Raw genomic sequence first — 246,817 nt, forward strand, 5'->3', positions numbered from 1 at the left:
AAAGCAGGGTATAATCTCGACTGGGACGTCGTCCTGTTCGAGAAACGTCACGATGTGGGCGGCATATGGTGGGTGCTACATTTGCTATCAGGAGTTCTTGCTGATCTGTAAGAACTTGACCCCCAAAGGCTTAAACAAGAGGAAAAACCTGGACCTGAGAAGGCTTCCTCAGGCTGTCTACCGGAGACTCCGCTTTACCCTGGGGTTTATACGAGTACGCCACATCCTTATAGTAAGTCAGCGTACTGGTACCTCCACGATATGGAAACCAACGGGATCGTCTCATCCTTTCTTAGATACCCTTCCTGGCATCCCCTTCCCGGCCAAGCTCGACTTGTATCCGCCGGCGGAGGAGATGTACAAGTACCACAAAAACCTCTTCGAGAACGAGCTCAAAGATGACTTTGAACAAAAAGTCAAGTGGCAGCATGAGGTCACCAAGGCTCGCTGGGTCGGTACCGCTGAGAGTGGTCAATGGGAACTGACTATCCAAAAGCCGAAAAGCGGCGAATCGGCGCAACGGTTTAATCGTTCTTCGTTCTCTGCTGCGTGTACCCCGGAGTCCGAAAAGGAGACGATACAAGAGAAATTTGATCATCTCATTGTCGCCGTCGGTCAAGCTGCGTACCCTCGAAAAGCTAAATTCAGGGGAGAGGACGAGTGGCTTTCCAAAAACGATGAAAAGTTGAAGCTTCCGAGGGAGATACGACATTCGATCTACTACATGGGCCCAGAACCTTACGCTGGTCGCACCGTTCTTATCGCCGGGTCTGGTGGTGGTGGTGAGGATATTGCACGGGACGTTAACAAAAGCGCTAAAAAGGTACGAGCCCTCCCCCGGTTTCCATTTGTTTGTCATTGTCTCCTATTGTAACTGAGTTTTTGTCGGTGATAGGTATACATTGCACGATCGTCAACGAACCAGTGCCCGCTTAATGGTGATCCTATCTCAGTGGGTCGATTATCATACTTCAAGGAGGATGCCATCTGCTTCGTGGACAGTGAGGGGGCAACCAAATGTGAGGAAGACATCGATAGCGTCATTCTCGCAACTGGATACGAAACGAAAATCCCCTTCCTCACAAAAGGAGGTGCACTTGCCGAGCATTCAGATAGAAGGTCATGCAACACCGAATATATCGATGATCAGAAGCTCTCGACCAACGGTAACGGAATACACCCTCTTTACAAACATACTATGAGTTTAAGCTCCGACTTTCCTCCTGACTCCCTTTTCATCCTTGGGCTACCAAGAGATTTCCCACCTGCACTCTTAGCCGTTGCCCAATCAATCTTCGCCACTCGAGTGATCAAGGACGGATCTTTCGTGAACAGAGACGCGCTCTTCCGGGAATTGGCGTGTGAAGAGACACGTCAATGTAGTCAGTGCCCCCGTGATCCAAGGAAGCGGTGCAAGTATGATCCATTCCAGCGGGGACATCGACTCGTCGAGGTTGCGGAGCGAGACGAATCGAACATCCTCATGAACGGTCTGGTAGATTTCCTCAAGCAGAAATGTGCGACCGAGTTGCCATCATTGCCCGGGACCGGAGATCGGTTCGTCGATGATCGGAGGCTTAGAGTGAATCGTAGGAGTGTGATTCCAAGGATCAAATGCTACTGGGACAACCTTGAGGAAGAAGAGAGGAAGAAGCTTCTTGAGCGAAGGGCGAACGAGGCTGATTGGTTTGAACTAGTTAATGGTTTGATAACCCTTTCCGATCCGACGATTCAGTGCAAAAAAGCAACGGGGGGCATCCAGGATGTTTAGGGTAACACCCCCAGCACCTGCATTTGACACGGGGGTTAAACCCCCTCGCTCTTTCTTTGCAGTTTCTTTGCCATTATAATCTCGTCTCCATACATAAATGTACTTATACTTGACATACGCATGTGTCTGGCCTGGATTCGAAAACCCAACGCCATGGACACTTCGAAAATCTTATCCCTCCGATATTTAGAGTCACTTGTAGTATAGCTGCTCATCTGGTAAGATGGCAGGCGCATTGCAAGGCAAGAAAGATGCTGCAGAGAGCGGCAGCTAGAGGACCCGGGGGGTGGAATATTCCAGCTGTATATACTGGACCAAACGAGTTAAACTTCAAATTAGGTCTCCAACAGTTGAACGTGAAGTTCACGTAAAAATGACGTCGACGCATCGATTTGTTTTGGAAGCAAGAAGATTCATGGTAGTAAGGTTGTATAGTAGGCGCGGTTGTTTGTAGCAGGTGGGTGACCAGAAGAGACACCGATAAACAACCAGGATCGACCGTCCTCTGGCAGCTCGTAAGTACCTCGGTTAGGCAGTGTAGCTCGGTAATGAGGATTTTAGTTGCGAGCGAGGGCAGTAGGCGCGTTGAGACTTCGTCGTTTTGAACTCACACCATGAAATACTAGAAAAGAAAAAGAATCCGGAATTCGGGTGGCTAGTGAGACTGTGAAGACCTCCACTAGATGGATACCTCAAACATGCCAAGATCAGGTTTCTACGGCCAAAGTTACATACCACTACTGTTGAGACCCACAAAGGGTTAGACAGGCTGAAGACCTGAAGACCCACATAGTCCGATCCCGCAGCGCAAACACCGCCAAGCCAATACAGAAAGGAACTCAAAAAAAAACCACGGGAAACCAACAAGGGACAACACACAAAAGTGGAGGAGGGAAAGACGGTATCAAGACAGATGAAACAGCCGAGGGCCCCCTGGCCTCGTCAAGTGTTTCATAACCCAGGAAAGGATAATGAAGACGGTATGGGGCGGGCAACAAATATGTACTTCGCTACAGTTCATCCTATATAACGGCTTCGATAGATTCAAAGAATATAAAGTCCGCTCAGACGAGGTACTATCAAGTACTGGAGCCTGGGGACCTTTCTCCAGTAGCGTGTTATTTTCCTGATAGTGAGGGCACCTCAGGGTGGCGCAAGAGACGCACTAGTGGCGCGATCTTGGAGGGAAGCAGGGTCAGGCCTGATACTCGCACTACGGGGTGGCAGGGAACACATTTCTGTCCAGGGATGTCGCACAGGGAAGCAGTTTACAAGTGGCACGCTGGAAGGAAAAGGTCCAATCCTGCCAAGCACGGGGCCACTGTTAGAAACGGGCGAGAACAGATCGAGTCCCCCCATAGCCAGATTCGCACCCCCTCGTGGCGGCGACAATTTTCCTATATACATTCGCGCGCGCGCGCTTTAGAAATGATGCCAGCTTTGAGATGTCGCGAGCGGCAACGGAAGCGTCTCGTGGTGTGGAATGAGCGCAACCGATGCTCCGGCTGTGTATGGTCATCATTCAAAACGCCACATACCATACACCTGCACTGAGCATTTCAGGATGGTGTGATCAGGTCCCAACTTTGTCGGATCACATCACCACTTCCATCCAGGTGAATAAACCCAGCATGATGAGCCGATGAAAACCTGTGTGAGTTTATTTCTGGTTCGCTATGATTCCAAAGAGCCTATTGAGTATGTTATATGGAAGATCAAGATCAAAGTGATGGGAGCGATTCAGTTGTCCAGTGAGCCCGGAGAAATCACTTATATGGCGGGGCGAACATAACGTTGAGTATTACTAGCCTCCATAGAGATGCTCAAACAGAGCGATCGTCGTGGCTGACTGGTGCGTCAGAGAGATTACTAGACTGTGGAGTAGTAGTTGGCCCTTTAAGACGACTACACCATCAGTTCAGGCAGGTCGATATTTTGACCGCGAGGCTTGGTGAGCAGCTGGGTTGCGAGACAGTGAGAGAGAGTCCCCAAAATCAGTTGCTCTGGCAAGCAACTCGAAGTATCAGAGATTGACAGAGCAGAATGCGTTGTTGTTGTTTATTCTGGATATTTATCCTGCAATGTTCGTGAGAGCGCCGAGGGCAGGGGTTGGAATAAAGTGAGAAAATAATAATCTAAGTCCGATTAGAGTGCTCTCATGCATTCTGACGAGGTTAACTCCAAATGCTGCTCCGCTTTTGAGTTGTCGCGTTGTGCTGGCCGATTTTGGGTGACGGTGTCGAAAAATGGGATGGGTTTCGCCGTACAGCGGTGTCATAACTTGGTCATAACTCGGTTCGTGTCGGTTTCTCCTATTATGTCTCTCTTTGTTTCTCATATGCTCCACTCGCCGCCAGAAATCTCGCCATTCTTTCCATTCCTTTCTCCTCCCCCAGGAGGTCATCCAGGATCAGTTCTCCTTCATCGTCTGGTAGTAGGGTTCGGTAGTGGTCGTATTTCGGGCACTCGAGGACTCCGAGTAGGGGTGCCACGGTCCGGTTCGGTTCGGTCTTTGGGTGATTTTTCGAGGACCAGAACCGGGACTGTCCCAAATTTCGCTGTCCTGTCGAACCAGGACCGAACCGTAGGCGAACCGAACCGAACCGCGGTTACAGTCCTGGGACCGTTCAGTTCGGTCCTGAGACCGTCCCGGAAATCTTATTATGAAGAGAGTGTGTACGATAGTATGTATAGTGGGAACTGGTACTATCAACTGAGCATCAAAACTCAAGATCTATTCCTTCTCTCTCCGCACGATCCAAGATAAGATTTGCCTCAAATTCCCGCCACTCTTGAACCTTCGCTTCCTCTGAAGCCTTCCTCTCCTTGTCTTCCTTAAGGCGATTCCGTTGCATGTCGGCTTTGGCGATCTGGATGGCACCGAGATGCAGAGGGGTGAGACGACTCCGGGTGTCACTGTCAGTGTGTTTTGCGGCAGAGAATGCCCTTTCACATGGGACAGAAGATGCGGGGACCGAGAGTATGTCTTGGGCAATGGACCTGAGGACTGGATATGCGGAGCCTTCTTTCTGGGAATCAGTATAGGTTAGTTCAGCAAACAATACCATTGGAACTAACAATACTTGCCATCCAGAAGTTGAGGATGTCGGTGCCAGGTAATTCAAGCGGATCACTAAGATAGTGTGTGAGCTCTGCACCAGGATCGTCGCTAACTATTTCTTGAGCTCATCGAGCTTGACTGGCTGCAAGACGGCGAGAAAGACCATAGGTGTAAGCGATAAGCGTAGAGAACCGTATATAAGCTAGAACCTTAGTAGATAGGAAAAGCAGAGATTTTGTATTTACACCCCTAGTGTAATATCGAGTTCGACTTTGGTTCAGCGACTTTCGATCACCCTAAGATTTCGTGAGTCCCTTAACCACCTGAACTCAATTGCCGGCCTCTGCCGACGTTAAGGTCCCTCACAATAGGGTATTTCATCAGTCAAGGGAGTGGTTGCTATAGATACAACATCGCCTCCAATTGTCCTGGTTCCATTTGAGGCAGTGGACCGAGTCATGTAGGTAGAATGATATTCAATAAACTTGTAGTCATCAGTGACAGTGAAGCTCTGAATGTTCGGAGTAACATACAACATTCCGGACACTTTGCATCACAGTCCATTTGTATTGCAGTGAAAAATAATGGTTGATATAGGAATCTTTTGTCATCGGATCAACTAGATAGAGTGTAGGCAATATGTCAGGGCACACCCACCTGACCCTGCACCGCACCCTGCGCCATACTTGTCAGGGCACACCTGCCTGACCCCGCGCCGTACCACACTACCCCATTATCACTCCCTGTCTCCCCTCCCCCATTTTCCCCCTTCTCTCTATCTCTATTTCTATTTCTATTCTACAGTCGATTTCCCTTTCTCCATGTACTACTACATACCTGACCCTGCCCCCCTGATCGCCGCACGCGCTGTGCACACTCCCACCTACTGAGTGGCCACCTCCGGGATCTCCCACGGAGACACCCAGGGAGGTGTGGCTGTGTGTGGAGATGACATGGCTTCCTCCACGTGACCCTAGCCACATGTATATAATAGTGCCTGGGGTGGGAACAGAAGAAGCAGCCTTCTTCTCAACTTCCCACTTCAGCTTAAGTGGTCAGGGACGCTGTAAGGGGGCAAGGGATCTACCACCCTAACAAGAAAGAGAGGGGGCCACAGAGTTGGGAATGCTCAGGGGAGGTTCAGATGAAGAGGAAGGGGGGGGGGGAGAAATGGTCTGGTGCTATGTGATAAAAAGATAAATTTGTAAATCTCACTGATAATCAAACTAATGGGGAACTCTGCCCCTGCACTATGTCTTGAGCCTCTTTGGCTTCGTATTCGCCGCTCTGGGCGCTGGTAACGTCTGCTAGAACTTCATGTTTGTTGGGAGCACCTCTCTGTTTTTGGGGGAGTCCTTTTTGTAAAATACAGGAAAGAGGGTAACTATAAATATGAAAGAAATATGCATGGAAATCCGAATAATCCAACGGGTTTAGGACGGCAACAGATCCACAAGGAACACTTAAGAAAAAAGCAATATCAAAGAAATATTGATGTTGTTAAGGAAATAAAGAACCATGGCGATCGGAACAACCGCTGAACCAAATGCGTCACTCGTAACATCGTTCGACTCGTGTTAACAAGGGCTTTCCAACGATACCAAATTCGTCCGGATCGGTGGAGAATTGATGGAGATACAGAGGAAGCGGCGGAATTTGCGGGTGACAGTTACCCAATTTGGAAACTGATGGTTGTCCGTGGTCGGGAATGGCTTGAAAAAAATCGGAAGAAATATGAAAAACGTGGAAGGGATATATGGAACAATGGTAGATGTGTTTCGGGTGTTACAAAAATGGGGCCAGAGGCGCCCATTTTCGTCCGTTCTTGGCACAGGAAAGTGGAAAAGGGTAGAAGTTGAGCTCATATGATTTTACAATAGATATGGCAGGTGTTGTTATAGATGTTTTCACAGAGACATTACTCTCGGGTTTTTGGTTGATTATTCATTGGATAAACTTAATTACTATACAAATCATGTGATACAGAACCCATAAGAGTCTAAAATGGGAAATTCCCATTTCCATAACATCGGGAGTGGGGTACTTGACATGGGTGGTAGAATCGCGATAATCGGCTTGTTTGTGTGGTACCAGCTGTGCCCACCTACAACGCTCACCCCGCAACGGGATCGCCACTACGCACAGCCGCTATTCATCCCATCGAGTCCCACATGCAGGGACCTCGCCGCTTTTGGAGCTGTCCCTGACAGCAGAAGAAGGCTTCAACCTCATCTCCCCCACCTCCCCCGCTATGGTGACTGAAGAGCAGTACGATGAACTACTGTCCTGATTCCACGAGCTCCAGGCCATCGTAGAAAGCCAAGCTCAGAACCAACCCCCAGCCATGCCTGCACTGGTGCCGGTCCCCGCACCAACACCAGCACCCGCCCCTAGACCCAAACCACCTAAGGTCGCCCCCCCCACTGCCTTCTCTGGAGCAGCCGAAGACCTTGACCGCTGTAACGGGGATTTGCTGGTGTACCATAAACAAGCCAAATCCCGCGATTCTACCACCCTCAGCCAATGTTCCCTCCTACCCATTTCTTATTTTTCCTGATTTTTCTGACTCCATTTCCACCTGATGTTTCCCCTTCTCATTGTTCTTTCCTTATTTGTCATTACCGGACTCTTCCGTGATACCGTGACCAGCTGTATAGTTAGCTAGACAGTGAGGAGTAGCGGAATCCAGACACCAGTTAACAAACCTGTGCATGCGACCACTCCAACCCTCCCCCTCTCTTCTGTCTCGAGTCTAGTGGTGATAGACCCGTTACACCGCTTCAAGGCTGAATGCAGCATATATTTCCACATCCAAGCAGCGGAATTCCCCAACCCCCTCTCCCAGATCCTCTTTGTCCTGTCCTATATGAAGGGAGGGACTGCAGGGGCGTGGGCGATGCAGCGCACCATTGCGCTACTGACGACGGGCTCCCCCCGACTCACCATGGACAAGTTCAACATGGAACTCGATGCCATGTTCCAAGATCTGAACCGGGAGGCCACAGCCAGACAGAAGCTGGCCACTCTGTGGCAGGGCAGCGACTCCGTGGATAAGATCATCCAGGAGTTTGAGATCCTCGGACCCGCCTCGCGGCTAGGGGACGTGGGGCTAGTGGACCGCTTCGAACAGGCGATCAACTCCCAGCTCCGCAAAAGCATTCACCGCCTCTGCCCCATGCCAACGACCTGGGCCAAGTGGAAACGCGAGGCCAGCCTCCTTGACAACCAGTGGCGGCATTTCCAGGCAACGCAACCCCACTTAGCCCCCACCAGGCCCCCACTCTTGCCCCTGAGACCCCCACTCCCTGTCACTCTCCTGCAGCCACGCCCCTTACCCACCGCTGCCGCACCCCAGCCCCCCGCCCCCTGACAGGAGCAGGGCCACAACCCATGGACCTCAACCGCTTGAGGATTGACCAGAGGCGAAACGGGCTGTGTTACAATTGCAACACACCAGGGCACATCGCGCAGGATTGCCCGCAACCAAAAACCCGCTGACCCAGACGGATGCACCCCGAAGATCTCAGAGTGCTCATGGAGTGTCAGGGCTCGGTCCTCGATCAGGGACAGCCCGACCTCAGGCCTAGGTGTGTGTGGTGTTCCAGGTGGTTGGGCGCTAGACCCGGTCCTTAGCTCCTCAAACTCACTGAAGGGACTAAGCGGGGATTGAGTTGTCATGTATTACAGAGGGTAACTACAACTTGCCTAAGCGGGGATTGAGTTGAGAAGAAGGGTAAGTTTCCCTATTCCCCGCTTGGCTACTATAAAAAGGAAGTGTACTGTACAGTTCATAACGTGACTCCGGGTAGAAGCCGAGCATGTTCCCGCAACTCGGAAAAGGTGTCACATGGGTTAAGGCGAGTTGCTCGCCTTAACCCACGTGATTTTTCCTGCGGGCTCACATGCGGGCTGAAGTTGTGAGAGGTATGTAGGAATGGGGAGGTCTGGGAAGGTGGTTCTGGGGTGTGGTTGGGTGCCCTGACAGCGGGGTCAGGGGCCGATCCCTGACATCACCCCCCCTCTATGCCACTTCGCCTCGAAGTGGCTGTGGTCCGTGGTTGGGGGGTTTCCTTTATCCTCCTTGGTCTGGGGGCTTCCGGGTGGGCCTGGTGGAATTCTTTCAGGAGGTCTGGGGAGTTCTCCAGGTTCTCTCTGGGGAGCCATTCATTTTCTGAGTTTGGCCAGCCAGAGAATTTGACGAAGTACCAGAGCCGTCCATACCGGTACCTGGAATCCAGGATTTTCTCCACTTCATACTCCTCTTCTCCATTCACGATGTCTGGGCCAGGGAGCGGGTCTGCATGGCGTTCGGAGATTCTGTCTGGGGCGTAGGGGCGGGTGTTTGAGACCGAGACTACCGGGTGAATTCCTCTTTGACGGGCCGTAAGCTGTAGCTTTACTGCTGCTGGGGATACCACCTTGACGATCTGGAAGGGGCCGATCCATCTGTGGTCAAGCTTCTTGGTTGGTCGGTCTGTCGTGTAGTTTTGAGTGTTGAGCCAGACTTTGTCCCCAACTTGGTAGACTGGTGCTGCCTTCCGGTTCCTGTCATAGTACCATGCCATCTCTTCTGCTGCATGCTCTAGTGCTGCCTTTGCTTCCTCTTGCATCTTCATCATCCGAGAGGCAAAGTCATTAGCCCCTTCGACTTCAGACATGCGGGTCGGTTCGGTCCCCATGCGTGGGTGTTGCCCGGAGTCAAGCTCGAAGGGGGTGCGGTGGGTGGAAGAGTGGATGCGGTTGTTATAGGCGAACTCGGCAAGCGGCAGCCAGTCAGCCCAGTCATCTTGCCTGTGGTTGACGAACACCCGGAGGTAGGTTTCTATTTCCTGGTTGACACGCTCCGTCTGGCCGTCAGTCTGTGGGTGGTAGGCTGTTGAAGGGGCGAGCTTGATCCCTAAGAGGTCTGCTAGCTCCCTGGAGAAGCGGGAGACAAATGCGCTGCCTCGGTCGCTGAGCACTTCCTCTGGGAGGCCATGATGCCTCCAGACGTGTTCGAGGAAGAGCCGGGCCACGCCTGCTGAGTCTACCGTAGTGACTGTGGGGATTGCGTGAATGCGCTTTGAAAGTCGGTCTACCACTACCAGGATTGCGTTGTACCCCTTGGAGTCTGGGAGTTCTCCAATGGTGTCTACTGAAATCACCTGCCACCTGCGGGTGGGGACCTTGTTCGGGATGAGCTTCCCGACTTTCCGAGATGGGAATGTCTTCACTCTGTTGCAGGTGTCGCACCCCGAGACATACTGTGCAACATACTGTGCCATCCGGGGCCACCAGTAGTTTCGGGAGACGAGCTCCACAGTCTTCCACCGCCCAGGGTGGCCTGTTGCCACCGAGTCATGGTGGAGTTGTACCAGGTCATGGCGGAGCTGTGGGTCTTTCGGGACATACACCCGGCCCCGGTGGAGGATCAGTTCCCCTTCCTTCTCCCATTCATCCGAGTGTAGGGTTCCCCTTTCCAGCTCTCTCATTGCCTTTACCACTCCCTCGTCATGCTCCTTCCCCCTGCGTATCCTGTCCAGGATGTCTGCCTCTTCTCCCTCCACTGTGACCCCCTCCATAGCTCTGACTTCAAACCAGCCCGGGTGTAGGAGGGTCATGTCCGTGTTGTCGTCCTTCCCTTTCGGGTGGTCCGGCCGACGTGAGAGGGCATCGGGCTTCCCCATGAGTTTCCCTGGTTTATGGACTAGCAGGAAGTGGAAGCGGGAGAGGTAGAGGGACCACCGTGCCTGACGCCGGTTTAGCCTCTGGGCTGAGCGGAAGTAGGAGAGGTTTCTGTGGTCGGTGTATATGTCGAACCTCTCAGGGGTGCCTTCAAGGAAATGGCGCCACTCCTCCAGGGCTCGGACTATGGCAAGCATCTCCTTGTCATAGATTTCGTAGTTCCTCTCTGCATCTGAGAAGCCCTTTGACATGAACGCCACCGGGTGGAATTCCCCATCTGTCTGGAGCTGGGAGAGTACTGCCCCTGTTGCGAAGTTGGAGGCATCACACTCCAGTCGGAACTGACCTGAGTCCGATGGGAAGGTGAGGACCGGTGCTGAGGTGACAGCCTCCTTCAGCCCGTCAAATGCTTCCTGTTCCTTTCTCCCCCAGGTCCACTGCTTTGACTTCCGGGTGAGTGTGTGAAGGGGCCGGGCCTTCTCGGAGAAGTCCTGGATGAAGCGGCGGTAGAAGTTGACGAACCCCAGGAAAGACTGGACCTCTTTGACCTTCGTGGGTGCTGGCCAGTCAGTCACTCCCTGAACCTTCACTGGGTCCATGGCAACGTGGTTCTCCGAGATGACAAGGCCCAGGTAGTTGATCTTCCGCTGCTCAAACTTGCATTTCTCCGGTTTGAGGAACAGCTTCCGGCCCCTCAGTGTGGATAGGACCTCCCGGACGACCTTCCGGTGCTCCTCCAGGGTGGGTGTGAACACCAGGATGTCGTCCATGTAGCAGATGACGACCCCTCGGTCTATGAAATCCCTGAGGATGTCATTCATCATGGTCTGGAAGGTGGCCGGGGAGTTGCACAGTCCGAAGAACATCACCATTGGCTCAAACAACCCTCGGTTGGTTGCAAAGGCCGCCTTCCACTCATCTCCCTCCTTGATGCGGACGTTGTTGAACCCCCACCGGAGGTCGAGGGCTGAGAACCACTTGGCATCCCGGAGGCGGGTGAGGATGTCGGAAACTAGGGGGAGGGGGTAGGAGTTCTTGACAGTGATCTCATTCAGCTTTCGATAGTCCTGGACCAGCCTTAAGGAGCCGTCCTTCTTCTTCACGAAGAACACTGGGGCCCCCATGGGGGATTTGGATGGGCGGATCTGCCCATTTGCCAAGTTCTCCCTGAGGAAGTCATCGAGCTCCCCTTGTTCTGCAGGGGACAGTGGGAAGGTCTTTCCTCGTGGCAGCTTAGCCTCGGGGGTGAGGTCAATGGCGTGGTCCCAAGGTTTCCGGAGTGGTAGTTGATCAAAGGCCTCTTTCGAGAAGACGTCCCTGAAGTCTCGGTAGCACTCGGGCACCATCTCCTCGAGAGGCTTTTCCCCTGGGGTGGGGTCCTGCGCTCTTTGGGCCATCCGCTGCGATGGGGTGGTGGTCGCCCTCAGGTCGTGTCCCCATCCTGGGGGAATCACGGCTGCGTACAGTCCATCCCCAGGTTCTACTGTGAGGTCAGGCTCCTTCGGAGCTATTGGCGCCACCCTGAGCCTTTGGCAGGCAGGTGGGCAGCGGGACATGATGACCTTTTGTCGGGCCCAGTCCACCTCCGGGTTGTGGTGTGTCAACCACGAGTGACCAATAATGACTGACTGGCACCCCAAGTTGGTCACTGCAAAGCAAGCTCGCTCCGTGTGTTGACCAAACGTAAGGAGTGCGTCCACCTCCTCCGTGATGGATCCATTCTCATTTGGGGTGCCATCCACATTGTGGACCGGGATTGGTTGGGGTAGGGGGGTAGTCTCCAGGCCATGCTTCCAGACGAATTCACGACTGACAAACATCCCTGTGGCCCCTGAGTCTAGGAGGGCGGAGGTGGTCACTGAGGCGAGAGAGGTGGTTGCAGTCAGCTTCACCAGAAGGTTGAGGGAGCGAGGAGGGCGTTTGGATAGTACGTAGATCGTGGGTGGGGGAACAGCAACCTCAGCCGAGGCGCATTGTGGGTTCTCTCTGCGGGGTTTTGTGGGTGTGGCTCTTTTTTTCTTAGCGATCACTCGGTGTAACTTAGGTTGCGCTGTAGTCCTGGAATTGCCATGGTATCTACATGCAGGTACAGTGACGCTGGGGGACGACCGGGGCACATCCCTCACCGGTCGTCCTCCTGAAAATCCTCAGCAGGTCTCTCCTCCCCCGCTTCCTCCTCTGCACGGTCCAGCTCCTGGGTGAGGGGGCGGTCCTTTAGCAGGTCTGCGATCGCCCGGAGGTCTTCCGGGGCCAGGCGGGTCATCTCCCTAGGGGCCTCCCCTTGTAATGTGGCCCGGGCCTGATAGGGTCTCGGCCTCAGGCAGTCTCGGGCTATGTGCCCTAGCCGATTGCAGTTATAGCAGGGTCCAGTGCGCCTCTGCTCGGTCCTGGGGGGGTGGATGCGGTCCAGGTCCATGGGTTGGGGGCCGACTTTCGGGGCTGGGGCTGAGGGTGTGGATGCAGCGGGAGGGGGAACGGGCCCGGGAGGAGGTCGGGAGTGAAATGGGGATGGCTTGACAGCCAGGGGGCGGGCTTGAGCTTGGGTGGCTTGGAATCGTCGCCACTGATTGTCGAGGAGGGAGGCTTCACGCTTCCATTCTGCCCATGTCGTGGGCATGGGCCGGAGGCGATAGATGTTTTCGCGAAGGCGTGGGTGAAGGGCGTGCTCAAATCGGTCCACAAGAGCAACATCTCCCATTCGTGACACTGGGCCGTGCAGCTCAAACTGCTGGATCAGTTTGTCTACCGACTCATTCCCTTGTCGGAGTGAGGCAAGCCTTTGACGGGCTGTGGCTTGTCGGTTTGGGTCTGCAAACATAGAATCGAGTTCTGCCGCAAAGTCATCAAAGGAAATGGCTGGGGCTCCTGGGGCAAGGAGGGTGTTGATGCGTTGGGTGGCCCACGGTCTGGCAGTCCCTCCTTTCATGTATGACAGGACAAACAGAACTTGGCTGTGTTCGTCCGGGAACTCGGCATGGCGCATGCTCATGTAGAGTCCACACTCTGCCTTGAAGCGGTCTAGGTCATCTTGTGACCCAGAGAAGGGGGTAGGGGTGGCTACTTTGGGTGGCTTATGAGCCAGAGTGGGTGTAGGGGCCGGGGCTGGGGCCGTGGGTCTGGTCTGGGTGGCCAGTTGGGCCTGGAGATCTTGGAGCTGGCGGGTCAGCTCCGCTATCTGATCTTCCAGCGACATCGGGGGGATAGAAGTAGGTTGAACCCTTCTTCTGCTGTCAGGGCTCGGTCCTCGATCAGGGACAGCCCGACCTCAGGCCTAGGTGTGTGCGGTGTTCCAGGTGGTTGGGCGCTAGACCCGGTCCTTAGCTCCTCAAACTCACTGAAGGGACTAAGCGGGGATTGAGTTGTCATGTATTACAGAGGGTAACTACAACTTGCCTAAGCGGGGATTGAGTTGAGAAGAAGGGTAAGTTTCCCTATTCCCCGCTTGGCTACTATAAAAAGGAAGTGTACTGTACAGTTCATAACGTGACTCCGGGTAGAAGCCGAGCATGTTCCCGCAACTCGGAAAAGGTGTCACATGGGTTAAGGCGAGTTGCTCGCCTTAACCCACGTGATTTTTCCCGCGGGCTCACATGCGGGCTGAAGTTGTGAGAGGTATGTAGGAATGGGGAGGTCTGGGAAGGTGGTTCTGGGGTGTGGTTGGGTGCCCTGACAGCGGGGTCAGGGGCCGATCCCTGACATGGAGGGGCTGAGGAGACAGCTGGTAGATGGACCAGAGGCAGAGGGAGAAGGGCAGGGAGCAGAGGCCCAAGAGGAGTTTCAGGAAGGCGACCGGTGAGGGACGTGTCCCAGCCACCTGCAGGCGATAGTACCAACTCATGTAGATACCGTGAGGCACCTAAGTCGGTGCCGACGTCTAAATTCCACTGAGTCATCGCCAAGAAAAGGAGGAAAACCATGTCCTCGAACAGAGAGATACCAAGCGCGGCGCCGGAGGTAGCGGTCCCACCACCTGCCATCTACGTGCTGTCGAAGCAACCCCCCAGATCCCTCAGCCTAGCTGTAAAGCTAACCGCCCTGACCTCCCTCGCTACCGTCTCTGTATCAGCCCTCTTAGACTCAGGAGCCACTGGGAACTTTGTGAGCCCCGAGTTCGTCAGAAAGCACGGGCTCGAGACAACCCCGCTCCCCCAACCCATCCCTGTCCGCAACGTTGATGGGACCCCAAACGAGAACAGGGCCATAACTGAGGAGCTAGAGGCCCTTCTGACATTCGGACGGCACACGGAGCGGGCCCGCTGAAGGAGAGAACGAAGGAAGGTCAGTTGGGAGGTTCAAACGAGACCACCACCAAGCTGTTCCCTGGTTCTTTAGTTAGGATGGGGAAGTGTACTAGTGTTATTTATTGTAAATGAAGTACCAATCCGAGTGTTTTGGCTAATTCTATTTTTATGGGTTAGTTTTAAAGTTCCTGGGAATTGACTTACAGATAAACCGAGCCCTGCGGAGCTGTTTCTTTATTGAAATTTATTAATTTGTCTAGGTGTAATTCTGTGTAGCGTTGTTTAATTTGGATTTAAACTTGAATTTAATCTTCTACTTGGTGAAGTTTCAAAGATTCTATTCAGTTAATGAATTTGGATGGTGTCTGGAGTGTCCCTTGAGTTCGTTTTATTTTTGTCTTTATTTTATCGCTTGTTTTAACAGTAGCAAAATAACTGTTTTGTGTTTACACTTTGAAATCTGGAGTGTTAACCAGCTCTCCTGTTGAAATATCTACTTAATATTTCTCTCCTTAATTGCTGCCTTTTACTACAGTGGCAATCTTAACTGTATATCACTTTTTCGCACTGGAGTGACAACCAGAAATGCTTGAGAAAAATAATACTCTATTTTCTTACTTCTCTAAGGGGGGTGAAAAGTCGCAGAAAGGGTCTCCCTTTTATACTCCTTGGGTCGCCTTCCTTTTTCACGCTCTACCTTCTATTTACAGGATTTATTTACAGTGTATTTTTCTCAAACTGAATAAAAAGTGAAATTTTCACGCTATAGTTCCACTGCGCTTTGCTGCGCTGAACTGCGGCTCTACTGCGGTCAGACTGCGCCTGGAATCCTTATTGTCCTTCCTCGCCTAAGCTATTTTAATGGTTAATTAGAATTTGTCTGCACTGCATTTGCTGCAGTTCCCTATTTCAAATTCCCCATATTTCCCATTAAGTTCGCTATGACTTGGTCATACTGAATTCAAACCTCGCATTACTATGCGTGCGACTGTGCTGAGACCTTCAGCTGATTTATTCCAATTTTATTTAGTGACATTTAGTTAAAATGAGACTGAAATGATAAATGAGTGAATTATTCAGGTTTAAAACTGAAAGAAAAAGTTGCTAGTAATCAAGAATTACTCAAACGAATGTGTTATAGCTCTCTACTTCATTAGAACATCGTTCCCTAAAATTCCCGCCATGGTCCGTCGTAGTTTAGTAGTTTTTCGTGAATTTCGTTCATATTCCCTGATTCCCCTTTGTATTATCACATCCTAATCCTCCATATGTATTGTTCGTTGTTATAATAGGTCGTCCTCGAAGATATCATATTTTTATGTATTTTATTTAGGGCTCTAGACCTCTTGAAGCTGTCTTCCCGCGTGTTTTCAGGTTTCTAACTTCATGTCCTTGTATCTCATTCATTTCTGGATGTTTTCTCACGTTCTTGGTATCATAAATTTTCATTTATTCCCACCTTTCCAATGGTACTAAGGTTGTGTCCTATTTCCCTGTATTCGTTGAGTTAGCAAAGTTTCGCGCGCACATTCAGTAATCACGTGCGTCGTTCCCATAGTTGTTCGTATGCGGGAGCCGTTTTCGTTTAGTTGTTCGGGATTTATGATATGCGCGGGTGTTTATTTCTTTCATATGGGCTTCTGTGATTTATTTCAGATTTTTCCCTCATGATCTAAGGTTGTTTTGCACTTTTCGTGCTTTGTTTTGACCGGGCTCTTCCTTATTTGGACGGAAATTGGTCTTCGCGATCTGCCGAAGTGCGGATCTCGGTTCCGACGGCCGGTTCCCTGCGCATCGCCACCCTCACGTGTCATTACACATGATGCGGATTCCTATATTCCCGTCATGGGTATAACTTCACAACGGCTGGACCGTTTGGGCTGAGAATTTGCATAACTATAGTTTCCTATTTTTAATAATTTCCGTGTAAATTTCGTTGTATGTTTTAATTATGGATCCTATGCAATCATCGTCTTGTCCCTGAGCTCGGACTTTTGATGTCGCTATTCCCGTTATTGGATTTCTCATTAACGCATGATCCTTTTATTATGGAAATTTGGGAGGATTAAGAGTAGATCCCTTCCTTTCTAATGGGCTATCAAGCTTGTCTCGGTCGTTACTAGTTAATCTTCGCACTTGATTTTTAGACATTGTCCTCGTTTTGCAGGAGTTTTAGTCATATCTCCGTCGTTTATGGGTAGTTTCCCCTGTAATTACTCTCATTGGTTCCGTTTGGGTGACATCTACATTTCCTATTATAAACACGACTTTGACTTTTGCATTAGTTCCTGAGGAATCTTTGTTCCGTGGTACTTCCATCCTTGCTACGTGTGCGGACGTGGGAAAGTAGTTTCCGTGGAGGTTCTCTGATTATTTTTATAGTCAAATCTTGGTCGATTGTCCTAATTCTTGGTTTAATATTTGCTATAAATTCCCCCGAGAATTCCGTCTCGTTGATGGTAAGCTTGAAGTATTTTTGTTATTTTTCTTTCTTTCGATTTATCGTGTATAGTCATAATAATTCGTAAAAATTCGTAAAATTCGTTAAAATTCAGGTCCTTCTATGTTCTCATATCTACTTGTCGTATGAGGTTTTGTGATTTATCTGGCATATTTCCATAATGGGTTTCCATAGTGTGGCCGTTATTTCTCCTACACCGCTTCGCTGTTGCAAACCTAGGGCAGCAGTCCCTCATCATAGGCCATTCATGGTTGCTGCACCACAACCCAGAGGTAGACTGGATGCGGCAAAAGGTCAGTATGTCTCGCTGCCCATCCTCCTGTCGGTTGATGCGAGGACACGCCGACCAGGACCTCGTAGTGGAACCAGGGGATGGGATTTACGCCGCTATCATCCCTCTGGGGTGGGGACATGAACTGAGAGCGACCACAACTCCGTCCCAGCAGATGGCCCAGGAAGCCCACGAACCGGAAGCAGAGCCCGCACCGTTCAAGGTGCTGGTCCCAGAGCAGTACCAGGACTTCCGGGATGTATTCTCGAAAGAGGCCTTCGACCAGCTGCCCCCACGGAAGCCCTGGGACCACACGATAGACCTGGTGCCAGATGCCAAGCTCCTGAGAGGGAGGACCTTCCCCCTGTCACGACCAGAGCAGAAGGAACTAGACAAGTTCCTGTGCGAGAACCTGCAGAACGGGCGCATATGGGCGTCCAAATCCCCGATGGGAGCCCCATGTCAGGGACGCGTCCGGGGTCGAGAGGGCCCAGGGGTAATATCCGGCACTGAGGCCGTCGCGGGGTGTGGAGTGGGCGTGCATACTGGCGGGCCCGATCCGGGACAGTGGTCCCTGGCCACTCAGACTGGAGTGGAGAATGTGTTATTATTATTAAAGGGGAAAACTATACTACTTACCTGAAGTGGAGAATGTGAGAAGAAGGTTACTTCTTTGGTTCCCACTTCAGGTACATTTATGTACATGCAGCTTGAGTCACATGACAGGTGCCACGTCATCCTCGGAGGCAGCTGCAGGCATCCGGGTGTCCCCGTGGGGGATCCCGAGAGCGTCCGCTACATGCGCGCATGCTGGGCACAGCGGGAAGCCGTCCGGGGTGTGTGGGCCGGACGGGTCAATAGTACATCGATACAAAGGAAGGTGGTCCATGTAGATAGAAAGAAATAAACAGGAAGAGGAAGATGAGAAGAATGAAATAAAGAGAGGGGAAAGAAAAGGGAAAAGAAAGGGGAGGAGAGGGAGGAAGGAGGGGGGAGGGGGATAGACAGCAGGGAGCGGGTGTGGTGTGGCTGGGTGGGCCCGGGTGGGCCTGGGTCAGGCGGGTGTGCCCTGACATCACCCCCTCCTTAAGCCGCTTCGCCTCGAAGCGGCCAGGGGGTTCGTTCTCTCCCTTCCTGGGGCGTGGGGTGTGTTTGGTGGAACTCCTCGATCCGGTCAGGGGCATGGATTAGTTGGTCTCGGGGGAGCCATTCATTCTCTGAGTTCGGCCAACCCGTGAACTTTACTAAATACCAGAGCTTCCGGCGTAACCACTTAGAGTCCAATATTTTTTCCACTTCATATTCCTCCTCTCCATCTACGAGTTCTGGGCCCGGGCGGGGGTTGGGGGGTCGTTCTGTGATCTCGTCTGGGCGGTAGGGTCTTACGTTTGTCACAGATACGACTGGGTGAATTCCCTTTTGCCGTGCGGTGAGCTGGAGCTTGACGGCAGCCGGGGAGATGACCTTGACAACTTTGAAGGGGCCTAGCCACTTATGGTCTAGCTTCTTGGTCGGGCGGTCAGTCGTATAGTTTTGGGCGCTGAGCCAGACTCGGTCACCCTCCTGGTACTTGGGGGCTGTCTCTCGACCTCGGTCGTAGTAGCGGGCCATCTCGTCCGCTGCGTGCTCCAGGGCTGCCTTCGCCTCTTCCTGCATCTTCATCATCCTGGATGAGAAGGCATCGGCGGCTTCTACTTCGGACATACGTGTGGGCTCCGTCCCCATCCTGGGATGCTGCCCGGTGTCAAGCTCAAAGGGGGTTCAACGGGTGGACGAGTGGACGCGGTTGTTGTAGGCAAATTCTGCCAGTGGGAGCCAGTCCGCCCAGTCGTCCTGGCGGTGGTTGACGAACACCCGAAGATAGGCCTCGATTTCCTGGTTAACCTGCTCTGTCTGTCCGTCAGTCTGGGGGTGGTAGGGCGTTGAAGGGGTTAGCTTGACCCCCAGGAGATCTGCAAGTTCTTTCGAGAAGCGCGAGACGAAGGCGCTCCCTCTGTCGCTAAGGATCTCTTCTGGGAGCCCGTGGTGCTTCCAGACGTGCTCTAGGAAGAGCCAGGCGATACCAGCCGAGTCCACGGATGTCACGGTGGGGATCGCGTGGATGCGTTTAGACAGACAGTCCACTACAACTAGGATGGCGTTATAACCTTTCGACTCTGGGAGCTCTCCCACCATGTCTACCGAGATCACCTGCCAACGGTGGGTGGGAACTTTATTTGGGGTGAGCTTCCCAACCTTCCGTGCGGGGAAGGGTTTGACGTGGTTACAGGTGTCGCATCCACGTACGTATCGCCCGACATATTCTGCCATCCGAGGCCACCAGTAGTCATGGGAGACGAGCTCTAGGGTTTTCCATCGCCCTGGATGTCCCGTCGCCCATGCGTCGTGGTGTAGCCATACCAGATCGTGGTGGAGTTGTGGGTCTTTTGGAACGTACACCCTGCCTCGGTAGAGGACCAACTCTCCCTGTCTCTCCCACTCATCCGACCTCAACGTTCCTTCTCCCAGTTCCCTCATGGCCTTTACCACCTGTTCGTCATGATCTCTCGCTCCTCGTACCCTCTCTAGGATATCTGCCTCCTCACCTTCCACTGAGACTGCTTCCATCCCATGGGCCTCGAACCAGGCCGGTTGGAGGAGGGTCAGCCCCTCATTGTCGTCCCTTCCCTTCGGGTGGTCAGCGCGGCGAGAGAGTGCATCTGGTTTCCCCATGAGCTTCCCTGGGCGGTGGACGAGGGTGAAATGGAAGCGGGAGAGGAAAAGGGACCATCTGGCCTGACATCGATTTAACCTCTGGGCCGTCCGGAAGTAGCCCAGGTTACGGTGGTTGGTGTAGATCTCGACTTTCTCCTCAGCACCTTCCACGAAGTGTCGCCATTCCTCGAGGGCTCAGACGATTGCAAGCATCTCTTTATCGTACACTTCGTAGTTGCGCTCTACATCTGTGAAACTTTTGGACATGAATGCTACCGGGTGGAACTCTCCATCCGGTTGGAGCTGGGAGAGGACCGCGCCGGTTGCAAAGTTGGATGCATCGCACTCGAGCCTGAAGCGGCCGTGGTCGGTAGGGAAAGAGAGGACAGGGGCTGTGGTGACGGCTTCCTTGAGGGCACGGAAGGCATCGTCTTCATCCGGGCCCCAGTTCCAGGTTTGGGTCTTCCAGGTCAGCCTGTGAAGGGGGTGGGCCTTCTCAGAGAAGTCTCTGATGAACCGGCGATAGAAGTTTACGAATCCTAGGAAGGATTGTACTTCTTTCACCTTGGTTGGGGGGGGCCAGTCAAGGACTGTCAGGGGACGTGCGTGCTTGCGCAAGATGCTCCGATAACCTAGTTGTGATTAAAGCCGGGGGAAAGGGATGTCCCCATCTTAGGGTCAGCTATATACATGTAGAGTCCGGCAATAAGGAAACCAAACGGATTGCCGATAGAATCACGTGATCATAGAATGTTCCAGAACAATGCCGGAGATGATCCGGGTCACCGGGGCTTAGGTAAGCGGAGTAGACGGGAATTACCGGCATACTTCCCACGCGCATACGCGCAGCCGGCATAGGGTCCAGGGTCATTGCTGATCCCTGACAAGGACACCCTGGATCTTCACCGGGTCCATCGCGACGTTACCCTCTGAGATAACGAGGCCCAGGTACTCGATCCGGGTTCGCTCAAACTTACACTTCTCTGGCTTGAGGAAGAGCCTCCTTCTCCTCAGCGTCTCTAGGACTTCTCGGACGACCCTCCGATGTTCCTCCAGGGTGGCCGTGAAGATCAGGATGTCGTCCATGTAACAGATGACAACCTCCTGGTCGATGAAATCCCTCAGGATGTCGTTCATCATGGTCTGGAAGGTTGCCGGGGAGTTACACAGGCCGAAGAACATCACCATGGGCTTGAACAGCCCCCGGTTGGTCGCAAATGCCGCCTTCCACTCGTCTCCATCCTTGATCCGGACGTTGTTAAACCCCCAGCGTAGGTCCAAGGCTGAGAAGTATTTGGTGTTGCGGAGGCGGGCGAGGACGTCTGAGATGAGGGGGAGCGGGTATGAGTTCTTCACCGTGATCTCGTTCAGCTTCCTGTAGTCCTGGACCAGGCGTAGGGACCCGTCCTTCTTCTTGACGAAGAAGACTGGTGCTCCCATGGGGGATTTGGATGGCCGTATGCGCCCGTTCTGTAGGTTCTCACGTAGGAACTCGTCCAGTTCTTTCTGTTCCGGGCACAAGAGTGGGAAGGTCTTCCCCCTGGGCAGTTTGGCATCCGGTACCAGGTCTATAGCGTGGTCCCAGGGCTTCCGGGGGGGCAATTGGTCAAAGGCCTCTTTGGAGAACACATCCCGGAAGTCCTGGTAGTGCTCTGGTACTAGCGTCTCTGTTATGGAAATGGGAAATTTCCCAATTTAGACTCTTATGGGCCCTGCACACACCCAAATCACATGATATGTAAATAATTAGAGTTTATCCAATTATTAACCACCAAAATCGCCACTTGTGAATTATTTGTTAAACCACATGTTACACCAACTGTGAGACCATTGTAACCTCTAATGAACCCTCTCCCTTCCTCTCCCTTCTCTCCTGTGCTCAGAACGGACGAAAATGGGCGCCTCCGGCCCCATTTTTGTAACAGTCTCAAACGATGCAGGCTCAGCCTCCGGGTCGCGGGCCTCTTGGGCCATCTGCTGCAAGGGGGTCGTGGTGGCTCTCAGGTCATGGCCCCAGCTTGGGGGAATGATAGCAGCGTAGATCCCATCCCCAGGCTCCAGTACCGGGTCCTGATCATCTTGTGTTCGCGGTGGTCTGCAGGAGGACGGACAACGGGACATGACGACTCTCTGTTGTACCCAGTCCACTTCTGGGTTGTGGTGCAGCAACCACGAGTGTCCTATGATGAGGGACTGGCGCCCAAGGTTTGCAACTGCGAAGCGTGCCCGCTCTGTGTGTCGCCCGAAGGTCAGGAGGGCTTCTAGCTCTTCTGTTATGGCTCCATTTTCGTTCGGGGTTCCATCGACATTACGGACGGGAATGGGCTGGTGTCAGGGGACGGACCCCGGGTCCCCATGACCCCTCTCTACAGTCCACAGTCTAGCCTGTAAACACAGCCCATCTCAGGGCATAACTACTGTGGGTAAGAAAGTGTATAGATAAATGAAGAGTAGGCTACACTTGCCTACTGTGGGTAAGAAAGTGAGAAGAAGGTTAACTTCTCACTTTCCCACAGTGGCCCCAATATGGCGAAAACTTCCGGGGATACCCGGAAGTCACATGAGGTGGGATCCGGGGTCGGATCATGCGGCGCGCGGAGCGTGCGGCGCAGGAAGTGCGCGGGAAGTGGAGCGGGTCCGGACGCGGGTCCGGGTCCGGGCTAAGTCAGGGTATGTGCCCTGACAGCTGGGGAAGGGGGGTTGTCTCTAGGTTGTGCTTTCGGACGAACTCGGGGCTTACAAAGTTCCTGGTGGCTCCTGAGTCCAGGAGGGCTGATACAGATACCGACGCGAGGGAGGTTAGGGCGGTCAGTTTCACTGTGAGGTTAAGAGACCTGGGGGACTGCTTGGAAAGGACGTAAATGGCTGGGGGGGAGACTGCTACCTCGGGCGTTGCTGCCCTTGGAGTCTTCTCGTTCTCACGGGTGGAGGATGCGTTTCTCCTCTTTTTCTTCGCAATGACTCAGTGAAACTTTGGCATTGGCGTTGGCTTATGCGCGCTGCGGTATTTACACGAGCTATCTTCTACAGGCGGCCGGGATGCATCCCTTACTGGTCGCCTGCCTGAAAATCCCTCTGAGGTTCTTCCTCTGGTTCCCCCTCCACCGTCTCTGTCCCTTCGGTCAACTGCCTCTTCAGCCCTTCCATCAATGTTCTCAGGTCTTCCGGGTGGAGACGTTGTACTCGGCTGACCCTGGGGTGTGGGCATTCTCGCGCAAGATGACCTGGGGTGTTACAATTGTAGCACCGTCTCTGGTCAGTCCTCGACCTGTCGAGATCCATCGGCTGGGGGCCCGTCCCTGGTGTAGGACGGGCTGCTGGGGTGGGGGGCGGAGGTGCGGGAGCAGGTCGTGGGGGGGTCTGCGTGGGTCGGGTCTGGGATGGGGTCGCGGTCAGCGGAGGTCGAGCTGGCGGGAATGGGGGTCTAGGTGGGGGTGTGCGTGGTTGGGTGGCTTGGAAACGTCGCCACTGGTTGTCCAGAAGCGTGGCTTCGCGCTTCCACTCAGTCCAAGTGGTGGGCATGGGGCGGAGGCGGTATATACTCTCCCTGAGCCGCGAGTTAATTGCTTGCTCAAACCGGTCGACCAGCCTGACATCGCCTAGCCTCGAGGCGGGCCCCAATATCTCGAACTCCTGGATGACCTTATCCACGGTGAAGGAGGAGAACAGAAATCCTATAAAAGGCTGTTCTTTCTTCTGATACTTATATGTTAGTATTGGTACTTTAACTCAACCACTGTAGCGTTTTGGTTGCTTTGTGTATTGATATTTGTATGTGTTACTAATTGTTTGTGTGTGTATGAAATTCTCAGGGTTCAATTCACTTGTCTACCTGATTGTTCCACACGAAAATCGCGCTATAGACCTACTATTTTCAGTCGTTTCACCTCTGTCTTGTCACTTTTAACTCGGAGCGACTCCAACCGACTTGACTCAACGTCACTATTTCTTAACTTCTTCTTAACTTTTTACTGAGGGTTGATCACTTTTACTCAGATGTGATCTGAACTGCACACTTATACTAATAAAACTTAATTTTTATTAGGACACCTTATGACCTATGAGCCAGAGCACGTAGGGGAGAGGAGTAAAGAAGGGAGAGGGGTCAGACCAGAAAATGCGGTCTTTTATACCTTTCCTAAGGGCTCTGTTTTCACATGTCACTTTACTATTTACATTGCTGAGTAATCTTATATTGAGCTTAGCAATCCTCTTATGTAAGCGATCAGCATCCCATTCTGCTTCTAGAACTTTCTGGAAGTTTTGGTGTGGGAATTAGCCAATTGCATTGCCTAACACCCATCATGACCTTGTTTACCCTTGTTTACTCACTTTATTCTAGGTCACATGTCATGGGGTTATTTGTTAGCTTAAGAGTGTAGCTTTCCGTCGGTATAAACAACAGTAAACTACGAGGATTATTTATGAAGATATGAATTTTTCAAGATTTAATTTTGAGGTTCTCCAGATTGCTTTGGCATTAGCTCATCCATTTTCCTACGATTAATTCTGGATAAATTATGCCTTGTTCCTGGACTCAAACTCTTTAGTTTCGCATTTCTAGCTCATCCGTTTTTACCACAAACTCAGGATGTTTGAGCCAGTCTTCTCTGCAAGTGTGTTTTAATCTTGTTAAATCCATTTCTCCCTCAATTCTTCAGATTTTAACATGAATTCTTTTCGTACACAGACCTATACTTCAACTCTTTGAGACCGACAAAGATTCATAGTTTTCCCTATTTTCCTCATATAAATATTTCCAATTCTTTCATCTTTTCCTCATACCCGACCATTTTTCATTATGTGAATTCCTTGATTTTCTTCCGATTTCTCTTTGTCATTCGTTTCGTACGTTCGTAAAACTATTTTCCCACGTTACCACGAATTTCTAATATTTTATTTGATACAGGAAACCTTGTTTTTGTTTTCATGTGAGTTTATTTGCTGTTTTTCTTCATTTTCTGAACCACCTTTTAATCCCTAGACTTGAAAGTTCGCGTAGATACTCAATCCATCGACTCTGTTCTTCAGTATTTTTCCGATATTTTATTTCAATTCATTTTGTTGAGTTATGATTTTATTCCTATTTTTATTTCTGGTCCGTGGAGGTTGTATGATTTTTATCCAATTTTCTGTGATGGTTTCTGGTTGTTTTAGTGTTGTAACTTTTATATTCCTACAACGGAGTCAGTCCCTTGGCGGATGACTGCCAACTTCTGCCGAGCTGTGGCCTCCCGGTTCGGGTCTTGAAACATGGCGTCGAGTTCCGTGTTGAACTCGTCCATGGTTATGGTGGGGGAGGTGGCTGTCAGCAGGGTGATCGTCCGTTGTGTCGCCCACGCCCCTGCGGGTCCTCCCTTCATGTAGGAGAGGACGAAGAGGATCTGGGATAGTTCGGTAGGGAACTCGGCTGCGCGGACGTGGAAGTAGATCCCGCACTCGGCTTTGAAACGATCGAGGTCTTCACTGGCTCCCGAGAAGGGAGTGGGGGCAGCGACCTTCGGTGGTTTGGGTCTGGGCGCGAGTGTGGGTACGGGCGCGGGTGCAGGGGCGGGTGCGGGTGCAGGTGTGGGTGGGGGGTGGTTGCGGGTTTGGCTCTCCACAATGGCTTGGAGCTCCTGGAAGCGGGCCAGCAGGTCGTCATACTGTTCTTCTGACACCATGGCTGGGGAGGTGGGGGAGGCGGGGGAAATAAGGTTAAAACCTTCTTCTGCTGTCAGGGACGCGTCCGGGGTCAAGAGGGCCCGGGGGTAATATCCGGCACTGAGGCCGTCGCGGGGTGTGGAGCGGGCGTGCGTACTGGCGCGCCCGATCCGGGACAGTGGTCCCTGGCCACTCAGACTGAAGTGGAGAATGTGTTATTATTATTAAAGGGGAAAACTATACTACTTACCTGAAGTGGAGAATGTGAGAAGAAGGTTACTTCTTCGGTTCCCACTTCAGGTACATTTATGTACATGCGGCTTGAGTCACATGACAGGTGCCACATCATCCTCGGAGGCAGCTGCAGGCATCCGGGTGTCCCCGTGGGGGATCCCGAGAGCGTCTGCTACATGCGCGCGTGCTGGGCACAGCGGGAAGCCGTCCGGGGTGTGTGGGCCGGATGGGTCAATAGTACATCGATACAAAGGAAGGTGGTCCATGTAGATAGAAAGAAATAAACAGGAAGAGGAAGATGAGAAGAATGAAATAAAGAAAGGGGAAAGAAAAGGGAAAAGAAAGGGGAGGAGAGGGAGGAAGGAGGGGGGAGGGGGATAGACAGCGGGGAGCGGGTGTGGTGTGGCTGGGTGGGCCCGGGTGGGCCTGGGTCAGGCGGGTGGGCCCTGACACGCACCCGACTCCGGTCCAACTCCGAGTCCAGTGCTGATACCATTGCTATCGCTGCTATCGTTGTCAGGGTCATGCATGCTCGCAACAAAGGATTGTCAGGGCATACACCCTGACCTAGCCCATACCGCATCCACACCCGCACTCGCACCCGCACCCGTGACTGCACCCGGCTGTTGCACTCCCCGCGCGCGCCCTGTGCCGGATGCTCAGTGCGGCCGGATGGCCCGGACCTCGGGTCTCGGGTCTCATGTGACTTCCGGATATCTCCGGAAGTTTTCGATGTATTGTGGCCACTGTGGGAAGATGAGAAGTTAACTTCCTTCTCATCTCTGACCCACAGTAGGTTGTGCCCTGGACAGGGCTGGTTACACCTGGGACTGTGGACCATAGGGGAGGGTCATGGGGACCTGGGAGTCGTCCCCTGACAAGGATGCCCCCAAAACTAAGTTGATAGCAAAGCTGGGGGACATGCCCACATGTCAGGGGATGGACCCCGGGTCCCCATGACCCCTCTCTCTATAGCCCACAGCCCTGTGTGTAAACAGCCTATCCTAAGGCATAACCTACTGTGGGTAAGAAAGTGAGAAGAAGGTTAACTTCTCACTTTCCCACAGTGGCCCAATATGGCGAAAACTTCCGGGGATACCCGGAAGTCACATGAAGAGTGGGAACCGGTGTCAGGGCACACCCGCCTGACCCGGTTCCACCCGGGCCCACCTGGGCCCACCTCACCCGCTCACCCGCCTCCCGCTACCCATCCTTCCTCCCTCTTCCCCTTTCCTCCCTCTTCCCCTTTCCTCCCTCTTCCCCTTTCCTCCCTCTTCCCCTTTCCTCCCTCTTCCCCTTTCCTCCCTCTTCCCCTTTCCTCCCTCTTCCCCTTTCCTCCCTCTTCCCCTTTCCTCCCTCTTCCCCTTTCCTCCCTCTTCCCCTTTCCTCCCTCTTCCCCTTTCCTCCCTCTTCCCCTTTCCTCCCTCTTCCCCTTTCCTCCCTCTTCCCCTTTCCTCCCTCTTCCCCTTTCCTCCCTCTTCCCCTTTCCTCCCTCTTCCCCTTTCCTCCCTCTTCCCCTTTCCTCCCTCTTCCCCTTTCCTCCCTCTTCCCCTTTCCTCCCTCTTCCCCTTTCCTCCCTCTTCCCCTTTCCTCCCTCTTCCCCTTTCCTCCCTCTTCCCCTTTCCTCCCTCTTCCCTCTTTTCTCTTCCTCCTTTATTTCACTCTCCCTTTCTGTTTATTCTTTCTATTTACACAGACCACCTTCCCTTGTATCATTGTACTGTTGACCCGTCCGGCTTGGACACCCCGGGCGACCTCCCGCTACGCCCAGCATGCGTGGATGCCCTCGGGATCCCCCGCGGGGATACCCGGATGGCTGCGGCCTTCTCCGCAGATGACGTGGCACCCGTCACGTGACCCAAGCCGCATGTACATAAATGTACCTGAAGTGGGAACTGAAGAAGTAACCTTCTTCTCACGTTTTCCACTTCAGGTAAGTAGTGTAGTTCCTCCTTTTAATAACAATTCACGTTTTCCACTTCAGTCTAAGTGGCCAGGGACTACAGTCCCAGATCGGGCCCGTCAGTACGTGCGCCCGCTTCGTCCCCCGAGAGGGTCCCTCTGCCGGGCGCTACAGCCGGGCCCCCTCCACCCCGGACGCGTCCCTGACAACCGGGCCCGGAGCATGTGGCACATGGAGCATGCGGGGCAGAGTGCACAAGCAGGTGCAGGTCCGGGTCTGGGCTAGTCAGGGTGTGTGCCCTGACACCACACCAGCAAAGGATATATATGTACATGGTAGAGACAGTAACTAGCCAACTAACTAATAACTTTAGGGCATAATTGTTTGTATTTAGTCTCCCAAATACTGCAGGACAAAACTTCAACTTCCTTCACTCTCATGATATAGATTGTACACAAGACTTGGGGTCTTTACCAACCTGAGTATGGACATTGAGTGTCATATCCATACAATCCCGACCTCTGCTCCGGGCTCCCGGAACTCCGAACTCCGACTTCCGGAGCCCTACTTCCCTTCCGTCACCTTCTCCTTGCCGACTCCCAAGAGGTTATCCCACCTCTGGCTCGGACACCACCTTCGGTCCGACTCCGGAACATTCCGGGTCCGACCCCAACCTCGACACCTTCCAGACGAGTATGCAAAACCTATGCTCCCGACTCCGGACCTCCGCTCCGGTATCCCGTTCACGTCTCGTCTCCGGAACCTCCGGTCTTAGTTCCGACCTCGGACTTTGACCCCACCTCCGCTTATACCCATTGTATTGGTTAGCTCATTCCATTTAATTACCTTTGCCAATATTCCGGAGTTTAACCTCCGAGTTCGGACTTTCCGGACTTACTCCGGACCTTGCAACTATTGCATTGTCCATTTCAATTCCGCTATTCTCCCTCATTCCTATTTGGGCTGCTGCTTCCTTTCTATTCAGTCAGCTAGCCATTCCCGACTCCCATCCTCCTTCCTTCCTTCTTGGGTCTTGGCCCTTCATTCCTCCTTTGGGAAACACCATTGAGTCAAACACTTGACCCTCGGTGTTGTTCCTCTTTCCATCTCCCTTTGTCTCCTTTTGTCCTACCCTTGTTCCTTTTGATTCCGGACCCCTCCTTATATACAATGTACCTAGTAACTTGTAACCTCAGTCCGAAATCGACTGGAATTCCCCCCCAAGAGACTTTCCCTCTGCTAGATCCGAAATTAGGGACCCCTAGGACAACCAGCAATGGCACAGCGCTCCACCTGAGTCGCTGAGGCCGAGGTCCTTCCATGCTAAGTCTCCGATTCCATTCCGGAGTCATCCGAATCCGCCAATTCTAACATTGAGGGACAGAAATGAGTACTAAGACAAATAGCTAGAAATCTAAAACACCATAGCATGGCAATTACAGCCCCTCTGATGATGGAGAATGATGGTGCTTAGCTCAAACATGGTTCAATCATTAAAATGTCCATCTAATTATGTTACGGTTCAACGTAACACCAATGGATCTAGTTCAGACCCGAGCATCTTGCCAGATAATCCAGCCTAGTTTATAGGTGGACCACATTTGCCTAGTCAGAACTGTTACACGATGTGTATATAATGCGGTTGACCACTAAGGAGTAGTCCCTTAACTGGTCAACACAGGTTACCCACCTCAATTTGACTTCGGCTCCTAGTTTTGTTCTCATGATCTGAGCTCTCTTGCTTCCATCTCATTTGGTCCTAAGTCCTAGCTCCGTGAGGCCCATAACAGTTTGACCAGTTCTACACAAACTTCCAGAAGCTATGTCGTTCTCAGACTCTTCTATGGGGTCTACCCCTGTCCTGGGGGAAGGCCCAGCCACGTTTACCCTGGAGGCCATGATGAATCTCTTGCATCAACAAATGGTTTAACATCAGGACCTGATGGCTGTGATCCAGGCGCAACAGCAAGAGCAGCAGGCTATGATGGAAACCTTTCAGATTCACCTTCAGAACATGGCTTGTTATAAAAATGGGGCCTAATTGGCCCATTTCTATAGCGTCCGGGTGCAGGAGGGGGCCGTGACATTGAGAAGCTGTTACAATTAATGTAACAGATGTTGTAACAGTGGGGTTTACAATAACATGGACATCGGGTGTTTTGGGTGATAATAGTTGGTTAGGTTGTTATTGTATACATGTCACGTGATAATATACTGTACAGAGGCCATAAGAGGCTAAAAATGGGAATTTCCCATTTCCATAACATGGCTGCTGCAGTGGCACCGATCCCCCCTATGGCTAATGTACCTGTTGTCTCAGCCATGCACACGCCTACAGCTAAGTTCCCAGACCCATCTGCTTTCACTGGAAAACCGTCCGGTGTCCAATCCTATATCGCCGAGATTGAATCACGCTTCACCCTTTTTCCTAACCAGTTCAACAACGAGTTCACTAAAACCACGTTCTTTGGAGCATGGCTTAAAAATGAGACCGCATCCAAATGGTTTATGGGAGTCACTCACTCCGATCAGGCTCTTCTACAGTCTTACACAAATCTGAAGGGCACTTTTGAGAAACATTTTGGCAATGTAGACTATGTTGAAACTGCCCATAGGAAGCTGTGCGATCTCAGGCACATTGTTATTGGAAAAGCAGCAGGTTATGCTGCCGAGTTCAAACATATTCTTGTCGACTGTCAACATTCCGACTATGATACACGTTCCATCTATTTTGACGGGCTCCATGTTGCAATCCAACGATATATGGTGACTGATGTCCCCGACACTCTGGATGTCCTGGTAGCCAAGTCTATCGAGATTGACATGCATTTGTTCAAGATGAACATGTAAAAGAAGACCAGGACTGATATGCTCAATATCTTGGACTATGGCTCGAAGCCTTTGGTGGAGGCTAAGGCACCTGTGAACGGGCCAGCACCTATGGAAGTCGATGCCATTAGGATGAATACCAACTTCAGTCAAGATATGCCCCGTCCTGGCATGCCCTGTTCCTGTCTCACACAAGATGAAAAGGAACGCCAACGCCGAGAAAACCTCTGTCTCTACTGTGGCCAGCCAAACCATGTGGCAGCGAACTGTCTCAAGAAGACTTCCAATGTCCAGACCAGCCGTAGCCCCGAAAAAAGGACCACCATGACGGCAGCAGCAAGCCTTGACTCTTTGCATGATCCTGATGCAGGAAAAGTCCCACCTCAGATGTAAGGGGCTGTACATCTGGGGGTGTCGCTGGGGTTATATAACAGGATAGTCGATTGATGGACAATACATGGATGTCTGGAGGGTCTGTCCCAGAAGTTGTTGGGTTATTAGCAGCGGAACATTTGTTATGTGACGCTACAGTCCGTGTACCGAATAGAAAAGCTTTTCTTGCAGGTGCTATGATCGACAGTGGCTCACAGTCCTCTTTGGTATCAGAAACGTACATCATGAAACATCAGCTAAATCATGTTCCCATCAGGCCTGCCATTCCTATTTGGGGTTTAGATGGCAATCCACTCTCTAAAGGCTCAATTTCTCATGCTGTGATTCTCAATGTTACAATTGGGGATCATTCGGAATTCAAGACATTTGGCATTGTCAAGATGCCTTGGGACTTATTAATGGGCATTGATTGGCTTCAAAGGCATAACCCGGACATAAATTGGAAGTCTGGTTCCGTGCAGTTTTCTTGCTGTGACTCAGGTCGCATGGGTTCTGGGTTCACAATGGTAACATCTCAGGAAAAAAGTTCTCAATCTCGGGAAAAAACTAATTCGCTAGATATTGCAGTGCTCTCAGTGCACAAGTTCCTATGGATTAAGGATGTTTCCCACATGGGTCTTCTCAGTTTCTCCCCTGCTCCAAGTTTTGCCTGCACCTCAAGTGTAGGGTCTCCTGGGCCATTGGTTGCCGATACTTCGTGTGAGTCAGTTGCTGTTAAAGTGCCTCCTAAATACCATAGGTTCCTGGATGTCTTTGTGGATAAAGAGGCAACTGAGCTTCCACCACACCGACCTCATGATATCAAAATCGAGCTGGAACATGGGAAGAATCCCCCTTTTGGGCCAATATACGCTTTGACAAATAAGGAGAGGGATGTCTTGCAAACTTACCTCTCTGACAACCTGGCCAAAGGGTTTATTTGTCCTTCAATATTGTCTGCAGCATCACCAATATTGTTTGTTAAGAAGTCAAATGGTTCATTGCGACTTTGTGTGGACTACCAGGGTTTGAACTCAATTACAAGGAGAAACCGCTACCCACTGCCTCTAGTCAATGACCTGCTCAAAGCGATATGAGGATGCAGTGTTTTCTCGAAAATCGACTTAAAATCCGCATTCAACCTCCTCAGGGTGGCTAGTGGAGATGAGTGGAAAACAGCCTTCAGAACAAATGAAGGATTATTTGAATACTTGGTCATGCCCTTTGGTCTTACAAATGCCCCTGCTGCTTTTCAAGGTTTTATCCAATGGGTTCTATGTGAACACCTGGGAATTTTTTGTGTGGTTTACCTCAATGACATTTTAATCTTTTTGGACTCACAGGAGCAGCACAATCAACATGTCCTTAAAGTCCTCCGAGCTCTCAGTGAAAATGGGCTGCTTGCGTCGGTAGACAAGTGTGAGTTTGATAAGGAGGCACTGGAGTACCTTGGCTTCATCATGGGTAAAGATGGCATTGCAATGCACCCCAGGAAGCTCGACACAATCAAGTCATGGCCTGTGCCAAAAACAGTAAAGGAGGTTCAGTCATTTCTGGGATTTGCAAACTTTTACTGCAGATTTATATCGCACTACTCGGAAATTGCGATCCCACTGATTGAACTGACAAAGAAAAAAGGACCAGGAGTGTTTCCACTGGCAGGGGTGACCCTCGAGGCTTTTCACAGGTTACAGAGGGCATTCACCTCAAGCCCAGTACTTGCACACCACGATCCTTCTCGGCCAATTTTCCTCTTCACAGATGCCTCTGACTTCACTATCTCGGGTATTCCCCATCAGCGAGACAATGAGGGACATCTACACCCACTAGCTTACTTTTCAAGAAAGCTGTCCGAGTTGGAAATAAATTATGGTATCTGTCAGAGACCAGACTTGAGACGAAAGAATGTCTCCGTAATGGAGGGCTTCGGCCTCAGCGACTTCTGCCAGGAGCGCTGTGCCTAGTGACACGTCCGTGCCCTAACTTACTGACTGGCAATTAGAACCTAGGGGGGAACTCTAGTTGATTTTTCTACTGGGGCGTAACCTATGTACAAGTGGGATATATATATGGTTACAGCGGGGACGGTTCCGCAATTGGCGGAGCCGAACGGAGCGGAGCTAACGGGGTTTAACCATTAGCCGACTGAATATTACTGACGAGTCGGTTCACGGGGTTAGCGGAAAGGCAGGCGATAACCCAGAAACGGAAAGGAGGGATAAGCCCGAAGGTGGACTCTGCAGGGCAGGCGAGTGTATTGCTCAGCGGAGGCGGGGGTGCGCTAGCGGACGTCGGAGCTGTCCGGAAGTCTTTGGGGCTCCGTACTTAGGGAGGCGTAGGTAATAAATTGGAATGGGGGGGTGGTGACCATCGAGGGGTACCGAGAGGATTGCGGAATAACGGGGGCTCCGAGGTTAGTGAGGGAGGAGCGGAGTTGGAACGGAGGAATCGGAGGGACCGGAAGTCGATGGCCGGGGATGGATATGACAGTATCCCCTTCTTAGGCCTGAACCCTTGAAGGCCCAGAATTAGTAAGACGAGGGGAGCTGCACTTACAGGAAGAAAAGCGAAAATGAGGAAATAAAAGTGAAGACAGGAGTGAGGAGAGGAGGGGAAAGGAGGAATGGGAGAGGAGTCGGGGTTCCTAAGGAGCTTCGGGTCCAGGCTTCGCTGGATACCGAGAGTGGAACGCTTCGACGAGGTCGGAGGTGTGATCGAGTTCACCGGCAAGGAGCCATTGTGTCTCCTCGTCGGTCCCTTCATAGCCTAACCACTTGACCAAGTAGAGCAGCTTGTTGCGTCTACGTCGGTCGATCTTGGAGTCGAGTATTTCCTCGATCTCGAACTCCATCTCGCCTTCGATTTCTACGGGAGGCGGAGGTGGCTGGTGGCGGTTCGGAATGGTGTTCGGGACGGATGGTTCGATCTGCGAGACATGGAATGCTGGGTGAATGGCTCGCATGTTTTCCGGCAGGCAGAGAGTGAGGGAGTGGGTTCCAACGCGGGCGATGATCTCGAATGGGCCGAGGTTTTTCTTGGAGAGCTTTTTGGAAGGTCGAGTGGAACGGAAGTACTTGGCCTTTATGTAGACCGAGGTTCCTACTTCGAAAGCTGGGGCAGGGCTCCGACGAGAGTCTGCCGGGCCCTGATAACGGATCTGAGCGAGATGCATTTCCTCGCGAAGGAAGTGGTGGAGGGAGTCGAGATCGACAGAGTACTCTTGGGCGCGTACCGATGTCAGGTCTCGCTCCGGGTGAACGGTGATGTTCGGATGGTAGCCTTTGTTGGTGAAGAACGGGGAGACGCCCGTGGTGGCATTCGGAGCGTTGTTGTATGCGAACTCTGCGAGAGGCAAGAGTTCGGACCAATTGTCCTGCTGGTAGTTACTGTAAATACGCAGGTACTGCTCGAGCGTCTGGTTCATCCGTTCGGTCTGACCGTCTCCTTCCGGGTGATAACCGGAGGTGAAGTGGAGGCGGATGTCGAGGGCCTTACCAAGTGAACGGAAGAAATGAGAGATGAACTCCGGACCCCTGTCGGAGGTGACGTGGGATGGAACCCCGTGCTTGGAGAACACGTGGAGGAGGAAAAGCTTGGCCAGTTCCGGAGAGGTGATGGTATCGTGGGTAGGGATAAAAATGCACTGTTTGGACAGGCGGTCCACGACGACCAAGATGGAAGTGAATCCGGAAGAGGAGGGTAGCTGTTCGATAAAATCCATGGAGATGGAGTTCCAAGGATGTTCGGGGATGGGGAGTTGTTTGAGTAAGCCGTAAGGCTTATGACGGGGGACCTTGGCGCGGGCATAAGAAGTGCAGGAGGATACATAACTCTTGACGAAGTTACGGATGCCCGGCCAGGTATACTCACGACGCACTAGATCCAGAGTCCGGTTTTGCCCGAAGTGTCCGGAAAGTTGGTGGTCGTGTTTGTCTCGCAAAACGCGAAGATGGAGATCGTTAGAATCCGGCACGTAAATGCGATTGTCCAGCCTTAAGAGGCCTTCGGCATCAACGGACCAGCAGGAGTTGGGGAGGTTGGGGGAAGCGAGATGAGAAGAGATTGAGGTGTCGGAGGAGAGGGAGGTTAGGATGTCTCGATGAAGAGCCTCTGTGTCAACGAGTACGGCTGCTCGGATTACTGTGGCAGCTAGGAACGTGGCTCGTAAGGACGCAGTGAGCTGCTCCGAAGTGAAGACCGGTCGGAAGTTCTGCGGATTGACGCGAGCGTAGTCCATATCCCCTTCTTTGGGATAGACGTCCCAGCGTCTTGTCAGCGCATCTGGTTTAACTCCGAGTCTTCCAGGACGGAATCGGACTGTCATGTGGAATTGGGAGAGGAACTCTGACCAGCGGGCTTGCCGCCGGGTCAAGAGTTTGGTGGTGGAGAAATACTCGAGGTTCTTGTGGTCGGTGACGACGTCGATTGGGGTTCCTGAACCTTCGAGGTAATGACGCCATGATCGGAACGCATCATGAATGGCGAGCAGTTCCTTGTCATGGGTATCGTAATTGAGCTCCGGCGCTGAGAGTGTTCTTGAGCGGAAAGCGACGGGGCGAATCTCTCCGTCATCACAGCGAATGGAAAGGATTCCGGAGATCGCATAATCGGAGGCGTCGGTTTCTACGATGAGGGGGGCGTCGGGTAGCCAATGTGTGAGGATAGGAGCGGAGGTGAAGGCTTCTTTCAAGGTGTCGAAAGCAGCACGACAATCGTCAGAGAATAGCCAGGGGGCTCCTTTACGCATGAGGCACGTCAAGGGGACCACAATGTCGGAGTATTGGTGAATGAAACGCCGATAGAAGTTAGCGAAGCCAAGGAAGGATTGGACATCCTTGACTTTACGGGGCTCGGGCCAATCTTGGACGGCTTTGACTTTCTCAATGGACATGGTGAGTCCGGAAGGAGAGAGGCAGTAACCGAGATATTCTGTAGTGTCCGTATGGAACTCGCATTTCTTCGGATTGGCGTATAGGCCGTGTTTGCGGAGTCTCCTAAGAACTTCTCGGACATGCTCCTGATGCAAAGCCATGTCTTTCGAGTAGGTAAGGATGTCGTCTAGGTAGACTACCACAGAAACGTCCAGGAGGTCGGCAAAGATCGTGTTGACGAATCGCTGGAAAGCCGCAGGTGCATTCATGAGACCGAATGGCATGACAAGCCACTCATAGGAACCATAGCGCGTGCAGAAGGAAGTCTTCCATTCGTCGCCTGCTGCAATGCGAACCAGGTGGTAAGCATGCCGGAGGTCAAGTCTGGTATAGACCGTGGCACGGCTAGGTGCGTCAAGGAGGTCGGAGATGCGGGGAAGTGGGTAGCGATCCTTTTTGGTGATCTTGTTCAGCCCTCGGAAGTCGACGCAGAGACGGAGGGATCCGTCCTTCTTGCGGACGAAGAGGACCGGTGCCGCGTGAGCGGAAGTAGCGGGGCGAATGAAACCGGAGGCCAGGTGTTCATCTAAGAACGCCCGGAGGGCCTCGAGTTCCGAAGGAGAGAGAGAGTACATGGTACCCAAGGGTGGGGAGGTGCCTTCCTCAAGGTCGATCTTTAGGTCGTGCTCACGGTGCGGTGCCAGCATCAAGGCTTTGCTCTTACTGAACACATCCGCAAACTCGTGATACTCCTTCGGAACGGCCGAGAGGTCGACGGAATCGGTGTGGGATGAGGCAGCCCTCAAGCGGCTTTCCTCGGAAGGGATGGTTAGGCTGAAGGATACCGATCCTTCAAGTCGGCAAGCCTTCACGAATGCGGAACGGCTGACGAACTCGATAGATGGTAATGGAGGGGTAACAGCCTGCGACTGAGGTGCTGGCGAAACATCAGATGGTTGGATGTCGGATGACAGCAGTGTTGCCGGAGACGACGGGGGAGAGCTTGGAGTGACTGTCTTGGTAGGTTCGGAAGTTCGGAATGTAATACTGCTTGAGACCCAATCAATCAATGGATTGTAGCGGGTAAGCCAGTTGTGTCCTAGGACTAGGGAACATGATCCATCCAGCGATGTGACAAAGAAAGTCGTGGGGGTGATGTTTCCGGAAGCGAAGCGGAGGGGAATATCAACGGCACAGGTTATGATTGAGTTGGTGCTACCGTCGAATAGGCGTAGTTGTAGGGGTTTGATCTGGTATGTCTTCAAGGCCAGCTTTTTTACGAAGGTGTCGTCGATGAAGCAGTCCAAAGACCCAGAATCTACGAGTGCAGGTACGTTCTCATAGGAGCGGAAAAGTTTATTTTGTGTCCTACTATTGGACGGAGGAGAAACAGGAAGAGAGGAAGAAGAAGAGAAGCGGAGAGAGGTGGATCGATCTACGGAAGTAGTCGGAGGGGGCGGAGGAGAGAGTGGTACATCAGCAACACTATCTACAACGGGTAGAACATTGCCCGAAGGGTCAACATTAAAAGGAGAAAATAGACCATTTGAAAGAGAGAAGGAAACGGGAATGTGGAGGGAGGATAAGTCGGAAATGGAAGACGCGTTTAAACGCACTTCTTTGAGTGCACGGAAGGAAGGATCGCAACCCCCGGTCCGTGCAGAGTCCACGGGGGTGCGGACTAATTTTTTGCTTCTGCGGAAGCGGATCCTTGCTCCTTGGTCTGGGCCGAACGGGCCTTAGAGGTGCGAGAAGAAGACTTGGGACAATCCTTGACCATATGGCCAGACTGACCGCAGAACATACATAGTTTCTCGTCGAGACGACGCTTACGCTCTTGTGGTGTGAGCTTACCGTTGTCTCCGAGTTTAGACGAGAGGTCCGGTTTAGCGGAGCTGGCCTCGGACTTCTTATTGTCCTTCGGAGGCCTACTACCGGAAACCGAGTTGAAAGAGGAGGAGGAAGGGACGGGGTCGGAACGAGAAGCGGCGGTGGACTTGTCGAAAACATTAGAGGAAGAGGGTTTCGCGTGACGTGTAACTTCCGATTTACACTCCCAATAGCGTGCATCGAGAGTTTGGGAAAGGGTGCGAAGCTCAGAGAGAGTAGAGGGTTTACCTACTCTGGCAATATCATCCTTGATACGTTCCGGCAATCCGTTATAGAAGAAACGACGAAGCACGGCTTCTCCGTAACCGTGAAGTTGGGAGGCGTGTCGATTGAACTCGACGACGTATTTGTTGATGTGGTGCCCGTCCTTCATGTCCAGTGTCATCAGTTGAACCTCGGCATCGCCCACAGGATCGTGAGGGCCGAAGTTAGTTTGAAGTTCATTAACGAACTCTTGATAGTCGTTCATCCATCGCGGACGAAGCGTGGAATTCTGGTCGAATAACAGGTCCGGCTCGAACCAATCGAGGGCCATTCCCTTGAGGTAGGACTGCGCAAATATGACTTTAGCGTGGTCGCTAGCGAAAGCGAGGGGACGGTCCTGGAAGTTGAGCTCGCATTGGACCAAGAATACTCGGAGTTCTCGGGGATCCTTTCCGTTGAACTGTTCGGGTTTGCGGACCTTGGTCCGGAGAGCAGAAGATGGTCGTCGTCGTTGTCGTCCGGTGTGACGAGCCAGACTGGCAATGGCTTGGGCCAATTGTGTAATGGCCACGTTGGAGGTGGGTTCGGGATCGTCGGTGGTTGGGACAGTGGGAATGGGAGGATCAGCAGGAGGAGGGTCGACGAAGTCGGGGACCTCGGAACCGAGTCCAAAGAAGTGGGCGGGATCTATGGGTTGTTCCGTGGTGTCTCCGAAGTCGGAGTCTGCGACTGGTGATCGATTCCTAACGGGGCGCATGATCGGAGTCGATGGGAGAGGGGTTTCAAGGTTAGAAAAGCTTCGAAACTCAACTGGGTTTCTCACCAATCGACTAGGACCAGGCTGAGAGGGTTCTGGGGAAGGTGAAGCGGAGTTGGGGACTAATGTGCGTAGTTGCGAACGAGTGCAAAGGACTTTTGGTGCCATACAAGACGTGTACTAGTCAGGGAGTAGAAAAATACTGTCAGAGACCAGACTTGAGACGAAAGAATGTCTCCGTAACGGAGGGCTTCGGCCTCAGCGACTTCTGCCAGGAGCGCTGTGCCTAGTGACACGTCCGTGCCCTAACTTACTGACTGGCAATTAGAACCTAGGGGGAACTCTAGTTGATTTTTCTACTGGGGCGTAACCTATGTACAAGTGGGATATATATATGGTTACAGCGGGGACGGTTCCGCAATTGGCGGAGCCGAACGGAGCGGAGCTAACGGGGTTTAACCATTAGCCGACTGAATATTACCGACGAGTCGGTTCACGGGGTTAGCGGAAAGGCAGGCGATAACCCAGAAACGGAAAGGAGGGATAAGCCCGAAGGTGGACTCTGCAGGGCAGGCGAGTGTATTGCTCAGCGGAGGCGGGGGTGCGCTAGCGGACGTCGGAGCTGTCCGGAAGTCTTCGGGGCTCTGTACTTAGGGAGGCGTAGGTAATAAGTTGAAATGAGGGGGTGGTGACCATCGAGGGGTGCCGAGAGGATTGCGGAATATGGGAGCTCCGAGGTTAGTGAAGGAGGAGCGGAGTTAGACCGGAGGGAACGGAGGGACCGGAAGTCGATGGCTGGGAATGGATATGACAATAGGGAATAACGTGTACCATCTGCAATTGCCCCCCTCCTACATGAGGTTACATCCAGTGTTCAACGTTAACCTGCTCGAGCATTACATCCACCTGGAAGAGTGGGCAAAATGACTAAGGTTGGAGCACCCTTCCTGGGAAGCCTTGTCCTTGCTTGCCGAAGACAACCCATTAAACATCAAGAAAATCTTGGATGTACGAAAAGTGGGCAGACTTTTCGAGTACCTGTTGGAACAATCAGATAAACCCAGCTCAGAAACATCCTGGTTCATGCTCAACGACATTCCGGACACCTATAACGAACTGTTAGAAACTTTCCACTGTTGACATACGAAACTACCACAGCCACGGAGAATTTTCCCAGACATGAAACCGACATCTGAGCGATCACACAACATTTTGGCTCCTGCTCCTCCCCTGCAACCAATGGATAGACCCAGCAACGTGTACACACTGCCGCCTCAGACGACTTTATGCTCGGGTCACATATCTCACCCCATCAACAAAGATAGAACCACGAATTCGATCATGAGTTAGGCCACACATTCTGAGAAGGGGAAGATAATGTTATGGTTCGACGTAACACCGACAGATCTAGTTCAGACCCGAGCATCTCGCCCAATAATCCAGCCTAGTTTATAAGCGGACCACATTTGCCTAGTCAGAACTGTTACACGATGTGTATATAATGCAGTTGACTGTCAGGGTTCAGCACCCTGCCTTAGGGTGCCCCGGACTCCCCACCTACTTTACCCCCTTTTATTCTTTGACTGTTGCCTTGTTGTTGCCTTTGTGTGTTGTGTACACGCGCGCACGGGATAGCGCGGGAACTTTCTGAGCGAGCAGCTCGCCCAGAATGTTCCCACGGGTCACAGCCACAGTTCTGGGCGAGCAACTCGCCCAGAACGTTCCCACGCTTACTGGGCACTGCCACCTGGATGTTCCCTCCGGGTCACACTACACAACTCTAGGAGCTGTATAGTTGTGGGCATGTGACCCATTCCTTTATATAGCAACCATGCGGGGAGATGAGACCTTTACCCTTCTTCTCATCTCATGCCCCGCATAGGCAAGTGTATATATTCCCTTTCTTTTACTATACATCTCATGCCCCACATAGTGTGAGGACAGGTTAGATGGGGGCTGAGGTCAGGGAGCCTCCGAGTCCGAGGCCGGGCCCTGACATTGACCAGTAAGGAGTAGTCCCTTAACTGGTCAACGCAGGTTACCCACCTCAATTTGACTTCAGCTCCTAGTTTTGTTCTCGTGATCTGAGCTCTCTTGCTTCCATCTCGTTTGATCCTAAGTCCTAGCTCCATGAGGCCCGTAACAAATTACCCATCCTTCTATATACATAACCTTCAGTCTACATAATACCATTATTCAGTTAATTCTAATATAGTTTACAAGCGAAGGTTGATGTGTTTTGAGGGTGATGGTGTGGCCATGTGAGGTCTCAGTGGGGTAGCTCAGCACACAGAGCCATAAGTGATACAAAGATGTGTATTTTATGGTGTGTGTAAGCAGTTAACAGAAGTTACCGCTTACCCACATGACTATATGTATCTTGTCTACTATATATAAAGAGCGCAGACATGCTCCACAAATCGCGAATGCCGATTGGTTGGAGTGAGGTCTCACACACTCTCATTGGATGAAGGTGCTTACTTCAGCTCCCATTTGGGATGCACTTGCTTAGCTCATCGCCCCTTTAGGGCTCTTCCTCACCCATTTTGGTTCTGCTTGCTTAGATCATCACCGATTTGGGATCTGGTCGCTTAAGTCATCGCCCGTTTGGGGCCAGCCAGCTAGCTTATCTCATCTCCAGTTGTGTTTGAGTTTCCTGACCAGCCCAAATGTGTCAGCTATCTCATCAATGCACACTTCTTCACATGCTGCTCCAACCTCTTCACCTGATCTGTTGTCTAGAGTGCGACATCGCAATGATGCGACTATCAATCCTGATTGACAACAACAAGCCCAGCATGGCTAATGTTGTACACTCTGCACTGCTACCTTGAGTCTAACATGGCGAACACACTCCACATCCGTTTGTAAACCATGCCCATTCTTCATAACATTGTACGCTCCTGGAGTACTGCACAATTCAAAGGTTTCACGGAGTGTGAAACATGATGATAAAAGAAACCCCATGTACCCACCTTTTTATGACTGTCAGAGTCGTCGTTGAGGGGCAAGATTTTCATTTGATGTGAGGTCATGTCAAGCCCTGAAAGTGCACTCTAAAGCCATGGAATGATATAGGTATATACCATGGATGTGAGACAAGTGAACACAACCGGAATGATGCTGGGTGCCCGGCTAGCCAATGAGCATCACGAAAATCGGACTGGCGCTCTGTAGGGAATGGATGTGTGGTGATGCATGCTGTGCACACTTTCTTTATTCATTGTTTATTACTCTTTATTTCTCGATGTAAACAATGTATATAAATTGCGGGGAAGGGTGAAACAGGTTTTCACTCTTCTCCTCCCCTGTCGAAATTACAGCTCTATACTGCCTAATTCCTGACAGCTTGAGGATAGCAGGAGTCAACACCAAGGTCGGAACCTCAACCGACCTTACACGCTCCCACATGGTCCAGATGCTCCCAGGTGCTCTGGAGCCTCCGGAGTGCTCTGGACCAGGGGACCTTGCTCTAGTTGCCTGTCCGATTTTCGTGATGAGAGAGCAAGAACGTGCTTCAATGCACTGTTGAGACTCTGTACATTGAACGATTCCAGGGGGTTGTGTCATTGCAATCATTGGGTAAGTGTGTCGACCAAGGTATAACCTGGTCATTACATGACGTGTCAAATGAAAGAAAACACAGTCAAAGTGTCAATGAGCATGGGTGTCACTAATCCAATAGTAGTTAGATGGAAGGTAAACAACTTGGCCGCATTCATCGTGAACAAATTGATGTCAAAACATACCACTTAGCCGAAAGAAAGCTGATCTGTTCTGAACATGCACAGGAGACTCTCCAACACCAATGAAAGTCAATCGAATTCCATCTCAAATCTGTCACAACTCGAGGTCAAGGCTAAAACCTTAAATCCAATCAGAGAGCGAGAAAACGGTGGTCCAGCTGAAAAAAAGAACACAGCCGTAGGTTCGCCTGATCTTGTAATTACATATGGCTCGGGGTTCGGGGCTATTGCCCTGACAGGCCAGGATTGAAACAAATATTGCTTATGTAAGCGTCACCAGGCTCTAACCTGGTTTGCCGACCCCACCTGAGGTGGCAATCTCTGCACTAACACAGATGCATCGACCTCACCTCCACGGAAGGTCCAGCCTTCCCCCACAAACCCCCAGGCAATCTTGCCCGCGAAAGCTACGGGGGTTCCACCAAAAAAAAGAAAGAAAAGCCTAGTCACAAGCAAGGTCAAGGCTGCGCAGCAGCCATTTCTAGTGGCTAATGGGTTCATAATAGAGTCAACTCATCCTTGCCTGGCCTGCGTGACCGTGGGAAACAGGCCATCACGGCTCGTGTAACTGCGTCCGCATGCTCAAGAACCCGGACTCTGGTTCCACGCTCAACTTTTGTCGGAGGGATGCTTGGCGACTTCAAGTCAGTGGTCACCTCTCAGCCGTTCTTTTTGGGACCACTTACTTTGACTCGATACGCTCCAAATGAGCCTATTGCTCGGCAGAAACCTCATGGGCTTGGGCATGTTACATAAGAAAGTTAACGCTCCTGTCTCGACGGAACGGCACGCTGGACAGAGCTTCTTGAAATTAGTCTCCGAGTTTCAAGGAGACCAGCAGAGGACATTGAGGACACCTGGGGGCTTTGTCCGGCGTTCCTGATGAAGAGCAAACAGAAACAAGTCGGCTACTAGGAGGCTGTCCTTGCGCGGACAACATGTCATTATTGGGGTCACATAATAGGTTCTATATCTCCCTCGTAGGTAAATCCTACAGAAGAACAGACCTGGGCGTCCTGAGGCGGGCGTTTTGAGAAACAGGGCGTAGGCTCGAGGGCGTCGTACTACGCGCATGACATAATGCTACCTCGGGCTGCCAGATCGGTGGTGCTGCTGGAGTGTCAACAACTGAATGACCAATCATGAGCGCTTGAGGCAGTTAGCGGGTTGAAGTTGCGTCTTTCGAACGCTTTGGCTACAGCAGGAGGCACGAAGGAAGTGGAGGGTTGGAAACCTTTTCCCGAGAATTTCGTCCGTGGTTACTGAAGTGGCTGGTCGCTCAAGGGTCACTTGGCTTCCATCGTTAGATCTAGCTTCAGGCTTGATTTAGTAGTTTCGCACGGATTTTAGACGCCGCCCATCCGCTGCGGAGTTGAGTCCATACGGACCTGGGTGTCCCGTTCCGCCAAGATGTCATCCGCAATTTGATCGCACATATATCGGGAATAACTCGATGATCGACGTTTTTAGGGAGCGCTTATTGCTTACTTAACATGAGCGGAGTTACTATGTATAGCCGCATTTAGTCAGAGTAGTGGACGCTGGGGCCCCTCCCTACCTCTTTGGTGGAATCTGTGCTTTTGTCGCCATGTATGGCTGGTCCGGGTCGTACTCCTGTATACACTCGTGTCAACATGGGGTCCAGCCCCTGCATCACTGAGAAAATCTGGTTGAAAAATCCACTCCTATCCGCACAGCTGATCCATCCTCTGCAGTCGATGAGGGAATTTGGTTGGGAAAAGTCCACTCCTGCCGGCATGGCAGGTCTGGTCCCGCTCCTGTCAGCGCGGCTGCTCCCACCCTTTCCGTCATTGGTTAGAAAAGTCCTCTCCTGTCAGCATGGCTGATCCGTCATTGAGGGAATTTGGTTGGAAAAGCTCTCTCCTGTCAGCATGGCTCGTCTGGTCCCTGCGACAATTTGGCTAAAACAACTCCACTCCTGTCAGCACGGCCGTCATTGTGAGATTTGGGTAAACAAAAAGCATGGCTGGCCCGGTCCCTGTGACATTGAGAGAATTTATTCAAAAAAGTCTACTCCTATCAGCGTCCCTCGTCTGGCTATTGTACCATTGAGAGAGTTTAGTCCTTCCTGTCGGCATGGCTGGTCCGGCCTCGACCTCTATATCTTGGGGGCTGGTCACCCTGTACAAGTCCCCGCGTGCTCCTCACTCTCGTGCCTCTTGCAGGCTTGCCAAAGATGCTGCTTAAATCAATCTTGGCTCTCCCAACCTTACTCGGTGATCTTCTATCATGGGGGTATTCGCTTAGAGTGCCCGAGCAGCAAACCCTCCAAGTCCATCAGTCACCAAAGCGCGTAGCTGTCATAGGTGCTGGAACGTCAGGCCTCTCGTTCCTCAAAGTCGTCAAAGACTATAAAGAGGAGTATGATCTCGACTGGGACGTCGTCCTGTTCGAGAAACGTCACGATGTAGGCGGCATATGGTAAGTGCAACATCTCTTATCACGAGTTCCTATGTCTTGCTGATCTGTAAGAACTTGACCCCAAAGGCTTAAACAAGAGGAAAAACCTGGACCTGATAGGGCTTCCTCAGGCTGTCTACCGGAGACTCCGCTTTACCCTGGGGTTTCTACGAGCACGCCAAATCCTTATAGTAAGTCAGCGCACTGGCACCTCCGCAATATGAAACTAACGCGATCGTCTCATCAGATACCCTTCCTGGCCTTCCCTTCCCGCCCGGGTTCGACTTGTATCTGCCGGAGCAGGAGATGTACAACTACCACAGAAATCTCTTCGAGATCGTTCTTAAAAAAGACTTCGAACAAAAAATCAAGTGGCAGCATGAGGTCACTAAGGCTCGCTGGGTCGGTACTGCTGAGAGTGGTCAATGGGAACTAACCATCCAAACGCCGAAAAGCGGCGGATCGGCGCAACGTTTTCGTTCTTCGTTCTCTGCTGCGTGTACCCCGGAGTCGGGAAAGGAGACCATACAAGAGAAATTCGATCATCTCATTGTCGCCGTTGGTCAAACCGCGTACCCTCGAACAGATAAACCCCCTGGAATGGACAAGTGGCTTTCGAAAAATTATGAAAACTCAACGCTTCCGAGGCAAATACAACATTCGATGTACTACATGAGCCCAAAATCTTACGCTGGTCGCACCGTTCTTGTCGCGGGGGCTGGTGGCGCTGGCGAGGATGTTGCACGGGACGTTCGCCGACGCGCTAAAAAGGTACGGGCCCCGTTTCCATTTCCACTTTGTTCGTCATTGTCTCCCATTGTAACTCAGTTTTGTCGGTGGTAGGTCTATATTGCACGATCGTCAACGAACCCGTGCCCGCGTGCTAGTGACCCTACCCCAGTGGGTCGATTAACACACTTCGAGGAGGATGCCGTCTGCTTCGACGGGGGAACCGGATGTAAGGACGACATCGATAGCGTTATTCTCGCAATTGGATACGAAACGAAAATCCCTTTCCTCATGACAGGAGGTGCGCTTATGGAGCATCGAGAGAGTGTGTCATGCGATACCAGCGATATTGACGATCCGAAGCTCTCGACCAACGGCAATTACATACGCCCGCTTTACAAACACACGATGAGTTTAAGCTCCGACTTCCCTCCTGACTCCCTTTTCATCCTTGGGCTACCAAGAGATTTTCCGCCTGCACTGTTAGCCGTTGCCCAGTCAATTTTCGCCACTCGAGTGATCAAGGACAAATCTTTGGTGGACAGAGACGCGCTCTTCCGGGAATTGGTGTATGAAGAGAAACGCCAATGTAGTAAGTGCGAAGGTCAAGAGGAGCGGTGCAAGTTTGATCCATTCCAGCTGGGACATCGACTCGTTGAGGTTGCGGAGCGGGACGAATTCAACGTCCTCATGAACGGTCTGATAGATGTTCTCAAACAGAAATGTGCGACGGAGTTGCCACCATTGCCCGGAACCGGAGATCGGTTCGTCGATGATCGGAGGCTTAGAGTGAATCGTAGGAGTATGATTCCAAGGATCAAATGCTACTGGGACAACCTTGAGGACGATGAGAGGGAGAAGCTTCTTAAGGGGAGGGTGAATGAGGATGCTTGGTTTAAACTAGTTAATGATTTGATAGTCCTTTCCGATCCGATGAATCAGTGCAAAAAAGCAACGGGGGGCATCCAGGATGTTTAGCGTAACACCCCCGCACCTGCATTTGACACGGGGAGAACGCCCCCTTGCTCTTTCTTTTGCCATTATGATCTCGTCCCCATATGTACATAAATGTACTTATACTTGACATATGCATGCATGTGTCCTGAAAGCCCAATGCCATGGACCTTTGAAAATCTTATCCCTCCGGATATTTAGAGTCACTTATAGTATAGCTACTCATCTAGTAAGATGGTAGACGCATTGCAAGGAAAGAAAGATGCTGCAGACGAACATAAAGAGCGGCAGCTAGAGGACCCCGAGGGGTCGGAATATATAATTCCAGCTGTATATACTGGACCAAACGAGTTAAACTTCAAATTAAACCTCCAACAGCTGAACGTACCTCAGTTAGGCAGTGGCTGGGTAATGAGGATTTTAGTTGTGGGCGGCGCGTTGAGACTTCTATTTCCTTCGTCGTTTTGAACGGGTGGCTAGTGAGACCAGCCAATACAAAAAGAAACTCAAAAAAAACACACCGGAAACCAACAAGGGACAACACACAAGAGTGCAATGCCATGCCTGGGAGGAGGGAAAGACGGTATCAAGACAGATGAAACAGTCGAAGGCCCTCCATTTTCCTGAGTAGTGAGGGCGTCTCAGGGTGGCGCAAGAGACGCACTAGGGGCACGATCTTGGAGGGAAGCAAGGCCAGGCCTGATACTCGTACTCTGGTATGGCAGGGGACACATTTCTATCCAAGGATGTCGCACAGGGAAGCAGTTTGCAAGTGGCACGCTGGAAGGAAAAGGTCCAATCCTGCCAAGCACAGGGCCCCTGTTAGAACCGGTGAGAACAGATCGAGTGGCCGATATTTTGACCGCGAGGCTTATATTAATGAGCAGCTGGGTTGGGAAACACTGAGAGAGTGTCCCCACAAAATAAGTATCAGAGCAGAATGCGGTTGTGGCTCGAAAACGAGAAACACTATATGGCACATTCAATTTGGTCCGGGCAGTTTTCCCACGTAAGCTCCTATCTTCCAAGCACTATCATGGTTGTTTACAGAGCTTAGCTTGCCGCAAATTTAGTTCTTGTTTCTCGATGAAGTGGATGGTGGATATTTTAATGTCCCTGACAATCCCGGAATTGCTCCGGAACACTGCAGGGAATGTTCAGCTACCTGTTAAAGCTGGAAAGGAAGTCGTCATTTCACCTAAGAGGATAGTTGTCGTGGGCGGTGGTGCCGCTGGAATTAGCTTTTTGAAAGTGGTCCGAGAATTCCAGGAGCAACAGAAGGATTTAAACTGGGATGTTGTACTGTACGAGCACCGGGATGATATCGGTGGTATATGGTAGGTTCTGCATCTTCTCCCTCCATTTGTTCTCGTCCTTGTCTCAATCCTTCTCCGGTAGGTACGAGCAAAAGAACAAGCCCGATCCACCTATACTGCCTGAGTCGAGTATATATTCCCGTTTACGAACAAACACCCCGCACCCTCACAGTCAGTCTTCAGCTCTTCGCGATCTAGGATAATTACTGACACGATGGAAACGCGCAGACACCTACTATAAATTCCCATTTCCCCCTGGTACGGATCTATACCCTATTCACACCAAGCTGCATGAGTACATGAAGTCAGTCGCCTCACACTTCAAACTCGAGTCTGCTGTACGCTTGAGACATAACGTAACATCTGCCCAATGGATCGGTAATTCGACACAGGGATACTGGCGCCTTAGAATTGAACGACCAATCACATATCAAGAATCTAGCGATTGGCATTCTTTCAGTCCGTTGAATCAACAGATCATCCCCAAAGATGCAACGCATGAAACTATCTTCGAGAATTTCGACCATCTTATTGTTGCCACTGGTCGGTATCACTTCCCTCACGAAGGGAACTTCCCAGGGAGGGAGACATGGCTGGCACATAGAAATAACTTGTCGAACGGGTCTCGGGACATCCGCCACTCCATTTGGTATGAAGACGCTACTCCGTATGTGAACAAAACCGCTCTCGTGGTCGGAGGCGGCGCGAGTGCCCAAGATATTACCAGGTTTGTAGCTGAGGTAGCGTCAAAGGAAAGAATGCGTTCCTTGAAAATGTCATTTACATATTGCTGATATTTGTCTCGTAGGTGTATCAATCTATATCGAAGAAAAGTATTTACCCACCTGGTGGTGACATAATACGGAAAGCACGGCTTTCCCACTTCACTCGCGATGCGGTCCACTTCGAGGATGGATCGTTTGAAACGGATATCGATTCGGTTATTCTCGCTACCGGCTATGAGCTGAGGGTGCCTTTTCTCGAAGTGGGCGGCTCGCTCATTTACGATCCAACAGTCACGTCACGAAATACGACCCACATACACCCACCCCCGCACCTACCTCTCACCTCCAATGGTCCTTACGTGAGACCGCTTTATAGACATACTATGAGCCTTAGCTCGCAATTCCCACCTACCGCGTTGTTTGTCTTGTCCTTCGCCCGACATCCCCCACCACAAGCAACTGCTGTTGCACAGAGTATATTTGCAACGCGCCTTATCGCCAATCCCGCACTTGTTGATCCTCACAGGATCAAGCTTCTAAGGGAACTTGAAGAATACGAGGAACGGCTGCGTAATATTGGTCTTAATCCCGATGTAAGCGGCCATCGGTTGGTTGATTGGAATCATGACTATCAGGAAAGTAGCAACTTTCAAGAAAGTCTCATTAATTTCCTAATGGAAAGGAACGTTACTCGACTCCCTCTTCGAGGAAGTAATCATACATATGTAGAAGACTGGCGGAGAAGGATGGATACGAATCCTTCGTTGGTTGTCACCAATAAAAACTGGCTAGAACTAGAGGCTCGTGGAGAGACCGAGGCGCTTTTACGAGGGAGGGAAAAGGAGGAAGATTGGATCGAGCTTTTGGACTGTTTGAGGGCCCTGGATGGGACGAAACAACCTACTTGCCAGGCATCAACACCCTTGCAGCCTGCTTACATCTCATCTGGTCATAACAGCTGTGTCGTCGAAAGAAGATAATTTCCGGTTGGAATGGGATGGTCGTTTTATTCAAGGTATTTGTAACCGGAAATGACGTCAACGGGTTCAGGATATATACACCTCAATCTGAAAGTCACTAGGTTCACTTATGCAGTCTTGGGGACAAGTTTCTGTGACGGTGGGAGGTATCTTGTGTTGGGAATTCAACAGCTACTTAGGGCGCTTAGAGTGGCTATGGGCTTAAGGTGGTGTGGCCAGAACTTTATTCAATTGCCGCGCCCCACGCGTCTTGATAATCGCTTGGATCGACCTCAGCGCGCTAACATAAATGCCGTGCATTTTACTCGTTCTACGCCTCCCTCAGTGAAGCTGAGGTGTGAGCGACATTCTAATTTGTTATGATTTTTACTAACAAAGTCATGTACGATACTTCGATACTTCGCGATCCAGTCTTTATCACAGATTTTGAGCCTATGTCTACCGAACGACGTTGTTAGGTCTAATCTCAACAACGGACCTGGGTGACTCGCCGTTGAATGGTACCCAACTTTCTCGATCTTTGGGATGTAGTCGATCCCGATCGCCAGACCTCTACGCGCCTGACCCGTCTAGTCTCGGTCTTCCCAGTCTTAATCCTCTCAGTCCGTTACTTCCGCCAAGCCCGATCCAGCTGTAGAATGGGATAGGAAGAACCGAAAAGCCCTTTCCCAAATCAGTCTCGTTGTTGAAGACACCCCTCTTGCTATCGTTGAAGAGAAGGACACTAAGCCCATGGAGCCCCAGATCGATCAAATGCGTGAAATGCGCACGCAAATGGCCACAGAGATCAAGAGAGTCAACCACCATTCTACAGCGAGTCGCCCATGTACGGTAATTGCGACCAAGCGTTTTGATGTTGAGGTCGGACTTGACAACGTCATTGGTAGTGTCGTCAGACAGGTGGGCTCGAAACCTATAATAAGGACTAGATCGCGAACCCAGCTCCACGTCAGCGAACTGAGGGACGAGTAAAGTGCACGATATTTATGTTAGAACGCTGAGGTCCAAGCGCGTAGTGGGTAAGGCCAAAGCTGGCGAAAGTGAATCAAAACGAGCACCAAAGCGCGGCGTAAGGATTGAACGAAGAATAAAAGAAAGTAATATTCTGGCCACACCACAAACCCATAGTGGCCGAAAGTCATAGTTCGCGATCTGGGTACATTGGCAAATGCACAGTTCACTGACGTGAAGCTGAGTTCCCGACATCTTGATTGTGCTTGATAAGTATGCTCAATATCTGTGACCGATGCAGATTCGCTTTCCTTGTGGCTAAATTCGATCTCCTTACTAGCGGGTTATCGGAACTTCCTTGCACACTGACTGCCCACATTTCCAAGTCTCGCGAGGATAAACGACATCCATTGTTGCGGTGCACGTGAAGGCACCATTGTTCAGCTGACGGGTCTCCGCAAGGAGTTTCCCACTCCGCACAGCTGGGGAAATTGCATCCGATATCTAAGGTATAAAGACTTACAACTGATAACGTCTCCGAAACATCCTCAATCCTCATTGACCCTCTGAATACTCAACGATTAATGTCCTCCCTTCCTCCCAGACCTGTGGGTTATTTGATTGCCTATCTTCGCGCCGTGCGTTTGTCTTGGTTCCTGAACTATGGCATGTGTTCAGGATCGTGCCGGCAATGCCGCTTCAACGCTAAATCGCTTTGCGAAGCGCGACCCCCAGCTTTATCCGGCAAGTGACAGGATGTAGGTCTCTCATCATGGAATCTGACCTATTAATGGGGCCCTGTAGTTATTCGGTATCATGCTCGGAGTTCTGGGTGTAGCTGGATACTTCATGGCCAACAAGGGAGCCAAAGAGCACGCCAATCCGAATCGCAATCTTCGTCAAACTTCGAAATCTGAGAAACAAAAAGTATTTGGTGCAAAGACCCAGGACTGGAAGGAGCATTACCGAAGGACGCGCGGTGAAGAAGGCGCTGACCTGGAATAATTCATTCAGTTGCACTTGATTCAAAAGTCAGTCATTGTTTTCGACGTACTCAGGTGTTCACGCTGAGGGCACCAATTCGCGGACTCAGCTTTCCCAAATGTTGTGAAATTTTTAATGTCTGTCGACGCTTGTAAGACATCTGTAGCATATTCTGGTTGTCCAATCTTGTAGTAGTCAACTTTACCGGTAATGGAGTGTGTTATACACGCCAGTGGATGTCGGGCCATATGACGTCATTGATAATTTCTAACCCTCAAAACTCGGGTACACTAGCTCCAGACGCATCCACGAGCAATGACGACTGGGTACGAGTCTGGGCACGTTCTACTTATGAACCCAGCCGCTGCCTTGCTCAGTGAACTTCTATCCTGGGGATATTCGCTTAGAGTGCCCGAGCAGCAAACCCTCCGAGTCCATCGGTCACCAAAGCGCGTAGCTGTCATTGGTGCCGGAACATCAGGTCTCTCGTTCCTCAAAGTCGTCAAAGACTATAAAAGGGGGTATGATCTCGACTGGGACATCGTCCTGTTTGAGAAACGTCACGATGTAGGCGACCATAAAAAGAGAGCGAGCTCAAAGAAGACTTTGAACAAAAAATCAAATGGCAGCCTAAGGCTCGCTGCCCATTGAAAAAAAAAAGGTCGTTCAACAAGCTTCCACCTCATTCAATGTTCCTCAATTTTGGCGACTTCCGCCTTGACATACGCAACAATCTCCTGCATCTTGTTGAATCCAGCCGGAGACAGGATGTCTAAATCCCACCCCCCCTCCAAGAAGTCGGGTGGCAAAACACAGGGGCGGTCGACAAAGCGAGGTGTAATATTGCCCGTGTCCCTGTGGCCACAATAAATACGAAGGGAAGTACCGAGCAGGCTCAACCCATACAGGCGAGGAATAGGGCAATGGCGAAGCAACTCATCGTACCGTTGGCGTATCTGGGCATCCGCCTTCAGGCGCGTACTAAGCCCGTCGGATCTGTCGTCTTTGATCTCCGCAATGAGAACTGGCTTCTGTTGTGCAGTGGTAATCACATAAAAGACAACAAAATCTACCGGATCATGCGCAAGAATCTCATCGAGGGTGGACTGCGGGCAAAGGAGGAGGGTGAAGGACTCTTTAGTGAGAGAGTAATTAAGGAGCGTGTTATAAGGCCCAGGATAGCGAGATCGGTGGGACCCGTTTTGTTGACGAACGACTTCGAAGAAGTTGAGTAAAAATTCTGGCCAGCTTGTGTCAGTGGAAAAAGGCATGATCCTAACATGCTTGCATCAGTAGCGACACACCGAGCTGCAAGTTAAGAGTTATACCGAGTACGAGGAAGTGGCCTTTAAGCACGAGAAAGGTGACAGCCGCAGCAAGGAACACGTGAATCCGTTGTTTGCCTCACTGTAACTTGTAAGTTATGTCCTTAACAATCTGATTGTTATATGAGATCGATATTCATTCTGTTTTCCATCGATCACTGATGCCTGAGATTGCGGCTATCTGCCATGGTTTGTGAAATTGACGTCCGGCCGAAGGTAGTTCTCAAATTTTTAACGTTTGTCGACGCTTGTGAGACATCTGTAGCATATTCTGAAATCCAATCTTGTAGTTTACCAGTTATGAAGCGTCGCTGGCGCACGTATGCCTCATATGACGTCATTGACAATTTTTTTTAACCCTCAAAGCTCCAGACGCGTCTACGAGCAATGACCGAGTCTGGGCACACTCTACTGACCGAGGGTTGGCCGGTTGCGAGTTGCTTGGTGACATCAATACATTCATGCCTCTCACTGGGGAATCTTTTATTATTCATCCGAGGGGGAGGAAGTGGTTGCCGCTATTGAGTCAATTAAGAAGTATCAAACAGTCCCGTACGAAACCCTGAAACGTTGTTGGCCAGGCGAGTTTCGTGGGAGCATTCTGGGCAGATTTGAAGGTGGATTAGTAATTATAGCGGACCGTTCCCTCCCTCTTTCTTTATGTCCTCATGAAGCTTCCACACATGGAATTGGCACAGGTCCCAGAGCACTTAGTCAGGGCTTGTGCCGAAATTGCAGACACCCACAATCCATTTCCCGAGCCACTCATCCAACGCCTGCTGTCGATTGTCCAGGAGGGAGTGCTCGATCTTAGCAACGTCTCAATTATACTCATAGAAGTCATTCAAGCGGTCCGTGACATCCCTGTTTTGGTACAAAATACTCATTATCTCAACCTCTCGACCTGGATGAATCCAGAGGGAGGATTGGTAAAACCTGCTGATCTTGTGGCGTTGGGGCAATGCTTCCCGCAGCTCCTCTGCGTAAATGCCATAGGGAATCAGCATTTCGATTCTGCCTTAGTCTCAGGATGGTACGGAAGCGATCGTCCCTCATTTTCCATACTTCGATACGAGAAGATGTGCGACTGTAAGTCGGTCGCCGCGGACGTTGCCTTCCGCCGAGCCCACACAACGTGGGGCACAGCCAGTTGCTACGAGCTTTTGAGACTTTATAAGGTCCAGGCGTCTCATCCGCCCCCATTTCGCATTTTTATTCGGTCACATTCGTTTCGGAACGGAGAGTGGAGTTGCATCATTGGGTCAACCCTGGCCACCGTGGATAATTCCACGATTCCAGTTCTGATGCCTGCTAGGATTGTCAATCACACACTTTCACCGACTGGTTGGACACTTGTGATGAATGGCCCACCGTGGGGAGAAAATTCGCCGTCAAGCCGTCCATGTGTGCACCGTGCTTTTGCATATTATGCTTCCGAAGCTGGCGAGCCCGAAGTTATGGGATTTGATGACTTTCTGTCATCACTTGATGTCGGCAAAGTGACCGACTCAGACGCTGAAAGTCGTCTCGGATATTCAAAAAAAATTAAATCGATGAAATTACTTACAAGAAATCAAGTGAAGAGTCTCCTTGCTCTTCCAAATTCGCAATGGAAGGGAGCAATGCCTTCCATGGCCATTGTCTGTATTCCAACATCAAATGCCTGATTTTTTCCTATATCAGTCTCCCCCTTGTCCGTTGTATCATGTCCCTTGGGGTGTACGCACGTATGTGCCATATTTTTCTTTCAACTTTTGACAATGTAGTCATGAATGGGATACTTCAAGCGCGCTCAGTAACCTTTTGGGCCAGGAGGATAAGGTGGAATAGCTAAATGATGACAAAAGCCACCCAAGAACTTGATGGAGTGCCAATGGCACGCCGCTATATACATCTGAAATGAGGAGATATGGTGTGTCAGGAGGTTGGCCCGATATAGAGGGATGCTCTCTGCACGAAGGGTCGATGATGGATAAGCAAACCAAAAGCCTAGCCCACAATGTCCGAATGACCACATGGTGAGCTCATACGAACTACCGGAACGGCCCTCCATATATCAGGTTAGTCTTTGAACCTCGCGAAGAAGACTACCGAATGTGTACAACTCCATTCCCCTGGAGGGAGGTGCTCACTCCGAAAAGTTACGCGCGCCCTAGGAGCTAGCGTGCGGCGTGGTGATCTGCTCAGGAAACGCCCGCTCTCTAATGACCGTGCTCCGAATCAGCATGGCCGAAACCGCGCCGCGAGGTAACGAAGGACTTCCGGTCAACTGACCACAGAGAATCCGACCTCCAATCTTTTTAGGGCAACGCTGGCCTGTAGCCGTACTATGCTGACTATCTCTCCTGGTCCTGATGTCCAACAATCTCCTGCCCCTCAACCACATAGGTATCATGCAAAGGGGGATGCATGGCCTTGCCGATTCGAAAAAAAACTGACAAGGTCTATTCTTCACTCGATCCGAATAACCTTTTGATGCGCCAGCAGCTTTCATGGGCAACCCAAGCAAACATCGATGCAGGAATGAATGGACTTCACAGACTCGAAGCATTTTCCATCGAACAGGTGCTACAGACTGTTCTTCCCGGGTCAAGACCCGAGTCACCACTGTGGGGAACGCGCCTTAATTCCTGGTGTTATACTCATGCAGGGGTGACGTCATAAGGGTCCAGAATACAAATACTTTCGTCTCGTTGGAGCAAGTACACGTGCGGAGCATGGGGATCATGCAGTCAAGTACGTCTCACTCGGTAGGAATAACCAGATCCGATACAATCGCCGCATGCTGGGCAGAAAGTGGCTCGAGATGATATGGCGTTGGAAGGATTTCCCTATCAATCGTTTTGATAACAAATTAGTAAGGATTCATCATGCCAATTGGACAACTAGGATTACACCTACCGGACCATCCCTCCAGTATATTCTGCGGTCGGCAGGATATCCTTCCCATCCGAATCCTTTGCTGGAATGACACGAGTTGTAGCGAGAAGCGTAACAATGGTGAACCAGACCATCGAATCCGCAAAGTAGATTCCGGGGCATTTCCTAGGCAGAACGGACAGATCTTAGAGTTGTGATTGTCAACACTTAAGAATAAGAGTGCTCCACCTTCGTCCGTACCCAAAGGCATATGTTGTAGGATCAAGTGGTGGCTTTCCATCCCTAACGGTGAATTGGAAGGTGGGAGGATCCAAGAAGCGTTCAGGAATGAAGGATTCTGAGTCGGGGTACAGCTCCTCGTCTCGCGTTATGTGCCTGCAGGGATATAAGTGGAGCAAGTATTCCCAAAACTGTTTGCGCGTACCAGGAGTTGGCGATGACAGTTGTATCCTATCATGGGCACGAGGGGTCAATGCTCGTCGATCCACGCAATAGAACAGCTAGAAAGCTTACCTTAGGGATAAAGTACCCTTTTTTGCAGCACTACTAGGTCAATACCAACCCTGTTATCATCGTGGCCACTTACCCTCATATTCAACGCTCTCTGAAGATCGGTATGGGAGGGAAGGCGGCACCGCAGGCTGCCATCGCAATGTTTCTTTCAACACAGCTTCGACGTACGGAAGATACTCTCGGCTTGAATTAACGAATTAGAAACCTATACGTGGAGAAGTGGGATCGGTGCTGACTCCGAAAATGTAGGCAATCTATGGCGTCCGATTACAGCTTCGATCTCCTGTTGGGCCCGCTTCTGAGCCTCTGGATTAAGGATCATAGCGCGGATGAAAGTCCCAACAGTAGTCGCAGTAGTGTCCACAGAGGCAACCACTGGAAAGGCGTGAAAATGAACCCGGGCATTCCGAAGAAAGCGATTTACCAAGAGCTGCCGAGAGACTCTTGAGGTCTTCGTGATCCGCTTCCAACCCTATACTTCTCAAGATGTTGGCTGTGAAGGATGTATTGTTTGCGCCTTCCAGCTGGAGGGCAGGTATTGTCATGTAGGAATATCACTGTGGGAAGCGAGGCGACTCAAGTGAGGCGACGTACAACATCTTGCTTGGTTACTTTGAATGGTAATTCCTGAGAATCGTGGGCAATCTTGGCCCAAATCTTTGCTTGACGTTTGAAACCAGCGAACGGGAACCAAGATGGAACGTACTTCACTGAAACCCGATTAATATATATGGTAGAAGAGTGTTCCAGTTGAATCTCACATGTGGGGAATGCGTCAATGAGGAAGGCTCCAGGCTGGCTTGCTTCGCCGAAAGTAGAGGCCGCGCTGCCCATCATTTTGACGAACTTGATTCATGAGTAGCCGAGTGTTAAAATTGCAAGGTGGTAAATGGGAAATATACTGACGGGGTCTTCAGGGGATGTAGGGGCAATCCCATACAGTGATTCAAGCATAATCTTCGACACCGTGCTTAATACAGAACCATTGAGACAGAATCCATAGTACAAGGGAAAAGATGGCCTCACAATTTGAAAATGCTGTCGAAGCTGTGCGGCACTGCCCAGCATGGTCCCAAAAGCTTGTGCACCGATTTTTCAATCACCGGAAGGAAGCCTTGGACGGCAGACTTCCCGAGGTGATGATTGGCTGATTTCCGCATCCATGTAAATCGACTACCTTGGTTGGCCAGCCCAAAAGTTTTCTCCCAGCCAACCCTAGTGCGAAGTGTAAGCGCTCTTTAACAGCCAAGGAAATGCATATCCTCTTACAGTTCGCCGCACATCGTCAATTTAGGACGATTGGCAAATATCGCAGCTTTGTTGATGACGAGATCTTGAATCGCCTTGCGAGAATTCAAAATGAGTATGGGTTGTCCCATGGCGGACAAATACACAATGTCCCCTATACATTAGTCTCCTATTAGAAGGCTTCAACCAATAGTGTAGGGTACGTGCCATATTTTTCTTTCAATTTCTGATAATACAGCCATGAATGGGATACCTCAAGTTCGGCAGCATTTCCGATGATTGGATAGCCTTTAGGACCAGGAGGATAAGGTAACTTCCTTTTGTTTGTCTGTTGGAATAGCCAGAAGATAGCAAAGCCCAAACCGAGGAACAAGAGATGGTACATCTCGAACGAGGGGGTACTGGGAGCTGGAGAGCAGAGGCCCAATATATGGAGGGATCTGTCCTTCTATCTATGATGGCCACATGATCCCGGGGCGCATATACTCAAAACCCGGATAACCCACGAGGCTGGTCTTCGAATTCCCTGAATAAGAGATTGGATTAGTTCCGCCCCTGAAGGGCTTGCTTCGCATCAGGCGTCTCCCGAAAGCCAGCATATGGCCGCATGGCAACACGCTAGGAAGCGTATCGATGGTACTCCAAATCGACATAGAACCGGCGGCGAGGCAAAGGCGAATTCCCAATCAGCTAACCAGAGGGGATCTTTCCACTCCTGTCAATAGTTTCGGACAACACTAGGAACTAGGAGCATTATCTCCCGGCCCAAGTATCCGACAATCACTCTGACCCCATGACGCTCTTCTCCACTCGTGAGACGAACGCCCACTCAGCCCACTGAAGGTCTGTCCTTCCGTCCGAATATCCTTTTTTCATATCTCAGCGGTTTTCATGGGCAACTCGAATCACGGACCCCAAGCAGCTCAGACCGCACTACGAGCGCAGCCACGCCTTCACCCCACCAAGGACTTTGATTCACTGTCCGGAAAGGCATTCGGCCGCCTTGCGTGACCCCCGGACAGCACTAAACCGATTCCTCCTAGGTGGGCTGCCGCTTGTGGGCAACCTTAATGCCCAGTGTCCCTTGCGTCTGATCACGGAGGAATGACATCATAAGAGGGCCACAAATAGATACCAACAATGGGAAGATAATATCGCTTGCAGCGTGCTTGAGGCCTGGAGGGACCGATGGACAATCTCACCAAACCCGCGCAGCCCATGCTTCCACACAGCAAACCGCAAAACCTTTAGCAGAGTTATTCCAGTTCTGCACCGGCCGCGCCCACATCGGCGAGCACCCTCACGCAGGAGACAGAGTGTGCCTGCGCACTTGAGACCCAAACAAGAGAACATATCTTACAGGTGTGTCCGAAGTTCAAGAAATGCAGACATATACTGAACCGTGGCTCCCAAACCAGGTTCAGCGCCCTCATGGGGGCATTCTGAGACTGGATCAATTCCTCAAGAAATCCCGTGCGACCGACCCCGGAAGCCAACCCCACCACGCACCAAGGACGGACAGCAACCAGGAGAGAAGGGAGGAGCTGGGCGGAGCTGGGCGGGACACATCCCACCTGACATTATCCAACACGCGGATCCCCCACACCCGACTACACCGACCAGAAAACCCATCATGTATTGACGATGTGGTGAGAAGGGTCCATAGCCGCACTGCCACGTGACAACGAACAAGAGATTCGAAAACAAAACCAAAAAAAAAACAATGCACTTCGTCTCATGGGATTACATCTTACTCGGCGGGAGTGACTAAATCCGATACAATTGTCGCATGCTTGGCAGAAAGTGGTTCAAGATGATACGGCGTTGGAAGAATCTCCCTATCAAGGTATTAGGCATCTGTCATGTTGATTCGACAATGTTGCACATACCGGACCATCCCTCCTGTATATTCCATCGTCGGCAAGATATCCTTCCCACTCGAATCTTTTGCAGGCAAAATACGAGTTGTAGCGAGAAGCGTAACGATGGTGAACCAGAGCATCGAATCGGCAAAGTACATCCCAGGACATTTCCTAGTTGGATGGGCAAATCTTAGACTTGTGATCGTCAAAACTTAGGAATAAGCGTGTTGCACCTTCGCCCGTACCCAAAGGCATATGTCGTAGGATCAAGTGGTGTCTTTCCATCTTCAGCGGCGAATTGGAAGGTGGGAGAGTCCAAGAAACGTTCAGGAATGAAGGATTCTGGGTCACGATGCAGGGTCTCATCTCGCGTTATATGCCTGCAGGGTCGTAAGTAGAGCAATTATTCCTAACATAGCTTGCGCGTACCAGGAGTTCGCGATAACAATTGTGTTCTATCGAGTTGTGCGAGGGGTTAATACTCCAACGGCGCAGTGGAGAGGCTTACCTTTGGGATTAAGTATCCTTTTTTGCCGCGCTACTAGATTAGCCCCAACCTTACCGTATTTGTAGCCACACTTACCCTCATATTCAACGTCCTCCGAAGATCGGTACGGGATGGCAGTTGGCACGATGGGCTGCCATCGTAATGTTTCTTTCAAGATAGCTTCAACGTATGGAAGGCTCTCTCGGCTTGAAAAAAGTAGCATCGAGTTGGCCAATCAGAAACTTAGACATAGAGAAAAAGAATCGGTACTGACTCAGAAAATGTAGGTAATCTACTACATCCTATCACAAATTCAATCTCTTGTCGGGCCCGCTTCTGGGCCTCTGGATTAAGGATCATAGCGCGGATGAAAGTCCCAATTGTAGATGCCGTAGTGTCCACAGAACCACCCGCTGGAAGGGTTGGGAAGAGGAATACTGTGTGTATCTTGACGAAGATATCGGAGGGAGACTTACCGAGAGCTGCTGAGAGGAATTTGAGATCTTCGTGATCTACTCCTAACCCTATATCCCTCAGGATGTTGGCCGTAAAGGACGTGTTGCTTGCTCCTTCAAGCTGAAGAGCAGGCATTAATCATTACTACGGGAAGTGGGAGAAAGGTGTGAGACGACATACAACATCTCTCTCCGTTGTTTTGAATGGTAATTCCACGTAGTCGTGAACGGACTTGGCCCAAATCTTTGCTTGACGTTTGAATCCAGCGAATGGGAACCAAGATGGAACATGCTTTACTGAAACTTGATTAGTGTACACGGTAGCAGTCTTATTCCTGTTAAATCTCACATATGGGAAATGTGTCGACAAGGAACGCTCCGGGCTGGCTCGAATCACCGAAAATATGCGCCGCGCCGCTCAACAGTTTGACGAACTTGATTCATCGACAACCAAGTGTTAGAACCTTAACGAAATAAGTAGGAATTATACAGACCTGGTCTTCAGGTGACTTAGGAGTAATCCCATACAGAGACTCAAGTATAATCTTCGACACGGTGCTTAATGCGGAACTGTTGAGACGAAACACATGACAAAGGGAAAGAGGTACGCACAACTTGAAGATTTTCTCAAAGCTGCCTGGCGATGCCCAGCATGGCCCCAAAAACTCGTGCACTGATTTTTCAATTACCGGGAGAAAGTTTTGCATGGCGGACTTCCCTAGGTATTGGTTGGCTAACTTGCGCATCTGTGTGAACCGATGGCCCTGATTAGTCAGTCCAATAATTTTCTCCCAGCCAACCCTGCGAAACGTAGGCGCTCAACAGGACGGTCAAGAAAAGGACATATATTCTCTTACAGTTCGCCGGCCATCGTCAATTTGGGACGATTGGCAAATATCGCAGCTTTATTGATGACAAGATCTTGAATGGCTTTGCGAGAGTTCAAAATGAGCATGGGTTGTCCCATGGCGGACAAATAGACAACGTCCCCTATACGTTAATCCCTTTCGGCTCTATCACAAGAGTTTAAACCAATGGCGTAAGGTACGTGCCATATTTTTCTTTTAATTTCTGATAATACAGCCATGAATAAGATACTTCGAGTTCGGCAGCATTCCCGATGATTGGATAGCCACTAGGACCGGGGGGAAGGGGTAACTTGCTTTTGTTCTTCTGCTGGAATAGCCAGATGATAGCAAGAGTCGCACCAAGGAGGAAGAGATGATACATCCTAAGCGAGGGGTTAGGATGGAAAAGTACCCAACGGTCTAATATATAGAGGGATTCGTCCCGTGCGCTGGATATATGATTATCAAGCGAGTAAAGGACCAAAGTCGATCTAGTTAATGATCGGGCTCATACGGAGTGCCCGAATAAGCCCATCAACTGGACAGGGTCGGATACCCTGCCGACAAGCTGGTATTCCTGTTCCACTTGCTCCATGCCCATGGCAATAACCCAGTGGCTCAGCAGTATAGTAACTCAGCAACGTGCAGCCCCCTTATCTCTATGGAAGAGGATTTACGGAAGGTTCAAAAACACCCCCAGTGAGGCACGAACGTCCTCGTACTTATTATGTTGGAGAGTCGGTCATCCGACTGTCAATATTGACAGCGATGGACATTGTAATTATTCTAATATCACCACAATTATTGGGGTTGAGACCCTCATTCTCTTTATTATACGGCGTAGTCGCCCCTGGCGTATTCGGGTATAAAGAGAGCAGATTTTTCACTCCCTCTCCCTCAGATCTCTCGTACAAGTCTGAGGTGGGAATTTCCTTTATCGTTTTGAGAATCGTTCTAAATGTATTTATTGGTGCAGTTTAACGCGCCGTAGCCCTTTTACATTTTAAAAATATGCCAAGTCCCAAATGGCCCTGATTATCAGTTGTGCCGTTGAGCAAGAGAGACGTCGCCTGGCAAGATTTGCCAGAAACCGATGCCTAGTATCGGGTTGTGGTCATTGATCCGAGGTTGAAGCACTAGCTAGCACCGTTTATTCACGAGTGCACGCTTCAAGGGCATTTGCCCCATATGGGTGATGAGGCTAGCTAGAGTGGCATTGTCGTATCAAACCGGACATTAAAAACATGTGGCCCGAAAGCTCGGCCAAACATTCTTCAAGGCTATTCCGCCCGGAGAACTTCGCTGTGGACGCCACCTTTTTGGTATGGCAGTAGGCAGGTGACTAGCCTCTAATATTAGTAGTATGGGAGTCCTGAAGCCCCGCCAATCGAATGGTAAGTAGGACGAGTTACGCGATGCGAGTGGATGAGTCGACCATCCTGTCACGCGTCACGGCAGCCGTTGCTTTCAAGTAAAATAAGTAAAATTTAAGCGCCGATTACCCAGCTGGTTATTGCTCTCAGGCCGTTCAGTTCATTACCTGGTTTGTTCCTCCTGAAAGAATCTGATATGTCCGGCCTTGGTAATGATGAGTGCATTGCCATTCTCACCCTCCCCATTCTTGCTCACGTCTCTATTTCCTCTGAGCAGGTACAACGACCGACTCTGTCCATCACCACAGAGCCCCCCACTATTTTTTTTAGTATCAGTAGAAGTCCTCTCTATAATACTCCATTTCGTCACACCCCACCATCGTATGCACGGAGACATGACATGAATCAGGGTCGTAGAAACGCACTGTCCAAGTCCCACTCTCCTCCATCACCTAGTATGCACCCGTGCATATTTGGGTCCTCTTTCTGACACTTCAGAAGTATGGCCCATCTGTCCGAACAATTATTTATCCCTCCTCAGCTAGCTAAGAACTAACCAAGGAACATCGACTACTTTGTCGATGCCTCGATGCATGCACAGGATTGCGCGGCCTTGAAGTATATGGGTACTATCATGTCATTTTCGAAATATTAATATTCAAAGAAAGAGATATGGATCAACCCTTGCCTCAGCCTCTTTCCTGTCGTTCCGATACCATCCTTGCCCTGGGCTCCGGGATACTTCATATGACTTGGTCCTCCACTTCGTCAGGTTGCCTCCAGTCTTGAACACCTTCGAGTATGTTCGCGGTCAACTACCTGCTTGTGGTCCGAATCCAACCTTTCTGCACTCAAATTGCAGCAATCCGTAGAACTGATTGGATGAGACATGACAAACGAGGAGTTACGTCTTGCAACGTGAACATTTCTTTGCGCAGTTCGTATTGAAAGCCACAAGGGTGTTCACTTCTGTCAATACATTACGATATAGCTGTGCTTATCAAACTTTGGGATAGTTTTTGTCCAAACCTTCACTCTGCAATTCTTTCCCTTGTATCTCTTGACGCGTTTGCCTGCCCAGTGCCCTTCGAAACTGCGCAAACTTATGGCTGCTGTCTGGGCATTTTTGCATCATCTAGGGATATCCACGGCATCACAGCCAGGGTCAAGCTTCTTCGGCAGATTTACAACTTTCAAAAACCCTTCTTCCATGTGCACAGTACTGGACATTCTCCGTTGTTGCATATGACATTCGGTACAGCAAACCAGGCCCAGTTACACCGTAGACGTCCCATTGGTGCCGCACAGACGAGCCACAAAGGTCCGAAATCCGATTGTCTGATTAGTGTCTGCATCCAAAAGCAGTGGACTCGTGAAGTTAGTGGGCGTTCACCGTGACCTAACATCAGGAAAAGATTGTTAGATGTCATAATCTAGACCGGAATAAATGGATCCATGCTGCAAGCCACCAGTGATGTCTTGACAAACGTACGCGGAAGGGATTCTCTGCAGCTAGCCGGTTGGAAGGTTGTCTCTCTATGTATATGGGCACCAATTTGGAGCACTGTCGATAGCCAGTGCTTCCTGGGCTGATCAAAGTATTACCACGCCACCCAGCCACGCTGGCTTCCAGGGTATGCGTGATGCGAATTAAGTAAGCACCTGCCTTCCAGGGGCATGGAGTCTAAACTCATGAAAGCTAGGCCGGCATTTTACGTATGAGCCCGGTACGTGCCGCGGCCATTCACCTGGACTTTCGTTCCCCGTTTGCTTCATCATGGGATCATGGGCCCGGGATGCCAGATAAATCCCTTTTATGGCACTCCATATTAATTTTCCCGTTCAAATAATTATGCGGCGCGCGCGCTGGGATCGAATGCTACTGGACTTGAGGCACCTCATCCATGGCTGCATTATCAGAAGTTAAAAGAAAAAAAATTGATGACCCCACGCTATCAAGCCCTCGTGGAACCAAAAGTGGACAGTCTGTGAAATGACACGATAGTTGACAAAATTTTGTTCGCAACGATCCTACAACGATGCAAGATTTGGGGGCTGAAATCTCGGAAATTTCTCGAAGTTCGGGCTTTTTTCGGGTCAAAATCTGGGAAACTGCCTACTGGGATTCATACAAGCTTGCGCGCGGGGGTCCTTAGCCAGCCCGCTGGGATGCTTGACATACTATTTCAATCAATTAGACATACCGATTTTTTTTTTATTGGCAATCGAGCCGCATAGCTAGGGATCGAATTGAGATAAAAGACCTAGCGGATTCCCTGGCGAAAGAGTTTCACTCACTGTCCAGCAAACCATTCGGCCGGCTTGTGTAACCCCGGTCGGACAGTACTGAATTATATTCATTAATGCCTAGCGTGCTTTGTGCCCAATCACGCAGGGGTGATGCCATAAGGATGGGCGCTGGTGAATTTCTTCACAAACTCCGCCACCACTGCGCGCGGGTTCGACAAATTGAAATGACAGATTTGGTTTCTGTGTTCTTTTGTCATGACCATGGCGGACAAATAAACAATGTCCCCTATACGTTATAATAGTTCCTCCACAAGAGTTGAAATCAATGGCGTAAGGTACAAGTCATATTTTTCTTTCAACTTCTGATAAAATAGACACTTCGACTTCGACAGCATTTTCGATGATTGGATAGCCTTTGGGACCAGGAGGATAAGGTAACTTCCTTGTTCTTCTGCTGGATAGCCAGATGATCGCAAGAGCCACACCAACGGGGAAGAGATGATACACATTAAACGAGGGATAATGGATATGAGAAAGTATCCAATATATAGAAGGATTCGATCGTCCCATATATGATTAACAAACAAGGAAGGAATAAGTAAGCCGCAAGGTGATCGGGCTCATCCAGAGTACCCGGATAATCCTTCATCTATCTATAAAGCTGGACTGCCTGTATACAGCGGCGCCTAGTGCTAAATATGGCAGCAAATTGAAGACAAACAAGCTGGTACTCCTGTCCTCAGCCAGAAGGCAGTGCTCAGCGGTATAGCAAGCTGTTAGCAACGTGCAAGTCCCAAAATCATGCAGAGGGTCATCCTTCAAAGGATCAGCACGTCAATTAAGATTGGAACGCCGCATGACATTGCTCGCCTGTCGATCGTCCACGGAAACATTCCCTGGAAGAGGATTTGCGGGAGGATTCAGACACCTATCTAATATTACATATGAAGTCATAGAGGCAGGAGTCCTGGGATGTACCCGAGCTTATTGGCATGTCAAGTCCCACCGATATTCCCTTTATTAAGGCCGACTTCCGAGATGGTGGATGGATTGGTGCGGCTCCGCAAGAGAAATGCTGCTTGGCGAGGGTTTGCGAAGAACCTAAGGGCGATCCGAGGAAGCACGGGTACCAGCTAGCACAGTTTGTTTGCGAGTGCACGAACACTAATAGCAGCTAGCCATTTCGGGACAGTGCCTAGTATGGGTGATGCGACCAGGGTGATAGAGTCTGTCGTATCCAAAACATTCTCCAATGATTTTGACTGTCCGGCAAGTGGGTGAAGAACTTCGCCCAGGCAGAGGCCACCATGAGTGCTCATGAAGGCGGCTACGTGAGAATATATCCTGTGGTAGGATGAATATACAAGTGGTCATGCCCGGATTCGATTGAGATTTAAGCGCCGATTACCAGCATCGTGAAGCTGCGCTAATCTTCAGTTTCGTACTTCTGAACATATTGAGTAGATCGCTACTTTCAGGTTGTCCGGTTCATTCCCTCGGCCTGTTGGTGGTTTGTTCCTCGCCCGGTTCTCGGTTATGATGAGTGCGTTGCCATTTCCACCCTCCCACCCTTGCTCACGTCTCCATCTCCTGTAAGCAGGTACAACGAGTGACTCTGTCCATTCCCACAGAGTCCACTATCAGCAGAAGTTCTCTCTGGGGGAAAGGAACCCTCTATTTCACCGCACCCTACCATCGTCCAAGTACCCATCATCGTGGACGCGGATAGATGACATTAAGCGGCGTGCCGCTTTTGCTGTGCTCGATTTTCCTTGTCTCAAGGTCGTGGAAAAATGCTATCCAAGTCTCATAGTACCCCGCATATTTGGGTCCTTCTCTGACACCTCAGAAGTATGGCCCCTCTATCCGGACAATTGTCCTCGGACGGTCGTGTTATCTCAATGGGGGTCTTTTGCGAACCAACTGTGAAATGTCGACGACGTCATCACTATCATCTCATTTTCGAAATGTTCAAAGAAAGAGATGTGGATTCCTGTCATTCCGATACGCTCCTTGACATGGGCCCTTTAGAAAGCTTTGACGCCCATGTCCCACCCCCCCAACGACCACCAGGGACTATCGAGTTTTCATCCCTGGCACTATACTTGGATTTGCCATATGGCTAAGCTTGCGCGCCCAATTAGTACCTGGGCTTTTGCGGTATAGGGCCAAACTCAAGGCAATGCCAGCCCGTAGAGGTAAGCAGACGTGTCTGTGCAACTTGCATCCTGCAGCTCGCATATTTTGTGTAATTCGTTCAATCATGTAATCAAATATATGATGCTAATACTGTGAATCTTTTGATGCAGAGACCAAGGGGAAAAAATGAGGCACGGGGAGCATGCACAAAAAGAGCGGGATGGGTGATGAAAGGGAGGTCTAAACTCTAGGAGCCAAAACACCAGAGTTACGCGGGGGGGTCAGAGGTAGTCAAGTTCGGCAAGAATAGAATATTAATCACTGAAGATCAAGGTGAGCCACGTCAATCAAACTTTGGGACGCAAACACCAGCAACTTACATTTCCTCCATGGCGCTGGCACCAGCAGCTTCCGGTGCTGGTGGAGCCTCGGTCTCGCTGCCCTGAACAGCTGGAACCTCTTCCTCCTCATCGACATCCAAGCCGAGAGAAATCATGCGGTAAATACGTTTGGCGAAGCTGGTTGGCTCCTCCAAAACGAATCCAGACGTGAGAAGGGCAGTCTCGAACAAGAGGTAGGTCAAGTCGCGAACGGACTTGTCGGCCTTGTCCTCAACAACTTTTTTCTTCAACTCCTTGATGATAGCATTGTGCGGGTTGAGTTCAAGAGTCTTCTTCGAAGCCATGTACGACGACATCGAGCTATCACGAAGAGCCTGTGCCTTCATAATACGCTCCATGTTCGATGACCAACCGAATTGACCAGTAACGAGCACACACGGAGAGTCGACGATACGATTGGAAATGACAACCTTCTCAACCTTGTCGCCTAGGGCATCTTTAATCGCTTTGCAGAGATCATCGAAGCTTGCAGCTTCTGACTCGCGTTCCTTCTTTTCCTCTTCGGTCTCCTCGAGCTCCAGCCCTTCCTTACTGACACAGACGAGCTTCTTGCCGTCAAACTCTTTAAGTTGAGTGATGGCGTACTCGTCAATGGGGTCGACGAGGAGGAGGACTTCAAAACCCTTCTTCTTAAGAACTTCTAGGAATGGCGAGTCACGCACGCTCGTAAGGGACTCGCCAGTGAGGTAGTAAATTGATTTCTGAACCTCGGGCATACGGGTGATATAGTCTGGAGGGAGTCTTTAATGAACTGAATGGTGACGGACTGTCAAAGACGGACCTTTCAGGCTGGTCGACTCCTCACCAGACCTCGTCGAGTTGAAGCGCAAGAACTCAGCGAGTTTGCTGCGGTTCTGAGCATCCTCATGAATACCAAGCTTGATGTTCTTGCCGAACGCCTCATAGAATTTGGTGAAGTTGTCTTTGTCCTCGGAAATCTCGGTGAAAAGATCCATGCACTTCTTGACAATGTTCTTGCGGATAACCTTGAGAATCTTGTTTTGTTGGAGCGTCTCACGAGAAATGTTGAGAGGAAGATCCTCAGAGTCGACGATACCACGGACAAAGTTGAGGTACTCAGGAATGAGCTCCTCACAGTCGTCCATGATGAACACGCGGCGCACATAGAGTTTGATGTTGTTACGCTTCTTCTTGGTCTCGAAGAGATCAAACGGAGCACTTGACGATGGTCATCAATGAAATAGGGAGAATCCGGGAACGCAGCAACTCACCGCTTGGGAACATAAAGAATTGCCTTGAACTCCAGCTGACCTTCAACGGAGAAATGCTTCACGGCAAGATGATCTTCCCAGTCGTTGGTCAAGCTCTTGTAGAAAGAACCGTACTCATCAGGCGTGATATCCTGGGGGCTGCGAGTCCATAACGGCTTGGTCTTGTTCAACTCCTGGTTCTCAGTTTCGATCTCCTTGACCTTCTTCGTCTTCTTCTTCTTGCCTTCCTCCTCATCCTCAACCTCGACGATTTTGTCCTCGGTCTTAGACTCCTCTTCTTCATCCTCATCCTCGACTTCCTAAAAAGGAACGAATATGAGCGACACGCCAGTGTCAGAATGAAGTCAGGATGGTCAAACCTTCTCAACCTCCTTGGTGACGACAAGTTGAATGGGATATGAGATGAATTCGGAGTGCTTCTTGACGATGTCCTTAATCTTCTTCTCATCGAGATACTCGAGCTGGTCCTCCTTCAAATAGAGCCGCAATTCGGTACCACGTCCAAGTGGTTCGTTGACAGTGTCTGGAGTGATGGTGAAAGTCCCACCAGCAGATGACTCCCAAATGTACTGCTCGTCATCATTATGTTTGGATATTACCTGCACTCGTTCAGCAACAAGATAGGCGGAGTAAAAACCGACACCGAATTGCCCAATCATAGAAATATCGGCACCCGAGCTGAGGGCCTCCATGAAGGCCTTCGTACCCGACTTGGCAATCGTTCCGAGATTGTTAACAAGATCGACTTTGGTCATACCGATACCAGTATCCCGAATACGGAGGAGCTTGTTCTCCTTGTCTGGAGTAATGCGGATGTACAGCTCACGCTCAGTCTCGAGGACGGTAGGATCGGTAAGGGAGGAATAGCGAATCTTGTCAAGAGCATCTGAACAATTCGAAATCAACTCGCGAAGGAAAATCTCCTTGTTGGAGTAGAAGGTGTCTAATTGATAGCACCAATAAGCGCGCGGCAAGGGTCGAAACCGAAGAAAAGACAGCTGTTAGAGATACGCCACAGCTATGAGATGGAAAGCTGCTTACTGATGATAAGGTCCAAGAGCTGACTGATTTCAGCTTGGAATCCAAAACTTTCAGATGCCATTTTGTTCAAGAGCTGATGGGTGTGAGTGAAGTTAAAGGTCTCTGGGTAACAGTCTGAATGGATGCTCGTTAAGTAACTTCGACAGCGAATCGAGGTTGAGCGAAGGGAAAGACACGTACTGATTGAAGTTGACTCGAGTCAAGAGGGCAAGATCTGGAGGAAGTTAGTCCCAGCCATCTTCGATTTTTATGGGGAGCAAGTGGTTTGCATCCGGTGACGCGGGGGCGGTTCTAATTCAATCACAGAAAGTGCCAGAAGGTTCTCTTGCCTTTTTTGGAATATCCACGGGTAGCGCCGATGACATAGGGCGGTTGGAAACACATCGAATGATACAGGAGAAACTTATGGCTCGTACATGGAGCTAACGGTCTTGCAATATTGTGAACCAAGAAGAAATATGCGTCAACTCGTAAAGTAGGAATTGATATGCGTATCCATCGAAGTTCATGGAAAGAAAGACACAGCAACAATTGAAAAATTGAACACATAGAGCGTCGCAAAGCCAAAAATGATTTCCGCCAGCGCGCCAGTCTCAACTTGCACACCATCACGTTCCTGCACATCCTTTGATGTGACGAAGTTGTTAAACGTTCGCTCGCTTCACGGAAATGTCCATTCAATCTGGGGATGGAACTGACGTTTGTCAAATGAAGGGATGACTCGACTCGGCTCTCGACAATCTTCGGGCAGGTGCCTCAAGAATTCCCCCCAGGACGGCTGGCCGTCGTGATTGAAGTCCGCGGGCTGTGACAGAGGGTGCGAATGATTCTTCTGGAGGATTAACCTCTCCACCCAATTGTCCTCGAGCGCGCCGCGAACGCAGTCGAAGAGGTGCGATAGGCTTCAGTTGGGGCATCGGACTGCTTCGCAGTGACATTTCTGGCAAGTCGTGAGAGAGGGATCTCGTCCGCAAGACCCTTTGATCCACAACGTCATTACTTCTTCCATTCATCCCGGCGCGCGACTCCAACGGGATGGTCATTGCTGAATTCCGCCTCTCGTAATCGGCATCGGCTGTGCAATTCGGAATTCCCGGATGCAAGGAAGAGGATGTTGATATTCCCAGAACGCTATTGAGGTGAATGGCTTACCTTTAGGGAATGAGCTGCTGGAAGGAAGTCTCTCATCTGGGCTGAGGATCGCAAGTAACCGGGTATTTTGAGGGGCCTCGTAGTCTGACTCGAAAAAATCTCTAACTCCCTCACTGGGAGAATGCGGGAAAAGACTATTGCTCCTCGTAATCTTAAATGTGCCAAAGTCGAATGTTGTGAACCTAAAGCTCTTAGAGTTCGAAACAATCACGCCAAATGACATCTTCCAGATCACCCTGCTGGAATTGAGAAATGAAGAGGCACATAGCACCAAATCATTATCACTCACTACTGCTGTCGATTTTGACGTGTTCCAGAGCACAATGGAGGAGCAAAACTTGACCCCTGGTCGTAGCTCTACTTATGAGGCTGGGATGCACTATGTAATCCAGTCGAGGCTGAGATCCGGGGGAACAGAGGTGCGGCGTTGTGCGATTGATTTGACTCGGTGCACATGGTTTGAGCGGAAAGTTGATCCTCCATTGGAATCCAACTCAATCGTGCCGAACCAATCTTTTTTCGCAAGAATGGCTGCCTAACGCAGCTATGGAAAGAGACGAGCCATCCGGTCGCAAACGTGGAGGTCACACCTTAATGATAGGACTCGCCGTATGAATGCCACCAGCAAGGATGCACTGCTGGCGTATCGACATGGTGACAGTCTTACAACGGATCATGATGCACAGTGGATCAACTCGGGTGCTTGCATTCATTTGGTTAGGTAACCACTTTGGGTCCGCTGTTCGAATTGTTGTTTGGGCTGTGCACCAGCGAGCATATCGCAAAGGTGACATCGGACATCACCGGGCGCCTTGTGTCCCCCAAAAATCGAGGTACAAAGCTGAACGACATGCATCTTACTCCACTTCACTTCAAATCTCAGCCAGGATACCCCAGTGTTCAAACATGGACCGGGCGCTGAATCCTTCTGACGTTGCAGAACATGTCACGTGCCAGTCTACACACAGACTCTAAATCCGTCATCACGGAGTTGCGGAACACAAATGTCAAGATAAACCTGCACTTACCAGAGCCAGAACACAGATGAGACTGCTTCACGGAGGCTAACAATATTAACTCTCCGAACCACGATCTCGAATCTCGGGAGTGACAAGGTGAGGCGCACGTCCTGAGCTTCCTGCACTGAACCAATCAAAGGTCGAATCCTTACGCACTCTTCAGCTAATGAGATGACTGGGTTCGGAGAAGGACATGTTTTTTTTTACCGCCGAAACTCAACGCCGACGTGCATTTGAAGCACCGATGACATTAAGCCAGCCTAAGAACGGTCGGTTGTGAATGGCTCCTGTGACAGCCAGATGTTGCGAGCACCACTCAGGTCACCCAGAATGAGACAGGAAGCCAGAAGTATCCGCAGTCTAAAATGGTGCGACACCATTCCTTGGGAGCGCAACAAAGGCTGCGTTTTTCGCCCGCCTCTATAAAAGAGGTAAAACAAAGAGCGGGTTCGATCACCCGAGGCGCTGTCCAGATTCCCGGTCCAATCCGGTCGGTATGGCGCCGAAACACGGGGAGATCCAGGATCCAGGAGGGTTTCCAGCGTCGACAAAGGCCACGGGATCGTTTCCTAGAGCCAGGCAAGGAAAGCCAGAAACAGAGGATCTTGATATACGGATAAGTACCAGATCTCGGTAGATGCACAATGTTGGCATGCGACTTGGAGCAAGGGGTGTGTTGGGGCACATTACACTCAGGAATGGCAGTGGAAAGCCCCCATTGTACGAGACTCAAGGCTAAAATACCCCAAAGTGCCATATATGGAAGAATTGCTGTCTAAGCCAACCCACTGGATCGAGAAAATCATCAGCGTCAGCAAGTCCAAGGTTAATTGCCACTGGGCTGGGGTCCTGACCACGCAGTAGCACAACGTGGGGGTGACAAAACTCTAGGACAGTGTCGGCCACAATCTCCGCTAGAAGTGCGACTTATAGGGACGTGCAATTCCTTCCAAAAACGCACTGAATGGTTTGAGATGCGCGGAAGGAGTGAAGGGAAGAAGAAATGGGGTTTCGAATCGTCATCAGCTGGATCACCGCGGCTTTACGTTGGAACGAATAGATTTACTTGCGAATCAATGAGATGAAACACACCGCTGCAAATCCATTCGTGCCTGGTAGCTCTACTTCACCGGGACGGAAGGTGAGGAAAACAAAGGGCTTGCAAAAGAACCTGTGGCACTCGAATTCCTCAATGGGATCCAACGTTCAGCCTTGTGAGGATTTCTCTGATCTTCTACTTTTTGGCTATTTGGGTCCTGCAGAGTCATTTGAGTTGGGAGTGCGTTTGGGGCGAGAACGGGAAAATTTAATTGACTTTTGTCACGCAGTCACCAGCTCGTGACCTGGCACTTGTGAGATGATCTCGGTGAGGGAGCTGGTCTTCCCAAGGCCAGCCGTAGCTAACTCAGCCACGCATCCCAAAGGCGTTCTTCATATTTAACCAGAAGGGCGAGGTGAGTTTCTCAGTGACGATTGCCTGTAAATCGTTGAATTCGAGTTGACTGCAGGTTCTTATTTCTCGACTGTTTCGACCTGACCTGAGGTTTGTCTAGTGTTACCGTGTGCCCTTACGGGTCGCCTAAAGCGGAAGCCATATTAGGCGGTCCATTGCCGATGTGTTCCGTATACAAGTTGTGTCAAATAGCGATGTGCGATCACCAATAGTCACCCTCGGGTCAACCAGTTTCTTCCATGTTCGAGTTAACAACGTCTACGTACTTGCTGTTACAAAGTATGTTCAGCCTATCTGGCATTCTGGTCTTAGGTTTTTCTGTGATATTCACACCGTTGTGGAACTTAGGCGCAATGCGAACGCTGCCCTCGTCTTCGAATTCATATATCGGTTTAACACTATAGCGAGGTCATATTTCGGGAAATTGGATGAAGAGTCTGTCAAAAATAATTTTGTGTTAATTTACGAGCTTATTGATGGCAAGGTCAATCTCATCTTCCAATTGATCCTGCGTTGATGGCATCCATGGTTCACAGAAATTTTGGACTTCGGATACCCACAAAACAGCGAGGTCGATACGCTGAAGTCGTATATTACTACCGAGGGTGTCAAATCGGAAATGGCAGTTGTAAGTGCCTCCATTCTATCTTCCTCGCTGAACCTGAATCTCACCAACGAAACAACCAGAGAGAAGATTCGTCAAAAATAACTTCCCAAGCCACAGGGAGCGTGGGCTGGAGGCGAGCCGGTGTGAAATACCGGAAGAATGAGGCATTTGTAGACGTCATCGAGAACGTTAATCTGATGATGAGTTCGAAAGGTCTTCCAACCACGCGTACCTTCGCTAGATGGAAGAACTGATGGCTCCTATCATCTACAGGGACCGTGCTCCGTGCGGATGTCGATGGGCAGATATTGATGAGGGCATACCTATCAGGCGAGCCAGAGTGTAAATTTGGCCTCAATGACAAAATCGTTTTGGAGAAGAGGTACGTCCACCACCCTATGTGTCGACCCACATTCTCCCCTAACTCGATCCCCAAAGTGAGCGTGGAAGTGCTGGCGATAATGCCGTTGAACTGGATGACTGCCAATTTCATCAATGCGTACGATTGACCCAATTTGATGTGGACCGAACCATAAGCTTCATTCCCCCGGATGGAGAATTCGAGCTTATGAGGTGAGTTGTCTGACGGTTATTTGTACTTGATTGCATGCTTTGCTGACCGTTTGTTTCTCACGATGGGTTTCCAACAGGTATCGGTCGACAACCAACGTCAACCTCCCTTTACGTGTTCAACCTATTGTTGTGGAGCATGGCAGATCCAGGGTAGAGTATACAGTGAACGTCCGGGCAAATTTTGATTCGAAATTGAGCGCCACGGAGATTGTTCTGAGGATTCCAACACCCCTTAACACTACATCCGTCGACGTGAAGGCCGCAACTGGCAAGGGGAAGTACATGCCAGAAGAAAATGTCATAGTTTGGAAGTGCGTCCTTTCTTCTAACATTCCGCCCTTGTTCCCATGCTCGTCATCCCGCAGGACAAAGGAAACTCACGATTCCCATCCTTTTTAGGATACCCCGGCTCCAGGGCGGGGCGGAATGTACATTGCACGCAATGGCAGAACTAACGGCAACTACTAATCGGCAACCATGGGCGAGACCCCCTATCGATGTTGACTTCCAGGTGCTCATGTTTACTGCTTCGGGATTGCATGTGCGTTTCTTGAAGGTTTTCGAGAAAAACAATTACACGAGCGTCAAATGGGTGCGATACCTCACAAAGGCGGCTGGCTCATATCAGATTCGGGCAAGTAACTTCTTTCCCACTTTGCTGAACCACTGCCTCACCTTGCTAATCGTGCATTCTGGGCTTCTGTTCTCACATTTGTTTGGATACCCGAACAGTTCTAAAGATATTGTTCTCTAATGCATGATGTAGTTTCGCAGCGCACAGCCATAATTTATGGACAGTCATCAATGGTTCATTGAGGTGCACGTGTTCAATGTGATAATCTCGCAAGATCGAGCCGTTTGGTGCACTGTTTCCTCTTTGCGTTATTTGATACGATGGACCGGATACTTGACATTTATGGCTGCAGCAACGTGCACAATGTGTGGATCTGCGCCTTTCTTCCGTCTCCCAATCATTGACCCAGCCGAATGAATGTTTCCTTCCTCCGAGCTTTCAGAAACGCTCATGATCTGATCCACTTTGTTCCACTCTCCGCCTGGCTTTTCTTGCTTGAGATATTCGCCTTTTCCGGTGGCATTGGTCCTTTAAGCTGTGGCTCTGTTCTGTTGCTGGCGACAGGCCCCACCCGAGATTCATTGCTAACACGAGGTCCAAGCCGGTTGGAAAACACAACTGAAGTCTCACGATGTTCGCATGATGAAGCCACCTGAATAAATACGCCCTTCCCACTGTACAGTCATGGGTACTCCACCGAATAATCCCCTCTGTGGGCTTTTCATCTTCTTGTTGCTGCTGCTTTCTGACGACTGCGGACGTACGTGTTATGACCATATTCTGCTACTAGACACAGTAGTCGCCCAAAATTTTGCTGACACGAGGCTTCATGCAGCTGTGCCATGTTCATATCTCCGAATCTCACCATGTTTGCCCCTTCTGAAGCCTCCCGTACTTTCCCTGTGCTCGTCTTGCTGTCGATCGTCCTCTTTGGGTATTTCCTTGCCTTCGTTGTTTGGCCAAAGCTTGCTTTATCCAAGCCACGAGTACGCTTTCCACCCGGACCTCGCGGCGACCCCATCATCGGAAATGCACGAGACTTGCCCTCAGAATACCAATACGTCAAGTACCATGAGTGGTCAAAGCAATATCGAAGTAAGCGATCCTTTATACGTTGAAGCGTTGCGCCCGTTCTGAGAGTCCCCAAAGGCGACTTAATTCACCTCAAAATTTTCGGACAGTCACTCGTCGTGCTAAACTCCTACAATGTTGTTACGGACCTGCTGGAGAAACGGGCAACATTGTATTCTGATCGGCCTCAATTGACCATGACCGCCGACTTGTAAGTCCACGAGATAATGTAATCCATACATAGTTGATTACGCACGGCCACGTTTATACAGAATGGGATTCGGCTGGGCAACCATCCTCACTCCCTATAATTCAGAACTTAAAATTAATCGTCGCTTGCTGCATCATGCATTTAACCCCTCCGCCACTCGGGCCTATGCGCCGTTACAGGAGCGCTGTATGTCGGAGTTTCTTCAGAAGGCGTTGGAGTCTCCTCTACGGCTTGACGAGCATGTTAAACAGTATGTGACTTTCTCTATAATGCTGGCGCCAATTATTGAGTGTCCCACGCAAGACTCGCCGCGTCTATCTCATTGGAGATGGCTTATGGAAGGAAAATTTCCCGATCTTACGGGAGCGAACTCCTGAAGACCGTCAGCGAGGGCATGCACTATTGGAACATAGGTGTTTCTGCCGGATGGTTTGTTGATTTTCTTCCAATTTGTGAGTAGTTCTGTGGGACTAGCCAACCAGTTCGTTCATGTGGATGGTTATTCTTCGCAGTGAAGCACGTCCCGTGAGTATCACATCCCAAAAATAATGAACCCTGTCTTTAACATCTTACAGTGCCTGGCTACCAGGAGCTCACTTCCGCCGAGTAGCTCGTAGCGCCCGTCCAGTTTCCTCACGAATGCTTGAAGAACCCTTCCGGGCTGTCAAAGCTAGCATGGTAATTACAGTTTTCTCCAACCCCAAACTGACTCAACTTACAAGCATGAGCAGGATGCTGGGATATCGGATATATCATTTACACACAATCTTCTTGCCGGGGAAGGCCACATCACTGGGGCGAAGAATGAGGAAGACTTTATCAAGAGGAATGCGGCGACGCTATTCGGTGGTGGGTTCTCTGGCTGATTAGAATTCCCGCACGACACCTAACCCTACACGACCAATGTTTAGCCGCCTCTGACACCACAGTCTCCTCCCTCATGTCCTTCATTCTTGGAATGACGCTTCACCCAGAATTCCAATCTAAGGCGCAATCTGAAATTGACAGGGTGATTGGCAATAACCGACTTCCAACACTGGCGGATCGCCCCAACCTTCCATATGTGAATTGCATTGTCAAGGAGGTCTTACGGTCGGTTTTTTCAATCACAGCCAATGAATTTACGCCTCACAAGTATCTTGTAAACAGCTGGAATCCTTCCGGGCCTATAGGTGTGCAATTTGGCATGTCATAATATTGTGGAAAGGAGCCTCACATGGCCCATCAGGATCCCCAAGGCGTGTCATGGAAGATGATGTCTACAACGGCATGTTAATACCTAGTGAGTGCTCTACACCAGAACGCATGAAGTTGGTAGCTGACCATAACACAGAGGGTGCTACGATCATAGCGAACGTTTGGTACGGGATCGTGACTAATCTTACGAGATTTGTACTAACCCCCAACAAAAACAAGGGCACTGATGCATGATCAATCTGTTTACGATAAACCCTTCGAGTTTAATCCCGACCGCTTCGATTGCGAGCACCCTCCGAGAGATCCCCATCTTATGGCATTTGGATTTGGCCGAAGGTAACAAAATCACATGGGATTGACTACAATGTTGACTTAACGTCGTTCATCAGGATTTGCCCTGGCCTACCGTTGTCGTCTGCAACAATATTTCTTTTTGTTGCCCAAGTTTTGGCAACGTTCAATATTCGGAAAGCTGTGGACCAATCCGGCGCCGAGATTACACCAGCGGCCAAGTTCACCTCCGGTGTTATTAGGTATGGCTTCCCGTCTGGGTTCAACCACCATACTTAACATCTCCTAAGCCATCCTGCCCCATTCGAATACAAAATGTATCCAAAGTCCCAACGTGCTGCTCAGTTGATTCTGTCCCTGTCAGACTCGATAGCAGACGACTAGGCTTCGTCCTCGACTTCTCTCATAATACTGTTGATTCGTCGCCACTTAGTTGATCTCCAAATAGTCTTAAACACTTCACATGTCCATTCGCATCCATTCCCTCAACCCAATAGTCAGCGTCTGGCTATTTATCTATCGTAGCTGCTTGCAAGAGCACCAAAGATAGAGGTGTTTACGGTTCATCAAGGTCCCACTTATTCCTTCTCGATATACGTGCTCCACTTGTGTGTCCTATTCGTTGGCCATTTGTATGTCGTAACGATTGTTGTAACTAAGTAATAATGCGATCCCGATTGAGCACCGTATCAATGCTATCAACACTGTTTGTCCTGGCCCTCCCCTTCTAAGGCGATTCAAAACTAATTTCTGAGCTGGCAGCAGCTCGTCTAGCGGTCGTCTTTATCGTGGACCTGGTTTGAACATATTGACAACAGGAACGTCTCTATATACGTGGGCATTCACCGTGCGTAAGTGAGCTACGATTCGCACAAGCCCAGCTAAGAATTAAGTCTGTGTTCGGTTTCCACTCTAGAGAATGTTAGAACTTGCCCAGGCCATTACAACGACCCTAGAAATCCTCAGACGGAGAAACGGCTGTTCGGTTTGCAACCCTTGATCTCCCCCCGACCGGCCGATCCTTCATCGGCTGCACCCCAATATAATCCGGGAGGGCAGCTCGTAGCGAATAAGGTCATGGCAATGCAAGAGTTTACAAAGTTAGGATAGACAATAGCGATAGGGGGGGATGAAGAATCCAGATAAAGCGACTGGTATTAGGGGGATTTCAGGAATGGAGAGAAGCTCAAAGGCACGACTTAGCATAATAGATAGCTACCCTTCCGCTAGATGGCGAATATCATACTCACCACCTCATCGATTTCATGAGGTAGATCGAAGCCCGTCTACGTTAACGATGTTCATAGACCGCTCGACCCAATCGAATTGATAACGGCCCAACCGGGGTACATGTGGTTGCTCACCAGCTGAAAGATTCTCGGAGACACGAATGCTGCACTAGGACTTGCACAATATCCTGAGGCCGAAGAGCTTATTATATGCATTGGTTCTTGGATATGCGATGCCAAAGATACCGAAATCCCACCTCAGAGGGGTACCCAAACAGCCACAGTGACGTCACCTCTGCTTTGTTCAGCCCTGAGCACCGTGATAGGTATGCACCTGAACTTAAGTTCTTGCTGGTCTAACGCGAAGGCAAGTCATGTGTCTGGGATATGCATGTCAGTCTCGAAGTTTGGAGAAATGCGGGCTGTATGCAGTACACAGTCTAAGTCTGATACAGCCATCGTTATCGCGCGCACACATGGGTGAAAGCCTAGAAACACGCTTCTGCGACACCTTAATCGACACCCATGACCGGGTTTCGGAAACGGAAGTCGAGGATCAACTGCAACGCAGTGAGACCCATGGACACACGTTTGTGGGCTCCTCGAAGTTCCTGTTTCTAGTTAACATACAGGGTGATGTCGCACTACACAGGATAAGTAGACGGATTGGTTTGACACAACCGAATAACAGTGTTGTCAGCTTTCCAGAATTGGAATATTTATTAGGCAGGCTGTATAAAACCTCACTGCGTTTCATGACAGTGGCCTGTTTCGTCTCTGCTGCGGATCGAGTCATCCGATCGAGACCGGCATTGCAACACAAATGGAACGAGTGATCTGCGAGGAACGCATCCATGGCGAGGCAGAGGGCTGGATGATGATATCAAGACACGGAGCTGAGCCGTGGCTTTTTAGAGCTTGCAGTTGACTGATCAGGGGGAACTAGATGTCCTTTTGCAGATTCGGAGATGAAGCGCTTTCGAGGGAACGTCAGTGCGGACTCCACTTCACTGTCGCTGTCGTGAACAAATATCACGTCTGTTGAACCGCATGTGGTTACTAAGGGCGCTCCATTTTTGCCCACCAAAGCAGTCGCCGCGCACTTTGCAGGATCGTCACTGCCAGTTATTTTTGCGTTGGGTTTCGTCGTGTGTCCGGTGCTTGCTTTGGCTGTGCTTTTCGATGGTCGATAATCCATGCCTTCCTCTTCAACGTGGCAGACTTCTACAGAAGCCCCCGCTTGCATCAGAACGTCAATCCATACCTGTCATGATGCTCGTTTGAATCCATGACGTATAGGTAAAGCGTTGTTATACCTTTTGATTTTCCATGAGAGTATCACCAGGACCTTTGACCTCCACAAAGAGGGCTTTCTGCGAAGATATGTTCCACACAAGAAGATCTGGCACACCTGAAGAACGGTGGCTATAGTCTTCGCAGATAACACGACAGATGACAGAGAGGGCGGTTCCACCGATACACTGGACCCCATTAGCTGCAATGTGAAAGAATCTAAGACTAGCCATACCATGGCTGCATCAACAACATCTTCTTTTGTGAAGGCATCCCACTTCGCGCCCACTCCAAAGGCCCGCATTGGCCTTTCTCGATCGTCGACTTCGGCCACAATGCGTGGCCCCTCTCCATTCTCAATATCTTGAAGTCGTTGCTCAATCTCATCCCGACGAGCATGATAGAAAGAATCAAATCCAAGATCGAGCGGTCCACGTTGAAACAAAGTTTCAAATGCGCCAGGAATAGGCTGGAAGACGATTGACCAGAAGAGTAGCAGAAACATGTGGTATATGATTCTGCCCTCCGAGTGATACCTGAGACACAAGGCATTTTCAGCCAGAATCTGGTTTTCAATTCGAAGACTTATACCCTCTATACCCCAGTGTTTCATAATGCTCAAGAGCAAGTTGTTCCACCCGTACGGTTGAGCCGTTCTTTCCTACCCACAAACTGTGTGTTCCAATGATGTTTGTCTTTTCCGGCCTTCCGAGGGGAGTGCGAGAAGCACGCCGTTGTACCAGCACCGACAACAAAGTGTTTTGTCCCGGCGCGAGAGGATTCGAGTCATCGTTAACGTGAATTCTCTTTCCACAGACTCTCCTCGCATTAGCTTTGCGTTGTTTTCCCAGACATTCGTGACGCTCGGTATTGGGGATCTTGAGCATCTTTTCAAGGCGGGCGAGTCTCCGCTCTAGTTGCGGACGATATACTAGGGCAAGGCATAAATGATGGACATTAGCAGAAACAGCTACAACAGTCCTCACCGATATGAGTACAAGGATCTTGAAGGCCGTTAACCACAACCTGTAAAGCTTTCCGGGGTTCCGACTGATGCTTCATGTACACCAAAGCCAGTCGATCATACCAAAGTCTTATGCAAGCGATTAGACACATATTACAGCTGTCACCCCAAGAAACCCATACCCCCGTTTTCCTCTTCTCCATCGCTTTTGCGAGAGCAGCTCTGTAAGCAATGCTGCTTCCTCCGCGTACATGTGAAGTTTAGCAAGAGCATCAGCACCTTTGTACATTATTCTGGTTAATACATGACCTATAATATTGGGAAAGTACGGTTGAGTGTGGAACAACTTTGAAGCAAAAAGTAATGACCTTCTTCGAAACGTTCCAATGCGAAGGGCCCCTGAGCACTTTCATTTTGGTCCTTGCATAATTGTTGCCACTTTCCATGCAATGAATCATACAGCGCCTTAGCCTGCAATACGCGGGTAACAGGCTTCTCTCCTTCTAGTAGTGGGTGGCCAAGAATGTTGTCCATTTCTTCTTCAAGGCGGAGGGCCTCCTCATAATTTAGCAAAGCGTCTCTGTTGCGAAATATGTTTGGCGTCCGTTTAGCATCGCATGGTGGATAATGCCTTCTTCTAGACTTGGATAAGATCAACGGGAGAAGAAGAGAATTAGATGACATCTCCGTGCAGCGGAAATATACGAGATTAAACCGCTCAAATAGTTTGAAAATATGCTCCGAGATTCGAATAAATCGCTCTATATTTATATGTTTGTTCTTCAGGTGACGTAACGCCAGTGATCAGATTCATCTTACTTTCCACTTCTAGGATCATGTCCCTCAATCTGGACTTCTGGGAAATGATAAGTGATTTTTCTGATCCGCTACTGGGCGGTGGAGTGATGAGATCGATGATAATGCGTGGTCGTTCGGGAGTTGTGGGTGGCTCTGTTGAGGCAGGTGGCGAAGGGAGGGATTCCTTTGGGGCTCTAGTATAAAAGGAGGGTAGTGTTGTCTGCCGACTTGCGTGTTGTAATATGGAGGCTATTAAAGGCCTACGCTGCAGTCGTAGAGCGAATCAGAACTACTTCATATTGTTGGAGTCATAACCACACTGACCGACGTTGACAACTTGGTTATCTTCATTGTCGAGCCAATAAGTTTCAGTTCATCAAGTTTCAGACTGTTAAGCTGCTGGATAGTCAGGAGAGGCGAATCCTCCAGGTCCTTATGGAACTCACGAGTTCTTCTGTACTGAGCGCAGATTCATCTTCAGCGAACGCGAGAAAGTGAGACGGTCTGTCGATAGAAGGACATGGTCCAGCGCCCGGTGTGTCTAGCTGACCATCTATGCCATCTATGCCGCGTGAAGAATTCGGCGCAAGTACTTCTGGGTCGGTTGATAATGTTGAAGCTGACGATTGATTCAGCGCTAATGAAATTTCTCGGAAAATAAGCTCACAATCCTCGAGTACTGCAGCACCCGCTGGCGCAACATAACGGCAGAGTTCATCGATACAACTCGACACGGCGATCTTGATTTCCGACGAATACCTCTCTTCCAGATCACTGAGACGGTGGAGCTTACAACGCGACCTAAGCAAGAGTCGAACCAAGAGATATCGAGAGTGATCTTGGGAATTGGTTCGGAAATGAAAATAATCAGCTAAGACGGAGTGAGAGATCGCGTCCAACAGCCGCACATGTTAAATTGTTCAATCTTTCCAAAACGTCAAGCTCCTCAGATGAGAAGAGGTGAGACTCGTATTCAAGAACGGTTTCAATAAGCTCTGACGATGAGTTTAGCATCCCCCAGCTTATAAGTTGCAGGCGGCCCACGTTGAAGTAATTTGGTGTACATGCTCTCTGAACGATACGATTGTGGGCGCTTCAACGCGTCAGAAGGCTCTTTCTCAAGCCCCACGTCCTCTTCATCTTCCGACGAGTCAGCGGACGCAAAAGGAATGGTATCCACTGGCTGCATGACTGCAGTAATAACGATTGTCTGTCACCGTTGGGCCAAATGCAGTTCTCGGTACCGAGGAACGCTTAACTCCGCCACCTTGAGCCAATGTCTAACCTCACACCGATATCTATCGAATCGTCACCTATTTCGCACGAAGAGACATATGTACATGCAATATACGAGGAGATAGCTTCCCATTTCTCTCAGACTCGTTACAAACCTTGGCCACTGATTGCCAAATTTCTTGCCTCTATTGAGGCTGGCTCCATCGGACTCGATTCTGGGACAGGTAATGGAAAATATCTCCCACTGGATCAGGGAGGAAGGGTTTGTATCGTCGGGATGGATCGCAGCAAGAGCCTGCTGCAATTCGCCCAGAGGGCTGGTAACAAATACCGAGATGTGGTTTGGGGCGATGCCCTCGGTCTCGGTTGGAGAAGAGGATCATTCGTGAGTTTCGGTTTCGACGAGACGCCACAAGCTTAGTGCGTCAAAGGATTTCGCAATCTCTATCGCAACCATACATCACTTTTCCACTGAGGAAAGGCGATGTGAAGCGATTGTGGTAAATGCTCTGGAATTATTTATATTCCGATGCTAAAAAATAGATTTGACTATTAGGCTTTGATATTTGCTCTGAAGCCCAATGGAGGACGTCTTCTCACCTATGTATGGGCTGTTGAACAAGATCAGCTATCGAAGCGTGTGGTGCCTATTTCGGACCCTGATAATACCAGGGGACAAGACGTCCTAGTCCCTTGGGTCTTGGCCACCTCGGAGGGAAGTGTGCCTTCACCTTCTCCTACGAAAGAACAGCCTTTCCGAACAAGTGATCCAAAAGTATTTCAGAGATATTACATATGTTCGCATCCTCCGAACTGCGGCAACTTGTTTGTCGCGCCGCTTCTCGACTCAATTTGCAAGTTGGAACGCCTCCTGTTCCTTCTGAAAATTTCAAATCAGCCAAGGGATTGGAGATTGTACAAGAGGGTTGGGAACGCTCCAACTACTATCTCGAGGCGCGTCTTTGGCAGTCGTAACGCACCGACGCCGGAATTGGGGGACAGTAAACAATTGCCCTTCAAGGTGGAGGGGGACGGGAAAACCACATCGGTATTGTTCACTGCTTGTATTCGATATTCTGCTAATGCACATACAACACACTCTAATTTCCCATTGATTAGTATGATTAGAGCACGCTTCCAAGTCTGCATAAGGTTCAGAAACACCGATGTCAGCGATCTTGGTTCTTCCCAAAAAGGGTATTGCCAAAAAACCATGTCCCGACAGCAACGAGCACTGCAACAGTTCCATACAAACATTGTGGAGGAATGCTGCGACGCGAAACACCAACATCACGTTTTCGTCCTTTCGGAACGTGGGTTTTAAGTGGACGCGAAGGCTCGGGTAGTGTCGAATTCTGGGAGGAATGAATACTGAAAGGGACATACCCTATGCTCTTCAAAGAATTGATGCTGTTGCAAACTCCAAGTTTGAGAACATTGGCCGATAACCAAGTACGTAGAAGACTCAACTAGTATCCCAAGAGATTCCTCTCGATCTCATCTTCTTGGCCCTTCGGGACGCCTGAGAGTTCCATCACCAATTTCGTGGAATCAGATTGCTGGTCCAACGTCACTTTCAGTGTTCCCTCATGATCTGGTCAGCTACATAAGTGTGACAAGCTTCCGACCAGTTCAAAGCTGACCCACCTTCGGGCCATGACGGAGCTCTTAACCTCCAACTCTGAGTGAAGCTTCGTGGTGAATCAACTTTGAGGTATTTTCCTACAACACCGCCTCCGAAGAGGGAATACTCAGTGCCTTCCTTGGCTTTCGACTATAATCACGGGTTGAGTGGTCTTGATGCCCGCACATGGAATCTAACTTACAATGGCAGGCGATCTTGACCACTGTGGTATCCTCGATTCGTCTGTCAGAAAGGAGAACAGGTCTTGGCCGCTAACCATGTACTGAGCCTCAACACGGACAGTGGAGCTGTTCAAGACTTTGGTAGCTTTGGGGTGCGTTGATGAAGAAAACTTCGCAGCAGTCGTTGCAGCGGCAACAGTAGCAGGAGTAATGGACGAGCCAGATGGAGCGGCGGTCGAGGGCGTGGCAGTCCCCGATCCCGTAGGGTTACCAGAATGTCTTTTCCATGAGTGTCTACGAGAGCTTTCGGGAATTCTTCGAACTTGCGCGAAAGTAGAGGGGGCAACTGAGTTTTGACAATCGAGAGCAACTTTTCATCGGGAGTGTTCCCACTGGCCTCCTCCGACTTATCCAGCGACCAATCGTACTGTGAATTGATCCATGTGTGTGTGCAACCATTAAGAATTGATGGTGCTTACGGTATAGTCTGTTAAGCCATCGATGATAACCTCATGAGAGACTTCCGGTACAGTTAACGATCCGCTTATCTTCGATCCGTCGGTATGGGTGGCTAAAGACATATTGAGAAGAAATACCATACGTGTTGCCGCCAAAGACCCACCAGTCCAAGCTAACTCCAATCGGACATCGAATATCGTAATAAGCTTGCTCTTCCTGGGAATCTTTAGATTCCAGAACTATGTTGCGCTTGAAAAGGATTTGGTACTCACCTCATTCCTAATTCTGCATCACCTTCCACATCTTTCACGCTGGAGATTCCGGCGGTGACCGCACCGTCCGATGTCGTAAAAATGACGGTTGGTAGTTCTGTCTCAAACCAATTGCTGTATCGATTGAGGAACATCACCCTTCCGGTTGGCTCAATACATCGTGAATTTGCATACCGAGCCCATGGAGTGACAGCTTTGGACTTCCAATGCCAATTCGCAGTGGTTGCTGACATCGACATACTATATCTCTAAAGTCTCTGATCGAAGTTACTGAGGCTTGGGAATAAGGAATGTAAGGAATGAGGAACAGAGTGTTTGTTTAGGCACCCGCCCTATATGTGCGAATTTTAGACTTTCTGGAAAGTTCCGACATAGCCTTCCGACATAGCCTTCGAGACCGAAGCTGTATCAGTCATTCGCCACTTTCATTTACGATGATTTGTTCGAGACCGAAGCTGCTCCAGCCCTAATCTTCCATTCATTATAATATCATTATCTATCGGGTATAGATGGCATATTCATTCCATGAGCAATGACACGCGCGGAAGGATCACCAATCTCAGCTGCCAGGCTATGTGGTGTCGGGCCCGCGACTTCGCCCTTTCTGGAGCGTCTGCTGAGCTTTTGCACTGGACCCCTTGTCATTCGGCCGACTTCCCTTCCATGCTCTTGATACACCCGTTAAACGGGGTCTCGAATCCAGAGAACCACCAGCATCATGACGGCGCCCACTCCCCCCATCGGTAGAAACTTTGAGCCTTTTGCTTTTGTGTAAATCGGAAGTTGGTTCGTCGATGCCCCCAGGCCGCAAAAACATGTCCTTCGCACCAGGCGAAACCGGGGATTGGCTACTTGGTTCATCCTTCGATGGACTACCAGGGTCGTTGTCCTTCGTGTCTTCTTCATTATCGCTATTTGCCTCTGACCCCTCTCCGGTTCCGATGCTCTGGCGTCAAGCAGTCCATCTTTCGACACGTTTCCTTCCAATGGGATGCGCTTACCTTTCTGACTCCATATTTGTTAAAGCGTGACCGTCCTTGAGATGCACTGGAGCCAACAAAGGGGATGTACGATGATTCATACGATACTGACGAAGTGCCTTCGGATCTAAAAGTTAAAAAATGTAACAGATGTTGTGTTCATTACAGCACAGTGAAACCTCACTTATCGGTAGTCGACTTCTCAAGGCCCAATGCCCTTCTCATTTCTGGCCCGATGTCCCACGATCCTTCATCAACAACCTCTTTCTTTTGCAGGGCCGGAGTTTCAGCACCACCGGCTGCACGCTGCATGAATCTCAGATTCAACGTTCCTTCTCGGAAGAGATGAATCAACAGACCAACGAGCTAAAAGTCACATCTCACCTGTAGAAATAGTCTTTTTCTTCTCTTCCCGCGTAGTTGCCATGCTGGAATGAATGGCACAGTACGATCGAGGGAGGTGTTGATATTTCGCTAAGCTTTCAGAGCAAGATCAGGTGATCTTGCTCTGCAGTGCTACAGAGGGGGTTCGCGCGTCCCAATAACAAGCTATGCTCGTTGGGGATAGGGTATACTCCCAGACTTCGAATTCGGCAATTGAGCTCCTTACAATAAACTATGTCATCAGGTAGCCGACGGTAGTATGATCATCCCCGCTTGCTTCACCCATCTTCTGTCATCCTCTATCATCGGTGGGCTCGCGATGTCACGATTCTCTGACCGCCGCTTTAATGCGAAGGGTGATTGTGAAACAGAATTTTCCAAGGTTGGAACGGGTCTTCATAAATTCGATTGGTTTGAGAGTTGTTGCCAGCGGAGCGTTGCTGTGGAGTCTTCACCATAATCGGCAACAAACGAAGGATTTCTTGATGTCGACGGCGGAAGAATCGGAGTGAACGACCAAACGGCCGCATACTGGATGGCTGTTTATGTGACGAAGGGCCGGGACTGCACGGACCTACTCTGGCGTCGCCTGGAATTGGCAATGACAATGATGTAGTCTGGAAGCGGAAGCAGACGGTATATCTCACCGAGACTGCCAGCACCAGCCTCCGGCTGTGCTCTAAATGGTATATTGCTCCGTCGAATTTTTGACGCATATTCCAAGTAGGCATGTAGGCATCGGCCGGATGAACAGACGAGAACCCCATGTTTGGGGCAGGTTGTTCATTTAGTGGATCACCCTCCGTTTTAATTCGTAGGGGCGGCAATAGGCGACTCTTTTCAAGTTTAAAAAACTTCCATCGGAGATTGACAAGTCTCCGACGTGAAAACGGGCCTAGCAACCGTGCATCTTCAGATGATGGAATGGCCCGCTGGGGCAAATTGGGTGGGTGCTCAAATTCGGCTTTTCCAACCCGCTTCCCAGTTTCTCTGCCATACGTGGAGTTAGACAGCGCGACTGTTGCCGGAGAGAGTGTCGGTGGCCGTGATCTATTCGGATTGGAAGGAATGTGCGGTGTAGGCCGACTGAGGGAATAGCTTGATCCATTTGCTATGAAAAATAGTTATCACTATTCTCCAATTATTCAACTTGCGAACCTCGAATAGTTCATGCCTCAACTTCCCTCGCCGTCCATAAGCATACTCCAGAACTTTTCGAACCGAACCCAATTCTCCCCGATTTGCCTTTTGTAGCAATTTCAGCTCCTAAGGATTGGCGCGCCAGTATTATAGGTATATCTTATCATGGATGGGTGGCATACATTCTTCGCAAGCCTGACTCTGGCCCTGGAGAGAGCTTTTCCGGCTCGATAAACATCAGACACACGAACGCGCCAGAATAAGCTTGACGCAAAATGAGAGAGAGATAGCACTGAGGAAACCTGTTGTTACATACCTCAAATAAGGGTATGGAAATTGTGCACATTCCCCCAGCAGGGACCGATGGAGTGAGTTACCAATCTGTATGAGGTTGGTTCGCATTTGTATCAAGACTTTCCCACGGTCATATGAGGATTAGTCGCGCAGCTGCTTAGGATACGTTACAAAACGAATGTTTCATTTCATGTCGTGAAATGGTTACAGAGGTACTACAACTACACACCGAAAACCTCGTACTGCTAACAGGGAGCGCGTAGAAGTTCGAGAACCTCTACTCGGCCTTTGTACCATTCGAACAATTCACCCAGCAATTCCCGCGGAACCACGAGACGCGGCACCGCAAAACGCCCAGTCGGAGTAGTGGGGGCTTGTTCCCATAACATTTCAATATATTGCTGAACGAGGCGGGTTAGCGATGTGGAAGTCGGCATTTTGATGTTGTACTTGAGGTCAAAGAGATGTAGGACCTCAAGCCCTGGGGGTCTTATGGGAGCTGGCGATCCGTCAAGCAGTATCGCAGAAGTCACTCTTTCGAGGAGTCTGCATACTGCGCCCTCCTCGCCGTCAATGGATAATTTTTTGAAGTTGGGTAGAGTTGTCTAGATTTGGGACAACGTCAGTCTGCGCCTTAGCCGAGTAGGGGGAGCGAGGACTCACAGAATTAAATACGAGGTCCGCAGCATCAATTACCGCAGGATTCCAATGAATATCTGTGGTACTTCGACCTAGAGTCATTGAAAGGGACTCAAGGTTGGGTACCTTGACACATTTAGCAAAGTACTCCCATGTGTCTGCTGGACAACACTGAAGTTCTAGTGACCGAAGATTCTCCAAAGTGCAGCTTTCCCACGCCGATGCTTCCGGCCCGAAATGCTGAACGATAGGCCCGAACTCTAAACCGCCGATGGATAAATGTTCAAGGTTTGGACATCTATCCAGAATGATACGAATTGATTCCACGTCGTAGTTGAACCCCCTTAAGGCCAAACTTCTGAGCTGGCCCCCAAACTTATAGCCTGGGTCTCGCAACTTCAGGTAGGCTAGGTCCAATGAATGGAGTTTGGGCAGCGTCCAATTATCGAACGAAATCCCGCTCATGCTGATAATTGGCGCGCCTACCATGGTGAGAGACTCGAGGGAAGGGAATTTCATGGTTTCGAATCTGGATCCAGAGGTCGTCATGTCATAGCCCCCTTGAACTTCGAGGCTACGAAAACGGGGTACAAATTTTGGGATGAAGAGTGAAGACATGGCCCTCCAATCCAGCGCCTCATTTACCACCACGCTAAGAGGGGCCTCTCCACTTCGGTGCATCCATTCCTTCAAAAGACCGGAACGATTCTGAAAGGTGCCAACCATTATCCGGGTCCAGAGGGTTGCATGTTGAAACGCTACGCGTCGCCAGTACGATGAAACATGGGAGAGACTTAAGGGGGGGTGTACAGGGCCGAATGGTGGATCATACGAGGTGGCGTATTTGAAGATGATTCCAAGGACCTCAGGGGGAATTGCCTCGACCGGGGAATTGGCATTGGCTAGAGCAGCTCGCCGTTGATTGAGAAGAGCACGCTTCTGACGAATCTTGTCGGTGATACGGTTCAAACGAGCAAGTTGCGCCTCAACTTGCTTCCGGGCCTCTGCCAGCGCACTGCGCCGGTCTTGACGAGCATTCGCGTCCCGGGTTAGAAGGGTTGGAGTAACGTCCAAAGTCAGAGGCTCGATATTGAACTCGTCAACGAGCCCCTCCAGCTGCTCAAGCCTCTTCAAAGGAGTCAAAGGAGCGCTAATAGCGATTCCACGTCGAGATCGATGGCCAGCATAGAACGACATTGCAGTGAAGAGGAGAGGGGTCCTTGAGGTTTACACTGAGTTCAAAAGCCCATCACCCAGGTCTTATTGGAAGCACATCGGCCACAGAAGTACACTGGGCCGTTCACAACGTGGGCATTGTTCCATGGAGCACTTCGCAATGCGGTGAAATCGAGCTTCAGCTGAAATTGAATCGGCCACTGCCGAGACCAACCAACAAGGACACTGTGGCCCTGCAAACACGTCGGTATATGCAGTTTATGCACCGTCTTTGTATCTATCGGTCCTATGAACTCATCCATTAACAAGCCTCGAGAATGTCCTGTTTCGCCTCAAAGTTCGGTGTTTCTATTGTAGCCAGACACTGGCGCAGCGTCCAGCCAATCCACGGTCCTTCCGATGTCCAAACTGCGAATGCTGGAATCGGTATGACAAGAATGGCGGTGAGCCTGTTTGCGCGAGGCATGCTGCGAGGCTGTTTCTAACCTGCTCTATCAAGAAATCATGTCAGATGAACCTGCCATGCACCAAGAATCGCTAAACCGTAGTTCATTTGCGAAGAGAGGCTAGTAATCAACTACTAAATCTCAACGGAGATGTTTCCTAACTATTGGCTTTTAGCATCGCCGCACAAGGACCGAATCCCTACGTCCTACAATCAAGGCGTGTTTTGTCGAAATTGTCAAACCAACCAAACTCTGCAGATAAATCTGCTGTCCAATTACCTTCCAGCCGAAGATGACCCATCCTACGGCGAGCTTCTGGATCGCCTGCCTGTCTATAAGGAGTCCTTGGACGCTCGCTATCCAACTGTTTGCAGGGATTGCGCTGGGAGTGTTGAGGATGAGATACAGAAAGCCGAGCGTCGGGCACGGGCTGATGCAATTGGTGGTTGGCTCCACAAAGGGACACAAGCAAGCCCTCCGAAGAAGATGAAAATGGAAGTCCTTGATCCCAAGCCATGGTCGTTTCAGGTGTTGGTGTGGCGAATGCGTGGCTTCCTATGGATCATGACGGCTGTAGTTTCTGTACTCTTACCAGCGTCAGGTAGGCTTTTGGTGTGGTCTGAAATCGATTTGATGGACTTATGTTGTATCAGCATGCTGTTCCGTGCGAGCGAGGGACTACCTTTGTTCAAAACGGTTACCTCTGGCTCCTGTGTTGGCATTCTCATCATTTCTCTGGTCTTTCTGGGATCCAACATGGCTTCGAGTCCGAACCTCACGATTTGAAGGGAGTTTTATAAGGGCGAATGGGAGAACACAATGGATTGTACGTATGCCACGTTTCGTATCTGCCCTTCGGAGATCCAATCTCTACCTCTTATCTATTAGGCATGCCAGTTTTGCGCGTGGTTGGCGCGGCTTCTAGCATCTGCTGCTCACACTATCAAACCATTACCAACGTGGTGGCTTTTATCTCATGTTGTCTTGGAGTTATCCGTGAGTGATGAATGACGAAATGATGCAGGCCTTCTAACATATGCTCCAGCTTCTTTATTTTTCCCTGAAAGCACTTCATATCATTAAACCGCCTTCCGTAACCCTCGCTCGCTCGGCATCCCGATCACGTTCCCTTACCCCGTACCCAACAACCATCATACCTACTAATCCAACCGTGCAAACATTCCCTCTGCCACCGTCCCAGACAGACGATATCTTTTCATCTCTTTCACTTTCATCACAACCAGCCCTCACGCGTAGAATTTCGGCTCCGGTATTCGGTGAAACAACGACATTGAGAGCATCTCGCCAAATTGAAGCGGCAAACAAGGCACTGTCTCACTCCGAGCCTATGGACTGGACACCCGCCAAAAGTGGAATGCAGGATGAAAATTGGATGCGACCTCAACGATTTTTTGCACCTTCAGAACCAACTGGCTTGGAGGATCTTCTTTCCAAGGCCCAGATTGGCGATGAAGGCGAGAGACGCCGACAAGCCCTGGCTAGCGGAAATGGACGTGCCTCCAACAACTCAGGTGTTCTTGATGAAATTGCCCTGTATCTTGTCGCTTTGCTCGTTGTCGTTCTTCTCGGCTCTGCTCTCTTCTTGTGTGCTGGAAGCTGGGTGATCATGATGCCGTCGGGGTAAGAGGTCTATCAGGTTTTTGCTGGATTGGTGTAACATCACGAATACTACAGACTATTGCCTAATCCTCATGGTCATCACACATACCAAGGGAATAATTAGCCCCTTGTACCTCACATCCATAGCGACACAATCAATAAATTGCTTGCATTGCGAATCAGAATGTGTTCATTGATGTGATCTCACTTTTTTGATGGAGCACCGAGGTTTGGCCACTCTTCGTTCTTCACGTCAAACTCTTCCGGTGGGTCGTCCTTGGTCTCGTTCCTCCCCGCTTGCGCATCAGAAATTTGCATCACCTCCTCTTCGATGAGCCGGAATACCTCGATCGTATTCTTCCAAGCAGCCTCTGCGACGCGGTCTATTGTTTCCTGTTCCTCGGTCTCTGTCGAGGAGTGCAACTTTGAAATGACCCATGCTACACCACCTATGGAGCAGGGCTCGTTCCGTCCCTTGACTGTGTGCGTCCCTCCTTCAATAAGACGCTCGGGTTTACAAGAGGGAGGGAAGTAGAGCTGAGAAAGATGTCTAGGGAGAGATTTTAGGAGGGAGTGAGAAGCATGGGCGGATGTCATTGAGCACCAAGGTCCATCTATGTAGACAACTTCAGAACTCCTGTGACGCATGGACACGGTGAAGAATGCGAGGATGGATGCGACCCGATTAAAAGCACACAAACCTGTTTCTAGCATTAGCTTGTCTAATGGGACGGATGCTGTGGCAGCGAGATTGTCTTTTGTTTTGAGACCGCATCCGTTAATGCTTAAATATTTAATCAGATCAAGAACCGGCGAGCAATGAAGGCGGACAAACTGATACCTTATGTGGAACCCCATTGCAACAAGATCTTTAGCTTCCTGAATGGTGCCTGTGAAGCTATGCACAACACCACCCCTCCCTCCAACATCCCGCCCTCCATCTGTCCCGAACCCTTCTTCTGTTAAGATCTTGACAAAGTCTTGATGTGCTGAACGGGAATGAAGGAAGAGGGGCAGGTGATGCTTCTTCGCGAGTGCGAGTTGCGCGCGGAAGTGAGTTTTTTGGGTGTCGGGAGACGCAAAGTGAAGTCGGTCATAATCTATTCCCATTCCCCAGGTGTCCGAACATGAATATTCAAAGCTTCAGGCGGGGAAGGGCTATTGCAATATACCGAGACCGCATTCTCCGACCGCGACCACACGACCCTTTCCTTCCAGAGATTTTGAGATCAGATTGTCAAGGGCCGAGAGGTAGGCTTCTGGCCCGCCCATGTACTTGTCAAATTCCTTGCTACGAGTCGGGTGACATCCGATTGTGGCGTACATGCCTGTTGGCGGAAGGAGAGTGTAGTCTATTCGGGCTGAGAGAATTGGGGCTGACCTAGCTGGCGAGCAAGATTGATGGCTGATCGAGATTCACTGGGGAATGGCGTTCAACGGTATACAAAGATAGGATTGCTAATCTCACCTGAGGCTACCTCCAGTGATGACCGCATTCTTCACGCCTGCATTCAGAGCGCGCCTTATGACATGGTGAAAATCATCTACTAGCGGTAAATATCCTTTTGAGGCATGGCGCCTATGAAGACCACCCATACCTGCATGCTTTCTGGCCCCTCTATGAATTCCATGGAAGACGGGATCAGTCAGATTTAACCCAATATCTGATGGTGAATTCCAGTAAGCGCTTGAGTGCCGTATACTGCAGCACTCTCAAAGCATGCATCTACCTATAAACCTTGGGCCTTGTGCGGACATCGTAATTGGAACTGGTTTGCGATGAGATTCAGTGCTCTGTGTGTATGTAGTTCTGGATATTTAGGCTGCTCGGGAGAGCGCCAAGGGCAGGGTCTCGAAACAAATACACGGAAATAAAGCACTAGTCTCGCCCTTCGTCCGAATATCTCCCTAACTTTGTTCCCCTGGGGAGTCTCCACCATGCGTTCGGATGTTATGCCCCCGGTTTTCGAAGAAGGGGGATTCCGCCTTTCAGGGCGAGGGTCATCTCTTGGGGTCGGAGGTCTATTTGTCTAGTGATTTCTTCTCGTGCGCTCCGCTCGCGTTCAGGAAGCTCGCAACCCGTAGGCTTCCGTCCCCCTTCCCGAGGTCGGATAGATCTAGGTCTCCGTCTATGTCTCACAGTAGGCGGGCAGTGTTCGATTGAGTGCTGTTATTGGTTGTTGTCGGGAACAACAAGGATTGATTGTGCTCCGCGCCGCAGACATCGTCACCTTGGAGCCCCATTAGAGCTCCATTCAGTTCCTTCAGCATCATCAGGCTGGTGGTCATAAATATGGAGTAATGGCTCATTACTTCTTACCGACTGCGAACAGCTTGTTGAGGGTGTATGTCTGACCAGAATGTCAAGGTCATGATGGATTCCTAGCTTGAGTGTGGCGTTGTATGAGCTGTTGACCGAATGGAGTAAGCGCTGTAGACTTGATGAACGTGTGGATGATTTGCAGATATTTTAGATGACGGCCTGGTGAAGACATGTGAAGGGAAGGACAATAGTGGGTTCACCACTGACTCAAATAAGTTGTGAAGTGCTAATTAGCCCACCGTGGAACTATGGGCCGGGGTTCGCATGATGGGAGCGAGGAGATCAATATCGAAGGTAGGTAGACCACTTACCAAGCTTTGTGAACATCTTAAAATCTCAGACCCGCTGCTGAGGTGGCCCCCGTCACCCTGCACTTCAACCAGCGGCTCATGTTCGAGCAATTTTTCGAGGAACGGAGAACACGTTTATCTTCGGAGAGGACCTCAGCATGGCCAACCCTACTGTTCATCGTCCATCACCTGATATGTATGAGAGTTCATTGCTCGAAAACGATGGCTTGCTGAGTGAATCCTGGATAGCAACCCGTTGACACGCGGTTTCCCTGTGTCCCTTTTCCCAAGATATGAAGACATCATTATCCCAGAGCAGTCAGAATAGTAAGCCAGAAGCCATCCTTGTTCATCGCAGTCAGCTCTTAAGTGCGTTACAATGGGCTTCTACATGCACTGATACAATGTGCGCAGGAAATGCCTTCATCCATGCAAAAACCGTGTGCTAAATTCCATTGTTACTAGATTACCGGAGCTACCGAATAATAACGCAGGAGGCTCTCATCTGTTGCCCTCACGCGCGTTGTCGGTGGAAGCCTCAGTGGACCCTTCTTCATCCCAAGGGGCCCAAGTGAGCTCATATGGGCGTTCTGACGCGAGTCCTGCAATTCCGTCAACCCCGGACGACACGCCGAATAGTCCCTCACCAGATTTCTCAGACCTACCCTTCATTCCTCGAGTACTCTATGCCTACGGTCTCAAGAGAGATGCAAAATCCAAAAAGGGCTATTGGAATAAGCACAAATGATCACTGACCATGCCCGCTATGCTCTGACGATTTCCACAAATCAAGATCCACATCGTCGAATGAGAATGATTGGTGGAGGCATCTCCAGCAGATGCATCTCAAGAACGATGTGATCTCATACATTGCGAAAAGCCATCGCATCGACATCATAGCCCTTCTATTTTTGCAACTCTTTGAGTCCGTTTCGAGGAGCGTCACGATGAATGATGATTTGAGCCCACTCGTGAAGAGCACGATGAGATCTGGGTTTTTTACTCGGTGTACGGTGAAAATCGAACAGATGGACCAACCATCAGTACGATCGAGGAAGGAAAGGGGCACTATCCCAGGCTGATGGCTCGATAGGACGTGATCAGGCCAAGGATCGCCACCCTCCCGGCCACTGTAATGGGAGAGGCGAGGCTCTGCCTCCTCCAGAATTTTCGCCACGGCCGCTGCACCCTACCGCGCCTGATGGACAAACTGCCAAACGCCCCCGCGATGGTGATGATTCAAGTTGCGCCCCTCGACGGAAGAAGCCGTGCAAGTGAAAGCGTGGAAATTGAATGCCTTTTCCTAGCTCCAGCGTATGCTAATAGAAGCTGGTCAGCACCCAATATTAACCGCATAGATTTGTTCATGACATTTCGTGGAATTATGATTTTGCCAATGGACCAATCAATGTATAGCCTTGTAGCACTAACTGTTTCGTAAGATGATTTCATTATGTCTGCGCCATATTGTATATAAGTCGTAAGTCACCTTTTATGTAGTGCGTCATTACATCCTGACTTAAGCTTGGTTCCGCTTAAAATCTCGAAGTCGTTACCTGCCAGGTATACATAGGTCAACTCCCAAGACCGATTTGGTGGCACTACAGGCAACAGACTTACCCGGGCAAGCTGAACGTTGCGCTGGTCTAACTTCCATCACTGCTTAAGAACGCATAATGCGAGTCATCCCACATTGACCAAGTGTTGAACAACACAAATCAAATGGTTTAGTGGCACCGACCTTATGATATTCATCTTCTCACTCTGAGCAGCTTCTGAACCACTCCCTGCTCATATTTCGTGAAGGTCCCTCTGTGATACCCGAATGTAATGAACAGATAAATTATCGTAACATGAAAGGCGGCTCACAGTTGAGGCCCAAGCTCGTCAGTTCCGACAATCAGCAATGTAACGCCAAACGGCCAACTCTGTGCGTATCCAAGGCATTCAGGGACTCCCAAAGCGCCGATGACATACCATCAATGCCTCGTCATCATGCACTCCCTCAGCGCCAGATCGCAGTGCAAGGTCACAAACCGCCTGCGTCACACTCTCCACTTTGATGGACTCATCATATGCGAAACGGTGGTTCTGCGATGTAACTCTGGCGCGATCGACAATTGTGCGCGCGTCTGCAGTGAGGCCCGACATGGCACAGGCCAGATAATTATCTATCTCCTTGATTTTCTCGATAGATAATTGGATTAGTGATGACCGGACGCGCTTCTCGGCCCCAAGAGTCACCTCTTCTGGGGTAACAATCCCCGCAATAATTGTGGATCCAAGCTGTGAACAATCATTACGCGATTCATGCACCGTAAAACATGACGTACCTTGATCGCCTCGATAGCATATTCAATTAAGCGATTCAAAGCTGCGACTTGGGCGCTAACCTTGAACAAGCGGCCTCCCGGCGAGAATGTGTTAACGCCCCGATCTACGGGTAGGGTAAAATATTTACTTAGTGTACGTGAGGACGCGAGTCGTCGATCGTGGGAAGTTCGTCCTTATCGGGTATTGCTTCGTGTCCGTCGATCTACTACCAACCCCCGTTAGGATAGAGTTCTAGTGCTCCGTCCATCTGCAGTAACGAATCGGCGCGTGAGATGCCACTATCATGATGAATTTCCAGCCAAATCGCGTTCATGAACTTTGTACAGACTCGACTTTTCAGTGTACCATCGGCGTTCCTGCGGACATCGTTGTTTGCAACGAGCACATATTCCTCAGGGTTCCCAACTCTTCACATTCAATGCAGTTTGCGTTCGATTCCTAGAATCGATGAGCCTACTTAAGAGGAATTACGTCACAGCACTCCAGTGTGGTTCATTTCGAATTTGCAGTGGAAGGCCTCGTCCTTGCATTCTAGGCAACCCAGCGTGCAGATATCCGAGTCCTCGAGAAATTAGTTCAGCATTTCTTCTCGGCCATGTTGCATTTCGTGCTTGCCATCGGCATCGCAGTCTGTGTCGTCATCCTGCTCCTGCGCCTGCATCGAGGGCATAATCTGAAATATCCTTATCCACCCGGTCCTAGAGGGGATCCGCTGTTAGGGAATGTTAGGGAGATGGAGACTGAATATTCTTGGCTCTACTACAAGAGGCTGACGGAAAAATATGGTGCGCGAGGAAAGCTTGTCCTCATACCCTAGCTTCAAGCTCATCTGCCGCAGGCGACGTCATACACCTATGTGCTTTGGGACAACATATGATCATTCTAAACTCTCATAAAGCCATTCATGACGTTCTCACCAAGAATTCACTGCTGTTTGTGAACCGTCCACGCTTACCCATGGCTGGTGAACTGTCAGTACTCTTTTTTTTTCTTGAGTGGGGCGTCGCCAACTCTTGCATTAGATTAGGATGGGAAAATGGCCTCGTCTTCAGTTCTGGCCATCGATTTAATGCCATGCGCAAATTTGCCAACCACTACCTGGGAAAGGCAGCCGTGAGAAAGCAGTTCCTGCCGATCATCGAAAACGCCGTCCACGGCCTACTCAAAAAATCTTGGGAGTCTCCGGAGGAATTCACAAAAATCGTCAAGAGGTATGCAGCTGTGTGCATTCGTGCTTGCGGTACTTGATGCCTGCCAGCGCGATCCTTAAGATTGTCCTCAGCACCTTGTATGGCATCGATGCAGACTCTAGTGCAGATGATGTACGCACAGAAGTTGTTTTACCCCTGGATATCAACCTTGTCTCACGCGGTTGTTAGTATCTTACATTGATTAGCGACGCTGCCGTCATCTTTGGGCGGGCTACTCAACCGGGAGCATTTCTCGTGGATACATTCCCAATACGTAAATATCCATCTTTGTCTCCAGTCGCAATCAAACTCATTCGGACCTAGTGAAGTACGTCCCTTCCTGGTTTCCGTTCGCTGGTTTTAAACGTCAGGCGAAAACATGGGCCAAGGTGGTTCGAAACTCTGTTGAGCTTCCCTTCCAGAAAGTAGAGTGTGATCTTGTAAGTATACGATTGCTGCACATTCCTTACATAGGATCAAGTCCTAATGTGATCATCTTTTACCAAGGCTGCAGGCATAGACAATCATTCATTCAGTGCCACCATCCTGCAAAAATCTGAAGGTAATGTTGATCGTAACATCTTAAAGTGGCTTTCTGGCTCGCTTCGTAAGTTGCCCTTGTCGCATTGTGTCAGGGAGTTCTAGAGCAGATTATTGATTCTGAAAATCAGTGGCAGGATCTACCGATATTACTTCCGCTACGGTCTGCACGTTCCTGCTCGCGATGGTGCTGAGACCAGAAGTCCAACGAAAAGCTCAACGAGAAATTGACTCCATAATTGGAACTGATCGACTCCCCACCCTATCTGAGTAAGCCCAGTGGCGTCCCTTTGGCACGATGAAATTCCTTAACTTTTTGCTGTTGTAAAAAGTCGAGAGAGGTTACCGTATGTGGAAGCTGTCTTCAAGGAAACATTACGGTGGCAGCCAATCGTTCCGCTTGCTGTACCCTATCTGTCAGGAGCGGACTTCGTATGTAAAGGTAAGGGGCTCTGCAAAGAATACATCGCTCATGTGTTCAATCCCTCCTTTGTCAATAGGATATTTGATTCCAAAGGTTTCGTGATTCGCCCATTTCGTCGCACTCCTCATATATATTATATTCCTTTGCAGAACTCTCTCGTCATTGCAATTCATGGTGAGTTGGTCAGTGCGTACGCAGTTACTGGGGGATCTTCATCACTCAAGTTTCCAGGCTCACCAGCCGGGATGACACTATTTATCCTAACCCAGAGGAGTTCATACCAGAGCGATTCCTCGGGGACCTATGCCCTGACGCCTATACCGCCCATATGTCAGCTGCGTTGGATCCTATGACATTTGCATTCGGATATGGCAGGAGGTAAGCAAAATCCCTAACCAACGATTCGCACCATGAAACATTGCATACTCTATGTATCACTATCTAGACTGTGCCCAGGATTTCATTTTTCCGATGTGCTGGTCTGGCTCACGATCGTCAGCATTTTTGCGACCACAAACATTGAACGACTGAAAGATGTCAATGGGCACGATATCATCCCAGAAGCAAAGTATACAGGAGGAATGGCAAGGTAGAAGAAACATTTATCTGTTCTTTCCGAGGCTGGGATTATTCTAACTGAACCAAATAGGGAGCCTTTGCCGTTCCCGTATACTCTCAAGCCACGATCTACAACGGCACAAATTCTGGTGGCAGGAATCTCTGATTTGCTGCCGTGAGCCGGTATTTCTCTCAGTCCTAGTTTTTGTGTCGTGGCGTCCGTGCGGAGAATTATGACAGACTGGTTTCTTCTGTGGACATCGTGAATCCGACTACCTTTTCCCGAGTTTCAGATCTCGTGCAACCCATTTTTAGCTACTGAAAACATTCCAACTTGATGCCGTGACTCCCCAGGGCTGGGACCCGCCTCCATCATAATCTTGAATCCATCGATAAGCCTATCATGTAGTCTGACCGTCAGCGTCACCAGCTTAAGAATCCGCATTCCACCGAGGTCCCAACACATTCATTAATCGTGCGTCACTATCGATAGCACCATACACTGGATACTTAGTCCGCCTCACCACATGAAAAAGGGTCACACTCGCTCCATTCACATCGAATGTTTAAGGCGGGTGCTAATGAACACGCCAAGTTCGGAGATGGGTCATTCGATGGCAATATAAATTATCAGATTGTCCCTCTGTAGCATTTTCGGCGCCGATATGGAAACCAGAGCTTCCCAGTTGGCACCAAGTAGTCTTGGAAGAGGTGCCCGCACGAGAGTCCATCGTGACACATTGTTGCATGCATATCTAAAAACTCAATAAATAAATCCATGCCCTTACAAGATCAAATGAACAGCGACGCGGCCCTATCTGAGCAAATGTTTACTCGGTGTGCATTCCAGACTGGGAACGTGTTTGCCGCCCTCCAGTAGCCATATACATCTTGATTAGCAATCATCCCGGGTTGGTGACTCCGGTTGGATCACCAATGTCATTTGGGACTTGGGATGCAGGCAAGGAGTGCCGAAAGCAGTAATTCATGGAAGGGCGTAGCGGACAGTTGTTAGGCGCATAGTCAACGCGACTCGCGGCAGCTCCTATTTCATCGACGACGACGCTCCACTCGTCAACGATGACACAATCAGACCAGGCACTGAAAGTGATGTTTTCCACATGGCTGTAGCGCAGTCGGTTCCGGGGTGCCCTGGAGAGAGTGCAATGATGTGGTATTTCCTTTGTCGAGTGAATCCACTCATCCGCAGTGAAAGCCACGCATGTGAGGGATCCAAGACCCATTGGCCACCTTCACTTTCGTGTGGCGCAAAACATGTACCTCACGTGCATATACTCTCGAAGCAGTTGGATCTTTATCATGTCTGTGTCAGAACAATATTGCCCTTCACCATCATCATTCCGCGCACCTTCTTCAGGCCGAACTTGGTGAGGTTTGCCCAACCCGCGATGCATTAAGCAAGAACAGCTCCAGCCCGGGTCAAGTGTAACATAGTATGTCTGATACCGGTAAATCTGCCAATTTCTCTACAACATCCACCATGACCCCGCGTCCCCCGATATGTCCGCGAAAAGTGATGGTCCGATGCCTTAAGTTCCGAAGATACGTGAAGCTATACCCATATCGTCACTATCACTCCACAGTCAGGAGTTCAATGTGTTCCCAAGAGCGCACAACCCCACAGAGATAGGCAAAATTAACATTAATGGGGTTATTTCCTCATGGTGCAGCAACAACTTGGACAATTGTAACGTCAGTCACGAGCCCTTTAAGAGCCTTCTGTAGATAGCAGCAAGCAGAAGAACGGGACGTGTCAGGCGAATCCCAAATGAGCAGTTTGCTATTTTTCCAAGTGAAATAGTGGAGACCTCAAGTGTGCATTGTTACCCATTGCACACGTTTTGTGAGCAGAGGTGAAATGAGCTAGCCCCAATGATTCGCGAAGCTCGAGTGAGGCACGTCATAGAGGTCCAGACAGGGGGCAGCAGGAGTCGAGACAAAAGCCTCACTGCCAACAAGAAGCAATGTACAGGCCCTCTAGCCCGTGCCCCCATTTCACTGAAGCACCGGATTCTCCTGGTCAGGTCTCCCATGACAAGCATTGCAACTTGAAGGCCTGTGGCCTCAGAACGTGCCTTGCTAAGGTCTCCCTTGCGCAGAGACCTTCTGTCCGTTGCCAGGTTGTTCGAGTGCGTCAACGGATAGACATCAGAGTGGCAGTGTCCGCAAGTTTCGTGTCATGACGCAAGCCGTCACCGAGTCGGACCACAATGATGGTATGAGTTAGCCACTGTTGCAACATGGACCCACATATGAGAGTTGTGGAACTGAAATCGAAGGTTTCCTGCTTGCATAAGTAGTCCAAGTGTGGGGTGCAGATATGTTGAAAGGCATGGTCAAGGCCAGCCGCGCCTTCGAATCCTTCCGCACGCATGGCGAATCCGCATGCTCCCAATCCCACGCAAAAAAACCAAACCCGGTGCGGACGAACGATCTCAATTTTAAGCACGAGTTCACAATCCCTTCCCCACTCCACTAAGCTTCCATTGGTCGGCAAATTCTCTCCCAGTTTCTCTCAGCCGCTGCCAACTGCTTTCGCACTATTTCAGATGTTTCCTGAGTGGGGAATCGGAAATGAGAGCCAACAGCTTATTAAACATTCACGCCACCCCCCCCCCCCAAAGATGGGAAAATGGTGCACCAAGATTGCAGTGAGATACAGGGCATAGCATCAATGTTGAACAATGCTAAGATATGATATTAATGTGCGCACCTACACGGTTGCAGAGTGCAATGTGAAATAACGCATAATCAAGTCTCCCCCTTTTTTGACCGTTTAGCATCTGGGCTGCCGTCTGAACTTTTTTCAACAGCATTGGCTGCACGCTTCTCACCAGCCTTTGATGACTCATCAGGCGTGACGGAGGATTTTGCGTTCGCAGTCTTCTTTTTTATGATACCCTTCAGGAGGGCCTTCTGGTCCTTCTTTCCGAATGAAGACTTCAATTTCGGAGGCGGCTCTTTCTTGCTAACGGGATGGTTTGCCGGTACTGTTGTTTCGCTTGCAGCGATGGGACTTGGTATAGGAGGCTCCGTCAGTGCCTTTTCACGAGCTGCCACTGCCCTGAAGCAGAAAACACGTCATCACTTCCTGGTCATACGATCCGTAGGGATGCTCACGCTTTGAAATTCTGAACTTCTTCGCTGTCCTTGTCCTGACGAGCTCGTTCCTCTGCCCGTTGTTCTTCTCTCACAGCATCAAGAAAAAGCACTTCATCTTCCTCCAAAGCGCGAAATTGGTTACCTGAGTAATATGTAAGTGACGAGAGAGTTCAATTTGCAGAGGGGGTTCTGCCATATATTAACGCACTTAATTTATTCTTCGCTTCCCATTCATCTTGTTTAATTTGCTTTATGCCACAAGAAAGGCGCGCATCACGACATCGGATAATGAGAATATGCGTCAAATCCCAGTTTTTACTGAGGATGTAGTACCTTGTTGGTTTGGAGCCTCTAAATGCGTGGGCGCAAATGAGGGGAACGTTCATTGATCATAGGGGCAGATAATGGGAGATGGATAATTGTGCGATTTAGTACACACCTCGTACAGCGATCGGCCATCATACTCAGCGTCCTCTCGTGCAGGGGGTTCTTGGCCCAGTCTAAAGTTGTCAATGGCGTCCCGGCAGAAGATGCACCGTGTCATCATGAAGCCATCGTGTAATAATTTCATTGCATTTTCGTTCGTTTGTTGAGAGCAGGGGGAAAAACAATCCAGAAACTAACCGTGCATAAGCTGCTTTCCATTGGGCTTCACGATTTTCCCTAGCTTGATCGAGCTCCGTTTGGGAAACAAAGCGAGAGCCTACAGGTCCCGATGAGATGGATGGAATATCTGCGTCTGCCATGTTCTAGATAGTGAGGCTTTGATAATAAGCGCGATATCGTGGGAATTCCGATCACGTGTACTTCACTGGACCTTTGTGCAGGGTCGACAAGTAACAGTGAGACCACGTTTCTCTTCTTTGGGCATGCTCATCCAGTGGGAATGTCAGCACGCCACTGAATGCGCACTTGAACCCAATGTGCTTGCGCCATCGATAATTTGTTACGCCCGGCTGCCTCGTGGCATCCATCAACTACTTTATGAATACTTATTCCCGATCTCCACGTAAGCCTGACGGTTTTTTTTCGCATGGCTCTTGCATACATGGTGGCCTGGCCATATAATGCCATTTCTACGGGTCATCCCTATCAGGGGAATAGGAAGGCATTTGCGTGTGGGCCTGCTGGTGAGCACATTCGTCGCACCCGCTCACGGAAACAGTACACCCATGGAATAAGTACCTACGAAATTTCCTCAACTGGAGACATGCGCCACCATGTCCTGACAGTTTGAACTCTTGATCACTAATCGCCGATCGGCCCCCTGCACCGCGCAACGCCGGTTCGGTGACTCAATAAGGACGATCTCAACAAGAAGTGCGTGTACGGGGTGGAGACGGCAGCAGACTTCTAGGAGTGGCAACTTTGCGGCAATGAGATGGAAGCGCCAATTTGGCGCAAAACCCAGTCAGCGGGACAGGATTTTCTTTCTAAAATTGCGAAAACGACTCCAGTAACTCCAGTTTTTCCAGGGAATCAAGCGAAGTTACGCTCTGATCTTCGCGGGCGGATAGTTCCATGATGTCTGGGTTAGGTCACTTCTCAGCGCCGCTTCGGTCTTTCAACACAAGGAGTTGAATGTTCCCTCGATAGTTCTGTGTCGCGGAACGTAGCGCCTAATCTGTTGGAAATCAACCTCGAAACATGGCAAACATGTATATACACCAGGTCATTCTGCAACCTAACGTCATCACGTCGTCCGGCCGCCGACAAAACCATTTTACAGCCTTTTCTAAAATTTTTGTCCGATCAAAAGTGAATGGGTATTGACCCCGTTCGTAAAAAAATCACCTGAAAATGGTCAAATTTCTCAAATTTTTATGTTTCAATACAATAGAATTATATTTCCATATAGTAGAATTAGCGCCCACAGCTAGTCCCCATTCCTCATTGAATGATGACCATGGCACTGACGGTCACAGCGATCTAGGCAGGTCGCCAGCCTCTATTGGAAACAGTGATCCTGCTCTCGATCCTCCTCACATCAGCCCAGCCGAGCTTCCATACACCATTACCATCTCATGGGTACCAAACACGCGTCTCCAGACATGAAGTGACACATCGTCCTCATGTCCTCAACCCTCACTACCAAGGAGGCTGCACAAATTGCCCATCTCGGTGACTGCAGAGTTGCCGCATTCTCTCAGCTCACCAGCAAGGGACCTCTTTGATAAAGTTGGCAACCGTGGGTGTAGTCGCGAACTTGACAACTAGGATCTGGATGTGAGTATGGTGTTTCTGTCTCCCACCGGCTCAGCCTGAAGCAACGAGGCTTCACATACATCAGCAAGCACTGTTGGAATGCTTGCTGGGGTGTTTTCAGGAGCGGGTGCGGGGCTAATGGTCATCATTCCAGTGGGCGCGCTTGTCTTTGTTGAGAACATGATAGTTGACACACAGTCGCTGTTTCGGAGAGAATCAAAGCAGGTGAGGAAAACTTGATGATTTCCAGAACTTTTCGTGCACGGTAGCTTAGGACACGGTCTGATCATGGCCAGTGTGAAGGGTAGGATCAATCATTGTGGTCGGGAATAGGTATGGCTGTGCGGCGCTAACTCTACTGTATTGAAAAATAAAAATACGAGAAATTTGATCATTTTTGGGTGATTTTTTTTACGAACGGGGTCAATACCCATTCACTTTGATCGGACAGAAATTTTAGAAAAGGCTGTAAAACTGATATTTCACTTTGGCAAACCGAGGGTTACTACGTTACCCTCCACAGCATCATTTCAAATGAAACGCCGCTCGGTTCAAGGTAATGTTGAGTTTAGACGTTTTGGGGTAAGTGTACTTGTAGTCATTTGAACCTGTGATGAAGATCTAGATCTGATCCTACCCGCAAATTTCCTGAGGTGCAATAGGTCGTTGCCGAGATGAATCTGAAGGTGGTCGTGGGTTTTTTTGACTCCAGCTCTTTCACCCCTATGTAGATGTGTAAATGCAGGTGGGAAAGAAGCTAATGGAACTCGAACAGTATTCCTCAAAGCGACCTGGTATTCTATGCCAATTAGTAGCACCGTTTGAACAGAGAAACTATTTGAATACTCCATGGCAATGGAGGCCTCTGATCAACTCTGCACAATTGCTTGTGTCGGATACTGCCACCGGAGTTTGGATCCATTTTCTGGGATCACAAATACCGAGGGAATATGCCAAGAAAAAACGGTCGTGACACCATGAATGAGCCCTTAGCTCTACCAACCCCAAAATTTGAAGTATGGTCACCGTTGATGCAAGGTTGCCACCTCCGATGATCCGGGCTTCCCAGAGCTCATCGCGCATCACGCTAAATACGGTGGGTGAGATTTTGAGTTGGTTGATCCGCTTCAGGGAGGTTATGGCGCAGGGCATCAATAGGGAAGTGGTGAGCTGTGGGATCCAAATGAATTGGCAAACATAGACGAAAGAAATTGGAATTCCCAGAGGCAGCAAGGCCTCAATCGCATTAGGCAGCGATACGAAGCCGAGAATAGCCTAATACTATCCCAGGAATCTACGGAAAATTGTTTACTCTTCGTGATGTCTCTCGAACCCCAATCCTGTGGATATGGTGGTACATCAGTTGTTCCCGACGAGATCTATCACCCACAATTGGAGTCCCTCCTCCTGTGTTATGCGTTACGGAAACATGCAATCTGGATTGTCAATCAAAAAGGAAATTTTCATGTCCGACAGAAAGACTAGATCCTGTGTACTGACAAATCCTGTGAGGGGTTCGGGACGTTTCTGGGGCTTGGTCCGGGGAGAATGGCAGAAGTGTGACATCCATGGATACTAACATTGATGAATGGTGGATGAACATGAATATGGGTGCCCATACACTTTGGTAAACCGCCAACTGAGGTATCCATTAAAGAAATTTAATCACAGCAAGATGCCCGTTGCGCGTGCCTGCGAACTGGCGCTTGGGAAGGAGGTCAGGAGCAAGAAAACATAGTCTCTCCGAGCAGGAGACCGAACGTGCGAACACGAAGTTTCTCTTTGCCACAGCGACCACAGGTCCACACCTATCTAGCAGTGCAAAGTGTTGCGCATGCCACTAATGATGCAGCCGATTATGTGGCTTGTTGTTGTTGTTTATTCTGGATATTTATCCTGCAAACTTTAGCCGAGTATGTGGCAAAGGGGAAAATGTCAAGTCGTATTATACAATCACCAGACGTGCACAGCCTCATGCCCATTCATTGGCTGTGGCCATAAAAGCCTATTGGAAATGTCGCGCACAGGGTTATTGGTCAGGACGTAAATCACAAAGACACCATCGGAAGTTGTCAACTCCCGCCGCGCTGGTGGTATTTTAGCCTCGCTAGAAATATAAGGCGATAAGATTCTGGCGCAACTTCTGGGGCGCGTGATGTCCAGGGCGAATAATTGTTAAACCGATCTGAATGAATCTGCTGCGACTACCATAGCCTGCATGGGTGACAGGCATTGATCAAGTATGACCCACAGCAACGACTCTGAGGGGGATCAATGGTAATCACCGGTTGGGCTCTGAATGTAGCGTGGCCAATTTGTGGCAGTTGTCCAAATGTGATCGTTATAGTTATACTGTAATCGCCATCTTACGTACATGGCTTTGGTGTACGAGGGCCGCCCAGCAGCATTAATGCACCGGCAGCTGGAACGTCAGGGGGGGCTTACGCCGATGGTTTACGAGGTGCCCAAGTAATGGCGACTGTGTATGCAGCGTGTGCACCCGGAGTCGCAGCATACATTTGTATCCCCAACGCTGCGGGGCTGTTGAAAGGAGTTCGCTGCGCCGCAGAACATCGACGCTGACGGATCACACTAGATCTAGCAGGTCACTTTTTACATGAGATCGGCGAATCTCTGCTCATGAAGCCAAGGGTTTCTAACAGCGACTGCGATAGATACGAGATCTTAAAGCCCGCCGTATCCAAGGATGACGAAATTTGTGTTACGTAACCTGGGTCGATCCGGAACCAAATAAGTCTCCAATGCATTGAGAGTCTGTTTACCCTCTTTCCCCCACGCTCCTTTCCAGTTCACGTCCTTCTAGTCCGTCTCTCTGTTCGCCCCGCAGACACCTCAGGTGTGTCGGTGTATATGTCATTTAAGGGTCGTTCGAGATCGTCACTAGGCTTATCTGTGAGAGCATCAGAGAAGCGAGTTTCATCATCTCAACGTTCGAAGACTCCAACGGACCAACCCGTTGTCATTGTTACATCTCCTCGTAAGGGATATTTCCCCTGAATCCCCAGTAGTCTCATCCTTGCCTCCTCCTTGCACTTTGCACAGCATGGGCTCGTGACGAAACACCTTCCCCAGAGGAGCGAGACGATCCTTTGGATTCACTCTCAACGTCAGGAAATCATCGTCATGGTCCATCACGCGCGAGTTTATTAGAACCACCGGGAACTGCATCGACACCGGGTCATCCCCCGTGGGACACCCTTTCATCTTCCACCACGTCATCCCATAGAGACACCGAAGAATCACAAAGTCGATGGCATATCTTTACTCGGCCCCGACGTATAGGGCTCCCCTCTATTCCACTGACCACATCGTTACCACCCTCCGGGAAGGAAGAAGTAATCACTTCACCAGAGAATCCCGAAAATGAAACGACTGTAAATGAAGACAATATGCCGGGTTCGGACCACGGCCCACTCCTCGTTCGCGCAGCTCATGGTTCATTGAGTCGGCTGATCGACTTTTATCGAGGTATCCTCGTCGTCAGGCATCGCAGCCTAGTTCCGCTGCGTCTGGAACCGCACGATCCGATATTACCGTCACTGCTCAGCCTTTTGCCTTAGAACCCGTTCCTGCCACCGAAGGACTTCCGAACGAATCCTCTCCTGTACCTCAATCGCCGACCCTTTCTCGTCTAGCAAGTATTGCCTTTCCAATGCCTCGGAGACGGCAACGGAACAGCCTCCATCTGGACCTCCCTTCTCCACCTCGAATCCCAGAAAATGCCTTCACACGTACACAGGCTCAGACACCTGGGTGGGACATTCCCTGGGTACCGCATCAACGTTTACGGGGGGCAGGACTAGACAGCTGCCCGGTGTTGGGGAGGGTGCAGAGACTGATCAGGGCGAGGAAGAGGGAACTGGGAGCTCTGAAGCTGCAGGTGCAGCTGGAGTATGGAGCAGGCGCCGAAAGAAGTGGCGCCATTTTTGTCTGCATCATAATTTGGTGCCGCTCGTGAGTTTCATTCAACTAGGCATACATTTCAGCATTGGGACGCAACATCCTATTTACTCCTAGATTTTCCGAATGTTGAATTTAGCCTTGACGACGACTACATTAGGTGTTGCAATAAAGGAAAGACAGTTGGAGAGGGATAACCATGTGCTTGGTGTTATGGGCAGTTCAATGTGCGTGCGTCATTTGTGCCACCATGAATGGACTCTCCCTCTCCCCTCGATTTGGATCTGATAGTCATGCGTTATTCCAGAACGCTCATGATCATCTTTGCGCCTCTAACAATCGTACATGTCTTGATCGGAACCTATGTGCGTGTCTGCCTCGCAATTTTATCAGAAGAGAAGCCAACCTTCTCTTCTCTATAGCTTGAGTATTTCGGTCGTCCACTCGGTTTATGGCGCACCAGCTGGAAATTGTTTTATACCCTCTCGGAGACGGTCTTCATTTGTTTATGGTCGGCTCTACTGGCGCTCATATTCGATCACTACTACACGAGCCCTCTGCGATGCGTTTCACCTAGCTCTAATGACTGGTGGAACAGCCTACCACCGGTATCCAGCCCTGTTACGAGTGGCATCGAAGCCATGCTAGGGGATAATCTATGCGATCACGCCGTGAGTATTCTGGACCTCTCATTAACTGCCACGAATTGTTCTCCCGTTAAGCATTGAAACTGAGTTCCCACATCTCTTCTATACGCTTTACGTTTTTCCTGAGTTAGATTGCCCTCATCGTTCTCGTGTTCTTTGCCCTGATCGCGTATTGCGCAAGCTTGTTCGTATCGCTCTTTAGGATTTTCGAGAAGGTCAAGTTTAGAACCCGAATTGATCTATCCGCGAGTTTCAATCATGTGTGACGCGGCATTCCGCTATCGCTCGGCCAGTGAGTCCTTCCCTGTAGCATCGAACTGCTTGGGGATGTAAAGGTTTGCTGTATATTTAGAATCCCACAACCAGAATTTGTTGGCAGGCTTATCCGATGTACGCTTTCCCAATCGATCTTCAAGTGTTGGACTTTGCTGCGACGTCGCACTCGCCCATAAGTGCTATTCCCCATTAGATTACACATGGTTCGGTCTCCACCCTCTTTCTGATTGAGCGCGCCCCTTCTCTTGATTTTTCACCTCGTCGTCGTCAGCATCAGGATTCGCGGTTGCTTGTGCACTCTTGGGACATGCTGCGACTCACCGTGCTGTCTCACCCTGCATCCTTACCCTGTATTCCTCGTTCCACACAATCAACCGGAACTGGCACTTCCCATTCTGTCCTACACTTCTTTCGTTCGTTTTCGCTTCTATCTTCCTTGCGGATATTCTTACTAATTGGACCCCCAGATAATGTTCAGCGGTTTGGCATTTGGGTTCCGCACCTCAGCACCTCGCTCTTGGGAGTAAACGCAGCAACTTCACTACTCAACAACACCTCATCAACAAGTCGTTCAGCATAGTTATACCCGCTTCTTTATATCACAGTGATCTTCCGTCTCGCTTCAGTGACTTCTTTTCGTTTATGTTCGTTGTACAATTGTACAAGCACAGGCACCATGTACAAAGGGCTATTGCATACTTTGCGTTCCGATCAATATTGCTGCCAAAACGAGTGGATCATGTATATTAGCTTCATTATGTTAGATATAAAAGTTTATTGTGTTCCACATGGCGTTGTGCTACGACTTCCCATGCATTGCACGTTAGACTGCTAGCGGCAAGATACGTAGCTTCTATGGTTACGCGAAGGAAGCTACTGGTACTACGTGGCTCTCGTGAGTGCTGTGATGCAGAATGTTGCGGTAGAACCATCCGACGGGGTCTACCGGCACCCAGCCTGAAAGTTGCTGCGGCTATTATATGCAGGCTCCTCAGGCTCCTCCAGGATATTTCTTCCAGTCGATTATCCGTAGAGAGGGGGATTTTGGGCCTGCCGCTTTATTGCAATTAACGCATGTTGTTCACCCGTGGTTACGTCGGGATCAACCCGAGACCGGTCTTGTAGTCACCTCATGCAGTTTCGCTAAGTGCGTGTATAGATATATTATATTTCTTTTACCCATGAAGAAAACGTGTATCCGTGCGGGGATCGATGATCCTCCCCCCCATACTTGCAGGCGATGAAGTTCAGGGGAGGCGGAAACGGATTGTGTATCATGTCCAGCTTTGGGCGTGTAATTAAGAGCCATGCCGCGTAACCCCAGGGCCTGGTCCCCGCAATCGTGGTACACATGGTACGCAGATCCATCTCTGTATGTATAAAATGTACTATCACGGTTAAATTTGATCGTAAAATGCTTTTGCAAATGCTAGTCAATATTACCTTTTGATCGGAACCCTTGTGTTGTGAATTGCGCGTGGTTGTGGGGGTGCGGATACCATAGGGTGGGCCAGATAGATCTCTTGTTGGACTTGTTATGTATGTATGTGTATGTAAAGCCCACCATTGAAGCATTTACAAATCATGACGATTACTGTGAAGCAAGAAACGCGGATCGCGGCACACATATGCATGCCGGGGATATTTGAAAGATGGGATGGACAATGCCGGATGTACTTTCGCTGAGGATGCGTGCAAAGGAGAGGCAGGAACATTTATGTATGTGACCTTTCAACACAAATTCAATTTGAACCTTGTCAATGAACCAATATTATTATACTTTCAATGAAAAATAGGCAGGTATGTTGTGCAGAATGTGGATGCGGATATCTACATGGAAAACAGGAAAAAGAGTGTGTTGATGTGTGCATGTGGGTTGTGTGCATGGCAAGCACCGCAAGCTAGCAAGCTAGCAGTGGGATACCCATCACACCAGACATAGAGACAGCTGGGGGTATATGACAAAGAATGAAGAATGTACGATGGGCAGAGTGACCGCGCAGTTGGGAGAAAATATGTTGTATCGCTGAGTGAGTACCTAACAAGGCGAAAGCAATGAAGAAGTGGCAGTGCATGAGTGCGGGTGAACGATTGAGAAAGCGATGACAATGATGGTGGTAGTGGCGAAGGCGACAGCGCATAACAGAGGGAGGGATGCAAGGGAAGGTGGAAGAGGCGAAGGATCGGGAACGTATCATAAGCGTTTCCCGAGCTGTCGAACATTGGTGCTCGACCCTGGCTCCATGTCCTCATGCACAGGCGCTAATTCACGCGGTGTCCACTTCAGTTCAGGGATACCGTTGTGCCAGAATTCAGCTCTGTGTGTGATCATCGGCCGAGCTGGCGGGGCGTTTGTTAGATCTTCGGGGTTTTCCTCCGTGGCCTCCAGTAAATCAGGAAAGTTGATAGTCGCTAGAGTAATTTCACTTTTCCACTCGACACCACCGAGCGAGACGTTCCTCAGAGTCCCCTCCATTTGTTGCTCCTCTTCGTCAAGTAACTCCACCCCACTCTCGACACCGACGTCAACAGGGATTACGCCTTTCGGAGGCACAGCCTCTCGGCATTTATCTTCCCTGGTATTGGCAGAATTGCATGGGGTCATGCCTTTGCTTTCGATGTCCGGGTTGGTTGCTATGAGTGTCGGGCCAGTCATGTTGTTACGGGAGTCGTCGTATCTGATACTGTCCTCGCTACCTGGCTTCGCAAGGCCAGTGTATAGGACTATTAGTGACGTAACGATACCCTATCATTGGGTGGTATAACGCAGGAGTGAGCCCAAAATATACAATTCAAAAAGCTCGACTTACAGGGACTTGACAATCCACGCCCGCAAGTACGCGCTTTGAAGGGTTGTCGACGATAATGAGAATGAAGAGAATGATGATAAGAATGGTATAAATGACCCCGCTATTGACGACGAGAGAAACGAGGTTATAGTGAAATTGCTGAGTTCGCGACACTTTGAGACCGTACTCCCTCCGAATCCTCCATCGCTCCCACCATATCTTTATACCAAGCAAGCAAGTGCTCAAAGTGTTTGTTGCGATCCAGAATGCAAAGGTAAGGATGATCTGTCGAGATAGTATAACTTGAGTCTAGTCCGGTGGAGAATGTCCTAGTATTCTGCTCACCTGTCTTCCACTGCCGTAATCCCCATCAACCACGGCTTTAATGTGAAAGGCTGTGAGGTTACCACTCAAAGTCAGTTGGAAATCTCGATGGGACGACTAGGCCGGCTGTCACTCACCTATCCAGAGTAGCAGAGAGACACAAGGAATGGCACACGGCCACCAGCTGCAGTTCCATACATAATATATCCTCCAAATCAGAATCGAAGTAGCTGCTATATTCTGGATTGAAACGGCATTGAGTTAGGAATCAAGTAAGTTGAAGCTGGAAGCCGACTCACGGTAACCCCAATCGATATGGCAAGCTTTGTCATGACATGTCCGGAGTCCGAAAGTACGAAAGTCGCCAAAAAGGGATTGGAGTGAACGATAAAGCTCTCTTTGAGACGTTGTAAGACTGTTGCAAGGTAGAGAGTTGATGAGCCAAAAATGATTAAGCACACGACCGCGATCCAGCGATTGACGGTCTTTTTGGTGAGAATCACCCAAATTGAGGTGACACATAGAACGGAATACGCGCCTAGGAGGGGATCATAGACGGTGTTGAGCATAAACGCGAAACAGGAAGAAAAAATGATGCAAAAGGGTATTCTCAGCCCTTTCAACGTGTAGGGGGTTGACGTCGCGTCGCGAAGGGGCACACAAACTCACCGTATAATACGGTCTGCACAAAAGCGCTCACCAGAAAGACCTTAGCAGGAAGCATGATGGTGAGGAGGGGGAAGGAGAAGACGGAAAGCGAAGCATGCGCTTGTCATAGAATGTAACGAAGGTCATATGGAGGGTACGGTGGTTGCCCGGCTCATTCGTATCCCTGAGCAAGTAACCTAGAGCCATTTTGGTAACACATACATAAATTAGATTCGGTTATTTCAGTAGGAGATCCCCTTTAGAGAAAAATCCAATCATCAACGTTAGTCCCAGCAACCTGGTTCACACACACAGTCGGTCCTCAATTGCCTTTTATATTAAGTAACCTTCAATGAATCGGCTCTCTCCAGGTCCAGCGGGAAAACTGAAGCACGTTGATTTATTGTCTCAGTTTTGTCGATGGGAAAACTTAAAAGTATTTCCTCTAGACTGAGACCGCCAAATCCTGTCGGGAATGGGCAACATCTCTATCCATCTCCTTCTAGTCGGGAGCTACAACCTTGAAACTGAATTACTTGATTTCGTGAATCAACATTCAAGTTGTCGAATGGATCATGACAGCAAGCTACAACGTATCTCCCCTAATCCCACTTCACTAGCCACCATCTTGAAAATGACAGCGGGGATCAGGCCCAATCAAAACTAACTCCGTTTACCACCCTGGCCGCATCCAGCCGCTTTTGCAAATCTAAATCATGGCCAATGCAGTCCGCCTTCACTGATTCGAAATTCGAACTTGCCTACTTCGACTCGGTGCCGAGCCCGCGGCATTCGACCATCCCCGCTGTCAACCGATGTCCGAACGCAGGCCTCCACATTCACAGATGGTTCTGTACCGGGTCCTCCGATACCCGGAGAGTTGGTACGGGGGAAAAGGGTAATTTGATGAGTTGTGGAGGACGATAACTTGTCGTGAGCTTGACCATGCGGATGATCAAGCGCGGAAGTATAGTGTGATGGCAGGCTCTGTCCACGATCTTGTGTTGGAGGAAGCGCTGGAACTGTCAACCTGGTGACAAAGGTGACGACCCCAAGTGACTCTCGGAGGGCTTGGATGCAATCCGTGACCTGCTTTATTGGGACTTCGGCATGCAGCGAGGATCCATTCTGGGATCGCACATTGTGCTCGCTCGTCCCCAAATCGGGCCACCGGAACGCAGTCAATGAGTCTATCATGAGCATACATATCTCCTGGTCAGGAGTAGACGTGGCGTGGAAATTTGGTATGGATGCCAAGGTCGCGGCCAGCTGAAGCGGAGAACTTGGTCGAAATATATGCAATCGTCTGAGACTCTGATCGGAAATATCTTTTGCCAAGGACCCAATTATGCTTGAAAGTTCTCTCGAGATCTCAATCGACTCCTGAGCCAGAGTCCACTCGATCCTCTTCCTGACGTAATGACTGACAAGTTCGTTGATTCGGTCGGTGGACCACTGCCTGTCGCAGTCAACCGCAATCACGGCTTTCTCTTTTCCACCAAGTTCGAAAGATTCCGTCAGCCCATTATGCCTCAAAATTGCTGAGTAAGGCAACACGCATGTCATCACGATAAAGTACAGGAGGTGTGTTTTCCCTGAGCCATGAGACCCATGAATCTCGAACACGTCTCCCCGGTTCAAAGTTGAGGCGTCTGTTGTTAGTTCCGGCAGTGCTCTGCGTATATGGTCATCTAGGTCGTCAATGCAAGTAGGCCCTAAGGGTTGAGCTAGTGCAGTAAGCAGCAGCAGCAGCAGCAGCATGAGTCTGACATTCCAGCGAGGCTAAACCTCCATTGCGGTTAATGATGCGTACTTTCGCGTTTAAGGGAAACCAAAAGCTAGTTTATCCTTTATTTAGCTCTGAGACAACTTTGGTCGGCTGAGGAATGCGCACTTCCTGGGCAGTTTCAACTTGAAACATCACGGCGATCGGCGACAAGGCGGGTGATCACCTGATCCCGACAACCCGAAGGTGTTTGCCGATTCGGATCGTTGAATTCAAATATAATGCAGTTGATGGATTATATTGAAAGTAAACAACTCGCCAACAACGCGTTTAACGCTCGTTCACAGTGGTCCACTTGCCAGCCACCTAGATCTCTCCTGGAATCACACGTCTCGATTCTATATACCTAGAATAGAATAACCGCAGGCATTCTTAACTATTGACATGTCTTTTGGACCTCCTTTGCGTCCCCGCGCGCCTGCGCGGAACAGTCCTGCGCCCGGATCCGCACCTTCTACACCGTCTGTTAATGGGCCAAAGAGCAACCTCTCGCGAACCCCTTCTTCATCTTCTCCTCGCATTGGGGCACCATTGGGGCCTAAAAGAGGCTCGCCGCGTCCCACGACACCTAGGCCAACATCATCTGGTGGTTCGCCTGAACGGCCGCTGAGTAGAGGTTCAGTTTCGGCAAGCTTAGCACGTGAGATCGAGGAGAAGGAAGTGGTGAGTGTAGAAATTCAACATGCAATCACGCGTCTGGATCGGTTTGACAGCTACTTGGGAAAGTCCATGAACAAGATGCAATTATTTCCGCTCTCAATGCCGAATCTAAGAATTTCATCTCTGCATTGACTGCAGCAGAAGCTCGGATGCAAGAGATGGATGCGGATCAGGCCAGAATGGAGGACGAGTTGGCTACCAAGAATGAAGTCGCGGAGAAGCTGAGAAGTCAGATCCGTGAGCTGGAGAAGGAGAAGCGCGATTTACAGAAAAGATATAATGAGCAAGTGAGTAATTGGTGTTTTATATGAATTACGGCGTCCTCGAATGAGCAAATTGCCTGCTATCAGACCCAGACCTTCGAATCCGAACGACAATCATTTTACGATAATGAGCAGCATCTTAAATCTCGCATTCAAAACCTTTCTCAGTCCCAAAGATCGATAAGGACAAGAAAATCATCTATGACACAGTCAATAGTTACTGAGAGGACCTCGGATGAACTGGATCATGAAGTAGATAGAGATGATGCCGAGGATGAACCTACCGAGCCCTTATGGTTCAGTCTGATTCCCTCAGAGGCGACGAGGAGGAACATGAGCCTCCGGAGATAATTGCTATGAAGCTCGAGCTCTCGACTCTCGCCACATCACATGCCTCACTGCAGGGCACCTTACAATTAATGCAGGCGCAGTTGGCGGATCTCCAGCGGGTGAATAAGGAACTTCAGGTAAGTTCTCAGACCGTTCATGCGTCCTACTTAACTGTTTGTATCGATTGCTCCCAGGAAGAGAATGAGAGTTACAACATGTTGTTGATAGAAAGGACCATCTCCGGGCAGTACGATCTCCTTCGCAGGACCACCCAGAACACAGAGACAGACGATGTGTCAAGTTTGCACGGCACCACGAGTACCCGATCTAACCTTGAGGCCTTGCCAGAAGTCGATGAGGCCAAACATGCGCCAACTGAGCTTGAACTCGCGCTTGCGCAGCCTCGTTCGATCTCTCCCGCTACCTCGGTGCGCACTGGAGGAAGAAAATCTCGTCGTGTTGGGTCGATTTCCTCTGGAGGAGAGAGGGGCGAGACGCTAGGAGATCTGCCTATTACTGGACCTGGCCTGGATCTTGCTGCCGAGCTGGGTCGGGCAGAGAACAAGGAGTATGTGGATCAGATTCCCGATGGGCCGAAGGAACCAGAACCACCATTGCAAGTTGACGCTACCGTTGTTGAAGGTATGACTCTACAGGCGAAGTCAGGGTTCTCAAATGAATAATCTTTCCTCCATTAGCGCTTCGCTCCGAAGTCAAAGCCCTCAAGGATGCTAATAAGGCCCTGAACTTGTATGCATCGAAGATTCTCGACAGGATCATAGCTCAAGGGGGATTCGAACATGTCCTGGCAGTTGATTACGATTCCAAGCATGTGCCAACCGAGAAGAAGACGGCCGCTTCACCTAAAGTGGTTCAGAAAGAGACTAAGCCGAGGACGGGACCAAATCAAGAGCCAAGTATCGCACAATCAGATGTGACAGCTCAGGATTCACCGAAATCGCCTCCACCCCATGCGAGGCGGGCTTCAAAGCGAGGCATTTCAATTGACTGGGGCCGTTTCTGGCCCAGTGGCACAGCGTCGGCCGAAACACCTGTCTTACGCGAGCCAGTTCCACCAATTCCAGATCCGATTAAAGCTACACCCACCCAGACAGCGAGAAAGCTTGATCACGAGGACGAGGACGAAGAAGACCGCATGCTGCGAGAGCGTCTTAAGGAAGATATGCGGCTGCATGGAATTGAAAAAGAGTTTCCACCTCGTGAAGTGAAATCTCCCTCTCCTAATACCGCTGTGTCATCATCGTTCCCTAATGTGGGCTCGCCTGAAATAGCAATAAGCACTCCAACAACCCCTACTCCGTCATTCAAGACTGGTTTGCCGTTCTTCGGACCGGGGACATCCCCCTCGTCGTCAGAAGCAGCTTCACCCTCTGCTCCCCTCGCGCCGCTAACCAGTGAGGCGCTACAACAAGCTGAAGCCCGAACAACTCTTGCGGCATTTGATGCAAGGGAGAGGGAGCTAGCAGAAGAAATTGCCAAAGGTCGGTCTGGCGGATTTACTGAGATGACTTCGCCTCGACCAGGTTCCTCGCTGAGTCAGCGACATCGCAGTCGAAGGAGTGGTGGGAGTGGACACAGTGCAAAAAGCGGAGCTTCTACGTTGTTCAGTGCAGGGAGAGCAAGCATGGAAGAGAGTTTGGGAGGATCAGTAAAAGACGAAGCCTGAGCGAGACATACTCTCACTTCTTCACACACTAATAAAGCATTGTGGCATACATGCACTTATTCTGTACAGTACCTCTTGCATGCCTGAGTCATGTTTGTACTATACCGGCGATTAATAGATCATATTCTAAATCTTTCCAACCTTAGGGATAAAATACAAGAGTCGAGTTCGAATTATTGTGATTGTGATTTATCAGGGACTGTGTGAGGAACAAGAACATTTTCGGCGTAGCGTCGGGCAACTGTGAAAGGATTAGAGGAGAACGCAGGGTTGGCATGGACAAGTGCCGCCCTCTCCCGCTCCCTAAGTCTAGAGAACGTCGTTCAGCACCGGAAGAGTTGAAGTGAAAAAGCGGATTTACTACTTACAGGGTTTTCCTTCTTTCTTTTTGGGTGAGTGGTGTGCCATTCCCTTCACCGATTGGCTCAGGCTTTAATCGTTCCACCACTCCTCTGGAACTAGAAGGGTTCTTTGTATGAGAACTATCATCTTTTTGAGAGGCAATAACAATTTCGTTGAGCGCGCTTTCCAGGCCCGTCAAGTTGGCAGTCAGTTTTTGTTTTTGTTTGGACTTTTGTTTCGCCTTGTGTTTCTGTTTGCCCTTACGAAGTTTGGAGTATGGAGTTTGGGAAGAATTGATTTTCTTGATGAACATTTCGCGTTTAACTCTGAGTTTCTCTTTCTTGGTGAGACGGGGCTTGGCCTGCGATGGAGTGGCTTTGAGTGACCGCATGATCTCATTGGCCTACAGGGACATGAGCATTGACCAGGCACTCACCTAATAGAAGAGGGGAAAAAATAAATCAGACTCACCGATACATCTTCTTTCGATCCTAACTCGACTTTCTCCACTCCACTGTTGGGTATGTCGTTAAAGCGATTGAATAATCTAGCAGACTGTGCATGAAGGCGTGCTTTTTGTCTTATTGCTTTCGGCTACAACAGTAATTAGTATTGACTAAGGTGATCCTCGGTCATCGATGCCAGAAACTCACTGACCATCTTGGCAAGGAGACGCGAAAGACGTTTCGGCCTAACTCTCTTGAGTTGCGAATTTCCGCGTGGCTATGAGGGCAGGGAATGAATTCCACACAATTTATCCATTCCCATCGTCTTTTCATTGACTAAGGTATTTGTACCTTCAGGGTGTGCTAGTGTCTTATCCTCACGCGACTTTTGTGGGGGGGCTTCACTCTGAAGCGACTCGTTTGATGCTTTCCAGGAGCGTGGGATCAAAACATGCCCAACATGTGCCATCCTTTGCTCGTCGTGCATCGATTGCTTTGAACATTCGACACCCTTCCAGAGCGACGGAGGGCAGTGTACGTCTTTCCGGGGGCAACTCATTGAGCTCGTCTTCTGGCTCTCCACACTCGGACTCGCATTCAGATCTCAAGAACATCAGACAGGCTCTTTCCGCTCTCCTTAGGCGAGCGCCCTCTTCTGAGAGTATACAGGAATTCAATAAATTGCATGAAATCGCTCTTTCGACCAGCGCAGTTCAGGATAAGAAAGTACATGAGTTGCTTTTACAAGCAGCGGCTCACGAACGTCAGCCTCACATAATTACCCAGCTACTTGAGCTCGCCCACCAGCAATCGAGACAAGTTCGCATTAATGTATATGAGCACATATCGCACCACTTTGCTGAAAGCAAGCAGTGGAGATACGTGCGATCCTTTGCTGAGCTTGGCCGAGCTCATGTTGGGCGATGGTCTACTCGACTACTGGACTGGCGAATACGATCGCTTGCGGAGCTCGAGGAGTATACTTTGTTGCACGATTCGATTGGATGGTATGCTCAAGAAGGATTGACGCCATCCCGCCGCACGTTCGAAATCCTAGTTAAAGCTAGCCTTTCCAACAGGGACATTGTCTGGGCCACTCAGATCCTCCGTCAGATGGAACAATTCGGGATCCCTTTCGGAGATTCCACGTACACTGCCGTTTTGGCTGGTTGCAGGGCGTTTGGTCTCTGCCCTGATGTAGAGGCGAGATGCTTCGCAATTCTGAAGAACATGGGTGCATTGAACAACATTGATGTTATCAATACACTTATGCGCCTCCGTTTGGATGTCGGCGACACAGACGGTGCTCGCCGTATCATGAGTGCTGCCCAATCTCCCACTTCAGATCTGAATTTGGAGCTCAACCACCCAACTTCGAATTCAAACGACCCTTCACTTTTGCACGCGTTTCCGCCTAGCCCTCGCCTACCACCTGTTATCTCCACCCCCAGTCGTATTCGAATGCCAACCGTTGCCACATACGACATCCTTCTACGCCAAACTGCACACTCCGGCACCTTGGACCAAACGATATCAATATACAAGAGCATGTTACTCAGCGGCACGCGGCCAAATGATCAGATAATTTCGAGCTTGATTTACGTCATTTTTAGGGCGAGCCCATCTCATTGGCAAGACGCTGTTCGTATTGTATCTGCAGCCATCTATGGTCATCAGTCAAAAAAAGCTTCAGGATTCTGTCGCAAATTAGGCGCTGAGTCTACGGGATTATCAGCCACGTTTTCGGATGCAGCTATACCGCCCGTCACGCCAACAACTCGTATTTTCAACGCACTTCTCGCTGGACTTGTGTCTTTCGATACGGTATCGCTGGATGGTCTGTCTACAGCTTTCAAGCGTATGACCTTCATTGTCAGAAAGATGAAGTGTCTCGGATTGGAGCCAGATGAGGAAACAGCACGGATTTTCATGAGCTTCTTGGATACCGGGGCAGGCTCCTCGCCTTCACAGGTGTGCGATGTATTGAGTTGTCTTACGACCAGAGCTGCTGTCCAGCGTGAGACTCCCTCAGCATCAACATCGGGCGCTATACAACCATCTTCGCACTCTCCCACATCCGTTGATTACGAGCGCCCTGAACCCTCCCTTTCATTGTCCTCGCACCATGCAGTAGGGCTCACCAGACAAGCCCTCCCTGAGGGATCGAATCCATCATCATCGGCACCCATATACGCCACTTTACAACACGTCAATATCATACTTCAAAGTATAAATCGGAATAGTCGGTTCTGGCTAACAATGAAAGGGCGACAAACACTGCACCGGATACGGGACGGTATCTCGTCCAAAAACCGAAATCGTATCAATGTTGACAGGTCCCTTACTTCGCATGATGCCATTGACTCAACCATCTCTAAATCACAACATTTTTTAAGCATTTCCTCCCACTTCACTGCCAACCCGCTTCTCTCACACCTCGATTCCCTTCGTCGCCGTGGCGTGCGAAGCGATTCTCGGGGCTTCAACCTGCGAATGTCGCACGAGTTATTCGTCAATAAAGATGCGTCGCGCGCACAACGCACATTTGATGCAATGGTCGTAAATGGGATCAAACCTTTGTCTTCTCATTATGTAACTCTCATGAAACCGTTTGCAGCCCGGGGGGATTTGGGGTCAGTGAAGAGTGTCTTCGCTGCTGCAGTAGCCTCAGGGATTGTTGTTACAGTTGCAATGTTCACCATTCTCATTGTCGCCTATGGAAGTGCTGGTGATCCCCACGGCGCACGACGAGTTTTTGGCGATATGCGAAATTACGGGATCAAGCAGGATGTGACCTCGCTTGATGCCCTGGCATCGGCATTTGTCCGTAGCGGACAAAAACGCCAGGCGAGAGAAGTCCTGGTAAACCACTGGAACGCTGTCGTCCCTGCTAATGCCCTCAGATCTGATGTAAATCTTCGAGAATTATCGCTCAAAGTGCTTTTTCAAATGCTCAGGGGTCTCAGTGGTGCACAACGAAAGGGAAAAAGGCCTGCTAGTGCAATGAGGAGATTGCTGACGAAGCGATTGGTTCGTCGGGTGCTTAAAACCTGGTCAAGCGATAGCTCAATGGTACCGCGTCGACCAACCGTCCCACGAAGTGCGGAGATGCGACGGATGCGACCACGAGGCTGAATGATGGTTAGTGCGTGCAGCTCGATCGCGTGTTGTCATGTAAGTTAGTGAATTTTGATAATTGTGTGATAACCATATTGAATTGGATTGTGGTTTCGTGTAGACCAATTCGCGTGAATCGCAATGCATCTTGATGCTCTGCGGACGCACAGTTTGGTCTGGCTAGTGATCATGCAGCTTTTGTATGGTGACTTCAATTGCGAAGTTGGTGTCTGGAGTAGCCTACCTGACCCAAGTGTGTGATCGTAAATGATACGTATCCGAGCCCTCACCGGGTACTGCAGATCACGATTGGGGCAGTGATAACAGAGTTATGCTAGAGATCTGCGTTGGAATTGACGATTCTCTGGAGGCTTGGGCGATGGTGATAGTTGTATTGCTTCGAATGCTGCTTTTTACATACACCTTCCCATTGGTTGTGTTAATGTGAGGTGACACGGTGCGACCGCCTCTTGCACCATTATAAGTATTGATATTAGAGAAGCAACTAGGCTTCGACGGAAGACAGAGACGGAGCTCTCTGTCCAGCGGGTACCGCTTGGTATATTTGCAAAGTCAGATGGTCGCAGTCTCGCAGAAATTTCTTCCATTGAGTGTCATCTCGGATGTTTGGACATGAGACCTGTTTAATTAATTAGCGCACAATCTCTCGGGATCCTTGGAAGCGTACCAGACAGACGGATGACTGCGTCTCTGTTTCTAGATCAACGATGTCCTCCACCTCTGTTGGAATGGAAACCTGCGCTTCATGCCCAATACGACGTTTGAAGTCAGAGAGCTCGGGCCATTCATCGTGTCCAATGCTTTGCTGGCCACCAGTCAGAGCATATGCGAACGAATTTTTGATCGTTTGCAGTGCGAAGAGATGGTACCGTTGACCACCTATCAGAAGCGATTCTGGGGGCACTGGCAGCTCGGGGGGATCCGATGATGACAGGCTAGCGCTCTTGTCAGTGCCACAAATTAAGATATCGACACACTCACGACTTGGCGACTTCCTCTATATACTCTTTCAATGACTCAGGAGACCGATCTACCATCACCTCGCGAGTAGCGGTGGTGGCCATGATACGAAGATCAAGAGGTCTCCGAGGAAACGAATGAGATTCTGGTTGATGTTGGAGCGAATTGCACGCTTACCTGTGCGGAAGAAGTAAATCGAGTCTGAGCTCGGTACCGAAACTGAGTCGGGGCCGCGATTCCGACCCTGGAGTCGATGAAGATGCCATATCTTGGGGTTTTGATAAGACAGAGGGTAATATGGAAAGGGGGATCTGGCAGGTAAAAGCTCGAGCCTGATTTAATGCCGCGGATTTGTTTCCAGGCTCGACAACTAGGTAATACTTAAGCTCCAAGACAAAACTTTCCATCTCAGAGGTTCTCTGCAACAACGGTGCGCTGCGGATTGTGGTTACTATAGTCTAAGCCATGGATTTGAGATCTGCAAACCTTGGGACGAAGAAAACCCGCGGCTTCTTTTTCTTACGAAGCCACTGAAGAAGGCTTGGAAGTGGCCATGAACCCGGCAGTGGAGAAGAAAGTTCAACTTGACTAGAAACCTGGCCGTGTTTCAGAACCAGATGCCCCGTCCTACGCGAGACGTTAGCCAGTTGTATAGCTGCAGCACGAATGAAAGCTAACCGCGCAGTAAGCTGAATTAATGCATCAGAAGGGGCCGAGTCTGATATCACTTTTCGGATCTCGTGAATCTCCCCATCACTTTCAAGTAAGTTGTGAATCTTTCTAAATATTAGGGAAGAATCGGTGACGCACATTTGTGATGATAGAAAGGTACCTTCCCCATCCAGGCTCTTAATGGTACCCATTTTATGGCCCATTATCCATTCCCCAACCTGTCGACACCGGAAAGCACTCGATGTCCCCATGTTCCAGGGCAATGCACTGGGAGAAACAAATGGAAAAAGGCTGTATAGAGGGGGATATAAACCTGGGTTCTTCTCTCCGCTTGTGTGGGCAAATAATGGAGAACCATCCATTATTGCTTCCTTTGGATGGAAGATTGGCTAAGTAAGAATAAGAAATTACACATGGTAACACTGACCTCCATTAATGCACGGTATATGAGCCTTTTAGCCGATTGCAAGGATCGCTCATTCACGCTTGTGAGTTTAAACTGAGAAACATTATCTCTCAGTGCCCAATTTGGCAGCCCTAAACGATGCACACACCATTCCATGTTCCTTGGGTTCTATGAAGGTGGTGACGAGGCGGGACATTGACTGTATAATATCGGGACTCAATCGGTATTTCAGCCTGCAGGAAAAGACTTCCGTTGTGAGACTCTTCGAAGAGAAGTGAGCAGGGATACTACTCCGCCTAGCAATTATCTCGTGATGACTCACCTTTCGAAAAGCACTGAGATGCTTTGCCAAGTTGCAAAGGTCAACTTCCAGGCCCAACGCTCGAATCGCTATAGGCCTTGGCTCGATAAAAAGCTGTACCCGGAATCGAGACGCGAGGGCCTTGAGTTCCGAGCCGTCTGGGTCTATTAGCAAAAATGATAGGCAGCCCATCACCCATAGACAAACCTTGCCCCAGCAGCAAGAACAATTCCACCAACTTGAGGGGGGATACTGGCGGCTAGAACAATGAGTCAAAGCACGAGACGGCAATATCAACACATACTCCGTTCCCTTATCTCTACAAGTGCTCGGCGCCTCCTCTCCTCTTCCTCAGGTTGAGGCATTCCCCAGTGCCGCTCCAGTATGGCTTGGATCAAACCAGTTTTAGAGAGTTTGTATGCTTTGTGAACTTTCACTAATGACTTCACGAAGCGATAAAGCTGGTTGGCAGTAAAAGATCTCGTGAGAGCCGCAAGAGTTTCCTTATACACCTTCCGGTAGCCCTTGAAATCTCTCCGGAGCATGTCAGGCACATTCTTTGGTTTGAAGCGTTCAAGATCGTCTATAGAAGGGGGGATCCTTTCATTTCGCCTAATCATTTCCAAGTGAGCCTCTAGACGGTTGAACTGGGAATCAACCGGCAGAGCCTGATTAGCTTCCCGTAGTTCTGTTCTGGGCCACAAAGGGGGAGTCGCAGATTCATCCGAGTCGTGACGCTTGCCCTTGGGGCCAGCGCTTAGTTGGGACGTTTGGGCATCTGTTTGAGGTGTGTCAGGCATGAAATTTGCACACGATGAGGCGCGAATGTACTCGGTGTTTTTGTTCCCGTGGCTAGGGACCTTAGTGGAGTGTGTACCCATACACCATAAGTGTTTCTCGCCCGAAAAAAGCATGCTAATGTGTATCGCTTTGTACCCGGGGAGAGGGTACTGCACATGTGCGCCCGAAGGACCGTGGACAGGAAATTTTTTTTTTGTCCAATTGGTCACGTGATCTTTGACCGCTAGACATAATTTTCGCGTCCTGTCTTCACAGTCCCACCTGCTATTATCTTTTGACAAAATCCGTACAGCATGACGCAACCGAATGGTATCCATCCTCCGTACGAAAACATCGATGACCCAATTGATTATTCTGACATTGAGGCCAAGTAATTGAGTATTTCCCCAGCGGCGTTCAGTAACGTTTTCTAACGACTCCATAAGGTACCAGGTCTCATTTGAAGAAGGGTTTGATGCCGTTGTCGTTATTGACAATCTCCCGATTGTTGATCCGTCGCGTAAAGACAAATTGCTCCAAGTCATAAATAAGCACTTGAAGAAATGTGGTTCTCCTAAGCCAGATAATGTCTTTATGCCTTGGGATGATGCGAAGAACCAATCGAAAGGGTACAGTCTCTTAGAGATCGATTCTGATATGAGAATCTTCTGACTTAATGATATCACAGGTACGCCTTCTTCGAGTTCTCCTCAGGAGATGAAGCGAACATTTGCCTGTCGACTGTCCACGGATCCCATTTCGACAAATCACATCAATTTCTCGTAAATCGCTTCACCGACATTGAAAAATTTGCTGCTCTTGATGAAACCTACGTAAAACCAATTATTGATGAATACAAACCAAAGGTGAAGGAGCTTGTTTGTGAACATCGCTAAGGTCCTGATCGCGCCCTACAGGAGCATTTACGGTCATGGCTTGCTGATCCTCAGGGAAGGGACCAATATGTGACCTACCGTGACCTCGCTGTCACTGTATTTTGGTATGGTAAACCGAATGTGTCTGAAGTTGTGCTTGAGCGAGATGTAAGTCTGTTTGCGGGTAGTTTGTCGCGTTGACCTGAATGCCCCTTTGACCGCAGGTCTGGACGGAGTTGTACTGCCAATGGTCTCCTCAAGGCACTTATCTCACCACTATTCACCGCCAAGGTGTCCAATTGTGGGGTGGCAGCTCCTGGTCCCCGATAACGCGTGTCGTCCATCCATTCATTAAACTCGTTGCCTTCTCCCCGAATGAGAATTACTTGGTTACATGGTCCCCAGAACCGATCACAGTGGGCAGCGTCACAGGTGCTGGTGATAAAAGGCAGGCCACACAATTCACAGAAGATGACGAAGGGAACCAAATTGCTGTTTGGGATATCAAGACTGGGCAGTTGCTCCGAACGTTTCTTCCTACATCACCTAGACTTGCTGAGGAAGATCCCGCAGCGAATGCTGGTGCTGAAAAGCGCCGCCAAATCCTTTGGCCAGCCCTTAAATGGAGCGGCGATGATAAGTACGTGGCCCGTGTCACCCCAGGGTCTCAGATCAGCGTGTACGAGCTGCCTGGTATGGGCCTTGTCGACAAAAAGAGTTTGAAAATCGAAGGTGTCATCGATTTTGAGTGGGCTCCTATTGGTGAAAAGGATCGCGAGGTGGGAGAGAAACAGTCATCGAAAACGGCTTCAAAGAAGCCGCGAGAGAACATACTCGCTTATTGGACTCCAGAGATGGAAAGTCAACCGGCTCGTGTGTCGCTGATGGCGTTCCCAAGTCGGACAGTCCTTCGTGTCAAGAACCTAATAAATGTGTTTGATGTGTGTGTCTTATTTTGTGTGGCTTTTGGATCATACCTTCACCTATCACCTTTAGGCAAAATTCTACTGGCAAAGTGGGGGTGACTTCTTATGCGTTAGGATTGATCGACATTCCAAGACAAAAAAGACAGTCTTCAGCAGCCTCGAGATTTTCCGCGTACGAGAAAAGGACTTCCCGGTTGAGATCATAGAAACAAAATGTAGGTTTATGATTAATGTCTTGGGCAATGTCTGATTCAATAATGTTTAGCAACTGTTCTTGACATCAGTTGGGAGCCGACCAGCGACAGATTCGTCATGATATCCAGCACCGACCCTAACCTTGGAACGGCACCCGGAAGCGGCATCACAATCAGGACTGACGTCGGCTTTTATGGTCCTGACAAGTCAAAGGGCGACTTTAAATTATTCAGTGAGATTTAAGCTGATTGCACACCCTTTTGTTGATTTCGAATTCCACAGAAAATTTAACGGGAAAGAATACGAACATTGTTCGGTGGAGTCCAAGAGGCAGACATGTTGTACTAACCACAATGGGTAATTCGAACCACTTTGCGTTGGAGTTTTGGGATTTGGACTTCACTATCGACGACAAAAAGTTGCCCGCGGATCGAGATCCCGGAGCCAGTATACGGCTTCTCAGTCCGCCAGGCGCAGAGCACTATGGCATCACCGACCTCGAATGGGATCCAAGCGGACGTTACGTCGCGTCTAGTGCCAGTGTTTGGAGGCACAGTGTATGTGATCCTATTGCCACCTTCCGGATGTCTGCTTAGCATGGCCCCTCATTAGATTGAAAATGGCTTCGCCATCTGGGACTGGCGTGGTGTTGAGTTGGAAAAACATATCATCGATAAGTTCAAGCAATTCCTTTGGCGCCCTCGTCCACGCTCCCTCCTATCAAAGGGACGGCAGGAGGAGATCCTCAGAAACCTTGCATCGTATAGCCGTGTGTTCGACGAGGAGGATGCTGCGGAGGAAACTAGTGCTAGTAAGGAGCTTGTTTCCCAACGAAAAAGATTGGTGGACGAATGGAATGCTTGGCGTGCCCGTGTTGAAGCTCAACGCGAAGCAGAAGGTATTGTCGTTCCTGTCGCTCCTTCTGCCGGGACAAGTGAGGACAAAGAAGAAGTACAAGAATGGGTCGAGGAGCTCATCGAGACCATTGAAGAAGTGCTGGACTAGTGTCCTTATATTAATGCATGACCTCCAGTTGTTTTGCTCACTGCTTCATCTCCACCTTGTCCCTATTGCCTATCTATGGAGTTTGCTTGACAAATGTTGCCAATTTTGTCCTTGTCCCGTTGGCAGCATAAGTGACAAATTGGGGACTGAGAAACAGTTTACATAGTTGAATAGCTCCTTTGAATAGCTTCCATTTTGAGACTGAATTGACCAATAAATTATTGAGAAAATGTCAGGGTTCAGCACCCTGCCCTAGGGTGCCCTGGACTCCCCAACCACTCCCTTCCATTCCTTCATTGTTGCCCTGTTGTTGCTTCTGTGTGTTGTGTATCTGCGTGCATGGGATAGTGTGAGCAAGCAGCTTGCCCAGAAACCCGCACAGCCACACTCTGGGCACTGCCACCTGGATGTTCCCTCCGGGTCACATACACAACTCTAGGAGCTGTATAGTTGTGGGCATGTGACCCATTCCTTTACTGTAAGGAAATGACTGTAAGATGGTTTTCGGGGATTGCCGGATCCTGCACAGATAGTTCATTCCTCTGTGCGACATGCAACAATTGCTGTGTGGGGTTCAAATTGTTTCATCTTTGCCACACTTTGATAGATAGTAAGCTGGAAAGTTTTTGTTGGTCCCCAAAATACACATGGACCCCTTTGCATTTGCCCACTATATTGAACTGCTTGCAACCAAACCATGCAACTGTTGGAGTTACAATGACATGTGACTCACTAACCAAACTCACATGATCTTACTTTTTGTTTCCGTTGTATTGATACCATGACTGCAATTGTATATAGGTAATTGTTTTAGTCTATTTTCCTTTTCCCCTCAGTTCTTCATTCACAGAGACTGAGGTTAGTATCTTTGGTTTTAGTTACTAGTTACATTACTTACTCTGTACTATAGCTTCTGCGTTAGGTTAGTATTAACCATAATAAATTCAGTTCTTCATTCACAGAGACTGAGCTTCCACATTAGCCCTCCTATTAGGTTATGAGCCCAGAGGCTCTCTAATTCTAATCAAAAAGAACTCCCATCAACCCAGTATCAACCATGACCACCATTTCCCACAAAGTTGATACCAGAATCTTCAAGAACGACTGGCTACGAGCTGATGGATCGAACTACAGAACTTGGAAATCAATGATTGAACTCATACTCGAGAATCATCATTTACTGGAATATGTTGATGGTTCAATCCCTAAACTGCCCCTGCTCCTGCACCCACTACTGCGCCTGCCAATACTGGTACAGGATCAGGAAACACTCCCCCTGCTACTCCTGCCCCACAACCCAGCACCGCATTAACTCCACTCCAAATATGGAAAGAGGGTAATTCTGTGGCTTTACTCCAACTTGTTGTGTCCATCGATGAGGAAGTCAAACTCCTCATAAAGAAGCTCCTATAGCATGGGCGGAAATCAAAAAGAAGTTTGAAGGAAAAGGCATGAAGTCTGTCTTTTACCTTATGAAGAAACTCTTCTGCACTGTTATGCTTCCTGAAAAGGACATCTACAGTCAAATTCAGGAGCTAAAGGAGTTGTTCATTAAACTCGACTCACTTGGAACCAATATTAGTGAGGAAATCCAGACAGTTGCCATACTCATGGCACTTCCGGAAGAGTGGGAGATGATTCAGGAAATTCTCCTGAATAAGGACAAACTTACCCTGCAAGACACTATCAATGTGATCCTTGTACATGAGAGTAAACTCAAGCACAAGCAGGAAACTGCTATGCTAGTCTGAGTTGGGAAGGGAATGTCAGGGGACGACTCCCGGGTCCCCATGACCCTCCCCTATGACCCACAGCCTCAGGTCTGGCCAGCCCTATCCAGGGCATAATCTACTGTGGGTAAGAAGATGAGAAGGAAGTGTCAGGGATGCGTCTGGGGTAGAGGGGGTCCGGATGTATCGCCCGGCAGAAGGGCCCTCGCGGGGTGCAAACCGGGCATGCGTGCTGGCAGGTCCGGGAAGGGACAGCAGTCCCTGGCCACTTAGACTGAAGTGGAGAATGTGTTATTGTTATTAAAAGGGAAAACTATACTACTTACCTGAAGTGGAGAATGTGAGAAGAAGGTTACTTCTTCGGTTCCCACTTCAGGTACATTTATGTACATGCGGCTTGAGTCACATGACGAGTGCCACGTCACCCTCGGAGACAGCCGCAGGCATCCGGGTATCCCCGTGGGGGATCCCGAGAGCGTCCGCTGCATGTGTGCGTGCTGGGCACAGCGGGGAGCCGTCTGGGGTGTGTGGGCCGGACAGGTCAATAGTACATTGATACAAAGGAGGGTGGTCCGTGTAGATAGAAGGAAATAAACAAGAAAAGGAAGATGAGAGGAATGAGATAAAGAAAGGGGAAGAAAGAGAGAAAGGAAAGAGGAGGAGAGACAGAGGAAGGAAGAGGGAGAGGGTTGGACAGCGGGGAGCGGGTGTGGTGTGGCCGGGTGGGTCCGGGTGGACCCGGGTCAGGTGGGTGTGCCCTGACAGGAAGCTAACTTCTCATCTTCCCACAGTGGCCACAATATCAGCAAAACCTCCGGGGATACCCGGAAGTCACATGAAGGGGTAGGAACCAGGCCCGGAGCATGCGGCGCATGGAGCGTGCATGCATGTGGGAAGCGCAGCGGGTGGAAGCGGGTCCGGATGCGGGTCCGGGTCCGGGCTAGTCAGGGTGTGTGCCCTGACAGGGAACCCCAAAAGGGAAGGCCTCTTCAGGCCAGCTGAGTCAGAGATCTAGGGAGGGAAACAAATTAATGTGTGGTAACTGCAAGAAAGAGGGGCACACTGCAGAGCAATGTTGGGCAGAAGGAGGCAGGGCAGAAGGGAAAGCCCCAAAGGGAAGAGGTCTGAGACAGAAGAAGTTGGGGAAAGGGCAATCAGCTAAAGTAGCTGAAGCCAAAGAATCAGGAGAGGGGTTCTTGGTATACCTCGCACATGAGACCCTTGAGTCTGAGACTGCACTAGTAGCCTCAAAAACTTCCCCCTTCACCCACTTTGTCATTGACACAGGGGCTTCATCACATATGACCCCTGACTCCTCAATGTTCTCAACTTATCAGAAACTCACTCACCCAAAGAAGATCAAAACCGCTGACACTTATATCGATGCAGTTGGTATTGGTGATATCGAGGTCCAAACATTCATGGGAGATCAATTCCATCCTGGCTGATTCACAAATGTTCTTCATGTGCCCTGCTTAAACAACAATCTTCTATCTGGCTGACAACTTGCAAAGAATGGTCTCAAAACCATTATTGAGGAGGATCACATTGACATCGTAAATTCCAAATCTGGAAAAGTTGTCAATCATGCATACCCACATGGAAGTCTCTATAGACTCTGGGTAAAGATCATGTATCCCAAAACCGCAAAGTTTTGTCAAGTCGAAGTTGCAGAGGATGATGAGCATGCACTCACAACCCAAACCATGTCAACTTCCAAAGCCAGCCTAGCCCTACATATGTGTCAGGGCACACCCGCCCAACCTGCCTCCACCTGGGCCCACCTCACCTAGTACCTCTTCTCTCACCCTGCACCCTTCCTTCATGCCCTTTCCCCCCTCTATCCCTCTTCCACCTCTATCTCTATCTCTATCTCTATTTCTATTTCACACAGATGACCTTTCCCTTATATCTATGTATTACTGACCCGCCCGCGACGTGCACATGACATGCCTAGCCCTGGACGCCCCAGACGGCTCTAGGGTGCAACCTAGTGCACATGCGTGCAGCATATGCCCTCGGGATCCCCCATGGGGACACCCGGGTGACTATGGCTGTATGCAGGGTGACATGGCAGACCTCATGTGACCCAAGCCGCATGTATATAAACACACCTGGGGTGGGAACTGAAGAAGTAACCTTCTTCTCAACATTCCCACTTCAGTCTAAGTGGCCAGGGATTGCTGTCCTGCATTGGGCCTGCCAGTACGCATGCCCGATCTACCCCCATGAGGTCCTTAGCACCAGACGCTACGCCCGGACCGCCTCGACCCTGGATGCATCCCTGACACTATGGCACCAGAGGCTTGGACATGTTACTGAGGATACAATCCTAAACATGGAGAAACATGGGTCAGTGGGCGAAATGGAAATTACGGAGAAAGGAAAGGGATGCTGCATACCTTGCCTAAAGGGAAAGCAAACATGCAATCCAATCCCTAAATCCACCTCAACCTGCTCATCCAAACCACTAGGCCGAGTCTTTAGTGACTTATGCAGCCCGATCACTCCAGAGACCTGCGAGGGTCACCGTTATTTCATCACTTTCACTGATGATTATAGCTGGTACACCCATATCGGACTTGCAAAGACCAAGGACTCAGCGCTAAATCTATTCAAAGCCTGGAAAGTGAAAGCTGAAAAGGAATCTGGAAGAAAGGTTAAAACCCTGCTGTCAGGGGACAAACCTGGGTCCCCATGACCCCTCTCTCTATTACCCAGAGCCTGACCTGTAACAGCCCATCTCAGGGCACAATGCTGCTGTGGGTAAGAAAGTGAGAAGAAGGTTACTTCTCACTTTCCTACAGTGGCCACAATATGAGGAAAACTTCCGGGGATACCCGGAAGTCACATGAAGGCAGGATCCAGGGACCAGAGCATGCAGCACATGGATCATGCAGCGTGGGAAGCGTGCGTGGGAAGTGGAGCGGGTCCGGATGCGGGTCCGGGTCCGGGCTAAGTCAGGGTATGTGCCCTGACACCTGCGCACAGATGGAGGTGGTGAATACACATCTGCTGACTTCAAAACTTACCTTGAGTCTGAGGGAATCACCCATGAGATCACAAATGCTTACACCCTTCAACAGAATGGAGTTGCCAAAAGGGTAAACTGCACTCTAAATGACTGTGCACAGTCAATGCTAGAAGATGCAAAAGAAGTGCTTAAAGTCAAGCAACTTCCTCCGAGTTTCTGGGGTATTGCCATATGACATGCTGTCTGGATTAAGAACCGGGTATTGACCCGAGCTCTTGACCAGAATTAGACACCATTTGAGGCCTATTTTGGTCGAAAACCTTCACTCAAATCACTGCGACTATTCGGATGTGTTGCCTATGCACACATTCCCCAAAAGTTTCAAATGAAACTTGGGGCCTGGACAGTTGAGTGCATTCACATTGGGTTTGCTGAAGACAAAAGAGTGTACTTGTTGTGGGACTGCACTAAATGCTGGATGATAGAGTCAAGGGATGTTGAGTTTATTGAGGGAAATGAACATGAGAGGGTGAGGGTGAATGTAGATGATGAGGAAGAGGGAGTGGAAGAAAAAGTTGGAAGATCTAAAGGAAGTCCAAGTAGTCAGAATGCCGTTTCAGGGGGGGACAAGGACAGAAATGGTGAGAATGATACAAAAACCAACTCACCTAATGTACCCAAGAACCCATCAATCGAGAACCAACATTCCGACCTTAATCCTAAACCCAACACCGCTCCGAACCCAAATCCCAATCCAGACCCAAATCCTACTCCAAATCCACCACTCCATTGGATGACTCGTAAAAATGCTGGAAAGCGACCCATCAGACCAGATGAAGATCCGAAGATGGATTTGGGTTCTAGACACACCCAAGTAACTATGAAATCAATCCCAAATGTGGAAACAGTGGGCAATTCTGAAAAGAATCCAACTTCAGTGGGCAAAAATGAAGAGAAAGTTGAAACACTCAACTTTGCTATCATGTGTGATGGCGAAGAATTTGCCTATGTCGCAGCAACCTCTCCCTGGAGTTACCACAAAGCAATGAAAAGAAATGATGCTGATGGCTGGATGGCAGCAATAACCAAAGAATATCAAAACCTTATCAATTGAAAGGTATTCGAGGAAACTGATGTTCCCGAAGGCATTCGAGTCCATGATGGCCAATTGGTTTTTGCTGAGAAAACTAATGCCAAAGGAGAAATCGTAAAAAAGAAAGTTAGACTGGTGGCAAAAGGATATACCGAGGTTCTGGGAGTGGATTACTTCCAGACTTACTCACCCACACTTGGCTGCGACACTTTATTTGGGTGCCTCACCTATGCCACTGGACACGACCTCGAAATCCACCAGTTAGATGCTGTTGCTGCTTACCTAAATAGTGACCTCCAGGAGGAGATGTACATCAAACCTCCCACTGGAGTCCCAACGACACCGGGAAAGGTGTGGTTGTTGAAGAAGGCCCTGTATGGCTTAAAGCAAGCCAGCCTAGAATGGTACCGCACGCTCCAAAAGCACCTGAAGTCACTTGGATATCAGCAATCTGGATACGATCCATGCTTATACTACATGGATCACTCATGCTTCATCCTCGTCTATGTCGATGATCTGTTACTCGTTGCTCCAAAGTCCAAGTTGGCCAGCATGAAGGCCGAGGTTACCGGAAAAGTTGAGATGCGGGACCTAGGAGAAGTCCATTGGTTTTTAGCAATGGAAATCACGCGCAATAGAGCTGCATGTACTATTATGATAAGCCAGCAACAATATGTCACCGACATCCTTGTGTGATTCAGGCTGGAAAAAGCATGACCAATGAGTACCCTGATGGCCGCAAATTTAAAACTTGAAAAGTTAAACTTACCAGAAATCGATCAAATGCTATACCAATCTATGCTTGGATCGCTAATGTATGCAGCGATTAGCACTCATCCTGATATATCCTTTGCTGTTGGATTGTTATCTCAACACGCTGTGGCCCCTGGACAACAACATCTATCCGCTATCAAGCAGGCATACCGATATCTAAACAGGACGCACGACCTTGCACTGACATTTGATGGAAAGAAATTGGACAAGGGTTTATGTGGATTTTCCGATGCGGATTGGGCTGGAGATCCTAGCACAAGAAGGTCAGTATCTGGATACTGCTTCATATTCGGTGGTGCTGCAGTAGCGTGGTCTTCAAAGAAGCAACCCACGATAGCGCTATCAAGCACTGAGGCCGAATATATGGCCACCACACATGCAGGGAAAGAGGCTACTTATCTATTAGAACACCAACTTTGTTTACATCGGAAAGTTTTGTGGCGGTTATTCATAGCGGTTATTCTGGGGTGCTTTGAGGCGTTGGGGGCGTTTTGCCCTCCTTATTCAACTTAAAACTCCCTTTGTACGATGACGTTGCCACTCAGGGAATGTCGCGTATATAAGAAGGGATTTCTTAGACTTTTCTCCCTCAGTGTCATATCCATTCCCGGCCATCAACTTCCGGTCCCTCCGATCCCTCCAGCCTGCCTCCGCTCCTTCTTTACTAACCTCGGAGCTCCTGTATTCCGCAATCCTCTCGGTACCCCTCGATGGTCACCACCCCCTCCTTTCAATTTATTACCAACACCTCCCTAAGTACAGAGCCCCGAAGACTTCCGGACAGCTCTGACGTCCGCTAGTGCACTCCCGCCTCCGCTGGGCAATACACTCGCCTGCCCTGCAGAGCCCACCTTCGGGCCCATCCCTCCTTTCCGTTTCTGGGTTATCGCCTGCCTTTCCGTTAACCCCGCGACCCGACTCATCGGTAATATTCAGTCAGCTAATGTTTAACCCCATTAGCTCCGCTCCGTTCGGCTCTGTTAGAACTTGCGGATTCGGACGACTCCGGAGTGGAATCGGAGACTTAGCGTGGAAGGACCTCAGCCTCAGCGACTCAGGCGGAGCGCTGTGCCATTGCTGGTTGTCCTAGTGAGAGTCGGCAATGTAGGTTGAAAACTTTCACCCCCACGTGACCTGTTTTCTGCCGGAATTATGGTGAGTGTCTTGATGTTTCAACACATGGCCCAAAACTCATCTGATCTCTTGATCATTGTCATTAGTGACAAGCTATGGTCCTCGGGCATTCAGGACGCTAATTATTTTGTAAGTTACTCCATGGATTTGCACCGATCGGCCATTATCATTCATTTGCCGCACCCTGCACCATTCCCCGCATTCTTCTGCATCCAATTGCTAGTGCCAGTTCCCTAACCTTGTCAGCTTTTCTTGGCATATGGCTGCTGAGAGGAACCAGAGGAACCTGGAGCCTGTATGCATTCAACTGCGGCCCCAGCTGTGCAACAGTGGTCTTCGGGTTCCTTGCCCATTCTACATCATCTGTCAACTCAACAGCCTTCAATTCCTCGAGTTTGGTAGCCTCCTTGGCTTCCTTCATCTCCCTTTTCCTTCGATTCTTCGCGGCCTTCGCAATTCCGGCCTCTGCAAGTAATGCCCTTCGAGCCTTCTCTGCCCCCAATGCACTAATCCGTCATCCTGCTGCCCGCAGCATTTTCTGTTGTACCGGTGAGAGCCTAGTTGAAATGAATTTGTCAACGTCATTGTGACGGATCATCATCTCTGCGTTAAGGGTGTCCAAAGTCTGTGTTGGATTTCGTGTCAATGTGTGCCGCATCTCCCCCAGAAGGCCCTCATTTATGTCATTGGTCGTAGGCATGAAGGAAAGTTCCTTCTCTTCTGGACTCATCATGTCGATCTCTGACCCTTTTGAAAGTTCAGTGGAAAACTGCATCAAGGAGTCGAGTGCGCGCTTGTTAAATGAAATGAACGCATCGCGGAGGTCAGGGAGGCTTGGGGAAAGATCTTGAATAGCCTGAATTGTATCAGGTCTAATCCATTGGCTCCGCTTATCAAGGTGAGCAGTATTTGGCTGAGCGTCTTTGCCTAGCACTAGGTCGGGATTTGCTATGATGGACTGCATGAAGGTAAAGACCTCTTCATGCCAACCTCCCTCATCTAGCATATTGATCTCCGCTGGCCCTCCCCTCCTAGCGTGTTCCACATATGGACAAGATATGGAGAGGTAGAACAAGGACATAACTGCAAGCTCGGTAAGTGTAGGAATATCTTTGAGTGCGTCATAGAGATTTGACTCAATGTTGGTGAATTCTTGTTTTTCTTTTGAGTCCCTGACATATTCAAGGAAGGCAATGTACAATGGCACTCTGGCAATTAACTCGCATGCCGCTTCCCCATGTGAACCATACCGAGTATTGGAGACATCGGGAAAGGGGGGACATGATTTCTTGAGCATCTTTTCCATAAAATGGCGATAGACATTGTGATATCCTTTTTTGTCATCACGATGGTTTAGCAGGAGGCCTGCAAGAGTTGTAACTTTTACTCCCCCACCATCGTGCCCGGAGGATAGCTTTGGTTTGGTGTCCATAGGTACTGATGCTTTGTCTTTGTTGAGAAGTGGCCGGGGTGGGATGAGTTTATTGTCTGCCCAGAAATCATTAAGGGCAGCACAACCAGCTTTGAATACGTTGAGGTCTTTGTGCATTGAGCAACCAACCCAGACAAAATTGAAAAATTTGCGGCGCTCCTCCTCTGTTAGCATTGCCGATGCTTTGGTACCAAGCTGGTGAATTGACTGAAGCTTAGCTGTGGCAAGAATTTCTTCCCTCTGAGTCTCCGAGAGAGCTAGCCAAGCACTATCACCCCCTGCTGCCGCTATGGCAGCCATCTCATCCCTCACACAGATGAGGTTCTGCTCAGCTTCCGGAAGGTCCATCCATGAATTGCAGCCTAGTTTCTGAATGCAGTGTTCTGTCTTCTTTGCCTTTAGTAGTCGGGCCTTTTTCTTTTGGTCCTCCGTGTGATCTGAATTGATACCTCTAAGTTTCACATAAACTGAGGATATATCACTGAGATTCTTGGACTCGTGCTGGGCTTCTGTCTCCAGAATATCCCGGACCACGTCATCAAATCCCTGCACCTGTGCTTCACTGGTGTGGGATGTTGCTATTTGCATGGCAACAAATCGGGTTTTTTGAACTTGAGGGGTGGCGTCAGCACCCGGCTTCTCGCAATTATAGTCTGGGACTTTCATCACGATGCAAGTTGACTCATATTGTGTTTTCTTGTGAAAAGTACCATCACCACTTGTAGTAAATGCTGTCGAAATTTATTATCCAATGCCACTTAAAAATGCTCATATTTTACGAACCTTCAGTGGCATTTAGCTCTGATGCTAGCTGGAGTTTCCCCGCTTCAAGGGCCTCCAGGACAATTCTTTGTACACTGCGAGGACTCGGAGGTTTCTTGAGTGGTCGTCCAAGCATTTTTGAGACTTCATAAACTGCTTTCCCAACACTCCGAAGGGGAATTCCATCTCGGACCAAGCAACGCATCAAGGAGCGTGCTTCAGGAGAGAATGCACCATTTGAGATCAATGGTGAATGGGACATGTTCTTTGCATATCTGTTCATCTTGGATCTCCACTCTTTCTGGTGGTGAAGGGACCGGGTCAGATCCTTGACCTTTCTTCGCAGTTTTGATATTGTATTTGACTGTTTCGTGTTTGTCTTTTTGGCATCTCGGGCAGCAGAATGAGCAATTGTGGTCTCCTTTGTTTGGATTTTGAGCTGGGCTTTGGTTTCTATACATTCCTTTTGTAATGTAATATTCTTCTTTGCTGCGCGCTTTGTCTTTTTGTTTTGGTTCCATATTTGACGTTGTAGATTGTGTTTTTCATCATTCATCCCCTTGAGAACTGATTTATATGTTGAGACTTTCTGTCTCAGTGTGCGAGTTAATTTTTGCTCAGCCTCGGAATATGACTTGATTGATTTCTTTCCATTATTGTGCACGGTGATATTGACTGTTGATGCCCTTTTCTGATTGAGAGAGCGGCCTTTCCTTCTAACTTGATTCCGCTGTGAACCCATGCTAGATAACCTTTGTATTAACACTTATCCCAACCTCCTCTGTGGGCTGTGAATGCATTTCTGGCGTGAAAAGGGCCTACCTCAAACGCTCACTCGGCTTCGGCAACTTCCGCATGCCCGTGGTGATCCCAAATCTTTGAAGCAAAAATTCTCTTTCATCTCATAGTCTCAAGTCCCTGCAGCTGAATTAAAAGTCTATTCTGTTGACCCTGCCTAGGTATTGGTAGGTTTCGATTTTCAAATTAACGCCATCTTTAGTGTTTTTTCAAGTGATTCCTGAACAATGAAGCACATTCAAAAAAAAAAAAACCTAAGGTGCACTAATATGGGTCACTATGGACACCATTCCATGTTTGTTAGGGTCTTATGTTCATTGTGGACAGAGGAAAACATCCCGCCATTGTTGGGATAGTTAGCACAGCCACAAAACCGTGGGCGGTCACAACCTCAGTTGCCGACCCTCAGTCCTAGGGGTCCCTAATTTCGGATCTAGCAGAGGGAAAGTCTCTTGGGGGGAATTCATGTCGATTTCGGACTGAGGTTACAAGTTACTAGGTACATTGTATATAAGGAGGGGTCCGGAATCAAAAGGAACAAGGGTAGGACAAAAGGAGACAAAGGGAGATGGAAAGAGGAACAACACCGAGGGTCAAGTGTTTGACTCAATGGTGTTTCCCAAAGGAGGAATGAAGGGCCAAGGCCCAAGGAGGAAGGAAGGAGGATGGGAGTCGGGAATGGCTAGCTGACTGAATAGAAGGAAGCAGCAGCCCAAATAGGAATGAGGGAGAATAGCGGAATTGAAATGGACAATGCAATAGTTGCAAGGTCCGGAGTAAGTCCGGAAAGTCCGAACTCGGAAGTTAAATTCCGGAATATTGGCAAACGTAATTAAATGGAATGAGCTAACCAATACAATGGGTATAAGCGGAGGTGGGGTCAAAGTCCGAGGTCGGAGCTAAGACCGGAGGTTCCGGAGACAGAGACGCAAACGGGATTCCGGAGCGGAGGTCCAGAGTCGGGAGCATAGGTGTTGCATACTCGTCTGGAAGGTGTCGAGGTTGGGGTCGGACCCGGAATGTTCCGGAGTCGGACCAAAGGTGGTGTTGGAGCCGGAGGTGGGATAACCTCTTGGGAGTCGGCAAGGAGAAGGTGACGGAAGGGAAGTAGGGCTCCGGAAGTCAGGTTCGGAGTTCCGGGAGCCCGGAGCAGAGGTCGGGATTGTATGGATATGACAGGCTCCGCCATTTGTGGACCCGTCTTTGCTGTAACCATATATATATCCAGTTTGTACATAGGTTACACTTCAGTAATAAAATCGACTAGAGTTACCCCCCTTCAGTTCTGGTTGCCAGTTAGTAAGTTAGGGCACGGACGTGTTAGTAGGCACAGCGCTCTTGGCATAAGTCACTGAGGCCGAAGCCCTCCGCCACAGAGACTTTCCTTCGTCTCGAATCTGGTCTCTGACACTCAGATCTCTTGTCAGAGTCTGAGGTGAGAACGATCTCTAATAATCTCCTTTATAATTCATGTATAACTCTTGTCGCAGTCTAACGCGGCATAGGTATTTACAATTAGATCTCTTGTCAGAGTCTGAGTCTGATGCGGCATAGTCACTATTCTAATAGGTTATGAGCCTAACTATGACCACTAATGTTACAGCTGATGGTTCCAAGTGTCATATCCATCCCCGGCCATCGACTTCCGGTTCCTCCGATCCCTCCGGTCTAACTCTGCTCCTCCCTCACTAACCTCGGAGCCCCCCGTATTCTGCAATCCTCTCGGTACCCCTCGATGGTCACCACCCCTCATTTCAATCTATTACCTACGCCTCCCTAAGTACGGAGCCCCGAAGACTTCCGGACAGCTCCGACGTCCGCTAGCGCACCCCCGCCTCCGCTGGGCAATACACTCGCCTGCCCTGCAGAGCCCACCTTCGGGCTTATCCCTCCTTTCCGTTTCTGGGTTATTGCCTGCCTTTCCGCTAACCCTGCGAACCAACTCGTCGGTAATATTCAGTCGGCTAATGTTTAAACCCCGTTAGCTCTGCTCCGTTCGGCTCCGCCAATTGCGGACCCGTTTCCGCTGTAACCATATATATATCCCACTTGTACATAGGTTACACCCCAGTAGTAAAATCAACTAGAGTTACCCCCCTTCGGTTCTGATTGCCAGTCAGTAAGTTAGGGCACGGACGTGTCACTAGGCACAGCGCTCTTGGCAGAAGTCACTGAGGCCAAAGCCCTCCGCTACAGAGACACTCCTTCATCTCGAATCTGGTCTCTGACACCAAGAGTATTTACAACATCAAAAAACTCAAAAGTGATGGATGGAACTATTGGATGTGGGCCATACACAGCTGAATGATTCTCACTGATCGAGGACTCTGGGATATCATCAATCCCAAATCAAAGTACTCAACCAGACCTTCTCCCCCTCCCCCCTCTTCCCCTTCATCCTCTTCTGGTAAACAAGCTGCTGCCTCATCCACCCTTGATGCAGACGAATGGGACAGAAAGAACGGCCATGCACTGACCCAGATCGGACTTACCCTCGAAGACATGCCTTTGTCCATTATTGAAGGGAAGGATACCGTGAAGGAAGCATGGCTAACCCTGTTCAAACGTTACAATGGTGCTGGGGCACAGGATGCTGCGAGAGTTATGACTCAGCTTCACCACTTCAAACTGGACGACTCCAAGCCAATGGAGCCTCAACTGATCCAGATGCATGAACTACGAGACTGCTTAGCAAGTCTTGGCGATACCTACACTGATGCTAAATTCGCCATGATTGTATCGGAGGTGCTACCAGATTTGTATGAGACACTACAACAAATAACGCTGGCCAATATAGATGATGTGTCAACACTGGCTTGTGAAAAGTTGATAGCACAAATCCTCAGAGAAGAAAAGAGGAAGGCAAAACCATCCTCATCTACCGTCCTCATTGCCAAATCTGGAAAGACACCTGACAAAAACTCCAGTAAGTCTGATGGAAGGAAATCCAACAAAGAATGTCCGCACTGCATGAATCCAAACTGCAAGCGCAAACTCGGACACACCTTTGAACGATGTTGGGCTGAAGGGGGAGGATCGGAGGGTGTCAGGGGACGGACCCCGGGTCCCCATGACCCCTCTCTATGACCCACAGGCTAACCTGTAACAGCAGCCCATCTCAGGGCATAACACTACTGTGGGTAAGAAAGTGATATAAACAAAGGGGCAAGTAGATACACTTGCCTACTGTGGGTAAGAAAGTGAGAAGAAGGTTAACTTCTCACTTTCCCACAGTGGCCCCAATATGGTGAAAACTTCCGGGGATACCCGGAAGTCACATGAGGTGGGATCCGGGGTCGGATCATGCAGCGCATGGAGCGTGTGGCGCAGGAAGTGCGCGGACACGGGTCCAGGTCCAGGCTAAGTCAGGGTATGTGCCCTGACAGAGGGACAACGTCCACCTAAGGTGGACGAAGGACAGAGTTTGTCAAAGGGGGCCAAGAGGAAGGATGCTAAGGTTGATGTCCTCATGGCAGAGGAACATGCAGCCGTTGCAAGGAGCAATTGCGACAACATGACTGAATGGATCGTGGACTCGGGTGCATTATCTCATATTTGCACAAACCGGCATTGGTTCTCGACATTGTAACGGGTCTATCACCTAGACTCGAGACAGAGAGAAGGGGGAGGGTGGTAGTGTGCGTGGGTGTGGTTCGTGGGGCCGGGTTTTGGTCCTGGGGCGCTACCGGGTCTGCTAGAACCTCAAACAAACACTCACCTACGTCTCTCTTGGACGTCAAGGCTGAGGATTCTGATAAGAGGGGTCTTAGACGTAAGCAACTAACTCAGAGGGGGTGTTAGGGTCGTGGATGGTGTCTTTGCCACTTGGATGTAACTTCTGCTTGTCCCTTCACGGGTCTATTCAGTACTAACTTGTTATGTACAAGCTGTTATCTAGTTTATATGTGTTTGAAATGGAATGAATGGCATGGGGGATGTAAATGGGCCGTTAGGCAACCGTAAATGATGAATATCCAATTGGGAACAAAGAAACAATAAAAGAAAAATGAATGGGGAATATGTGATAATGGGTCCGAAATGGAAATTGTGAAGGTTAACTCCGCAACACTTGGCCACAGCGCCCGCCTATCCTCCCGTCAGCAACCTCCTCGTCTCCAGCTTTCCAACGAGCCCTTATTCGTCCCATTTGGTGCAGTAGTTCTTGAGATGTGGCCATTGACAGGTGCTGTCAAGACCATGTGAAACCCTACACCATGCTGAACCATCCGAGTATGGAGTTTCCATTCTGGGAAATGCTCCGTGGGTGAAGAAGGAAGGTAGAGCATCACTATCGGGTGGAAAAACGGCTGGGTTGTGTGTGTGGGTATGGAGGTCTGGAGAGGGGGTGAAATTGGCGGCATGGTTGGGCGTGGGAATTTTGCTTGGGGTTGTCGGGAATGATGGGGAAAATATGGAAAAATAAGGAGTGAGTGTATGGAGTGTTGGATAGTGATAGAATGAGCATCGGGAGCGTCAGTGGGTATGTAGTGGGTGTTTGTGGCCAAATTCTGCAGAATCCGACTTTTTGCGGTACACGGAGTTGTCCCCACAACAACGTACTCACCTCTCCACCCTCCTCGACCAATTTACCTAGGCAATAAACGAGCTCTCTTTGCTACTGGCCAGGGACAGATCAAAGTTGTCCTAAATAACAGGACTAACGATCGCCACATCATCATCAGCAACGTCCTCTACTGTCCAAAGATTGGCACTAACCTCTTATCCGTTACACACCTAACTTCCATTGGAGTGCGAATCCAGTTCTTGACTAATTGCTGTAAGATCCTCAACCCAAACAATGAGCTACTCAGCATTGCAAAGGCATCAAATGGCCTCTATAGGCTACCCTGCATTGTCAGCCAATTGGAATCTGCATTCATCACCAAGAATCTTGGGACTGGGAATATCGATACCGCACTAGTCACTCGAACAACAACGGCAACGGCATCTCTTGATGTTTGGCACACCCGCTTAGGACACATCTCGACGCAATCGATTCTAAAGATGGTCCGTAGCGGTATGGCCATGGGTATGGAAGTGATTGGAGATGGGAAGAGAGGCTCGACCTACTGCGAAGAGTGCGAGGCTTCAGGGCACTCACGTTCCCCCATTCCTGAATAGACACTCACCGGTTCAAATGAAATTCTCGGGCATGTATTCTCCGATGTTTGCGAAGTCCAGACTGTGACTCGCGAAGGATATCGGTACTTCATCACCTTCATTGACGACCACTCCCGATACTTGACCATCTATCCTATCAAAAAGAAAAGTGACGCCCTTGAAACCTTCAAGGATTTCTTGGCCCAAGCTGAATGGCAATCAGGCAAGAAGTTAAAAGTCTTACACACTGATGGTGGTGGTGAGTATTTCTCAAATGAATTCTCACATTACCTCAGGGAAATTGGTATTGTCCATGAGAAAACAAATCCCAATACTCCACAAGAAAATGGCGTCGCTGAGAGAGTCAACTGAACCCTCATTACGATGATGATCGCCATGCTTGAAAGCGTGAAGTTGCATGTGGGTTGAACAGCTTGGCCTTATGCACTTCGACATGCTGCGCTCATTAAAAACATCGTTCCCCACTCTGCACTCCCCGATGGCATCTCTCCACACAAACTCTGGACAGGAAATAAGCCATCAGTCTCCACCATACGTACCTTCAGCTGCAAAGCCACGCTTGCTATCCCCAAAAAGCAATGGGACAAGCTTGCCCCTAGGTCTATCACGGGAATCCACTTGGGTCTTGCTGTTGGCAAGAAGGCGTTCGTGATCTATGAGCCTGAAGCCTGCAAGGTTCACAAATCTCGTGATGTACATTTCTTCGAGGAGTCTCCTGAACCCGAACACGTTACGATTGAGTCCTCTGTCATAGAGCCGTCGTTGCATGTCGTTGATAAGGACAAAGAGGCAAGAGGAAATGGGAATGGTGATGGAAGAATGGGAGAAGGAGAGGAGATTGGAGATAAGATTGATGAGATAAATGATGGCGAGGAGGAAGAAGTCAGCGATGAAGGACAGGGTGATGAACTCTTAGGGGGAGATGTGGAGGACGAGGTCATCCCAGAAGCTCCCTGACGATCAATGTGTGAACGGCATACACGAATCCAAGACGATGATGACCGTTATTTTGTCACTTCCTACAATCGGGCCAATCAGCCTGTAGACACCCAGCCAGTGGGCATCGAACATGCTCATGTAGCACAAACCGAAGTGCCACTCACCTATAACGACGCCATGAACAGGCCTGACTCCGATGCGTGGCTTGAAGCCTGTCAAGATGAACTGCTATCCCTCAAAGAAACCCGGACGTACGTTCCAGTTAAAACTGATGAGGTTGAGGTTCGTAATATCGTCGGGTGTTGTTGGGTATTTGCGTTAAAGAAAAATGCTGATGGAGCAATTGAGTGCTATAAAGCTAGGATTGTGGCCAAAGGTTTTGGTCAAGTTTATCATGTTGACTACGATGAGACTTTCACACCTGTTGTCAAATGGGTCTCAATCCGGATTCTACTTGCTATCGCTGTGCCGCTCGATCTCGAAGTCCATCAGATGGATGTTAAAACCGCGATCTTGAATGGCAACCTGGAACACACTATCTATATGAAGCCACCAGCAGGCTGTGCCGATTATGGGAAGGACGACATGATTTGGAAGTTAGAGAAGAGTTTGTATGGGCTGAAGCAGGCTTCCAGAGCCTGGTACGAGAAGGTGAAAGAGGAGTTTGGGAAACTCGGGTTTCTCTGATGCAACTCTGATCATGCTGTGTTTGTTCAGCGTGGGAAGGGGAAGATCTTCTGTATCATCGTGCTCTACATCGATGATCCCATGATTCTGTCTAACAACCTCAAACTACTCAGTCACAAAAAGGCCCAACTCATGAAGGTATTCAATATGAAGGACCTTGGCGAGATCAACTGGTTTTTAGGACTCGAGATCACTCGCGATTGACCGCGGTGCTTAATCTGCATCTCCCAGTCACGCTATGTTAAAGACATCCTCTCTGATTTTAATTTCACTAATTCTCACCCTATTTCTACTCCAATTGCATCCAATTTTAAGCTACCCTGACTCGATGCTCAATATCCGCGATTATCAATCTCGTATCGGCAGTGTTATGTACGCCATGTTAGGTACACATCCTGACATTGCATATGCAGTGGGCGCTCTTAGTCAGTACTCTGCAAATCCTGGAAAGGATCACCTCGTTGCCGTTAACCGTGTCTTCTGGTACCTCAATCACTCGCAGAACTACAAGTTGGTTTACAACGGTAAAACATGTGACAATGACTTCACAGGGTACTCCGACTCCGATTGGGCTGGTGGGCCACGCGATCATCGATCTATTTCTGGATTTGTTTTCAAGATTGCAGGAGCCGCTGTCTCATGGAGCTCAAAGAAGCAGTCTTCAACAGCACTTTCGAGTACAGAGGGAGAATACATGGCATTGACACATGTGTCTAAAGAGGCCATATGGATACAACAATTTCTTGGTGATGTCCTCAGTCCACCTTCCATCCCACACACTATTCTCGGTGACAACCAAGGCACTCTTGCCTTAGCTGCCAATCCCACCTTCCACGCTCGTACTAAACACATACGCGTCAGGCAACACTTTATCCGCGAATGCATCAGCAATGGCGACATCGAGCTCGATTATGTTCCAACAGGCGACCAGGTGGCTGACGTTCTTACTAAGGGACTCGTGCTGGCCAAACATGACAAATTTACGAAGGACATGGGTGTTATCGATGTTAATCATTGTTGAGTGGGCATATTAGAACACCAACTTTGTTTACATCGGGAAGTTTTGTGGCGGTTATTTGTAGTGGTTATTCTGGGGCGCTTTGAGGCATTGGGGGCATTTTGCCCTCCTTATTCAACTTAAAACTCCCTTTGTACGACGACGTTGCCACTCAGGGAATGTCACGTATGTAAGAAGGGATTTCTTAGACTTTTCTCCCTCAGATCTCTTGTCAGAGTCTGAGGTGAGAACGATCTCTAATAATCTTTATAATTCATGTACATATAACTCTTGTCGCAGTCTAACGCGGCATAGGTATTTACAATTAGATCTCTTGTCAGAGTCTGAGTCTAACGCGGCATAGTCACTATTCTAATATTATCTGGATCACCTACTCGACAACTCCGACATATCCTCCCAAAAACCCATCACCATCTTTGTTGATAATCAATCAGCACTTGCCATTGCCGAAAATCCTATATTCCATGCACGAACAAAACACATTGATGTCAGACACCATTGGATCCGCGAAAAAATCGAAACTGGTATCTTGAACCTGGAATATGTCCCTACTGCCGATCAAGTGGCAGATATATTCACAAAGCCATTACCTGCATCAAAATTCAAGAAGCTCAGATCGAGTTTGGGATTGGGATGAGTCAACAAGCGTTGAGTGGGCATGTTGGAGTTACAACAACGTGTGACTCACTAACCAAACTCACATGATCTTACTTTTCGTGTCCATTGTATTGATACCGTGACTGCAATTGTATATAGGTAATTGTTTTAGTCTATTTTCCTTTTCCCCTCAGTTCTTCATTCATGGAGACTGAGGTTAGTATCTTTGGTTTTAGTTACTAGTTACATTACTTACTCTGTACTATAGCTTCTGCATTAGGTTAGTATTAACCGTAGGATATTCAGTTCTTCATTCACAGAGACTGAGCTTCCACATTAGCCCTCCTATTAGCGACTTCAAGGGTGTTCCACCAGTATTCATTGGGACCATCTTGCCTGACCTCAATCTCCCTTTGACAACATTTCTCAATTTCTGCCTTCCACAATTGCCACCTGAGAATGTCCAGATATGCCTCACATACAGCTCTAGTCCTCCAACTATCATTCCACTGGGCCTTGAAGCAATTAAATCTCTACCATGGCCTTCATTGAACTCTATTTGGCAATTCATCTCCATTAATCCACCATCCACTAGCCAGTCTATATCCATTGAAGGTGCCATGTATCTGCTTGACATGGTCTTGATCTTGAAATCTATACTATTAGTATGGGATCTTCAAGATGTTTGGCATATGGCCACCATGTGGCTGACTGATGGTTTGCACCAAGAGGCTTTACCACAAGACTTAAGGGATATATTCTACTCATTACTTGGTATGATGGTGTGGTCCAAATGTGTGTGAGGCTTTAGGGATGGACTGGGGGTTAGTTTGTTGGTCCGAATTGCATCACATGCATGTCTAAATGACACTGACCATGAGTGATACTGCTCAATCCTTTGTGTGGAACTTGATGCCATTTGTGCACCCATCCAAGTCGCATCACTGAACTTTTTCAATAGAGTATGTGAATTTTTCGGCAAAGAGAGCCTACCTCCCAGGGTGTATGGCTCTCGATCTTACTGTCTCATGCGAGAGTGGGCAGTGCAGTTAGTGGATGGGAAATTGAAAATGCTTGCTGGGATTGCATTTGTTAATCAAAATCACTGGATTGCCATTGTTATTGAAGGCAGATCAAGTGTTAGAACGGGCAGATTCGGACGACTCCGGAGTGGAATTGGAGACTCAGCGTGGAAGGACCTCGGCCTCAGTGACTCAGGCGGAGCGCTGTGCCATTGCTGGTTGTCCTGGGGGTCCCTAATTTTGGATCTAGCAGAGGGAAAGTCTCTAGGGGGCATTTCAGGTGAATTTCGGACTAAAGGCCTAAAACGAGTATGTACAAGCACCGATATATATAATGGAGAGGGTGAAAGCACAAGGAAACAAAGGGGGTCCGAATCGGAACGAAGGCGTCTGAACGGGAACAAAGGGATGACAGAAGTGGAGCGGTACCGAAGGTCATAGGGCAGAACCTATGGTACATCCGAAAGGAGGTAAGGAGGGCAAAGCCCAGAGGGGCAGGAGGATGAGGGGAAGTGGGGATGATGACTAACTGGCTAGAATGGGAAGAAGCAGCAGTCCAAATAGGGATGAGGGGAAAATGCGAAAGATACATTACAAGCGGCGAAAGTGCTGAAGACGATCCGTGGAGCTTGGAGGTTGTGGAGCTTATGGAGGTTACGGAGGTGGGGTTGAAAGTCCGAGGAATATTGGCAATGGTGTTTACATAGTATGAGGTCACCAATGCAATGGACTAAAGCTGAGGTGGGGTCAAAGTCCGAGGTAGGAACCATGATGGAGTCTCGGAGCAAAGGTACGAGCGGTGTCCGAGTACGGGGTATGGGACAGCGGCAAAAGGTCGTAACTTGGCAGAGGGTCAGCAGAAGAGGGTCAGAGGGAAGAGAGAGGAGAGAGGGAAGGGGTGAGGAGTGGAGGAGAGGAAAGGTGTTGGGTCCGAAGGTGAGTGTCGGAGCGGACGGGAGAAGGGTAGGAGAGTGATGGAAGGGTGGAGGTGTCATGAGGAGGAGTAGGAGGAGGAGTGAGAGGAGTGATGTTTGGTCCGAGATGAGTATCAGAGTGAATGGAGATAGGGTAGGAGAAGGGCAGGAGGGTGGAGGTGGCATGAGGGGTGAGGGGAGGTGTGGTGTCAGTCAGGACCGAAGGTGAATATCGGAATGGACAGCGGTAGGGTAGGACTCTGGAGGTGGTGAAGATGGAGGTCCAGGAGTCAGTTTGGGATCGAGTATGTACGGATATGACATCAAACTTGGGGACTCACTGTTTAATTCAATGACTGCACAACAAGTCCCCATTTACGCAATCTCACTAGTGAATGCACTTTCTCGATGGCTTACTCATCCTCCCTTCATGACTGGTCCTGTCAAAACTGTTCCACTCCCAACCATGTGTCAAGATGATATATCCTTGTGTGGCCTTTATGCACAAAATGCACTTGACAACTTCTTACAGCCTCGAATATCCAGAGTGAAAGACCTACTGAGTTCACAATTTCACCTCCATCTGTTTGCTTTTGTGCAGGTTCTGAATCATCACTTGGTCAATGTGAGCATTCCAGTTCATTTCTAATTTGAACATTGATGTATTGGTTACCCAGACCAGCACATCAGTCAATGATGTGATTGAACAAACATTATCACTATTAGTACCCAGTGCAATGCCATCTCCACCTGTATCTTCAGCATCGCTAGCATCCCCAGCACCCTACTCTCCTCCTGAGCCAACACCATTCCCATCACTGAAAGGACCAAGAGCCATGGCTCCCAATGATGCTATCCCAAAAATGGCGAAGTTAAAACTAGATCTCCATAAAAATACAACAAATGGTGAGGGCATACTTGGGTATTTCCCTCAAATCACCCCAGAGGAAAAAGCCCTCAAGACAAAGCAGCAATTTGAAGTGTTGCATGAATCAGGGGCATTGTGCACTGTCAAAACCTGAGGAATGAGTCTGAGTGCAGATGGGGCTCAACTAGAGGGGTTCTGAGAGCTCCAGTAGTGAACCAGAGCTTCTCCAGTCTGCTGGGTGATACAAGAGGCTCTAAGAAGGACATGGCCTCAGTGACTTGGAGGGAGCGCTGTGCCTCCATTACATCTCTAGTTAGTCCTTAATTTCAGATGTCTGAGGTATCTTGTAGGAGGGGGTCACAAATCACTCATAGGGGAACTTGGGGTAAGTTTTAGTCGAGATTAGAACTGAGGTACAATGGGTTCTAATCTATAGGTATATATAGAGGGAGGAGGAGAAGGACTTTAGTCAAAGTCTGAGTGATACCGAAAAGTACTGAAAGGTTCTGAACAATATCTTTAACAGGGAACTGAGGTGTTGGGTTGAGGAGGGTGGAGTAGAAGGCCAGAGGATAAATGGGAATGAGAAATGGGTAAGGGGAAGTTAGCCAACTGAATGGAAAGAAGACAACAGTCATACTATAAATGGAAGATGACTAATTTAAGATGATGAGAGCAGGGTCACTGGAGGATATGGGTAGCTCTGAAGCTGGAGTTGCATATCCGAAGAATGTTGGGTGACTCCACTAAATGAAATGGAAAGAGGAATGGTTTAGAAGTATATAACAAGATGTCAGAGGTCTGTTGGGAGGTCAGAGCAAATCCAGAGGTTCCGAATGTTCCAACTCAGGACCAAGGTTCCGGGATGGGGGTGGCTAAGGGTGAACGTGCTGAAGTCCAGGCTGGAGCTGAGACAGTATGGAATGGAGGGTGACATTGGGAAGTAGGCAGGTATGGTGTAGGGGATGATGAGGCTGTGAGAAGGTGTAGTGGGGTGGGAGAGTGCAGGGTCGGGATTCCGGGATATGACATGCACCGAGGCTGCAAAGTTGAGGGAAGTGAAGATTGCAACTAATCAAAGGGAATACAATCGGGTACAACAAGCTAATTTACATGCTTGTAAGAAGAGAAACCTGGATGATGCACCAAGAGATGAGGCTGATAAAAAGATCTGTTGTATTAGTTATCTCACTGTCCTTTTCCCACTAAAAGTTGCCATAAACAGTGTTGGATTGGCACTCTGGACAGTACAACAAGCTCAGAATCACAAAGTTCAGATCCACCTCTGAGTGTTGGATCACTGAGCCCTGCTCAAATGTCACGCTGTAAGTGTGGACTTAGGCTCAAGGAACATGAAAAGAATAGGGTGAAAGGCCCTCATCAAGGTGGATGGCAACAAATGAAAGAGATCAAAGAAGCAGTTCAGACCTATTGGTGGGCCCCCACATTTTTTCTGCTTCTGATGGAGGCAGCAAAGAAAGTTCATTGGGTGGGCCCAACCAAGATTGTGCAACAGGCACAATGTATATTGCCTTTGCTATTCAAGAGACTCACATCTCAAGTGATCAGAAGGCATATTGTGAAAGGAAGTGGGTGGAATGATGATGCCTTGAGGAAGGCTCCACAACGAGACTCTCCTGGAGGGAAAACAATGTGGCAAGGGGTTTTGGTATGTAATATTTATGCACCAATTATTGTGAGGTTTGTCATCCAGGTTCTTCCCCCAGGATGGTTATCCCGAAATAACCACTGAGATTACTCAGAAACTTAAGGCCTTGCATCAAATAGGCACTGCTGTGTCTCTTAGTGATGTGTGCTGTCTGATCATAGTGACGATTCAGTTTCATGAACTTTCTATATTTGAGAGGAGGTTCAAGGATGGAAGTGTTTTTCGCATAACTGAGGGGTGGGTCTTAAAGTTTCTTCACAATATTGTGGGATGGAGCTATCATAGGCCCACCTGGGCCTCACAGAAGGCACTGGGTGATGCCGAAGCACTGATCCATGTTTCACTGCTTCATTATGTAAGTGTGGTCAATCAACTCATACAACATACCTGCTGAGCTTCATGTCAATTCTGATCAAACTCAAGTGATCTACTCTGATCCAAAGACATCGGAATTGGTGCAAAGCAAGTTCCAGTTTTTGGAAAGGAAGAGAAGTGTGCAATCACAGTGACCATTGCGATCTCAGCAAGTGGAGCAATGCTGCCACTCCAGGCTGTTTTCCATGGCCACTCATCCAGGTCACTTCCCCCTCCATCGTCTCCTTGCTATGATGAAGCCCTGGAATTGGGGTTTCACTTCCTCATCTCCAATACCGACACATACTGGGCAACCATAGAGACGATGAAGCTATATGTCAAGGAGATCTTGGTCCCATACTTCATGGAACAAAAGAAGAAACTTTCACTCCCAGATGACTACCGCTGTATTTGGCAAATTGACGTGTGGGCTGTCCATACATCTTGGGAATTTCGAGAATGGCTCTATAGCCAATTCCATTGGATTATCTTCCTGGAGGTTGCACGGGCCTCTTTCAGCCTTGTGACCTTGTTATGCAATGGGCATTTAAGCTTGCCATTAATTGAGAGCACCGCACTGATACAATTAATGATATCCTTAGGCAGATGGAGGAGAAGGAAAATGTTATTGTGGTTCAGACAGGTCTTCCAGAACTGCAATGGTGGATGGTTCGCATCCTTGTCAAGGCATATCATGAAGTAAACAAACCCAACATTGTACTGAAGGTGAGCAGACCCTGAGATGGACTCACACATACTCATTCCTTCTATAAGGCCTTCAAGAAAGCACAATCAGGTGAATTCAGTCTAGCGCATCCAAGTCTCACAAGCCTGGCCATGCTTGACATCTTGAAGACCCTCCACATTGACAACCCATGTCTTTTTTCCGAGTTTTCAAAGCCATGCTCAGTTCCTGAGGCACCCCTGAATCGCACTCAACATGCAGATGGTGCACAACCAGATGAACCCCCATTTCCACCGACAACAATGAGCTGTCAGACATTTCCTTCAATGCCACACTCATGCATACTCTCACTGGGGAAGTTCCGGAAGGCCACCTGCTTCAACCAGCCACAAATACCCTTCAGCCTCAGCCTACACTTGTGAATGAACTAGACAATGACTTCCCTGAGGACGATGCTGATGATTTGGGTGAGGATGACAGTAAAAGTGGCAGCAAAGTTGGGGTTTCTGGTAGGAACTCCATGGAATCTGGTGAACTTGGACATGAGGGCAGTGTGGTGTCTTCTAGTTGGGGTCCAGGGTCGGCACATCAAGGGGGGAGGATGAGGAAACCTGTGGATTTGGCAGTGCGAAATAGATGGTGGGAGGGGTGGTAACGGTGCCTTTGCAAAATAATTTCTTGATTGTTATTTACAATGAAAAGTCCGTTCAGTTTGACTTCCTTCTTCAATAGTTCAAAGTTTGGTTGCAACATGTGACAAAACCATTTTTAGTTCAGTTCAAAACTCTTGTGTGACATGCAACTGAACTTATGGTTGTTTCCTTACAGTATATAGCAACCATGCAGGGAGATGAGACCTTTACCCTTCTTCTCATCTCATGCCCCGCATAGGCAAGTGTATATATTCTCTTTCTTTTACTATACATCTCATGCCCTGCATAGTGTGAGGACAGGCCAGATGGGGTTGAGGTCAGGGAGCCTCCGAGTCCGAGGCTGGGCCCTGACAGAAAAATGCAAAATACTTTTTTTTTTTGGTGGAACCCTCCATAGCTTGTGCTGGGTAGATTTTACTACTGGCTGGGTGATTATGGTAGTTACTCTTGCTTTGGTCTTGCCTTGTTTGGTGCTCTTTGCACTTGGTCCTTTCCTGTAACTCCACCATGGGTGTAAGGGATGGGTGGTAGAGTGATGATGCATGCTTTGCATGCTGTTATGGATATAGACTAGAATCTTATGGTCCGTGGGTGGACCCAGGGCCTCCCCCCATTTTACTTCTCCATCAAACCCCATGCCAAGCTTTCCCACTGGGTTTTGGTGCTGGCTGGGGGATTTGTTGAGTTTCAAGGGACTTCCCTTGACCATTATAACTTTTATATTAGAAGTCATATGATGTGTAAGGCAGATGCCGAAAATGTTTTCTCATTATCAAATACATAACCCACAAACCTTGTACCGCAATTGTAACATCCTCACCATTGTGCCACCACTGTAAACTCAACCTGTAGCCTCGGAACCATGTCCACCTCCCTATTCATCCTCTCCATGACAAAACTGCAACGAGGAGGGCATTCCCACACCCAACCTCCTGCTGCCCACTCCCACCAGTCCACCGGGTGGTTGAGCAGTCACTCCCATCCAACCAGAAGTTCCCATCAGGAACTGTAGCCTATCCCACCTCCTTAGGAGAGGGATATGGTCCAGGCAGCTCCAGGATGCCTGGCCACGCACCTGCGGGTCCCACTTCCCATGGTCACCCACTACCGTGCACTGGTCCACCAGCCTGCTTTCCCCAACAACTCCCACTACTGGTACGCTCCCGTGAGCACCAAGTCACCAATAGCCACCAACTGGGTGACTCCCTTTGGGAGTCCCAGTATCCCATGCTACTGATACACTCCATTGAGCGCCAAGTCACCGCTAGCCAACCACTCCCAGCACACCCGCTACCGGCATGCTCCCAGGAGCGCCAAGTCCCCATTAGCAGACAGCCAGGTGGCTCCCTCAAGGAGCCCACGTCATACTCGCTACCGGTATGCTCCCAGGAGTGCCAAGTTACCGTTGGCCAACCCACAGGTTGTACTTCCAGACACTCATCCCATTCCACTCTCCCTCCAATGGCTATGCAGCCACCTCCATTAGTGAGCTGAACGGTTCAGGTTGGGTTCCCCAGAACCCATTCCTGTAACACATGCTTTCTTTATTCATCTTTATTCTTTGTATACAATAGTGTCAGGGCATACACCCTGACCTAGCCCACACCCACATCCACACCTGCACTCACACCTGCACCCATGCCCACACCCAGCTGTTGCACTTCCTGTGCACACCCTGTCCAGGCCTCGGGTCTCATGTGACTTCCAGATATCTCCAGAAGTTTTCAATCTATTGTGGCCAGTGTGGGAAGATGAGAAGTTAACTTCCTTCTCATCTCTGACCCACAGTAGATTGTGCCCTGGATAGGGCTGGCTAGACTTGAGGCTGTGGGCCATAGGGGAGGGTCATGGGGACCCGGGAGTCATCCCCTGACAAATAGGGGGTTTCACAGTTGGCTAGATTGGGCTAAACTCAGGGACTAAACTGGGCCTAATCCAGAGGATGTTGGGAGTGAGTTTGGGGTGGGTTTGTGTCAGGACACACACCCTGACTAGCCTGGACCCGGACCTGCATGTGTGCTCCACCCCACATGCTCCACGTGCCGCATGCTCTGGGCCCGGTTCCCATTTCTCATGTGACTTCCGGGTACCCCCGGAAGTTTTCGCCATATTGGGCCACTGTGGGAAAGTGAGAAGTTAACCTCCTTCTCACTTTCTGTAAGGCCAGTTGGGGTGCTGGCCTTGGTGACTCCTCAATCCTCAGGCTGTCGAGAACATAGACTGTATGGAGCTAGTATTCAACAGGGGGGGAGGAGAAGAGCCAAGCTCCTTTTCCCGACCCTGGACACTATATATGTATATACAGTTGTTATACATTGTTTAGTCTGAAGATTATTATAGTATAAAGAATAAAAGGAAAGTGCGCAAAGCGCGCATCATCCATCCTCTATCCATTCCTGCTGACCTCTTCACATATGTGAGCATCAGCTTCATTAAAAGCTGAGTGAATGTGGGGATAGTCCCACTCTCGAATCCTAGCTTCATTTCATGAAGCATGATCTGTTTAGGATTGCCATCTAGGGCACGAGCAAGAGCATCTATTATTGGAAGTTACAGCCCAACACCACTGGCGGTCCCTGGACCGTACATTCACGGTTTGAGAGCTTTGGGAAGGAGGCGCTTTTGGGGCAATCGACGGTGAACATAATGTCGCTTTGGCCCTTTGTTTTTATGCTTTGACTACTGCTCGCGTTTCACTTCAGTGGCATAGAACTGACATTAGATGTATATAAGGATAGGACTTGCACTGAGAGCCGATCACAATAGACGTATCGTGCTGCTCAGGCAAGTCCATCCATCACTACATACACACATCACAATAGATGTATCGCACTGCTCAGATTAACAGGTTATCAGCCCAGCTCTACTCCACCGCTTCGAAAAGTCAACCAAAGATGCCTGGCACTGTTGAACTACTTGTTCTGATTCACCGTACCTTACTTGTTCTGGACTAGCCCCGAAGAACACACCATGACCCTGAAAGACTCAACCATCGATAAGGCTGTCTTTGCTATCGCTAAGTTGAAAGGTCGTGATGACTGGAATAGATGGTCCACCAATCTCCACTTCGCCATGGGTTGTACCTGGGGATATCTAGATGGAAGCCTAGTTGAACCATCTGATAAGACAACGACCGAACATGCACAATGGGTCGAAGGGGAAAGCAATACTCGCTGAAGGCTGTGGCTCTCCCTCAGTGACTCGGTCCAGGACAATGTCTTCCATCATGCCCAGAGCACCGCTGCAACCTTGTTCCAAGCCTTGAAGGGCATTTACCAACACACTGGAGCTTCTGCCAAATACTATGCAAGAACGAAGTACTATGAGGCCAAGATCAGCGATTATGAATCTATTTCGGATTTCTTATCCGGCCTCATGAACCTCGCCCATGAAGTAAACAAACACATACCCAGTGACTGAGGAGGCATTGAAGACTGTATGATCGCCATGCAACTCATCCACTGCCTCCCATCCTGCATGAGCACCTTGCAGACCATGCTTGTCCAGAATGCCCCAGCAGCGACCAGCGACATGGATTGGGATCTTGACAAGCTGAGGAGGGAAATAGAGACTGAAGAACTCCGTGCCTGAGTAAACGGAATGGACCTTAGAACAAAAGCCGGACCCACACATACTCCGAAGGCACTTGCTGCAGAAGAAAACACGAAGGGAAGAAGGAATGATCCTACTTGGGTAACGTGCCAAATGTGTTGGAAGTGTGGAAAGATGGGCCATCTCCGAACAAAATGCACAGCGACAGAAGCTGAAAAAGAAGCGTATCAGCAGAAGAAAGCTGCTGAGAAGGAGAATGCAAATGCAACTGAGGAGGTGAAGGCTTTGTGTGCAGAAAGCGTTGCAAATGCTGCGTCAATCACCGATGCACCAAAGCCCTGGATCGTGGACTCAGGGTGCAGTAACCATTTCTGTCCAAACAAGGACGACTTCATAGAATACACACCCTTTGACCCCCCATGCCAAATCGCTCTTGGAAATGACAGTCGCGTCCCCTCCTTGGGTGAAGGAACCGTTTTGATTGGCTGCGTCACTAGAGGGAAGCGTGTCACCTGTCAGATCCAGAATGTACAGTATGTACCCAGCCTCAAGTATGGTCTCCTGTCTTGCAGGATCCTGATTTGCCGAGGAGTCCGGATTACATTTGGTTCCGATGATGTCTGCAGAATCGAGGGAGCAGATGGGAAACTAGTTGCTGAGTCACTAAAGGAGTTCGCACCCATGTTCTACCTGAATCACCTGTCCTCGCAGCCGACATCTACCATGACTGGGAGGGCGAACCCGGCTGTGGAAGCCTCCATCCTCTCCTTCGACCTTCTCCACAAATGTCTAGCCCACCCTGGTAAGGATGTGTTGAATGAGATGATAAAGAATGGATCAGTTCTGGGAATGGAGAATGTTCGGGATGACTCGAAGGGTTTTGATTGCGAAGCATGCATTAGGGGGAAGATGACGAGAGGTCCTTTCGGGAGGGGACATGAGATAGCTGACAAGAGGCTGGGGCGAGTACACTCCAATGTCTGCAGGCCTATGGAGGTGATGTCACTTGAAAAAGCCGATACTTCTGCATGCTTGTGGATGACAAGACGAGCTTCACTTGGTTCTATTCATGCTCACTTAAATCAGATTTCATGGCGTGGTTCATCAAGATGGACACATACTTTGCGAATCAGTACGGGACCCACGTCAAGATCTTGAGGACGGATAGGGGGGGGGAATACCTGAACTCCATCCTGGGGACATATTGTAAGGACAAAGGTATTGACATGGAGCAGACGGTTCCGCACATGCCTGAGCAGAACGGAGTGGCTGAGCGAGCTAATCGGAAGATCTTGGGCAAAGGATGTACCTTACTGAAGGATGCTGGGGCTCCGGACATTCTATGGGCCGATGCTTTTGCCACAGCTGTCTACGCCATGAACCGGACCATTGACACTCACTCAAATGCGACAATGCCTTTTGAACGATTTCACGGAAGGAAGCCGAATGTCACACACATGAGGGTATGGTTCACTGACATATTTGTTCACCAGCTGAAGGATTTGGGAGCGCAGAAATTGGGGGAGAGGGGGCAGCCTGCAAAGTTTCTGGGGTACCCGAGAGTTCTTCCGGATACAAGGCGTACGATGAACGGACTCACAAAGTTGAAATTGTCCGCACTGAAGGAGAGAACGAAGGAAGATCAGTTGGGAGGTTCAAATGAGACCACCACCAAGCTGTTCCCTGGTTCTTTAGTTAGGATGGGGAAGTGTACTAGTATTATTTGTTGTAAATATAGTACCAATCCGAGTGTTTTGGCTAATTCTATTTTTATGGGTTAGTCTAAAGTTTCTGGGAATTGACTTACAGATAAACCAAGCCCTGCGGAGCTGTTCCTTTATTGAAATTTCTTAATTTGTCTAGGTGTAATTCTGTGTCGTTTATTTTGGAATTTAACTTGGATTAAATCTTCTACTTGGTGAAGTTTCTAAGATTCTACTCAGTTAATGGATTTGGATTGTGTCTGGAGTGTCCCTTGAGTTTGTTTTATTTTTGTCTTATTTTATTGCTTGTTTTAACAGTAGCAAAATAACTGTTTTGTGTTTACACTTTGAAATCTGGAGTGTTAACCAGCTCTCCTGTTGGAATATCTACTTAATATTTCTCTCCTTAATTGCTGCCTTTTACTACAGGGGCAATCTTAACTGTATATAACTTTTTCGCACTGGAGTGACAACCAGAAATGCTTGAGAAAAATAATACTCTATTTTCTTACTTCTCTAAGGGGGGCGAAAAGTCGCAGAAAGGGTCTCCCTTTTATACTCCTTGGGTCGCCTTCCTTTTTCACGCTCTACCTCATATTTACAGGATTTATTTACAGTGTATTTTTCTCAAACTGAATAAAAAATGAAATTTTCACGCTATAGTTCTACTGCACTCAGCTGCACTGAACTGCGGCTCTACTGTGGTCAGACTGCGCCTAGAATCTTATTGTCCTTCCTCACCTAAGCTATTTTAATGGTTAATTAGAACTTGACTGCGCTGCATTTGTTGCAGTTTCCTATTTCAAATTCCTCATATTTACCATTAAATTCGCTATGACTCGGTGATTCTGAATTCAAACTTCGCATTACTATGCGTACGGCTGCGCTGAGACCTTCAGCTGATTTATTCCATTTTTATTCAGTGACATTTAGTTAAAATGAGACTTGAAATGGTAAATGAGTGAATTATTCAGGTTTAAAACCAAAAGAAAAAGTTGCTAGTAGTCAAGAATTACTCAAACGAATGTATTATAGCTCTCCACTTCATTAGAATATTGTTCCCTAAAATCCCGCCATGGTCCGTCGTAGTTTAGTGGATTTCGTGGATTTCGTTCATCTTCCTTGATTCCCCTTTGTATTATCACATCCTAATCCTCCATATGTGTTATTCATTGTTATAGTAGGTCGTCCTCGAAGATATCATATTTCTATGTATTTTATTAGGGCTCTGGACCTCTTGAAGCTGTTTTCCCGTGCGTTTTCAGGTTTCTAACTTCATGTCCTAGTATCTCATTCATTTCTGGATGGTTTCTCACGTTCTTGGTATCATAAATTTTCATTTATTCCCACCTTTCCAATGGTACTAAAGTTGTGTTCTATTTCCTGGTATTCGTCGAGTTAGCAAAAGTTTGCACGTGCATTCGGTAATCACATGCATCGTTCCCATAGTCGTTCGTATGCGGGCGCTGTTTCTGTTTAATTGTTCGGGATTTATGATATGCGTGGATGTTTATATCTTTCATATGGGCTTCTGTGATTTATCTCAGATTTTTCCCTCATGATCTAAGGTTGTTTTGCACTTTCCATGCTTTGTTTTGACCGGGCTCTTCCTTATTTGGATGGAAATTGGTCTTCGCGATCTGCCGAAGTGCAGATCTCGGTTCCGATGGCCGGTTCCCTTCGCATTGCCACCCTCACGTGTCATTAAACATGATGCGGATTTCTATATTCCCGTCATGGGTATAACTTCACAATGACTGGACCATTTGGGCTGAAAATTTGCATAACTATATTTCCCTATTTCTCATAATTTCCGTGTAAATTTCGTTGTATGTTGTAATTATGGATCCTATGCAAACATCGTCTTTTCCCTGCGCTCGGACTCCGGATGTTGCTATTCCCGTTATTGGATATCTCATTAATGCATGATCCTTTTATTATGACCATTTGGGTGGATTAAGATTAGATCCCTTCCTTTCTAATGGGCCATCAAGCTCGTCTCGGTCGTTACTGGTTAGTCTTCGCACTTGCTTTTTAAATGTTGTCCTCGTTTTGCAGGAGTTTTAGTCATATCTCCGTCGTTTATGGGTAGTTTTCCCTGTAATTACTTTCATTGGGTCCGTTTGGGGGACATCTTCATTTCCTATTATAAACACGACTTTGAATTTTGCATTAGTTCCTGAGGAATCCTTGTTCTGTGGTACTTCCATCCTTGGCTATGTGTGCAGATGTGGGAAAGTAGTTTCCGTGGAGGTTCTCTGATTGTTGCTATAGTCAAATCTTGGTCGATTGTCCTAATTCTTTCTTTCATATTTGGTATAAATTCCCCCAAGAATTCCGTCTTGTTGATGCTAAGCTTGAAGTATTTTCTTTCTTTCAATTTATCATGTATAGTCATAATAATTCATTAAAATTCAGGTCCTTCTATTTTCTCATATCTACTTGTCGTATGGGGTTTGTGATTTATCTGGCATATTTCCATAATGGGTTTCCATAGTGTGACCGTTATTTCTCCTACAGCACGCCCATTTTTCGGGAAGAAGCGAGGATCCAGCCATGTGCCATTTTCGAATCAAGGGCACATGATGACCCCAGTGATGAGTCAGATGATTCGGATCACCTGACAGAGGCAGCGACCCCCAGACCCACACCTGTAAGTCCACCTCATGATCCTCTCACTGAAGATCCATCAGATCAGTCCCCTATACCTCCCACCGTGCCTACTGCTGCCACCCAGCCCATTGCTCAACCACAGAGGGAACGTGTCCACCTCATGCTTTGATCCATCAGACTATGGCGCACATGGCCAACGCAGGGACGAGATCGTGAATGTATATGAGGATTTTCTGAATGAGGTACCGATTGCGGCAACCGTCACCATGGAAGACGTCCTGGACATCGTATTGGATGAGGCCCACCTGGCAAACCCCATACTGACTGAGGACACCACTCTACCAGATGCTCCAACCTTGCGAGAGGCCTTGGCTGGGCCCGAGCGGAACAATGGCATGCTGCCGTACTAGAGGAGCTCGCTGCCATCCAGGACGCTGAAAGAGGGCCTGTGGCCTCTATGCCGACTAAGCTCATGGGGCCAAACTCCCTAAACTCCTACTTTCTTGACTATACTCTGCTTATCTCGATCCTTAACTCCGTGGTGAGTTCTCTGGGATTTCTGCAAGGTCCAGGCTCAACAAATCCACTACCCACTCGTTGCAGGATAGATTGTTGCCCTTATTCCTACTGTTGGAATTCCACACACTCACACCCACTTTAGTGCATCCTAGCACCTTAGAGAATTTTGGGGGAGGGGAGAACTTCTCTTCCAGAATCCGGTATGTACAGGATATAAGGAACAATTATTTTTAGAATAATTGATGGGAAATATTGGTACCATATGGCACCTGCATACCTTATTAGGCGAAATAATAAAAAAGGGTAATAGTATCAATAAAAGAATTTTGATCAATAACTGAAATGATGCAAAAATATGAAAATATAAGAAAATAAGCGATATCTCAACGGATTTACGGAATTAAAGGCCAAAATTGGAAATGAAGCCGGAGATAACTCTCACGCAGCCAATGAGCATTTTTACCAATTTATTAGACGCCGTGGGAACGAGTGAGGCAGGAATTCTGGGTTGCCGCTTGAGATTCCCACGCCTGCACATGCCTGTGCCTGACTTGCCCAACATAGAACTCTGTCAATTCTCCACCGTTTGGGATGTTCTTGGTACCGTCGGAATCGTAAGAATTAGCACTATTTTTGGATACCAAATCTGTACTGAGTCGTCGCATGAATGGAAGTGGTTTTATAGTCGTGAAATCGGGTATCCGAGCCGGCTCTGCACATGGGTGATTATCCCACCTACAACGCTGGCACCTGGGACCTTGTTGACCCATCCTCGAGCATTCGTAATGTCATTGGCTGTCGATTTGTACTGAACAAGAAGCGTGGTGCTGATGGAAAAGTGACCCGTTTTAAGGCCCACCTAGTTGCTCAAGGTTTTGGTCAACGGGAGGGAATTGATTACTCGGAGATGTTTGCTCCTGTCGTAAAATCGGCCTCTCTACATGTTTTTCTCACCATATGCGCTTGCCACAGTTGGAAAGTCCGCCAGATGGATATCAAATCAGCATATCTCAATGGGGTACTCTCGGAATGTGTCAGCCAAAGGGATACAAGGAAAAGGGGAGGGAACAGATGATTGCAAAGCTTAAGAAGGGGCTCTATGGATTAAAGCAAGCTGGATGGGAGTGGTACACAACCTTACATGACTTCCTGATTCAACTTGGATTTCGTCGAACACATGCTGACCACTTGGTCTTCGTATTCAAACAAGGACGATCCATTGTAATCATTCCCGTCTACATTGATGACAAACTTCTTGCTGGGAACGACAAAAAACTGCTTGCATCTATCCAAGACACCATTGGGGACCGTTTTAAAGTTTCCAGCAAAGGAGAAGCATCATGGATCCTAGGGATCCGAGTTTGCCAAGACATATCAGCCGCATGCTATCGATAGACCAGTCACAGTATATCAAGGATATCCTTGCTTGTTTCAACATGACAGACTGTGCATGCCATGCGTCACACCATTGCCCACTGGGATACACTACAAACCGGCATCAACAGAAGAACATTCGAAAGTTTCCTCGTACCCCTTCCTCGAAGCTATTGGTTCTCTCATGTATGCCGCTCTAGGAACTTGCCCGGATATCTGTGCATCTGTAAGAGTGCTGGCACCATTTGCATCGACTTTCGGACAGGAACACATTGAGGGACTCAAGCACGTAATGAAGTATCTCGCAGGGACTATGGACCAAGGGATAGTATACACAGCTGGGGGAGAGGACCTCATAGGTTATACTGATGCAGATTGGGCGAATGACGTGGTAAACAGGAAGTCGGTATCCAGATACGCCTTCCTCTTATCTGGGGGGGTGATTTCGTGGATGTCAAAGCAGCAAGTAGGTGTGGCAGGATCCTCGATGCATGCAGAGTATGTTGCAGCAGCCAAAGCAGCCAAGGAAGTGATCTGGCTTCGACGGCTCCTGGAGGAATTGCATGAAGGAACATCCAGTCTGACCATGCTACACATCGATAATTGAGCTGCGAATCTACTTGCCCGAAACCCCATCAATCACGCTGCAACCAAGAGCATTGATGTCAGGTACCACTTCATATGGGAATGTATTGCAGATGGAACAATTGATCTGAAACTCATTGGGACGAATGATATGGTGGCCGACATACTCACAAAGTCCTTAGCCAAGGTAAAGCACGATCGCTTCTGCCTAATGCTGGGGATGGAGTTTGTGGCCTAGATGGATATGTGGACGTTGGTCTGTGGGGGAGTGTTGGAAGTTACAGCCCAACACCACTGGCAGTCCCTAGACTGTACATTCACGCTTTGAGAGCTTTGGGAAGGAGGCGCTTTTGGGGCAATCGATGGTGAACATAATGTTGCTTTGGCCCTTTGTTTTTATGCTTTGACTACTGCTCATGTTTCACTTCAGTGGCATAGAACTGACATTAGATGTATATAAGGATAGGACTTGCACTGAGAGCTGATACATCACAATAGATGTATCACGCTGCTCAGGCAAGTCCATCCATCACTACGTACACACATCACAATAGACACATCGTGCTGCTCAGATTAACATCTATGTGAAGCTCATTGTAGCTCTCACCTTTCCACCCATTTCCTGAAATCCAGGAAGTGAGTTCGATGAGCCAACTCTCGAATTTTCGAGATTGTTCTCCCCAGACCTTAGGGTTGTGGGGAATGGAACAGAGTTTTTCTTTAATAACTCTGTTTTTACATCAGCAGGAAGAGGGGTCAGGATCCTTATCCTGATCAGGTTTGCGATATGGCAAACCAGCTCCTCCATGAATCCCTCAGGGTCACCAGGGGACAAACTATTTGGGTCCCTAGAATAGGACCTGAGAGTGGATTCAACGAATCCATCATGGGGGATAGTTGAGCTCACCACCTGAGGGTGGATAGAGCTTGCAACACATGGAACTTGGGAGCTAGGCTCCCTTTCTGTCATATCCATACATACCTGATCCCAATCTGACTCCCGACCCTCCGCTTCACCACCTCCAGAGTCTTACCTATCTCTGTTCGCTCTGACATCCACCTTCAGACCGAACATCACTCCTCTCACCACCCTCCTCCTCTCACTCCTCCTCACTCCTCATGCCACCTCCACCCTCTCATCCTCTCCTACCCTATCTCTGTCCACTGAAGGAGAGAACGAAGGAAGTCAGTTGGGAGGTTCAAACGAGACCACCACCAAGCTGTTCCCTGGTTCTTTAGTTAGGATGGGGAAGTGTACTAGTAATATTTGTTGTAATTATAGGACCAATCTGAGTGTTTTGGCTAATTCTATTTTATGGGTTAGTCTAAAAGTTTCTGAGAATTGACTTACAGATAAACAAAGCCCTGCGGAGCTGTTCCTCTATTGTAATTTCTCAATTTGTCTGGGTGTAATTCTGTGTAGGATCGTTTAATTTGGATTTTAACTTGAATTAAATCTTCTACTTGGTGAAGTTTCTAAGATTCTTCTCAGTTAATGATTTAGATTGTGTCTGGAGTGTCCCTTGAGTTTGTTCTATTTTTGTCTTATTTTATTGCTTGTTTTAACAGTAGCAAAATAACTGTTTTGTGTTTACACTTTGAAATCTGGAGTGTTAACCAGCTCTCCTGTTGAAATAACTACTTAATATTTCTCTCCTTAATTGCTGCCTTTTACTACAGTGGCAATCTTAACTGTATATCACTTTTTCGTGCTGGAGTGACAACCAGAAATGCTTGAGAAAAATAATACTCTATTTTCTTACTTCTCTGAGGGGGCGAAAGGTCGCAGAAAGGGTCTCCCTTTTATACTCCTCAGGTCGCCTTCCTTTTTCACGCTCTACCTCGTATTTACAGGATTTATTTACAGTGTATTTTCCTCAAACTGAATAAAAAATGAAAATTTCACGCTATAGCTCTACTGTGCTCTGCTGCGCTGAACTGCAGCTCTACTGCGCCTAGAATCCTTATTGTCCTTCCTTGCCTAAGCTATTTTAATAGTTAATTAGAACTTGACTGCACTGCATTTGTCGCAGTTTTCTATTTCAAATTCCTCATATTTACCATTAAGTTCGCTATGACTCGGTCATTCTGAATTCAAACTTCGCATTACTATGTGTACAGGTGCACTGAGACCTTCAGCTGATTTATTCTATTTTTATCCAGTAACATTTAGTTGGAATGAGACTTGAAATGATAAATGAGTGAATTCTTCAGGTTTAAACCTGAAAGAAAAAGTTGCTAGTAGTCAAGAATTGCTCAAATGAATGTATTATAGCTCTCTGCTTCATTGGTATATCGTTCCCTAAAATTCCTGCCATGGTCCGTCTGTCAGAGACCAGGTTGAGACGAAGGAGTGTCTCCATGGCGGAGGGCTTCGGCCTCAGCGACTTATGCTGTTAGAACTGGGCGAGGGTGGACGATTCCGGAGGGGAACCGGAGACTTAGCAAGGAGGGACCTTGGCCTCAGTGACTCAAGCAGAGTGCTGTGCCATTGCTGTTTGTCCATTTGGTCCTTAATTTCATAGGAGGTGAGCAGGAAGTCTCTAGGGGGCATTTCAGGTCGATTTTAGACTAAGGCCTAAAACGAGTATGTACAGGCGCCGATATATATAATGGGAGGGCAAAAGCACAAGGAAACAAAGAGGATCTGAATCAGAACGAAGGCGTCCAAATGGGAACAAAGGGAAGACCGAAGTGGAGCAGTACCGAAGGTCATAAGGCAGAACCTGTGGTACATCTGAAAGGAGGTAAGGAGGGCGAGGCCCAGAGGGGCAGGAGGATGAGGGGAAGTGGGGATGATGACTAACTGGCTAGAATGGGAAGAAGCAGCAGTCCAAATAGGGATGAGGGGAAAACGTGAGAGATACATTACAAGCGGCAAAAGTGCCGAAGGTGATCCATGGAGCTCAGAGGTTGCGGAGCTTACGGAGGTGGGGTTGAAAGTCCGAGGAATATTGGCAATGGTGTTTACGTAGTATGAGGTCACCAATGCAATGGACTAAGGCCGAGGTGGAGTCAAAGTCCGAGGTAGGAGCTATGGCGGAGGCTCGGAGCAAGGGTATGAGCAGTGTCCAAGTACGAAGTACGGGACAGTGGTGGAAGGTCATAACTTGGTGGGGGATCGACGGAAGAGGGCCAGAGGGAAGAGAGAGGAAAGAGGGGAGAGTGGCGGAAAGGAGAGTTGTCAGGTCCGAAGGTGAGTATCAGAGCGGATGGGAGAAGGGTAGGAGGATGACAGAAGGGTGGAGGAGTTGGAGGAGGGTGGCGAGAGGAGTGGTGTTCAGTCCGAGGTGAGTATCGGAGCGGACAGAGATAGGACAGGAGAGGGACGGAGGAGTGGAGGTGGCATGGGGGGTGAGAGGAGGTGTGGTGTCAGGACCGAGGGTGAATATCGGAATGGACAGTGGTAGGGTAGGACTCTGGAGGTGGTGAAGAAGGAGGTCTGGGAGTTGGGTCAGGATTGGATATGCACGGATATGACATATGCCAGGAGCGCTGTGCCAAGTAACATGTCCATGCCCTAACTTACTAAACTGGCAACCAGAACTGAAGGGGGTAATCTCTAGTCGATTTTATTACTGAGGTGTAACCTATGTACAAGTTAAGTATATATATAGTTACATTGAGGGTGGGCCTGCAAATGGTGGAGCTGAGCGGAGTGGAGCTAACGGGGTTAGACATTAGCCAATTGAATATTACCGACGAGTTGGGTTATGAGGTTAACGGAATGGTAGGCGATAACCCAGAAATGGAAAGGAGGGATAGGCCCGAAGGTGGGCTTGCAGGGCAAGTGAGTGTATTGCCCAGTGGAGGTGGGAGTGCACTAGCAGACATCAGAGCTGTCCGGAACCTTCAGGGCTCCATACTTAGGGAGGTGTAGGTAATAAATTGAAAAGAGGGGGTGGTGACCATCGAGGGGTACTGGGTGATTGCGGAATACAGGAGCTCCAAGGTTAATGAAGAAGGAGCGGAGGTAGACCGGAGGGATCGGAGGGAGTAGAAGTCGATGGCCAGGGATGGATATGACACCGTCATAGTTTAGTGGTTTTCGTGGATTTCATCCTTCTGCCCTGATTCCCCTTTGTATTATTGCATCCTAGTCCTCCATATGTATTGTTCATTGTTATAGTAGGTCGTCCTCGTAGATATCATATTTTTATGTATTTTATTTGGGGCTCTGGACCTCTAGAAGCTGTCTTCCTGCATGTTTTCAGGTTTCTAGCTTCATGTCCTTGTATCTCATTCATTTCTGAATGGTTTTTCACATTCTCGGTATCATTTATTCCCACCTTTCCAATGGTACTAAAGTTGTGTTTTATTTCTTGGTATTCGTCGAGTTAGCAAAAGTTTGTGCACACATTCGGTAATCACATGCATCATTCCTGTAGTCGTTCATATGCGGGTGCCATTTCTGTTTAATTGTTTGGGATTTATGGTATGCATGGGTGTTTGTATCCTTTATATGGGCTTCCGTGATTTATTTCAGATTTTTCCCTCATGATCTAAGGTTGTTTTGTACTTTCTGTGCTTTGTTTTGACCGGAGTCTTCCTTATTTGGACAGAAATTGGTCTTCGCGATCTGCCAAAGTGCAGAGCTCGGTTCTGATGGCCGGTTCCCTTTGCATCACCACCCTCATGTGTCTTTAAACATGATGTGGATTTCTTTATTCCTGTCGTTGGTATAACTTCACAACGGCTGGACCGTTTGGGCTGAAAATTTGCATAACTATAGTTTCCTATTTATCATAATTTCCGTGTAAATTTCGTTGTGTGTTTTAAATATGGATCCTACGTAAACGTCGTCTTTTCCCTGAGCCCAGACTTTTGATGTCGCTCTTCCCATTATTGGGTATCTCATTGATGCATGATCCTTTTATTATGAAAATTTGGGTGGATTAAGATTAGATCCCTTCCTTTCTAATGGGCTATCAAGCTCGTCCCGGTCGTTACTGCTTGTTCTTCACGCTTGGCTTTTAAACGTTGTCCTCGTTTCCCGAGGGTTTTGGTCATATCTCCGTCGTTTATGGGTAGTTTTCCCTGTAATTACTTTCATCGGGTCCATTTGGGAGACATCTATATTTCCTATTATAAACACGACTTTGAATTTTGCATTAGTTCCTAAGGAATCCTTGTTCCATGGTACTTCCATCCTCGGCTACATGTGCGGGCATGGGAAAGTAGTTTCTGTGGAGGTTCTCTGGTTGTTTTTATAGTCAAATCTTGGTCGATTGTCCTAATTCTTTGTTTAATATTTGCTATAAATTCCCCCGAGAATTCCGTCTTGTTGATGCTAAGCTTGAAGTATTTTTGCTAATTTTCTTTCTTCCAATTTATCATATATAGTCGTAATAATTCGTAAAAATTCATAAAAGTTCAGGTTCTTCTATTTTCTCATATCTACTTGTTGTATGGGGTTTTGTGATTTATCTGGCATATTTCTATAATGGGTTTCCATAGTGTGACTGTTATTTCTCCTACACCACTCCAATATTCACCTTCGGACCTGACATCATTCCTGTCATATCCATCCCTGGCCATCGACTTCCGGTCCCTCCGATCCCTCTGGTCTAACTCCGCTCCTTCCTCACTAACCTTGGAGCTCCCATATTCCACAATCCTCTCGGTACCCCTCAATGGTCACCACCCCCTCATTTCAACTTATTACCTACGCCTCCCTAAGTACGGAGCCCCGAAGACTTCCGGACAGCTCCGACGTCTGCTAGTGCACTCCTGCCTCCGCTGGGCAATACACTCGCCTGCCCTGCAGAGCCCACCTTCAGGCCTATCCCTCCTTTCCGTTTCTGGGTTATCGCCTGCCTTTCCGCTAACCCCACGACCCGACTCGCCAGTAATATTCAGTCGGCTAATGTTTAACCCCGTTAGCTCCGCTCCGTTCGGCTCCGCCAATTGCAGACCCGTCTTCGCTGTAACCATATATATATCCCACTTGTACATACATAGGTTACACTCCAGTAATAAAATCAACTAGAGTTACCCCCCTTCGGTTCTGATTGCCAGTCAGTAAGTTAGGGCATGGACGTGTCACTAGGCACAGCGCTCTTGGCATAAGTCGCTGAGGCCAAAGCCCTCCGCTATGGAGACTCTCCCTCGTCTCGAATCTGGTCTCTGACAGTATTTTATTACTCCCTGACTAGTACACGTCTTGTATGGCACCAAAAGTCCTTCGCACTCGTTTGCAACTACGCACATTAGTTCCCAACTCCGCTTCACCTTCCCCAGAACCCTCTCAGCCTGGTCCTAGTCGATTGGTGAGAAACCCAGTTGAGTTTCGAAGCTTTCCTAACCTTGAAACCCCTCTCCCATCGACTCCGATCATGCGCCCCATTAGGAATCGATCACCAGTTGCAGACTCCGACTTTGGAGACACCACGGAACAACCCATAGATCCCGTCCACTTCTTTGGACTCGGTTCCGAGGTCCCCAACTTCGTTGATCCTCCTCCTGCTGATCCTCCCATCCCCACTGTCCCGACCACTGACGATGCCGAACCCACCTCCAACATGGCTATTGCACAATTGGCCCAAGCCATTGCCAGTCTGGCTTGTCACACCGGACAATGACGACAACCACCATCTTCTGCTCTCCGGACCAAGGTCCGCGAACCCGAACAGTTTGATGGAAAGGATCCCTGAGAACTTCGAGTATTCTTGGTCCAATGCGAGCTCAATTTCCAGGACCGTCCCCTCGCTTTTGCTAGCAACCGTGCTAAAGTCATATTTGTGCAGTCCTACCTCAAGGGAATGGCCCTCGATTGGTTCGAGCCGGACCTGTTATTCAACCAGAATTCCACGCTTCACCCGCGATGGATGAACGACTATCAAGAGTTTGTTAATGAACTTCAAACTAACTTCGGCCCTCACGATCCTGTGGGCGACGCCGAGGTTCAACTGATGACCCTGGACATGAAGGATGGGCACCACATCAATAAATATGTCGTCGAGTTCAATCGACATGCCTCTCAACTTCACGGTTACGGAGAAGCCGCGCTTCGTCGTTTTTTCTACAACGGATTGCCGGAACGTATCAAGGACGATATTGCCAGAGTAGGTAAACCCTCTACTCTCTCTGAACTTCGCACCCTGTCCCAAACTCTCGATGCACACTATTGGGAGTGTAAATCGGAAGTTACACGTCACGCGAAACCCTCTTCCTCTAACGTTTTCGACAAGTCCACCGCCGCTTCTTGTTCCGACCCCGTCCCTTCCTCCTTCTCTTTCAACTCCACTTCCGGTAGTAGGCCTCCGAAGGACAATGAGAAGTCCGAGGCCAGCTCCGTTGAACCGGACCTCTCGTCTAAACTCGGAGACAATGGCAAGCTCATGCCACAAGAGCGTAAGCGTCGTCTCAACGAGAAACTTTGTATGTTCTGCGGTCAGTCTGGCCACATGGTCAAGGACTGTCCCAAGTCTTCTTCTCGCGCGTCTAAGGCCCGTTCGGCCCAGACCGAGGAGCAAGGATCTGCATCCGCAGAAGCAAAAAATTAGTCTGCACCCCTGTGGACTCCGCACGGACCGGGGGTTGCGATCCTTCCTTCTGTGCGCTCAAAGAAGTGCGTTTAAACACGTCTTCCATTTCCGACTTATCCTCCCTCCACATTCCTGTCTCCTTTTCTCTTTCAAATGGTCTATTTTCTCCTCTCAATGTTGACCCTTCGGTTAATGTTCTACCCGTTGTAGATAGTGTTGCTGATGTACCACTCTCTCCTCTGCCCCCTCCGACTACTTCCATAGATCGATCCACCTCTCTCTGCTTCTCTTCTTTTTCTCCTCCTGTTTCTCCTTTGTCCAATATTAGGACACAAAATAAACTTTTCCGCTCCTATGAGAACATACCCACACTTGTAGATTCTGGGTCTTCGGACTGCTTCATCAACGACACATTCGTAAAAAAGTTGGCCTTGAAGACATACCAGATTAAACCCCTACAACTACGCCTATTCGACGGTAGCACCAACTCAATCATAACCCGCACTGTTGATATTCCCCTCCGCTTCGCTTCCGGAAACATCACCCCCACGACTTTCTTTGTCACATCGCTGGATGGATCATGTTCCCTAGTCCTAGGACACAACTGGCTTACCCGCTACAATCCATTGATTGACTGGGTCTCAAGCAGTATTACGTTCCGAACTTCCGAACCTACCAAGACAGTTACTCCGAGCTCTCCCCCGTCGTCTCCGGCACCACTGCCGTCGTCCAACATCCAACCATCTGATGTTTCGCCAGCACCTCAGTCACAGGCTGTTACTCCTCCGTTACCATCTATCGAGTTCATCAGCCGTTCCGCATTTGCGAAGGCTTGCCGACTTGAAGGATTGGTATCCTTCAGCCTAACCATCCCTTCCGAGGAAAGCCGCTTGAGGGCTGCCTCATCCCACACCGATTCCGTCGACCTCTCGGCCGTTCCGAAGGAGTATCACGAGTTCGCGGATGTGTTCAGTAAGAGCAAAGCCTCGACGCTGGCACCGCACCATGAGCACGACCTAAAGATCGACCTTGAGGAAGGCACCTCCCCACCCTTGGGTACCATGTACTCTCTCTCTACTTCGGAACTCGAGGCCCTCTGGGCGTTCTTAGATGAACACCTGGCCTCCGGTTTCATTCGCCCTGCTACTTCCGCTCACGCGGCGCCGGTCCTCTTCGTCCGCAAGAAGGACGGATCCCTCCATCTTTGCGTCGACTTCTGAGGGCTGAACAAGATCACCAAAAAGGATCGCTACCCACTTCCCCGCATCTCTGACCTCCTTGATGCACCTAGCCATGCCACGGTCTACACCAGACTCGACCTCCGGCATGCTTACCACCTGGTTCGCATTGCAGCAGGCGACGAATGGAAGACCTCTTTCCGCATGTGCTATGGTTCCTATGAGTGGCTTGTCATGCCATTCGGTCTCATGAATGCACCTGTGGCTTTCCAGCGATTCATCAACATGATCTTTGCCGACCTCTTGGACGTTTCTGTGGTAGTCTACCTAGATGACATCCTTACCTACTCGGAAGACATGGCTTCGCATCAGGAGCATGTCCGAGAAGTTCTTAGGAGACTCCGCAAACACGGCCTATATGCCAATCCGAAGAAATGCGAGTTTCATACGGACACTACGGAATATTTCGGTTACTGCCTCTCTCCTTCCGGACTCACCATGTCCATCGAGAAGGTCAAAGCCGTCCAAGATTGGCCCGAGCCCCGTAAAGTCAAGGATGTCCAATCCTTCCTTGGCTTCGCTAACTTCTATCGGCGTTTCATCCACCAATACTCCGACATTGTGGTCCCCTTGATGTGCCTCACGCGTAAAGGAGCCCCCTGGCTATTCTCTGATGATTGTCGCTCTGCTTTCAACACGTTGAAAGAAGCCTTCACTTCCGCTCCTATCCTCACACATTGGCTACCCGATGCCCCCCTCATTGTAGAACCCGACGCCTCCGATCACGCGATCTCCGGAATCCTTTCCATTCACTGTGATGACGGAGAGATTCGCCCTGTCACTTTCCACTCTAGAACACTCTCGGCGCCGGAGCTCAATTACGACACCCATGACAAGGAACTGCTCGCCATCCACGATGTGTTCCGATCATGGCATCATTACCTCGAAGGTTCAGGAACCCCAATCGACGTCGTCACTGACCACAAGAACCTCGAGTATTTCTCCACCACCAAACTCTTGACCCAGCGGCAAGCCCACTGGTCAGAGTTCCTCTCCCAATTCCACATGACAGTCTGATTCCGTCCCGGAAGACTCGGAGTTAAACCAGATGCGTTGACAAGACGTTGGGACGTCTATCCCAAAGAAGGGGATATGGACTACGCTTGCGTTAATCCGCAGAACTTCCGACCGGTCTTCACTTCGGAGCAGCTCACTGCGTCCTTACGAACTACGTTCCTAGCTGCCACAGTAATCCGAGCAGCTGTACTCGTCGACACAGAGGTGTCAGGGCACACCCGCCTGACCCGGCCCCACCTAACCCGGTGCCCCACCATCCGCTCCTCCCGACCTCCCCCTCTTTTCCCTTCCCTTTCTTCTTCCCCTTCTTTTCTATTCTCTCTCCTCTTTATTCCCTTCTTATCACATGGACGACTTCCTTTGTATCAATGTACCATTGACCCGGCTGCAGTGTAACGCGCCCGAACCCGGACACACCGGACGACCCCCCGCATACCGGATGCTCCTAGGACCTCTTACGGAGGTACCCGGATGGAGGTGGCTGTGTGCTTGGATGACGTGGCGCTTCCCACGTGGCCTTCAACCACATGTATATAAACACAGCCTAAGTGGGAACTGAGAAGCAACCTTCTTCTCACATTTCCCACTTTAGGCAAGTAGCTTACACTTCCCCTGATAATAACAATAACACATTTCCCACTTTAGTCTCAGTGGCCAGGGACCCTTGTCTGCTTCGGGCCCGTTGTTATGCGCGCCTGCATCATACCTACCGGACCCTCAGCCTCGGGCGATACACCCGGGCGCTCTTGACCCTGGGTCGGTCCCTGACACTTTCCGGACACTTCGGGCAAAACCGGACTCTGGATCTAGTACGTCGTGAGTATACCTGGCCAGGCATCCGTAACTTCGGCAAGAGTTACGTATCCTCCTGCACTTCGTGCGCCCATGCCAAGGTTCCCCGTCATAAGCCTTATGGCTTACTCAAACAACTCCCCATCCCCAAACATCCTTGGAACTCCATCTCCATGGATTTCATCGAACAGCTACCCTCCTCTTCCGGATTCACTTCCATCTTGGTCGTCGTGGACCGCCTGTCCAAACAGTGCATTTTCATCCCTACCCACGATACCATCACCTCTCCGGAACTGGCCAAGCTCTTCCTCCTCCATGTGTTCTCCAAGCACGGAGTTCCATCCCACTTCACCTCCGGTTATCACCCGGAAGGAGACGGTCAGACCGAACGGATGAACCAGATGCTTGAGCAGTACCTGCGCATCTACAGTAACTACCAGCAGGACAATTGGTCTGAACTCCTGCCTCTCGCAGAGTTCGCATACAACAACGCTCTGAATGCCACCACGGGCGTCTCCCCGTTCTTCGCCAACAAAGGCTACCATCCGAACATCACTGTTCACCCGGAGCGAGACCTGACATCAGTACGCGCCCAAGAGTACTCCGTCGATCTCGACTCCCTCCACCACTTCCTTCATGAGGAAATGCATCTCGCTCAGATCTGCTACCAGGGCCCGGCAGACTCCTGTCGGAGCCCTGCCCCAGCTTTCGAAGTAGGAACCTCGGTCTACGTAAAGGCCAAGTACTTCCGCTCCACCCGACCTTCCAAAAAGCTCTCCGAGAAAAACCTCGGCCCATTTGAGATCATCGCCTGCGTTGGAACTCACTCCCTCACTCTCCACCTGCCGGAAAACATGCGAGCCATTCACCCTGTGTTCCATGTCTCGCAGATCAAACCCTCCGTCCCGAACACCATTCCGAACCGCCACCAGCCACCTCCGCCTCCTGTAGAAATCAAAGGCGAGATTGAGTTCGAGATCGAGGAGATACTCGACTCCAAGATCGACCGACGTAGATGTAACAAGTTGCTCTACCTGGTCAAGTGGCTAGGCTATGAAGGGACCGACGAGGAGACACAATGGCTCCTTGCCGGCGAACTCGATCACACCTCCGACCTCGTCGAAGCGTTCCACTCTCGGTACCCAGCGAAGCCTGGACCCGAAGCTCCTTAGGAACCCTGACTCCTCTCCCATTCCTCCTTCTCCCTCCACTCCTCACTTCCGTTTTCATTTTCCCCATTTTTTCTTTTTCTGTAAGTACAGCTCCCCTCACCTTACTAATTCTGGGCCTTCAAGGGTTCAGGCCTAAGAAGGGGATACTGTCATATCCATTCCTGGCCATCGACTTCCGGTCCCTCCGATTCCTCCAGTCTAACTCCGCTCCTTCCTCACTAACCTCGGAGCTCCCGTATTCCGCAATCCTCTCGGTACCCCTTGATGGTCACCACCCCCTCATTCCAATTTATTACCTACACCTCCCTAAGTACGGAGCCCCGAAGACTTCCGGACAGCTCCGACGTCTGCTAGCGCACTTCCGCCTCCGCTGGGCAATACACTCGCCTGCCCTGCAGAGCCCACTTCGGGCCTATCCCTCCTTTCCGTTTCTGGGTTATCGCCTGCCTTTCCGCTAACCCCGTGACCTGACTCGTTGGTAATATTCAGTCGGCTAATGTTTAACCCCGTTAGCTCCGCTCCGTTCAGCTCTGCCAATTGCGGACCCATCTTCGCTGTAACCATATATATATATCCAACTTGTACATAGGTTACACTCCAGTAATAAAATCAACTAGAGTTACCCCCCTTCAGTTCTGATTGCCAGCCAGTAAGTTAGGGCACGGACGTGTCACTAGGCACAGCGCTCTTGGCATAAGTCGCTGAGGCCAAAGCCCTCTGTCACGGAGACTCTCCCTCGTCTCGAATCTGGTCTCTGACACTCATGATACTACGACTCATCAATGGACGAGGATCTGCATTTCGACGATTATGTGTCAGCGGACATCCACCTGGACAAAAATGCAGAAGACATTATCCCCGACAGAATCGAGGAATACGAAGAACTGCTACTAAGCAGTACCCTGAGTAAAAACTCAGAGAGAAAGAGACTCGCAGCAATACGCACGCGAAAAACACCCTAGAGGAAGCTCTAGGGGGGAGCGATAACCTAGAGGAAACTCTAGGGGGGAGCGCCCAAAATCTGGAAGAAATCATAACTCCAGAAGAGAACCTTCGAAAACAATTCGAAGAAAAAGACCTCATTGAGGCAATAAAATCTGGATACTTGAAAAGCCAGATCCACCAGGAAATCCTAGAGAACCCGGGGAATTTCAAAAACTTCTCCGTAAAAGACGGGCTGATAACCCGACTTGGAGAAGGAGGAACGACCCAAATAGTAGTCCTGAAAGGAAACTATGAAAGGAAGTCCATTCGGGGAATAATCCTCGAGAACATCCACGAAACACTTGGACACCTAGGATCCAAGAAAACAGTGGAAACCCTCCGTCAACACTTCTGATGGAAGTCGATGAGAAAGGATACCCACAAGTTCTGCAGGTCTTGCGGAACTTGTCAAACAACAAAGAAAAGCACCAGGAGAAATCCCGGAATGCTTCACCCACTCCTGACCCCAGAGACACCATGGTCGTCAATAGCCATGGACTTCACAGGTCCATTCCCAACAAGCTTGGGATATGATTACCTCTGGGTAATCATCTGTAGGTTGACGTCCAACGTCCATTTGTGAAGTTGTAAGACTCCACGGTCTACCACACTCGATCATATCAGATCGAGACTCAAAATTCACGTCAAAATTTTGGCGTGAACTACACCGAATACTCGGTGTACAGTTGAAATTCACAACTGCATTCCACCCGCAAGGCGACGGCCAAGCGGAAAGAATGATACAAAAAGTAGTACAAATACTATGCGCGATGGTTAGACCAGACCAACGCGACTGGGCAGCGAAACTGTTGATGGCGGAATTCGCGATCAATGCGAGCTCGAACACATCGACAGGATTTGCCCTGTTCGAATTAATCTACGGCCATATGCCAAAGATGTGCCTAACAGCACCACTCTCGGACTACCCGGGAGTAAATGACTTCGCTCAAAAAGCGAAGGAAAACCTCATGGCAGCACACGACGTGATAATACATAATCGCGCTGCTCAAACAATCCAGGCGAATAAGAAAAGACGCCCGGACCCGCCTTTGAGAAAAGGCGAGCTCGCATACTTATCCACAGATAAGCTGAACCTACCCAAAGGCAGGGCAGGAAAACTGAAGCCCTTATACATAGGGCCTTACGAAATTCTGGAAACATTTCCAGAAATGTCAAACTACGTCCTCAAGTTGCCACCACAACTTGAACAATGCGGAATCCACCCAAGATTCCATGTATCCCGGCTCGTACCTCACGAGCCGAATGACCAGGAAATCTTCCCAAATAGGGAAGTAAACATATTCTACGATTTTGGGGAAGACCCCGATTGCGAAGCAGTAGTTCGCGAAATCCTAAACCACGCGTGGGTTCACAACGAACTCTGGTTTAAGGTTAAATGGGAACTAGGGGACACCACATGGGAACCCCTAGGAAATTGCAACGACCTCGTCCACCTGGACGAGTACCTCACCTTACAAAATGTAAGGGAACCAGAAAAACTCCCTATCAAAGAAGACAGGGAACTCTCGGCATCACTACGCCCCCAAAAACGGAGGCGGAGGAAGTAAAGCCGAGGGATGATGGCCCACAGCCAAGAGTGTGGGAAAGTTCTGGGCGAGTAACTCGCCCGGACAGCCACACCATGTACTAGAAATCACATGGGCTAGGCAAGTAACCCGCCTAGACCACGTGAACCACAGGCTCACGTGCAAAAGAACACACATCTGCAGCGAATCCCACACACGCAAGAACGAAAACCCCTCCCACCACCACGAGTAACATAACAACGAAATGTCGTTCTCTGGGGAGGCAACCCTCGGTTCGATCCAAACAAACCACCGGATATCGAAATACGACAACCTGGGGAGCAAGGCTCCCCGGAACAACAACAACACCAGGCGCAGATAAGTGCCATGGATTACACGACGCACGCAGCACAAATGAGTGCTGCAAACCAACAACCATCCATGTTGCTAACAGGCACCGCATACCCCCAGCCTCCCCAAAGAGGCTTCCAACCATACACGGTGCAAACTGCACCGATGGCACAACAAGCGCCATTCCAGGGGCAGCATTTGCTGCTGCAGCCCCAGGCATACTCCCCAGGGAACTTCCCTGGCCAGATCAACCCCTGGATTAGCCAATTCGGCCCAGGTCCAACAACACCCTAGCCAAATGCAGGCTGGGAATCAGCTATCGCGTCAGCGGTAGCTGCTCAGACAGGTCAGCTCCGTGAGGAGCTGAAAGAGATGAAGTCCCTCGTAGGAGGGAGACGAGGGAGCGACAGCGGCTCCTCGTCCAGACCGTCCAAACGGGCATGGTCTGATAACTCGAGGGCATCAGAAGACGCCTGCAACCATTGCACCCACTGGAGGCGCAAATACAACAGAGCACGAAGAGATGCTGAGGGCATCTTTGACTCTCTGAAAGACACAGAGAGAGAAGTCGATCTCCAAAAAAGGGAGATCGAATTACTGAAACGCGAGCTCAGAGAGGCACGCGCACTGGCAGACCTCGCTGCCAAACCCATCATGACGGGGGCCTCCCAGGTCAGGGGGAGGGGATACGGTTCCGGGCCTCATGAGACACGACCCCACATGGGGACTAGCGCATCAAGGGGTGGGGCACCGACTATCCCACCACCCCATGGGCAGGCGACCCTGTCCGGGTTGCATAAGGGCCCACCCTCAGAGGGGCAAACCCATGTTGAGGGGAAGAGGGAGAGCGGTAGGCAACCGATGGCAGAGCCTAAAACGGGAACCACTGCCAGAGGCGGCAGGCCGCTGAGTACCTCAGCACCCTATGGGCAAGCTACCCTGCAGGGAAGTGTCCACATGCTATACGAGACCGCCGAACTCAACAAGTTCGGCAAAGTCAAAGCTCCAGTCGACATAACAATCGACCCCAACTTCCCCATGAGGAGAATAGCAGGGTCAGAAGTGGCGCATGACGCCGCATACGCTTGGTGGACAAGCATGAGTGGGAAAGAATTCGTACACTGGTACGAACAGGCCGAAGCTGCCTTCAAAAGCGGCAAGGTACACAGAACCCTTTGCGAAAAAGCGAAGGAAACCGAGAAATACTTCTTGGGACTCCCGAGTATCGCAAGACTTGCGGAGGAATATAATTCCCCAGAGAATAAGGGAAAAATCTCCTGGGAAAGTCTAGGCAAAGCTGCCTACTTAAAGTCCCAGTTCAAACCACTCAGGACTCCTGAGGAACGTGCCACAAGAACTGCGGAACGGGAAGCGAAAGCTTCCAAATACCGGGAAAGAGACGCAAGTCTCCATGCTGGACAACCAGCCCAACGACCATCCTTCCCCACGGGAAGAACGGTAGACCTACCGTACTCTACACCTGAGCCAAGCAGCTCAGGAACACAACAACCCACTCCCACCCAGGGAGCACCCACTTCGTCGAGCCCACAGCCCGACAATGTAGCCCAGGTTACATCATCGCATCCGACGCAGCAATCGGATGTCCAGATGAACAACCCGGAGGAAAACCCTCCTCCAGGGCAATGAATCCACCCTTGAGAGAAGGGAAAGTGACACGGTAATGCACCATCGAGGCGCCCGTGAAAACACCTTCCCCCAACTCGAGGCCCTGCACACAATACTGTATGCGAGGAACCGCAAGTAACAATTGCGGAAATCTCCACTCCGTCAAAAGACCCACATCCACCACCGCTCGTGTGTAAACACCACTTACACATGAACCCTCACAGAACAAGTGAGGAACACCAAAGACATACAACCTTTGGGTCGAAATTCATTTTCGACAAACTCCACCATTTTTTCTCTTCTCTCCCTGCGATACCAATGTATCGCCGTTCACTTCAAAGTAACGGCCCACACTCATTCATTCCTTAAACCCCCTCTCTTTTCTTCACCGACATGTACAAAATCGCCCACTTTAAAGTGGCAACAACAAAACACTCATTGATAATTCCAAACTCAATGTAAATCAACTATTAAAACTCTGTTTTATTCACTATCAACCTTGTATGCGTCGCAAATGCAACGCAAGGGGGGAGAATGTCAGGGCAATAGCCCCGAACCCCGAGTCACATGTAAATTAGATACATATAGTCACGTGGGCAAGTGGGAACCTCCGGGTAACTGCTTACACACCACCGTAAAATACACTATCTTGTACCACTTACAGCCTTGTGTGCTGAGCCACCCTAAGACCTCACAGACTCTAAGTCGAGGGATCCTGAGCCTTTGCTGGAGCTGAGGCCGAGGGGGACAGGGTCAGTCTCAATGGGGGAACCTGGCAAGGCAGATTGCGATAGGGATTCCAGCTGAGCAGCAAGGGGAAGTGAGAGAAGAAAGTTATCTTCCTCACTCGCTACCCAGGGAATGATAAAGCCTGTATGCCTGGCAAAGCAGGGCCGCTCTACAGAAGGAAATATAACAAATGTCTGTGCCAGTCCAGGGATGATGATCAGGCTGTGTGGGTAATGCCGGTCTGGGGCAAGTGTGTCATCAGTTGTGTGTAAGCAGTCCGGACTTAACCAGGCTGTACTCTGACACCAGGATTTCAGTTGTCATCTGCTACATGGATGACATCTGTCACATCCATACAATCCTGACCTCCACTCTGGGCTCCCAGAACTCTGAAACCAACTCTGGAGCCTCACTTCCCTCCCATCACCTTCTTCTTGCCAACTCCCAAGAGGTTATCCCACCTCCGGCTCTGACACCATCTTCGGTCCGACTCCGGAACATTCCGGGTCCGACCTCAACCTTGACACCTTCCAGACGAGTATGCAACTATGCTCCTGACTCCGGACCTCCGCTCCGGAATCTCATTCACATCTCTGTCTCGGAACTCTGGTCTTAGCTCCAACCTCAGACTTTGACCCCACCTCCGCTTATACCCATTGTATTGGTTAGCTCATTCCATTTAATTACCTTTGCCAATATTCCGGAGTTTGGCCTCCGAGTTTGGACTTTTCAGACTTACTTTGGACCTTGCAACTATTGCATTGTCCTATTCAATTCCGCTATTCTCCCTCATTCCTATTTGGGCTGCTGCTTCCTTTCTATTCAGTCAGCTGGCCATTCCCCACTCCCATCCTCCTTCCTTCCTCCTTGGGCCTTGGCCCCTCACTCCTCCTTTGAGAAACACCATTGAGTCAAACCCTTGACCCTCAGTGTTGTTCCTCTTTCCAGCTCCCTTTGTCTCCTTTCATCCCACCCTTGTTCCTTTTGATTCCGGACCCCTCCTTATATACAATGTACCTAGTAACTTGTAACCTCAGTCCGAAATCGACTTGATCCCCCCCTAAGAGACTTCCCCTCTGCTAGATCCGAAATTAGGGACCCCCAGGACAACCAGCAATGGCACAGCGCTCCGCCTGAGTCGCTGAGGCTGAGGTCCTTCCTGTCAGGGCATGCTGCCGCCGCCGCTGCCGCCACCTCCTTTTCCTTTTGTCTCATCCCCTCATTCTCTCTTCTTTCCTTCTTCTCTTTTTCTATCTTTATACAGACAACCTCTCTTTCTTTCCTACCCTTGTAGCATGGATGTGTCCGACACTGAGCACCCCATAGGGGCACCACAACGCCGGATGCGCCGCGCACTTCTACTTGTATTTCCCCTCCAACACTCGGGATTGACCACGGAACCACCCGCGGTAACCCGGCTTCGTCCGAGGGTGACGTGGCAACCCCACGTGACCCATTCACACATGTATATAAACTAAGCCGAAGCAGGACCGAAGAAGTAACCTTCTTCTCATTTCCCGCTTCAAGCAAGTACCCTAGTTTAGTCTGGCTTCCCACCCTAATAACAATACATTTCCTGCTTCAGCCTAAGAAGCCACACAGGGACGTGAGCCCGAGTAAGGGCTACCCACTATACGGTCTCACCGCCCTGCCGCCGTCCGGGCCGCTAGCACCGAGCGTTACGCTGCTACCTCTGCCTTCCTCGAGCCGTTGTAACAGGGAATTTATCCCAACATCACACAGGCTCACAGGGGGGACAGTAATCTCCTGCCTGCCTCTCTCAATCTCACCAAAGGTCCTTGTAGTACAGTGTTGTATAGTTGTGGCTGTGCAGTCACGGGACTACCCCAACTACACTCGCCAATGTATATACATGAAAGAATGAAAGAGCAGTGTTTTGTAGTGCAAGGGTTTATCCCTGCAACACCGTCCCTGACACTTCCATGCTAAGTCTCCGATTCCATTCTGAAGTCGTCTGAATCTGCCCAATCTAACAACATCCTCATTTTCACTGCTACCCTAGAGGAACACCAGAGGGTCATCCAGGAGGTCTTGGAGACGCTGTGGAAGAGGAAGCTTCCCCTGAAGCTGGAGAAGTGTAAGTTCAAGTGGATGCAGATTGAGTACCTCAGACTTGTCATCTCTGAGGGAAGCGTCACAATGGACCCTGTGAAGATCTGGGGAGTCCTTAACTGGCCAGCCCCAACCAAGGTGAAGGAAGTGCAGTCCTTCCTAGGGTTTGTGAATTTCTACTGCCAGTTCATCAAGGACTTCTCAGAGAAGGCATGCCTGCTCCATGTGCTGACCTGAAAGACCAAGATCTGGAGCTGGGGCCCAGACAAGGACTGTGCCTTCCATGCCCTTAAGGAGGCCATCACCACTGCCTGTCAGGGCACACCCCACCTGACCCCGCGCCGCGCCGCCCTACTCCGCTCCCCCGCTATCACTCCCTGTTTCTTCTTTCCCCTTTCCTTCTTCCTTTCTACTTCCGTTCCATGGTCGACTTCCCCTTCTCTATGTATTACTACACACTTAACCCCACTCCCCTGATCGCCGCGCCCGCCGTGCGCATTCCCGCTCACAGTGCGGCACACCTCCGGGATCTCCCACGGAGATACCCAGGGGAATGCGGCTGTGTGCGGGGATGACGTGGCTCCTCCCACGTGACCCCAACTGCATGTATATAATAGCACCTGGGGTGGGAACAGAAGAAGCAGCCTTCTTCTCAACTTCCCACTTCAGGTAAGTACCGTAGCTTCCCCTTTTAATGATAATTCAACTTCCCACTTCAGACTAAGTGGTCGGGGACGCTCACCCCGCAATGGGACCACCACTACGCATAGCCGACATCTGTCCCATCGAGTCCCTCGCGCTGGGACCTCACCGCTTTCGGAGCTGTCCCTGACACTGCCCTGTCAGGGACCGACCCGGGGTCAAGAGCGTCCGGGTATATCACCTGGGGCTGAGGGCCTGGTAGGGTGCGGCGCGGGCGTGCGTAACAATGGGCCCGAAGCAGGCAAGGGTCCGTGGCCACTTAGACTAAAGTGGGAAGTGTGTTATTATTATTAGCAGGGGAATGTAAGCTACTTGCCTAAAGTGGGAAGTGTGAGAAGAAGGTTGCTTCTCAGTTCCCACTTAGGCTGTGTTTATGTACATGTGGTTGGAGGTCATGTGGGGAGCACCACGTCATCTACACGCACAGCCGTTGTAGGCGGGATAATTGCCCATGCGCAGCACCGGCTCGGATACCCATTTCCATGATTAGAAAACCCCTTTTATTCATGCGACAACTCGGTACGGAATTGGTATCTAAAAATAGTGCTAATTCGTACAATTCCGACGATATCAAGAACATCCTAATCGGTGGAGATTTGATGGAGTTCTAGGTTAGGCATGGCAGGTCACGAGTATGTGCGGGCGTGGGAATCTCAAGCGGCAACCCAGAATTCCAGCCTCACTCATTCCCACGGCATCTAATAAATTGGTAAAAATGCTTATCGGCTGTGTGAGGGTTATCTCCGGCTTCATTTCCAATTTCGGCTCTTAATTCCGTAAATCCGTTGAGATATCGCTTATTTCTTTTATTTTCATATTTCACCATCATTTCAGTTATTGATTGATATTCTTTTATTGATACTGTTACCCTTTTTTTATTATTTCGACTAATAAGGTATGCAGGTGCCATATGGTACCAATATTTCCCATCAATTATTCTAAAAATAATTGTTCCTTATATCCTGTACATACCGGGATTTTGAAAAGAAGTTCTCCCCTCCCCCAATTTTCTCTAAGGTGCTAGGACGCGCTAGAGAGGGTGTGAGTGAGTGGAATTCCAACAGTAGGAATAACGGCAGTGATCTAGCTCACAACGAGTGAGTAGTGGACACTGAGCCCGGACCTTGCGGAAATCCCAGAGAACTCACCACGGAGTTAAGGATCGAGAGCATAGTGAAGTTAAGTCAAGAGAGAGAGTAGGAGTTTTGGAGAGTTTGGCCCCACGGGCTTAGTTGGCATCGAGAGCTGCGAGCCCTCTTTCACTGTGTCCGCCCGGGTATCTCTGTAAGAGGTCTCAGGTGCATCTGGTGTGTAGGGCGTCACCCGGTGTGTCCGGGTCCGGGTGTGTTGCGCAGCCTGGTTAATGGTACATCGAGCAAGGAAGTCGTCCATGTAGTAGAAAAGGAAAGAAGGAGAAAGAAAGGAAAGAAGAAAGAGAAGGAAAAGGGAAAGGGAGAAGGAGAGAAAGGAGGGGGGAGGATGGGGGCAGCGGGTGAGGATAGTGGGATCGGGTGGGGTCGGACCGGGTGGAGTGGGGTCAGGCGGGTGTGCCCTGACATGCCCCCATCCTCTCCTTCCCCACCAATTCCGGCTGCTTCAAGCTCGAATGCGATGCCTCCAATTTCGCAACCAGTGCAGTCCTTTCCTAGCTCCAGTTGGATGGGGAGTTCCACCTGGTGGCATTTATGTCTAAGAGCTTTATGGATGTAGAACGCAACTACAAGGTGTATGACAAGGAGATGCTCACGATTGTCCGAGCCCTCGAGGAGTGGCAGCACTTTCTGGAGGGTGCTGGAGAGAGAGTCGAGATCTACATGGATCACTGCAACCTGGGGTACTTCTGCATGGCTCAGAGGCTGAACCGGTGCCAAGCACAGTGGTCTCTCTTCCTCTCCCACTTCTACTTTACCCTCGTCCACCATCCAGGGAAACTCATGGGGAAACTGGATGCACTCTCACGATGGGCTGACCACCTGTCAGGGCACACACCCTGACTAGCCCGGACCCGCACCTGGACCTGCATGTGCGCCTCTGCTCTGCACACTCCGTGTGCCGCATGCTCCGGGCCCGGTTCCTACCCTTCATGTGACTTCCGGGTATCCCCGGAAGTTTTCGCCATATTGGGGCCACTGTGGGAAAGTGAGAAGTTAACCTTCTTCTCACTTTCTTACCCACAGTAGGCAAGTGTAGCCTACTTTCTATTTATCTATACACTTTCTTACCCACAGTAGGTTGCACCTTAGGATAGGCTGTTCACACACAGGGCTGTGGGCTATAGAGAGAGGGGTCATGGGGACCCGGGGTCCGTCCCCTGACACCACCCAAAGGGGAGAGACGACAACAAGGGGTTGACGCTGCTCCAACCAACCTGGTTTGAAGCCTGGGTGACGGAGGCGATCTCAGTAGAGGTGTCATATCCATCCCCGGCCATCGACTTCCGATCCCTCCGATCCCTCCATTCCACTTCTGCTCCTTCTTCACTAACCTCAGAGCTCCCATATTCCGCAATCCCCTTGGTACCCCTTGATGGTCACCACCCCCTCCTTTCAATTTATTACCTACACCTCCCTAAGTACAGAGCCCCGAAGGCTTCCGGACAGCTCCGATGTCCACTAGCGCACTCCCACCTCTGCTGGACAATACACTTGCTTGCCCTGAAAAGCCCACCTTCGGGCCTATCCCTCCTTTCCATTTCTGGGTTATTGCCTGCCTTTCCGTTAACCCTGTAACCCGACTCGTTGGTAATATTCAATCAGCTAATGTCTAACCCCGTTAGCTCCGCTCCACTCAGCTCCGCCATTTGCGGACCTGCCCTCACTGTAACTATATATACTCAATTTGTACATAGGTTACACTTCAGTAATAAAATCGACTAGAGTTTACCCCCTTCAGTTCTGGTTGCCAGTTTAGTAAGTTAGGGCATGGATGTGTTCCTTGGCACAGTGCTCCTGGCACAAGTCACTGAGGCCAAAGCCCTCCACCATGGAGACACTCCTTCATCTCGACCAGGTCTCTGACAAGAGGGTGAAGAGGCAGGCATTCTGGAAAGGATACGTGAGGTGAAAGACCACGACGAGAGGGTAGTGAAAGCCATGTGGGAACTGGGAGAGGGGATGCTGAGGTCAGATGAATGGGAGAAGCAGGGAGAGTTGGTCCTGTACTGGGGGTATGTACCAAAAGACCTGCAGCTTCGCCACGACCTGGTACGGCTACACCACAACGCATGGGTGACAGGACACCTGGGGTGGTGGAAAACTGTCAGAGTACAGCCCAGTTAAGTCCGGACTGCTTACACACAACTGATGACACACTTGCCCCAGACCGGCATTACCCACACAGCCTGATCATTATCCCCGGACTGGCACGGAGATTTGTTATATTTCCTTCTGTAGAGCGGCCCTGCTTTGCCAGGCATACTGACTTTATCATTCCCTGGGTAGTGAGTGAGGAAGATAACTTTCTTCCCCTCGCTGCTCAGCTGGAATCCCCATCGCAATCCGCTCTGCCAGGTTCCCTCATTGAGACTGACCCTGTCCCCCTTGGCCTCAGCTCCAGCGAAGGCTCAGGATCCCTCGACTTAGAGTCCGAGCAGCTCGGTACCCTGACAAAAGCCCTGGAACTTGTCTCCTGTGACTACTGGTGGCCCCGGATGGCAGAGTACATGGGTGTGACACCTGCAACCAAGTCAAATCCTTCCCCTCCCAAAAGGTTGGGAAGCTCACCCCCAACAAGGTTCCCACCCACTGCTGGCAGGTAATCTCAGTGGACATGTGTCAGGGCACAGCCCCTGACCCCACACACCCTCAGGTACCCTTCCCCCATTTTCTCCTATTTTTCCCTTCACTGTTCCACAATCCCGCATGCATGCAGACCCGTGGGAAAGTTCTGGGTGAGTTACTCACCCATAAACCATCACAGCCACAACCGTGGGGACTTTCTGGGCAAGCAGCTTGCCCAGAATCTTCCCACAGGGGGGGTGTCAATTATGGAAAGTCAGCAAAGAGCCAAAAACTGTATAGTTCCTGGCTCCCATTTGTAGCAGCTTCACAGGAGGTTGAGAAGGTTACCCTTCTTCTCAACTCATTTCCTGTGAAGGCTGGGGCTAGCCCCCTCAGTGAGTTTGAGGACCTCAGACTGGGACTAGATACCCCAGCGACTAGGAGGATTCCCCTGGGTCCATCGCAGAATGAGGGCCGGGCCCTGACAACATGGTAGGAGAGCTCCCAGAGTCGAAGGGCTACAATGCCATCCTGGTTGTAGTGGACTGCTTATCCAAACGCATCCACATGATCCCCACAGTGACGACAATAGACTCAGCAGGTGTCACACAGCTCTTCCTGGAACATGTCTGGAAACACCACAGACTCCCAGAGGAAATCCTCAGCGACAGAGGGAGTGCCTTTGTCTCCCACTTCTCAAGAGAACTCACAGATCTCCTCGGAGTCAAACTCACCCCTTTGACACCCTACCACCCCCAAATGGACAGACAGACTGAACGGGTCAATCAAGAGATCGAGGCCTACCTGTCAGGGCACACCCGCCTGACCTGGTTCCACCCGGGCCCACCTGGGCCCACCTCACCCGCTCACCCGCTCACCCACTCACCCGCTCCCCGCTACCCATCCTTCCTCCCTCTTCCCTCTTTCCTCTTTCTCCTTTATTTCACTCTCCCTTTCTGTTTATCCTTTCTATTTACACGGACCACCTTCCCTTGTATCATTGTACTGTTGACCCGTCCAGCTCGGACACCCCGGGCGACTTCCCGCTACGCCCAGCATGCGCGGACACCCTCGGGATCCCCCGCGGGGATACCTGGATGGCTGCAGCCCTCTCCGTAGATGACGTGGCACCCGTCATGTGACCCAAGCCGCATGTACATAAATGTACCTGAAGTGGGAATTGAAGAAGTAACCTTCTTCTCACGTTTTCCACTTCAGGTAAGTAGTGTAGTTCTTCCTTTTAATAACAATTCACGTTTTCCACTTCAGTCTAAGTGGCCAGGGACTACAGTCCCAGATCGGGCCCGTCAGTACGCGCGCCCGCTTCGTCCCCCGAGAGGGTCCCTCCGCTGGGCGCTACAGCCGGGCCCCCTCCACCCCGGACGCGTCCCTGACACTACCTCCAGGTATTTGTCAACCACCATCAGGATGACTGGGCGGACTGGCTCCCACTAGCAGAGTTTGCTTACAACAACTGTGTCCACTCGTCCACCTGCTGGACCCCCTTTGAACTTGACACTGGGCAACACCCCAGAATGGGGACAGAACCCACCCATACATCCGAAGTGGAGGCTGCTGACACCTTTTCATCGAGGATGATGAAGATGCAGGAGGAGGCAAAGGCAGCACTGGAGCATGCAGCAGACAAGATGGCCTGCTACTATAACTGAGGCTGTGAGACAGCTCCCAAGTACCAGGAAGGCGACCAAGTCTGGCTCAGTGCCCAGAACTATACAACCGACCACCCCACCAAGAAGCTGGACCACAAATGGCTAGGCCCCTTCAGGATAGTTAAAGTTGTCTCCCCTGCCGCCATCAAACTCCAACTCACCACACGACAGTGTTAGACACGGGTCCGGGGTCAGCACCTGTCAGGGACTCATCTGGGGTCGAGGGGACCTGGGTGTAGCGTCCGGCGCTGAGAGCCTGGCAGGGTGCAGATCGGGCATGTGTACTGACAGCCCTGATGTGGGACAATGGTCCCTGGCCACTTAGACTGAAGTGGAAAGATGTTATTATTATTAAAGGGGAGATGCTATGCTACTTACCTGAAGTGGAAAGATGAGAAGAAGGCTACTTCTTCGGTTCCCACTCCAGGTATGTTTATATACATGTGGCTTGGGTCACATGATGGGTGCCACATCACCCTTGCACACAGCCATGACCACCTGGGTATCTCCATGGGAGATCCCGAGGGCATCCAGTGTGAGCGTTGAAGGAGCGGAGCTGGATCACCTTATGTAACCAGTTTCCTACGTCCAATAACGATATTAGAGTTTGTGCTGATTTGCGTACTGACTGTGTTTTGGTTGCCAAATATATGATTGTTCACTGTCTAAACAACAATAAACACCCCCCAACGATCTCACCTGATGTATAGATCGTCTACGGATAAAATTCTATATTGACTTTACTATGATTTCTAGTCAATATTACACCTATATTTACCACTTTTCAGTAGGATGTGATTTTCCTGATAATTTACTGAAGGAAAACTGCTAATAAAATAATTCCGCAATAAATGTTACTCAATACAGGAGTGACCAAACTGCTCTTTCTATCGCTTAGAGTGCGTGCTAGTTATCTAGCAGGTTCAGGATCGCTCACTTTTCTCCTGTGGTGTGATAACCAAGTATTGCTGAGAGATTATTCAATTAAGAAGTCCCTCCACCAAATTCTCACTAATTCTCACTATGACACTTTTGTTCAGCTGTGTCTAACTGACCCTAACTCACGCTTAGAGTGACGTGTTAGTTTTATATTAGCTAACAACTAATATTTGCTTTTATCTTTTGGAGCAAACGAACCAACCACTGGTGAGGAGAATTAAACTTTTATTTCTACCTGAGGTTTGAGAGGGGGCAGAAGCGGTGGCCTTTTATGCTTTTCAGAGGCCTCTCTACTCCCACGCCTCGCACTAGTTACATGTGCTACATTTGTATTATAGATAGTTCTAGAATGATATAGGGGCTTGGGCTGTGTAAGCTTAATAATGGACTTAGGACATGACTCAGCAATAAGTAATTCATTTCTTTGTCTTTTGGGCCGATCTCAGCGGGATCTTGTAGCGCTGAAGCTATGCTCTACACCGCCTTAATTACGAACGGTTATCTTTAGAAATGACTCGGCTATAAAGGAACTTTCTAGACTGTTCTCTAATTGACCCCTTTTTGTGAAGCCACATCATTACTAATGTTCTAGAGCCTTCCCAATTAATTAACTGATCCGCGGACTTCTGAATCACTTCATGCTTATGATCCGAGATCCAGATCATCAATCATTCCTTTGTTCCGATTTATTTGGGCTTAAAATCAAAAAGTTTTGATGAATCATGGGAAAATATACAAGATCCGGTTTTTTAGCATTTTCTCCTCTTCTGATGCGATCAAAAACTGTCCGCCCGCGCCGGGGAATACTCTATCATATGGTATTCGGTCCGCCAGACTTCCGGGCGCCAATATATTTCCCTTGAGTCACATTACCTTTTGTAAGAATTAGCAAATAAATATATATGAATTATAAGGTGTTTCGCCGTTTGAGCGATATCTCCGTCAGTTTTGAAGCTTTTAGAATGAAACAAAACCGTGGATAAAGTCAAGAAACAGTCCTTCCAGATGGTAAAAAGATTACAGTCAAAAGTTTACTGGTTCCCGAGATATTTACATTTCTTTCCCAATGTTCCTTCTTATTCTGCCGTCTATGTGCTATTTTCTTGTTGTAGGGATATATTCTTTGAATATTACACCTATGTCAAGTTCTAGGCATGATTGTAGTAGATTAAATCTCATACTACATGGGTGTAGATATTTTATAATGATCTTCTAATGTCTGTCCAGTCTCATAAAGATCATGAGATCTGTTAAACGTCTGAACTTGTCACCTGTTCGTTGACTATTCTGATAGATCATTGTTTTATTCTTTGAATATTATTTCTCCTACAGCGTGCATGCTGGGCACAGTGGGGAGTCACCCAAGATGTCTGGGCCAGGTGTGTCATATGTGTGCTGTGGGTCAATGGTACATTGATACAAAGGAAAGTCATCCATGTAAAATAAAGAGAAAATAGAATAGTGGGGAAGTGAGGAAGTGGAAGAGAAGAGAGGGAAGGGGAAAGAAGAAAGAATGAGGGGGAGAGCGGGTAGCAGGGTACCGGGTCAGGTGGGGCTGGGTCAGGCAGGTGTGCCCTGACAGCACTGGGGGTCGCCATTGCAGGCCACTATAGGCTGCGATGGCCATGATGCCGTGGACAAGGCCTGAGGGTAGGGCATTTGGCCTCAGCGACTCTAAAGGAGCGCTGTGCCCCCTAGCTGTCTCTTGGCCCTCATTTCAGACTCACTGGGGTTGCCTTGCTGGGGTCAGGACTTGGGGAGTCATGGTCAAATCGATATTAGAGCTAAGGTACAATAAAGTATCATACAGGATATATATAGGGAGAATGAATGAATGGAAGCGGACCCAGGCCGAAGGCCGAAGGGTCCGGAAGCAAATATGAATGGAGAATGGAGTTGGCTGCATAGCGGCTGGCAATGACCATGGGTCAAAACAAACAATAATAGATAAACAAGAAAGAGTGTAGGGCCATGATAGCAGCAATGGTATCGTAGCGGTGCCCGACTCAGAGTTGGGCCGGGTCAGGCATGGGAATGATAGCAGCCTGATGAGGGCCAAGTGGGCAGAGTAGGAGGAGTCATGCTGGGCACGGTGCCGGAGGCAGACTCGGGGTGGGAAGGCTGGTGTGGCTGGAGGGGAGTTGGCCAGGTGCAGGAGAGCCTAGGGGCAAGCAGGGGGTGAGCAGGGGGTCCTCAAGGAGAATGGGGATGAGGTCAGGGCTCGCACAGCAGGATGGGCTTGGGCGGCATTGGGATGGGTGGGGAATGGGCCAGAATGCACAGCCATGACAGACAGAGGGGAATCCACCTGGTCATATCTGTAACGAACATCAGGCCGTACCACCCAGATGAAATTGTAGAATGACCTGTCAACCCCCGCCCAGGCCCAGAACTTGTAGATGGGGAAGAGGAGTACAAAGTCAAGAAGGTATTAGACTCCAAATGGCTACGCTGGAAACTCTGGTATCTGGTAAAGTTCATGGGCTGGCTGAATTCAGAGAACCGTGTCAGGGCATACACCCTGACCTGGCCCATACCCGCATCCACACCCACACTTGCACCCACACCCACACCTGCACCCGCACCCTGTCATATCCATACAATCCCGACCTCCGCTCCGGGCTCCCGGAACCCTGAAACGAACTCCGGAGCCCTACTTCCCTTCCGTCACCTTCTCCTTGCCGACTCCCAAGAGGTTATCCCACCTCCAGCTCCAACACCACCTTTGGTCCGACTCCGGAACATTCCGGGTCCGACCCCAACCTTGACACCTTCCAGACGGGTACGCAACACCTATGCTCCCGACCCCGGACCTCCACTCCGGAATCCCGTTTGCGTCTCTGTCTCCAGAACCTCCGGTCTTAGCTCCGACCTCGGACTTTGACCCCACCTCCGCTTATACCCATTGTATTGGTTAGCTCATTCCATTTAATTACATTTGCCAATATTCCGGAGTTTAACTTCCGAGTTCGGACTTTCCGGACTTACCTTGGACCTTGCAACTATTGCATTGTCCCATTCAATTCCGCTATACTCCCTCATTCCTATTTGGGCTGCTGCTTCCTTTCTATTCAGTCAGCTGGTCATTCCCCACTCCCATCCTCCTTCCTTCCTCCTTGGGCCTTGGCCCTTCACTCCTCCTTTGGGAAACACCATTGAGTCAAACACTTGACCCTCGGTGTTGTTCCTCTTCCCATCTCCCTTTGTCTCCTTTCGTCCTACCCTTGTTCCTTTTGATTCCGGACCCCTCCTTATATACAATGTACCTAGTAACTTGTAACCTCAGTCTGAAATCGACCTGAATTCCCCCCAAGAGACTTTCCCTCTGCTAGATCCGAAATTAGGGACCCCTAGGACAACCAGCAATGGCACAGCACTCCACCTGAGTTGCTGAGGCCGAGGTCCTTCCATGCTAAGTCTCCGATTCCACTCTGGAGTCGTCCGAATCTGCCCGGTTTCAACACACCCGGCTGTTGCACTTCCCACACGCACCCTGTGCTGGACACTCAGTGTGGCTGGATGGCCCGGACCTTGGGTCTCAGGTCTCATGTGACTTCCGGATATCTCCGGAAGTTTTTTGATCTATTGTGGCCACTGTGGGAAGATGAGAAGTTAACTTCCTTCTCATCTCTGACCCACAGTAGGCAAGTTGTATATACTTGCCTCTTCTATATATCATCTCTGACCCACAGTAGGATTGTGCCCTGGATAGGGCTGGCCAGACCAGAGACTGTGGACCATAGGGGAGGGTCATGGGGACCCGGGAGTTGTCCCCTGACAAACCGATGGCTCCCCCATGACCACCTAGTCCATGCCCCCAACCAGATCAAATAATTCCACCGAATGCACCCCCATGCCTCAGGGAGAGAGAGAGAGAACCACCTGGCTGCTTCAAGGTGAAGTGGCTTAAGGAGGGGGTGATGTCAGGGCACACCCACCTGACCCCACTCCACCCGGTCCGGCCCCACCCGATCCCACTATCCTCACCCAGTGCCCCTGCCCTCCTTCCTCCCACCTTTCTCTTTTCTCTTTTCCTTTCTTCTTTCTTCTTTCCTTTTCTATTACATGGATGACTTTCCTTGCATTGATGTACCATTAACCCAGCTGTGCAACATGCCCAGACCCGGACACACTGGGTGACACCCTGCACACCGGATGCTCCTGGGATCTCTTGCAGAGATACCCAGGCAGATCCAGCTGTGTGTGTAGATGATGTGGTGCCCCCCATGTGGCCTTCAACTGCATGTATATAAACACAGCCTAAGTGGGGACTGAGAAGTAACCTTCTTCTCACACTTCTGTCAGGGTTCAGCACCCTGCCTTAGGGTGCCCCGGACTCCCCACCTACTTTACCCCCTTTTATTCTTTGACTGTTGCCTTGTTGTTGCCTTTGTGTGTTGTGTACACGTGCGCGCACGGGATAGCGTGGGAACTTTCTGAGCGAGCAGCTCGCCCAGAATGTTCCCACGGGTCACAGCCACAGTTCTGGGCGAGTTGCTCGCCCAGAACGTTCCCACGCTTACTGGGCACTGCCACCTGGATGTTCCCTCTGGGTCACACTACACAACTCTAGGAGCTGTATAGTTGTGGGCATGTGACCCATTCCTTTATATAGCAACCATGTGGGGAGATGAGACCTTTACCCTTCTTCTCATCTCATGCCCCGCATAGTGTGAGGACAGGTTAGATGGGGGCTGAGGTCAGGGAGCCTCCGAGTCCGAGGCCGGGCCCTGACAACTTCCCACTTTAGGCAAGTAGCTTACCTCCTTCTCTGTTAATAATAATTCACACTTCCCACTTTAGTCTAAGTGGCCAGGGACACCCTCAGTGCCAGGTGATACATCCGGGTGCTCTCGACCCCAGGTCGCTCCCTGACACCTCTGCCAGGCTGTGGCCTCCTGGTTTGGGTCCTGGAACATGGCATCGAGTTCTGTGTTGAACTCATCCATGGTGAGTGTGGGGGAGCCAGCTGTTAACAGGGTGATCATCTGTTGTGTTGCCCATGCTCCTGCAGGTCCTCCTGTCAGGGACAGTGCAGGAGAGGTGGGGGTAGCAGAGTAGCCTGCGGCACTAGCAGCCTGGGCGGCAGCAGGGTGACGGGAATGTATAGCAGACAGCCCTCACTTGGGCTCGCGTCCCTGTTCTGGCTTCTTAGACTGAAGCAGGAATGTTATCATTAGAATGGAAAGCTAAACTAGACTCTAGACTAATCTAAGGTACTTGCCTGAAGCAGGAATGAGAAGAAGGTTGCTTCTTTGGTTCTGCTTCGGCTCAGTTTATATACAAGCGGGAGCGGGTCACATGGAGGTGCCACATCAGCTTCGGGCAGAGCCATGCTATCATGGGTGGCTCCACAGGTGATCCTGAAGTGCTTAGGGAAAAGAGGTACAAGTAGAGATGTGCAGCGCTGTAGGAGAAATAATGGACACACTATGGAAACCCATTATGGAAATATGCCAGATAAATCACAAAACCCCATACGACAAGTAGATATGAGAAAATAGAAGGACCTGAACTTTAATGAATTTTAACAAATTTTTTTTTACGAATTATTACGATTATACGTGATAAATTGAAAGAAGGAAAATTAGCAAAAATACTTCAAGCTTAGCATCAACGAGACGGAATTCTCGGGAGAATTTATAGCAAATATTAAACAAAGAATTAGGACAATCGACCAAGATTTGACTATAAAAACAATCAGAGAACCTCCATGGAAACTACTTTCCCACATCCGCACACGTAGCTGAGGATGGAAGTACCATGGAACAAGGATTCCTCAGGAACTAATGCAAAATTCAAAGTCGTGTTTATAATAGGAAATGTAGATGTCCCCCAAACGGACCCAATGAAAGTAATTACAGGGAAAACTACCCATAAACAACGGAGATATGACTAAAACTCCCGCAAAATGAGGACAATGCTTAAAAAGCAAGCGCGAAGAATAACCAGTAACGACCGAGACGAGCTTGATAGCCCATTAGAAAGGAAGGGATCTAATCTTAATCCACCCAAATTTTCATAATAAAAGGATCACGCATTAATGAGATATCCAATAACAGGAATAGCGACATCAAAAGTCCGGGCTCAGGGAAAAGACGATGTTTATGAAGTATCCATAATTAAAACATACAACAAAATTTACACGGAAATTATGAAAAATAGGGAACTATAGTTATGCAAGTTTTCAGCCCAAACAGTCCAGCCGTTGTAAAGTTATACCAATGACAGGAATATAGAAATCCGCATCATGTTTAATGACACGTGAGGGTGGCAATGTGAAGGGAACCGGCTGTCGGAACCGAGATCCGCACTTTGGCAGATCGCAAAGACCAATTTCCATCCAAATAAGGAAGAGCCCAGTCAAAACAAAGCACGAAGCCCATATGAACACCCATGCATACCATAAATCCCGAACAATTAAACAGAAACAGCACCCGCATACAAACAACTATGGGAATGACACACGTGATTACTGAATGTGTGTGTGAACTTTTGCTAACTCGACGAATACCAGGAAATAGAACACAACTTTAGTACCATTGGAAAGGTGGGAATAAATGAAAATTTATGATACCAAGAACGTGAGAAACCATCCAGAAATGAATGAGATACAAGGACATGAAGTTAGAAACCTGAAAACGTGTGGGAAGACAGCTTCAAGAGGTCCAGAGCCCTAAATAAAATACATAAAAATATGATATCTTCGAGGACGACCTACTATAACAACAAACAATACATATGGAGGATTAGGATGTGATAATACAAAGGGGAATCAGGGAAGATGAACGAAATCCACGAATACCACTAAACCACGATGGACCATGGCGGGAATTTTAAGGAACGATATTCTAATGAAGTGGAGAGCTATAATACATTCGTTTGAGTAATTCTTGACTACTAGCAACTTTTTCTTTCGGTTTTAAACCTGAATAATTCGCTCATTTACCATTTCAAGTCTCATTTTAACTAAATGTCGCTGAATAAAAATGGAATAAATCAGCTGAAGGTCTCAGCACAGCCATACGCATAGTAATGCGAAGTTTGAATTCAGAATCACCGAGTCATAGCAAATTTAATGGTAAATATGAGGAATTTGAAATAGGCAAATGCAGCGCAGTCAAGTTCTAATTAACCATTAAAATAGCTTAGGCGAGGAAGGACAATAAGGATTCTAGGTGCAGTCTGACCACAGTAGAGCCGCAGTTCAGTGCAGCAAAGTGCAGTAGAACTATAGCGTGAAATTTTCATTTTTTATTCAGTTTGAGAAAAATACACTGTAAATAAATCCTGTAAATACGAGGTAGAGCGTGAAAAGGGAAGGTGACCCAAGGAGTATAAAAGGGAGACCCTTTCTGCGACTTTTCACCCCCCTCAGAGAAGTAAGAAAATAGAGTATTATTTTTCTCAAGCATTTCTGGTTGTCACTCCAGTGCGAAAAAGTGATATACAGTTAAGATTGCCACTGTAGTAAAAGGCAGCAATAAAGGAGAGAAATATTAAGTAGATATTTCAACAGGAGAGCTGGTTAACACTCCAGATTTCAAAGTGTAAACACAAAACAGTTATTTTGCTACTGTTAAAACAAGCAATAAAATAAGACAAAAATAAAACAGACTCAAGGGACACTCCAGACACAATCCAAATCCATTCACTGAGTAGAATCTTTGAAACTTCACCAAGTAGAAGATTTAATTCAAGTTACATTCCAAATTAAACAACGCTACACAGAATTACACCTAGACAAATTAAGAAATTTCAATAAAGGAACAGCTCCGCAGGGCTCGGTTTATCTGTAAGTCAATTCCCAGAAATTTTAGACTAACCCATAAAAATAGAATTAGCCAAAACACTCGGATTTAATACTAGTACACTTCCCCATCCTAACTAAAGAACCAGGGAACAGCTTGGTGGTGGTCTCGTTTGAACCTCCCAACTGATCTTCCTTCGTTCTCTCCTTCAGCGCATCTGGCGGCACAACACCATGCAGGGTACTCGGTGTTGGATGCATCTGTGCTACAAGTGTAAGAAAGGAAGTCATCTGTATAAGGAAAGAAAAGAAGAAGGAAAGGGGGAAGGAAAGGAGGAAGGAGGGAAAAAGGGAGGGAGTGGCACGGAATGGAGCGGCATGCCCTGACATCACCCCCCCCCCTTAAGCCGCTTTGCCTTTAAGTGGCCAGGGGGTTCTCTCGCTCTCTGCCTGGGGCACCTGGGTGCACTCTGTGAAACTCCTCGATCCAGTTGCATGCATTGGCCAGGTTGTCATGGGGAAGCCACTCGTTCTCAGAGTTTGGCCAACCTGTGAACTTCATGAAATACCAGAGCTTTCTGCAGTGCCAGCAGGAGTTGAGGACCTTCTCGACCTTGTACTCTTCTCCTCCATCTACAATTTCAGGGCCTGGGCAGGGGTTGGCAGGTCATTCTGAAGAAATTTCATGTTGCCCAGCGGGACTTACTCCATGAGATCCAACTGAATGATACAGTTCAGGTCACAAGACAAGGACATAAAATCATGGACAAGCCTGGCATCAAAACCAGGACCTCTCAGTGTGCTACCATTACACAACTCGCCCATTTGACCATGCCGGTATAGGCTGTTAAACTCTATACTGATGGGAACAGATATCCATTCTCCAACACATTCAGTGATCTCGTCTGGGCAGTAGGGCCGGATGTTTGTCACTGACACCACTGGGTGGACTCCCTTTTGCTGTGCGGTGAGCTGGAGTTTCACTGCGGCAGGGGATACAACCTTGAGGACTGTAAAGGGGCCCATCCATTTGTGATCTAGCTTCTTGGTTGGGCAGTCTGTGGTGTAGTTTTGGGTACTGAGCCAGACTTGATCGCCTTCTTTGTACTCAGGCACTACTTCTCGATTTCAGTCGTAGTAGCAGGCCATCTCCTCCACCACATGCTCTAGCACTGCTTTTGCCTCTTCCTGCATTTTCATCATTCTCAAGGTGAATGCATCTGTGGCTTCAACTTCTGATACATGCATAGGTTCTGTCCCCATCCTGGGGTGTTGCCCAGTGTCGAGCTCAAAGGGGGTGCGGCAGGTGGATGCATGGATGCAGTTGTTATGGGAGAACTCTGCCAGTGGGAGCCAGTCCGCCCAGTTGTCCTGGTGGTGGTTGACGAACACTCGGAGGTAGGCTTCTATCTCTTGGTTCACCCACTCTGTCTGTCCATCTGTCTGCAGGTGGTATGGTGCCGAGGGGGTTAGCTTGACTGCTAGCAGGGCTGCTAGCTCTTTGGAGAACTGAGAGATGAAGGCACTCCCCCTGTCACTGAGAATCTCCTCTGGGAGTCCGTGATGTTTCCAGACGTGTTCGAGGAAGAGTCAGGCAATCCCTGCTGAGTCTACTGTGGTGACTGTAGGGATTGCATGGATGCACTTGGAGAGGCGGTCCACCACAACTAGGATGGTGTTGTAACCCTTCGACTCAGTGAAGGAGAGAACGAAGGAAGGTCAGTTGGGAGGTTCAAACGAGACCACCACCAAGCTGTTCCCTGGTTCTTTAGTTAGGATGGGGAAGTGTACTAGTGTTATTTATTGTAAATAAAGTACCAATCCGAGTGTTTTGGCTAATTCTATTTTTATGGGTTAGTTTTAAAGTTCCTGGGAATTGACTTACAGATAAACCGAGCCCTGCGGAGCTGTTTCTTTATTGAAATTTATTAATTTGTCTAGGTGTAATTCTGTGTAGCGTTGTTTAATTTGGATTTAAACTTGAATTTAATCTTCTACTTAGTGAAGTTTCAAAGATTTTATTCAGTTAATGAATTTGGATTGTGTCTGGAGTGTCCCTTGAGTTTGTTCTATTTTTGTCTTATTTTATTGCTTGTTTTAACAGTAGCAAAATAACTGTTTTGTGTTTACACTTTGAAATCTGGAGTGTTAACCAGCTCTCCTGTTGAAATATCTACTTAATATTTCTCTCCTTTATTGCTGCCTTTTACTACAGTGGCAATCTTAACTGTATATCACTTTTTCGCACTGGAGTGACAACCAGAAATGCTTGAGAAAAATAATACTCTATTTTCTTACTTCTCTAAGGGGGGTGAAAAGTCGCAGAAAGGGTCTCCCTTTTATACTCCTTGGGTCGCCTTCCTTTTTCACGCTCTACCTTCTATTTACAGGATTTATTTACAGTGTATTTTTCTCAAACTGAATAAAAATGAAATTTTCATGCTATAGTTCTACTGCACTTTTGCTGTGCTGAACTGCGGTTCTACTGCGGTCCTACTGCGGTCAGACTGCGCCTAGAATTCTTATTGTCCTCCCTCGCCTAAGCTATTTTAATGGTTAATTGGACCTTGGCTGCGCTGCATTTGCCGCAGTTACCTATTTCAAATTCCCTATATATACCGTTAAATTTGCTATGACTCGATGATTCTGAATTCAAACTTCGCATTACTATGCGTACGGCTATGCTGAGACCTTCAGCTGATTTATTCCATTTTTATTTAGTGACATTTAGTTAAAATGAGACTGAAATGGTAAATGAGTGAATTATTCAGGTTTAAAACTGAATGAAAAAGTTGCTAGTAATCAAGAATTACTCAAACGAATGTGTTATAGCTCTCCTCCTCATTAGAATATCGTTCCCTAAAATGCCCACCATGGTCCATTGTAGTTTAGTGGTTTTCGTGAATTTCGTTCACATTCCCTGATTCCCTTTTGTATTATCACATCCTAATCCTCCATATGTATTGTTCGTTGTTATAGTAGGTCGTCCTTGAAGATTTCATATTTTTATGTATTTTATTTAGGACTCTGGACCTCTTGAAGCTGTTTTCCCGCGCGTTTTCAGGTTTCTAACTTCATGTCCCTATATCTCATTCATTTCTGGATGTTTTCTCACGTTCTTGGTATCATAAATTTTCATTTATTCCCACCTTTCCAATGGTACCAAGGTTGTGTCCTATTTCCTGGTATTCGTTGAGTTAGCAAAAGTTCGCGTGCACATTCGGTAATCACGTGCGTCATTCCCATAGTCGTTCGTATGCAGGCGCCGTTTCCGTTTAATTGTTCGGGATTTATGATATGCGTGGGTGTTTATTTCTTTCATATGGGCTTCTGTGATTTATTTCAGATTTTTCCCTCATGATTTAAGGTTGTTTTGCACTTTCCATGCTTTGTTTTGACCGGGCTCTTCCTTATTTGGACGGAAATTGGTCTTCGCGATCTGCCGAAGTGCGGATCTCGGTTCCGACGGCTGGTTCCCTGCGCATCGCCACCCTCACGTGTCATTACACATGATGCGGATTTCTATATTCCCGTCATGGGTATAACTTCACAACGGCTGGACTGTTTGGGCTGAAAATTTGCATAACTATAGTTCCCCATTTTTAATAATTTCCGTGTAAATTTCGTTGTATGTTGTAACTATGGATCCTACGCAAACATCGTCTTTTCCCTAAGCTCGGACTTTCGATGTCACTATTCCCGTTATTGGATATCTCATTAACGCATGATCCTTTTATTATAAAAATTTGGGAGGATTAAGATTGGATCCCTTCCTTTCTAATGGGCTATCAAGCTTGTCTCGGTTGTTACTGGTTAATCTTTGCGCTTCCCTTTTAGGCATTGTCCTCGTTTTGCAGGAGTTTTAGTCATATCTCCATCGTTTATAGGTAGTTTCCCCTGTAATTACTCTCATTGGTTCCGTTTGGAGGACATCTACATTTCCTATTGTAAACACGACTCTGACTTTTGCATTAGTTCCTGAGGAATCTTCGTTCCGTGGTACTTCCATCCTTGGCTACGTGTTCGGATGTGGGAAAGTAGTTTCCGTGGAGGTTCTCTGATTATTTTTTATAGTCAAATCTTGGTCGATTGTCCTAATTCTTGGTTTAATATTTGCTATAAATTCCCCCGAGAATTCCGTCTCGTTGATAGTAAGCTTGAAGTATTTTTGCTATTTTTCTTTCTTTCGATTTATCGTGTATAGTCATAATAATTCGTAAAAATTCGTAAAATTCGTTAAAATTCAGGTCCTTCTATTTTCTCATATCTACTTGTCGTATGAGGTTTTTGTGATTTATCTGGCATATTTCCATCATGGGTTTCCATAGTGTGGCCATTATTTCTCCTACAGCGCTTGGTGGTGATTCAGCCGCTGCATGGTGCAGAAATAGCCTAGGTTGCAGTGGTCAGTGTAGATATCGACCTTCTCCTCTGCTCCTTCTACGAAATGGTGCCACTCTTCTAGCACTCGGACTATCGTGAGCATTTCTTTGTCATAGATTTCGTAGTTGCGTTCCACCTCGGTGAAGCTCTTCAACATGAAGGCAATAGGGTGGAACTTGCCATCAGTCTGGAGCTGGGACAGGATGGCACCCGTGGCAAAGTTGAAGGCATCACACTTGAGTTTGTAACAGCTGGAGTCAGTGGGATAAGCGAGGATGGGGGCGGAGGTGATGGCATCCTTGAGGGTGCCAAAGGTGCACTCTTCATTCTCCCCCCATGTCCAAGCTTTCGCTTTGCAGGTCAGCACATGGAGTGGCCATGCCATCTTGGAGAAGTCCTTGATGAAGCGACAGTAGAAGTTTATGAAGCCTAAGAAGGATTGTACTTCCTTTACCTTTGTTGGTGTGGGCCAGTCAAGGACTCCTCGAACCTTCACTGGGTCCATGGCAATGCTGCCCTTGGAGATGATGAGTCTGAAGTACTCAATGTGGCGCTGTTCAAACTTGCACTTCTCTGGTTTGAGGAAGAGCTTCCTCCTCTGCAGCGTTTCCAGCACTTCCCACACGACCTTCCGGTGTTCCTCCAGGGTGGATGTGAAGATCAAGATGTCATCCATGTAGCAGATAACAACCTCCTGGTCGATGAAGTCCTGGAGGATGTCGTTCATCATAGTCTGGAAGGTTGCTGGGGAGTTGCACAGCCCAAAGAACATCACCATGGGTTTGAACAGGCCCCGGTTGGTCGCAAACACCGCTTTCCACCCATCGCCATCTTTGATCCACTGTCAGGGCACACCCGCCTGACCCCGCGCCACGCCCCGTGCCGTACTGTTCTACTCCGCGACCCCCACTATCAGCCCCGTCCCTCCTTCCTCACTTTTCCCCTTTTCTCTCCATTTCTATTCTATGGTCGATTTCCCTTTTCTCCATGTACCACTACATACCTAACCCCGCTTCCCTGATCGCCGCACGCACCATGCACACTCCTGCCTACTGAACGGCCGCCTCCGGGATCTCCCGCGGAGACACCCGGGGAGGTGCAGCTGTGCGCGGTGTAGGAGAAATAATATTCAAAGAATAAAACAATGATCTATCAGAATAGTCAACGAACAGGTGACAAGTTCAGATGTTTAACAGATCTCATGATCTTTATGAGACTGGACAGACATTAGAAGATCATTATAAAATATCTACACCCATGTAGTATGAGATTTAATCTACTACAATCATGCCTAGAACTTGACATAGGTGTAATATTCAAAGAATATATCCCTACAACAAGAAAATAGCACATAGACGGCAGAATAAGAAGGAACATTGGGAAAGAAATGTAAATATCTCGGGAACCAGTAAACTTTTGACTGTAATCTTTTTACCATCTGGAAGGACTGTTTCTTGACTTTATCCACGGTTTTGTTTCATTCTAAAAGCTTCAAAACTGACGGAGATATCGCTCAAACGGCGAAACACCTTATAATTCATATATATTTATTTGCTAATTCTTACAAAAGGTAATGTGACTCAAGGGAAATATATTGGCGCCCGGAAGTCTGGCGGACCGAATACCATATGATAGAGTATTCCCCGGCGCGGGCGGACAGTTTTTGATCGCATCAGAAGAGGAGAAAATGCTAAAAAACCGGATCTTGTATATTTTCCCATGATTCATCAAAACTTTTTGATTTTAAGCCCAAATAAATCGGAACAAAGGAATGATTGATGATCTGGATCTCGGATCATAAGCATGAAGTGATTCAGAAGTCCGCGGATCAGTTAATTAATTGGGAAGGCTCTAGAACATTAGTAATGATGTGGCTTCACAAAAAGGGGTCAATTAGAGAACAGTCTAGAAAGTTCCTTTATAGCCGAGTCATTTCTAAAGATAACCGTTCGTAATTAAGGCGGTGTAGAGCATAGCTTCAGCGCTACAAGATCCCGCTGAGATCGGCCCAAAAGACAAAGAAATGAATTACTTATTGCTGAGTCATGTCCTAAGTCCATTATTAAGCTTACACAGCCCAAGCCCCTATATCATTCTAGAACTATCTATAATACAAATGTAGCACATGTAACTAGTGCGAGGCGTGGGAGTAGAGAGGCCTCTGAAAAGCATAAAAGGCCACCGCTTCTGCCCCCTCTCAAACCTCAGGTAGAAATAAAAGTTTAATTCTCCTCACCAGTGGTTGGTTCGTTTGCTCCAAAAGATAAAAGCAAATATTAGTTGTTAGCTAATATAAAACTAACACGTCACTCTAAGCGTGAGTTAGGGTCAGTTAGACACAGCTGAACAAAAGTGTCATAGTGAGAATTAGTGAGAATTTGGTGGAGGGACTTCTTAATTGAATAATCTCTCAGCAATACTTGGTTATCACACCACAGGAGAAAAGTGAGCGATCCTGAACCTGCTAGATAACTAGCACGCACTCTAAGCGATAGAAAGAGCAGTTTGGTCACTCCTGTATTGAGTAACATTTATTGCGGAATTATTTTATTAGCAGTTTTCCTTCAGTAAATTATCAGGAAAATCACATCCTACTGAAAAGTGGTAAATATAGGTGTAATATTGACTAGAAATCATAGTAAAGTCAATATAGAATTTTATCCGTAGACGATCTATACATCAGGTGAGATCGTTGGGGGGTGTTTATTGTTGTTTAGACAGTGAACAATCATATATTTGGCAACCAAAACACGGTCAGTATGCAAATCAGCACAAACTCTAATATCGTTATTGGACGTAGGAAACTGGTTACATAAGGTGATCCAGCTCCGCTCCTTCAGCGGAGATGACGTGGCCTCCTCCACGTGACCCTGACCGCATGTATATAATAGCGCCTGGGGTGGGAACAGAAGAAGCAGCCTTCTTCTCAACTTCCCACTTCAGCCTAAGTGGTCAGGGACGCTCACCCCACGATGGGATCGCCGCTACGCACAGCCGCTATCCATCCCACCGAGTCCTGTGCGCAGGGACCTCGCCGCTTTCGGAGCTGTCCCTGACATCCACACATTGTTGAACCCCCAGCACAGGTCTAGCACCGAGAAATACTTCACGCTTTGAAGGCATGTGAGGACATCAGAGATGAGTGGGAGGGGGTATGAGTTCTTGACTGTTATCTCATTGAGCTTTCGATAGTCCTGGACCAGGTGCAGGGACCTGTCCTTCTTCTTGACGAAGAATACAGGGGTGCCCATCAGCGATTTCGACGGGCATATGCATCCATTCCACAGGTTCTTGCGTAGGAACTCATCTAGTTCCTTCTGCTCTGGTCAGGAACCTGCAGAAGGATCAACCCCTGTGGGTATAGTGAGATGGTTTTTTTCCAACCCAACCCATGCACACATCCATTGGCTGGATGCATGGGTGTGGTCTTCTTGGTGGGGAGGCCTGGTTAGGGCCTGACTTGGTGGGGGTGACTAGGCTGGACGGTGTACTGACACAGGCGTCTTTCCAGTTATAGAGCTGTTCTGGTCGGGCCCAAGGGCATGTCCAGTCCCATTGGTGGTGGATGCCCCTCCATGGGCTCTGAGGCCTTGTCACCCTCAGTGTCCATCGGAGTCTACAAAGGGGCACAAGTGCCCTGGTGTAATGTGGATGTGTACATACATATTCCAGTTGGCCTTGTGCCAACAACATTCCAGTGAAGACATGTCCTTGTCCACTCCAATGTTTTTACCTACGGGACAAGGCCTAGCTGGTCCGCAGGTGGTGGGATGACTTGGGTTGGAAGAGGGGGGAGAAGGAGAAGGAGACTACTTGGTCGATCTCTCTGCTGGATTTGTTGGGTGTAAGGTAGGCATCCACAGTTATTTGGTGTGCAACCCCAATGTGTGTGTGCTCCATGCCCTCCTTCCATTGTGCCCGATCGTCTGAAGTTATGGGCCTCAACGAATTGATGTAAGTCGAGGGGGTCATATCTGTTTTTGGCCCAGCATGGACCTAGACCTACATGTGGTGCCCCTGTTCTTGACTGATTAGGTCTATAACATCAAGCTGAGTTTTCCAATGGGTTTTTAAATAACTCTCAACAATGGATCTCTAGGCTCTTGCATCAATGAAGAACGCAGTGAACTGCGATAACTGGTGTGAGTTGCATGGCACTTCTAATCTAACACCAAGTGAATCATCGAGTCTTTGAACGCAAACGGCACCCTTCCAGTCCATTCCAAAGTGGTGGCGGAGGATGAAGACAAGGGTATCTCTGGCTGAGGGTAATGAGAACTGATCCAGTGTAACCATTGGTTAGCTGGGGATTGGGCTTGCTTGGGGCAGTTGCTCTGGCTTGCCTCAAAATCAGGCGTTGTGTGGATTGGACTTTCAAGCATGCATTGGGGACGCAGGCTCTGCACTATGGCAAGCCCTTGACTGTCATAGGTGCTTTGATTGGGGTTTTCAGTCTAAGCCAGCAAGGCTGGGTTGAAGGACTTTGGGGCTGCATTGGGGGCACAAGGGCAGCTCTGTTCATGGTGTCTGATGACCATCATGATGCATGCATGATTGGACTTCAACTAGCAATTTATTGTTATCATCATCATTACTATGGGTTGCCTCAGGTCAGAGGAAACTACCTGCTGGACTTAAGCATATCACTAAGCGGAGGAAAAGAAACTAACTAGGATTCCCCCAGTAACTGCGAGTGAAGAGGGAAGAGCTCATCATTGGAATCTGGCAGTGTTGCACTGTCCGAGTTGTAGATGAGGAGTAGTCCGTCTGTACTGCATGGCGTCCAAGTACAATAGGCTGTCAGTGGGACATCATAGAGGGTGACAATCCCATCCTTGATGCCAATGTGCAAGTCTATTACGATGGCTATCTCAGAGAGTCGAGCAGTTTGGGATTTGCTGCTTAAACATGGGAGGTAGATTCCTTCTAAAGCTAAATACAGGTGAGAGACTGATAGAGAACAAGTACTGCAAGGGAAAGATGAAATAGCACTCTGTGAAGGGAGTCAAAAGGCGTGAAATTGTTGCAAGAGAAGCAATTCAAGTCAGCATAGCTAGGCCCATCAAGCGTCTTCACTTTGGACTAGCTTTGCCAGCGGTCTTGTCCCTTGAAGAGACTTGACTTGTAATATGTCCAGCCTGGCATGCACAGGCAGCCCCTTCTGGGGGCCAGTGGCATGGCTGGTGGAATGGCTTGCAATCGACCCATCTTGAAACATGGACCAACTGCCGCAGGTCTTCAAGGTTAAAAGCCTCTAGTCAAGTAGAACAATGTAGATAAGGGAAGTCGGCAAAATCGATTCGTAACTTTGGGACAAGGATTGGCTCTAAGGATTGGGCAATTCTCTGGGTCGAGTATGGGGTACTGGGCCTGTTGGTGTGGACCTATCCACTGGTCGGGGTGTAGGCATAACAAGCCCCTTCCAGGCTCGCCATCAGGAGGGCAGGGTATGAAAGCATCAGCAGTGTTTACAGCCCAACTTAACTGGCCTGGTGCAAGCGACCAGAGGTGCATTAACAATCCACTTAGAACTGACATGAACCAGGGGAATTTGACTGTCTACTTAAAACATAGCATCGCAAGAGTCTGGAAGGGCTTTTAGGCATTGTGATTTCTGCCCAGTGCTCTGAATGTCAAAGTGAAGAAATTCAAACAAGTGCAGGTAAACGGTGGGAGTAACTATGACTCTCTTAAGGTAGCCAAATGCCTTGTCATCTAATTAGTGATGCACATGAATGGATCAATGAGATTCCCACTGTCCCTAACTACTATCTAGTGAAGCCACAGCCAAGGGAACAGGCTTGGATGAATCAGTGGGGAAAGAAGACCCTGTTGAGCTTGACTCTAGTTTGGTCTTGAAAGGGGGCATAGAGGGTGCAGTATAAGTGGGAGGTCCATTGGTGTCAGGAACGTGTCAGACGTGTATCTGGGTGACCCACGAGGCGTGCGAAGTCGTCCAGGCTCGTAAGGTCGGAGGGGCAGGACTTTAGCTTCAGCGACTCAGGTGGAGCACTGCGCTTCATTCTTACGTTGGTATCCCAATTTCAGACAGAAGCCTTACGATGAGGGGAAGAGTCTAGAGGGGAATCCAAGTCGATATACGAACTGAGGTACATCTGGTGTAACCTACACACGTTATAAACACAAGTAACTAAATAGGACCGGCCCGGAAGGAGTGGTGGATCAAGCGCAATATTAATGAATGAAGAAAGAAACAAATAGTTAATATCAGCAAACTTGGTCAACAAAAGGCAAGCAAGGAACAAAAGGAGGAACAATAGTCTGCAAGCGGACAAAAGAGAAAAGACCATCTGGCCGTCTAGCAAGCCATCCGGCTGGCGAGCGGACAACAATGAAGTGGGCAACCTAGGTTGGGAGGTATGCACATGGGGGAGGAAGTGCAGATGAGGGTGACGGGTGGGCAGATGATGATGATAGTGGGCGGGATGGGCCAAGTGGCACTAGGACACATTGACGGAAGTGATGGATATGTCGGGTCGTGACAATTGGGCTGCCAGTGAGATACCACTACCTCTATAGTCGCCTAGCACATTTGGTGAAGAAGGAATCAGCGCTGGGTGTTGTTCAGACATAAAAGGCCGATAGTAAGGGGGGCCGACCTACATCAAAAACACAGACCAGATGGGGAGTTTGGCTGGGGTGGCACATCTGTTAAAGGATAATGCAGGTGTCCTAAGGGAGACTCATTGTGAACAGGAATCTCAAGTAGAGCAAAAGGGCAAAAGTCTTCTTGATTATCGCTTTCAGTGTAAGTGTTGAGCATGAAAGTGAGGCCTATCGATCCTTTAACCCTTGGGATCTAAGGTTAGAGGTGTCAGAAAAGTTACCACAGGGATAACTGGCTTGTGGCAGCCAAGCATTCATAGCGACGTTGCTTTTTGATCCTTCAATGTTGGCTCTTCCTATCATACTGAAGCAGAATTCAGTAAGCGTTGGATTGTTCACCCACTAATAGGGAACATGAGCTGGGTTTAGACCATTGTGAGACAGGTTAGTTTTACCCTACTGATGGAGTGCTATCACAACAGTAATTGAACTTAGTACGAGAGTGTCATATCCATCCCCGGCCATCGACTTCCGGTCCCTCCGATTCCTCTGGTCTAACTCCGCTCCTTCCTCACTAACCTCGGAGCTCCCGTATTCCGCAATCCTCTCGGTACCCCTCGATGGTCACCACCCCCTCATTTCAACTTATTACCTACGCCTCCCTAAGTACGGAGCCCTGAAGACTTCCGGACAGCTCCGACGTCCGCTAGCGCACTCCCACCTCCGCTGGGCAATACACTCGCCTGCCCTGCAGAGCCCACCTTCGGGCCTATCCCTCCTTTCCGTTTCTGGGTCATCGCCTGCCTTTCCGCTAACCCCGCAACCCGACTCGCTGGTAATATTCAGTCGGCTAATGTTTAACCCCGTTAGCTCCGCTCCGTTCAGCTCCGCCAATTGCGGACCTGTCTTCGCTGTAACCATATATATATCCCACTTGTACATAGGTTACACTCCAGTAATAAAATCAACTAGAGTTACCCCCCTTCAGTTCTGATTGCCAGTCAGTAAGTTAGGGCACGGACATGTCACTAGGCACAGCGCTCTTGGCATAAGTCGCTGAGGCCAAAGCCCTCCGCTACAGAGACTCTCCCTCGTCTCGAATCTGGTCTCTGACAGAGAGGAACCATTCATTCAGATAATTGGTAATGCGTGTGTGTCTTAGGGAATGGTTGGATTCAGGAGTTGTGGGATGGGTGATTCTGCAAGTTATCAGGTCCCTTAGGTGATGAATGCTTGAACATGTACTAATGGGTAGCACTCACCAGACATGGTTGAGCAGCTTGTACAACCTGTAATTATGCATAGAGTGCTATGAGTAACTTGGAAAATATGTACTATGAAAGAAACATAAGGGACCTACCTGCAAAACTACAAGTGATGCATAAGTGCCATGTCACTGAGTGAAAAAAATGTTAAGTCCACAAAGCTATTCATTTGGAGCCAACCTGTGAAGTTGATTGGATGCAAATAGGCATATGTATTTCCTAACCTAGTTGAAGCCATGGTTTCACATATCATGCATGGGAAAGAAAGTACATAATTGTACATTGAGATTGTTGTGATTGAGCTGCTTGAGTCTCAATCAACGCATAGATTACATTGGTATGACAAATAGAAGTGATTAAAGTGCTTCCTATCACTTTTATCAACTTCGGGGGTTTGCTGATAAATGAAAGCCTTGGAGATGGGCAGCGAGATGTGGGCGCTGACGAATACCTTCCATTATGGAAATTTTGGATCCCACTCAGATTTAAATCGAGCAAATCCAATACTAGCGTTGTCAAAGTTGAAGGCTGGAGAAACCGAGATCTGCTCAATGCATATTGTTGAGAAGAATAAAATAGGGCTCACCAGTATAAACGCTCCTCATGAAAATATCACCAAGAATCCAGAACGGAGTGTAAGCTAGACCGACAATGCCACCAAGACATTGGCTTGACCCATTGGAGACTGGACCGAAGTTGAGACCAATGGGATACGAAGCCCCATTGAATGTAACGGAGATTCGAGGATCGTAGTGGCAGGGGTCTGTGAAAAAATGAAATAGTGGGTCAGGTTTTCACAGACAAGACAAGGGTACGAATGGGGATGTACAAGTGAAGAACTCATAGTTAACGTCACCCTTACTGCCAGGAATATGTCGATAGAACTCCCTAACTGTAGATGAATCACCGACAATAAGAGCGGTACCTGAATCGATAATGGCTGATAGACCGCTGACCGCCTCCGTCCCTCGGGCATTTATGCTATCGAGGCCAACTCGCCAATAACGCTGTTGGGTCACAGGGATCCACTGAAGAGGAGTACTGTAGAGCGATTCGTCGGTTCCGCCGAGGCGAAGTTCTGAGCCGGACTCTGAGAAGTAGAAAGCGAAGACACCCTGGCTCACGGTTCCCTGTTGCATGAGGGTGTTGAAGAAGGGCGTAGCACCGAACTCAGAATTCGCTGGCCAGGCCAGGCCCATCAAGCCATCCGTCGCTCCAGTCCGGAAATCACTGTCGAGCCAATTGATGAATGAGAACCACGATCAACGGATATGATTGGAGACGTACTGGGTAAGGGCGGTGGCGGATCCGAGGGTTTGACGCTTGGCTGTGAGCCCGGCTACAGTGACAGCGTCAATATATTGGTATCCGCTGACTGAGGAAGAACCGTCGCCATAAACGAGAGAGAAGCTTTTCCCCACCGCCGAGGAAGTGGAGCTCAAGCTCAATGAAGATATGGTAAATGTGATGCAGCATCACAGATTATGAATGGGCGAACAAACCTAGGGTTGTAACGTGCACTGCGCAGTGCTCCACAGTTCGTGCAAGAGACATCAGGAATGAAGAAGTCAGTGCTTCCGCTATGTCGAATCGGAGATTGGAGCAGTCACTTTCAATTTCCTCTCAAATATCCACAGGTAACTCACGTATCGAATAAGATGGCAAACGTAACAGGAGGGTTCCCGACTGAGATGTTGCCGTACCAAATACTATCCCTAACGTCTGTTAAGGCACTGGTGCTAATATCTCTTTTCGAGGCGTGGGTCGCTCTATCCCAGGCGAGGGGATGGACTGGGCCGGTACTCCTCTCGTAATTCTTCAAGCCAACGTCGTATTTTCTGGGAGAAGCAAAGACACTGAAAATTCACGGAAGCCCCATCGAAATCCCATTCTTACGCGCCGACATAAGCAAGGTGGGCCCGAAGAGCCGTTATGTTGACAACGCCATGATTAACGAAGGTGGAACCCCTGCTAATCGGGATTGAACGACCTTTTTCATTACTGTGGATGCGAGTGGGGCTGGAAAGCACCATGAAAGGTAGAGAAGCAGCGATGAGAGGTGTGGTAAACCTCATTTTGGTCTGAAAGGGGAGGGGGCGCCGTAACAAGCAGATGCAGGGCGCGACTACCAGTGAGGGGACCAATCTTATTCCTTTGTCCCTGCGAATGTTCGTGATTTCGGCTGTGGTAATATCTCGCGATTCACAATACTTCCGACTAACAAAGAATTATATTTGGGCACCTTACTCAGCTGGGGTGATATAGGGTACAGTTGAAACCGTGGTAGGCCATACGTCACGAAAACCGGTATGGCTCTAGAGCACTCGAGAGTGCTCTGGAGATTGGTTGATACTCCCAAGCTCTGAACAGCTCCTATAGCTCCCGAGTGATTCCGGACTTAATTTTCATACCACGTGACATCCGATCGATTGATTGAAAGTAAATGTAATAACAACCCCAGGCTGGATGGCGCAAGGGCACGTGAGATATCAAAAAAAGAATTTTTGATTTCGAAACCAACTAGAGAATTTTTTACCGCGAAAATATCGGGGAAGAGTGAAGACCCTTAACTCCCTGAATCACGTGCGGGCGTTACTCCCTGAGTTTGAATTGATCTTGACACTTTATAGAAAAATAAATTTGTAGTATGGTATCGGTGTCACTGGTTGCCTAGTGGCTAAATTGTTGTTTGGCATTGTAGGGTATTGAATGTGTTGCAGTTCAATTCTCTGTAGTGGAGTTATACTTTCTTTTGCCTGCCTGCAGTTCACAAGTTGAAGTTGGACCATGACCAGGCAATACTTATACAAAGTCATAGAAGCGCATTAGTATCAATGAATCGACTTGAATGGGGAGGCCTGAAACAAAATAAACAAACAGACAAAACAACAACAACACACAAAAAACAAAAAACAATCCCAAGTGGGACTTGAGCCAAAGTACCCACATCTGACATAACAGATGGGCTACAACAGAGCCGCTGGGCAACCGGCACAGGCCATAACAAAGTCGAAAATCATTTTCCCATAACACTTAAATATCAATTCAAACTAAGGGAGTAAGATTAGCACGTGATTCAGGGCCGTTCTCGCTTACTCCCCGATATTATCAAACAAACAAACAAAGATCGGATTCAAGCTCTGGGACCAAAAATAAAAATCTATTTTCTTCACATGCCCTTGCGCCATCCAGCCTGGGGTTGTTATTACATTTACTATTGATTGAAGGCACTCCTCAGACTCACTGTCCGATGGTCCCCATTCTCCCAGCCCACATCAACTTCCCCTGCTGTCATATCCATCCCCAGCCATCGACTTCCACTCCCTCCAATCCCTCCAGTCTACCTCTGCTCCTTCACTAACCTCGGAGCTCCCATATTCCATAATCACCTCGGTACCTCTCGATGGTCACCACCCCCTCTTTTCAATTTATTACCTACGCCTCCCTAAGTACGGAGCCCCAAAGGCTTCCAGACAGCTCCGACATCTGCTAGCGCTGTAGGAGAAATAATATTCAAAGAATAAAACAATGATCTATCAGAATAGTCAACGAACAGGTGACAAGTTCAGATGTTTAACAGATCTCATGATCTTTATGAGACTGGACAGACATTAGATCATTATAAATTATCTACACCCATGTAGTATGAGATTTAATCTACTACAATCATGCCTAGAACTTGGCATAGGTGTAATATTCAAAGAATATAACCCTACAACAAGAAAATAGCACATAGACGGCAGAATAAGAAGGAACATTGGGAAAGAAATGTGAATATCTCGGGAACCAGTAAACTTTTGACTGTAATCTTTTTACCATCTGAAAGGACTGTCTCTTAACTTTATCCACGGTTTTGTTTCATTCTAAAAGCTTCAAAACTGACGGAGATATCGCTCAAACGGCGAAACACCTTATAATTCATATATATTTATTTGCTAATTCTTACAAAAAGTAATGTGACTCAAGGGAAATATATTGGCGCCCGGAAGTCTGGCGGACCGAATACCATATGATAGAGTATTCTCCGGCGCGGGCGGACAGTTTTTGATCGCATCAGAAGAGGGGAAAATGCTAAAAAACTGGATCTTGTATATTTTCCCATGATTCATCAAAACTTTTTGATTTTAAGCTCAAATAAATCGGAACAAAGGAATGATTGATGATCTGGATCTCGGATCATAAGCATGAAGTGATTCAGAAGTCCGCGGATCAGTTAATTAATTGGGAAGGCTCTAGAACATTAGTAATGATGCGGCTTCACAAAAAGGGGTCAATTAGAGAACAGTCTAGAAAGTTCCTTTATAGCCGAGTCATTTCTAAAGATAACCGTTCGTAATTAAGGCGGTGTAGAGCATAGCTTCAGCGCTACAAGATCCCGCTGAGATCGGCCCAAAAGACAAAGAAATGAATTACTTATTGCTGAGTCATGTCCTAAGTCCATTATTAAGCTTACACAGCCCAAGCCCCTATATCATTCTAGAACTATCTATAATACAAATGTAGCACATGTAACTAGTGCGAGGCGTGGGAGTAGAGAGGCCTCTGAAAAGCATAAAAGGCCACCGCTTCTGCCCCCTCTCAAACCTCAGGTAGAAATAAAAGTTTAATTCTCCTCACCAGTGGTTGGTTCGTTTGCTCCAAAAGATAAAAGCAAATATTAGTTGTTAGCTAATATAAAACTAACACGTCACTCTAAGCGTGAGTTAGGGTCAGTTAGACACAGCTGAACAAAAGTGTCATAGTGAGAATTAGTGAGAATTTGGTGGAGGGACTTCTTAATTGAATAATCTCTCAGCAATTTTTGGTTATCACACCACAGGAGAAAAGTGAGCGATCCTGAACCTGCTAGATAACTAGCACGCACTCTAAGCAATAGAAAGAGCAGTTTGGTCACTCCTGTATTGAGTAACATTTATTGCGGAATTATTTTATTAGCAGTTTTCCTTCAGTAAATTATCAGGAAAATCACATCCTACTGAAAAGTGGTAAATATAGGTGTAATATTGACTAGAAATCATAGTAAAGTCAATATAGAATTTTATCTGTAGACGATCTATACGTCAGGTGAGATCGTTGGGGGGTGTTTATTGTTGTTTAGACAGTGAACAATCATATATTTGGCAACCAAAACACGGTCAGTACGCAAATCAGCACAAAACTCTAATATCGTTATTGGACGTAGGAAACTGGTTACATAAGGTGATCCAGCTCCGCTCCTTCAGCGCACTCCTGCCTCCGCTGGGCAATACACTCGCTTGCCCTGCAAGCCCACCTTCGGGCCTATCCCTCCTTTCCATTTCTGGGTTATCGCCTGCCATTCCATTAACCCTGTAACCCGACTCGTCGGTAATATTCAATCGGCTAATGTCTAACCCCATTAGCTCTGCTCTGCTCGGCTCCACCATTTGTGGGCCTGCTCTCATTGTAACCATATATATACTCAACTTGTACATAAGTTACACCTCAGTAATAAAATCGACTAGACTTTACCCCCTTCAGTTCTGGTTGCCAGTTAGTAAGTTAGGACATGGACGTGTTACTTAGCACAGCGCTCCTGACATAAGTCGCTGAGGCCAAAGCCCTCCATCATGGAGACACTCCCTCGTCTCAACCTGGTCTCTGACACCTGCAGCACTGATAAACAGTGAGACTCAGCTCCTCTTATGGCCATTGGAGCCGTCATGAAGATGGGACACATTGACACTTCACCATCCAGTAACTATGCTTTCGCGAAGGCACCTCCTCGGACTCACTGCCCAACAGTTCCAGTTCCTCTCAGGCTCCCTTCAACACATCTTCCCCTGCAGCACCGACCAACAGTGAGCCTGAGGACTCGGCTCCTCTGGAGCCATCTGTCACAACTGACAAATCCCGGGGCTCCGTCAGTGGCGAATCAATGCCGACAGGCGATTCCGCCGACCTGAACCCATCCTTACCAGCCCCAACCTGATGTCTGTTCTATCGACCATGCACCGCTTCCGCACCTTCTGCAACCTCTGTCCATTTCTGGTTGTCCTTGACACCTCTGTGTCAGGGCACACCCGCCTGACCCGGGTCCACCCGGACCCACCCGGCCACACCACACCCGCTCCCCACTGTCCAACCCTCTCCCTCCTCCTTCCTCTGTCTCTCCTCCCTTTTCCTTTCTCTCTTTCTTCCCCTTTTCTTTATCTCATTCCTCTCATCTTCCTTTTCTTGTTTATTTCCTTCTATCTACACGGACCACCTTCCTTTGTATCAATGTACTATTGACCCATCTGGCCCACACACCCCGGATGGCTCCCCGCTGTGCCCAACACGCGCGCATGCAGCGGACGCTCTCGGGATCCCCCACGGGGATACCCGGATGCCTGCGGCTGTCTCCGAGGGCGACGTGGCACTCGTCATGTGACTCAAGCCGCATGTACATAAATGTACCTGAAGTGGGAACCGAAGAAGTAACCTTCTTCTCACATTCTCCACTTCAGTCTAAGTGGCCAGGGACTGCCGTCCCTCCCTGGACCCGCCAGCACGCGCGCCCGGTTTGCACCCCGTGAGGGCCCTTCTGCCGGGCGATACATCCGGACCCCCTCTACCCCGGACGCATCCCTGACACTCTGGTCAGGTCAACACTCCCCTCTGTATCTTGCTGGCCATCATGCTGTCCTTTTGTGACAGCACTGACAGACCACCCTCTGTTGCGGACTCATCAGCACCATGCTGATTCCCGCATCCCTTTGCGGACTTGTGTCGGCATCGCACCGACCCCGCATCCTGATTTGCAGACTTGTATCGGTGCCACACACTGACCTCCGCTTTTCCTCTGGCCATTTGTCACTTGGCAGCTTATCATTCATTCCTGCTGAGTGCCATTTATTGTTTGCTTCCCTGCCAATATCGGCATTTGATCCCCTCTTTATTGGCACTAGGTTATTGATCTCATTCAGTTATTCATCAATAACCCTTGCCACTTATTGTTTATTGATCTGTTCCTCGTTTCCAGTTCCCGGGCTCTTGTCCTTATTTAGTTTGACAATCCCCGCTTATCTCCGCACCGGACCGCGCCGGACTGACTGGCCTTTCTATATTCCCTCTTGCCTATTTATATACCTTGTAAATACTTTTGGGGACCTCAGTCTGAAATCAACTAGAGTACCCCCCTGTCTGGTCTGAGTCTCTCCTTCTGCAAAGGGGGCTTCCCCCCCTCTGAGTCCGTGCTTGCAGAGTCTGGGCTCCTCCTACAGGTCCGCTCTGCCCGCAAGTCTTTTGAAGTCCACTGTAAATGTGAGTCCGTAAATAAGGGATCTCCCCCAAACGTCAAGCTCAGGGCACAGCGCTCCACTTGAGTTGCTGAGGCCGCGATCCCATTCTGCTAACTCTGAACAGTGCTTCCGGATGCGCCGCATAATTCCGCCCGCACATCCGTGCGTGCGCTCCAACAGACCTCTGCATCACCTCCGACCCCGACTCAGACAGAAACCCATTCCATCTTCAGTCCATCTTCTGACAGTCTGCCCGACTCTGACAATATTCCTCACTCTGACAATAATCCAGATCTCTGACACCGTCATGGAGAAGGACATATTGACACTTCGTCATCGAGCAACTGCGCTTTCGCTGCTGGTTCTCCCTCTCAGCCTCACTCTGACACTTCTTCACCTGTGGCGCTGACCAATGGTGAGCCTGAGGACTCGGCTCCCCTGGGGCTGTCATGGAGAAGGGACACATTGACATTTCACCATCAAGTAACTACGCTTTCACTGCCCTCGCAGTTTCCTGCTCTCCGACACCTCTTCCCCAACATCACAGGCAAGTTTTGTCATTGGTGATGATGATAATATTACTAAGATTCAAAGGATGTATAGAAGGCATAATCCAAGTGACTTGAGAAACAATTTATATAAAATCTATCCACTCTCTGATAACACTTGCTTGCCATAATGTCTTGACTCCATTCTTCATCCAGCACTGGAGCTAGGGTGCATGGATGCCGTATGGAGGAGGCCGGTATGATCCCAGTGGCGCATTCACCTGAACTTCTATACTCTTTTTGAATCTCATAAAGTTGAGCAGATGAGGATGTCAATCGCAAGATTGTTAGTGCAGCACTGCAGCATGAAAACTTCTGTTTTGCAGAGTATGACACCGAAATGGTATGCACCTCTTTTTCTGAACTGAACCCAATTCCACCTTATGAAATCACATAGAACAAGTGCAGGGGAGCGCTTCAGCACCCCTGCATCCAGGAGACTATCCTAGCATTTTTCACCCCAACTATGAGGTGACGGGAGGCTTCTCTTCACCGAAACATCAAGGCATTTGAAAAGATGCCAAGGGCGACTGTGGCTTTTTCCTTAACAGCAGTGTGTGTGTTTGCCACCTTCTCCCTCCTGTTCTCAGCCACTCTCCTTGCTACTAGATCCAATGTGCCCTGAAAGAATGGGAGACCGGGAGACATCTCATGATGGAGTTCAGTGGGAGCTCTTTCTTCAACATATACCAGAGCCATTTGGATTGGATCATTCAATGGAGTGAGAGGCGACCCAAGGAGTGGTTGAACATTTCATCATCACTTGGTAACGCTGCCTTGTGAGTTCTTTCCACTTCACTGTATTATTTACATCCAACAGCAAGTATATTGTAGACACCAAAGCAGAGCTGCCAGAAGTGTGCACGGGGGAGGGAAGGTGGTTCGGATACTTAGAGACGACAATTAGTTACATCTCCTGTATATAGAACTTTGCAATCCCTCTTTCTGCAACAAAACAACACGACAATTTAATTGTCTACAATGTATAGACTGAGCCAGTGAGATCGAGTATAATATATGCTCCAGAGCACTCCAGAGGGGGGTACCTTTCTCCTGGGCTCTAATTGCTTTAATTGCTCAGGAGCACTCAAGAGCTGATGAGAGTGTCTGCCGGTTTTTGTGATGTATCTGAGATAACACATAACCCCATAGAAACTTCTGGGAACTAATATGGTTCCTATTGCCTAACCCACAAACCTGCCATCCCCCATAATGCATAACATGGAGGGAATATTTATATTGAAACATTGCGAAATTTGATCTGTGGCCCACAAGTGTGAGCGGCGAGATTTCCATGTAAATATTGAAAAGTCATATTAACAGTTATTAACTGGAGAATGATGGGATGATGATGAGGATAAATTTATTTTATCACTTCACAGCTTCGTGATGACATGGCAGTCAGCTATCTGCTGGCATTGCCCCATTTGGAGGGAATGCATGCGGTTGCATGATAATTCAATATGGGGTAATAGATGTTGGCAACCCAGAGGCTTGCCAGGTTCCAGTCACATGTGTCAGAAGAACATTCCTTGGATAGGTCCGATCGCTATCCAGGCAACGCTGTCTGGTGGAGCTCAGTACTCTGGGTCGTCTGACGGTGGGTCAGAGACAGACCAGAGGTGGAGTGGAGCTCTGAGGGTGACAGGGTGTTGAAGGGACTTGGCTTCAGCAACTTGGAATGGAGCGTTGTGCCCATTACGTTCTTGTTGTCCCCAATTTGCCAGGGGAGCTGGCGATGGAGGAACCAAGGCCGCCAGCAGAAGGGGGCCAGAGGCCCCCCCTCACTACTTAACGAGGGAGGTGTTAGCGAGGGTCAATTGTTCATCACATGATTCATTTTGGTTTTATACCAAGGTGCCTTAGATGCACCCATTACTCAGTTCTGAGTAGAGTAGCAGATGAGGGGGATGCAATAGACATCCTATTTGAGGGGCTTAAGACTTCTATATTATAACTGGGGGAACTATTTACTAGAGGGGTATGCATGTACATATATCAGAACAGTTTGGATCCGAAGGTAAACTGTTAGAAGAGCATGGAGTTGTCCAGAAGTGGAGAAGGGACTCAGGAATGGAGGGACCTTGGCCTCAGCGACTCAAGTGGAGTGCCGTGCCATTGCTTGTTGTCTAAGGTGGTCCTTAATTTCAGGTTAGCAGGGGGAGTCTCTTGGGGGGACAATCCAGTCATCATGGTCGATTTCAGACTAGGGGTACAGGAATCTATGTACAGAGTATATATATAATACTACAGGAGTGGAGTCAGAGGACAAAGGGAACTGGAAGGAGAACAAAGGGGGACTGGATGAGGGAACAACCCCAAGGGTCAAGGGTTGGAACTCTATGGTGCTTCCCAAAAGGGCAAGGCCAAGAGGGGAAGGAGTGGAGGGGGTAGTGGGGAATGACAGCTGACTAATATGGAAAGGAAGCAGCTGTATAAATAAGGAAGAGGCAACAAGAGGATTAAATGACACCATACAGTAGAAACTGCAGGGTCCGGAGTAAGTTCCGGAGGTGCAGAGTTGGAAGTCAAAGTCCGGAATTGTCATATCCATCCATGGCCATTGTCTTCCACTACCTCCGACCCTTCTGGACTACCTCCACTCCTTCTTCACTAACCTCAGAGCTCCCGTATTCCGCAATCACCTCCACTTCCCTCGATGGTCACCACCCCCTCTTTTCAATATATTACCTATGCCTCCCTAAGTATGGAGCCCCAAAGGCCTCCGGACAGTGCTGGTGCACTCCCACCCCCACTGGGCAATTCACTTGCTTGCCCTGCAAGTCTACCTTCGGGCCTATCCCTCCTTTCTGTTTCTGGGTTATCGCCTGCCATTCTGCTAACCCTGTAACCCGACTTGTTGGTAATATTCAATCAGCTAATGTTTAACTCCATTAGCTCTGCTCTGCTCGGTCCCACCATTCACGGGCCCGCCCTCGCTGTAACTATATACTTAACTTGTACATAGGTTACACCTCAGTGATAAAATTGACTAGAGTTGATCCCCCTTTAGTTCTTGTTGCCAGTAAGTAAATTAGGGCATGGACGTGTAAACTTGGCACAGTGCTCCTGGTCTGAGTCGCTGAGGCCGAAGCCCTCCGCCATGGAGACAACTCCTTCATCTTGTTCCGGTCTCTAACAGGAATATTGGCTAGATGTAATAAATGAAATGCAATAAGGAATACAAGGAGATAAGATGGAGGAGGAGGTCAAAGTCTGGAGGCAGAGATGTGACCGGAGTTCCAGAGGTGGAGGTGTGATGGGGTTCCGGTACAGGAGTCCGGAGCCGGAGGTGTGGAGCACCACAAGCTCTGGTCTGGAAGGTATGAGGTTGGGATCGGACCTGGAGTAAACTGGAGTTGGATCGGAGGTAGTGTTGGATGTTGTGTTGGAGCCAGAGGTACAGTGGGCTCTCAACAACCAGCAGGGGGAGGTGGAGGTGGAGGATGTGGAGTTCTGGAGGAGGAGATGGAGGTCCAGAAACAGGAGCAGAGGTCCAGAGTTGTATGGATATGCGAAAAGCCCGAATTATGTCTGAGGTTTGTGGAGTGGGAGAATAAAAGCCAACTGAATGGCAAGGCCTGGAACCGTCTAAAAATGAGCAAGGACTACAGAGGAAGACGTCCAGAAAGGTCTGGAGCCCGGAAGTTGTAGTCCGGAGGATTGGGGTTGTCATCATATCCATCCATGGCCATCACCCTCCACTACCTCAGTTCCTTCTGGATCACCTCCACTCCTTTGTCACTAACCTTGGAGCCTCCAGATTCTGCAACTACCTCTGACTCCCCTGATGGTCACCACCCCTCAATTCAATATATTACCTATGCCTCCCTAAGTACAGATTCCTGAAGGCCTCTGGACAGCTCCAACGTCTGCTAGCACACTCCCGCCCCTGCTGGGCAATTCACTTGCTTGCCCTGCAAGCCTACCTTCAGGCCTATCCCTCCTTTCTGTTTCTGGGTTATAGTCTGCCTTTCTGCTAACCCCGTAACCTGACTCATCAGTAATATTCAGTCAGCTAACATTAACTCCGTTAGCTCCACTCTGCTTGGTCCCGCCATTCACAGGCCCACCCTCTATGTAACTATATATACATAACTTGTAGAAAGGTTACACCCTAGTGACAAAATCGACTAGAGTTATCCCCCTTTAGTTCTCGCTGCCAGTTAGTAAATTAGGGCACAGATGTGTAACTAGGCACAGCGCTCTTGGTCTAAGTCGCTGAGGCTGAAGCCCTCCACCACAGGGACGTCTCCCTCATCCTGCATCTGGTCTCTAACAGTATTTTATCACTCCCTGACAGTACATGTCTTGTATGGCACCCAAAGCCCCTCGCACTCGTTCACAACTACACACATTGATTCCTGACTCAGCCTCACCATCTCCCGAACCCTCACAGCCTGGTCCTAGTCATCTGGTGAGAAACCCAGTTGAGTTTCATAGCTTCTCTAATTAGAAACCCCACTCCCATCAACTCCGATCATGTGCCCTGTTAGAAATTGATCACCAGTTGCAGATTCCGACTTCGGAGACACCACCAAACAACCCATAGATCCAGTCCACTTCTTTGGACTCGGTGCCGAGGTCCCTGACTTTGTTGACCCTCCTCCTGCTGATCCTCCTATCCCTACTGTCCCAGTCACCAATGATGCCGAGCCTATTCCTAACATAGCTATCACACAGCTAGCCCAGGCCATCACCAGCTTGGCTCATCACACCAGACACCCACCTCCTCCACCTTCTTCCACCCTCTGGACCAAGGTCCATGAGCCTGAACAGTTCAATGGAAAAGACCCCCATGAACTCCGAGTATTCTTGGTCCAGTGTGAACTGAATTTCCAGGACCACCCCCTTGCTTTCGCTAGTGATCACACCAAGGTTATCTTCATGCAGTCCTACCTCAAGGGGATGGCTCTTGATTGGTTTGAGCTGGACCTACTGTTCGACCAAAATCCCTTACTTCATCCTTGTTGGATGAATAATTACCAGGAGTTTGTCAATGAACTCCAGACCAACTTTGGTCCTCACGATCCTGTGGGCGATGCTGAAGTCCAACTCATGACCCTGGATATGAAGGATGGTCATCATATCAACAAGTACGTCGTCGAGTTCAATTGACATGCATCACAACTTCACAGTTACAGAGAAGCCGCACTCTGCCATTTTTTCTATAACAGATTGCCGGAATGTATCAAAGATGACATTGCCAGGGTAGGGAAACCATCCACCCTTTCGGAACTTTGCACCTTATCACAGACTTTCGATGCACACTATTGGGAGCGTAAATCCGAAGTAACTCGTCATGCGAAACCCTCCACTTCCAATGTCTTCAACAAGTCCACTACTGCTTCCCACTCCGACACCGTTCCTCCCTCCTCCTCGTTCAATCCCGCTTCTGGTAGCAAGCCTTCAAAGGACAACAAGAAGTCTGAGGCCAGCTCCACCAAGCCGGATCCCTCATCAAAACTCGGAGACAACGGCAAGCTCACACCACAAGAGCATAAGGGTTGTCTTGATGAGAAACTTTGCATGTTCTGCGGACAGTCTGGCCACATGGTCAAGGACTGCCCTAAGTCTTCTTCTCGCACATCTAAGGCCTGCATGGCCCAGACCGAGGAGCAAGGATCCACTTCCGCAGAGGCAAAAAATTAGTCCGCACCCCTGTGGACTCTGCATGGACCGGAGGTTGCAATTCTTCCCTCCATGCACTCAAAGAAGTACACCTAAATGTGTCTTCCATTTCCGACTTTTCCTCCCTCCACATTCCCATTTCTTTCTCTTCCTCTGATGGTCTATTTCCTCCCCTCAATGTTGACCCTTCAGTTAATGTCTTACCCATTGTAGATAGTGTTGCTGATGTTTCACTTTCTCCTCCTCTTCCACCTCCGACTACTTCCATAGATCGTTCCACTTCTCTTCTCTTCTCTTCTCTCTCTTCTCCTGTTTCTACTTCCCTGTCCGATGTTAGGACAAAAAATAAAATCTTCCACACCTATGAGAATGTTCCCACACTTGTAGACTCTGGGTCTTTGGACTGCTTCATCGACGACAAATTCGTGAAGGAGCTGGCCCTGAAGACATATTAGATAAAACCTCTACAACTACGCCTTTTCGATGGTAGCACCAACTCAATCATAACCCACGCTGTTGATATTCCCCTCCACTTCACTTCCGGAAACATCACCCCCACAACTTTCTTTGTCACATCACTGGATGGATCTTGTTCTCTAGTCCTAGGACACAACTGGCTTACCCACTACAATCCATTTGTCATATCTGTACATACCCAATCCCAAACCGACTCCCGGACCCTCATCCTCATCACCTCCAGAGTCCTACCCTACCTCTGTCCATTCCGATACTCACCTTCGGACCGAACATCACTCCTCTCACCACCCTCCTCCTATTACTCCTCACGTCACCTCCACCCCTCTGTCCCTCTCCTACCCTGCTCCCATCTGCTCCGATACTTGCCTTCGGACCTGACACCATTCCTCCTCCACTCCTCTCATCACTCTCCTCCCTCCGACCCTCTTCTGCCAAACCTCCGGCAAGTTACAACCTTCCATCAATGTCCCATACCCTGTACTCGGACACCACTTGTACCTTCACTCCGAGATCCCATCATAGTTCCAACCTGACTTTGACTCCACCTCAGCTTAAGTCCATTGCATTGGTGACCTCATACCACGTAAAGGCCATTGCCAACATTCCTCGGACTTTCAACCCTGCCTCCATAACCTCTGTAAGTTCTGCAACCTCCAAGCTCCATGGATCATACTCGGTACTTTCGCTGATTGTAATGTATCTTTGCACTTTCCCCTCATCCTTATTTGGGCTGCTGCTTCTCTCCATTCTAGCCAGTTAGTCATCATCCCCACTTCACCTCATCCTCCTGCCCCTCTGGGCTTCGCCCTCCCTATCTCCTTTTGGATGTACCACAGGTTCTAACCTATGACCTTTTGGTGCCACTCTGCTTCTGTCTTCCCTTTGTTCCTGTTCAGACGCCTTTGTTCCGTTTCGGACCCCCTTTGATTTCCTTGTGCTTTCATCTCCTTATTATATACAGGTGCTTGTACATACTTGTTTTGGACCTTCAGTCTAAAATCGACCTGAAATGCCCCCTAGAAACTTCCTGCTCACTGCCTCTGAAATTAAGGACCAAATGGACAAACAGCAATGGCACAGCGCTCTGCATGAGTTGCTGAGGCCAAGGTCCCTCCTTGCTAAGTCTCCGGTTCCCCTCTGGAATCATCCGCCCTTGCCCAGTTCTAACACCATTGATTGACTGGGTCTCAAGCAGTATTACGTTCCAAACTCCCAAACTAACCAAGACAGTTACTCTGAGCTCTCCCCTGCCATCTCCGGCACCACTGCCATTGTAGGTGGGATAATCGCCCACACACAGAGCCGGCTCAGATACTGTCAGGGCACACCTGCCTGACCCCGCACCGCACTCCACACTCCACTTCCCCCACTATCACTCCCCATCCCTTCTCTCCCCTTTTCCCTTTCCTCTCTATTTCTATTCCATGGTCGATTTCCCTTTTCTCCATGTACCACTACATATGTTATAGGAATGGACCTAGAATCTTATGGTCCGTGACTATGAACAATCAAGCCTTTGGTCCCTTCACCTTTATTTCACTGTCAAACCCCATGCCAAGCTTTCCCACTGGGTTTTGGTGCTGGCTGGGGAAGTGTTGAGTTTCAAGGGACTTCCCTTGACCATTGTGACTTTTATATTAGATAGTTAGAAGTTATATGATGTGTAAGGCAGATGCCGAAAAATGTCTTTCATTATCTAATACATAACCCACAAAACCTTGTACCGTGATTGTAACTGCCACACCATTGTGCCACCACTGTAAGCCTTCTCTGTAATATCTGACTTGGTCCATATCGATGTCTACATCAATATTCTTACAATCTGTGAGAAAACCTCAATGGCCCGGTGAGTGCTTAGACACCGGACCTCACCCTTCCTGCTCCCACCCCCCCACTGGGTGGTTGAGCTCCCATTCCTACCCTTCCTGTAGTACCCTACTGGGTCCTACAACCCTTCCTCCCTTCTTGGGAGGGAGAAGTGACTCAGGCAGCCCCAGGATGCCTGGCCACATACCCGCAGGCCCAAATTCCCACGGTCACTCACTACCGTGCACTGGTCGACCAACCTACCTGTCCCAACAAATCCTGCTACTGGTACGCTCCCCTGAGCGCCAAGTAACCGATAGTCGACCACTGGGCTACTCCCTCAAGGAGTGCCAACTACCCATGCTACCGGTACGCTCACATGAGCGCCAAGTCACCGCTAGCCGACTGTTAGGTGGCTCCCTCAAGGAGCCCCCATTATACCCACTACCGGTATGCTCCTCGGAGCACCAAGTCACCATTAGCAGACCACCACACCCGCTGCCGGTACGCTCCTCGGAGTGCCAAGTTACTGTTAGCCCACCTGGCCTCGGATCTCCCGCTCTCCCCTCAATGGTTACGCAGCCACCTCCGTCCGTGAGCAGAACAGCTCAGGTTGGGTTCCCCGGAACCCATACCTGTAACAACATACCTGACCCCACTCCCTTGATCGCTTCATGTGCTGCACACATCCCTGCCTAACTGGGTGGCCACCTCCGGGATCTCCTGTGGAGACACCCAGGGAGGTGTGGCTGTGTGTGGAGATGATGTGGCTCCCTCCATGTGACCCTAACCGCATGTATATAATAGCGCCTGGGGTGGGAACAGAAGAAGCAGCCTTCTTCTCAACTTCCCACTTCAGACTAAGTGGTCGGGGATGCTCACCCCGCAACGGGACCACTGCTACACATAGCCAACATCTGTCCCATCGAGTCCCGCATGCTGGGACCTCACCGCTTTCGGAGCTGTCCCTGACAGATACCCACTTCCATAACTATAAAACCCCTTTCATTCATGCGTGTCAGGGACACGTCTGGGGTGGAGGGGGCCCGGCTGTAGTGCCTGGCAGAGGGACCCTCTCAGGGGACGAAGCAGGTGCACGTTGTAACGGGTCTATCACCACTAGACTCGAGACAGAAGAGAGGGGGAGGGTTGGAGTGGTCGCTTGCACAGGTTTGTTTGACTGGGTGTGGATTCCGCTACTCCTCACTGTCTAGCTAACTATACAGCTGGTCACGGTATCACGGAAGAGTCCGGTAATGACAAATAAGGAAAGAACAATAAGAAGGGGAAACATCAGGTGGAAATGGAGTCAGAAAAATCAGGAAAAATAAGAAATGTGTAGGAGGGAACATTGGCTAAGGGTGGTAGAATCGCGGGATTTGGCTTGTTTATGGTACACCAGCAAATCCCCGTTACATACAGGCCTTGCTCTTGATTGCAGTCCCTTGCAATCTCCCGAAAGGAAAGAAGTCAAACAGAAATAAACAAAGTAATCAGATGAGGCCCCGGTGTTGAATGCCATGTGACTTCGGAATTTGTCTGGACCAGGGGGTCATGTGCAGGCGTGAGAAGATCCTAGGCGAGTTGCCCTTCAACAACTTCCTTCGGCACTCACTCATCCATCAATCGCCTCAACTCTTGCCATTCCCAACACCACTAGCTCCAGCGTCAACCTACACCAGAACTCGACATCGCGCGCGCAGCTTGGCATTGCGCTACCACCCGTTGGAGAACCATTGGTCGAATGGGAGGATTGGGCACAATGGTACGCCTCGATTCCACTCCCATCGCTAACACATGTGCACGGTTACTGACTTTTCCCACATCGGCATAGGACTTCGCGGATCCGCGATCGACTTCGCGCTCAAAAACGAATGGATCTGTCGCTAAGGCCGGGAGGCCTTAGCTCTTCTGGCTTGTGCTCAGCGTGGTCGTACACTGAACTCAACTTATCTCTGGCTGGGGCGTGTGCACGGCTCTGGATCGTCATCAACTGCTGGGACTTGAAGCTAGGGCCGGGAGGCCTTAGCTCTTTGGGCTTGAACTGGCGACGCTAGGGTTCACAATGGCTGGGGTCGGTGCTGCCTCGGTAGGCATCGCGCGCGGGCTCGGGATCGACGTTAGACGGCAACTTGATGCTAAGGCCTCCCGGCCTTAGCTCTTCTGACTTGGGCTCGGTACAATCTAGCGTTGTGGGATCGGGTACGGTCGTGGCATAGTGTGCTGCGCTTGGGGGACTTCAACCTCAGGTACGACGTCGCTGTGTGTCAACTTCGGCGTGAAAATCGGGGAAAATTGAACAGCGAAAGGAACGTGGATTTATCGTGTAAAACTCGAACGAAGGTTATCTGGCTAGGAAATCGTGGCATCGAGGACTAACGACGCGTCCGACTCGGGCCAAACCTGTAGACTCATAAATAACAGCGTGGTTTCGCATGCAAGAAATAAGTGCTCAAGTTGCACTCATCGGAAATCGTAAGAACACACGTAAAACTGGAAAGGATGTTGGGAAATGATTAAAGGTCGGCTTAGTTTAAGACGAGGGTGGGCCTATGCTTGGAAAGAAAAGATGCCCTCCGGCATCGCGAGTATGTGGGTGTCACCTTGGGACTCAACACCACGCAAACATTTGACCTCTGGAGTCTCCTCAGACTCTTGTCCTCGGGCTGGGCCATTGCCCGGACACTTATTCATGTTTGAGACCTTGTCGGGGTCTTTCTCAGGTCGGCATTCATAGCCGTCATCGACTAGGTCGGGGGAACGTGGGGTCTTTGGGGGCTGGGGTGCTCCATTGCCAGGACCAGCGCTAACGAGATTCCGGGAGGTAGGGCCTTTAATTGCATCGACTACATCATGTATGATAGCGTCCTTGTCAACCAAATCACAATCCCGTTGCCCGTTCAACTCGTGCGTAAGAGTGACTGAAATCAGCGTTGAATGGGATGGCTTGAACTCAGCGCCATCTTGCGCTAGGCTGGGTCTGAACTGGATTTCGCGCTCCGCGTCTTGGGCAACTTCGAAGAGAATCACAAGGCCACCGTGGATGACATAGGTGCCCTCTGGCGTCTCAAGCATGGAAACCTCGCGGCAGAACTCGGTGCACAATGTGGAACAACAATTGAGCTCATCGTTGAGGCCGGGAGGCCTTGGCTCTTTATGCTCGTGCTCACTGTCCTCTTGCGCTGAGTCCAGGACTCGTGCTATGTTCGACTTTCTGCTGGGTTCAGACTCGCCTTTGACTTCGAACAGGGCGATCTCATCATCGCAAATAATATAGGTGCCTTCCGGCATTTCAAGTGTGAGGATGTCACTGTGGAGCTTGGCATCTCGTATACTTTCGGCCTCTGGAGTCACCTTAGACTCGTGTTTGACTTCAAAGAATGCGATCATGTCATCGCAAACGACATAAATTCCATCTGGATTTTCAACTGCGAAAGTGTCCCCTTGGAACTCGATCTCTCGCGAACATTCGGCCTCTAGAGTCTCTTCAGACTCATACTCTCGGGCAAGGCCATCTCCCGGACGCTTATTCATATATAAGGCCTTGTCAGGATCTTTCGTGGGCGGTTCAGCATAACCGTCATTGAACTCGGATATGGTTGGCAGCGACGGCATCCTAACGTGCTTAGGCGCTTCACCACCACGATTGGGATCGGATTCGCAGCTCAGAGCTTTATCTGGATCCTTCTTGGGTGGACTACCGTGTCCTTCGTTGTACTCAGGTGAATGTGGCATCTCTGCGCACATCTTTGCTTCACCATACTCGCTGGCGCTGGACTCGCCACTAGAGTCCCAAACTGAAACGCTGGATTCCTTAGTGCTCAAACGTTCACTATATTCTCCGGCTCTGTCGCAAGGCACAAGGAACTCGTTCTCACTGTGGACCGGAGTCGCATCTTCGGCTTCATGACTGGTCGACGCGGCATCGATTGGCTCACTCTCTTGGCAGCTGGCATTGCTGGACTCGGTGGAAGACTCGACACTGCTGTACTCTTCGATTGGGATCGCGACGCTAAGGTTGAGCCTTGCCTGATTGAGTCTAGTCATCTCAGGTGTAAGAATCAGCGCGCGCGGGGGCAGTTTCTCATAAGCCTGATCAAGCGACACGGGCGCTACTCTGGTCGCCTTGGCTGGAATGACGTGTTCAACTAGCAGCAACGGCTTGGGGGTGAAGACTTTGTGGCATGTTTTCACTCTAGGAAGCTTGACATCGACGGCAGCGGCTTGGCTGGCGACTCGGAATCCTCGGCTAACTTGCTGACTGGGCTCTCGTCGCTCATTACTCTGGATTGACTCGAAACGACGTGGAACATTGCACAAAAGATGGTATTGGTCATTACTCAGTGGTCTTGGGCCGGCTTTGGGCACATCGGGCTCAAATCCAAAGGCAAACTGGTACAAGTCCGACATCTCAGCGATGTCGGCGCTTATCTCTGGAAGCGCAAAGCGCTGGCTGTGATCAGCCTCGGATGCGCTCTCAGAGTCATACAACGGGCTATAGGCTTCGTCTGGGCGAATAGGATCGGTGGGCGCATGTGCTGAGACTGCGGTAACTGGGTCTTCTGCAAAAATGTCGAGTTCTGAGTCGGATTCGAGGCCGTTAGGCCTTAGCTCTTGATCGTTAAGCTGTGGCACATCGGAGAAACTCGCAGAATTGTCGTAAGAAGTTGTCTCTAGGCTAGCGTCGTCAAACTCTGGCTGGGAAATGCATTCATCGGTCACAGCAATGGACTCGGGTTCATAGGCGCTGGGCGTTTCCCAGGTTTCAGACTGGTACTGGCCCATCAGATCGAAGGTTGAGCTACTGGAACTCGTCTCTGGGGTTTCTGAGTCTCCTGAAGCGCTGGGGCTCGATTCCATGTCAAACTTGGGCAGAAAGTCTTCAACTGTTGTAGATCGCGATAAATAAACTGACGACGCGCCAGACACACTGTCCTGAGTTGCTTGCTTGCCACTGGGGCCTTCGCTGGAACATGGGCTTGGTTCAGGCTCATTGCTGATGTCGCCATTAAACATAAATTCTTGAAGCAGCATCCGCGCTGTTGTGATAACGTCGCACATATGAGGTGGATCGGCCCACAGGCCTTCAATTTGGAGGTCAAAGCTGACTTGGTCCCTAAACTTGGATGGGAAGCCTCGGAAAAACAATTCATCACGCTCGATGGGAGTGAGGAGGTACCGGGCTTCGAGGGTTGCAGCGATAATGCTGAACTGGCGCAGATACTGGTCGAAGTCGTCAAAAGTCGTCATCTTGCGACGTTTCTCTACGAGCTTGCACAGATCGTTGGTGCGATATCGGTCTTCTTTGTCAGCACCGTGATGAATCAGCAATTCAGTCTTGAGTAACGGCCAATCTGATTCCTTGAACCCGTCAAGGGTGACAACAAACTTGGCCTCCTTCTTGGAACAATATGCGATGAGGAAATCGCACTTCTGGGTCTTCGTGAATAGTGCTGCATCAGCACGCGACTCATACTTGCGGAGAAACCTGGCAATTCCTTTGCCTTTGAACAGAGGCGCTTCTGGGGTGCGGGGAATGGGCATGGGAACGTATAACAATGGCGATTCAATAGCCCAACTCGCAGCCATCTTGAAAAGTCAACAAAACGAAGTAAGAACTTGAAAACAGATTGTCGGGATCACTTGGGACCCGCTCCAGCAATACTTGGAGTGATTCTCTATGCCGCTTGTCGTCCGGCAAGGAGAGGAATCGTAAAAACGAGGGTAAAACGGAGTAAATGGAGTGACACGTCGCAAAAACACGTTGCAAACTTGATAACCAGATAACTAATGCAGGCTCCTGTACTCTCTTCTTGAGAACTGCCAGGAGTTAACCACTTGAGCAATAAACCCGACCTCCTGTGCCTCGTCGTGAGATCCGCCAGGAGGAACAATCGCGATAAACTTGCTGAATGGCAACACGTCGCTAAAACTCGATAACAAACTCGGTGTCCTGTGCCCTCGTCTTGAGGTCTGCCAGGATAAACAATCGCGCAACTTTCTTAATCTTGCAGGTGTGTGAAACGTGTGGATCCGTAGACTCAGAGATCCCTGGCTTGTACTTCTGCCTCTTCTTGAGGTGCAACAAATGGTGTAGATAGTCAATGTCCAAAATAACGATGGTGTTGTCAAACAAATGAACAGATGGTGGAACTTGCGTGGTTGAGAACTCGGTGTGCGCGACCCTTCGGAATACCCTCCCCTGTAAGGACCACCAGATTTGTAACGGGTCTATCACCACTAGACTCGAGACAGAAGAGAGGGGGAGGGTTGGAGTGGTCGCTTGCACAGGTTTGTTTGACTGGGTGTGGATTCCGCTACTCCTCACTGTCTAGCTAACTATACAGCTGGTCACGGTATCACGGAAGAGTCCGGTAATGACAAATAAGGAAAGAACAATAAGAAGGGGAAACATCAGGTGGAAATGGAGTCAGAAAAATCAGGAAAAATAAGAAATGTGTAGGAGGGAACATTGGCTAAGGGTGGTAGAATCGCGGGATTTGGCTTGTTTATGGTACACCAGCAAATCCCCGTTACAACGTACTGACGGGCCCGATCTGGGACTGTAGTCCCTGGCCACTTAGACTGAAGTGGAAAACATGAGAAGAAGGTTACTTCTTCAGTTCCCACTTCAGGTACATTTATGTACATGCGGCTTGGGTCACATGACGACTGTCACGTCATCTATGGAGAGAGCCGCAGCCATCCGGGTATCCCCGTGGGGGATCCCGAGGGCATCCGCTGCAGGTGCGCGTGCTGGGCGTAGCGGGAAGTCATCCAGGGTGTCCGAGCCGGACGGGTCAACAGTACAATGATACAAGGGAAGGTGGTCCGTGTAAATAGAAAGAATAAACAGAAAGGGAGAATGAAATAAAGGAGAAAGAGAAAAGAGGGAAAAGGGAGGAAAGGGAGGAAGGGGAAGAGGGAGGAAGGAGGGAGGAGGAAGGATGGGTAGCGGGGAGTGGGTGAGGTGGGCCTGGGTGGGCCCAGGTGGAACCGGGTCAGGCGGGTGTGCCCTGACAATGCGACAACTCGATACGAATTTGCCACCTAAAAATAGGGCTAATTCTTACGATCCCAACGATACCAAAAACATCCTAATCGGTGGAGATTTGACAGAGTTCTATGTTGGGCAAGTTAGGCATGGGCATGTGCAGGTGTGTGTCAGGGGACGACTCCCGGGTCCCCATGACCCTCCCCTATGGCCCACAGCCTCAGGTCTGGCCAGCCCTATCCAGGGCACAATCTACTGTGGGTAAGGAGATGAGAAGGAAGCTAACTTCTCATCTTCCCACAGTGGCCACAATATCAGCAAAACTTCCGGGGATACCCAGAAGTCACATGAAGGGGTAGGAACCGGGCCCGGAGCATGCGGCGTGCGGAGCATGTGCGCATGTGGGAAGCGCAGTGGGTGGAAGCGGGTCCGGACACGGGTCCGGGTCCGGGCTAGTCAGGGTGTGTGCCCTGACAGTGTGGGAATCTCAAGCAGCAACCCAGAATTCCAGCCTCACTCATTCCCACAGCATCTAATAAATTGGTGAAAATGCTTATCGGCTGCATGAGAGTTATTTATGGCTTCATTTCCAATTTCAGCTCTTAATTCCATAAATCTGTTGAGAAATTGCTTATTTTCATATCTTTTCATATTTTGCCATCATTTCAGTTATTGATTGATATTCTTTTATTGTCACTGTTACCCTTTTTATTATTTTGCCTAATAAGGTACCCAGGTGCCATATGGTACCAATATTCCCCATCTATTCTTTCTAAAAATAATTATTAGATATAATCCTGTACATACCGGATTTTTGAAAAAAAGTTCTCCCCTCCCCCAATTTCTCTAAGGTGCTAGGATGCGCTAGAGTGGGTGTGAGTGAGTGGAATCCAACAGTAGGAATAAGGGCAACAATCGAGCCTGCAACGAGTGGGTAGTGAGCCCGGACCTTGCTGTCAGGGCACACACCCTGACTAGCCCGGACCCGGACCCACATGTGTGCTCCGCCCCACACGCTCCACGCGCTGCATGCTCCGGGCCCGGTTCCTATTCCTCATGTGACTTCCGGGTATCCCCAGAAGTTTTCCTGATATGGTGGCCACTGTGGGAAGATGAGAAGTTAGCTTCCTTCTCATCTTCTTACCCACAGTAGGTTGTGCCCTGGATAGGGCTGGTTACACCAGTAGGCTGTGGACCATAGGGGAGGGTCATGGGGACCTGGGAGTCGTCCCCTGACACTTGCGGAAATCCTGGAGAACCCACCATGGAGTTAAGGATCAAGTCAAGCGAAGTTTGAGGTTTAGGAGAGTTGTCCCCCATGAGCTTGGTTGGCATAGAGAGCCGTGAGCCCTCTTGCACTGTCATTGCAAGCAGGCTAGAGATCTAACCCCCTAAATGCAGGCAAATTCGTGGGGAGGGAGTCTGGGATGTCCTAAGCTCGTCCTAGGTTCGGTCCGGGTGCTAACAAAACAAAAATAATCACAAAAACTCGTTAAGAATTATGCACCCCTGGTCCATCTTGGACAATTGTCAGGGATTCCTTATAATACTCAAGGAGTCAAGCTTAGAATTTCCCTCTCTTACTTGGATCTCTCAGCACTACAGTCTCTTTGTAGTCAAAAGGGAGGTCACTTTTCCATTCCTACATGTACAGAGCTTTTAAACACATGGAACAGCAATAATGTGGAAAAACAAATGAAAGGAAAAATATAAAATGAAAGATTGTTGTTACGGACACCATGTGGACCATTAAGTATGGCTGATAAGTCCAACAGCCGACGTTGTCAGAGTCGGACAGACTGTCAGAGACGGGAATACTGTCAGAAGATGGACTGAAGACAGATGGGGTTTCTGTCTGAGTGTCAGGGATGTGTCTGGGGTAGAGGAGGCCCAGGTGAGATGCCTGACACTAGAAGCCTTGCAGGGTGTGGAGTGGGCATGCTGTAAGGGATGGACAGGGATGGGATGATGCGCGCTTTGCACGCATTTCCCTTGTTCTTTATTTCTTAATATTCCTCGTAATAAACAATGTATAACAACTGTATACATATATAGTGTCCGGGGTTGGGAAAAGGAGCTTAGCTCTTCTCCTCCCCCCCTGTCGAATACTAGCTCCATACAGTCCCATTTATCGACAGCCTGAGGATTGAGGAGTCACCAGGGCCGGCACCCCAACTGGCCTTACACTTTTTTAGACTCATTGGGCTAGTTTCACATGCCCAACCGACGTGGGCACGTGTCAGGGCACACCCACCTGACCTGGCCCCAGCTGACCTGGTCCCCCATCACCCACCTGACCCGACCCCCCACTACCCACTCCTTCCCTACTTCCTCCTCCCTTTTCTCTTCCTCTCTTTCTTTCTCCTTTCTCTTTCCTTTCTTTCCTTACTTATTACACGGATGACTTCCCTCCTATCAGTGTACCATTGGCCCAGCTGCAGTATGATGCACCCAGACCCACCGGGTGGCCTCCTGCACACCAGGCGCTCCTGGGATCTCTTGCAGAGATACCCGGACAGACGTGGCTGTGTGCGCAGATGACATGGCCTTAACTACATGTATATAAACACAGCCTCGGTGGGAACTGAGAAGCAACCTTCTTCTCACACTTCCCACTTTAGGCAAGTAGCTTACATGCCCCTTGTCAATAATAATAACACACTTCCCACTTTAACCTAAGTGGCCAGGGACCCTTGTCTGCTTCAGGCCCATTGTTATGCATGCTGTCATATCCATCCCCGGCCATCGACTTCCAGTCCCTCCGATCCCTCTGGTCTAACTCCGCTCCTCCCTCACTAACCTCGGAGCTCCCGTATTCTGCAATCCTCTCAGTACCCCTCGATGGTCACCACCCCCTCATTTCAATTTATTACCTATGCCTCCCTAAGTACGGAGCCCCGAAGACTTCCGGACAGCTCCGACGTCCACTAGCGCACCCCCACCTCCGCTGGGCAATACACTCGCCTGCCCTGCAGAGCCCACCTTCGGGCCTATCCCTCCTTTCCGTTTCTGGGTTATCACCTGCCTTTCCGCTAACCCCGCGACCCGACTCGTCGGTAATATTCAGTCGGCTAATGTTTAAACCCCGTTAGCTCTGCTCCGTTCGGCTCCGCCAATTGCGGACCCATCTTCGCTGTAACCATATATATATCCCACTTGTACATAGGTTACACGCCAGTAATAAAATCAACTAGAGTTACCCCCCTTCGGTTCTGATTGCCAGTCAGTAAGTTAGGGCACGGACGTGTCACTAGGCACAGCGCTCTTGGCAGAAGTCGCTGAGGCCAAAGCCCTCCGCTACGGAGACACTCCCTCGTCTCGAATCTGGTCTCTGACACACACCCATGTCACACCCTACTGGGCCCTCAGCCCCAGGCAATATACCCAGATGCTCTCGACCCCGGGTTGGTCCCTGGCAGCACGTGCGCCCGACGTGCACTGCCATGCTCCCAACTTGCTTCTCTCTCACGATTCACGCTCTCATGGCACCTCTGGCCTACATCCAAGTTCTCTAAGTCGACCTCGCTTGCTTAATGTGCCTACATGTGTTTTTAACGCCAATCCACGCGCTTTTCTGGGGGACACACGAAATTCACGCGCACCTAGTACTTCGCACTTGCACATCCTCTGGTCTCTCCTCATGTGTTTTCACGCACTGACGGCATTCCAGGCCTGTGCTTGCATTGTCTAGGCCTTCTCAACTACACGTATCACACTTACATGCGAACATGACTCTGGAAACCTCTTTGTACTAGGTCAATGGTTGAGATCTCCCTCGGGACGATCCTTTCTTTGGTTCTTATGAACTACTGGGACTTGCCTGGATGTGCTGGAATTTAAGAAGCAACGTATTCACACACAATGGATATGATTACCTGCAGTCTCAACCTGCGACTGTCACAGATGATCACCCTCATGGGTGGATCTCTGCTGACAAACTCGTCATCTTGCATCCTGGAGACATTTTCGCCACATCAACTCATGGTCAATTGTGTGGCCTCCACCATCCATCCTCCACCTGAACTGATTCGCTGTGTGCTGATGCCAATGCATCGCTGGCTACGGTTCATCCACACTTCCCATTTCCTGCTGGCCACATCGATCCCCATCCCCAGCACCAGCCACACGATTCCATGACTCTGGCGACCCTTTCGAGTCTGGCCACCTCACCATCTTCAAATCTGACTTCGACAACCACGATTCATCATCATCGTTCTTGAAGCCAAACTAAGTGCTGTCCAATTCTGTGCCATCCAATGTCAATGTGCCTGCTGCCAACTGCATCAAATCCCTCTGCTGTGCTGCCACATCTACTGTCGACGTTCTTCTACCCCCGGCTCCAACATGTCCGCTCCATAACGCATTGTCACTCTCACTGTCGACACACCTGTTGACATTCATTTACCATTGGCTGCATTGTGTCTGGCCATACACTGCATGTTGCAGTTTATTCACGAGCTGACACAACTGGGGTATTCCCCTGGTGTTTTAGTACCTCTGCTGCCATGGTCCTGCACGCTCCCTGGGCACCTAACCCATCGTCTTCCCGCATCCATCTGAGGCGATCATTCCTGTGCCAGCACACCACACTCCCATTGCCACCTCGAAGATAGATGGGCCGCTCCTTTCCTCCAATGCATGCTGTGCACTGCATTGGCTCCAACATTGATGTGCCCCGTGTATGGCTCCTAGCGGATCGGATCGGATCGGATTGGATCGGGATCAGAATCTGTGGATTTTTAGAGGTTTGAAATAAAATCCGTATCCGGCGGTTAGAAATCCGTGGATATGCGGATCAACTGCAGATTGTAGATAAAATGTTCCAAAGTTGCATTTCGTCAGAATTGTCCTTGATGAGAGCTTTCTGTTAGAGACCTGGGTGAGACAAAGGAGTTGTCTTCATGGCAGAGGGCTTTGGCCTCAGCGACTCAGACCAGGAGCGCTGTGCCAAGTTACACGTCCATGCTCTAATTTACTTACTGGCAACGAGAACTAAAAGGGGGGATCAACCACTGGAGTGTAACCTATGTACAAGTTAAGTATACATAGTTACAGTGAGGGCAGGCCTGTGAATAGTGGGACTGAGCAGAGCAGAACTAACGGGGATAGATGTTAGCTGACTGAATATTACCGATGAGTCGGGTTGTGGGTTTAATGGAATGATGGGTTATGACCCACAAGCAGAAAGGAGGGATAGGCCCGGAGGTAGACTTGCAGGGCAAGCAAGTGAATTGCCCAGCAGAGGTGGGGATGTGCTAGCGGACGTCGGAGCTGTCTGGAGACCTTTGGGGCTCTGTACTTAGGTAATATATTGAATTGGAGAGGTGGTGACCATTGGGGGGGTCAGAGGTGATTGCGGAAACCGGAGGCTCCGAGGTTAGTGGCGGAGGAGTGGAGGTAATATGGAAGGATCGGAGGTAGTGGAAGACGATGGCTGTGGATGGATATGACACTTTCTAACAATCCCAAATTTGTCCATATTGGTGGAGAACTGACGGAAATATGGGGAGAATGGTGGAAAACTTGGAGGTCAAATGCCTAATTTGGGAATAACAGGCCTGGGTGGTCAAATAAGACTTGAAAAAATTGGAAGAAAATATAGAAACATAGGAGGGGTATCTAGAACAGTAGCAACAATAGATCCGAGGATAATCCGCCCATCTGTGGATTAGAAACCGCAGATATTATCCTGTCAAAAGCCAAATCCACATCTGCGGATTTTCAGATAAATCTGCGGATATCCGAGTGTTATCCGATCCGCTAGGAGCCCTAGCCCGCGACACTTCTCTCCCATCCGATTGCATTCCCGCTTTCGGTGTCGATACACTCATCAATGCCTCACCTCCGCTTCTGCCTCCACTGGCCCCCCATTCCTACATCCTTCCTGCCACTGTGCCCACAAACTCCCATGGATTCTGTGCATCACCGAGTCTGTGCATGCTCTTGGTCTCCAAGCACCTGTGTCGATCTTGGTCCATTCCCTCCGGAGTTATTTGAGAAAACCTATAGGTTGTTCTAAGGGGAGAGTGTAAGGGATGGACAGGGATTGTCAGGGGACGACTCCCAGGTCCCCATGACCCTCCCCTATGGCCCACAGCCTCAGGTCTGGCCAGCCCTATCCAGGGCACAATCCTACTGTGGGTCAGAGATGAGAAGGAAGTTAACTTCTCATCTTCCCACAGTGGCCACAATACATCGAAAAATTCCGGAGATATCTGGAAGTCACATGAGACCCAAGACCCGAGGTCCGGGCCATCCGGCCGCACTGAGCGTCCGGCACAGGGCGCACGTGGGGAGTGCAACAGCCAGGTGCAGTTGCGGGTGCAGGTGCGAGTGCGGGTGTGGATGCAGGTATGGGCTAGGTCAGGGTGTATGCCCTGACAGGGATGGGATGATGCGTGCTTTGCACGCATTTCCCTTATTCTTTATTTCTTAATATTCCTCATAATAAACAATGTATAACAACTGTATACATATATAGTGTCCGGGGTCTGTTAGAACGGGGCGGAAACAGACCACTCCGGAGTGGAATTGGAGACTTAGCGTGGAGGGACCTTGGCCTCAGCGACTCAAGCGGAGTGCTGTGCCATTGCTGTTTGTCCATTTGGTCCTTAAGGTGAGCAGGAAGTCTCTAGGGGGCATTTCAGGTCGATTTCGGACTGAACCAAAACGAGTATGTACAAGCGCCGATATATATAATGGAGGGGGCAAAAGCACAAGGAAAACAAAGGGTACCGAATCGGAACGAAAACATCCGAACGGGAACAAAGGGTAGAAGAAGCGGAGCGGTACCGAAGGTCATAAGGTAGGACCTGTGATACGTCCGAAAGGGTAGGGAGGGCGAGGCCCAGAGGGGCAGGAGGATGAGGAGAAGTGGGGATGATGACTAACTGGTTAGAATGGGAAGAAGCAGTAGTCCAAATAGGGATGAGGGGTAAACGCGAGAAATACATTACAAGCGGCGAGAGTGCCGAAGGCGATCCACGAAGCTCGGGGGTTGCGGAGCTTATGGAGGTTACAGAGGCGGGGTTGAAAGTCCGAGGGATATTGGCAATGGTGTTTACGTAGTATGAGGTCACCAATGCAATGGACTAAGACCGAGGTGGAGTCAAAGTCCGAGGTAGGGACTATGATGGAGGCTCGGAGCAAAGGTACAAGCGGTGTCCGAGTACAAAGTACGGGACAGCGGTGGAAGGTTGTAACTTGGCGGGAGGGTGGTGGAGGAGTACCAGAGGGAGGAGAGAGTGGCGGAAAGGAGAGTTGTCAGGTCCGAAGGTGAGTATCGGAGCGGACGGGGGAAGCGTAGGAGGGTGACGGGAGGGTGGAGGTGTTGTGAAGGAGGAGTGGAGTAGGAGGAGGAGGAGTAGTAGGAGGGTGGCGACAGGGGCGGTGTTCGGTCTGAGGTGAGTATCGGAGCGGACGGAGATAGGGGAGGAGAGGGAAGGAGGAGCAGAGGTGGCGTGGGGGTGAGAGGAGGTGTGTTGCCAGGACCGGAGGTGAGTATCGGAACGGCAGCAGTAGGGTATGACTCCGGAGGTGAAGAGGGTGGAGGTCTGGAAGTCAGGTAGGGGTCGGGTATGCACGGATATGACAGGGTCGGGAAAAGGAGCTTTGCTCTTCTCCTCCCCCACTGTCGAATACTAGCTTCATACAGTCTAAGTTATTGACAGTCTGAGGATTGAGGAGTCACCAGGGCCAGCACCCCAACTGGCCTTACACATGCGTACTGGCAGGCCTGGCTCCGGAGGCAGTCCCTGGCCACTTGACTGAAGTGGAAAAGGGTGTTATTATTGTTAAAGGGGAATGCTATGCTACTTACCTGAAGTGGAAAAGGGTGAGAAGAAGGCTACTTCTTTGGTTCCTGTTAGATGAGCAGGCAGAGTTGTCCAGAAGCGGAGAAGGGACTCAGGAGTGGAGGGACCTTGGCCTCAGTGACTCAAGTGGAGCGCTGTGCCACTGCTTGTTGTCTAAGGTGGTCCTTAACTTCAGGTTAGCAGGGGGAGTCTCTTTGGGGGACAATCCAGTCATTATTCTTGTCGATTTCAGACTGGGGGTACAGGAAACTAAGTACAGAGTATATATATAACAATACAGGAGTGGAGTCAGAGAACAAAGGGAACTGGAAGGAGGACAAAGGGGGACTGGATGAGGGAACAACCCCAAGGGTCAAGGGTTGGGACTCTATGGTGCTTCCCAAAAGGGCAAGGCCAAGAGGGGAAGGAGTGGAGGGGGTTGTGGGGAATGACAGCTGACTAATATGGAAAGGAAGCAGCTGTCTAAATAAGGAGGAGGCAACAAGAGAATTAAATGACACCATACAGTAGAGACTGCAGGGTCCGGAGTAAGTTCCGGAGGTCCAGAGTCGGAAGTCAAAGTCTGGAATTTTGGCAAGATGTAATAAATGAAATGTAATAAAGAATACAAGGAGATAAGATGGAGGAGGAGGTCAAAGTCCAGAGGTGGAGATGTGACCAGAGTTCCGGAGGTGGAGGTGCAATGGGGTTCCGGTACAGGAGTCCGGAGCCAGAGGTAAGGAGCATCGCAAACTCTGGTCTGGAAGGTACGAGGTTGGGATCAGACCCGGAGTAAACCGGAGTCGGATCGGAGGTAGTGTTGGACGTTGTGTTGGAGCTAGGGGTAGAGTGGGCTCTCGACAACCAACAGGGGGAGAAGGAGGTGGAGGATGTGGAGTTCTGGAGGAGGGATGGAGGTCCAGAAACAGGAGCGGAGGTCCGGAGTTGTATGGATATGACAGTTCCCACTTCAGGTATGTTTATATACATGTGGCTTGGGTCACATGACAGGTGCCATGTAATCCTTGCATACAGCCATAGTCGGGTGTCCCCATGGGGGATCCTGAGGGCATCTGCTGTGAATGTGTGAGTTGGACATAGTGGGGAGTCGCCTGGAGTGCCCAGGCTGGGCATGTTGTAAGCACGCTGGGGGTGGGTCAATGGTACATTGATACAGAGAAAGGTCGTCCATGTAGAATAAAGAGAAAATAAAGAGAAAGTGAAATAAATGAAGAGGAAGTGAAATGGCGAGAGAAAGAAAGAGGAAGGGGGAAGGAGGTAGGAGAGGACTGGGTGGCAGGGTACCAGATGAAGTGGGGCTGGGTGGGGCCGGGTCAGGCGGGTGTGCCCTGACACTGAGTCGAAGTTGGAGGTGATGCAGAGGTCTGTTGGAACATGCATGCATGGATGTGTGGGCAGAAATATGCGGTGCATCCGGAAGTGCTGTTCAGAGTTAGCAGAGTGGGATCGCGGCCTCAGTGACTCAAGTGGAGCGCTGTGCCCTGAGCTTGATGTTTGGGGGAGATCCCATATTTGCAGACTGACACTTACAGCGGACTTCAAACAAGACTTGCAAGCAGAGCGGACCTGCAGGAGGAGCGCGGACTCTGTGAGCACGGACTCAGAGGGGGGGAAGCCCCCTTTGCAGAAGGAGGGACTCAGACCAGAACAGGGGGGGTACTCTAGTTGATTTCAGACTGAGGTTCCCAAAAGTATTTACAAGATATAAATAGGAAAGAGGAAATATAGAAGGGCTGGTTGGTCCGGCATGGTCCGGTGCAGAAAAGAGTGGGGATTGTCAAACTAAGTAATGGACAAGAACCTGGGAACTGGAAGCGAAGAATGAACAAACAAACAATGAGTGGTGAGGGTTATTGACGGGAAGAACAATAGGACCAATAACCTAGTGTCAATAAAAGCGGATCAAATGCTGATATTGTGAATGAGTGGATAAACATATGGAATAGGCACTTGGCAAGGAATGAATGAATGCTGCCAAGTGGCAAAAGGCCCAAGGAAAAGCGGGGTCAGCATGCGGCACTGACACAAGTCTGCGAAATGGGATGTGGGAATCAGCGTGGCGCTGATAAGTCCACAACAGAGGGTGGTCCGTCAGTGCTGTCACAAATGAGGACAGTGTGATGGCCAGCAAAGGTACAGAGGGGAGTGTTGACCTGACTAGTGGAGGTCAACCAGGAGTGGCAGGGGTGCAGAGGGTGCAGAGGTGGGCAGAGGTCCAGATGTGGAAGATGCGCAGAATATGGAAGATGCAAAATATGCGGAGGATGCAGAGGCAGGGATGTGAGAGTGAGTTGTGCTATAGGCCTAGGAGGAACCAGAGGGACTGGATGCCGGGAGCACCAAAGGCTCGGGAACGGGAAGTGAAGTGGGAATGCCAGCAGGGTCCAGGGTCTGATTGTTGGCAAAGTCTCACTTGATAGGGCAGGGGGCCAGACATCAGATTGAGGGCTGGTTGGATCGGGTTTCGGGTCAGCAGATTTGCTTATTGGCATTGATTCGCTGCTGATGGAGCCCCAGGATTTGTCAGTCATGACAGATGTGGAAGTTCAATAAAAAGACAGGAGTGATAAGCGGGCCATATCTGCTAATAATTGCCGTCCTCCACTAATTTCCACCATCACACTACACTCATCTGTCTCTTCCTACCCGTAGCATCCTTTCCCAACCTCTCCATTCGATTCCCCGGGTTCGTAGCTTTCTCCCGATACTAAATTTGTCCCAAATGGTTGAGATTTGACTGAGTGGTGGGCATGAGAACCATAAAATTGGCCCGTGTGCAGGGTTAGACGTTCCGGAAAGTGTTCACAAGAGTCCCCGTGTCAATTGGATCTTTATACGCATCCTTTGTGATTTTTCTGAATTTTTCTGAGCACTCTGGAGTGCATTTTGGTTGTTTGTTTACTTCAGTATGGCTTGTGATTTCCATTTTGGGCCGAAAACCAGTTTCGTGATCTCCCAAAGTATGGATCTTGGCTCTGCCACACAGGACTTTCAACACCGCCACCCTCACATGCCTTTCAACATTGTGCAGAACCTCGCAGTAAGATGAGAAATTGCCACCACCATTGTTCCTGTTAGATCGGGCGGATTCGGACGACTCCAGAATGGAATCGGAGACTTAGCGTGGAAGGACCTTGGCCTCAGCGACTCATGCAGAGCGCTGTGCCATTGCTGGTTGTCCTAGGGGTCCCTAATTTCGGATCTAGCAGAGGGGAAGTCTCTTGGGGGTGTCAGGGCACACCCACCTGACCCCGCGCCGCACCCTACACCGTACTGCACTACTCCGCTCCCCCTGCTGTCACTCCCCATTCCTCCTGTCCCATTTTCCCCCTTTTCTCTCTATTTCTATTCTATGGTCGATTTCCCTTTCTCCATGTACCACTACATACCTAACCCTGCCCCCCTGATCGCCGCATGCACCGCACACACTCCCGCCTACTGAGTGGCCACCTCCAGGATCTCCTGCGGAGACACCCAGGGAGGTGTGGCTGTGTGCGGAGATGACATGGCTTCCTCCACATGACCCTAGCCGCATGTATATAATAGCCCCTGGGGTGGGAACAGAAGAAGCAGCCTTCTTCTCAACTTCCCACTTCAGACTAAGTGGTCGGGGATGCTCACCCCGCAACGGGATCGCCACTATGCATAGCTGGTATTTGTCCCACCGAGTCCCGCATGCTGGGACCTTGCTGCTTTCAGAGCTGTCCCTGACAGGGGGAAATCAAGTCGATTTCGGACTGAGGTTACAAGTTACTATGTACATTGTATATAAGGAGGGGTCCGGAATCAAAAGGAGCAAGGGTACTCTGAAAGGAGACAAAGGGAGCTGGAATGAGGAACAACACCGAGGGTCAAGGGTTTGACTCAATGGTGTTTCCCAAAGGAGGAGTGAAGGGCCAAGGCCCAAGGAGGAAGGAAGGAGGATGGGAGTGGGGAATGGCTAGCTGACTGAATAGAAAGGAAGCAGCAGCCCAAATAGGAATGAGGGAGTATAACGGGATTGAATGGGACAATTGTCAGGGCACACCCACCCGACCGGCTCCACCCACCCTCACTCGGTATCCCGCTCACCTCTACTCTCCACTCTGCATCACGGTTCCTCATCTCTTGTTCTTCTTTCTGTCCCTTTGTTCTTTTGTTCCTTTGTTCTTTGTTCTATCTTTATCTACATGGACTGTTAGAATGGGCGGATTCAGACGACTCCGGAGTGGAATCGGAGACTTAGCATGGAGGGACCTTGGCCTCAGCGACTCAAGCAGAGCGGTCCTTAATTTCACAGTAGGCGAGCAGGAAGTCTCTAGGGGGCATTTCAGGTCGATTTCGGACTGAGCCTGCTACGAGTATGTACAAGCACTGATATATATAATGGAGGGGGCGAAAGCACAAGGAAACGAAGGGGAACCAAATCGGAACAAAGGCATCCAAACGGGAACAAAGGGATGATGGAAGCGGAGCAGTACCGAAGGTCATAAGGCAGAACCTGTGATACGTCGAAAGGAGGTAAGGAGGGTGAGGCCCAGAGGGGCAGGAGGATGAGGGGAAGTGGGGAGGATGACTAACTGGCTAGAATGGGAAGAAGCAGCAGTCCAAATAGGGATGAGGGGGAAACGCGAGAAATACATTACAAGTGGCAAAAGTGCCGAAGATGATCCACAAAGCTCGGAGGTTGCAGAGCTTACGGAGGCAGGGTTGAAAGTCCAAGGAATATTGGCAATGGTGTTTACGTAGTATGAGGTCACCAATGCAATGGACTAAGACCGAGGTGGAGTCAAAGTCCGAGGTAGGAACTATGCAGTAACTTGCAAAAAGTGTAATGGCAGTTCATGACATCATGGAATCATGAATTTCATGAATGGTCACCAAACTTCATGAAGCAGCATGAAGTGTCATACACAGTCATGCTGGTTCATGACAAACCATCATGGAATTTCATGAGATGTCATGAACCTGCATGGGGGGTCATGATTGCTCATGACTTAAGTGGTTCTTCCAGGCAGGTTGGTGTTACATGCCTGTCTATGAAGTGTCATGAAGTGTCATGAGCCTTCATGGGGCTTCATAAAGGATTATGAACCACTATGAGTCTTCCCAAGAATCATTGTGATTGATCATAAATTAGGATTCAATGACAATTGGAGGCATAATGGTTAATTACATGTTACCCTTAAGTTGAAAGTGATATGAAAGCATCACACAAGAAAGTCATGAATACCAGTCAGAGTGTGCATGTGTAGAGGTATGGGTGGAAGCAAGTGGTGTGTATCAGAGACCGGGTTCAGGATGAATGAGGATGTCCCTATAAACGGAGGGCTATGACCTCAGCAACTTCTGCCAGGAGTGCTGTGCCCAGTATCACATTGGTGCCCTAATTTGTGGACTGAGGGAGAACTCTAGAAGAGGGGGATCAACTCTAGTCAATATTTTCACTGAGGTGTAACGTATCTACAAGTTATGTATATATAGATACAGAGAGAGTCTAGGCAGCAGGCCCATAAATGGCAGGGGCCAGACAGGGATTACCTAATGGGGTCAAGGGTTAGCCAACTGAATACTACCAACGACTCAAGTTACAGGGTTAGTGGGTTAGAACCCAGAAGTGGAATGGAGGGATTGGTCTGAAGGTGGAGTTGCAGGGTAGGCAACTAAATGACCCAGTGGAGGCAGGGGTGCACTTGCAGATGTCAGAGCTGTCTGGAGACCTTCAGAGTGCTGTACATAGGGAGGTGTAGGTAATATATTGAAATGAGTGGGTGGTGGCCATAAGGGGAGTTG

At 49.3% G+C, this 246,817-nt stretch overlaps 41 protein-coding genes across 41 annotated transcripts; 19 read left to right on the plus strand and 22 right to left on the minus strand.

The window, feature by feature from the left end:
• Positions 1–21: 21 nt before the first annotated feature.
• EI90DRAFT_2909164 (uncharacterized protein) lies at positions 22–1,771 on the plus strand (the record flags this gene model as incomplete). The annotated part of the gene is made up of 5 exons (XM_039054364.1): positions 22–72; positions 142–232; positions 297–530; positions 585–823; positions 896–1,771. Coding segments are annotated over 5 exons (1,491 nt in total), but the record flags the coding sequence as incomplete, so codon positions are not given.
• A 38,061-nt stretch (positions 1,772–39,832) lies between these two features.
• On the plus strand, positions 39,833–40,006 carry EI90DRAFT_2908965 (uncharacterized protein; the record flags this gene model as incomplete). Its single annotated transcript, XM_039054354.1, has 1 exon — positions 39,833–40,006. A coding segment is annotated over one exon (174 nt), but the record flags the coding sequence as incomplete, so codon positions are not given.
• A 2,818-nt stretch (positions 40,007–42,824) lies between these two features.
• Positions 42,825–43,275, minus strand: EI90DRAFT_2515877 (uncharacterized protein). The gene has a single exon (XM_039053160.1). It carries the CDS (start codon positions 43,111–43,113, stop codon positions 42,886–42,888), a length of 228 nt encoding a protein of 75 aa, XP_038920128.1. The 5' UTR covers positions 43,114–43,275; the 3' UTR covers positions 42,825–42,885.
• Positions 43,276–44,809: 1,534 nt separating this feature from the next.
• EI90DRAFT_3118307 (uncharacterized protein) lies at positions 44,810–46,740 on the plus strand (the record flags this gene model as incomplete). The annotated part of the gene is made up of 4 exons (XM_039063088.1): positions 44,810–45,054; positions 45,121–45,224; positions 45,281–45,804; positions 45,877–46,740. 4 exons carry the CDS (start codon positions 44,810–44,812, stop codon positions 46,738–46,740), a joined length of 1,737 nt encoding a protein of 578 aa, XP_038920129.1.
• A 1,086-nt stretch (positions 46,741–47,826) lies between these two features.
• On the plus strand, positions 47,827–49,737 carry EI90DRAFT_3118308 (uncharacterized protein; the record flags this gene model as incomplete). The annotated part of the gene is made up of 4 exons (XM_039063089.1): positions 47,827–48,053; positions 48,115–48,203; positions 48,261–48,772; positions 48,841–49,737. The coding sequence occupies 4 exons, from the start codon at positions 47,827–47,829 to the stop codon at positions 49,735–49,737; spliced, it is 1,725 nt and encodes a 574-aa protein (XP_038920130.1).
• A 2,202-nt stretch (positions 49,738–51,939) lies between these two features.
• Positions 51,940–53,008, minus strand: EI90DRAFT_3040887 (uncharacterized protein). Its single transcript, XM_039059046.1, has one exon. It carries the CDS (start codon positions 52,941–52,943, stop codon positions 52,359–52,361), a length of 585 nt encoding a protein of 194 aa, XP_038920131.1. The 5' UTR covers positions 52,944–53,008; the 3' UTR covers positions 51,940–52,358.
• Positions 53,009–55,894: 2,886 nt separating this feature from the next.
• On the minus strand, positions 55,895–58,023 carry EI90DRAFT_3144306 (cytochrome P450; the record flags this gene model as incomplete). The annotated part of the gene is made up of 12 exons (XM_039065130.1): positions 55,895–56,042; positions 56,106–56,252; positions 56,302–56,327; positions 56,391–56,407; positions 56,464–56,573; positions 56,627–56,765; positions 56,981–57,100; positions 57,152–57,236; positions 57,297–57,360; positions 57,417–57,605; positions 57,660–57,792; positions 57,846–58,023. The coding sequence occupies 12 exons, from the start codon at positions 58,021–58,023 to the stop codon at positions 55,895–55,897; spliced, it is 1,356 nt and encodes a 451-aa protein (XP_038920132.1).
• Positions 58,024–59,354: 1,331 nt separating this feature from the next.
• EI90DRAFT_2516066 (cytochrome P450) lies at positions 59,355–61,823 on the minus strand. Its single transcript, XM_039053161.1, has 14 exons — positions 61,495–61,823; positions 61,300–61,432; positions 61,055–61,243; positions 60,937–61,000; positions 60,792–60,876; positions 60,624–60,739; positions 60,464–60,563; positions 60,262–60,400; positions 60,084–60,193; positions 60,009–60,025; positions 59,930–59,955; positions 59,734–59,880; positions 59,528–59,671; positions 59,355–59,476 (listed from the first exon to the last, which is right to left on the minus strand). The coding sequence occupies exons 1-14, from the start codon at positions 61,670–61,672 to the stop codon at positions 59,389–59,391; spliced, it is 1,536 nt and encodes a 511-aa protein (XP_038920133.1). The 5' UTR covers positions 61,673–61,823; the 3' UTR covers positions 59,355–59,388.
• Positions 61,824–67,233: 5,410 nt separating this feature from the next.
• On the minus strand, positions 67,234–70,015 carry EI90DRAFT_2517016 (HSP90-domain-containing protein). Its single transcript, XM_039053162.1, has 6 exons — positions 69,907–70,015; positions 69,727–69,840; positions 69,045–69,628; positions 68,686–68,984; positions 68,235–68,632; positions 67,234–68,183 (listed from the first exon to the last, which is right to left on the minus strand). Exons 2-6 carry the CDS (start codon positions 69,785–69,787, stop codon positions 67,429–67,431), a joined length of 2,097 nt encoding a protein of 698 aa, XP_038920134.1. The 5' UTR covers positions 69,788–69,840; positions 69,907–70,015; the 3' UTR covers positions 67,234–67,428.
• A 40-nt stretch (positions 70,016–70,055) lies between these two features.
• EI90DRAFT_3040914 (uncharacterized protein) lies at positions 70,056–71,297 on the minus strand. Its single transcript, XM_039059047.1, has 2 exons — positions 70,879–71,297; positions 70,056–70,801 (listed from the first exon to the last, which is right to left on the minus strand). The coding sequence occupies exons 1-2, from the start codon at positions 71,099–71,101 to the stop codon at positions 70,431–70,433; spliced, it is 594 nt and encodes a 197-aa protein (XP_038920135.1). The 5' UTR covers positions 71,102–71,297; the 3' UTR covers positions 70,056–70,430.
• A 632-nt stretch (positions 71,298–71,929) lies between these two features.
• EI90DRAFT_3040919 (uncharacterized protein) lies at positions 71,930–72,658 on the minus strand (the record flags this gene model as incomplete). Its single annotated transcript, XM_039059048.1, has 1 exon — positions 71,930–72,658. A coding segment is annotated over exon 1 (436 nt), but the record flags the coding sequence as incomplete, so codon positions are not given.
• Positions 72,659–72,978: 320 nt separating this feature from the next.
• Positions 72,979–75,346, plus strand: EI90DRAFT_3144308 (Mu homology domain-containing protein; the record flags this gene model as incomplete). Its single annotated transcript, XM_039065131.1, has 12 exons — positions 72,979–73,176; positions 73,322–73,351; positions 73,406–73,440; positions 73,498–73,629; positions 73,699–73,829; positions 73,887–73,978; positions 74,038–74,170; positions 74,231–74,339; positions 74,396–74,530; positions 74,608–74,841; positions 74,930–75,168; positions 75,297–75,346. The coding sequence occupies 12 exons, from the start codon at positions 72,979–72,981 to the stop codon at positions 75,344–75,346; spliced, it is 1,518 nt and encodes a 505-aa protein (XP_038920137.1).
• Positions 75,347–75,970: 624 nt separating this feature from the next.
• Positions 75,971–78,258, plus strand: EI90DRAFT_3118316 (cytochrome P450; the record flags this gene model as incomplete). Its single annotated transcript, XM_039063090.1, has 13 exons — positions 75,971–76,199; positions 76,254–76,386; positions 76,448–76,636; positions 76,690–76,838; positions 76,899–76,911; positions 76,962–77,064; positions 77,109–77,235; positions 77,298–77,558; positions 77,615–77,668; positions 77,720–77,747; positions 77,803–77,919; positions 77,973–78,116; positions 78,165–78,258. 13 exons carry the CDS (start codon positions 75,971–75,973, stop codon positions 78,256–78,258), a joined length of 1,641 nt encoding a protein of 546 aa, XP_038920138.1.
• A 980-nt stretch (positions 78,259–79,238) lies between these two features.
• Positions 79,239–80,472, plus strand: EI90DRAFT_3040933 (uncharacterized protein). Its single transcript, XM_039059049.1, has 2 exons — positions 79,239–79,871; positions 79,909–80,472. Exons 1-2 carry the CDS (start codon positions 79,478–79,480, stop codon positions 80,001–80,003), a joined length of 489 nt encoding a protein of 162 aa, XP_038920139.1. The 5' UTR covers positions 79,239–79,477; the 3' UTR covers positions 80,004–80,472.
• EI90DRAFT_3118317 (VRR-NUC domain-containing protein) lies at positions 79,987–83,347 on the minus strand (the record flags this gene model as incomplete). The annotated part of the gene is made up of 13 exons (XM_039063091.1): positions 79,987–80,367; positions 80,420–80,584; positions 80,632–80,932; positions 80,988–81,327; positions 81,395–81,489; positions 81,543–81,669; positions 81,729–82,121; positions 82,180–82,423; positions 82,483–82,554; positions 82,605–82,777; positions 82,826–82,996; positions 83,067–83,153; positions 83,203–83,347. 13 exons carry the CDS (start codon positions 83,345–83,347, stop codon positions 79,987–79,989), a joined length of 2,694 nt encoding a protein of 897 aa, XP_038920140.1.
• A 64-nt stretch (positions 83,348–83,411) lies between these two features.
• Positions 83,412–84,369, plus strand: EI90DRAFT_2991188 (S-adenosyl-L-methionine-dependent methyltransferase; the record flags this gene model as incomplete). Its single annotated transcript, XM_039056112.1, has 4 exons — positions 83,412–83,779; positions 83,826–83,894; positions 83,951–84,158; positions 84,179–84,369. Exons 1-4 carry the CDS (start codon positions 83,435–83,437, stop codon positions 84,367–84,369), a joined length of 813 nt encoding a protein of 270 aa, XP_038920141.1. The 5' UTR covers positions 83,412–83,434.
• Positions 84,370–84,863: 494 nt separating this feature from the next.
• On the minus strand, positions 84,864–86,170 carry EI90DRAFT_3144311 (activator of Hsp90 ATPase; the record flags this gene model as incomplete). Its single annotated transcript, XM_039065132.1, has 8 exons — positions 84,864–84,988; positions 85,042–85,168; positions 85,221–85,370; positions 85,472–85,627; positions 85,680–85,771; positions 85,823–85,875; positions 85,932–86,045; positions 86,106–86,170. 8 exons carry the CDS (start codon positions 86,168–86,170, stop codon positions 84,864–84,866), a joined length of 882 nt encoding a protein of 293 aa, XP_038920142.1.
• Positions 86,171–86,502: 332 nt separating this feature from the next.
• EI90DRAFT_3013261 (uncharacterized protein) lies at positions 86,503–87,338 on the minus strand (the record flags this gene model as incomplete). The annotated part of the gene is made up of 4 exons (XM_039056643.1): positions 86,503–86,877; positions 86,933–87,038; positions 87,096–87,243; positions 87,296–87,338. 4 exons carry the CDS (start codon positions 87,336–87,338, stop codon positions 86,503–86,505), a joined length of 672 nt encoding a protein of 223 aa, XP_038920143.1.
• Positions 87,339–87,434: 96 nt separating this feature from the next.
• Positions 87,435–88,853, minus strand: EI90DRAFT_3040944 (uncharacterized protein). The gene is made up of 7 exons (XM_039059050.1): positions 88,752–88,853; positions 88,618–88,699; positions 88,446–88,561; positions 88,052–88,381; positions 87,943–87,989; positions 87,665–87,884; positions 87,435–87,608 (listed from the first exon to the last, which is right to left on the minus strand). Exons 1-7 carry the CDS (start codon positions 88,835–88,837, stop codon positions 87,536–87,538), a joined length of 954 nt encoding a protein of 317 aa, XP_038920144.1. The 5' UTR covers positions 88,838–88,853; the 3' UTR covers positions 87,435–87,535.
• A 121-nt stretch (positions 88,854–88,974) lies between these two features.
• Positions 88,975–90,741, minus strand: EI90DRAFT_3151761 (uncharacterized protein; the record flags this gene model as incomplete). Its single annotated transcript, XM_039065740.1, has 2 exons — positions 89,393–90,741; positions 88,975–89,334 (listed from the first exon to the last, which is right to left on the minus strand). Exons 1-2 carry the CDS (start codon positions 90,563–90,565, stop codon positions 88,975–88,977), a joined length of 1,533 nt encoding a protein of 510 aa, XP_038920145.1. The 5' UTR covers positions 90,566–90,741.
• Positions 90,742–92,518: 1,777 nt separating this feature from the next.
• EI90DRAFT_3144312 (uncharacterized protein) lies at positions 92,519–94,368 on the minus strand (the record flags this gene model as incomplete). Its single annotated transcript, XM_039065133.1, has 8 exons — positions 92,519–92,686; positions 92,932–93,224; positions 93,381–93,710; positions 93,783–93,938; positions 93,992–94,029; positions 94,079–94,154; positions 94,209–94,274; positions 94,341–94,368. 8 exons carry the CDS (start codon positions 94,366–94,368, stop codon positions 92,519–92,521), a joined length of 1,155 nt encoding a protein of 384 aa, XP_038920146.1.
• A 1,335-nt stretch (positions 94,369–95,703) lies between these two features.
• On the plus strand, positions 95,704–96,313 carry EI90DRAFT_3040956 (uncharacterized protein; the record flags this gene model as incomplete). Its single annotated transcript, XM_039059051.1, has 1 exon — positions 95,704–96,313. A coding segment is annotated over exon 1 (167 nt), but the record flags the coding sequence as incomplete, so codon positions are not given.
• Positions 96,314–97,088: 775 nt separating this feature from the next.
• On the minus strand, positions 97,089–97,870 carry EI90DRAFT_3118325 (nucleophile aminohydrolase; the record flags this gene model as incomplete). Its single annotated transcript, XM_039063092.1, has 4 exons — positions 97,089–97,151; positions 97,201–97,509; positions 97,557–97,660; positions 97,771–97,870. The coding sequence occupies 4 exons, from the start codon at positions 97,868–97,870 to the stop codon at positions 97,089–97,091; spliced, it is 576 nt and encodes a 191-aa protein (XP_038920148.1).
• Positions 97,742–100,902, plus strand: EI90DRAFT_3040963 (cytochrome P450). Its single transcript, XM_039059052.1, has 13 exons — positions 97,742–98,342; positions 98,396–98,528; positions 98,580–98,768; positions 98,816–98,879; positions 98,937–99,021; positions 99,072–99,187; positions 99,255–99,354; positions 99,419–99,557; positions 99,620–99,729; positions 99,788–99,809; positions 99,910–100,089; positions 100,157–100,300; positions 100,361–100,902. Exons 1-13 carry the CDS (start codon positions 98,153–98,155, stop codon positions 100,446–100,448), a joined length of 1,560 nt encoding a protein of 519 aa, XP_038920149.1. The 5' UTR covers positions 97,742–98,152; the 3' UTR covers positions 100,449–100,902.
• A 2,139-nt stretch (positions 100,903–103,041) lies between these two features.
• EI90DRAFT_2909337 (N-terminal domain of NEFA-interacting nuclear protein NIP30-domain-containing protein) lies at positions 103,042–104,138 on the minus strand (the record flags this gene model as incomplete). Its single annotated transcript, XM_039054370.1, has 5 exons — positions 103,042–103,354; positions 103,411–103,534; positions 103,601–103,640; positions 103,832–103,892; positions 104,017–104,138. 5 exons carry the CDS (start codon positions 104,136–104,138, stop codon positions 103,042–103,044), a joined length of 660 nt encoding a protein of 219 aa, XP_038920150.1.
• Positions 104,139–105,191: 1,053 nt separating this feature from the next.
• On the plus strand, positions 105,192–105,850 carry EI90DRAFT_3040971 (uncharacterized protein; the record flags this gene model as incomplete). Its single annotated transcript, XM_039059053.1, has 1 exon — positions 105,192–105,850. A coding segment is annotated over one exon (256 nt), but the record flags the coding sequence as incomplete, so codon positions are not given.
• EI90DRAFT_2519940 (uncharacterized protein) lies at positions 105,527–106,038 on the minus strand. The gene has a single exon (XM_039053163.1). The coding sequence runs from the start codon at positions 105,885–105,887 to the stop codon at positions 105,606–105,608; it is 282 nt and encodes a 93-aa protein (XP_038920152.1). The 5' UTR covers positions 105,888–106,038; the 3' UTR covers positions 105,527–105,605.
• A 3,232-nt stretch (positions 106,039–109,270) lies between these two features.
• On the plus strand, positions 109,271–110,431 carry EI90DRAFT_2909105 (uncharacterized protein; the record flags this gene model as incomplete). The annotated part of the gene is made up of 6 exons (XM_039054363.1): positions 109,271–109,400; positions 109,472–109,572; positions 109,636–109,745; positions 109,826–109,883; positions 109,941–110,189; positions 110,297–110,431. 6 exons carry the CDS (start codon positions 109,271–109,273, stop codon positions 110,429–110,431), a joined length of 783 nt encoding a protein of 260 aa, XP_038920153.1.
• A 1,766-nt stretch (positions 110,432–112,197) lies between these two features.
• On the minus strand, positions 112,198–114,520 carry EI90DRAFT_3286709 (uncharacterized protein). Its single transcript, XM_039067022.1, has 6 exons — positions 114,224–114,520; positions 113,854–114,092; positions 113,692–113,794; positions 113,576–113,625; positions 113,252–113,515; positions 112,198–113,187 (listed from the first exon to the last, which is right to left on the minus strand). The coding sequence occupies exons 1-6, from the start codon at positions 114,276–114,278 to the stop codon at positions 112,636–112,638; spliced, it is 1,263 nt and encodes a 420-aa protein (XP_038920154.1). The 5' UTR covers positions 114,279–114,520; the 3' UTR covers positions 112,198–112,635.
• Positions 114,521–114,740: 220 nt separating this feature from the next.
• On the minus strand, positions 114,741–116,131 carry EI90DRAFT_2967752 (uncharacterized protein). The gene is made up of 3 exons (XM_039055606.1): positions 116,097–116,131; positions 116,016–116,040; positions 114,741–115,929 (listed from the first exon to the last, which is right to left on the minus strand). The coding sequence occupies exons 1-3, from the start codon at positions 116,121–116,123 to the stop codon at positions 114,917–114,919; spliced, it is 1,065 nt and encodes a 354-aa protein (XP_038920155.1). The 5' UTR covers positions 116,124–116,131; the 3' UTR covers positions 114,741–114,916.
• Positions 116,132–116,227: 96 nt separating this feature from the next.
• Positions 116,228–119,053, plus strand: EI90DRAFT_3040979 (uncharacterized protein). Its single transcript, XM_039059054.1, has 6 exons — positions 116,228–116,651; positions 116,702–116,935; positions 116,999–117,163; positions 117,214–117,378; positions 117,436–117,883; positions 117,940–119,053. The coding sequence occupies exons 1-6, from the start codon at positions 116,373–116,375 to the stop codon at positions 118,926–118,928; spliced, it is 2,280 nt and encodes a 759-aa protein (XP_038920156.1). The 5' UTR covers positions 116,228–116,372; the 3' UTR covers positions 118,929–119,053.
• A 48-nt stretch (positions 119,054–119,101) lies between these two features.
• EI90DRAFT_2909364 (ribosome biogenesis protein SLX9-domain-containing protein) lies at positions 119,102–119,661 on the minus strand (the record flags this gene model as incomplete). The annotated part of the gene is made up of 2 exons (XM_039054371.1): positions 119,102–119,237; positions 119,297–119,661. 2 exons carry the CDS (start codon positions 119,659–119,661, stop codon positions 119,102–119,104), a joined length of 501 nt encoding a protein of 166 aa, XP_038920157.1.
• An 883-nt stretch (positions 119,662–120,544) lies between these two features.
• Positions 120,545–122,647, plus strand: EI90DRAFT_2897851 (uncharacterized protein; the record flags this gene model as incomplete). The annotated part of the gene is made up of 2 exons (XM_039054025.1): positions 120,545–121,696; positions 121,877–122,647. Coding segments are annotated over 2 exons (1,923 nt in total), but the record flags the coding sequence as incomplete, so codon positions are not given.
• A 691-nt stretch (positions 122,648–123,338) lies between these two features.
• On the minus strand, positions 123,339–125,993 carry EI90DRAFT_3118334 (uncharacterized protein; the record flags this gene model as incomplete). The annotated part of the gene is made up of 12 exons (XM_039063093.1): positions 123,339–123,473; positions 123,522–123,789; positions 123,836–123,937; positions 123,992–124,249; positions 124,301–124,441; positions 124,493–124,570; positions 124,625–124,875; positions 124,914–124,985; positions 125,041–125,154; positions 125,215–125,351; positions 125,401–125,445; positions 125,498–125,993. 12 exons carry the CDS (start codon positions 125,991–125,993, stop codon positions 123,339–123,341), a joined length of 2,097 nt encoding a protein of 698 aa, XP_038920159.1.
• A 209-nt stretch (positions 125,994–126,202) lies between these two features.
• Positions 126,203–129,186, plus strand: EI90DRAFT_3040986 (translation initiation factor eIF-3b). The gene is made up of 9 exons (XM_039059055.1): positions 126,203–126,364; positions 126,420–126,602; positions 126,662–126,839; positions 126,891–127,016; positions 127,073–127,789; positions 127,845–127,989; positions 128,040–128,201; positions 128,252–128,526; positions 128,582–129,186. Exons 1-9 carry the CDS (start codon positions 126,288–126,290, stop codon positions 128,972–128,974), a joined length of 2,256 nt encoding a protein of 751 aa, XP_038920160.1. The 5' UTR covers positions 126,203–126,287; the 3' UTR covers positions 128,975–129,186.
• A 21,213-nt stretch (positions 129,187–150,399) lies between these two features.
• Positions 150,400–150,991, plus strand: EI90DRAFT_3118342 (uncharacterized protein; the record flags this gene model as incomplete). The annotated part of the gene is made up of 2 exons (XM_039063094.1): positions 150,400–150,594; positions 150,647–150,991. The coding sequence occupies 2 exons, from the start codon at positions 150,400–150,402 to the stop codon at positions 150,989–150,991; spliced, it is 540 nt and encodes a 179-aa protein (XP_038920161.1).
• A 1,161-nt stretch (positions 150,992–152,152) lies between these two features.
• EI90DRAFT_3013277 (uncharacterized protein) lies at positions 152,153–152,590 on the plus strand (the record flags this gene model as incomplete). Its single annotated transcript, XM_039056644.1, has 2 exons — positions 152,153–152,506; positions 152,552–152,590. 2 exons carry the CDS (start codon positions 152,153–152,155, stop codon positions 152,588–152,590), a joined length of 393 nt encoding a protein of 130 aa, XP_038920162.1.
• A 451-nt stretch (positions 152,591–153,041) lies between these two features.
• EI90DRAFT_3118343 (uncharacterized protein) lies at positions 153,042–154,200 on the plus strand (the record flags this gene model as incomplete). The annotated part of the gene is made up of 4 exons (XM_039063095.1): positions 153,042–153,391; positions 153,463–153,586; positions 153,635–153,809; positions 153,860–154,200. 4 exons carry the CDS (start codon positions 153,042–153,044, stop codon positions 154,198–154,200), a joined length of 990 nt encoding a protein of 329 aa, XP_038920163.1.
• A 56,621-nt stretch (positions 154,201–210,821) lies between these two features.
• Positions 210,822–212,790, minus strand: EI90DRAFT_3041002 (Asp-domain-containing protein). Its single transcript, XM_039059056.1, has 7 exons — positions 212,431–212,790; positions 212,181–212,372; positions 212,037–212,114; positions 211,822–211,977; positions 211,364–211,764; positions 211,121–211,297; positions 210,822–211,062 (listed from the first exon to the last, which is right to left on the minus strand). Exons 1-7 carry the CDS (start codon positions 212,607–212,609, stop codon positions 210,992–210,994), a joined length of 1,254 nt encoding a protein of 417 aa, XP_038920164.1. The 5' UTR covers positions 212,610–212,790; the 3' UTR covers positions 210,822–210,991.
• A 5,717-nt stretch (positions 212,791–218,507) lies between these two features.
• Positions 218,508–219,249, plus strand: EI90DRAFT_3013279 (uncharacterized protein; the record flags this gene model as incomplete). The annotated part of the gene is made up of 4 exons (XM_039056645.1): positions 218,508–218,520; positions 218,587–218,666; positions 218,933–219,102; positions 219,144–219,249. The coding sequence occupies 4 exons, from the start codon at positions 218,508–218,510 to the stop codon at positions 219,247–219,249; spliced, it is 369 nt and encodes a 122-aa protein (XP_038920165.1).
• Positions 219,250–228,787: 9,538 nt separating this feature from the next.
• On the minus strand, positions 228,788–229,984 carry EI90DRAFT_3013280 (uncharacterized protein; the record flags this gene model as incomplete). The annotated part of the gene is made up of 1 exon (XM_039056646.1): positions 228,788–229,984. One exon carries the CDS (start codon positions 229,982–229,984, stop codon positions 228,788–228,790), a length of 1,197 nt encoding a protein of 398 aa, XP_038920166.1.
• Between the last annotated feature and the right edge of the window lie 16,833 nt (positions 229,985–246,817).

Source organism: Cantharellus anzutake (assembly GCF_015039405.1).
Source record: "Cantharellus anzutake strain C23 chromosome Unknown EI90scaffold_8, whole genome shotgun sequence".
Lineage (NCBI taxonomy): Eukaryota > Fungi > Basidiomycota > Agaricomycetes > Cantharellales > Hydnaceae > Cantharellus > Cantharellus anzutake.

Excerpts from the sequence above, each read along its gene's own strand:
- EI90DRAFT_2515877 (XM_039053160.1), bottom strand. The coding sequence starts at position 43,113 with ATGAACCCATTAGCCACTAGAAATGGCTGCTGCGCAGCCTTGACCTTG.
- EI90DRAFT_3040887 (XM_039059046.1), bottom strand. The coding sequence starts at position 52,943 with ATGCCTTTTTCCACTGACACAAGCTGGCCAGAATTTTTACTCAACTTC.
- EI90DRAFT_2516066 (XM_039053161.1), bottom strand. The coding sequence starts at position 61,672 with ATGTATCATCTCTTCCTCCTTGGTGCGACTCTTGCTATCATCTGGCTA. Across the intron at positions 59,672-59,733 it reads GCCTTTGGGTACGGGCGAAG|GAAATGTCCTGGGATGTACT; the intron begins GTGCAACACGCT and ends CCATCCAACTAG. Across the intron at positions 59,477-59,527 it reads TATACAGGAGGGATGGTCCG|GGAGATTCTTCCAACGCCGT; the intron begins GTATGTGCAACA and ends ATACCTTGATAG.
- EI90DRAFT_2517016 (XM_039053162.1), bottom strand. The coding sequence starts at position 69,787 with ATGGCATCTGAAAGTTTTGGATTCCAAGCTGAAATCAGTCAGCTCTTG. Across the intron at positions 68,633-68,685 it reads ATTCTTTATGTTCCCAAGCG|TGCTCCGTTTGATCTCTTCG; the intron begins GTGAGTTGCTGC and ends ACCATCGTCAAG. Across the intron at positions 68,184-68,234 it reads GGAGTCGACCAGCCTGAAAG|ACTATATCACCCGTATGCCC; the intron begins GTCCGTCTTTGA and ends GACTCCCTCCAG.
- EI90DRAFT_3040914 (XM_039059047.1), bottom strand. The coding sequence starts at position 71,101 with ATGTCATTTGGCGTGATTGTTTCGAACTCTAAGAGCTTTAGGTTCACA. Across the intron at positions 70,802-70,878 it reads CAGCAGCTCATTCCCTAAAG|CCGATGCCGATTACGAGAGG; the intron begins GTAAGCCATTCA and ends CGAATTGCACAG.
- EI90DRAFT_3040933 (XM_039059049.1), top strand. The coding sequence starts at position 79,478 with ATGTGTCTGGGATATGCATGTCAGTCTCGAAGTTTGGAGAAATGCGGG. Across the intron at positions 79,872-79,908 it reads GCGTTTCATGACAGTGGCCT|ACCGGCATTGCAACACAAAT; the intron begins GTTTCGTCTCTG and ends CATCCGATCGAG.
- EI90DRAFT_3040944 (XM_039059050.1), bottom strand. The coding sequence starts at position 88,837 with ATGCGAACCAACCTCATACAGATTGGTAACTCACTCCATCGGTCCCTG. Across the intron at positions 88,382-88,445 it reads GAACTATTCGAGGTTCGCAA|TCGGCCTACACCGCACATTC; the intron begins GTTGAATAATTG and ends CTATTCCCTCAG. Across the intron at positions 87,885-87,942 it reads GGCTGGTGCTGGCAGTCTCG|GCGACGCCAGAGTAGGTCCG; the intron begins GTGAGATATACC and ends TGCCAATTCCAG.
- EI90DRAFT_3040963 (XM_039059052.1), top strand. The coding sequence starts at position 98,153 with ATGTTGCATTTCGTGCTTGCCATCGGCATCGCAGTCTGTGTCGTCATC. Across the intron at positions 98,769-98,815 it reads TTCACAAAAATCGTCAAGAG|CGCGATCCTTAAGATTGTCC; the intron begins GTATGCAGCTGT and ends GATGCCTGCCAG. Across the intron at positions 100,301-100,360 it reads TATACAGGAGGAATGGCAAG|GGAGCCTTTGCCGTTCCCGT; the intron begins GTAGAAGAAACA and ends TGAACCAAATAG.
- EI90DRAFT_2519940 (XM_039053163.1), bottom strand. The coding sequence starts at position 105,887 with ATGATCAGACCGTGTCCTAAGCTACCGTGCACGAAAAGTTCTGGAAAT.
- EI90DRAFT_3286709 (XM_039067022.1), bottom strand. The coding sequence starts at position 114,278 with ATGCTTCCTGCTAAGGTCTTTCTGGTGAGCGCTTTTGTGCAGACCGTA. Across the intron at positions 113,516-113,575 it reads ATTACGGCAGTGGAAGACAG|ATCATCCTTACCTTTGCATT; the intron begins GTGAGCAGAATA and ends CTATCTCGACAG. Across the intron at positions 113,188-113,251 it reads GCGTGGATTGTCAAGTCCCT|GGTATCGTTACGTCACTAAT; the intron begins GTAAGTCGAGCT and ends ACCCAATGATAG.
- EI90DRAFT_2967752 (XM_039055606.1), bottom strand. The coding sequence starts at position 116,123 with ATGTTTCAAGTTGAAACTGCCCAGGAA. Across the intron at positions 116,041-116,096 it reads AAGTTGAAACTGCCCAGGAA|CTTTTGGTTTCCCTTAAACG; the intron begins GTGCGCATTCCT and ends AGGATAAACTAG. Across the intron at positions 115,930-116,015 it reads GGTTTCCCTTAAACGCGAAA|CTCAACCCTTAGGGCCTACT; the intron begins GTACGCATCATT and ends TTACTGCACTAG.
- EI90DRAFT_3040979 (XM_039059054.1), top strand. The coding sequence starts at position 116,373 with ATGTCTTTTGGACCTCCTTTGCGTCCCCGCGCGCCTGCGCGGAACAGT. Across the intron at positions 116,652-116,701 it reads AGATCGAGGAGAAGGAAGTG|CTACTTGGGAAAGTCCATGA; the intron begins GTGAGTGTAGAA and ends TCGGTTTGACAG. Across the intron at positions 116,936-116,998 it reads AGAAAAGATATAATGAGCAA|ACCCAGACCTTCGAATCCGA; the intron begins GTGAGTAATTGG and ends GCCTGCTATCAG.
- EI90DRAFT_3040986 (XM_039059055.1), top strand. The coding sequence starts at position 126,288 with ATGACGCAACCGAATGGTATCCATCCTCCGTACGAAAACATCGATGAC. Across the intron at positions 127,790-127,844 it reads ACCTAATAAATGTGTTTGAT|GCAAAATTCTACTGGCAAAG; the intron begins GTGTGTGTCTTA and ends TATCACCTTTAG. Across the intron at positions 128,527-128,581 it reads CCAGTGTTTGGAGGCACAGT|ATTGAAAATGGCTTCGCCAT; the intron begins GTATGTGATCCT and ends GCCCCTCATTAG.
- EI90DRAFT_3041002 (XM_039059056.1), bottom strand. The coding sequence starts at position 212,609 with ATGAGGTTTACCACACCTCTCATCGCTGCTTCTCTACCTTTCATGGTG. Across the intron at positions 211,978-212,036 it reads AGTGCACGTTACAACCCTAG|CTTGAGCTCCACTTCCTCGG; the intron begins GTTTGTTCGCCC and ends ATCTTCATTGAG. Across the intron at positions 211,063-211,120 it reads CATGAGGAGCGTTTATACTG|CCTTCAACTTTGACAACGCT; the intron begins GTGAGCCCTATT and ends CGGTTTCTCCAG.